The sequence below is a fragment of the Rhinopithecus roxellana genome, chromosome 8, assembly GCF_007565055.1.
Source record: "Rhinopithecus roxellana isolate Shanxi Qingling chromosome 8, ASM756505v1, whole genome shotgun sequence".
Classification (NCBI taxonomy): domain Eukaryota; kingdom Metazoa; phylum Chordata; class Mammalia; order Primates; family Cercopithecidae; genus Rhinopithecus; species Rhinopithecus roxellana.
This window is the reverse complement of record NC_044556.1, coordinates 22,356,836-22,634,379: the sequence shown is the minus strand read 5'-3', so window position 1 is coordinate 22,634,379 and position 277,544 is coordinate 22,356,836. Positions and strand designations below refer to the sequence as shown.

General features: G+C 40.0%; 2 protein-coding genes, 1 long non-coding RNA gene, 1 other non-coding gene and 1 pseudogene across 7 annotated transcripts; 1 reads left to right on the top strand and 4 right to left on the bottom strand.

Moving 5' to 3' along the window:
- Positions 1-73,697: 73,697 nt before the first annotated feature.
- On the bottom strand, positions 73,698-75,249 carry LOC104679526. The gene is made up of 2 exons (XR_750333.1): positions 75,110-75,249; positions 73,698-73,992 (listed from the first exon to the last, which is right to left on the bottom strand). It is a non-coding gene; the product is annotated as an uncharacterized LOC104679526 (long non-coding RNA).
- Positions 75,250-106,377: 31,128 nt separating this feature from the next.
- Positions 106,378-159,914, bottom strand: LOC104679548 (annotated as a pseudogene).
- Positions 159,915-162,662: 2,748 nt separating this feature from the next.
- ARHGAP29 (Rho GTPase activating protein 29) lies at positions 162,663-239,168 on the top strand. Of its 4 annotated transcripts, none has more exons than XM_030936651.1 (23): positions 162,663-162,818; positions 178,474-178,710; positions 190,268-190,402; positions 200,769-200,865; positions 201,215-201,287; positions 204,436-204,484; positions 204,891-205,028; positions 206,068-206,132; positions 206,837-206,947; positions 207,048-207,128; positions 207,338-207,526; positions 208,246-208,383; positions 220,836-220,993; positions 221,579-221,715; positions 221,990-222,094; positions 224,332-224,430; positions 225,452-225,591; positions 225,922-226,110; positions 226,679-226,816; positions 230,984-231,216; positions 232,780-233,107; positions 233,239-233,347; positions 236,179-238,602. In XM_030936651.1, exons 2-23 carry the CDS (start codon positions 178,506-178,508, stop codon positions 237,054-237,056), a joined length of 3,795 nt encoding a protein of 1,264 aa, XP_030792511.1. In that variant the 5' UTR covers positions 162,663-162,818; positions 178,474-178,505; the 3' UTR covers positions 237,057-238,602. The 4 variants fall into 4 exon arrangements, with proteins under 4 accessions (XP_030792511.1, XP_010383432.2, XP_010383433.2 ...); XM_010385130.2 differs by lacking the exon at positions 162,663-162,818 and adding an exon at positions 172,406-172,716 and having other exon boundaries at positions 236,179-239,168; XM_010385132.2 differs by lacking the exon at positions 162,663-162,818 and adding an exon at positions 180,370-180,482 and having other exon boundaries at positions 178,648-178,710; positions 236,179-239,168.
- A 16,463-nt stretch (positions 239,169-255,631) lies between these two features.
- LOC104679523 (U3 small nucleolar RNA-interacting protein 2) lies at positions 255,632-257,150 on the bottom strand. The gene has a single exon (XM_030936650.1). It carries the CDS (start codon positions 257,130-257,132, stop codon positions 255,708-255,710), a length of 1,425 nt encoding a protein of 474 aa, XP_030792510.1. The 5' UTR covers positions 257,133-257,150; the 3' UTR covers positions 255,632-255,707.
- Positions 257,151-261,063: 3,913 nt separating this feature from the next.
- Positions 261,064-261,167, bottom strand: LOC115899474. Its single transcript, XR_004059173.1, has one exon. It is a non-coding gene; the product is annotated as a small nucleolar RNA U13 (small nucleolar RNA).
- Between the last annotated feature and the right edge of the window lie 16,377 nt (positions 261,168-277,544).

The following is a 277,544-nucleotide window of genomic DNA, read 5'->3' as shown; positions in this document are numbered from 1 at the left end:
AGCAGTACTTGATAGGCTTAAAGCAAATCAGATCTGTATGTAATATCAAAACTGGACTGAGAAGCAGATTCAAGATTTTAGTTCTTAGAAACATACATTTAAGATTAATGTAGAATATCATTTCTGAAAATCTCTTATCTGAACGTCTGCACTGGAAATTGAGACTGCTTCTGTAAGTCATAGTGACTCAAAGAGTTCAAATCTGTCAAGCAAAAAAGGGATGTTCTGTTCTCACTGGTAGAATCTCAGAACAACAAACTTTCTAACGGGATTTCAAAGAACAAAATTCCTCGGCACTATGTCCTTTGATAATTAACAATGCAATTTTGCAAGTTCACACTTCATAATATTGAATAAGAAAAACAGAAAATGTGATTTTATGGGTTCTGATTTCTAAAGAATTTGAGCTATTGAGAACAGGGAGGCAGGGCATAGGAAGTTAGTGAATCTAGAAAGCCTCTGGAAGAAATGTTGCGTTAGCCAGCCTCCAAGATTGTCCCTGGTGATCATGGTGTCCTAATATTGATGCCCTCATGGAATTTCCCTCACATCAGAGCTGAGTTTTGTGATCAAAAAAGTATAATGAAGGTGATGCTATGTGACTTCAAAGGCCAGATTATAAAAGGCACTGCGGCTTCTGCCTTGGTCTCTTGGATTGCTTGCTCTTGGGGAAGCCAGCTGCCACAGAGAGCACTCAAAGTGCCCTGGAGAGGAATTGAGGCCTCCCACCAGGAGCCAGACCAGCTTGCCAGCCATGGAAGTGGGCCATCTTGGAAGCAGATCCTCCATCCTCAGTCAAGCCTTCAGATGACTGTAACCTCATGAGTAATCTCAAGCCAGACAGCTCAGCCAAGATGCTGCTAAATTCCTGACTCATAGAAACTGGAAGGTAATGTGTTTATTGTATTAAGTCACTAAATTTGGGGGTAATTTATTATGCAGCCAGTGTGATTTGAACCAAACCTTGAAAAACATATGGAAAAAAGAGGGTTCAGAAGAAGATACAACAGGAGCAAAGATGTAGAGACCAAAGCAGATTGAGGAATGTGATTAAGTCTGATGTGGATGGAGGCTGAGGGAGGCATGTGAAATGAGAGAAAAGTTTGAAACGTTTAACTGAAGTCAATTTATGAAGGGTCTGAAACACCAAGCTAACCAGGTAGGATTTTTATTCCACAGATAGAAAGGAGTATTGCAGGTTTGGGGAGAGGGTAGTGACCTCAGAATTTATTTAAGAAAGATCACGCTAGTGGCAGTGTGTAGAGTGGGTTGAAGGAGGAACCATGAAGCAGAGGGACCAGTTTGCACACATGAAATAGTCTAGGTAAAAGGTAGTGACCACCTGAGTCAGGGCAGCACAGATCACATAGGAAGAAAAGGACTTTGTGAATTCACATAAAATGGGAATAGGTCAAATAATTAATTCATGGGAAGAAAATGTTTACATTGATTCTGATATTGCCTGACTGAGTGTCTAAGAGGATGATACTATTTACCCAAGGTCAGAGACACGGAAATGGTACATGCTTATCAGGAAAGGTAATGAGATGCAAACAAATTCCCTACTAGTTTCTCATCACCAAGATAAACTGCAATAGCCTTAGCATCTCACACAAACCCAGTGATGATACAAGCTCTGCCTACCTCTCTAACTCCTATCTTGGCACTCCTCCCCTCCTACAGATATATTCTACCCCTACCCCAGGAGATAGATGCCTGCTATTCACTTCTGTAGTCTTCTCTTGAATATCCTATTCCTTCTACCTGAATCCCTTCCTACCCTAACATCCTCACGTTCAACTCAGTTTATCCTTTAAAACGAAGCGCTCATGGTCTCCTACTCTGAACAGTCATCTCTGAACAGTCCCCCCAACCCCTTCACCCCATTGCCAAGTTGATTATTATCTTCTTTGTACTACTACTGTTTCATATATAATTCTATTAATATGTAGTAGGGTGTCTTGGGAGGCAGATCTTAAATTTTTTTTAGAGAACTGCCAATCATTTCTCTGGGAAGGTAAATACCTCAAGTAACTGAGAACAAATCATCTTTGCTTAGAAAATAGTCACTTGAAAAGCCCCTTTTACTGATTAGAAATGGAAGGAGAACAGGTACCCAACTGCAGCAAGGAAAGGACATCCTGACAAGGCTGTTTCTTCAAATAGCCCTAGTTAGCCCAAGCTGGCATTGGGGAAGTTTGCACAAGAGAGCCTCCTGGGAGGAAAGAGATTGAGATCTCAACCTCTTCCTTTTTGAGGTTCACCATTGCTAGACTTTCTGATAGACTCAGATAGTCCTGTCTCACTAGCTCAGGGTCCCAAAGAGGAACTCTTCAGAAGGAATGGAAAATCTAGGCCTGATGGCCACAGGGAGAGCTGGTTCTTGCACAGTACATGGCTAAGCCTTGAAGGCCATCTCAATTCAGTTACCTAGGAACTACCCATGTTTTTTGAGAACGATGTCCAAGCATAGGGAAAGCTTGGGAGTCGAAGCTTTCCAGTCGCTCTGCAACTTATGCAGCCAGGATATTAAGGTATGGGGCCAAAAGTGACTTGACTTTAAAAGTTAATCCACCATGTAACTTCTGACTAATCCCAAGTCCAGGAATGCCTTCAAAATGTCTAGTTGACATACCACTCTTTATGTAAGAACAACTATTCATTATAAGTTTCCCCCAAAACAAATACTGATACTATTGCAAAAATCACAGACCACGACACCCATGGCCATTTACATATTCCTTCCAGAGCACATATACTTTCCCCAAGATATTAAGCCCTGGATCTGGAAAGTTGCAATGCAGAGATCTACCTGTCCTATCGACCTGTGGCCGCCAGACCACACTTTTCTTTGTAAACTCCCCCAAATAAATCACCTTATGCTGATAAACTGGATTTGTCTGCCTCCTTCTTCAGTTTCTTGGCTCCTTTGACATGTGGGGGTCACTTTGCCTATACCGCCCTTTCCCAGAACAGCAGGGGAGCAAAAAGACTTGGGACTGATTAGAGCTAACTTGCAATGCCAGGCTAATGGCTAAAGGTTTTTGGTAGCTTCAAACCTCCTCGACAGACTACTTGGAAGCTTCAGTTCACTCTTTTGTCTGGAAACAAGTCTGACTTCTTTGGGCTGGATAGCTCCAACAGTTTTTAGTAAATTAAGTGAGAGAGGCAACCTCAAAATTTCCTAATAAAGATCTCCTTATAAAGACCCAAACTGGACAACTAATTGGAAAAATAAATACCATGTGACTTTTACCCCAAACTGTTGAATTAGGTCATAACAATTAAAAACACATATGCCACACAATTGTACTTTTTGTTTCTTTGGGGTAGGTATATCCCTGGGCCCTGACACAGTGTGGGTACATAGCAAGTGTTCGGAAAATGTGTGTTGGCCTGAAGAAATTGATGTTGAGGTGCTAAGAGGAATGCCCCATGGATGCCTCAAAGGTAACCAGAAAATTAAATTCTAGTGCTGAGGAGAAAGATCACTGCTAAATATTTATTCAACAGAAAATATTAATTAACAGCTTACCATGTGCCAGGAACTAGGGCCAGTGATAAGGAAAACAGAATAGTCCTTGCCTGGAACAACCTAAAAGGGAAACAGACATTAATCAAATAAATAAATTCCAAATATGATGAGTTTCAAATAAAGATTTAAAATATATATATGTAGATATAGAGGTCTTCCATATACAAAATAGATGGAGTCTTAGAAATGAAAAAAAAATTTAAAAAGAATAATGGGCAGGTGAGAAGTGGGATATAAGCCTCCAAAATGTCTACATTGGAGGAATGCAGGAAGGAAAAGAAGCTAGAAGAAGAGTGAGAACAATGAAAGAGATAACATGGCGTCTGGGCGCAGCGGCTCAGGCCTGTAATCCTAGCACTTTGGGAGGCTGAGGCAGGTGGATCACTTGAGGCCAGGAGTTCAAGACCAGCTCGGTCACCATAGCAAAACCCTGTCTCTGGTAAAACTACAAAAATTAGCTGGACGTGGTGACCTGCACCTGTAATCCCAGCTACTTGGGAGGCAAGGCAGGAGAAGCTTGATGAGCCGAGATTGCGCCACCGCGCTCCAGCCTGGGTGACAGAGCAAGACTCCATCTCAAATAATAATAATAATAATAATAATAATAATAATAATACTGGAACCCAGAGGCATGTGGATCACAGAATCAGGATAAAAGGCATTTTCAGGAGGGTATAGGAATGTTCATTGAGACTGCCAGGATTAGAGATGAATTCCTCAGTGAAGCCCCTTCTGTGCTCCCTTTTCCTCCCAACTGTGTCTGCATTGCATCCTGCTCAGGCTTCTGCCAGAGTTCCCATAGTGTTTATTTAAATTGCAGTAACCATCATAAGGGAAAGAGGCAAATCTTATTTTTCTTTAATCCTACATAATCTGAAAAAAAAAAATTGAACACACACCTTGTACTCCAAATAAAATAAAAAGGATAAATTCAAAATCACTCAAAGAATGAATTTTTTAAAAGGAAAAAAAGATACCATAAAAATATTAGAAGAAAAGATGGAAGAATTTTTTTATTATATATTTATCTTATAATCTTGGCATGGGGAAGACCTTTCTAGGTATTAAAATCCAGAAGCCATAGAAAAAATAAATAAATAAATTTCACAACTTAAGTATATTTTTTTCATGGTTACAAACAACCTGTAAACAGGGTAGAAAGAAAACTGTAAGGGAAAACTGCACTTATTTTTATAGATAAGTGGTTAACTTTTCTAAAAGTACCTTAAAATTAGTAGGAAAAAGGCCAAAAGCTAAATTTTAAAAATGAGCAGAGAATATGATACAGCTCACACAATAAGAAAATTAAAATGGCTCTTAAGCATATGAAAAGATTATTCTCATCATAGAGATATAAAATAAAACTACATTAAAATCTATTTTTATCCGCCAGATTGGCAAAGACCCCAAAGTTTGGTAACACTGTAATTTTTGATTACTAGTTCTGAGAGGCAGGTAAATAAATATGAACTCCAGAAGAACAACTGGGCAATAGCTTTAAAATAGTTACAAATGCATGTACCTTCTGACCCAGAATTCCACTTCAGGGAATTGACTCTGCAGATGTATTCTCACATAAGTGAAATGTCGTAGTATAATGCATCTTTGTAAGAGCAAAGAATTGGGAACTTTTCTAAATGTCCATCAGTGGAGGTCTGGATAAGCAAATATAATGGAATATTATACACTCATTAAAAGAATGAAGCAATTTTATATGAACTGATAGGATTTTCAAATATAATATTAAGCAGAAAAAAGCCAGTTGCAGAAGAATATGCAACGTTTGTCACCATTTGTAAAAGGAGCTAGTGGTGGAAAGTAATATATACTTATTTGCTTATAGATGCATAAAATGTCTTTGGAAAAATACTCATAACATTGATAATGTTACTTGACTGCAAGAAGGGTAACTAAGTGAGTAGCGGTAAGGGGTGGGAAGACTTCACTGAATAAATTTGTACCTTTTAAGTTTTTAACCATGTGAATATATTACCTATTACATCAAAAAACTTTTTTTAATGAGGTGACATTCACATAACTAAATGAGCTATTTTAAAGTCAACAGTTTGGCAGTATTCAGTACATTTACAATGTGGGGCAACTCCCACTCCTACCTAGTTTTAAAACACTTTCATCATGAACAAGAAAACCCTGTACCCATTAAGCAGTCAGTCCCCTTCTTACTCTCACCGTAGTCCCTGGCAACCATCAATCAGCTTTCATCTCTATGGATTTACCTATTCTGGATATTTCACATAAGTGGAATTATACAATATGTGTCCTTTTGTGTCTGGCTTCTTTCATTTAGCATAAAGTTTTCAAGGTTAATCTATGTTATAGCGTTTATTAGTACTATACTTCATTCTTTTGTATGGATGAATAATTTCATTGTATGGAAACATCACATTTTATATCTGTTCATCAGTTGATGCACATTTGGGTTGTTTCTACCTTTTGGTTATTTGAATAATTCTACAATGAACATGAAGGTACATGTATTGGGGGGTATACAACTAGGAGCAGAATTGCTAGGTCATATGGTAATTCGGTGTTTAACTTTTTAGTTTAAACTTTAAAAATTTTATGTTTAACTTTTTGAGGAACTGCCAAACTCTTCCACAGCAGCTCAACCATTTTACCTTCCACCAGCAATGAATAAAGGTTCTAATATCTCCACATCCTTGCCAACACTTGTTATTTTTCATTTATTACTATTATTATAGGCATCCTAATTGGTGTAAAGTGAAGTGGTGTCTCATTGTGGTTTTGATTTTCATTTCCCTAATGACTAATTATTTTGAGCATTTTTCATGTGCTTGTTGGCCATTTGTATATCTTTGGAGAAATGTCTATTCAATTCTTTTGCCCTTTTATAGAGTTGATTGTCTTTTTGTTGTTGAGTTGTAAAAATTCTTTATATATTCTGGATACTAAACCCTTACCAGATATATAATTTGCAAGTATTTTCTCCCATTCCATAGTTTGTCTTTTTGCTGTCTTAATAGTGTCCTTTAATATGAAAAAGTTTTACGTTTTGATAGAGTCCAATTTATCTATTTGTTTCTTATGGTTTTGGTGTCATACCTGGGAATCTATTGCCAAATCCAGGATCATGAAGATGTATCCCCTAGGTTTTCTTCTTAGTTTTGTAGTTTTGCCTCTTTCATTTAAGTCTTTGATCCCTTTTGTATCAATATTTGCATATGGTGTGAGGTAAGTGCCCAATGTCACTCTTTGGTATGTGGATATCCAGCTGTCCCAACAACGTTTGTTGAACCAATTACATTTGAAAATGAAATTTAAATATGAAACAAAAAACCCAGTCTTCTCAGGCTTTTCCACTTTAAGAATTATGACAACGTTCTGGGGTCTCATACGTCTCTAGGGCATTATGGAGACCGTTCCATTTATTAATCATCTGTCTGCACTAGCTGTGACTGAAGTGTCATTGACCCAGCCTTCATGGTTCCTTCTATGTCATGAAAGGGGTATGAAGTTTTGGGGTGAGGCTGAGATCTTCAGACTTACGCATTCAGCTGACCTGTGCACCATTCAGCTAAAGAACCCCTCTCTCCTCCAGCCTCTGTCAGGTTCTTTTTAGTTTCCATGAACCTCAGTTTCAGTTTAAGCTTTGATGATCAAAAGTCAGGAAGCCACCTACCAACCCCAGTGAAGGCAAAAAGAAGCACAGGCCTTTCTCTGAATGGGAAAAGAGAAGGGGAGTATTTTAGAGAGAGAATATAAAACCAATATTTCAAGAAATTATCCTGCTACTTGTGGATTGAGAGCCCACCTAAAAGGAATTCAAAAGTAAATAAAACAGTCCTACCCTCTTGAAATGAATAATCTACATACCAAAATAATAATAACCAAAAGGGCCACTGTAATAAAAGTTGTGCTGGATCTGTAATCAAAGTACTATAGAAATCTGTAAGAGAGTGAAACTTCCGAGCTAGGGAGTTACAAGGAGGCAAGTTTCTGATGACATGCATTTACTTTTATATTTATATTAATTTTGGTTATCTTGCCCACTGTGTGCCACACTTGCATGCTCAGTTCATTCATTTGTAAAACTTTGCAGTTATAAAGCAAATTGTAGCCACTATACGGTGTTGTCCTATTCAGCAACTCAGTGCTCAGCCATCCATATGTATATGGAGTCCATCTGTATATCCAACCAGACACAGCTCCTAGAGCTTGATAAAGCTTAGTTTGACTGGTTATTAATTTCAGTAGCACCGTTCCTATTTTAGGACCAAAGTATTGCCTTGAACCCAGCTGTGATTGGATACTTTGCTGAGCCTTATCAAGTCTCCTTCTCAGAAATAGAACTTTGCATAATACCACGCCCAGGCTAAGATGCTGCTCCCCACTGTCCTCGTGTCTCAACTGGCCACTATCTGATTCTGGATTCTGTACCACTATGTGCTACCCACCAGAGTGGAAAATTGCTAAAATCTGATGTGTCGGAAACACCGCAATGATGCCAGAAAGTTCTAAAATAAAAAGCTATGAAAAACCAATGGAGTCTTTATTATTTCTGTTTGTATAATTTTTAAAAGTTGTAATAAGTAAAGTTTTACCGATATAACTATATGGTAATGATACATTTCAGGATCAGAAAAATGTAAATTGGGTTATAATACAATGTGGGTCTAAATTAATTCATACTATATTGTCTCAATTGCCTATGTTATAAAATGTATCAATGATCTATCAGTGATCAATCTTATTAGGGAGAAAAGACTGAAAAACAAAACAGTTAAAAAAATAAGATGACTTTTTATTTTAATTTTTAACTTTTGTGGGTATATAGTAGGTGTATATATTTATGGGTTACGTGAGATATTTTGATACAAGCATGTAATTCATAATAATCACTTCAGGGTAAATGTGGTATTCATCATCACAAGCATTTATCCTTTGTGTTACAAACAATCCAGTTGTACCCTTTTAGTTATTTTCAAATGCACAATTAAATTATTTTTGACTATAATCACCCTGTTGTGCTAGCAAACACTAGATCTTACTCATTCTTTCTATTTTTTAATACCCATTAACCTTTCCCACTTCCTCCCCTCCTGCCACCCCCCAGATGATATACAATTCAGTATAAAAAGGACCATAGGCAAAAATGCCTTAGAAGTTATAAAAAGGAACAGATTCATAAGGGTAGAATTAGTATAAGGAAAAGAAACAGCATCGGAGTGTATAACAACATGAATGTGGTAGCCGACTTTATCAGGGTCTTGTTGCAGTTTAACATAGGAGAAAGCCTTGTGTTCTCTGCCTGATTCCAGACTTAAGTTCCTCCATCCTTGTCTTTCATTGCAATCAAAGCTCCTTTTATAATACACAAGTATGATCATGTCAGTCTTTCATCTAAAATTCTTCAGCTACTCTCCATCACATTAAGAATAAAATCCAAACTTCTTAGCATGAGAGTATGCTTTTCTTGGTGTGGTCCTAGCCTAGCTCTTCTGCTCATCCAGCCATATGGATGATTTATCGTCTCCGTATGTCAGGCTCTGCCCATTCTTTGCATTCTGATTTTTTTGTTTGTTTGTTTTTTGAGATGGAGTCTTGCTCTGTCACCCAGGCTAGAGTGCAGTGGCGCAATCTTGGCTCACTGCAACCTCTGCCTCCCAAGTTCAAGCAATTCTCCTGCCTAAGCCTCCCTAGTAGCTGGGATTACAGGCACCCACCACTACGCCCAGCTAACTTTTTTTTTTTTTTTGTATTTTTTTAGTAGAGATGGGGTTTCACCATGTTGGCCAAGCTGGTCTCGAACTCCTGACCTCAAGTGATCCCCCCACCTTGGCCTCTCAAAGTGCTGGAATGACAGGCATGAGCCACCACAGCAGCCTTGCATTCTGATTCTAATAACCTAATCTCCTACTCTGATCCTGGTGTGTATTGTCTTTCAAGACTTGGCTCAGTGAATGCTTTCTGTTATGTTTTCTCTAACTTTCTCTACCCTCAAGTCAAAATAAAATGTTCTTTGCTCATCTATAACAGAAATGACAGCTCTGTATTGTACTGGTTCATTTACTTAACTTCTGCATCTCTTAGAGAGTGAGTTCCTTCAGGAAAAGTTCTGTAAGTTTTTTCTGCAAAGGGCCAAGTAATAAATATTTCAGGCTTCATGGGCCGGAGAACCTCAGCCACCACTATTTGGCTCTGCCATTGTATCATGAAAACAGCCAAAGATGACAGTATAAATGAATTGGCATTGCTGTTTTCTAATAACACTTTATTTATGGACTCTGAAATTCGAATTCCCTATAGTTTTCACATGTCATGAAATATTATTTTTTGTTTGTTGTTGTTTTATTGACCATTTAAAAATGTAAAAGCCATTCTTAGCTTACAGGCCACACAAAAACAGAAGGTAGGCCAGATTTGGTCCACAGGCTATAGTTAGCTGACCATCGCTTTAGGAGCAGGAATGAAATGATTGTAAAATGACTACCAAAAACAAACTCGGGATCCAGAGTTCCTCAGTTTTTAGTCTAGCCTGGTGTTCCTGATGAGCTGGATAATATTCACATACACAAATCACAACCAGTTATAAGATATAATGGTTGAGAAAGCCCCATTATAACAGAAACAAAAATATAAAATGTTTATAAAAATATAAAATAAACTTACAAAAAATGTTCAAAATCTATATGAAGAAAATTATAAAACATTCCTGAAACACAGAAAAGTAGACTTGAGCGAATAGAAAGACACCCCGTGTACTCGGTAATCCCAGCACTTTGGGAGGCGGAGGCGGGCGGATCACCTGAGGTCAGGAGTCCGAGACCAACATGGAGAAACTCCACCTCTATTAAAAATACAAAATTAGCCGGGTGTGGTGGTGTGATTCCAGCTACTCGGGAGGCTGAGGCAGGAGAATCCCTTGAACCTGGGAGGCGGAGGCTTCAGTGAGCTGAGATCAGGCCATTGCACTCCAACCTGGGCAACGAGAACAAAACTCCATCTCAAAAACAAAAACAAAAGGATGTTTCAATATCATCAGTATATCAGTTCTCCCTAAGCTAATTTATAAGCTTAACGCAATTTTAGGGGAAAAAAATCCTATGAGGTTTTTTTTGTTTTGTTTTTTTGTTTTATGAAGGCAGACAAGTTCATCCTAAAGTTTACAGGGGAAAATAAACATCAAAGAGCAACCGAAAAGGAAGAGTATAGCCCCACTAGATAGTGAAACATACTATAACCTTTTGTCTGGAACCACCATCTTCCAGTCATTCACCAAGATGATGAACACAAAGGGAAAGAGGAGAGGCACCCAATACATGTTCTTCAGGCTTTTTAGAAAACACGGCATTGCTCCTTTGGCCACACACATGCAAATGCAAGTCTATCAGAAAAGTGATATCATAAACATCAATGAAATGGGCACTTGCTCAAAAAGGAATGTGGCACAAGTGTTACCATGCCCTAACCGAAGTCTATGAAGTTCTCAGGAAGTTGTTGGCATTGTTGTAAACCAACAAGTTAAGGGCAAGATTCTTATCAAGAGAATCAGTGTGCGTACTGAGCACATTATATACTCTAAGAGCTGAGATAGCTTGCTGAAACCCAAGAAGGAAAATGATCAGAAAAAGAAGGAAGCCAAAGAGAAAAGTATCTGGATTCAACTGAAGCACCAGTCTGTTCCACCCGGAGAAACTTTGTGAGAAAAACTGGAAAGGAACCTGAGCTGCTGGAACCTATTCCCTATGAATTCATGGCATAGTAAGTGTAAAACAACCACCACCACCACCGCAACAAAAACCCACCAGACTGTAAAAAACAAAACAAAACAAAATACTATAAACACTTTATCATTAAAGCAGTGGGGAGCTAGTACATGAATAGACAGATCAACAGAATGGAAAATCTAGAAATGGAGTCAAGTGCATATAAAAATTTACTATATAATAAAGGTAATATCCCTTCTCACTCAGGCAAATATAATTGTTTATTTGTTTTTTTTTTTAAATAAATGGTGTTGAGATCGCTGCATAACCATTAGAAAAAAAGTTAAATTCCTTCCTCAGACCATACACAGGAATAAACTCCACATGGATCAGAGATATAAATGTGGAAAATAAAATTACACAAGTACAACAAGAAAGCATGGGTAAATACCTCTGTAACCTAGATATCAGAAAAGGTTGTCTATTACTAAAAATTCAAATGCACTAAAAGAAAAAATTGATAAACGTAATCATTAAAGATGTCTAAACTTTGGCATGCCAAAAAGCATAAGCAAAATCAAAAGGCAAATGACAAACTAGAGGACATTATTGGGTCAATAACCAACAAAATTGGAATACTATTGGTAGGTTAGAGTTTTATATCAACATTACATTTGCTGAAATTGCTAACTATACTGTGATTGTATTAGAGAACATTCATATTCTAAGGATATATACACTCAACTTCTTAGGATTAAAGAGGCTTCAAATGGCCCTGAGGAAAAACACACACATATATAAAAAGAGCACACACATAAATGATAAAGCAAAGGTTAAACATTTATAATTGGCAAATCTGAATAAAGGGCACACGAGTGTTTGTGCCATTTTAAGCTTTGTAACTTTTGATAAATTAGAAATTATTTCAAAACAAAAATATTTCTTTGAAAAATAGAAAATTTAAAGACGTATTAAAGAATACCCATAACAGCCTTATTCATAACATCCTAAAACTGGAAACACACTCAGTGTCCATCAACAAAAGAATGGGTAAACAGGTTGTGGTATATCCAGACAATGAAACCTTACTCAGCAATAAAAAGGAAGAACTGCTGAAAAGTACAGCAACATGAATGAATCTTACAAAAACTGAGTGAAAGAAGACAGATAAGCAGACACACACTACTTGATTCAATGAATACAAAGTGCAAGAATAGGCAGAATCAATGTATGATAAAAGAAAGTGGTTGCATGTGGGAGTGGGGTAAAAACCCCTAGAAGGTGGCATGAAGGAAATTCCTTCGGTGACAAAAATGTTCTATATTTTCTTTGGGGTGGTGGTTTTATGGGTATTTACAGATGTCAAAACTCATCAAACTGAATACTTAAGACCTGTGCCTTTTATAGCATGTAAATCATAACCCCAATGAAATGAATGAGTGAATGAATGAGCAAACAAGCTAATCATTTTTTAAAAAGAAAGACCTTAAAGATAAATTCACATGGATAGAATTGCATCTACTTAAACATCCTTGGAATTTGTTCCAGTGTTAAGACCATTTACTTGTAAACTTATGTCCTGAGAAGGAACTGAAGTATCTAAAAATATGAAAGAAAAAATATCTTAAGAAGACCTAAGGTATCTGAAAAATAGAAGGAAAATAATTTATCTCAAATGTCTCTCAAGCAACCTTTAGAATAGTTAAGAATGCCCTGTGGGATTTACAGTTAATTTCAAAACACAACTAACCAGTATGTAACTCAGAAAGATGCCTCTGTTGTTATACTTGGAAAGATTTCTAGATTTTGCCGATCAGAGATTTTGTTTCATGTATATAAGGAGTGGCACATTCCTGTAGGACTGGGGCATGTTTGGGCACTATTCCGTATTGGGAATGTTGTCCTGGTCTGCCCACGCTGGGCACCAGGGCTGCGACTATACATGCTAGCAGTTTCAACCAGGCTTGGGTATCTCTCTTAAACAGTATATGAAATAATTCATTTTACTCAAGCAATAAAATGATTAGTTCATGTCCTTAATCTGTTTTCTGCTGCTTATAACAGAATACCTGAAACTGGGTAATTTATAAGAAACATAATTTATTTCTTACATTCTGGAGGCTGGGAATTCTAAAGTCAAAGGAAGACATCTAGTGAGAGCTTTCTTGCTGGTGGGGACTCTGAAGAGTCCCGAGGTAGCACAGGGTATCACATAGCAAGAGGACTGAGCGTACTCATGTGCTAGCTCAGGTCTCTCTTCCTCTTCTTATAAAGCCAACAGTTCCCCTCCTCTGATAACCCATTAACACATTAATCCCTGAATCCATGAACAGATTAATCATTCAAGAGAGCAGTGCCCTCGTGATCGATCCAATCACCTTTAAAGGCTCTACTTCTCAATACTACCACACTAGGAATTAAGTTTCAACCTGAGTTTTAGAAGGGACATTCAAATCATAGCAGCTCAGAAATGTGAAACTGCACAGTGGTAATAATGTAAGTTTACATACCTGTGCCATATTTCAAGGATTCTCAGCTATCATCACACTATAGTTTGACAGTGAGCTGCAGCTCCTCTTTCTCTAGGTGCTGGTGAATCCTTCAGCGGGGAGGCACGAGGGTGGTGTCGTCCCCCAATGCTGTGGCAGCTCCACCTCTCATGTCAGGCTGACACTGTTGTTCTCCTGTTCTCTTTTGCCTCAGAGTGCCACACTGGTCTAGAGAGGAGGGTGCTTCCTGTCACCATAGCTAATATACAAATTCCAGAGGTTCTCATTCTCTTCACTTCCTCAAGGTTCAATTTCAAAGACACATATTTTATTGATGACTTTTCTTTCTTTTCTTTTTTTTTTTTTTTTTGAGACAGAGTCTCACTCTTGCTCAGGTTAGAGTGCAGTGGCGTGATCTCGGGTCACTACAACCTCCGCTTCCTGGATTCAAGCAATTCTCCTGCCTCAGCCTCCCGAGTAGCTGAGGTTGCAGGCACCCACCACCACACTGGACTCATTTTTGCATTTTTAGTAGAGACGGGGTTTCCACTATGTTGGCCAGGCTACAACCTCCGCTTCCTGGATTCAAGCAATTCTCCTGCCTCAGCCTCCCGAGTAGCTGAGGTTGCAGGCACCCACAACCACACTGGACTCATTTTTGCATTTTTAGTAGAGACGGGGTTTCCACTATGTTGGCCAGGCTGGTCTTGAACTCCTGACCTCAGGTGATCTGCCCGCCTTGTCCTCTCAAAGTTCTGTGGTTACAGGCATGAGCCACCATGCCCAGCCTCAGTGACTTTTTTATTGTTCTAGGATATTGTGCATCTATTTACAACTGATCAAATCTTTGCAAAACAAGAACTTCCATAAGAAAATCTTTGAGACAGGGTCTTGCTCTGTAGCCAAAGCTGGAGTGTAGTGGCACCTAGGAACCTCCCATTCCTGGGCTCAAGTGATCCAACCACCTCAGCCTCCAGATGCTATGACCTTCTGTCTGCGAGTTTCTCTACAAATCCCTACTAAATCGCTGCTGCAGCCAGAGTGGGAAGGTTTTATTTCACAGCTCTCCATGTCATAACATGGAAAGTAAGTATTATCTGGATGGAGTCCTCCCCCAGATATACAAATGCCTTTCCCCTCTAACTGCAGCACTGCAGCACCTGAGGTCAAAAGTGATATGTGTTTGGTTTTTGTTTTGTTTTGTTTTTACACATTATCCATGCCACACCCAGCCATATTTGGGTTGCAGATTGATCTGAGCACACGCTCTTGAACAAAAACACCAGGAAGTAGAAAGAACAATGGGCTTGGAGTCATGAGTCTGAGTTCCACCTCAATTTTTCTCATAAATGACTGTGTAATTTTAATCTTTGGCTCTCAACTTTCTCATGTGTGAAATAAAAGGGTCGATACTAGTTACCTCTGGGAATGCGGAATGGAATCATTGGCTACTGAGAGATTTCCAATTTAGAGGCTCAAGACTGGGCTGGGCAAGGACTTACAATGGAGATAGTAGACAAAGCCCTTACATACTCACACATGCAAGCACCACTGAGGGAGAGTCATTTTTCAGATTACACAGTTCTCTACTGTTAACCAAAAATGTGGATGCATTACTTTTATACATTTAAAAAATTCTAAAAAGTCATAAAATATAACACTTTTGAACAAGTTGACTGCTAATCTTCTTTCTGGTTTGAAAATGTTATTGTAAGGTGTTGGGCAGGGTGAAGGAATTCACTCCAAGGGGCTGTAGAAGGGAGTTTTAGGGTGATGGTCCTGTTCTGCATGATACCATGGTGGTGAGCACATGACTTAGTGCATTTTGTAAAACCTACCGAACTGCATGCTACTACGTATGAGTACAACTACATACTACCGACGAGTGAAATTTACTATATCCAGAAATTTTTTTTTTTTTTTTTTTTTTTTGAGACAGAGTCTCACTCTGTCACTCTGTCGCCGGGCTGGAGTACAGTGGTGCGATCTTGGCTCACTGCAACCTTGGCCTCCTGGGTTCAAGTGATTCTCCTGCCTCAGCCTCCTGAGGAGCTGGAATAACAGGTGCCCGCCACTATGCCCAGTTAATTTTTTTGCATTTTTAGTAGAGACGGGGTTTTACCATATTGGCCAGGCTGGTCTCCAACTCCTGACCTCATGATTTGTCCTCCTCGGCCTCCCAAAGGGATGGAATTACATGTGTGAGCCACTGCGCCCGGCCTATGTCTAAGTTTTAAAAAATATATCAGGCTACCAGGAATCCCAAGATGGAATGTGGACTATGACAAATAAATGTAACTGTATACCACAACCGCATGGGGTGGGGGTGGAGCTGACCTAAGTAATTTTGGAAAACAGTGTTTTTACTGAAAACTGTTAGACTACAGTCAAAAAGAACTGAATAAAATCAGTGTATTCTACTTACGTTTCAGACAAGAATACAGGTTAGCAATTCTGATTCTGGTTCATGATTCTGATATTATTTTATAGGTATACTAGGGTTGAACACGGAAGTAAATAAATTGTAGATAACAGAAGTCATATTTCCCACTGTCAGAAAAAAGGAGTTACAAATCAGCAGGAGAAGGACGGCTAGAATGAACCCTGTGGTGCTAGAATAGGGTCAAAGATAGCAGTAGGAACTCATGTTGATTGATTGATAGATGATGTAGAAATAAAAAGAACTTTCATTTGCCATACCTGGAACAATTTTGAAACAAAATTAGTAATGATAGTATTGGATTATAACACAAAGAATAAAACAAAAATTCATTAGTCTACACTGATAAAAATTATGATTGAATAAATAAATGGGGCAAAGAAAAAAACTCTTTCTCACAGAAAAATTCCAGCATTCCAAAAAATAAATGTAGATGGAATGAGTGCAATAATAAAAAAAAAATTTGAACATCTCAGTAATAATTATTGTGGTTAAGACTCAAGGATGAATGCTAAAATTACTGGGCAAAATTTTAAAGAGAAACAGAATAGTAGCATAGTCTCAAAGTATCTTCCCCAAAATATATATCAAACGCTGTGGTAATTTTAATGTCCAAAAATTCTTTGATATTCCTCCCTCCAGGCAGTGTAATTTATTTACCGAGCTCTTGAGTGTTAATTGAAGTTAGTAACTTGTTTCTAATGAATAGAATATGGAAAGAAAAAAATAGTAATTTTATAGTAGAGAAACCTGGCACACACCACCTTAGCCAAGTGATCAAGGTTAAAAACACCAGGAATAAATTGATGAGCACATGTTGATATCATGTGTCCTCGATATGATGCAATGAGGCCAGTACTTCATTCATCTCCATGGCATTCCCCACAAAAGTCCATAACTCCAGTCTAATCATGAAGAAATATCAGATACACTCAAATCAAGGGATATTCTACAAAATACCTGACCAGTACTCTTCAAAAGTGTCAAGTTCATGAACAACAAGGAAAGACTGAGAAACCATCACAGATTGGAGGAGGCTGAGGAGTCACAGTGGCTGAGTGCAATGTAGGATCCCACTGGATCCTGGAGCAGAAAAAGAGCATAAGTGGAAAAGCTGGGGAAATTGAAATGAAGTCTGTGGCTAGTTAGTAGTGCTGTACCAATGTTGATTTCTTGGGTTGATAAATGTGCCATACTTAGATACAATGGTAACATTAGGGGAAGCTGGATTAAAGGTATACAAGGATTCTCTGTACTATCTGCAACTTGTCTATATATTAATAGCTAAAATTGTTTCAAAATAGCAAGTTTATAAAAAGGTTATGATAAAATGTCTTCAGTGCCACAATAAAAAATAGTGTCTAATTAAGAGCTTTATTTTTGCATCCTGAAATCAGGTAAGAAACTAGCATAAGTAGACAAATCCTAAAAAAAAATTAAATATAAAGAAATATAGATGAATACACGCTTTTTTCTTGAAATACAACATCACAGGCCTATCAGCAAAACCTAGGAAAATAGCGTGCAAATCACATGAGACTAGAACTAATTACTTTGCCATTTAGCTTGCTTTTCATATCTTTAAATGAACCTCCAGAGATCATGTGGTTCCAGGCCAGGAAACCATTTCATTCCCATCCAGGCCCGTGGGCTCAAAGGAAAACATTAACATTAGTACAAAGTAACTCAACATGATTTCAGGTATTTTTCAGAGGTAGAAATGTTTAACGTTATATTTATGTGACTATAAAATTAAGAAGAATTTATGTAAAATTGTTCTATAAACACACACACACACACACACACACACACACACACACACTTCCATTCACATTAGGAACAGTTTGTAGAACGAGAGGCAGACGAGAGGAAAGGAGATGAAGAGGAGCTTCCTATATCACTGCGTGGGCACTGACTTGATGGTGACCCCTGCAGGGGGTCCTAGAAAATGAGGTTGGATGAAGTGTTTGCTGGAAGCTCCTGAGAGTAACAGTAGTCTGAGTCCTAGTGAATGATGAATGTTAAAGTTCAGTAAGTGAGATTTTGTTGTCAGGTCCAAGAGGCGAAGGGGGAAAAATGAATGATAATCCCAGCTTCTGTTTATAGTGGTGTATCTCACTTTGTTCCCACAATAGCCCTATGAGATAGACACTATTATTATCCCCTTTAAAACTGGGGAAACTGAAGCTAAGAGACATTAAGGAACTTGCCCAAGCTCACACAGCTAGTAATTGAGGAAACAGGATTGGAATCTAGGGTTCTATTGGAATCTATTGTTTGAGTTCTTAACCACAGTACAGAGTCTAAAGTTGAGCAGACACAACAACCAAGAAGGAAAGGATACGCAGAAATAATGTGAGAGAGTTTAGCATTTGCTTCAAAAATCTGAGATCCATTTTCAATGCTGCTAGGACTGGTTTCCAGGTTTAAAGATTGGAGGAAACAAGGAAATAGCCATGGAGACAAAAACATGAAAGTGTTTCTCTCTGTCTGTCTCCCTGTCTCTCTGTCTGTGTGTGTGTCTTTCTCTCTCTTTCTGTCTCTCTGTCTGTGTGTCTCTTTGTCTCTCTCTCTCTCACACACACATGCACACACACACACACACTCACACTGTAGTCTCATAGAGGAAATGGAAATGGAATCACTACAGGTAACCGCATACACCTGCAGAATTAATTTTAATGGCAAAAACAGCAATTACTTTTGCACCAACTATTTTTATTTGCTCTTTCAGATCCATTTGCCATCTCTTTGGCCCTCTGCACTGTGTCCCAAGATCCTGACCTTTATCAATAGCATTAACCAAGTCTGCAGTTGGGTTCGGCCAATGGGAAGCACTGGTAAGAGACTGGAAAATTGGAGGACAGAAAAAAGCTGATGGACTTATTCCCCTGATTGTCTCCTTGACTGGTGATAATTTATGCATTCCTATGCCAAAGGCCACGGTTCCTGCTGGGAAGTCCCCTTCTACTACTACAGCTCTCACTGGTTTCAGTAATCGCTCCCTCTCCTGACTTTTCCAGTTTAGAAACGGTAATGGCCTCCTGCTGTTGCTAGCCCCGTGGAATTCCACTATCTCTTCTAGTTTTCCTATATCTTGTCACATGTCTGTGAACAGCACTTTCATTAATTGCCCCCTTTCATGGTTCTCTTTCTTGCCAGGCTCCTGACTGATAAAGCAATTAAAAAGGGAGTAGGATGGCTCTAGGAAACAGAACATATGGATAACCCTCTTGCTAGGGGGAGTATTGAGACAAACATTAATCAGACTATGGAATGGAATGTGGAATAAAAGCAAGATTCAGGAGGATACCCAAGGCATTTAGTGGCTAAGGTAATAGTAAGCACAAAGATTGCATGGCCTGGGATGTCTCATCACACTGGAGAGCATATATAAAGAAAAGGACAAATGTAAGCACTGAATGCCAGACACAGGCATTGGTGGGAAATCAGAAAGTGTCTATTGCATTTTTAAAAGAATCTCTTAGGTCCTATAGATACAAGACAGACATGATTGAAAATTAAACACAGAGCCTGATTGGAAACACTGCAGAGTTGAAGGGTCCTTTTGATCTTCAGTCTAACACTCTCCGAATGGAACTATTTTGGCTGGACTGCAGTGTCAATAAAATGCACAACACTTTAGGTCTCTTGTACTAAGTTACAACATCGACAGGAAAGGAGTAGGAACCTAAGACACATGGTGGAGACATTTGAGCAAAAGAGGTGGGGCTTAGAACTTGGAATCCTCATGTCCCCTGAACATTCCTTGTCAGCACAAGCATTTTCTTTTCTGCTCTCTGAGGGAAACAGACTCCCCCTTAATAAAAATCTGTCAATGGCTACATTTTCCCATTTAACTTGTCCATTGGGCTGGTGGCAAAAGCCAAACTGGCCTTGGAATATGAATGTGGATTTTTTTCGAGCTTAAATAGGTGATGATGTCATTTGCAGTCTGGCACCTGGTACGCAGATACTGACATGGAAAATGCTTTTTCTCCATTTTTATTAGCAAAGGTAATCAGAAACAGTTTACTTTTACAAGGCACACCATCATTGTTTTATTTCAAGGCTATGTCAACTCTCCTATTCTGTCATAATAGAATCCAGAGAATGATAATATTACTGTCTCACAGATTATCATACCGGTCCATTACGTTGGTTACATTATGCTAATTGTGCCTGGTGAGCAGTAAGAAACAAGCACTCTAAGTTGCCCTTGTCAATTAGATGTATGCTAAAGAATAGACGAAAAATTCTGACAAAGTTTAAAGGTCTGAAACACCAGTGAAGTTTCTGTGGGTCCAGTGGTTGAGGCATATTAAAATAACTGCTCCAAAAGTTAAAAACAAGTTGTTACACCTGGCATCTTCATCACAAAGAAAATAACTCTTTGCATTTCAGAGGCAACCTACACCATATTTGAGCATCCTTCTCTGACCCTGTAAGCAAGTGACACACAAGGCATTCAGTTTTGAGTGGTGTCCAGAGCAAGAAAAGGCTCTGCATCAGGTTCAGGCTGCAGGGCTAATTTCCCTGCCACATTGGCCTTATAACTTTATAGGATCAATTGTATTGGAAAGATCTCTGTCAGATATAAATGCTATAATAGGTCTCCTGGTTGATTAAAATAATGCCAACCTGGATATACCCTTCTTTCTGAAACTTAAACTATTCTTACTGAATATATATATTCAACTGAATTTGACTTTGTGTGTGTGTGTCTTCAATTGCAATCTTCTTTCTTTCTTCTCTGCTCTTTCTTTTTTTGAGATGGAGTCTCACTCTGTTGCCCGGGCTGGAGTGCAGTGGCATGATCTTAGCTCACTGCAACCTCCACCTCTCAGCAGGTTCAAGTGATTCTCAGGTTCAAGTGATTCTCCTGCCTCAGTCTCCCAGGTAGCTGAGATTACAGGCATGCACCACCACACCTGGCTAATTTTTGTATTTTTAGTAGAGACAGGGTTTCACCATGTTGACCAGGCTGGTCTCGAACTTCTGACTTCAGGTGATTCACTTGCCTCAGCCTCCCAAAGTGCTGGGATTACAGGGGTGAGCTACCATGCCCAGCCCACAGTCTTCTTTCAATCTCTTTCGGATCTTCCTCCTTCTCTCTCTCTCTGTCTTTCCCCCTTTCTCCTCCTCTTTCTCTTACACTTTACTCTTTCTCTTTCTAAATAAGTATGTACTGAATATATATTATGTGTCAGAGATTGTGCTAAGCATGCTATTCTTTGAGTTCTTTAGTCAAGGACTTACAACCATCTACAATAAGACTTTTCTTTCTTTCTTCTTTTGTTTTGTTTTTTTGTTTTTGTTTTTGTTTTTGTTTTGTTTTGTTTTGTTTTGTTTTAGATGGAGTCTCGCTCTGTTGCCAGGCTGGAGTACAATGGTGCAATCTTGGCTCACTGCAATCTCTGCCTCCCGGGTTCAAATGATTCTCCTGCCTCAGCCACCCAAGTAGCTGGGATTACAGATGCGCAACCAGCTAATTTTTATATTTTGAGTAGAGACGGGGTTTTACCATGTTAACCAGGATAGTCTCCATCTCTTGACCTCATGATCTGCCCACCTCAGCCTCCCAAAGTGTTGGGATTACAGGCATGAGCCACCATGCCCAGCCTACAACAAGACTTTTCTAGACAGACTCTTTTCTTTAAAAAAAGGTCACAAATCTCTCTATAAAGACCCATATTTTCTCTGTTTTCACATTTTAGGAGAAGACACAGTTGTTTTCATCACTTTGATTTAAAAAATGGTCCTCTTCTGAGAGAACTACCCTCTTCCATTGAACCCTCATTACTGGGAAAGATGTATTTATGGAACAGGAACAGAGAGGGAAGGTACAATCACATGCCCTCTGGTGACCAATGGGATGGCAGATGTCAACATCAGATTCCCCTTATCACAAGCACTCATTTTAAGGTAAGATGGATAGAATGCTTCAAAAAGTGAAGCAAAATGTCTAACAGGATAGACTAGGGCTGTGCTGCAGTAATAAACAACTTCAAAATCTCACGGATCGAACACAACACACATAATTTCTTGCTCATGTCATATGTTTTTTGTTGACCTACTGTGGGCACCATTCTGCATGATCCTCACACAAGGACTCAGGCTGATGGAGCTTCATCTACAGCTTTTCAGGTCACTGTGGCAGAAGGGAAATCCATGGCAGACAGTGCATTGGCTTTTAAAGACTTCCATGGGAATGAAAACATGTCATTTCCACATGCATCCTATTGGTTAAAACCATGTTTGAGTTTAAGAGGGAGAAGAAGAATTCTATTATATGCTTCAGAGGAGAAACAGAAATGTTTTTAAATAGCACTAATTACCACTAAGGCAGGAGAATAGGGTCTGAAGGCAAAGAACCTAAGGCCAAGTAACACTGACTTCCTAGAACTAAATCTAAAGAAAAAACCCCAACTTCCCATGCTCAAGTAACAAAAGGACCAAGGCCACTTTGCAACCCCTCCCTCCCCCACCGTTTTCTGTGTGGCAGATGGAAAATTGAAAGTACTTCTGATTGGTCCCCTCCCACAACCAATCAGGCTGGTTGTGAGCCAAGTCTTCATTTGCATAGCACTATAACTTTGTAACTTAACTTCAACCTCTGATTGGTTTCTTTCTGCAACCAATCAGATGTTTGCACAGGATGTAACTTTGTAACTTTTTTTGAGGAAAGGGTCCAAAGATTCAAGGAGGTAAAAATACTAGAGTGAATGTATTATGTGTGATCAGAGAAGCTGGCACTTGACAATGTTTCCTAGGAGGACCTGGAGGACACCTCTTTCATGAAAGCAATGAGGAGTGCAGTGCTAAGGAACACTTATTATTTGAGAAGCTTTATGATAATTGTCTTACATAGGCTGGGGTTGACAGGAGAAGATATTGCTGTGGAATTGAGATTCCTAGTATCAAAGGGATGACAGGACCTGGAATGGAAGAGGCCAAACGACAGCCCTGTTAGAGTGATGTGGACTTAGCTGTTATACAGCTACTACAAGGCTAGGGTAGGATTCAGTATGCCTTGACCCTGAAGAATCTGCAGCAATGCTTGACAAGTCAGAGCATTCTGACGAGGGCGACAGAGTCAACCAAAATGTTACTTACTCTTACTAAGTTGGTGCAAAAGTGATTGCATTAAAAATAATGGACAAAAACAGCAATCACTTTTGCACCAACCTGCTATAATAGAAGGAATACATCAAGAGCTGGTGAACAGAAACATTTACCAGTTTTCACTTCAGTTTCCAGATAAGTTATTTCACAGACCTGGAGCCCACTCATTGAACAAGAGATGGGTCCCCTTAGGAAGGATTTTGCAATACTACTGCAAGGATATATGATAAACATTCCCCGAAAGGATCTAAGACTATTTTTCAGCGTCACTGTGAACCTGCAAAAAGAAAATTCTCAGACTTTTCAAGAACTGTTGTATATGAGGAACATGGCTGTGTGTTGATTCTGAATCAAGGGACCTGAAATACCTTTATTATCCTCCAGTTAGAATGGGGGCATAGAGAAGCCAAGTGATAAATGCAGCTTTAGCTAAAGTATTTCTCATAATGGGTTCAGTGGATCTGTTAGATCTAACCCTTGGCTATTTCTCTGGTTTCTGAATATGCTGTTGGGGTATGGATAGTTACTAACTGGCAGAACCTTCATATTTTTCTCCAACCTACAGAGTAAGAGCCATTATGGTAAGACACTTGCAACTATCTTTCTCCTGAGCCAAGTTAATATGTCTAAGTAATCATACATATGGGAGGACTTGCAGAGATTAGCAACACCATTCAACAATTTAAAAGTGCAGGAGTGGGCTGGGTGCCATGGCTTATGCCTGTAATCCCAGAACTTTGGGATGCCAGGGCGAGTGGATCACCTGAGGCCAGGAGTTCAAGACCAGCCTGTCCAACATGGTGAAACCCTGTCTCTACTAAAAATACAAAAATTAGCTGGACGTGGCAGGGTGCGCCTATAATCCCAGATACTCAAGAGGCTGAGGCAGGAGAATTGCTTGAACCCAGGTGTGGAGGTTGCAGTGAGCCCAGCTCATGCTACCGTACTCCAACCTCAGTGACAGAGCGAGAGTCTGTCTCACAAAATAAATAAATAAATAAATAAATAAATAAATAAATAAATAAATAAATTAAAAAGTGCAGGAGCATTGATATACATTATATTCTCAACCAATTACCCACGTGACCCCTACAGGAACTCCATGGACCATGGTAATGAGGGTGAATTTAACCAAGTGGTGGCTTAAATCAGGTCTGCCACATCAGATATGGTGTCTTCTAGAAGAGAACAAGACTGCTTTTGGCACTTGGTATGCGGCTATTGATCTGGTGAGTTTGTTCTTTCTTAATTTCCATCAGTAAGGACCAAAGGAGTTCATTTATACATAGAAAGAATGGCAGTACATATTCGCCATTTTACCCCAGGTTTTCATTAACACTCTTGTTCTCTGTCACAATATAGTCTGCAGAGATCTTGGCTATCTTGACATTCTACAGACTATAATTGTGATCTATCACATTAATAATATCATGCTAATTGGACCTGATGCACAGGAAGTAGCAAATATTCTAGAGGCTTTAGAAAGACATATGCATGAAATCTAAAATGGCTGGTCTAGGAGGAAGATGATATCAGTGATGGCCTCCAGTCTAGCTGCAGCCATAAGGACTGTAGCAGTGAAGGGAGTGGAATTTATTAGAACACTTTTTATGCATTGCTGAGACCAGCTCGGTCAGGGAGACCATAACCCAGCAGTGCTAGAAGAATTAAAGACACACACAGAAATATAGTGTGTGAAGTGGCAAATCAGGGGACTCACAGCCTTCAGAGTTGAGAGACCCGAACAGAGATTTACCCACATATTTATTGACAGCAAGCCAGTGATAAACATTGTTTCTATAGATTACAGATTAACTAAAAGTATTCTTTATGGGAAACAAAGGGATGGGCTGAAACAAAGGGATGGGTCTGGCTAGTTATCTGCAGCAGGCACATATCCTTAAGGCACCGATCACTCATGCTATTGTTTGTGGTTCAGGAACACCTTTAAGTGGTTTTCTGCCCTGGGTGGGCCAGGTGTTCCTTGCCCTCATTCTGGTATACCCACAACCTTCAGCGTGGGCATCATGGCCATCATGAACATGTCACAGCGCTGCAGAGATTTTGTTTATGGCTAGTTTGGGTGCCAGTTTATGGCCAGATATGGGGGCCTGTCCCAACAATTCATGACTTTATATCCTCTCCAGCCCTCTTAGGCATCACTGCAGTAACCAGTTTTGTACAGGCTTCGAATAGTTTTGCACAAAAATAATCTGATAGTATTGTACCTGAGTCTACCACATTCTATAACTGTTGCTTCCTGCCCTGGAGATTCTTTAATAATGAAGTGTGTGATACCAGTAGGAAGCCACTTGCCACCATGAGCCAAATGGAAATGTAAAGTAGTTACACTAATGGTGCAAAACCTGCCCAATACGATTGGAAGCCAGTGGAGAAATGCTTTTCTCTCTCTTCACTCAGATAGGCAATTTTAAGATGCATCTCGTAAGTTAGATCCTCAGAAGGTCTTGGCAGGATTGAGCAACAGTTGTCCATAATGGCTGCCAAATCAATAATGCATCATGAAATTGTTTTTTGTTTTTACTCCTCCAGACTCTCACTCCTCCTTCTTAGAATACTTCTTAAATAAACTACCTGAATGCAAGACTGGCTTTTGGAGGACACAGGCTAAGATGATTCTTCATTGTCATTGTCTGTGTTACTCCACTTGTTCGGGAGAATTCTATCTTCTATGGCCATGTGATCTGAATGGGAACTGCTATATTCTTAGACACCTTTATCTCCTTGGTCACAGTATTTGGTCAAGGGATGAACATGGGACACAAGATGGGGCAAGTAGGGGTCTTCTCCAGATTTTCTCTATTTGGAGCTACTGGGAAAAATAGCCTTCCTTTCTAGTTATAGAATTGTAAGCGTGTAGGTTTTTAGCCACTTGTAGCATATTGTCCACAACTTGAAGAAATTGGTCTGAGAGAATAGAGCTGACATCAGAAAAAACTGGAGGGAAGGTACAAAGTGATAATCCAGAATGGTCTGCATCAATCATTCATAATCTAGCTACGTATACCCTTGACAGTCATACAACAATATATCTGCGTGTAGGTGGCAATAAGTTTCTCTTCTTGTAGACATTAGTTTAACTGAATTTCTTTCACTTGTAATTCAAAGGTGTTCATAGGTAAGAATTTCTTCATGGGAATTATGTTTTATTTGTAAATAAATTTCATGTCTGTCCTTTGCTTCCATAAAATAATTTTACTTGTACTTAGTAACTATTAGTAAATTTTACTTGAAAAGTATAGCCATGTCTGAAAAACGTAATTAAGAAACATACAAGGCCGGGCACGGTGGCTCAAGCCTGTAATCCCAGCACTTTGGGAGGCCGAGACGGGCAGATCACGAGGTCAGGAGATGGAGACCATCCTGGCTAACACGGTGAAACCCCGTCTCTACTAAAAAAATACAAAAATCTAGCCGGGCGAGGTGGCGGGTGCCTGTAGTCCCAGCTACTCCGGAGGCTGAGGCAGGAGAATGGCGTAAACCCGGGAGGCGGAGCTTGCAGTGAGCTGAGATCCGGCCACTGCACTCCAGCCCGGGCAACAGAGCGAGACTCCGTCTCAAAAAAAAAAAAAAAAAAAAAAAGAAACATACAGAGTTGAGGAGCAGTGTGAGCTTTGATATCAAACAGACCTACCCCTTCTAAATTATGTGACCCTTGAGCAAGTGACTTAACCTACCTGAGCCTTCGCTCCCTCATTTTTATCATAAGTGCTCAGGGCAGGACAACAGAAACCATCTTGGGTATTTCAAGCAGGAAGAGATTTAGTACAAACAATCAGATTCTTTAAAAATTATTTGCCCAGGAGGAATAAAAGTCGGGGAGGCCATCATTCACTATCACATTATAACGCTGCTGCTGTTATTCAAATATCAGAAAACTTCAGAGACCCTTGTCGAACTCAGAACGCAAGATCGCGTAACATTGACAATGTTTACTTAACATCTTTCACCCGTGCAGAATAAAAGTTGCTATTTTCCTCACACAACTATGTTTTATGAAAGCCTGATCCTATATTTGAATGTTTTTCTTAAGTATCACAATGGGTTTGGTTTTACTAAGGTAAACCCAAAATTGAGTTTGTGAAAGAATTCAAGAAATGGAATTGTTCTTCATAATCGAAGAGTTTGGAGTTCTTCAGACCATCAAGAAGGGAAGGGGTAAGGATCAGGAAGAAAATGGGAGAAATATGGAGAGAGGAGAGAGCAAGGTTGTCAGTAGCCTGGTGCCGTGTGGGATGCAGCAGGGAGCTCCAAGAGCTTATAGAAATAGAAATGGTTACCTGTTAGTGTCTTTTAAAAAAATGCCACAGTTAAGGCACCATCACTGCTTCTAGTTTCCACCAAACCAACCGTAAGTAATGATGGTATGGACTATTTCAAACTACTCAAGTCCTGTTGTTAAGTACAGGCTCAGAAAAGTGAAGTGGCCCACTCAAGGTGTCAGAGTGGCAAATGGCAGAGTCAGAACACACACCCAGGCACTTGGCAATAACACTAGGGAAGGTGTCAGACTTTCCATAAATTGTGAAATAAAGGTTCAAGCATATGTAGCAGGAAAAGCTTCACATAGAAAGGATGTTCCAAAACACGGAACCAAAGCTAAATAATTTCTGTGAGCACATCTACTGAAAAGAAAATGTTAACAAATCAAGGAGCAGTTAAACTTCTTATAGCAGCTCAAAATAATCATCATAGTCTCTCATAGACACAATTCTAAAAATTAAATAGGATAAAAGAAATGCTACTCATTGAAAATCTTAATAGACCCAGTAAATTTTTATTTTATTTTATCATTATTTTCTTTTGAGATGGAGTCTTACTCTGTCACCCAGGCTGGATGGAGTGCAGTGGTGCAATCTAAGCTCACTGCAACCTCCGCCTCTTCAGTTCAAGCAATCCTCCTGCCTCAGCCTTCTGACCAGGGAGCTTTTTAGTCATCAAATACTCAATTGACTGCTTAGAAAGTTCAAATTGTTATATTTATAATTCTCATATTGACTGCAAAGGAGTCAGAAAGTATAAAAAGTTATTATACTAATCCTATAGCATTTTGACTGCCTTTTGCCAAATTTATTGTATATATTGACTTGTGATATTGTTATGTATGTACCTGTATTTTTTTTTTTTTTTTTTTTTTTTGAGACGGAGTCTCGCTCTGTTGCCCAGGCTGGCTTGTGGTGGCACGATTTCAGCTCACTGCAGGCTCCGCCTCCCGGGTTTAGGCCCTTCTCCTGCCTCAGCTTCCCGAGTAGCTGGGACTACAGGCGCCCGCCATCTCGCCCGGCTAGTTTTTTGTATTTTTTTAGTAGAGACGGGGTTTCACCTTGTTAGCCAGGATGGTCTCTATCTCTTGACCTCGTGATTCACCCATCTCGGCCTCCCAAAGTGCTGGGATTACAGGCTTGAGCCACCGCGCCCGGCCTATGTACCTGTATTTTCCCTTTCACTGGATTAAAGTTGAGCTTTGCATTTCTGCAAACTGCCTTGTAAATAAGAAGAAGTAAATATATGCCAAATTAAATTGATAGTCTAGCGGTACTAATAATGTGTAATAGAAGAGATTAAAACCCAAGTTATCTTAGTAATTTGACACTTGCTTTGAAAAGTGTAGGAATGTGTATTATTTCTATTATGAAATTAAAATATAATTTAGGGAGCCCTGAATTGATATCACACCTTTCTTCCAAGGAGCTTGTTGCTCATCATGGCCTTCAAGGCCACCATTTAAGAAATAGATGGTCATTGCCAAGCCCACCACCCTTCTACCCACCCATGGCCCAGAGAGAGGAGTTCTCAGCTGTTCATCTTGCTTTGAAGGGAAACGTGGCTTTTGCAGCTCTGGGGAATTTCTTTTTTTCTTTAAAACTTACATATAAAACATATTTAGAGAGAGAGAAGAAAGAAAGAAAGAAAGAAAGAAAGAAAGAAAGAAAGAAAGAAAGAAAGAAAGAGAGAGAAAGAAAGAAAGAAAGAGAAATAGATTCTAAAAGTAATCTGTTCACTTCCAAAAATTTGGAAACTATAGTATGTGTCAGGTATGAAGAAGGAAGTGAATATAACCTCTATAAACTAACTTTCTAGTCTTTTTTTCTTGAGTAATTTTTTCATGGTTAAGATTACACACTGCACATTCTACTTGGTAACCTGCTATATATAGACATACATCTATATGCGTTTCCCCACCATTTATGAGAATTGAAGGCAGTCCTTAGGGACACAGATAAACACCTCCTAAAGTTCGGTTAGGGTGACATTTCCCAAACTATGGGTAATGATTAAGCACAGATTCATAAGTTAGACATAGGAGCTTTTAAATGTAAAGTTCTTTGGAAGATTAGCTAAGCATATTTTCCGTGGACAGGAAAATGGAACTCATCTGTGTTTGAGGCCATGGCTGACACGTGCAGAGTACTTCCGTACCACCAGGTGCATGACAGCCAGAGAAATGGCAATAGGTGGCAGGGAGTGGGTGTCAGTGGCTCCTGGTCAGGTGGTAAGTGCTTTGTACAACAGCATGGGTACAGTCCCCTGGCCTCTTTCTTCTTAACTGCTCCATAGCAATTATGTTCTCTTGGTAAGTTTGCTCTTCCTCTTTTTTTTCTCACCTTGTTCTCTCTCTCTGTCTTTGCTTTGTATTCTGGAGTCGCCTCACATGCTGTGAAATCAAAGGTCTCCTTCCAGGCTACAAGTGTGTTTTATTTGCTCAGGACACTTTCTAGACTTCCTGGAATGCCAGTTCCAAGATAATCTCATTTGTTCCCCAACACTCACCTCTCGGGATGGCCACTTGCCCCTTCCGTCGGCTAAGTGAATGCGCCATTCTTTACTCTGGAACGAGTCTGCCTGAGATGTTTCAGAGAGAACAAGATTTAATCTGCCCAGATCTGGTTCCTGCTACAGGAAAAACTCAGTTCTCAGGGATTCATCTATGCAGCTGCCACTCTACTTTCTGTTCCTAGCTGCTATCAAAGTCATTCACAACAGACATTGTTTTTTTAAAAAAACTGGTTTAGCCTTTGAGCAATGTATCTGCTCCTCATGTGTGTACTTTAGGGTTGGGTAGGCCAGCAATTCCTCTTCTCTCCATCTCTTAGGGACTTTGGAGAAAGGCCCGGCCTTTTTGCTCTAACTATACTTAGCATTGGCCCCCCTGCAGGCTCTGAGCCGCCACTCACACCTAAGAGTAGCTGTCCGCATTGAGTGGAAACTCCCTCTGAGTTAAGAAAGCTTCTTCTCTCCCTCTGCTACGGCTTTTAGAATTTTCCTGGTACATCTGACACTGCTGGGTCTAGGAAGCACATTAAGTCCCACAATCCACCTGAGTAGTTAGGGTCTCAAGACATTATCCTTTGTTGCAGAAACATCCACAGTAGTGCAGAGATTGGCATCCACTACAAGCAAAAGGCTGGTTTCGGAAACTGTCTCTCTGAGTGATTAAGTTAAGGTAGTAGTGTTGCTTAGGATAAAAAATGTTTATATTAACTACCCTTTATTGAGCCCCTAGGATGGGCCATGTGTTATTTAATTTAATTATTTAATTATTTCCTTTTAATCATTACAGTAACTATGTGAAAGTAGGTATTATTGATCCTAGTCACAACTGAATAGAAGCTAAGACAGACTGAGTGACTTCTCCAAAGGTACACAGCTAGTAAATGACAAAACTGGAATTTAAACTCAGGTCTGCTTGACTTCAGATCCTAGCTCAGAGTCACCATGCTAACAACCTCCCACAGAGAAAACACCGAGATAAACTCCACTGGAGTAACAGCATGGGTCACACCGTTATGAAACAGGCCATTTGGAATTTGCTCTAAGCAGTCAATGATTTACAGAGTCCAACTACATGCAAAGTACACTGTCAGGTCAGTGAAGGACAAGGCAAATTATGATGAGATCCTTGCCCCGAAATTAAAGAGATGACATCAGACTGAATGCCGACTGAAAATGCAAGTGTTAGAGAGCAACATCAGTAAGCAAGAGATTCCACGGGTAACTCATACAGAGAACTTACTATGTATTAGACACTGCTTGAAGCACTTTTTTTCAAACTCTATTTTTTGATGTATAAATAATACTAGATAACTTGTCGTTTAACTGTACATTTCAGCAGAATTAAATACGTTCACATCATTTTGTAATCATGACCACTATTCATCTCCTGAACTTTTTTAATCATCCCACACTGAAACTCTGTACCCATTAAACTATGACTCCCAATGTCCCTTTTCCCTCAGCCTCTCCTGGCCACTATTCTGCTTTCTGTTGCTATGTATTTGACTATTCTAGATTCATCACGTAAGTAGAATCACACAATATTTGTCCTTTTGTGTCTGGCTTATTTCACATAGCATAGTGTCTTCAAGTTTCATACAAGTTGTAGCATGAATCCAAATTTCATTTTTTTTAGGAAGGAATTTCCTTTTAAAGAAGGAATTCATCAATGGATAAGGAGATAAATAAAATGTCAAAAATTATATAAACATATATAAACAAAATGTCATATATGCATTCAGCTTTTTAATCATTTATCCATTGATGGACCTTTGAGTTGTTCTAAACATCTTTATAAGAATTAACTTAGGCCAGGCACAGTGCCTCACACCTCCGATGCCAGCACTTTCGGAGGCCAAGGGGGGCAGATCACGAGGTCAAGAGATCAAGACCATCCTGGCCAACATGGTGAAACTCCGTCTCCCCTAAAAATACAAAAATTAGCTGGGCGTGAGTGGCACGTGCCTGTAGTCCCAGCTACTCGGGAGGCTGAGGCAGGAGAATCGCTTGAACCCGGGAGGTGGAAGTTGCAGTGAGCCGAGATCGCACCACTGCACTCCAACCTGGGCAACAGAGCGAGACTCTGTCTCAAAAAAAAGAAAAAAAAAAGGAATTAACTTAACCTGTGAGATGACTATCATCATTTTCAGATGAAGGAACTGAGGCTGAGATATACCAAAGAATTGGTCTAGTAAGAGGTGAGTTTGAATCCAGAGGCCTCCATTAAGAGCCTGAAGTCTTAACCATTATGCTCTGCTGTCCATATATATACAGAGAGAGAGAGATGGAGTCTCACTCTGTCGCTGAGGCTGGAGTGCAATGGCGCAATCTCAGCTCGCTGGAATCTCTGACTCCTGGGTTCAAGCGATTCTCCTGCCTCAGTCTCCCAAGTAGTTGGGATTACAGGCACCTACCACCACGCCCAGCTAATTTTTGTGTTTTTACTAGAGACGGAGTTTCTTCATGTTGGCCAGACTGGTCTTGAACTCCTGACCTCATGATCCACCTGCCTCGGCCTCCAAAAGTGCTGGGATTACAGGCGTGAGACACCACACCCGGCCCATCCCTATATTTTTTAAGTGACAGGTATAGGTTACTAAACTTGTATGTCGTAAGGATGAGGAAACCCCAGCAGGTTGAACTGAGATAGGAGCTCTTCATGGAGGCTGTGGCCCTGCATCTTAAGAGACATCAAAGATTTAAACAGACAATGGGCTGCAAGAGCCATGGCGTGAAGGGCGGGGCAGGACTTGTCTGAGAGGAAAGTTATGTAAGGGCCTGCAGGACCAGCCATTTCCCAAAGAGAGACCACATGCCCAGCAAAACACTTACTTAAAAAGTAAAGCAGGCAGCTGCCCAACCACCTCCCTACAGACTACTTGGCAGGAAACAACCTTGTCAAGACTCTGCTTCCTCAAAATTAGGCACCGGGTACAGTGGATTAAAAGGGTTTTGAAAACTCAATACATATTTTCCCTGAGATCTGTCTATACATTTAACTTTATAATCAAATGACATTTTAAGTGCCCTAGAAGGAATGGGAAACATGTCATTTCTTTTTAAGTAGCACAGCCTACAGACAGTCCCTGTTTCCTAACTTTATATTTCACTGAATCATGTATCAACATCATATAATCACAATCCATCTTTTCACTCTTTTACCTCCTCAGTGATTCTTTCTGCTGAAGTCGGAGTGGGTGAAGACAACAAGAGCAGTTAAGAATTTGCCTAGAACCACTAGTATTCAAATGGTAGCACTTTGAGGCTTTAGGATTGTCAACTGCTTAAAAGCAAAACCTCTGCCTCCTTTATCTCTGTCTCCCTCTGAGCCTAGCAGAAAGTAGCTGCCCAGTGCTTTGAAAAATATGGTCTCCTGAATGGCATGTGCAAGCAAAAATTATCTGAGACAGGTCTCAATCAATTTTTTTTTTTTTTTTTGAGATGGAGTCTGACTTTGTTGCCCAAGCTGGAGTGCAATGGCACGATCTTGGCTCACTGCAACCTCTGCCTCCTGTGTTCAAGCAATTCTCCCTGCCTCAGCCTCCCGAGTAGCTGGGATTACAGGCGCACACCACCATGCCTGGCTAATTTTTATATTTTTAGTAGAGACAGGGTTTCGCCATGTTGGCCAGGTTGGTCTCAAACTCCTGACCTCAGGTGATCTGCCCACCTTGGCCTCGCAAAGTGCTTGGATTACAGGCATGAGCCACTGCGCCCAGCCAGGTCTCAATCAGTTTAGAATTTATTTTGCCAAGGTTAAGGACACACACCTGGGAGAAAGGCCTGTGTCTTTCTCCAAAGATGATTTTGAGGGCTTCAATATTTAAAGGAGAAAGAGTAGATATTGCAGAAAGAGGAATACATTTTTAAAAGGTGTGAGTAGATAAGAGACAAATGGTTACATTCTTGTGAGTCTTTGATCAGGTCTTCACATATGAGGGAGTAGAGGAATAGTCACGCATTCATCAAGCTCAGTGAATCTGCATTTTTACGTAAGATAAAATAAGCATGGGCAAGAGGGAGCAATCAGACATGCATTTGTCTCAGGTGAGCAGAGGGATGATCTTGAGTTCTGTCCTTTGACCTTACTTGTGAAGATAAACTATCAATCTACATCATCAGGGTAAAATTTGACAGAACTGTTTTAGAGTAAAGATCTTAGGGTCGACAAGGAATTTCCTAGTGGAGGCAAACTGTGAGGGAGGTATGTAGCTTTTATCTTTGAATGAGAAGCAGATTTGTGTGAAGCAGTTCCCATCTTGACTTTTCCCTTTGGCTTAGTGATTTCGGGGTCCCCAGATTTATTTTCCATTCACACATTAAACCAAAAGACAAGGACTTCTTGGAATGAAGAAGAAGCAAGTCCCTAGTTTGGACTTGGCCACCTGATGGTATGGTAACAAGCAAAGGCCCTTAATTCCTACTATCCAGAACTTTCTTCTTCAATACAAATAATGTCCAGTTTAAACTCATTTCCTAAATAATATTATACAAATAAGAAAGCAAAAAGTCATGAGGAGGCCGGGCATGGTGACTCACACTTGTAATCCTAGCACTTTGGGATGGTGAGGTAGGTGGATCACTTGAGGCCAGGAGTTAGAGACCAGCCTGGCCAACATGGTGAAACCTCATGTCTACTAAAATTACAAAATTAGCTGGGCTTGGTGGCACATGCCTATAATCCCAGCTACCTGGGAGGCTGAGGCACAAGGATCACTTGAACCTGGAAGACAGAGGTTTCTATAAGCCAATATCGTGCCACTGCACTCCAGCCTGGGTGACAGAGCAAGACTCTGTCTCAAAAAACAACAAAAAAAAGTCATGAGGATAGCACATGGTATTAATACATACATGTTTGTATTAAAAACATTTATTGTGTTATTATCATAAAAAGGAAGGAAAGCTAACCCTTCAAAAAATTTAGCATCTTTAGCATTACACTTTTTTCAATGTAGGTGAAAATATTCTTATGAGGAAGTAGGGAAGTTAATATGGAAAAGGCTATCTATAACATTCAATAATGACAATACATGACAGATTTTTAAATTAGTTTTTGGTTTTTAAATTATGAGTTAAGTAAATCAATTCACATTTAATAACTCATTTTTAAAGAGCCCTTATAAAGAACATTGGAGTTGACTTCATTTCAAGGTAGTCATGACGGTAAGTGACACTGGAGAACTTGGAGACTTCTACCATAAGAGATACATTTCAGGGACTTTGGCCAGACTGAGAGGTGTCCGGTGAGTGACAATTTGCCCAGAGATGCAAGCGCTTGCCCTTTATATTTGCAGTGCCTGTCCTTCCCAGTACCTGACACAGTGTCGGCTGGTCAACCCACAGAACAAAGTTCATGCCTTTATTTTAGCTAAACCTCTCTTTACATTCAGTGCACTAAAACAGACACATGCACAAACATAAAAGCTACAAAATAAAGTAAGCAAAAACTGATAGAATCGAAAGGAGAAATAGAAAAATCTATTAGAGTGGAGACATGAACACCATTCTCTTAACAAATTGATAGAACAAATAGAAAGTCACTAAGGATATAGAATTCAACACCATCCACCAGCCAGAACTAATAGACATTTATAGAACATTCCATTTAACAGAAGAATACATATTTTTTTCCAAGTATCCATGGCACATTTACCGAGATAGTCTATATCCTGACCCATAAAACAAACCTAAACAAATTAAAAACAATTGAAAACACATAAAGTATGTTCTCCAAAAACAATGGAGTAAAGCTAGAAATGAAAAACATAAAATTAAGAAGAAAATCTCCAAACACTTAGAAAATAAACAACATACGTCTGTGTAATTCATGAGTCAAAGAAAAAATCACATGCACAAACTTAAAAGCTACAAAATATGGAAAACAAAAACTGATAGAACTGAATGGAGAAAGACACAAATGTATTACAGTGGAAACATTAACACCATAAATAAACACATTCATTGAACTGAATAAAAATGAGAATACAACATATGAACATTTGTAGTACAGAGATAAGTCAGCACTCAGAAGAAAACATTTGTTTTTCCTAACACGTGTATCAAATGCATATATTAGAAAAAGGGAAACGTCTCAAATCAATAACCTAAACTTCTACCTTAAGAACCTAGAAAGAAAATGGAAAAATAAATCCAATGCAAACAGAAGAAAAGAAATAATAAAGATAAGGGCAGAAATCAATAAAATTGAAAACAGAAAAGCAATAGAGAAAAATCAATGAAACAAAAATACTGTTTCTTTAAGAAGATCAATAAAATGGGCAATTGTCTAGCAAGACTGATGAAAAAAGGCACAAAGTACTACCCATATTAAGAATGAAACAGGAGATCCATTACATATTCTACAGACATCAAAGGTAGTGAGAGGTGAAGCCAGCTGGACTTCCCAGGTGGAGTGAGGACTTGGAGAACTTTTCTGTCTAGCTAGGGGATTGTAAACGCACCAATCAGCACTCTGTGTCTAGCTAAAGGATTGTAAATGCACCAATCAATACTCTGTAAAATGGACCAATCAGCTCTCTGTAAAATGGACCCATCAGCAGGACGTGGGTGGAGACAAATAAGGGAATAAAAACTGACCACCCCAGCCAGCAGCAGCAACCAGGTTGGGTCCCCTTCCATGCTGTGGAAGCTTTGTTCTTTCACTCTTCACAATAAATCTTGCTGCTGCCTCGCTCTTTGGGTCCATGCCACCTTTAAGAGCTGTAACACTCACTGCGAAGGTCCGCAGCTTCACTCTTGAAGTCAGCGAGACCAAGAACCCGGAAGGCACTAACTCGAGACACATCTTGGTGACCCAAATGGGACTACTGCCAAGTGGTGAGTATCATCGGACCTCTTTAGCTTGCTATTCTGTCCTATTTTTCCCTAGAATTTGGGGGCTAAACACCGGCACCTGTCAGCCAGTTAAAAGTGACTAGTGCGGCCGCTGGACTAAAGACATGGGTGTCAGGCTTTCTGGGAAAGGGCTTTCTAACAACCCCCGACTCTTCAGAGTTGGGAGTGTTGGTTTACCTGGAACCAGCTTCTGCTTTTCCTGTACTTTCGGGCTGAACCGAGGGTCGACAGAGGAAAGCCATTCAACTCCGGGGTCCCAACAAAAAGTTGGTTGACCCTGTAGGCATGAGTCAAACTCTCAAAGTCACGTCACCCGAGTGAGACTTGCCCATCTATCCTATCTATCCTGACCCTTGCCTCCTGGGTCCTAATGCCTGTCAGACAAACTTCCTCTCGCCTCTCTTCTCAGAGGCTAGTCCCTCTTGTAAAAACCACTCCCTGTCTCTGGTGCTTTTCTAGTTTCTCCCATAAGAATGATTTCTAGTATAAACTTCAGGAATGTGCTCCCTTCTTTAGGCACCCAGGCTCACCAGTTAGAAATACATAATATTTGCCCAAAGCCTCGTTGGGGGGGTTTCTATCTGGATTTTTAGGATCCCTTCTCAGACTAGCAGGCCTAACAAAAGCTATTCCTGAAGGTAGGATATGGGGAGCCTCAGAAATGATATCCTTCCTATTCATATGAGGAGAAGTGAGGACAAAAGGCATCACTCTTCTAACCCTGGAGATTCCTTCCCTCCCTCAGGGTATGGCCCTCCATTTCATTTTTGGGGCATAACATCTTTATAGAACAGGAGTAAGGTCCCAGTACTAACAGGAGAACACTTAGAACTCTAACGGGTTTTCAAGAATGTGTTGGTAAGGGTCACTAAATCCGACCTTCCTCAGTCCTCTTTGGGGTCTAAGAGGAAAACTAATGTTTCTGCTGCTGCGTCGGTGAGTGCAACTATTCTGATCAGCAGGGTCCAGGGGACTGTTGTGGGTTCTTGGGCAAGAGGAGTTTCTGCTGCTGCATCAGTGAGCACAACTATTCCAATCAGCAGGGTCCAGGGACCATAGCAGTTTCTTGGGCGGGGCAGGGGAAAACAAACAAACCAAAACCATAGGCAGTTTTTTCTTTCAGATGGGAAACACTCAGGCATCAACAGGCTCACCCTTGAAATGCATCCTAAGCCATTGGGACAAACTTGACCCCCAAACCCTGGAAAAGAAGTGACTTCTTTTTTCTGCACTGCAGCCTGCCCCGATATTCTCTCTCTTCTAGGAAAAAATGGCCACCTGAGGGAAGTATAAATTACAATACTATCCTGCAGCTTGACCTTTTCTGTAAGAGGGAAGGCAAGTGGAGTGAAATACCTTATGTCCAAGCTTTCTTTTCATTGAAGGAGAATCCATAACTATGCAAAGCTTTCAATTTACATCCCATAGGAGGACCTCTCAGCTTACCCCCATATCCTAGCCACCCTATAGCTCCCCTTGATATTAATGATAAGCCTTCTCTAATCTCCCCCACCCAGAAAGAAACAAGCAAAGAAATCACCAAAGGACCACAAAAACCCCCAGGAAATCAGTTATGTCCCCTTCAAGCTGTAGGGGGAGGGGAATTTGGTCCAACCTGGGTACATGTCCCCTTCTCCCTCTCTGATTTAAAGCAGATCAAGACAGACCTGGGGAAGTTTTCAGATGATCCTGATAGGTATACAGATGTCCTACAGGGTCTAGGGCAAACCTTCGATCTCACTTGGAGAGATGTCATGTTATTGTTAGATCAAACCCTGGCCTTTAATGAAAAGAATGTGGATTTAGCTGTAGCCAGAGAGTTTGGAGATAACTGGTATCTTAGTCAAGTAAATGATAGAATGACAGTCGAAGAAAGGGACGAATTCCCTACCGGTCAGCAAGCTGTCCCCAGTATGGATCCCCACTGGGACCTTGACTTAGATCATGGGGACTAGAGTCACAAACATCTGTTGACCTGTGTTCTAGAAGGACTAAGGAGAATTAGGAAAAAGCCCATGAATTATTCAATGATGTCCACCATAACTCAGGGAAAGGAAGAAAATTCTTCTGCCTTCCTTGAACAGCTATAGGAGGCCTTAAGAAAATATACTCCCCTGTTACCTGACTCACTCGAGGATCAATTGATCCTAAAAGATAAGTTTATTACCCAATCAGCCACAGATATCAGGGGAAAACTCCAAAAGTGAGCCCTGGGCCCTGAACAAAATCTGGAGGCATTATTAAACCTGGCAACCTCGGTGTTCTATAGTAGGGACCAAGAGGAACAGGCCAAAAAGGAAAAACGAGATCAGAGAAAGGCCACAGCCTTAGTCATGGCCCTCTGACAAACAAACCTTGGTGGTTCAGAGAGAACAGAAAATGGAGCAGGCCAATCACCTGGTAGGGCTTGTTATCACTGTGGTTTGCAAGGACACTTTAAAAAAGATTGTCCAACAAGAAACAAGCTGCCCGTTTGCCCATGTTCACTATGCTGAGGTAATCACTGTAAGGCACACTGCCCCAGTGGGCAAAGGTTCTCTGGACCAGAAGCCCCCAACCAGATGATCCAGGACTGAGGGTGCCCAGGGCAAGCGCCAGCTCATGTCATCACCCTCACTGAACTCTGGGTACATTTAACCATTGAGGGTCAGGAAATTGACTTCTCCTGAACACTGGTGCGGCTTTCTCAATGTTAATCTCCTATCCCGGACAGCTGTCCTCAAGGTCTGTTACCATCGAGGAATTCTGGGACAGCCACCTCCTCAGTTGTAATTGGGAGACCTTGCTCTTTTCACATGCCTTTCTTGTTATGCCTGAAAGTCCCACACCCTTATTAGGGCAGGATATATTAGCCAAAGCTGGAGATATTATCTACATGAATATGGGGGAACAAGTTACCCATTTGTTGTCCCCTGCTTGAGGAGGGAATCAACCCTGAAGTCTGGGCATTGGAAGGACAATTCAGAAGGGCAAAAAATGTCCACCCGGTCCAAATCAGGCTAAAAGACCCCACCACTTTTCATTATCAAAGGCAATATCCCTTAAAGCCTGAAGCTCATAAAGGATTACAGGATATTGTTAGACATTTAAAAGCTCAAGGCTTAGTAAGAAAATTCAGCAGTCACTTCAACACCCCAGTTCTAGGAGTACAAAACTGAATGGTCAGTGGAGACTAGTGCAAGATCTTAGGCTCATCAATGAGGCAGTAATTCCTCTGTATTCAGCTCTACCCAACCCCTATACCCTGCTCTCTCAAATACCAGAGGAAACAGAATGGTTCACTGTTCTGGACCTTAAGGATGCCTTCTTCTGTATTCCCCTACACTCTGACTTCCAGTTTCTCTTTGCCTTTGAGGATCTCACAGACCACACATCCCAACTTACATGGATGGTCTTGCCCCAAGGGTTTAGAGATATCCCTCATCTGTTTGGTCAGGCACTGGCCCAAGATGTAGGCTACTTCTCAAGTCCAGGCATATCAGTCCTTCAGTATGTGTATGATTTACTTTTGGCTACCAGTTTGGAAGCCTCATGCCAGCAGGCTACTCTAGATGTCTTGAACTTTCTAGCTAATCAAGGGTACAAGGCATCTAAATTGAAGGCCCAACTCTGCCTACAACAAGTCAGATATCTAGGCCTAATCTTAGCCAGAGGAACCAGGGCCCTTGGCAAGGAAGGAATACAGCCTATACTGGCTTATCCTTGTCCTAAGACATTAAAACAGTTGCAGGGGTTCCTTGGAATCATCGGCTTTTGCCGACTATGAATCCCTGGATACAGCGAGATAGCCAGGCCCCTCTATAATCAAGGAGACCCAGAGGGCAAGTACTCATCTAGTAGAATGGGAACCAGAGGCAGAAACAGCCTTCAAAACCTTAAAGCAGTCCCTAGTACAAGCTCTAGTCTTAAGCCTTCCCACAGGACAAAACTTCTCTTTATACATCCAGAGAGAGCAGGAATAGCTCTTGGAGTGCTTACTCAGACTCGTGGGATAACCCCACAACCGGTGGCATACCTAAGTAAGGAAATTGATACAATAGCAAAAGCCTGGCCTCACTGTTTATGAGTAGTTGCGGTGGTGGCTGTATTAGTATCAGAGGCTATCAAAATAATAGAAGGAAAGGATTTCACTGTCTGGACTACTCATGATGTAAATGGCATACTAAGTGCCAAAGGAAGTTTATTGTTATCAGACAACTGCCTGCTCAGATACCAAGCACTACTTCTTGATGGACCAGTGCTTCAAATACAGATGTGTGTGGCCCTCAACCCTGCCACTTTTCTCCCAGAGGATGGAGAACCAGTCAAGCATGACTGCCAACAAATTTTAGTCCAGACTCACGCCACCTGAGAGGCTCTCTTAGAAGTCCCCTTAGCTAATCCTGACCTTAACCTATATACCGATGGAAGTTCATTCGTGGAGAATGGGATATGAAAGGCAGGTTATGCCATAGTTAGTGATGTAACAGTACTTGAAAGTAAGCCTCTTCTGCCCAGGGATCAGCTCCCAGTTAGCAGAACTAGAACTAGTGGCACTTACCCGAGCCTTAGAACTGGGAAAGGGAAAAAGAATAAATGTGTATACAGATAGCAAATATACTTATCTACTCCTACATGCCCATGTTGCAATATGGAAAGAAAGGGAGTTCCTAACCTCTGGGTGAACCCCCATTAAATATCACAAGAAAACCATGGAGTTATTGCATGCAGTGCAAAAACCCAAGGAGGTGGTAGTCTTACACTGCTGAAACCATCAAAAGGGGAAGGAGAGGGGAGAACAGCAGCATAAGTGGCTGGCAGAGGCAGAGAAAGACAAATAGAAGGAAAGAGAGAGAAAGAGACAAAGAGACAAAGAAGGAGCCAGAGAGAAAGTCAGAGAGAGAGAAAGAGAGAGACAGAGAAGGAAAGACAGAAAAAGAAAGAGATAGAAGTAGTAAAGAAAAAACAGTGTACCCTATTCCTTTAAAAGCCAGGGTAAATTTCTATCTACCCAGCCAAAGCATATTCTTCTTATGTGGAACTTCAACCTATATCTGCCTCCCCACCAACTGGACAGGCACCTGCACCTTAGTCTTCCTAAGTTCCAACATTAATATTGCCCCAGGAAATCAGACCTAACAGTGCCCCTCAAAGCTCTAGTGCATCAGTGCAGGGCCATACAATGAATACTCCTACTTACAGGTTAGGAATGGCCACTGCTACAGGAACCAGAATAGCAGGTTTGTTCACTTCACTATCCTACTACCACACACTCTCAAAGGATTTCTCAGACAGTTTGCAAGAAATAACGAAATCTATTCTTACTCTACAATCCCAAATAGACTCTTTGGCAGCAGAGACTCTCCAAAACTGCCAAGGCCCAGATCTCCTCATTGCTGAAAAATGAGGACTCTGCACCTTCTTAGGGGAAGAATGTTGTTTTTACACTAACCAGGGAGGGATAGTACAAGATGCCCCCCGGCATTTACAGGAAAAGGCTTCTGAAATCAGACAACACCTTTGAAACTCTTATACCAGCCTCTGAAGTTGGGCGACATGGCTTCTCCCCTTTCTAGGTCCCATGACAGACATCTCACTATTACTCACCTTCAGGCCCTGTATTTTTAACCTCCTTGAAAAATTTGTTTCCTCTAGGATCGAGACCATCAAACTACAGATGGTCTTACAAATGGAACCCCAAATGAGTTCAACTAACAACTTATACTGAGGACCCCTGAACTGACCTGCTGTCCCTTTGACTGGCCTAAAGAGTTCCCCTCTGGAGGACACTACAACTGCAGAGCACTTTCTTGTCCCTATCCAGCAGGAAGCAGCTAGAGCAGTCATCGCCCAATTCCCAACAGCAGTTGAGGTGTTCTGTTTAGAGGGGGGATTGAGAGGTGAAGCCAGCTGAACTTCCTGGGTTGAATAGGGACTTGGACAACTTTTCTGTCTAGCTAGAGGACTGTAAATGCACCAATCAGCACTCTGAGTCTAGCTAAAGGATTGTAAATGCACCAATCAGCACTCTGTAAAAATGCACCAATCAGCACTCTGTGTCTAGCTAAAGGATTGCAAATGCACCAATCAACACTCTGTAAAAATACATCAATCAGTGCTCTGTGTCTAGCTAAAAGATTGTAAACACACCAATCAGCACTCTGTAAAATGGACCAATCAGCAGGACATGGGCAGGGACAAATAAGGGAATAAAAGCTGGCCACCTCACTCCGCAACAGCAACCTGCTCAGGTCTCCTTCCATGCTGGGAAGCTTTGTTCTTTTGTTCTTCACAGTAAATCTTGCTGCTGCTCACTCTTTGTGTCCGTGCCACCTTTAAGAGCTATAACACTCACCATGAAGGTCTGCGGCTTCATTCTTGAAGTCAGTGAGACCAAGAACGCACCAGAAGGAACCAACTCTGGACGCAGTAGTATTCCCTGATTATTTAAAAGTCTACATGCACATTAACAAGTCTACATATGTAAATCTGACAAGTTAGATGAAATGGACCAATGCCTCAGAAAATATAAACTACCACAAATTACTTATATGAAATAGATAATTCAGATTTGTAACTGTGAAGGAAATTGAATTTGTAATCTTAAAACTCCTAAAAATGAAATCTCCACATCTAGATGGATTCAATGGAGAACTTTACCAAACATTTAAAAAAAGAATTAACACCAATTCTATACAATCTTTTCCAGAAAATAGAAGAGGCATGAATATTTCCCAGTTCATTTTAGGAGGTTAGTATTGTCTTAATACCAAAACCAGGTAAAGATAGTGCAAAAAGAAAACTAAAAATCAATATCCCTCATGATATAAACACAAAAATCCTTAACAAAGTATTAGCAAATTGAATTCAGCATAGAATTATATTCTCCGACCAAGTGAGATTTATACCAGGGTTGCAAGGCTGATGCAGTTTTTGAAAATCAATCAGTGTAATTCATCCCATTAACAGGCTAAAAATGAAGAGCCACATGCATATCAATCAATGCAGAAAAAACATTTGACAAAATCAGCACCCATTCATCATAAAAACTCAGAAAAATAAGACTAGAAGATAATTTCCCTAGCATGATAAAGAGCATCTACCAAAAAAAAAAAACAACAACAACAACAAAAAAAACCCTACAGCTAACGTTACACTTGGTAAAAAATGAGGCTTTTCTCCTAAGATCAGAAATAAGGCAAATATGTCCACCCTCACCAATCTTACTCAAAATAGTGGCAAAAATTAATAAGAAATAAGGCAAGGCATTGGGAGTTATACCTGATGTAAATGATGAGTTGATGGGTGCTGACGAGTTGATGGGTGCTGACGAGTTGATGGGTGCAGCACACCAACATGGCACAAGTATACATATGTAACAAACCTGCACGTTGAGCACATGTACCCTAGAACTTAAAGTATAATAATAAAAAAATTAAAAAAAAAGAAATAAGGCAAGGAAAGAAAATTTAAAAGCATTAAAATAAGGAAGACACGGCCGGGCGCGGTGGCTCAAGCCTGTAATCCCAGCACTTTGGGAGGCCGAGACGGGCGGATCACGAGGTCAGGAGATCGAGACCAACCTGGCTAACACGGTGAAACCCTGTCTCTACTTAAAAATACAAAAAACTAGCCGGGCAACGAGGCGGGCGCCTGTAGTCCCAGCTACTCGGGAGGCTGAGGCAGGAGAATGGCGTAAACCCGGGAGGCGGAGCTTGCAGTGAGCTGAGATCCGGCCACTGCACTCCAGCCTGGGTGGCAGAGCAAGACTCCGTCTCAAACAAAAACAAAAAAAATAAAAATAAAAATAAAATAAAATAAGGAAGACATAAATAAAACTATTTCTATTTTAAAATTACATGATTGTCTACATAGAAAGTGAAAAGTAATCAACAAAAATACTCCAAGAAATAAACGAGTTCAGCAAGTTTGCAGGATACAAGATAAATATACAAAAATCAACTGTATTTTTATATACTAGCAATAAACACAGGGACACAGAAATGAAAAATACTTGTACTATTTATAAATTGCTCAATAAAAATGAACTACGTAAGGTATAATTTTAACAAAACATAAACAAGACCCTTTATGTTCCCAAAACTAAACAATGCTAATAAAAAATATCAAAGAAGACCTAAAGAAATGGCAAAACAGATCTGTTTCAGCCCCTCTGAGCCAGAGGCCTCTTGCACAGTTCCCGGACTTCACCAGGCCTGAGTGCATGCCCTTGGCTTTGTTTATAAACATTTGGGGATATTTTTGAGGTAGTTTGATGTAGTTCCATCGTTTTCAACTCATAAGTCCCTTAAGTCCCTGTTAAAAATGCACATTCTTCCAAGATTGCCGAATAGGAACAGCTCCAGTCTTCAGGTCCCAGGGTGATCAACATAGAAGACAGGTGATTTCTGCATTTCCAACTGAGGTACCAGGTTCATCTCACTGGGACTGGTTGGACAGTGGGCAAGCAAAAGCAGAGCAGGGCATCGCCTCACCTGGGAAGTGCAAGGGGTCAAGGGATTTCCTTTTCCTAGCCAAGGGAAGCCATGACAAATGGTACCTGGAAAATTGGACACTTCCGCCCAAATACTGAGCTTTTCTAAGGGTCTTAGCAAACGGCACACCAGGAGATTATATCCTGCATCTGGCTTGGTGGGTCACATGCCCACCGAGCCTTGCTCACTGCTACTGCAGCAGTCTGAGATCAACCTGCGAGGCAGCAGCCTGGCAGGAGGAAAGGCATCCATCATTGCTGAGACTTGAGTAGGTAAACAAAGCAGCCCAGGAGACTCAAACTGGGCAGAATCCACTGCAGCTCAGCCAGGCCTGCCACCTCTGTAGACTCCACCTCTGGGGCAGGGCATAGCTGAACAAAAGGCAGCAGAAACTTCTGCAGACTTAAACATCCCTGTCTGACAGCTCTGAAAAGAGCAGTGGTTCTCCCAACACAGTGCTTGAGCTCGGAGAATGGACAGATGGCCTCCTCAAGTGGGTCCCTGACCCCATGTAGCCTAACTGGGAGCCAACTCCCAGTAGGGGCCGACTGACACCTCATATAGGTGGGTGCCCCTCTGGGACGAAGCTTCCAGAGGAAGGATCAGGCAGCAATATTTGCTGTTCTGCAATATTTGCTGTTCTGCAGCCTCTCCTGGTGATACCCAGGCAAACAGGGTCTGTGGTGAACCTCCAGCAAACTCCAACAGACCTGCAGCTGAGGGACCTGACTGTTAGAAGAAAAACTAACAAACAGAAAGGAATAGCATCAACATCAACAAAAAGGACATCCATACCAAAACCCAATCTGTAGGTCACCAACATCAAACACCAAAAGTAGATAAAACCACAAAGATGGGTAGAAACCAGAGCAGGAAAGCTGAAAATTCTAAAAACCAGAGCGTCTCTTCTCCTCTGAAGGATTGCAGCTCCTCGCCAGCAACAGAACAAAGCTGGATGGAGAATGACTTTGACGAGCTGACAGAAGAAGGCTTCAGAAGGTCAGTAATAACAAACTCCTCCGAGCTAAAGGAGGATGTTTGAACCCATTGAAAGGAAGCTAAAAACCTTGAAAAAAGATTAGATGAATGGCCAACTAGAATAAGCAGTGTAGAGAAGACCTTAAATGACCTGATGGAGCTGAAAACTATGCACAAGAACTACACGACAGATGCACAAGTTTCAACAGCCAATTCAATCAAGTGGAAGAAAGGGTATCAATGATTGAAGATCAAATCAATGAAATAAAACAAGAAGAGAAGTTTAGAGAAAAAGGAGTAAAAAGAAATGAACAAAACCTCCAAGAAATATGGGACTATGTGAAAAGACCAGATCCACGTTGGATTGATGTACTTGAAAGTGATGGGGAGAATGAAACCAAGCTGGAAAACACTCTTCAGGATATTATCCAGGAGAACTTCCCCAACCTAGTAAGGCAAGCCAACATTCAAATTCAGGATATATAGAGAACATCACAAAGATACTCCTCAAGAAGAGCAACCCCAAAACACATAATTGTCAGATTCACCAAGGTTGAAATGAAGGAAAAAATGTTAAGGGCAGCCAGAGAAAAAGGTCGGGTTACCCACAAAGGGAAGCCCACCAGACTAACAGCGGATCTCTCTGCAGAAACTCTACAAGCCAGAAGAGAGTGAGGTCCAATATTCAACATTCTTAAAGAAAAGAATTTTAAACCCAGAATTTCATATCCAGCCAAACTAAGTTTCATAAGAGAAGGAGAAAAAAAAATCCTTTACAGATAAGCAAATGCTGAGAGATTTCGTCACCACCAGGCCTGCCTTACAAGAGCTCCTGAAGGAAGCGCTAAACATGGAAAGGAACAACCAGTACCAGCTACTGCAAAAACATGCCAACTTGTAAAGACCATCGATGCTAGGAGGAAACTGCACCAACTAACAGGCAAAATAACCAGCTAACATCACAATGACAGGATCAAATTCACACATAACAATATTAACCTTAAATGTAAATGCGCTAAATGCCCCTATTAAAACACACAGACTGGTAAATTGGATGAAGAGTCAAGACCCATCAGTGTGTTGTATTCAGGAAACCCATGTCAAATGCAGAGATACAAATAGGCTCAAAATAAAGGGATGGAGGAAGATCTACCAAGCAAATGGAAATCAAAAACCAGCAGGGGCTACACTCCTATTCTCTGATAAAACAGACCTTAAACCAACAAAGATCAAAAGAGACAAAGAAGGCCATTACATAATGGTAAAGGGATCAATTCAGCAAGAAGAGCTAACTATCCTAAATATACATGCACTCAATACAGGAGCACCGAGATTCATAAAGCAAGTCCTTAGAGACCTACAAAGAGACTTAGACTCTTACACAATAATAATGGGAGACTTTAACACCTCACTGTAAATATTAGACAGATCAACAAGACAGAAGGTTGACAAGGATATCTAGGACTTGAACTCAGCTCTGCACCAAGCAGACCTAATAGACATCTACAGAACTCTCCACCCCAAATCAACAGAATATACATTCTTCTCAGCACTACCTCACACTTATTCCAAAATTGACCAGATAGTTGGAAGTAAAGCACTCCTCAGCAAACGTAAAAGAAGAGAAATCATAGCAAACTGTCTCTCAGACCACACTGCAATCAAATTAGAACTCAGGATTAAGAAACTCACTCAAAACCGCACAACTACATGGAAACTGAACAGCCTGCTCCTGAATGACTACTGGGCAAATAACAGAACGAAGGCAAAAATAAAGATGTTCTTTGAAACTAATGAGAACAAAAACACAACGTACCGGAATCTCTGGGACACATTTAAAGCAGTGTGTAGAGGGAAATTTATAGCAGTAAATGCCCCAAGAGAAAGCAGGAAAGATCTAAAATTGACACCCTAACATCACAATTAAAACAACTAGAGAAGCAAGAGCAAAGAAATTCAAAAGCTAGTAGAAGGCAAGAAATAACCAAGATCAGAGCAGAACTGAAGAAGGTAGAGACACAAAAAAAACCTTCAAAAAAATCAATGAATCTAGGAGCTGGTTTTTTGAAAAGCTCAACAAAATTGATAGACCACTAGCAAGACTGAAAAAGAAGAAAAGAGAGAAAAATCAAATAGACACAATAAAAAATGATAAAGGGGATATCATCACCGATCCCACATAAATACAAACTACCATCAGATAATACTACAAACACCTCTACGCAAATAAACTAGAAAATCTAGAAGAAATGGATAAATTCCTGGACACATACACCCTCCCAAGACTAAACCAGGAAGAAGGTGAATCCCTGAATAGCTCAATAACAGGCTCTGAAATTGAGGCAATAATTAATAGCCTACCAACCAAAAAAATCCAGGACCAGATGGATTCACAGCCAAATTCTAGCAGATGTACAAAAAGGAGCTGGTACCATTCCTTCTAAAACTACTTCAATCAATAGAAAAAGAGGGAATCCTCTCTAACTCATTTTATGAGGCCAGCAACATCCTGATATCGAAGCCTGGCAGAGACACAACAAAAAAAGAGAATTTTGGACCAATATCCTTGATGAACATTGGTGCGAAAATCCTCAGTAAAATAGTGGCAAACCAAATCCAGCAGCACATCAAAAAGCTTATCCACCACTATCAAGTTGGCTTTATCCATGAGATGCAAGGCTGGTTCAACATACCACAAATCAGTAAACATAATCCATCACATAAACAGAACCAATGATGACAAAAACCATATGATTATCTCAATAGATGCAGAAAAGGCCTTCAACAAAATTCAACAGCCCTTCATGCTAAAAACTCTCAATAAACTCGGTATTGATGAAACGTATCTCAAAATATTATGAGCTACTTATGTCAAACCCACAGCCAATATCATACTGAATGGGCAAAAACTGGAAGCATTACCTTTGAAAACTGGCACAAGACAGGGATGCCCTCTCTCACCAATCCTATTCAACATAGTGTTGGAAGTTCTGGCCAGGGCAATCAGGCAGGAAAAAGAAATAAAGGGTATTCAATTAGGAAAAGAGGAAGTCAAAATATCCCTGTTTGCAGATGACATGATTGTATATTTAGAAAACCCCATCGTCTCAGCCCAAAATCTCCTTAAGCTGATAAGCAACCTCAGCAAAATCTCAGGATACAAAATCAATGTGCAAAAATCACAACCATTCTTATACACCAATAACAGACAACAGAGAGCTAAATCATGAGTGAATTCCCATTCACAGTGGCCACAAAGAAAATAAAATACCTAGGAATTCAACTTATGAGGGATGTAAAGGACCTCTTCAAGGAGAACTACAAACCACTGCTCAACGAAATAAAAGAGGACATAAACAAGTGGAAGAACATTCCATGCTCATGGATAGGTAGAATCAATATTGCGAAAATGGCCACACAGCCCAAGGTAATTTATAGATTCAATGCCATCCCCATCAAGCAATCAATGACTTTCTTCACAAAGTTGGAAATAACTACTTTAAAATTCATATGGAACCCAGAAAAGAACCTGCATTGCCAAGACAATCCTAAGCAAAAAGAACAAAACTGGAGGCATCACACTACCTGACTTCAAACTATACTACAAGGCTACAGTAACCAAAACAGCATGGTACTGGTACCAAAACAGAGATATAGACCAATGGAACAGAACAGAGGCCTCAGAAATAACACCACGCATCTACAACCATCTGATCTTCGACAAACCTGACAAAAACAAAAATTGGGAAAGCATTCCCTATTTAATAAATAGTGCTGGGAAAACTGGCTAGCCATATGTGGAAAGCTGAAACTGGATCCCTTCCTTACACTTTATACAAAAATTAATTCCAGATGGGTTAAAGACTGTTAGACCTAAAACCATAAAAACTCTAGAAGAAAACCTAGGCAATACCATTCAGGGCATAGGCATGGACAAGGACTTCATGACTAAAACACCAAAAGCAATGGCAACAAAAGCCAAAATTGACAAATGGGATCTAATTAAACTAAAGAGCTTCTGCACAGCAAAAGAAATGACCATCAGAGTGAACAGGCAACCTACAGAATGGGAGAAAATTTTTGCAATCTACCCATCTGACAAAGGGTTACTATCCAGAATCTACAAAGAACTTAAACAAATTTACAAGAAGCAAACAAACAAGCCCATCAAAAAGTGGGCAAAGGATATGAACAGACACTTCTCAAAAGAAGACATTTATGCAGACAACAGACACATGAAAAAAATGCTCATCATCACTGGTCATCAAAGAAATGCAAATCAAAACCACAATGAGATACCATCTCATACCAGTTAGAATGGCAATCATCAAAAAAGTCAGGAAACAACAGGTGCTGGAGAGGATATGGAGAAATAGGAACATTTTTACACTGTTGGTGGGAGTGTAAACTAGTTCAACCATTGTGGAAGACAGTGTGACGATTCCTCAAGGATCTGGAACTAGAAATACCATTTGACCCAGCCATTCCATTACTGGGTATATACCCAAAGGATTATAAATCATGCTACTCTAAAGACACATGCACACGTATGTTTACTGCAGCACTATTCACAATAGCAAAGCCTTGGAACCAGCCCAAATGTCTATCAGTGATAGACTGGATAAAGAAAATGTGGCACATATACACCATGGAATACTATGCAGCCATAAAAAAGGATGAATTCATGTTCTTTGCAGGGACATGGATGCAGTTGGAAACCATTATTCTGAGCAAACTATCACAAGGACAGAAAACCAAACAGCACATGTTCTCATTAATATGTGGGAATTGAACAATGAGAACACTTGGACACAGGGCAGGGAACATCACACCCCAGGGCCTGTCATGGGGTGAGAGGCTGGGGGAGGGATAGCATTAGGAGAAATACCTAATGTAAACGACAGATTAATGGGTGCAGCGAAACAACATGGTACATGTATACCCACGTAACAAACTTGCACGTTGTTCACATGTACCCTAGAACTTAAAGTATTAAAAAAAAAAAAAAAAAATAGCAATGGCAAAACATAGTGTGTTCATGGATTGGAAGACAACTTAATAAAGATATTGATTTTCCCTAAATTAATATACAAGTGTAATGTAATTCCTATCACAGTAAGATGTTTTTGTTGATAGATGTTTTGTTGATAGAGACAAGATTATCCTAAAATGTGTATGGAAAGGTAAAGAAAGTTGCATAGCTAAAAGTACTTTGCAAAAGAAAAATAAAGTGAAAGGGCTGGGCGCAGTGGCTCATGTCTGTAATCCCAACACTTTGGGAGGCCAAGGTGGGTGGATCACAAGGTCAGGCGTTCAAGACCAGCCTGGCCAACATAGTAAAACTCCATCTCTACTAAAAATACAAAAAATTAGCCACACATGATGGTGGGTGCCTGTAATCCCAGCTACTCGGGAGGCTGAGGTAGCTTGAACTCAGGAGGCGAAGGCTTGCAGTGAGCAGAGGTCGCGCCACTGCACTCTAGCCTAGGCAACACTGAGAGACTCTGTCTCAAAATCTAACTAACTAAATAAATAAATAAAGTGAAAAGATTCAGTTTACCTGATTTCAAGACTTAGTATAGAGCTACAGTAATCAAACCTGTATTTTATTGGTAGAGAGACAGACACATAGATTAAGGAAACAGGATAGAGAACTCAGAAATACACCCACAAAATAAGCCCAACTGGTTTTTGACAAATGTACAAAAGCAATTCAATGGAGGAAAGATAGACTTTCAATAAACGGGGCTGGAGCAATTGGACAGACATACATAGGCAAGAAAAGAAAAAAAAAACACCTTGTCCTACATACCACATTGTATACAAAAATTAACTCAAAATGGATCATTAATTTACCATGTATAAAATTATACAACTTAAGAAAAAAAGTAAGAGGAAAATTTTGGAGTTTAGAGCCAGGCAAAGAGTTCTTAGACTTGACACTAAAAAGACAATCATAAAGGAAAAAACTGATACATTGGACTTGATCAAAATTATAAACTTTTGATCTGCAAAAAATATCACGTTAAGAGGAAAGACAAGCTACATAGTGAGAGAAAGTATATGCAAATCAGATATCTGAAAAAGCACTAATGTATAAATCTGTAAAGAAAAAACTCAACAGTGAAAAAAAAACCAATTCAATTAGAAGATGGTAAAAATACATAAAGAGACATTTCACCAAAGAAAATACACAGATGGAAATAAACACATGAAAATATTTTCAACGTTATTAGCCATTAGGAAAATGTAAATTTAAACAACAATGAGATACTACTACATACCTATCAAAATGGCTAACATAAAAAATAGTGACAAGACCAAGTGCTAGCAAGGATGCAGAGAAACTGAATTACTCATACATTGCTGATTGTGATGTAAAATGGCACAGCCACTTCGGAAAATAGTTTGGCAATGTTTTAAAAGATGAATCATGCAATTATCATACAACCCACCAATTGCACTACTGGGCATTTATCCAAGAAAAATAAAAACTTATATTCACATAAAAGCCTATTCAAAAATATTAGTAGCAGCTATATTTGCAATAGCCTAAAACTGAAAACAATCCAGATATCTTTCGAAGGGTGAATGTTAAACAAATTGTGGTACATCAATATCATGAAATACTACTCAGCCATGAAAAAGATTAAACTATTGATACACTCAACAACCTGGATGAATCTAGAGAATTATGCTGAGTGAAAAAATATAATCCTAAAAGGTTACATTCTTTATAATTCCATTTGTATAAATTATTGAAATAGCAAAATTATAAAAATGGAGATTGGTATTTGCTAGATACTGGAAAGAAGAGGGTGTGGTGATAATAGAATATGAAGGATCCTTATGATGATGGAACTATCCTGTATTTTGACTCTAGTGATGGATACAGGAAACTACATGTGGGATAAAATTGCACAGAACAAAACTTGTATACATGCACACACACAAATGAATACAAGTCAAATTGGGGAACTCAATATTATTGGTGCACTGTATCACTGTAAATATCCAGGTTAATACTGTATTACAGTTTTGAAAGATGTCAACATTGGGGGAAACTGCATAAAGGATACATGGGATCTCTTTGTATTATTTCTTACAACTCTGTCGATCTAAAATTATCTCAAAGTAAACAATTTAATCAAGAAAGTAATAACTTATGATGGGGATGTCAACCAAAGCACTATGCTGCATGCTTACTGAAACTGCTTATTGATCAAACATGTGCCTTTAGGAAGGGAAACAGACTTAGGCAGCCCACCTAACTATTATCATAATTTATTGTATTTTTTAATTAAATTTTTATTTTAGGATAAATAACAATCTTATGGGACCACTGTTGAATATGTCGTTCATCACTGACCAAAATGTCATTATACAGCTGAGATGGTCTGTATTCCCACCCAAGTCTCACTTGCATTGTAGTTCTCATAATCCCCATATTTGTTGCCAGGGACCTAGTGGGAGGTAACTGAATCACGTGGGTGGTTACCTGCTGTTCTCCTAATAATGAGCTCTCATGAGATCTAATGGTTTGATAAGGGGCTTTTCCTCCTCTTCGTTCTGCACTTCTCCTTGCTGCCACCATGTGAGAAGGACGTGTTTGCTTCCCCTTCCACTATGATTGTAAGTTTCCTGAGGCCTCCCCAGCCCTGCAGAACTGTGAGTCTATTAAACCTTTTTCATTTAGAAACTACCCAGTTTTGGCCGGGTGCGGTGGCTCACACCTGTAATCCCAGCACTTTGGGAGGCCAAGGAGGGTGGATTACCTGAGGTCAGAAGTTTGAGACCAGCCTGGCCAACATGATGAAACCCTGTCTCTACTAAAAATACAAAAAATAGCCAGGCGTGATGGCACACTCCTGTAATCCCAGCAAGTAGGGAGGCTGAGGCAGGAGAATTGCTTGAGCCCAGGAGATGGAGCTTGCAGTGAGCCGAGATCACGCCACTGCACTCCAGCCTGGCCGACAGAGCAAGACTCTGTCTCAAAAAAACAAAAACAAAAGCAACAAAAAAACTACCCAGTTTTGGATGTGTCCTTATAGCAGAGTGAGAACGAACTCATACAGAAGTGAATGACTGTACTAAAAGTAGTATAGCACAAAACCTGCATACTTTCTAATGAAAAGTATATTTATAAATTGGGCTTTTTCATAATATATTATTTTCACCTTAAATATATGTATCATGTGCTCAATAACAATTTCTCCTACTTTTGCATTTCAGAATATAGGTGTTTCTAAGCTTTTAAACTATTGGAGATCATGAGAAGAACCTTATAAAATCCTACTTAACATTTACGAAAGAATTTGGTCATAAACCACTTTTAAAATGGCCTCCATTATTCACTGTGGCTTGTTAAGTGGCTTGGATGCAATGCCAAGAGTTTCTGAGGCTTTCCTCTTATTCATCATTGAGATGGTTTAGCTCTGTGTCCCCATCTTATCTCATCTCAAACTGTAAATCCCAACACGTCGAGGGTGGGAGGTGATTGGATTGTGGGGGCAATTTCCCCATGTTGTTCTTGTGATGGTGAGTTCTCATGAGACCTGATGGTTTTATAAGGGACTCTTCCCACTTCGTTTTGCTCTTCTCTTTCCTGCCACCTTGTGAAGAAAGTGCCTGCTTCCCCTTCCACCATGATTGTAAGTTTTCTGAAGCCTCCCCAACCATGCAGAACTGTGTCAATTACACCTTTTTCCTTTATAAATTACCCAGTCTTGGGTATTTCTTTACAGCATTGTGAAAATGGACTAATACAATCACACACATTGCCTGTAATTGTAAATTGTTCACTCACATTACTGTATTACAAATTGTTCAGTCACATTACTGTATATTATTCCATTGTGTGAATATTCCACAATGTATTTATCTGTTCAGTCCTTGATCGGCACTTAGGTTCCTGGAGTTATTTTGAAGAGTGGGTGGTACATACTGAACTTTCACCAACTGAACGCTCCGAGGAGACCAGCACCTAGGTGAAAAAACAAAAGCCTTCCTCATATGCCCGTCCAGCCAGTATACTCCAAGAGTAACTCAAATATTATTTACTTTTTAAAAGTAGTATTTGACTATTAGTTAGCGTTGTTGAGGTCAGAAGAGATCCTGACGCCATCCAAAAACGAAATGTTCTCTTCTCCAGCAAGAGTTGTGCCAGAAAATCATTTGCGATCAATGAAAGTAGATCCTCATTATTTGGAAGAGAGCGTGTTAGCGCTTTGAAATCACTTGTACAGGGGTAGGGGTGAGGCCTCGCTGATGAGTCAGTCTCTTTAAATCACTGAGAAAGGCTTCCTATGAGAATGGGTACAGGGCCCCTGGATCTCTGAAGGTAGCTTCCTTAAAAGGGTTCATCTTTGTCTCTATTGTCCAAGGAAACAGGGAGTAATCAGACCCTTTTGACTTGAAGGTTTAAATAGAAAAAGTAGCCAACATTTATATCAGTGTTTTTCAAACGATGGGCCTTGAATCACTAATGGACCACTAGTATTTAAAAAATAAATAAAATGGCAGAATAGAATAGAGGAAGATTATAGGAATGTCGATCATATGTAGTAAAGGTAAGTTTTGTGATACTTTTGTTTCAAATCTATGTGTATGAGTGCCTGTGCACATGTGTGTATACTGGATTGAGTAAATATATTTCTCACTGTGGGTTGAGAAAACTCTTCTAGGTGGATCCTTAGGAAGGCAAGAGCATCAGGGCTCAGGTCTGACTCTGCTCTTCTCGGGCTGGTGATGTCCTAGAATGTGGATTTGCCTGTAATTTGAAAATGTTGCACCCTTAATGCCACAACACTCAGAGCACTGGAGAGGTGAATACTGATTGCCCTTGGCTCTGAGGGCGTGGGATCATGCTCTCCGAAAGAACTAAGAAAACTGCGTGGTAACCTGTGTCAGCAAGGCCTCAGATCAACAGTGGATAAACATCTGCTGTGGGATCATGCAGGTCTCACTCCGTGTTGAGGGTATAGTGGGACAACTGTGTGAAGCCTCAGGTGGAAATCAGCCTGATCCACCCTTTACAACCTTGAAAGCGCCTGGATTCTCAGACTTTTCAACAAGAGAGATAATCCTTGGAGGAAAATTCTGAGCTTCCTGCTTATTTAGCAGATGAGTGCTTAGGCAATTTCTTGGAAAAAATAAAATGATATGAGTGTATTTTCATTTGAGATTATGAGGCTAGTTACACTCAGGAAATGTTCAAGATACAGTTCTATCTATCTATACCTATCTGTCTATTTACATCTATCTATCTATCTATCTATCTATCTATCTATCTATCTATCTATCTATCTATTTTCCTACCTACTGTATCTATCTATTTTCCTACCTACTGTTTGCCTACTTACTAAGAAAAATTTAACAATGAACTCTAAGTACTGGCATTACAGGCAATTTTCACATGGTTATAAGAACGGATGCTCAATAAATATCTGTTGAATGAATAAGTGAATGACACTTCTTCTGTGTGCTTTATGTTTGATTCTAAACTCCATGAAAACAGAGACTATGTCTATTTTTGTTTGATAATGCATTCCTAGAGGCTACATATAATAGGATCTCAAAAATATTTATTGTTTGAATGAAGAATATTTAAAAAAATTTTTAACAGTAAACATATTAGTTTTAAAATCAGAAAAAATACTATTATACAGCCATCCCTTGGTATCTGTGGCGGCTTGGTTCCAGGACCCCCTGCAGAAACCAAAAATCCAAGAATGTTCCTTATATAAAATGATGTTGTATTTGCATATGACCTACACAAATCCTCCCATATACTTTAAATGATTTCCGGATTATTTGTAGGACCTACTACAATGCCTACACATCACTTTACTCTCATGGTTTCAACACAATGCTCAGCATGCTGCAGATTCAAGTTTAGCCTTTTGGTACTTTCTGGACATTTTTTTCAGAATATTTTTAATCCTTGGTTGGTTGAATCCACGGATGTGGAAATCACCACTATAAAGGCTGTACTGCACTATAGTATATCAGATAGTACACCATACAACAAATAATTATAAGAATAACTAAAAATGTTTATCTATAAACTGAGGATTGGCATTTCCAAAAGATAAATACATCACCCTGACCATCTCCTTAGTATTGAACTATTCCATCAAGAAACCAGGAGGACTGTCAGGGAGCAGAGCATTCTACCAGAACACATAAGTCATTCATAATTGGAGCTCCTCCAGCATTTTTCCCATCCCTGTTATCACTTTTCTCTATCTTTTATGTTTGTCTGGAGAAAATTATATTTAAATTTTAAAAATATAAAATAAAACATTTATTCTAGAGTGCACACGAAGAAAAATCCCAATCCTCTGAGCATTCTCTTCTTTACCTGTTCACATAAAAACAAGACGTCTCAAGCCTCTGACCTCTATCTTCACAGCCCAGTGTGAGTTGAAAAAGAGACATTATACTTTTTTGCACTCTAGATTCAAATGTTTGAACTGTCTGCTTCATTTTAGTTCTGTTTAAAAGGAAGCTTCAAGTGTTTATAATACAAAAGATTTGAGGAGAAAAAACACAAGTCCTCCATGTTTAGACATAAGGAGATCCTATCACACTTTAGAGATCCTATCACACTTTAGAGATCCTATCACACTTTATATCTTTACCACTTTAGAGTTTCTCAAGTGTGAAATCTTCCTCTCTCCCCGTCATTCAAGTTAACACACCTTCTTGTTCAGATAAATCTAGAAATGAGTTATTTAACATTATAAAATGACTTCAGATTAGTGTCGAAAGAATGCTGCCTCAGGATTAAGCAAGAGTACATGCCTGACTTAATCAAATAGAGCCATCCACTGATAACCTCTGCCTCAGATTTAGAATCCCTTTCACCTGTCCCCTAGATTCTTTGATTATTTTTTAAATAATTCTGAAAATTTGCCTAATAGTTCATTGGTAATAGTGGTAGGTGTGGAAGATGGGAGGGCTGGCAGGGAAGGTGAATTGCTGAAGTGTTCCTATGCAAAGTCCAGATCCTCTTTGAATCACAGACTAGGAAGAATGTGATCAACAGCCTAAAACTCTCAATGAGGAGGGGAGAAGGGACTTCTCAGGACAAATGACAGGAGGAGCAGAGGTGAACTGATTGATCTTGTCTGGTAATTATGTTCCTTTCCACTCCCATGTTATACAACGAAGGGGGAAACAGTGCTGATTATCAAGGGAAGAATATATACAGCTGTGCTAGGTTCAGGCGTTTCCTATGATAACATAAGCTTTGATAAATATATGTGTGGGGGGGTGTGTCTATCTATTTGTCTATTATTGATCTTCCTATCTACCGTCTGCCTACTTACTTATCAAAATGTAGCAATGAACTCTAAGTTTTACGTATATATATAATATATACATATATATCACATAGTTCCCGAGACAGGCTTGAGGAGCGCTTGTCGATTTCCTCAATGGCAACAGGACTAATATAAAAGCTCCTAGTTGCTGCCAGTCGGTTCTTAGGGTCTCTCCTGAAAGGTAGGATTTGGCTCACACAATAGATGTCATTTGAATAGGGTGACCATATCAAGGTGCTTAAAGTACACAGAATATGAGATAAGAACTCACGTTTAACTTTTGACTGCCTTTCTAGGTATTCAAATGGGAAATGAAATTAGATATTAATGTCTGGACTCCTGGTCCCTGCAGGTGGGCATGGGAGAGTGAAGCTTGCCTGAAGCAATAGATTTGGAGGCTAAGGAGGTCCAAAGCCTAAGTCTTGGTTGAGGCAGCCTTGAGAAGCAATGCGTAGTTAGTACCAGCTGCAATGCTTTAGGTTGCAAGTGTCAGCCTGGTGCAAAGTGATAGAGGAGTGGTTAAGTCTATGGATTTTGAGCCAGCTCTAGATTCAATCCTAGCTTTATCACTTAAACTAGCTGTGTGACCTGGGCAAAATATTTAAGCTCCTTGTATCTTAGTTTTCTTATGTGTAAAATGAGGAAAATAGTGAACTTCATAGGTTTGTAATAAGCTGTAAATACATGGATTTATTTAAGGTCCTAGAAGAGTGCCCAAAACTTAGCTCAGTGTATGTTAACAAGTAATAGAATTCTCTACTCAAACTGACCTGAACATTTAGAAGATGTATTACATATTTCTCTTAACAGGAAGCCCAGAGGCAGAGTGGGCACCACGGTTGATTGACTGAGCAGGATGACATTGTCGCCACATCTCCATTCTGCCATCCTAATGGGGGCTTCGTTTTCAGGCTGGTAGCAAAATGGCTACAGAAGCTCCTAACATCACATCATGAGATAGGATGTGTTTCCTTCTGTGGCTTTCTTTTAAAAGAAAAAGGTAAGTCTGGGCACAGTGTCTCATGCCTGTAATCCCAGCACTTTGGGAGGCTGAGGCAAGAGGATCACTTGAGCCCAGCAGTTCGAGACCAACCTGGGCAACAGAGGGAGACTTCATCTCTACAGAAAGATTAAAAAATTAGCCAGGCATGGTAATGCATACCTGTGGCCCCAGCTACTTAGGAGGCTGATGCTGGAGGGTCACTTGAGCCTGGGAGGTAGAGGCTGCAGTGAGTCATGATGGCACCACTGTACTCCAGCCTGGGTTTCCTCCTTAGACTTCTAAATCCTTATTGGCCAGAATTGGTCTTTTGGCAAAGGGAGTGAATTAGTTTCCCTTAGACCGATCAATTTCACTTCTGAAGCCAGGGGTGGGATCAGCTTCCTCTCACTGCTTGGAAATAAGCAAATGTCTGAATGATGTTGCAGTTCCATCAGCAACCATCCTTAAAGGGGTGGGAAAATGGTAGAGAATGAATACTGAGTAGCCAACCAATAATGACCACTACAACTATCGTAGACAAAGACTAAGAACAGGCTGAGAGAGGATGGCACAAGACAGTACAAGAGGCAGAGCCTGGAGAGACCCATTGAGGTAATTTCCTGTTTAAAGAGCCTGTCCATGGCTATCATGCTTGCAATTCCAACACTTTGGGAAGCCAAGATGGGAGAATCCCTTGAGTCCAGGAGTTTGAGGCTGCACTGAACTATGATTGCACCACTGCATTCCAGCCTGGGCAACAGAGGGGGAGACCCTGTCTCAAACACAAAAATCATAATGAGTCTGGCCAAGCCCACTGATGGGGAGAGAGTTGTGGAAGACAGCAAACACCACCCTAGTCCCTCATTAATCTTTCTTTTGTGGTTGGAAAGGAAGAGGATTATGCTAAATTCACTTGGTGGAAAACTTTAACCCACTAGGAGCATTATGAATAAGATGGAATGATGTCAAGAGCTGTGAAGTGTCTGAGATTTTACCCTACTTGCAATCTAACGAGTTAGCTTGTCATAGTTTCACAGATACTGGCAGAAGACTTGAGACTCCTGGGTCAGAGTTAAAGGCCTTATTACTCACAGTAATAACAGTAGCCAAAGTATGAGGATTTGTGCTGGTTTTCCAAGCTCCAATTCCCACAGGGTAATGCAAAAAGAGCCAGGTGTTATGTGATGGATTACATCACGGAGGAGAAATCCTAAGCTCCAAGAATCCAGATATTTTTTACAATGGGGGCCAGGCTCAGTGGCTCATGCCTGTAATGCCAGCACTTTGGGAGGTCAAGGCAGGTGGATCCCTTGAGGCCAGGAGTTCAAGACCAGTCTGGGCAACATGGCAAAACCCCGTCTCTGCTAAAATACAAAAATTAGCCAGGTGTAGTGGCAGGTGTCTGTAATCCCAGCTACTCAGGAGGTTGAGGTATGAGAATCACTTGAACCCAGGAGTCAGAGGTTACAGTGAGCCAAGATCATGCCACCACACTCCAGCCTGGGCAACAGAGCGAGACCCTGTCTCAAAAACAAACAGACAAACAAAAAAACCCAAATATTTTACAGTGAAATATAAGCCTGTCTACTCTTTTTCGCAGAAGCAAACATTATCTTTTTTTTTTTTTTTTTTTTTTTTTTTTTTTTTTTTTGTGAGACGGAGTCTTGCTCTGCCGCCCAGGCTGGAGTGCAGTGGCCGGATCTCAGCTCACTGCAAGCTCCGCCTCCCGGGTTTATGCCATTCTCCTGCCTCAGCCTCCCGAGTAGCTGGGACTGCAGGTGCCCACCACCTCACCCGGCTAGTTTTTTTGTATTTTTTAGTAGAGACGGAGTTTCACCGGGTGAGCCAGAATGGTCTCGATCTCCTGACCTCATGATCCGCCCATCTCGGCCTCCCAAAGTGCTGGGATTACAGGCTTGAGCCACCGTGCCCAACATTATCTTTATTACATGGGACTAATTATTAACTTGTCTATCTATACTCCCTGGGTTCTGTCAAAATTTCCCATGAATATGCCACTCCATTGGCCACTCTGATTAATCTGAACAATAGAGGCTAAGAGCAAATCTGTCCCATTTGTCTCATATAGCATTTAATTAAGCTATTATCAAGAGGACTCAAATCAGCAGAATGAGGCCAACCTACAGGATTGACCTTCATTCACCATGCTGCCCAGGGTGCCAGACCAAGGCAGCTGGACAAATCCTATGAATCATCAGGGTCTGCTTTAGAGAGTCACGTGGTTTTCTCCGTAAGTTTTTGTACTGGTCTTTCCACTTGGCCTGAGACATTAATCTAGGAACATCAATATATATCAGTGATTGCATAGGCTCTGTCTTGGACCTCAAAATGGAAATGTAGGGCAATTATATTCCTAACAACCCTGGCTACTTGAGGTCAACCCAAATGCCTTCCAGGAAGGAGGCAGTAGTGTTGATCACTTAAACTAAATTCAGGCACTAATTTATACCATGTTTTTAAACTGACTCCTGACATATGGATAATTATATACTGGGGACACATACATAACAAGGGGTACAGTTATACCTCTGGGAATCTCTCCCACGTAGCCAAAAGTAGCCCTTTTTTGGGAGAGATATCTGTAGTTCAGAGGGCTATGTGATCTACTGGTGGTGCTTCTTTAAACATTTGAAGATTTCTTATGACCATTACTAAGTCATAAGTCAATGTGTTTTCAGAAGGCAGAGAGGTTAATGCCTGAGTTCTATACAAAAAAGTGCAGTCCCAAGGGTATACAGAACTGTGAACACGAAAATCTGAGATCTGGAAATCATCTGCAGACCATGGTTCAAGATATTAAGCTGTCATAAGAAAACACGTACGGCTGGTCTGTAGGCCCTTATTCGTAACTGTATGTAGCCAGCGTTTGTACCTCATCCTTGTGTAAGAGTAAGATCTACCTTCTTGACAACCTGGCATTTAATCCAGGCTGGTTTAAAAAAAAAAAAAAACTTAGTAACCAAACCAAATGTCCATTTTCTGGGAAATGGGTAAACAAAGTATGGTACATCCGTACAATGAAATACCACTTAGCGATTAAAAAAAACAAACTACGGATTCACACAACAGCATGGATGAATTATGTTCAGTGAAAGAGGCCAGACAGAAAGAACTACACACTTTATGATTACATTTATATGAAATTCTAGAAAAAGCAGAATTACAGCGACAAAAGGTAGATTGGTGTTTGCCAGGGATAGAGAAAGTGTTAACTGCTAAGTGGCACAGGGAAACTTTTGAGGGTAATGAATATTTTCTATGTTTTGGTTATTTGATGACTTTTTATTGTGGTAAAATATATATGTAGCAAAAAATTTGCCATTTTAACCATGAAGTGTACAGTTCAGTTACATTAATGACATTTATAATGTTGTGCAACCGCTATTTCCATAACTCTTTCATCACCCCAAACAGAAGCTCTGTGCCCATTACGTAATAACTCCCCATTCCTTCTTCCCCCCACGTGATTTTTATTGGCTGTAGATTAAACCTTAATAAAGCTGATTCTACAAAGTGTACTGTCTCTCTCCAGTCCCTGTGATAAATGTCCTCCTCCTAAGTGAGGTCATTTTTATAGCCTTTTATGGAGCAACACCCTCTGAACTTTCCTCTGTTCTCTGGACCTGAGTGTCCACGTCGCTGGCAGTCAGCCTCCCTTCCCAAAGCGTCCACAGATTCTACACACTCACGGTGTCCCCAGCTTGTTTGAGGACTTATTCTTTGGCCCTCGCTCTGACAGCAAGCATCCTTTCCCTCTTTCCAGCTAATCATCTCTCAGTCTTTTCACCCAGCCCCACCTACCAACGTCTGTCTTTGGCAACATATACACAACACACATACACACACACACACACACACACACACACACACCACACCCCATATCTCTTCAGTTAGTCCTTTTACCCAGTTAGATTTTTTACCCAGCCCCACCTACCAATGTCTGTCTTTGGCAACATATACACAACACACACACACACACACACACACACACACACACACACACACCCCATGATGACAGCTTCTCCCTTCAACAGTGTGGCATGGCCTGTTTCGTGTCTTTTCCACTTCCAGGCCCCTAATCCTCTTACCTTTAGCATTTTTCCCTCCCTCACAAGTCAGCTAAGTCCAACCTGGATTTCTTACTTGTATTCTTAAACAGTACAGCTGACTTCAAGGCCAGGTAAAGAGAAAGACATAGAGTTTTCTTTTAAAAGACAGGAATCCTTCTTATGTCATCCTTTCTATGACACTCTACTAATCATGCACTTCCAAGGACGTGGAGCTGGCATCCTCCCAGTGTCCCGTCCCGCTGATGCCCAGCAGTGGCCTCAGAGCTGACTTGTTGGTCCTGTTGCCCTTTTGGGTGAGAAAGTAAAGTGCACCTCTCCCTTTTGGCTCCCCTTCTCCTCCTTCTCCAAAAGATATGTAACCAATCCTTTCTCTCTCATTTCTCCCCACACTAAGGGCAAGGGTGGTCCTAAGTTAAAAACGGCATCCCGGCCTGGCGTGGTGGCTCACACCTGAAAAACCAGCACTTTGGGAGGCCAAGGTGGGCGGATCACCTGAGGTCAGGTATTTGAGACCAGCCTGGTCAACATGGCAAAACCTCATCTCTACTAAAAATACAAAAATTAGCCAGGCGAGGTGGCATGCACTTGTAATCCCAGCTATTGGGAGTCTGAGGCAGGAGAATTGCTTGAACCCGGGAGGCAGAGGTTGCAGTGAGCCGAGATAGAGCCATTGTGCTCCAGCCTGGGCAACAGAACAAGACCCCCAACTCAAAACCCCCCCCCCCCCAAAAACAAAAAAACGGCATCCCATCTTTTCACAGGAGGTGCTAGAAAGCTGCTGCAGGGTGGCTCAGACAGTGGTCATGTGGGTTGGGTCCATTTCTCATTTTGTGAGGCCTGAGGGGACACAGTCTGAAAGCATGAGGTTAGGGAAAGATATTAACACACTCAGTAATAGAAACATGAAGCTGAGGTCTGCAGCTTATGTGGGTCAGGATACTTCAAAGGGGGCTGGACCAAGGCTGCCCACTCTGGCCTCCTCCATAGTGTTTAAGTATTGAACCCTCTCCCCACACAGCTCCAGGGAACTTGCAAAGGCAACTGTTAACTCCATCAGCGTGTGCAGGAAGAGCTCCTCTTCCCCTTCAATATCCCAAGGAAGAGGTACTGCTGCGGTTAGGGAAGTAATCTTGGAATAAGACTGACCCTTGTGGACAAGTAGCAGAGTTTCCTTGAGAGTTGGGTTAGAAGTTTGGAAGAAAGATCTAAGGACAGGGAGTCATGTTAGCAACCATGGTGCACCCATGAAGAACTTCTTATGAAGTAATTTAACTTCCTGAGTGCCTTCTGGAAAAGTCACATTTAACCCTCAGTTTTAGTCCTCTTCCCCCACCATCCTATGTTATAATTCCCTTCAATTCAATGGCAATTCACCCTCTCCCTACTCCCTCAAAATGAGTGATGGTATTATGGAAAATGAAGGGAGCATATAATAAACAAAGTGTGGTTTCCCCCTGACTCAGCTCGACTGGTGCCTGGTTGAAGGGCCCTCTGCAGGGAGGGGTTATGCCTGGGAACTCCAGGTAGGTAGCAGCCATGAGGTAACCAGAGCTCCATAGCAGAGGGGATAGAGGGAAGACGCACATGAAATTGAACAGCAGCTCCCAGTAAGCATCTCTGCAACACAAGATGAATCTTCCCCAATGCTTAGAGAGGAATGTAAACTTTTATGGAGGGGAAGCTGATATTTGGGCCGTGAGTGGATCAGATCTCGAATTTCACTCCTCTCCAAAGAGAAGCGAGCGAGGAGTTGCCATGTATTTTTCAAACTCAAGAATGGAGTCTTGAGTGAACAGACCTCACTCAAGTAAGCCTACACAAAAGCCACATTAAAACAAAACTAGAAAGCAACAAGCTGAGGGAGATGGTCCCATGATGAACAACGGGTGGTGCCCTAATGTGGAGAGGAGAGTTTCTACAATTCAGTTAGAAAAGTCAACATAACAAAAAAGTAAAAATGATCGTATGTGCCCAAGGATAAACCAAAGAGAGTTTATTTACAAAAAAACTGTTTATCTAGTTAACGATTTTGTGAAACTACGTAAGATAGTGCGGTTACCTGATCGCTCCAGCTAGCAGCCCCAGTTATCACTTCTTGATCTGAAAAGATAAAAGGATGGAAAGGTTACGGGAGCTCAGAGGGAGAGCGGGTCTGGTCAGAAGATCATTGAGCTTTGTTCTAAAGATGCAGCCCGTCAGAGGCAGCCTCACAGGGAGGCACCTAATGAAATAAATACTTTGAACTGAATCCCTTCCTACCTCCAATCTCCTGCCAGGCTTTCCACTGGCTAAGCCCAGCTGGGAGCTCAGGGGCACAGGCGCCATGCTGATGAATCCCAGACAGGTCCCACTTGTAGGGCAAAAGCAAGATGGAAAATGGAGAGAGTGAATGTGAAGTGGCAAACAGGATATTCAGCACAGGAGGAAAGAAATTGGGTACGCAATTCACAGAGGAAGAGATACCCTTGGGCTTACTGGCCACTTGAGACTAGCTCAATCTCACCAGTCATGAAAGCTCAGATTCTGAAATCAGACTGCCTGAGTCTGTCTGTTCTACTCTTAGTTATGATGTAATCTTATCAAGTCTTGTTTTCATCCATTATAAAATGGGAGTAATGACAGTATCTACATCATAGGGTTATTGCAATGATCAAGTGGAGAAAGGCATGTAAAGCCCTGGGGCAGTGCTTGGCATGGAGCAAACAATCAATACATGATATCTATTTTTTTATTTCAAATTGGTAAATGATAAAGATCTGTAGTACTTGTTATGAGCAACGTTATAGGGCAAGAGGCAGTCTCAGAAACTTTTAATGGGAGTATAACAGGTATGTAGTCTTTTGGTGGGGGGAAATAATTTGACGGTACTTATTATAATTCAAAATAGGAGTAAACAATTCCATGTCTAATAATTTATCTTACACAGTTACCTGCAGGAATACACAAAAAATATATGCACAAAGATGTTTAATGCTAGATTACAATTTGGAAATAACCTACATTGACATAATGAAACTCTGTGTACCAATTTGTGTTGGCAGTCTATTGCTGTGTACAAATTATCCCTGAAACTTGATAGCTTAAAAATGGCAAAAATTTATTATCTCACAGTTTATGTGGGTCTGGAATCCCTGCATGGCTTTGCTAGGTACCTCTGGCTCAAGGTCTCTCATGAGGTTGCGGTTCTACTGTTGATCAGGGCTTTGATCTCCTCTGAAATCTTGATGGGGGAGTGGAAGGGGAAGATACAGACACACATATGTATATTTCATTCCTGCATTGTTCTCTCCACATGGTTTGGGTGGGCATGGGCATCCTCTCTTCCCATTGGAGTGGTAAGGTCTCTGTTAAGTGTTTGGACTTTGGAACAGAAGGGACCAGAAGAGGCCCTCTGTCTTGCCTTGATCCTAGCCCATTCAAGCCAGTCTAACTTAGGCAAGGAGCTCTTCTTTATTTTGAAAGGAAATGTAGTATTTGAAGCTGATGCTTGAGCCAATTGCATGATTTGCCTTGCCTTGCTTCGTTCTCTGTGAATATATTTCCCCCTAGTACCTTAGGAGAAGGGGTTGGCAGCCAAAACAGAGTTAAGACAATCAAGTATTCCAGCAGTTCCCAGCTAAATCTGTATCTCTACCTGTCACATCCTTCAAACACACGAAACTACATTCGTCATGAAGCCGTTATCTTGGCCCTTTTGAGTCTTCTCTCCTTGAGGTCAAACACTCCCCATTTCTTATCATTTTCCCTCAAATAAAGTAGGTTTGCTATCCCTAATAATTTCGCCCACTCTCTAAAGTATGTGTATGATGAGTGAATTCATTCATTCAATAATGAACGAATATTCTAATTTGTGAATGTCTTTCTTCAAACATTACCAGGGCCTGGTGGCACTTTAAGAGCAGTGTACCAGTTAGCATGCTTGAAGCTACACAAAAAAGAAAAACTAACCTCAAGCTGATTTAAACAATACAGGAATCCATTCGTTCGCAAAACACGGAGCCCAGAAGCTGTAGAGATCCAGCAGAATTCGGAGAGTTTGACACTGTGGTAAAGGTTCTGGATCTTTATTTCTATGATACTGTTGGCTCAGCTTTTGACCTAATTTTCAAGCTGGGGTTTTTCATCTTAGGAAAGTACCTGCAGCTATATTATTCTTACCAGGCTCACTTATGCCCACCCAGAGAACAGGGAGCTTCCCATTCCCACAACCAGCAAGCCAAAGGAGCTTTAGCTGGACTGGACTGACATAGGCCACCTTCCCAGTCCTGAACCAACCACCCCCTGTGCTGTTCAACTTGGGCTTGGGGAGGTGCATATCCTGGAGCCAGGACTGCTGCTAAGAGGATAGGACTCCCAGGCCATAACATTCCCCCTGTCCCACTCTTTCCCAGCACCCAGAAGTGGGAAAACCTCACCCAAACCTCCTAGTTGGGAATATCAATTCTGTTAGGAGGAGCAGAAAGGGGACTTGATTCTCCTGCCATTTATTCAGCCAGTGTTCAGTGAGGACTGAGTGTATGCCAGACACTCTCCAGTGCCCTGGAAAGACAGCAGAGAACAAAATGGACAAAGGCCCTGCTCTCATGGAGGAGAGACAGAAAGAAAACAGACAGAAATAAGTCAGGTAGGGTAAGAACTACCGGGAACCATGAGGGTGCTATTCTGTGAGGGTTGACAAGGAGAATTCTCAGGAAAGATGACATTCGAGAAATGCTTTGGAGAAAACAGAGAGGGAACCACGCAGCTAAGAGGACTAAGAATGGGGGCTGGGGGACTAGGTAAGCACAAAGAGCCTGAGATGGGAGTGTCCTTGCAGTATCTGAGGAACAACAAGGTGTGGGGTGAAGGGAGGGTGAGAAAGGGGTGAGGGCTTGGCGTTTGGGGCTGGGCAGGCCATGGCAAGAATGGTGAGAATGAGAGCAAGGGAGGAAATCAACCTGGTCTTCCATGGACAGGGGCCTGGCTTTTCAGCTGTGGCTACACTGGGTGGCTATGCCACTGCCACCCCCACCCCACTGCTTCCTTGCCACAGAGCTTACATCCCATGCAAGGCTGAAAATACCACATAGTTGCCCTGCAGCTGGGCATGAGGAAGTGACTTGCAATCCATGTCACATAGCTTCTCTTCAGGCAGTTTGCAAAGAGGACAGACGGTGGCCAAGAGTAGTCAGGAGGCCCTTGCCAGATTCTAGGACAGATGCTGGCTGTGCCTGACTAGTGATAATGGCCATAGGACAAGAGATGAGGGTGGGCTGAGACAGAGAGGACAACGATGAAGCAGAAAGGGAGAATGAAGCAGATGAGAGAGGGGTGAATGGAGGAAGGGCAGAGCCTGGAGCAAAAGCCATGGCGTGGTTACAAAAATGAGTTTCCTGATGTGGTGGCCCTGCCTGTCACAGTGAGAGGGAAAGAGCTCCTGTCTTTGGGGAACACCAGAAGGCAAGAATGGAAAGGAACCAGACCCAATCACAGCTCTGGTCGTGGCATATGCTATTCGTTCTGCTGAGGGTACCCTTTGCCCGGCAAATGCCTGTTTTTCCCTGTACTCCTCTTCTGTACTGGACTGCGGGTGGGCTCCTTAGGGACCAGCTTAATGCTTTTTGTATCCCTGGCTCTTAACATAAATATGTATATAAATATTAGTTTATATTAATATAAATAGGTGATTATCAAATGAGTGCTGAATGAAATACTGATAACGAAAAAAAGGAACGGGTAAAAAATGGTAACGAAAAGGGGTGAAATTGTGAAATATTTAAATAGGATATTGAGACATTCGTAAATATTGGTGGAAGAGATGAGGCTGTACTTGGAAACTCTTAGAAGATTCTGTATATGGAAGGAGGATATTTAAATCTTTGAGCTAATACCAAATATGAGGAGGAATTGTAACTATTAACCAAGAAGAGCCCATGAAGAAGGGTTCAGAGAAAACTAAGTGAGATAATAGATTAAGTTCAAAGTCTGAGCCCACAGATAACCTGAAGGTCAAGAAATGATGAGAGTAAGTCTTTCAAATGTTCTGAAAACATAGCACATTCTATGATGTGATCATACAATGCAATCATGAAAATCTTAAACACTCAAGATCTATTTTTCCAGAGGAATCAACATAAGGACTGCATGCTTAGCCTGCATGACGTATAACATGGTAGTTTCATGGTACTTTTCTGGCAAATGATCTTTCAGCTAGGCCAATGGCAATGTTTCATGATTCCAATTCTTCTTTCTCTGCCTTAGGACAACTTGGGGAAATTAACATTACACCATATAATGCTACTTTAATTTTTACCTTTTCTCAACTATCTCATAGTGTGTTTCATCTCAACCTAGGAGAATTTGGGGCCTCTCTGGAGACATTTCTGTTTGTGATGACTGGAGGGGTGCTACTGGCATTGACTGGATAGATACCAGGGGTTGCTGCTGAACACCCTGCAATGCACAGGACAGCCCGCCAACAACACAGAACTCTCAAGGCCAAAATGTCAACAGTGTCAACGTTGAGAAAGCCTGCAGTTTCTCCTAAATGCACAGCACAGATATTATGGCAACTGCCTGGCTGGCCAGCTTTAAGATTTTGTGGTTTTAACAAATGTAAAAAAATGGGAAGGATTTTCTTTTCTTTTCTTTCTTTTTTTTTTATTGAGATGGAGTCTTGCTCTGTTGCAAGGCTGGAGTGCAGTGGTATGATCTTGGCTCACTGCAACCTCCGCCTCCTCGGTTCAAGTAATTCTCCTGCCTCAGCCTCCCAGGTAGCTAGGACTACAGATGCATGCCACCACGCCTGGCTGATTTTTGTGTTTTTAGTAGAGTCGAGGTTTCACCATGTTGGCCAGGATGGTCTTGATCTCTTGACCTTGTGATCCGCCCACCTTGGCCTTCCAAAGTGCTAGGATTACAAGTGTGAGCCAACGCACCTGGCCAAAAAATGGGAAGGATTTTCTTTGTTTCCATTTTAGAGGTTAAAATGAGATGTTATCAATATCTCTTATATTGTACTTCAAATTGTATCACACCTAAAGTCCACTTCCAATGAGAGGTTTTTCAGGTGCTTTTTTCAGGACTCACACCACCATTTACCAAGTGCTTAGATGACATTGCTAAAGGGCTATGAGAACAGTGAAGGTTAAAAGCAGGTGGCAATAGACACTAAAATCCTGCCCAAAGTCACAGTTGTGGGTAGCGTGAAGTAGGAGTGTGTTGGGACTCAGAAATCAGTACCTCAAAATGAAGGCCTCGGAAGCACCGTAGAAGCAAAACCTTTTCCTGCCCTTCCGCCCTGTCAGTGCTAGCCCCTATGCGAGCCATAGAAACCAGAATCCCTCTGCCCCCAAGGCAGGCCATAGAAACCAGAACCTTTTCTCCCCAAAGCTAGTCATAAAACTGAAAAATACTACTTTAATTTTCCCTCCACTTTTCTGTATAAAAACAGGCTATAAATAAATTATCTGACCCACCTTGTTTGACTATGGGTCATATGACGCCCCCATTCCAGACAGGGTCCTGCCCCATACCCGGAAGGAAGGAATGGTACTCGGGAGGCCAAGAAGATCCAGACAGACAGGCTTTGCTGGGCGTCCCCATTCAGTCTATTAGCATTGGATCATACTCTTTTCATCTACATGCCTATCCATACTGTGCTGTACCTAAGCACAAAAACGGACAGCTTCCCCTGTGTCTCTGAGTCTTCATTCTGAAGGCGCCCGTGTATACATGTTAAATAGATGTGTACGCCTTTTCTCCAGTTAACCTGCTTTTTGCTAGTTGATTTTTTCGGAGAACCTTCAGAGAAACGAGGGGAAAGCTCTCCCTCTGCTCCTGCAGTGGCTGGCCATCAGTCCCAGCTGCACCTGCCAGCTCTGCCACTGACCAAGTCACTGGCCCTTGGCAGTTCCCTCTCTGTGCTTCAGTTTTCTCTTTGGGAAATGAGGATTGCGGTAGAGGGCTTACCTCTTTGTGGTGTGAATGCATGTGTGACAAAATTAGAGCAGCACCTAGTGTGTAGAAAGCTTAGTTACCAAGAGGGTGAGCATTTTCATTTACGAACCAAAGTGCTGCTGCTGTGAGGAAATAGCATAAATATAATTTACGTTTTCTTTGGCTGACCAGCTTTAACTTTTTGTGGGTTTTTGTTTTGTTTTGTTTTTGAGACAGAGTCTTGCCCTGTTGCCCAGGCTGGAGTGCAGTGGCACCGCAATCTCGGCTCACAGCAACCTCTGCCTCCCAGGTTCAAGCAATTCTCCTGCCTCAGCCTCCTAAGTAACAGGTGTGTGCCATTGCGCCCGGCTAATATTTTGTATCTTTAGTAGAGACAGGGTTTCACCGTGTTGGCCAGGCTGGTCTCGAACCCCTGACCTCGTGATCCACCTGCCTCAGCCTCCCACCTTGCTTTCCATTTTTGATGTTACAATGAGACTTTATTTACGAACCAAATATTCCCATATTACACTTCATATTTGTAAATTAATAAAGCAAATTACATATATTTGCTTTGTAATTTGCTTTAGTAACTTACAAGCAAAATTAATAAAAGTGATTTTTATTGATAGCTGTGATTTTTCAAGGAATCACTAATAGCTATGACAGCGGGAAGAGCAATTCCTGGGACCAGAGGCATTCTTCTGTATTTGTTGCTTCTCCCAGTTCTGTAACATACCACAAGAGGGCACCAAAAGATTCCCTTTGAACACAAGCGCCAGGCTGAAAGTTTTGTTCTGTAAGCGGCACCAAAAGAGTCACAAGATGGTGCTAATAGATTCCTTTTGAAAACCGAAGTGGGCAGTCTCGGTTTGGTTATTTAAATTATGTAAAAACTAATACTGCAGTTATCACTTTAATTAGAACAATACAATTCATGAGGTCAAGGGCAAACTTTTCGATTCAAACGTAGACCAAATAGTCTCTGCTCTAGATCTAATCATAGGAAAGGTCTTGAAGTGAAAGTGTCTGTCTCTATTAATCAAAGTTTTAACAAAAAATATATTTTTAAAAATCATACTTAACAGGTGGCGAGTTAGCAGCCCTATTTCACAGGAAGGATGGGGCTCTTGGAATCTGCTCTAAAGAACCTCTACCTTGAGGACTGTCTGAGTGGGGAGCTGCCTTGCGGAGTTCCGGTTTCTTTTCATTACAAGTTTACTCCTCAGCAAATTAGAGACTTGCTGGAAGAAAAGTAACAGGGCATCTCTGGAGTCCTGGATTTTGTTCAAAGAAGAGCACGAAACATGATTTTACACAGCAAAAATAAAAGAGCAGGACTTCGTCGTGTCTTTCCCTCTGAGCCTGAACTTACCTTCTCATGGGGCGGGATGGCTCCCAGCAAGTGGAGAAGACTGAGGTTGAGGGACACATTCAAAGCAGAATGTGTACATAGCTTTTAAGAATATGATACAACAGCCTCAAGAACAGGAACTTGGGGTCATTCAGATGTCCTAACAGGAGGAATCAAATAGTGGCAACTCCTTCAAATCTGTTGGTTCCTCTGCTATTTCACTTTCTCCTTTTTGTATTTATGTCAAGAATGAGAATGAAAGACTTGAGAATGATCATGCAATAATGAAGTAAGGAAAAGCCCTGAAGTCAGGAATGAAGGAATCCCACTTTTGTTATGTCAAAATTGCCAGCAGCCTAGACTAGAAGCATGAGGGGGAGGAGAAAAGAAGCTAAGAGGGAGAAGGAGGCGATCAGGATTGAAAAACCACTCTAACCAGCAAGGTCTTAGCGCCCTCCCACTCGGAACTCATATAATTCTCAAAATAACTGTACCAGTTTGGTGCTTTTACCTTCACTTGACAGAAAGGGAAACTGAGAACGTGAGAAGGTAAGTCATGCAACTAGTAAGGAGTGGAACCAGGAGTCAACCCAGATAGCTAAGAAATGCCAAGTATGTGGAATTTTAATAAAAGCTGACAACGAATCATCCAGAACCTTTTATATTTACTCTGTGTCAGTTGTTGTCAGAGGAACATACAGAAAACAGGTCATTTGCTCTTCATTGCTGTGACTGAGGGGCAGTGACCACGGAGGATACAGATAGGACTATAGTCTCTTCCCAGGGGAGGGAGTCTGGCTCCTCTCTGGAGGGCCCAGGATGCTGGGTGGTTTCCAGTGGAGGATGGAAGAAGCTAATTCCATGCTCCCGGCTGCGGCCTGCCCAGCAGAAACTGCCTGGCTCCCTCCAAGGTGGTAGTTTGCCTCTGTTGTTTATTGATGTGCTATAAAAAGAAAAGTGCTTGTAAACAACTCGAGTGCATGAACAACTTAATTAAAATAATTAAAGTAATAGCTTGTGAAAAAAAGTAGTAAAACTAATTATTATAAAGTAGCTGTGTGGGAGGATGAAAATTGCTGACATTCTTTAGGTCTGAACTGCTCTATCCGGCACAGAAAACACAAGACAGTTTAACCATATCCTCAGAAGGGATCTGAGGTTCCCCTCTCCCAACTTAGATTTTAATTCTCCTGTTTCTCAGTTTTTAATTTCCTCCTTGGCAACAACCACACGCGAATGACCCTTCAGTGGTTCTCATTATGACTTGTCCCTTCTAGTCAAGCATCTGACTTTTTTTTTTTTTTTTTTTTTAGAGGGAGTCTTGCTCTGTCGCCCAGGCTGGAGTGCAGTGGGATGATCTCAACTCACTGCAACCTCCGCCTCCCTGGTTCAAGCATTTCTTCTGTCACAGCCTCCCAAGTAGCTGGGATTACAGGTGCACCCCACCATGCCCAGCTAATTTTTGTATTTTTAGTAGAGACAAGGTTTCACCATATTGATCAAGCTGGTCTCGAACCCCTGACCTCAGGTGATCCGCCCGCCTTGGCCTCCCAAAGTCCTGGAATTGCAGGCGTGAGGCACCACGCCCAGCTGCATCTGACTTTTTTTTTTTTTTTTTTAACTCAAATAATTATAAAAGTTTGGAATCTGAGAAGCTCAGTGCTGAAGGAACCTGAAAACCTGCTGGTAAAATTATCTGTAGGATGCATGGCTCTCTTTGCAAACATTCCCAGAGTGTTGCCACTTGATGGTTATCCAGCCTTTGCTGGAGCCCTTTCAGTGAGAAGGAAGTGACCACTGTGGTAGCTCTGACTGCTGTCGAGTCCCTTTTTGTTTTAAGTTACACTCAGTCCTTTCAGTGTCCCAGTATTCCTCATTCTCTGCTTCAAGGCCATAGAGAATAGGAAAACTGCCCCTTCCAAATATTTGAAGGAAGAGCGATGTCAGCTTATGCCTTCCCAGTGTCTAATTCAAGCGCCAAACCAGCCAGGTGTTCCACGCACAGGAGCGCAACTCCAGCTGAAAGGCCCCACAGTTTGCCTAGGCCCAGCCATGTTTACCTGAGATGGGCAGATGCAGCCCGGCTGAGAGCAGGATCAGAGTCTGCTGAGAGGAGCCACAGTCGGAGCTGAGGGAAAATCGGTGAACATCAAGCCCAGACCTAGAATAGGGAACGGAAGGACATCAGACTTGCTAGCTCAGGGCATCAAAAGTAGAGAGAAACAGAAAGAAGCGTCCAGAAAGGCAGTTCAGAACTAAGACCGTGAACGGTCCATTTGTACAGGAGCTCGCCTCTCCAAAGTGAGTCACGCACATCTCATGGCCATGCAGGGCGATAGCGGCAGTCAGACAGACACCTGGTAGTTCTTCAAGCACTCATTGTGTGACAGGCTTTTGCTACTCCCCTTATTAGCCATTCTATAATCTTTCAGATCATCTCATAGCGTAACTGGTCATTAGTAGGTGAAACCCATCTGACACTTTTGGGTGATAGACTGAGAGGTGCTTAAAAATGTATGTCAGAACACAGAGCAGACTTTCTTTGCTCAGGAAAAATCACTTTAGTGAACCGTCTTAATTATGTAAACATAATTTGATATAGGATGGGAGTTAGATCGAATTACAACACTGCACAGTCAATAACTTAAAACCAAATACGGGACATCCCTGTGTTTAAAAGTCACCTGGTCACTCTTAACCACTTATCAGCTCTCTTTGTAGAGTTCCCTGACAACATTTCCACTTCATTTCACCGCCCTGAGCTCCTCTTTCTCACTTCCCTTCTGGCTTTCAGCCTTCAATTCTTTTTTTTTTTTTTTTAAGTTCAGGGGTACGAGTGCAGGCTTGTTATACAGGTAAACTCATGTCATGGGGGTTTGGTGTACAGATTATTTTGTCACCCAGGTACTAAGCCTAGTACCCAATAATAATTTTTTTTTTTTTTGAAACGGAGTCTCGCTCTGTCGCCAGGCTGGAATGCAGTGACATGATCTTGGCTCACTGCAACTTCTGCCTCCCAGGTTTAAGCGATTCTCCTGCCTCCGCCTCCCGAGTAGCTGAGACTACAGGTGCGTGCCACCACGCCCAGCTAATTTTTGTGTTTTTAGTAGAGACAGGGTTTCACCATGTTGGCCAGGATGGTCTCAATCTCTCGACCTCATGATCCGCCCACCTTGGCCTCCCAAAGTGCTGGGATTACAGGCATGAGCCACGGCACCCAGCCAGCTTTCAATTCTTGATACTTTTCATGTACAAATTAAGTTAGCTTTGGAGATTTCATCTTTCATATCCAAGGTCTTTTGCTAAACAAAAGGATAGTCCTCTCTATGAACAATTCTATTTCCATCTTTAAAATTAATGTTTTTAGGCCTATTACATAAATTTTCTGTACTACTTGTGTAGAATTTTAGAATCTTAATGCTAAAAGTAAAATTAGTGCAAGAGAGATATTAATTGATAACTGAGTCTATTTGTGTTTTTGCCAAAGAATGAATAATGCGTGTCCTCTAAGATCCTTCTCGTAACTGTCTATCACTTCATGTATGATTTCAGTTCAATATAATTCAACAGTATTTATGGAGTCCCGTTTAGTCCTAGACACGATACTAAGTCACTTTGGGAGATTGCAAAGAGCAATAAAATTAGCTTCTGCTGCTAAGAAAAGGATATCATTTACCCAGAGAAAAGGCAGGACAAAATGCAGATGAGAGTGGGGATGGAGAGAGATAATTAGATAGTTTTAAAACATGTTTCAGTAGCACTCAATACATATTTTTGAGTGGATGAATAAATGAATGAAAAGGCAATGGTGTGAGAATTTCAAAAGGCAGTTGGAAATTCCAACCTCAGAAGGATAGTCAAGGAATGACCTGCAGAGATGTGATAAATAATGGCCAGGTGTGCTGGCTTTTGCCTGTAATTCTAACACTTTGAAAGTCAAAGGCAGGAGGGTCAGTTGAGGCCAGGAGTTCAGGACCAGCCTGGGCAACATAGTGAGACCCTGTCTCTACAGAGAAATAAATAAACTAGCCAGTCATGGTGGTGTGTGTTTGTAGTTCCAGCTACTTCGGATGCTGAGGATAGAGAATTATTTGAATCCAGGAGGTCAAGGCTGCAGTGAACCTTGATCAGGCCACTGCACTGTAGCCTGGGCAAAAATGATAAATGATGGGCTTGAAGGTTTACATGAGGTTGTTCAGTACAGTGTGAGAAACTGAACCAGCCAAGTCTAGAATCCCTGGAGATACTTACAGCAACAGCCTGAGCAAAGAAAAAGACTACACGGGAACCATCAGGAAAGAGAAAACAATCCATCAATAGAAGTAAACACAGAATCACAAGAAACTAGAATAGAATAAGATGGAGAAAAACTTTCTTCTTTGGTGGCCATCAAACCAGCTGCTTCAGCAGAGGAAGGGGGAGTAGAAATCAGAGACAGGGTAGTTTTATTTATGCAGGGAAGGAAAGAAGTAGGTGGTGTTGGCTCTGCACATTGGAGGAAGAAATGCACAGAGTCAGAGAAGACTTGAGCGGGCTGGAGGCTGACAGGAAGGAGTTACTGCAGCTGGGAGAGAGGAATGGGCTTACTAATAGAGCACCAACCTGCTGGAGATCAACTGTCAACTGCTGAATCCGTAACAGTTGGGTTCTCTGTTGCGGGAGAGGTTTTAGCCTTGGAAAGGAATGGAGCACTGTGTTCTCAGAAACAGTAGAGGGAGCTAAGAAGAGTGTGTTTTGAGGGGAGAAACAGGGAAATCGAGAGTGAAACTGTCCTTCCCACCATCTGTTAGAGTGAGATAGAGCCAGGTAGGGCTGTTGTCCTTGGAGAGTGTAAAAGTTTTGAAAAGGCAGCAGAAAGTCAAAAGAGATGACCCCAAGGAAGTGAGGAAGGCAGGTGTTCTCACCTAGACTGACTACAATTCATTCACAGCAATAGCTAATATTGGAGTTTTTATTTTTTCTAGGTGCTTGAACACAGAACATCTCGCCTACCTCTTAGCACAATCCTTAAGTTAAGTTTATTAAAATTCCAGTTTCGAGATGAAGAGACCAAAGTATAGAGAGGTTGAGGTGGGGATGGGGTTGGAGATTATATCACTATGGAGCTGGACTTCAAAGCAGGTTGTCTCACTCCAAAGCCCATGCTCAAATCCGTCTCCTCCAATAGGCTACCTAATCTTCCCCATCACTTCTTATTATATTATGCTCTTATTATACTTACTGTATTATGCTCTCTCAGCCCTGTTCGTGATTCCTCGACCCTGTTTCCCACTCCTGGCTATGGGCCTTCTCAGAGGCTCTTCTTGTTTCAGAAACAACCTGCCTGCCCAGCAAACCATTCATTCCAAAACCTCTTCTAGCATTTCTCCATAGGTACTATTTCTCTGATGACTTATTTGTTTAAATAAATCTGAGATCGAGATTCTCTTGCTCATGCATACAATGCATTGCAATTGTACAATGCTTGTGTGACAGATGCCACTAGCTTTCTGGTCATTGGATACTTTTGCATCTACACTGATGTCAGCACCTCCAGGGGGAGAGGATTGTTTAATCCAACTCTTCCTTATCAGTCTGTATTCTATGACGTTAGTTAATGAATGCCGTTGGCAGACTATGATGTTGTTGCTAACAGATGTCCATTTATTCATCTTCTCTATAAACTCTAGTACAGTGGCCAAAATTCAAAAGCCTAAAAGCTTCTATAAGAATTTTATTCAAGAGGTCACTTTTCCTAAAATTTGACTGTTTTGTCTGCTGAACTCATATATTTCTAGGTATTTGGTAATTCCACTTTGGTTTCTTTATCTATACTTTATATACTTCAATTGCTCCTGAGTTGCAAAGCTAGCATTTCTCTGCTTCCTCCCTAGTCCATTTTTTTTTTTTTTTTTTTGAAAGCTACTAGATTTACTTGGCTCTGATTTCCCCAGGTATCTTTGTGATTCCTAGGAGCCATCCAAATGCTGCATGAAGGCAGTATTAATCACTGCAGCTTTTTCTTCCCACGCAGGAGTTGTCTTTTCTTGAGTTATCTTAATTTATTGGAAGGGAATTCCTCATTGCTCTTAATTTATCACTCTCTGACACTGTTTCCATTTCTGGTACATTTTACTGGCGTCATGAAGGCAAGACCAAAAAATTAAACTAAATTAAAATAAACCCAAGTTTAATGTTTCAAGTTCCTAGATGTTCCTCCTTACCCACAATCACTTTAAGATATTTAAAGAATCTTGTATCGTTGAGGTGTTTTCTAAGGCTGTCCTTCCATCACTCTTTACTTTACATTTTTTTTTCAGTTCACTTTTAAAGCCTCTTAGTATTGTTTCAAATGCCCCCACTCTTCTCTTCTTTTTAAGTGTGCTGGCTTTATAAACCAGGAACCTTCTGTTTTCCCATGGTGACATTTAATCATTGTCTTCTGTGTGATGCTTCTTCATTTATTAGTCTGAGCAGTTAATTCATTTCCTGGACACCAGATTTATAACAATCTTTAATTTGCCTTATTATCCACTTTGTTCGCGCAATCAACCCTTTGTAATAGTATCATGTTTTTCTTTTTTTCTTTTTGACGGAATCTCGCACTGTCACCAGGATGGAGTGCAGTGGCGCAATCTTGGCTCACTGCAACCTCCGCCTCCCAGGTTCAAGCGATTCTCCTGCCTCAGCCTCTTAAGTAGCTGAGACTACAGGTGCAGGCCACCACACTGGCTAATTTTTGTATTTTTAGTAGAGACAGGGTTTCACCATGTTGGCCAGGATGGTCTTGATCTCATGACCTTGTGATTCCCCCGCCTCAGCCTCCCAAAGTGCTGGGATTAGAGGCGTGAGCCCCCGTGCCCAGCCCCTTTCCTTATTCTTTTTTTCTTTTCTTTTTTTTTTTTTTGAGACGGAGTCTGGCTCTGTCGCCCAGGCTGGAGTGCAGTGGCCGGATCTCGGCTCACTGCAAGCTCCGCCTCCCGGGTTCACGCCATTCTCCTGCCTCAGCCTCCCGAGCAGCTGGGACTACAGGCGCCCACCACCACGCCCGGCTAGTTTTTTGTATTTTTTAGTAGAGATGGGGTTTCACCGTGTTAGCCAGGATGGTCTCGATCTCCTGACCTCGTGATCCACCCGTCTCGGCCTCCCAAAGTGCTGGGATTACAGGCTTGAGCCACCGCACCCGGCCAATAGTATCATGTTTTTCTAATCCTACTTAGCATCTTCATTCCACTTAATTCTACGTAATCAACTCTCCCTCTTCTTTTGAATGACTTAGCTGCTGTGGTCTTTTTTGCCTTTCTCTCCATGATTTTAGCATCTTGGTTGATTAAAGAAGAACCTCCTCTTAGCTTTCCGCCTATTGATTTTTAGGATTGAAGTAAAAGACAATTTAATTCTGGGCTCATAGCACATCATCTCTTGTGCCCATAATCATGCGTGACAAACTCATTGACTTAAAATAAGCAGATTCTTATTTTCATAAAACAATCATACTTTTTTTCTATCCTTTCCTACTAGTTATAGGGCATTTCATGCCTTTAGGTCATCTCGATAGTCATCAAAATTATTTTAAACATTTTTACATGTTTTTCCTTTAAAACATTTAATTTTCATAAGCACTTCTTGGTCTTAAAACATCTGCATTTGCTGATACTTGTGTTTTACGTGTTTCTTCTTATGTTTCTGATGGAAATATTTTACTAATCTATAGAAGCTTAAACTTCTTTTTTTTTTAGATGGGGGTAGCTTTTTCTAAACTAATGATGCAGTCATTCTTATCTGGAATTCATCATATTCATGGCACAATCTCAAAGACCTTCATGAATAAATAGAGCTGCCTTGGAGTTAGACGCTCCGAGGCATGAAGGGGTTAAATTATGAGCACAGCGAGGGCGACCTAACAATAAGGCGGTGATGGAACCTGGAGAAGCCAGCAGTCTTAAGTCACTTCTCCCGTCCCTCTCGCCCCGCCCCTGCCAGTTCATCTCTTTTGTTGCCGGCTAGTTTCCTCTGATTGTAATTCATTCTGTATTCCTTCCTGCCCCTCTGTCTTGGCTAATTGTTCTTTCCCACACTACGGGGTTTTAATTTCCTCAAGTTATCGCCTTATCACCGGAGTTTACACTTCCTTTGCTCTTTTGGGCCTGTCTCCCCCTCACTACTGACTTCTGGTGACCCTGGGCCGACCGCTCAATTTCCACTGTACCTTAGTTTGCCGATCGCTGAAGTGGGACCGTTATTTCTCCCACTTCTCCCAAGGCGGCGGGATCAGAGTCCAGTCATTTTAGGACAGTTTTGCCAGTTAAGAACTATGTCTGAGCTCTGTGGTGATTTTCATGGACTTTCCAATGAGTTCCACTAGCAAAGCTGGAAGTTCCAAGGATATGCCATCATTCTCTTCCCCAGATCACTACATTCCCCCAAACAGCCTTTTGGTTCTGTTTACCCTTATTTTTAACTTTGAAAGGAAATCTAGCAATAAAAATTCTGTTTTGCTCAGAGTGGTACATTCACTGACAAGCAATTTTCTCCATGCTTTAAAAGTTGGAGTGACATTTTGAGCAAACTCACTGTCTCAGAAAATGCCTTCACGACATGGTGCTGACTTAGGAATCCCATCAAATGCACAGACTCATCCATTTTCTTTACATTAGTTTCAGAGGAGAATCTTAATTTTCTAAAACTACAATCCATGTCTTCTAAAAATCTCTTGTTATTATCACATTGTGAGGTGAGGGAATTCGATATTAAATATATACCACTTTGCATTAATTCCAGGGTGTAAAGAGTTAAAGGGAACACACAAATGCAGTGCTGCTATTTTGTTTTATTTTGCTCTTACAGGATGGATCCTTCCTTTTCCTCTTAATGCCTGGGGCTGGGGAATGAAGTGTCCTCTGCCTGAGGAGGTGGAGTGGAGGCCTTCGTTTTAAGACCAGGGTTCTGATTACACCTGACAGGGCCGAAACCTGATGCCCGCAGAGCTTACTGGTATCTTATCTTCTTCCACCAGCCAGGATCACAGCAGGAATGTAACAGAAGTTGTCACTGATTCAGTTTGTATATGCTTAGTATGTAAACAAATAAGCAAAAACAAAAAACAAAATTCTTTTTTGTTCTCCTTGAAATTAGCTCCAGGGAGAGTTCTTTCCATCTTTTAAAAAATATTGGTCAACCCCAAGAGTTTTGTTCTCAAGGCTAAATCTTAATGCTCCTGTGGAGAGTCTCATAGTTTAAGAATAATCACATTTAATAAAAAGTCTGCCTCAGAGAAAGATTCACAGAACGTGAGCCATGGCAGTGATTTTGTGGTATTTGGATTCGTGTCTATAAAAATATTTGTACACCAGATGGTGGATTGTTCAACGCCTTCATCCCAAACCAGAAGATTTTTTTTTTTAAACACACACACCAAACACTGTGGGGGTTGTGGGGGATCATTAATTTTTGTCCCAGTCATGCTGCATGAGTAATGGTAAAGGCAACAGCTAAAACAATAAGATTACTGTGTTGAATTCTTAATGCATTGTCAGGTATAAAGACTTCAAGTAGTGCTAAAAATATTTTCTCCCTATGAACAACACATGCCTTACGTACAACTCACTTTGACAGTTTACTGAGTGTACATATTTTCTAAAACAAAATCATCCTGCTGATGGAGGAAGCTATATGGGGTGACCTACACAAGACTGGATTGGGAAGCATCCAAATCAAACATGAAGCCAACAGCCTAGGGCCCCAGTGATTCATCCAACATGACTTTTTCTCTGCAGGTTGATTTCATTTTTAACAGTCACTTCTCAACTAACTACTCTAATGGGTGGGGAGGTATACATGACAAAACCAAAACAGGATAACAGAAAACTAACTATGCAGTGTCTAATGTTGGTGGGAGGGTTGTTATCTATGTCCCACACCATGGCCACTCCATGGATCTTGGCTGTTCATTTATTGTCATGTTACAGCAAACGTGGACTATTTCCTGAAGGAAATCTGGTCCCTCCCTGTGGGTACACTGTAGTCTGCCTCCTTGAGGACGTAGGTCTGTACAAGTACCTGGCTGGTTAGGAACCTTCACTTTCACAAGTGGATGCCAAGTTCTTAGGTGTAGATCCGCATCTAATCAGAAGTATAGAGTTTCAGCTGTTGGGTACCTGCCAGACAATTTATCCTTGATTTCTTTACTGCTTAATTCTTATGGAAGTTTGATTGGAGAAAACAATATTTAGGGAGAGATGCAGGCCATCTTTTCTTTTCTTTTCTTTCTTTTCTTTTCTTTTCTTTCCTTCCTTCCTTCCTTCTTTCTTTTCTTTCTCTTTCTCTCTTCCCTTCCCTTCCTTCTTCTTTTCTTTCTTTTTTTATTTTTATTTTTTTGAGATGGAATCTCGCTCTGTCTCCCAGGCTAGAGTACAGTGGCGGTGATCACAGCTCACTGCAGCCTTGACCTCTTGGGCTCAAGCAATCCTCCCGCCTCAGCCTCCTGAGTAGTTGAGACCACAGGCATAAGCCACCACGCCCAGCTAATTTTTACATTTTTTATAGAGAGAGGGTCTCCCTATGTTGCCCAGGCTGGTTTTAAATTCCCGAGTTCAAGCAAGCCTCCCACTTTGGCCTCCCAAAGTGCTAGCATTACAAATGTAACCCACCACACTTGGCCTTCTTTTAGATAGTTTAGATATTTTAAACTTTATCTGTGGATCAAGTCAGATAATAAAAGAACTTCATTTCTGAACTGCATCATGTCATTACCTCAGATAACTGAATTTTAAAGGACTTCACTTTGTCATTAGGCCCTAAGTTGAAGGCTCCTTCAGTGATACCATAAGAAACGGCTATTGGAAACTCATCTGCTTTAAGTGTCATTCATGACATCAGTGTCCCTTTTGAGGCCATATGTGAGAAACATCTTTCAGGTCTTAAGGCTCCTGAGCCCCTGATATGTATGCTATAAAGCATCATGAATCCTGGAACTGGTCTGTTTTCTTCATTGCTCAGAGCCAAATTTGTGATCCCCCTCCAGAAACTACTTGAGTCTTTATGGTTGGAATTTCCGTGTCTTGAGTGGTTTTATTTCTTGTTTCACTTTACTGCCTTGCTTGTATTTTTCTCTTTGCTTTAATTAATTTCTTTTGTTTCAATCATATTGCATGATTTTTATGTTACCTAAAATGCATGTCAAATGAGGTGGCAAATTGAAATCGTTAAATCATCCTTATGGCATTTCCTGAGCAAATAGCAATAAAAATATACCTTTGGAGTGTAAGGGAGGAAAAATTTCTCACCCGTCTCTGGGTTCATGGCTGAGGCATTTGTAACAAAAGACAGATTAACAAAAGAAAAGCATATAAATTTATTTCATATGTAAGTTTTATATGGCATAGCTTCAGAAATGAAGTTCCAAAGAGACAGAGAAACCTGTGGGTTTTATGCTAAGTTTGATGAATAAGTGGAGGATTGTGGAGATGATTAGACAAAAGCTGTATGATCTAATGCTAATAAACTGGGGGGAACTTAGCAAGGCTTGTTTGTTCAGATTCTTCTCTATGTCTCTGTGTCTTCAAAGAGTGGGGTATTTCTTCCCCCTGGCTACAGGGTGGGCACCTCTGGAAAGAACGTTTTATGACCAGCTTCTAAGAGTAGGGCAAGTGGAAGGTGAGAGCCACCTTCCTGCCTCTAGGGTTTTCTGAAGTGCCAAGTGCCATATTTTGGGGTACTGTGTCCTAAGCCCTACAAGGGGATACTCCCAAAAGTATAAATAATTTGGGGAAAAATTTAGGATGTTTTAATTATCCCAGATAATTGGGAATTTGATATACAATGACACCTTAATGAACAAACCCTCAGGACAAATCTAGTTTTAATTAATTTGACTGAGTTGCAGAATAAATTGAAGGACATGCTGATCTCAGACAGGAAGGCACCGTCACTGCTGGAAAATGTTCCTTGAAAAGGGCCCGTCTGGGCCAAGGACTGAAACCAAGGCCTGCTTCATCTGAAAAAGTAAAGGAGGGAGGGAATTCATTCCCCGCAACACTATTTAATGCTTCACCCCACCTTTAAAAAATCTTGTTTATACTATTATAATGCTTAAATTTAAGTAGGCCGTAACATAATCCTTCTATCCATCCTTGATGATGGAGCTTGTTTATGAAGATAAAGTCTACCAAATACATTCAACAATGTGCCCAGCACTGGGGATAAATCAATGAGTCAGAATCCCTGTCCTCAACACCCGCTTTCAGCCCTTTTCTTTGTTCATTCATTCAAACAGTATTTGTTAAGTATCTGAAGGGAGGGCTATAACTGTGGGAGGGCATCTAAGTTACAATGGAAGAGGGGCAGCAAAAAAAAAAAGCCCACCTGAGGAGGTGGCATTTAGATTGAGGTCATAAGGATGAGGAGTTGGCCAAGAGACAGGGAAGGAAAAATACAGTCCTGAGGAAGAAACAATGTGTGTGAAGCCCGGAGGTGGGGAGGAGACCATGGGGGCGGCTGGAGATCCTTGTGGGAGGGTCATGGGGTGAGAGGGTGCTGGGTGAGGTCATGATACCGAAGGCATTTCCTCTTCTCCCACATGGTCTCATGGCCATACCTTTCACCTCCTCCAAGCCTTTGCTCCACCCACCTTCTCAGAGGCCTCCCCTGTCCCTCCCATCTCAATTGCAACACCCCCTTGCTCCAATTAGCTTCCATTGCATCTATCACCTTCTAACACAGAAATAATATGTTATTTATTCATTATGTTTCTTGTTTGTCTCCCCCACCTCACTCCTACCTCCTTCTAAGCTTTGGGGAGGCAGAAAGTTTTGTCTGCTTTGTTTACTGACCTATCCCCAACATCCAGAACAGGGCCTGGCATTCTGTAGGTCTTCAATCAATAGCTGTTGAATGGAATTGAATTGAAAGTTGATGAATGTTTTAAGCAAGGATGTCGCCTTATCTTATTTAAATTTTTTGAAGGTAACTCGAGATCCTGAGCGAAGACAATGTTTTAAATCCAAAAGCCACTTTTCTGAATTGCTCTGTATCAACTCTGGAATCTAAAACCAAGGTTTGGCTAGCCAGATGTTAAGCTTCTGCCTAACCTTTCCTTCCAAGTTAACCGAGTAGAGAGAGGGAAAGGCACAACATGGTTATTGTGGAGGCTTTAGGCACAGGGGTGAGAGCCCCAGAGAGAATGCCAACCACCCTATGCAGTCAGGTCAAGCCAGAAGCGTGGACTGTGTGCATGCCTACCAGCAAAGCCCAAAATAACTAGGATCAATTAAATGGCAGGTACAGAAGTGTGTTTGTGTCTCGATTCTCCTCCTTGTTGGGGCTTGCTACTGCCTTGAGGAAAAAACTGTTGACTTTTCATATCAGGTTTAAGCAATTTTTATTTTTAGGCTTCACTCAAAAGTAAAGCAATTTGTACTGGGTAACTCATTTTAAAGAAGTCTGTTGAGAGAAATTGCCTCAGGATGGAGCGCTCAGATCCCATTAAGAGGAGATTTATTGGTTAGCACAGGCTTAGAAAAGGTTGATTCATTCATTCGACAAATATTTATTGAACATTTTCTATGTGCAAAGCCTTGCTGGAGAGTTAAGCGTGCAGTCCTTCTATAGATTCCTTATAAAGCTTACCTTCCAGTTGGAGAAATAACATATGTGCACAAGAAGTTAAACAGAGAGGCAACAATGCAAAATGTACCCCAAGGCAGCAAGTGATTAAATGCAAAACAGGTGGTGGAGACCAGAAGCACTGTAGACTCTCTCCCAAATGCCAGTCTCAACAGTTTTCAGTACCTCCGACAGTCAAACAATGTTTTTTAAAATGATTTTTTTCCTGAAGCTAAGTGAATTACATTTAAAGAACCAACTGTTATTCTGATATTATGCCTTTCATGCTTTTTGATTAGTAAATGTCTTTTCTAAAATAAGATATTGTGATGTTGGTAGTTGTTTTTTAAGTTCTTATTTGGCAGAGTAAAAAATGACAATCAGATGTTGTACTTTATTACTATTTTTATTTTTTATTTATTTATGTTTTTGAGACAGAGTTTTGCTCTTGTTGCCCAGGTTGGAGTGCAATGGCACAATCTCAGCTCACTGTAACCTCCGCCTCCCGGGTTCAAGTGATTCTCCTGCCTCAGCCTCCTGAGTAACTGGGATTACAGGCGCCCACCACCACACCCAGCTAATTTTGTATTTTTGGTAGAGACAAGGTTTCTCCATGGTGGTCAGGCTGGTCTCGAACTCCTGACCTCAGGTGATTTGCCCGCCTCAGCCTCCCTGTACTTTATTATTGTTTTTAAAAGTTTTACTAGTCTATTTCAACCCCCCTCAAGCTACAAACTGCTGCTATTGAGGCAAACAGGATTGCAGCCAGGAGGGGCTCATGGACTGGCATGGTAAACTGGGTGGGTTTTTCATGCTCAGAATGGAGGCAGATAGACATCCTAGATCAAGTAAGTCACAGCACATTTTTGTGGAATTGAATTTAATCAGATTTTATGTGTAGCAAAGCCACAGATGTGACAGTGGGGACGGCGGGTGGGAGTCGGTGAAGAGCACCCCCTGCAAAGGGCATGCATACACAGATGACTCCTGAGAAATCAGGTTGAAATTTGGGGAAGATCGTGGAAAGCCTTGAATATCCAAGTAAGGACATAGACTTTGGAGATATGGACAGAATTTTATTTTATTTTTTCAGTTTTTTCCTTGAATTCTGAAATATTTCCTGATGGTCAGCATTTTAATGAACAGTTTTAAAGCAGACCAGTGATATGAAAAAACAGTATTTTTTTTTTTTTTGAAACAGAATCTCGCTCTGTTGCCCAGGCTGGAGCGCAATGGCATAATCTTGGCTCACTGCAACCTCTGCCTCCCAGGCTCAAGCGATACTCCTGTCTCAGCCTCCCAAATAGCAGGGATTACAGGCACCCACCACCACACCCTGCTAACTTTTATATTTTTAGTAGAGATGGGGTTTCACCATGTTGATCAGACTGGTCTCGAACTCCTGACCTCAGATAATCCACCCACCTTGGCCTCCCAAAGTACTGGGATTAGAGGCGTGAGCCACCATGCGCAGTCGAAAGAATAGTATTTTTAAAAGATTAAACTCAACGTAAACTACGGATTCTGGAGATAATGATGTGTCAATGTAGGTTCATTGACTGAAACAAATGTACTGATGTGGGATGCTGATAATCGGAGGGGCTGTGTGTGTGTCTAGGGACAGGAGACACACAGGAATTCTTTGTACTTTCTGCTCAATATTGCTGTGAACCTAAAATTCTCAAAAAATAAAACCTATTGTAAAAAGGATTAATCTGGCAGCTGAGTGCAAAATGGATAGGGGGTGGGGCAGATCGAAAATATAAACTCGCAAGATACAAAATTAGGTACAAGCATCTGTCCTGGAGCTTGAGATTTATTAGCTACATGACAAATCCACCTTTAGCAGGGAGCGACTCTAAAGGCAGGGCACCCAGCCAGGAAGCAATTGTAATGTCCCAGACCCAAAATAAGCAGGGCCTCAAACACAGTATCAGCAAAGAAAATGGAAAACAGAGAATGAGTTTGGACATGAATAGAAAGGAAAACCCATGGTACTTGGTGATTAATGAGGTCTGAGGGAAGCGAAGGGTGGGCAGAGTGACCCTGGGGTTTGACCAGCTGGGTGATAACTGTGCTGCAGTAGAAATAGGGAAATCAAGACAGAAAACTCTGGGCAGTAGGGGAGAGGGACACGAAACTGGGGAGGAGTTGTCTTTGGGTTAAAGGTAGCACCTCTCTGAGGAGGTGGGAGTCAGTGAGCAACATTTCCTAAGTGCCAGGGACAGTGCGTATCCCCAGCATCTGTATGGAAGTCAGGGGTGGGAATGACTTTTTAAAGCGGAGAACCTGAATCTAAAGAAAGCAGCATCCTCAATAAGAGGATATTTTCAGTCCTATGACGTTTACAGTTCTGTTCTCCTATTGGCCCCAAGAAATCTTAGAGGAATAGAAAACTGTATTATTTGCTCCAAGAGTCAGAATAAAGACAGGAAGCAGTGGTTGCTGGTCACCTTTTCCGGGAGTGGCCCAGAGGATGTTTACAGGAAAGATTCCTTTCTGCCCTTTGACTTTGACTTGTAGGACTGTCAGACTAGAAATAGGGACTCTAGCGTAGAAGTTGAGCAGATTCAGAGAATAGGTGAAACCGGAGTGGAACTCCCCAAGACACAAAGCATCCTTGCACATCCTTCAAAAAGAAAGAGAAAGAAACTGGCGGGGGCGAGGAGAATCTTCCTTAACACAGGAAGACATCTCTGGTCCTTTCTCCTCTTTGGCCTTGCCCTTTTCATTTTCCCCTTTCCCAGACTTCCTTCTATCTTACCAAACAAAAATATGAAGTGAGGATAGGGACAGGAAAAAACCTGTAAAATAAATGTTTTCCCCAAATCACAGGTTATTTTTAAAGACCAGCCAATCATGTAATTGTTGCTATTACAGTTACATCAGGTGAAATTATAGTATTTACCAAGACCACACCTAATTTTTTTTTTTCTAAGACAGAATCTTGCTCCGTTGCCCAGGCTGGAATACAGTGGTGCAATTATAGCTCACTGCAGCCTCAAATTCCTGCATTCAAGAGATCCTCCGACCTCAGCCTCACAACTAGCTGGGACTCCAGGGATGCACCACTACACCTGGCTAATTTTTAACTCTTTCATAGGAATGAGGTCTTGCCGTATTGCCCAGGCTGGTCTCAAACTACTGGGGTCAAGAGATCCTCCCATCTCAGCTTTCCAAAGTGTTGGGATTACAGGCACGCACCACCACTCCTGGCTACATGCCTAATTTAACATGAGCTAGAGTTAGGTTTGGCCATCCCTAGTATTCAGGGGAGTTGTAGAGTTAGCCTCAAATGCCAGAGTGCAAGTCCTTGCCCATCACTCCCTCATGGGGTAACCATGGTGGAGCTGCCCAATTTCCTCATCTCAGAAGTGAAGATAATAGCACCTACCTCACAGGGTAAGGATTGCACGAGGAAACCATGGAAAGGAATTCATAAAGTACTTAGAAAGGCAGTAAGTACAGGGACAGTTTTGGGTTTCATGGGACTTGAAGACTATACACCTTTGGAAGCCCTCTTTAATAAAAAGAAGATAAATCTTACTTTTACAAGTTTTATATGAATATGTGACTATGTGAGCACATTGCTCAGGTCCTCCCCTCACCCGCACACAAGGTCTAGAAAAGGCTTATTAAAGTGTGACGTCCTGAAGCTTAAGCGTCACCAGCTTCAAGTTCAACCCACCTCTGAATAAACGCTTTCAATAAATATTAGCCCTTGCTGTTATTTATTTATTTAAAAAATGCTTATGGAGCACTTACTATGTGTCAGGCTGTGAGCTTGCAGCTAGAAGCTGGGAGTGTTGCACATCTGGAAATTCTATGCCCTAGCTAAGGGCAGGTCACTACATATCAAAGCAAACCAAACTCCTTATCTAAAGAATGTGGTTTGATTTGACAAAACATCCCAAAGCTAATAAATGGCTGCAAAGCACTTCGCAGACCTGTTTAACAGAAGCATTGCACCAATGGAATAGATGAGCTATTTGTGGTTATTGTTTTATTTTTTCATTTAAAAAACTGTGATAAAATAGATCTAACCTAAAATGTACTATCAACCATTTTTAAGTGTACAGTTCAGTGTTATTAAGTATATTCATATTGTTCTGCAACCATCATTACATTCGTCTCCAGAACTCTTTCTTTTTTTTTTTTTTGAGACAGGGTCTTGCTCTGTCACCTGGGCTGGGAGTGCAGTGGCATGATCTTAGCTCACTGCAGCCTCAAACTCCAGGGCTCAAGCAATCCTCCCACTTTAGCCTCCCTAATAACAGGGACTACAAGCACGTATCAGCACACCTGGCTAATTTTTGCATTTTTTTTTTGTACAGATGAGGTCTTGCCATGTTGCCCAGGCTGGTCTTAAACTCCTGGACTAAAACAATCCGCCCACCTCGGTCTCCCAAAGTGCTGGGATTACAGACCTGAGTCACCGTGCCTGGCCAGAACTCTCTTTATCTGACAAAGCTGAAATTCTGTTCCTGTTAAACAATAACTTCCATTCCTCCCTCCTCCAAACTCACAGCAAACCACCATTCTACTTTCTGGCTCTGTGATTTTGACTACTTAGAGTAGACAAATACTCTAAGAATAGTATTTATATCTTAGATCTATAAGTATCCACTCATAGAGTACCTCGTATAAGTGGAATCATACAGAATTTGTCTTTTTGTGATTGGCTTATTTCACTTAGTATAATATCCCAGAATTCATTTTTGTTGAAGCAAATGTCAGAATTTCCTTCCTTTTTAAGACTGAATCATATTCATTGTATGTATGTATCACACAGGGCTTATCCATTCATCCACCCATGAACATTTGGGTTGCTTCCACATTCTAGCTATTGTGAGTAATGCTGTTATGAACATGGGTGTTCAGTAGAGGTTATTTTTATGTTGCTTTAGACCACCTATGTCTTTATGATCACTGATTAGAATGTACTTGGATTATCACTTTCCTCTGCTCGCATATAAATTAAATAAAGCAGTCAAATACCCACAAACCAATCATCAAACTTAAGTTTGGAGAAGTCCAATGGGTTCAGGGACCTTTGAATTAAGACTTAAAAGGTTTGGCTCCTGGTTCCAGCAATGCAGTCAGTGTTGGCTAACTATGCAACATGGTGGCAAATTATTTCATCTTGCTGGGCCTCAGTTTCTTCACCTGTCCTGTGAGTGATTTGGACTAGGGTTTCCTTTCTAGGATATCAGCTCAACTTGGCTTCCCAAATCAAAGAAAATCCTGTGTCCTTGGAAGCCCCTCAATCCCAAGAAAACTAGGATGATTGGTCACCCTACCTTTCAGCAAATACGCAAATCTGACACCAGATTTCAAAGACATGTACTACATTTAAATGAAATCAGGCTGTTTATCTCTTCCCCACCCCCCAGAAAACATCAAAAGGGAATTCAGCAGCCTAGTCAGACTAGGACAAAATTCCAAATGTGTAATTTTTAACAGCCTTTTTGGGAAAGTGCTGATTTTAGATCCTGTTAAGAAGTCATCCCCCACAAATATTCTGGTTAGGGAGGTTTGTATGTTAACGATTAGACAAGAGCTGTTAAAATTTCAGCTGAGCAACTTAAAATATTTCTTACTTTTAATCACTAGTTTGACTTCTCGTGGAACTAACTATAAAACAGGTAGGATTTTTTTTTTCCCCTCAAAGTGCACACTTCTATGTCACAGAGGGTAAACAACAACAATAAACCAACTAAATAAAACTAAGTTTGGCTCTGTCTAATCTACAACTGAAAGGAAAAGTCAGCCTGGAATATGCTGAAACTCCCCTAGTCTTACACAGGAATGTGCTGATATGCCTGCCTGATACCCCAAATAAGCCCCCTTTCCTGGAAAGATGATCCAGCCAGATTCCAGCAACCTTCAGCAAACAGGCAGGGCTGGTGTGAATCAAGTCAATGAAGATCCAGGCAGCTGGGTGCGGTGGCTCATGCCTGTAACCCCACAGAGTCAGTGTGGGAGGATCGATTGAGCCCAGGATTTCAAGATCAACCTGGGCAACATAGCGAGACCTTGTCTCTACAAAAAAATAAAAAATTAACTGGGTGTGGTGACGTGCGCCTGCAGTCCCAGCTACTTGGGAGGCTGAGGTGAGAAGACAGCTTGAGCCCGGGAGGTCAATGCTGCAGAGAGCCGTGATTGTACCACTAGACTCCAGTCTGGGCAACAGAGCAAGAATCTGTCTCAAAAAAAACAAAAAAAATTCAGGAACTGTTAATTTCTAGAAATGAAAAAGTGGCCTGATTTATTTGGACAAAAGCAGCACTTCAGCTTAATTCTTTTGGTCGCATATTTGTAGACTATTTGAGGCTATAAGCGTAGGTCTGTCGGCAGTTACAGTGCATTACTGATTTGACTGGATCTTGACAGAGGGCCTAAAAACAATCACAGGCCTATGAGTACGACTTTCTCCTTATAAACACAGACATGAAAAGACAATTCCCTATACCAAGTATTATTATTATTATTACTATTTGAGACAGGGCCTTACCCTGTTGCCTAGGCTGAAGTGGAGTGGTGCAATCTCAGTTCACTGCAACCTCCGCCTCCCGGGTTCAAGAGATTCTCGTGCCTCAGCCTCCCGAGTAGCTGGGATTACAGGCACCTGCCACCACACCTGGCTAATTTTTGTATTTTCAGTAGAGACAGAGTTTTGCCATGTTGGCCAGGCTGGTCTTGAACTCCTAACCTCAAGGGATCCACCCACCTTGGCCTCCCAAATCACTGGGATTACAGGTGTAAGCCACCATGCCCAGCCCTGTATCAATTATTATCTTCTATAGGCAATGGTTTAGTGACCCCTTTTTATGGTCTATCATAATAAAATCTCTATTTATAGATCAAAGTATATTTTATAAAATCTATTCACACATATATCACCCAAACCTCATACATTAAGATAATGCATGTAAGCTGAGATATTATTCTCCTTGTTTTATAAATGCAGAAATAGAAGCCTAGAGAATTTAAGAGTCTTGTCCACAGACACAAAATGGGTAAGTGGCTCAAACCTAGGTCTTCTGAATCAAAATCAGGAGTCTTCACCAAAATGCAAAGCAAAATGCACTTTGCTTTTTAAATATTACTCCTAGCATTTTTGCAATCTTTCTTATGCTATCATCTAAGATAATGATTAATAGGCATTTAGAGAGAATGTTAAAGTAAAAAACTATTTGGCAACACACAGGTTTAAAGGACTAGCAAGAGAAAGAGGAGCCAGCAAAGGGGTCTGAGTGGTGGTCAGGGAATGGGTGGAGGACTGGCCAACTCAGTGCTGCCTCTTAAGCGGAGGGAAAGGAGAGAGAAACTTCATCTGTAAGTGTCAAAAATGAGAAAGACCTGTGGGTTCTGTGTTCAGGGAGCTACTGATGACTTCAGGGAGCACGATCCCCCAGAATCATGGAGTCTTGGGTTCAGTTAACCCCAATACTTATTCATGCCCTCCCAGATGGTCACTGCTTGCCTAATGCAATGACTCTGAGAGGCAGCTTTCTGAAGCAGACTTGTGCTTTTGAACAACTTTGACTCCCTGGAAGTTCATTCTTAAACCAAGTGGCTGCTATATTTTAAGTGATACTGTTGTAAGTGTTAGGCATCAGAGTAGTAAACAAAGTGTTCAAACTTACTGCCCTCAGAAACTTACCTTCCAGTAGGGAGATACATTTTATTTTATTTTATTATACTTTAAGTTCTAGGGTACATGTGCACAATGTGCAAGTTTGTTACATATGTATACATGTGGCATGCTGGTGTGCTGCACCCATTAACTCATCATTTACATTACGTATATCTCCTAATGCTATCCCTCTCCAAGCCCCCCACCCCATGACAGGCCCCAGTGTGTGATGTTCCCTGCCCTGTTTCCAAGTGTTCCCACTGTTCAATTCCCACCTATGAGTGAGAACATGCAGTGTTTGGTTTTCTGTCTTTGTGGTAGTTTGCTGAGAATGATGGTTTCCAGCTTTGTCCATGTCCCTGTAAAGGACACAAACTCATCTTTTTTTATGGCCGCATAGTATTCCATGGTGTATATGTGCCACATTTTCTTAATCCAGTCTGTCATTGATGGACATTTGGGTTGGTTCCAAGTCTTTGCTATTGTGAATAGTGCTGCAAACAACATACATGTACATGTGTATTTATAGTAGCATGATTTATAATTCTTTGGGTATATACCCAGTATATACGGCTGGGTCTAATGGTATTTCTAGTTCTGGATCCTTGAGGAATCGCCACACTATCTTCCACAATGGTTGAACTAATTTACACTCCCACAAACAGTGTAAAAGCATTCCTATTTCTCTACATCCTTTCCAGCATCTGTTGTTTCCTGACTTTTTAATGATCGCCATTCTAACTGGTGTGAGATGGGGAGAGATACACTTTAAACAATAAGAAGGGTAATATCAAGTAGGAACAAGTATTTTGAAGAAAAACAAAGCAGGGGTGATTGTGGGGAGACAGAGGGTCTTGTTTCTTAGTCAGGGAAGTTTTCTCTGAGATGATGCCATTATGGAAGATGCCCTAATGAGAGGAAGAAGCAAGCCATGTGGATGGATAACTAGGGGGAAGAGCATCTCGGGTAGAGAGTACAAAGACCTTGGGGCAAGGAGAAGCAGGAGGAGGAGAAAAGGAAGTGAGATTTTCCAGAGCAACTAGAAAAGTGAAGTTGTCATTTACTGAGATGGGAAAGTCTATAAGTTTAGGGGCAAAGTTCAGGAGCTCAAGTTTTGACACATGGGTTTCACATGCTCATTAGATATCCAGGAGGATGTGTTGAGGAGATTGAGGTCTGTCTGGGGTTCAGGGAGGGGGCCCATACTGGAATTTTAATGTTTATGACTTAGCGCATAGCTGGTACATAAAGCCGCAGACCAAATGAGATATGGCTGAAGAAAGGATGAGGTCTGAGGCTGGAGCCCTAGGCACTCTCCCATTCAGAATTCAGGAAGCTGCAGCACCCAGCGAAGGAGATGGAGAAGGGATGGTCACTGAGGTTGAAGTATCTACAGGGAAGGATGACTCAGAAACTAATGAAGCAAACTTTAAAGAAGAAGGCAGGGCCAGGCAGGACCACGGTGTGGTGGCTCACACCTGTAATCCCAGCACTTTGGGAGGCCGAGGTGGATGGATTCCTTAAGGCCAGGAGTTCGAGAGCAGCCTGGCCAACATGGTGAAACCCTGTCTGTACTAAAAATACAAACATTAGCCGAGTGTGGTGGCGTGCACGTGTAATCCCAGCTACTTGAGAGGCTGAGGCAGGAGAATCGCTTGAACCTGGGAGGCAGAGGTTGCAGTGAGCCGAGATCACATCACTGCACTCCAGCCTGGGCAACAGAGTGAGACTCTGTCTTAAAAAAAAAAAAAAAAAAAAAAAAAAAAGAAGAAGGAGGGGGGACATCTCTGCTCTTTTGTCTTAAGTTTGTTGTGAACCTAAAACCACTCAAAAAAAAAAAAAAAAAAAAAAAAAACAAATAAAAATGAAGAAGAAAGAGGAAGGCAGGACCAGATTTGTATGATGCTACTAGGTCAAGTAAAATGAGAACCAAGAGCTGGTCACTGGATTTGGCAATATGGAGTTCATTGGTTATTCTGACGATGGAGTTAGGGGGATGTGGAAGGATGGGGAGGAAATCTTGACTGGAATATAGTCCAGAGAAAATGAAGGAAGAGGTGGTGAAGACAGCAAATATAACAACTTTTTCAAGGAATATTGTCACAACGAGAATCTGAAAAACGAAGCGGCAACGGGAAGAGGATATGTGAGAGAAAGGTATTGTTTGTTTGTTTGTTAAGGGTGGGAGATATCACAGTACATTTGCATGTTTATCTGAATATTCCAGTGGAAAGAGAGAAATGGATGCAGAAGAGGGGATGATCGTAAGAGCAAGGTCATTGCATGGGGGAAGAAGAGACACGGGCCCAGGTGAGGGCTGGCCTTGGAGAAGAGCATAGTTACAGAAGGAGCCCTGCATTGTAATAGGAGGGCAGACAGCATATGAGGATACAGATGTGGACATTTAATGGACTTTGTGGTGCATATGTGAAGCTCTCTTATTATGCTCTTTTTTTTTTTCAGGAAAATAAGAAGCAAGCCCAAGCGTTAAAAGCAAGAGGGCTTGAGAAAAGAGAGGAATCAGTGAAATAATCTCTTGAATGGAAAGAGTGAGTTGACTGAGGAAATCAGCTGGAATTGCCAGGCAGCATGAAGGGTTTGAGATCACTTAAAATTTGATGTTATTGTTGGGTCTTCAAGATTAAGCACCAAACTCCAGACCCCACTTTGCTCTTACCCCTCAAATGTGGTCTTCTTTAAGACATAATAGCATCATTATTTTATTTGATCTGACAAGCATTTGTGTTGCACCTATCCAAGCCTCTGGTGCAGAGGTGCAGTCAAGGGCACGTTCTCTCCAGGGACAGACTGGTTGGTGGGTAGAGATAAGAGAGAAAGAGAGAGAGAGGGAGAGAAGAAAAGGTTGATTCCATTGGGAGTTTTGCCTTCAACCTCCCTGAACAGAGGGAAATCAATACTCACTGAAGGCAGCAAGCTCCCTTGAGAAGGAAAGACATTAATAACTGGGAAATGTGGCTTAGATTTGACCTTTCACTTATTGAACAGCAGAATTAGACAGACTTACCCATTCAGACCCAAGCCTTAGCGAACCCTCCCAGACCTCTCCAAGGGAGGCTTCTCTGAAACTAACAGCATGGAAGACATAGGTCAGGAAATGAGTGGCTCCTTGTAGGCGCTTGCTGCCAAGAGGAGAGAGGCAAGGAAGGTGTCCCCATCTGGTGCAGGCTCAGTTCTCCTTCTAAAGCCACCAATCAGGTATGTTATTCCATCTGGCGAGAGTGCAGTAGAAAAGGGCAAGTGGTAGAGTAGAAGGAAACCAGGAATGTGACACTAGTTCATGTCCCCACATGGAAGAAAACAGCAGGCATCAGGAAGAAAGGTTCCCTCTCGTGAATTGAAAGTGAGGTCTTGGACCCTGGAAGGCTGCCCTGTCCCATGCCTGGGCCTTTGAGTCCCCCTCCCCTACCCCCCTTTATCATTGAAGCAAGCACCAAATAGGTGAGAGAGTGAGAAATTTGAGGGTATAAACATAACATTGATTACTATGTTGGCCTTTGAAATCTGAGCTAACCAACGAGGAAAGTGAGAGAGCAAAAAGGAAGTAGGATTAATCAACTGGAGGCTCAACTGAGGTCAAAGAACGGTTGACTCTGAGGTTTTAAAGGGATGGTGCTGGAAAGATCACAGCCTTTCACATATTTGAAAATTACTATGGTGGTCCTCTTGAGTCCTTTTTCTCGGATTAAATATACTCAGTTCCTTTAGTGGTCCTCATAGGGAAATGTTTCCAGTATATTTGTAAAGAGCATGTTTGCTTTCTATTGCGCATGCCCCAGCATGTGCCTTTGAAAGGGTGCACCTGGACACTACTACATGGCTGCATCCAGCTGGGGGTAGGCATGGAGTGCCCATCTTCCTGGGCCATAGACGCCCTCCTTCACCTGGGACAGGAAGCTGAGGATCTCCTTCCTCTTCACCGTTTCCCCGCCCCACGAACTCAGCTTGAGCTCTTTGTCTGCTGCAACCCCTGTGTCTCTTTTGCCTGGGTATTGCTGCCTGGTGAGGACTCCAGCACCCCATACTTGGGCAGTTGTGGCAGTTTTCTGGGGACCTCATATGCACCGATACTAAATAGCAAGAATTGGAGGAGTGATTTATCTGTGGGTCATTTGAACTCTTACTAAAATTCTTAATGACATTTTTATTCATTTCTTGATCATTTAGTGTTAGTCTCAGAAGTTAGTTTTGGTGGTAAAGGGAATGTATCTTTACTCATATCTATTTATTCAGCAACCACAAATGTTTACTGAGAGCCTTCTAAAATGTCAGTACTGGGCTACAGACATGGCCCCTGTGTTCACGAAGTGTGCAGCATAGGATCCAAAAACATCCCTTTGTTTTGTATTTTTGAATAAGGGAGATCTCCATTTACCTAGAGATCTGAACTTATCTATAGGAGTTTCTTCTTCTGCCCTCTGGTTGTAACGGAGGAATTGACGCTCATGTCTTCAAAAGCCAGGCTCTTTATTTCTACCTTGGGACCTATTGCCTCTCATTCACTCTCTCCTGCATCATCCATCCCTCCCTCTCATCTAGGTGATTCTCTTTAACATGTACCTCTGCTCATATTTCTTACCTTCAAAATGCCCTTTCCTTGTCCCCATTCTCCCCTCCAGCTACTGATCTATTCCTTTGTACTTGTTCACAAAAAAAAAAAAAAAAAAAAAAAAAAAAAAAAATCGTCTATGCATAATGTATCTGCAGCTAGAAAAAGCGGGGACATGTTTGGAACAGCTGTGAGTGTTACAGCCGAGGGCTGATAAGCGAAGAAGAGCACTTTCCAGAGTGCAAGGCACTGACATCAAAGCACTCTGCAAATATTTTGATAGGAGGCAGCTGTGTTATAGCAAAGAGGGCCCTGACCTCCCCTCTCAGAGGGCCTCTGCTGAGTCCTGGTTCCACCGTCCTCTCGCTGTTGTGATCCTGATCAAGTTACTTAACTTCTTTGAGCCTCAGTTTCCTCATCTATCAAATGGAAATAGTTGTGGCTCTCTCATAAGTTTGTTGTGACTATGAAATAGGGATGCTTGAAAGTATGAAACAAATGTTAGGAAGTATTACACAGCAATAGTCTCCTTTAAAAGCAAATGGTTAATCCCAGTCAGTCTGGATGCCCCTGCAACAAGAGCCTGAGTCAACGGCTCTCCTGTTGTACACTTGGGAATGTGATCCCAGGGAGCAGGACAGAGGAGGAGGAGGAGGGGAAGGAGGCAGTCCAGTGCAAATTCGGGTCACTAAGTTGCTCAGGGCTGCAGGCAACCTTGACCCACACAACCTCCTGAAGAAACTTATGAAATGTGTCTCAGAACTGTCCACCCTGGGGACTGAAAGGGGCAGCATTTATCGGAAGGTTCCCATTCCCATCTATCACGGGTGGTCCACGAGCACTGACCCCTCTCTCTTCAGGGTTACACACACATAAATGCCAAGTGGACACCACAGAGCCTCAGGGGAGGAAGTGAAAGGTAGAAGGTGCAGAAGGAGATAAGGCCATGTCAGGTTGTACCTTTGAAACTGGCTCAAAATGGGATCCTGCGCAGTGGCTGGACTAAGAGGTGAGACCAGGAGGATTTGAAATGGTGCATAAGATACAACCCCATCCCACAGAAACAAAAACCCAAAAAATGATGACATGACTTGGCTTGGGTATTTTTAGCAGGGATTACGTGCCATCTCTGTAGAAAAAGAGGATAGGCCTTACACATTAGTTTTTAACCTGTTTTTCTAGACACTATGTGTTCCTGCAGAATTAAGGAATGGAATCTCAAATGCCTCACCTGGCTTTTTGCATCAAATTGTAATCAGAGCCTGCATGACCTAATTGAAAGAGACCCAGACCAAGATTTTGGGGAAACTGCTCAATGTCTCTGAAGCACGAGGTGGGGAAAGGGGGTAAATTGAGAACCTTACTACTACCATCTTTCCCACCTACTTTCTGGTGTTTTGGGGCTTTTGTGGGGAAGGGGGGAGGAGGTTCATAAAATAACCTATGAAAAAAATTTTTATAAATGAGGAAGGAGTATTATCATTTGGGTATTATTAAGTATTGATGATTAAAGTCTATTTCTCCCCAGGATTGTACCACAATCAAAGTAATTTGAGTTCAGTTGAGTGAAATCAATAAGCCTAGAGCACATACTTTGTGTCAGGCTCTGTGCAATCTATTAAAGATAAAAAGATGCATAAAGAGGAGGGACAGAGAGTAATGTTAGTTCTTGGGTACTAGGCCTGACTGCTATTACAGGAAGAAAAAGAAGGAGCATCAGTGCTTTGCTAGGCAGAAGTGTACAGAAACAAAGTTTTGCTTTTTCTTGCATTAAGTCTTGTTTTATAAGGCCTTTCCCATTATGAAGATTATAACTACCCCCTTATATGTCCATTTAGTACTTCTGAAATTTTGTTTTATATTTAATGTATAGCTTTTAAAATCTAACTTTCAAAATTGATGAGTTGTGGACATATAACTTTATTTTTTTCAAATAGATAGCCAACTTTTCAACACTATTTGTTAAATATCTTATCCTTTCTCATCCTTTTGAAATGCTACCTTTATCTTATTTTACCCTTACATGTGGTCTCTGGTCTGTGCCATTGATGTGTTGTCTATTCCAGCAGGAATTTAACGTTATTTAATTACGGTAGCTCTATAATTTGTTTGATAACTGGTGGGTAAACATTACTCCCATTTTTCTTTTCTCATTTTATTGATTATTCTCATGTATTTACTTCTCTGGGCAGTGTTTATAATTGCTTTATATTCCATTGTAAAATCCCATTGGAGTTTTGGTCATGATTTGCCCATATTTTCTAGAGGAAATATTATTCAAAGTCACATATTTAGAATAAGATAAAAAGGAAGTGATCAGATGTTTGAAGAGAATGACAATATGAAACAGTTGTGGAGAGTGGAAGAGCTAGTCTACCAGATTGTCCTGTAGATGAGGAGGCAACCAAGTATTTATAGTGGCATCAATCTGCAATTTAGGTGGTTTTCATCAATGTTCAGCTACTCAGGAGCAGGCCTAAAGAATGATTTCATTGGTCTTACACTGGGATTGGGTTTGGCAAGACAAGTATAGCAGAAGGAGAAAGGAGCACACACAAAAAATGAAGGTACTTTTATTTCTTTGTCTTCCTTTCAGTAAAGACAGAATAGAAATAATTGTGTTTTTCTTTCACCAAATAATAATATATATGAATAAATAAAGAGAGGTGTAATGTTTTTGTTTTGTTGTTGTTGTTTTTTGTTTTTGTTGTTGTTGTTGTTGTTTTGTTTTGAGACGGAGTCTCGCTCTGTCACCCTGGCGGGAGTGCAGTGGTGCGATCTCGGCTCACTGCAAGCTCCGCCTCCCGGGTTCACGCCATTTTCCTGCCTCAGCCTCCTGAGAAGCTGGGACTACAGGCGCCCGCCACCTCACCTGGCTAATTTTTTTGTATTTTTAATAGAGACAGGGTTTGTTGTTGTTTTAAACATCTTTATATAATGAAAGTGTTAACTAGTGGACAAGAAAGCTAAATTACAACTGAACTTCATATTGTATAAATAATTTATCTTGTGTGTGTATATATATATATATATATATATATATATATATTTTTTTTTTTTTTTTTTTTTTTTTTTTACCATGTTACACTTGAGATATTTTCTTTTGACAGGAGAGCACTTTTGGTGTAAACCCCTATTTTTTGAGTGTGGATATTTTCCCCTAACATTTTCTTTCTTTGGAACTAAGCATTCTCAAATGTGTTCCCAGGGGCATCTGGAAATGTTGGTGCATATCCATTTGGCAGTTTGGAGGTTTGTTAGAGTGTGGGAAAATTCAGAGGTTATTTTCAGGTTATGACATCTGAATATTTCTTTGCAGGTCCAAAGTACAGTTTATTTTTAATACTGTAAAGATACCATAGTCTTGATCCTCATTTTGAAAAGAAAATGCTGCCATCTTTAAAGAAATATAGCTTGAAATAAAATCCTGAGTTGCAAAATGAAGACCTAAAATTCAGGTGAAACGTAACAGTCTATTAATGTTTAAAATTGCCTATTGGTTTATTATGTTTTCCCTTACTTAGGCAAGTAAAGTTAAGAACTATTGAAGTAGGCCGGGTGCGGTGGCTCAAGCCTGTAATCCCAGCACTTTGGGAGGCCGAGACGGGCGGATCACGAGGTCAGGAGATCGAGACCATCCTGGCGAACACGGTGAAACCCCGTCTCTACTAAAAAATACACACACACAAAAAAAAACTAGCTGGGCGAGGTGGCGGGCGCCTGTAGTCCCAGCTACTCGGGAGGCTGAGACAGGAGAATGGTGTGAACCCGGGAGGCGGAGCTTGCAGTGAGCTGAGATCCGGCCACTGCACTCCAGCCTGGGCGACAGAGCGAGACTCCGTCTCAAAAAAAAAAAAAAAAGAACTATTGAAGTTCACGGCCATGAGGGCACATCTATGGGTATCATAAAGCAGCCCTTGTACATTTTCTCTCTCTGCGAATCCAGCCTTCGGCAGGGTGATTAACAGCTTCAACCTGGGGAAAGAATGCAGTCTTTCTTCTGGGGCTTCCCAGACCCAAGACCCTCCCCATCCCCATCACAGCTCTCTAAGCCTGACTGCCTTTGAGGTGGGAAAAGACTCAAAGAAACTGTACCAATCCCAATGATACTCAGGGCCCGACTACTGCAGGGAAGCAGAAATGATGCCTTGTAAATTGGTTATAAAATGGCCTTGTCCAAAGGCATGTGACTGCTGTTTGCATAGTTCCTGTCAGCCTCAGAACGTTCTCCATATTTCTTTCAGCCATGGGAAGCCAGTCTCATGCAATTCTAAATGAGTCGTTGTTCCAGTCTAGACTCTCACTGAACCAAAATGTGGTGAGGCAGGGTGATTGCCTTTTTCAAGAGTTGCCAGCAACCTCACATTCACTGCTCTGCTCATGTATCATATGTGTGGTTAACCACAACTTATTCTTTGAACTTTGAGGTAAGACAGTGAAAATAAACTTGAACCATCAATGTATTCTTAGCACACACCACCAATTAGAATATTCACATTTCAGATTCTGATTCCTTTTGTCACCTCTACTCCCACTCTCTCCATTCAATCATAAATCCAGTCAATTTTACCTAAAAATATATCTATTATATTCATCCCCCCCACCATCTATTGGCACTGCCAAGTTCTTGATTCAAGTCTTCCTCACCTCTCATCAGGTCCATTATAAACGCCTAATAAATAGTCTTGTTCATCCTTCAAAAATATACAGTTGCTTATAATACCTCTCTGCCTAATAGCTATCTATGGCTCATCTGCCCAAATGGTCTGAATTCCTTCAAGTTCTGGTCCTTACCTGTGTTTCCTGACCCATCTTCTGTCATTCTCTCATTGGTGCTTTGCGCTCCTACCACATAGACCTGCCTTCACTTCCGGTGCTGTTCTCTCTGCCCAGAGGTGATATTCAACATATTTAAAGAATAGAAACTGACCAATCAGAACAAACCCCATGACCACTCAGGACTGGCACACTAGAGCATCCTGGTGAATATCGGCTGAGGCTGCCATTTCCAGCACCGTGGCTTTGATTCTTTCCCTGGCATGTCTGCAGATCCTTTACATGGTCCACAGAGGACCTTTGAGCAGGGGCTGGAGGTGAGGGAACAGCGTTATTTAGAAAGGTTTAGGGACTTATACATGATTAACATTTTCAGTACCTGTGTAGAGACTGAAGTATTTGCATAGTAGGCACTATTTGCAGAACCTGAAATGACCTCTTCTGTTTTTTGAGATAATCTCAAAATAACCACCGCTTCATCTCTGGTTGCTCTGTAGACACTTTTGCCTGCTTCTGTTTCTCAGAATGTAATCAGCAAGAGACATCTACCTCTCACACAGGCTCACCAGCAGATTGGCTTTTTTAACCAGGCTCCATCTTTTTATTTCCATGCTGACTAGGAATCATTATGTCCTGAACTGCCCTAAAAGTACAAGGAGAAATTCCAGTATCTTTTCTTTTTTTTTTTTTTTTTTTTTTTGAGACGGAGTCTCGCTCTGTCGCCCGAGCTGGAGTGCAGTGGCCGGATCTCAGCTCACTGCAAGCTCCGCCTCCCGGGTTTACGCCATTCTCCTGCCTCAGACTCCCGAGTAGCTGGGACTACAGGCGCCCGCCACCTCGCCCGGCTAGCTTTTTGTATTTTTTAGTAGAGACGGGGTTTCACCGTGTTAGCCAGCATGGTCTCCATCCCCTGACCTCGTGATCCGCCCGTCTCGGCCTCCCAAAGTGCTGGGATTACAGGCTTGAGCCACCGCGCCCGGCTCCAGTATCTTTTCTAACAAAAAGAAAATGATACATGCTTTTCTTCAATCCAAATCATGACTGTTTGAACTAGTCATTGTTAATCAGATTTCCTGCATCAGCAACCTTAAGAAATTGTTGTCAAGTTGCTACTCAATGCAAAACACTAACCTGGCATTGAGGGAAATTTAAAGCAGTAATAGGTACAATATCCGCTCTCCACTACTGTGGAGCTAAGACATGAACAGCTGCAGTAATAACTTTGATTTAAGCAGTACCTTATGTGTTGCTATCAAATAATAAACACTGTAGTAGTGAAGAGGAGGAATGACTTGTCTCTCTCCCAGTTAGGCAAGGCTTTCTGGAGGAGCTGGGTCTTAAGCTGAGCATCAAAAGATAGGTAGAGGCCAGGTGTGACGGCTCACGCCTGTTATCCCGGCATTTTGGGAGGCCAAGGCAGGAGGATTTCTTGAGCCCAGAAGTTCAAGACCAGCCTGGGCCACATAGTGCGATCCCATTTATACAAACCAATAAAAAATTAGCCAGACGTGGTAATGCACACCTGTAGTCCCAGACACTCAGGAGGCTGAGGCCAGAGGATAGCTTTAGCCCGCGAAGTGGAGGCTGCAGTGAGCTGTGCTGGCGCCACTGCACTCCATCCAGCCTAGGAGATAGAGTGAGACCTTGTCCCCCCATCCCCCAAAAAAGGTGGGTAGAGTTTCAACACTGTTCCAGCAGAATAACTAGCATATGCTACGAGCTTAGAAAACACAAAGCAAGGTAAAGCAGAGCCTTGACATCAAAATGAGGCTAGAAAAGTAACTGGGGTCAGACTGCAAAAAGAATTGTATCAGGAAGAGGCATTTGTGTTTTAGACCCTTAAATTTTGTTAGGCAGAAGCTTAACATAATCAAAGCAATATTTAAAAACATTAGGCAGTGGTAGCTGGCAAGCAGAGTGCTGGGAAGTAACACAGCATGATAGAAAATAGCAGGGCCTTAGTAGTCAAGCAGCGGGTTTGAGTCTGGCTTCACCACTTTCTAGCTGGGTGGGCTTGGACCACTTACTTAACCCCCAAATCTCCACTTACTCAACTATAAACATGAAGATAATAGTATCTGTAGGGCTGTTATGAGAACAATATTTCACATTTATGAGCACTTACTATGTATTCACTCACACTGCACTAAATACTCTACATCTGTGGTCTCATTTAACCCTTATGTCACTTCTTTAAAAACTGTGGTAAAATATACATAACATAAAATTTACCATTTTAACCATTTTTAAGTGTATAGTTCAGGGGTTTTAAGCACATTCGCACTGCTGTACAACCATCACCACCATCCATCTCCAGAACTCTTTCATCTTGCAAATCTGGAACTCGGTACCCATTAAACATCAACTCCCCATTCACCCCACTCCCCAGCCCCTAGCACCACCATTTCACTTTCTGTCTCTATGAAGTTCACTTCTCTGGGCATTTCATATAAGTTGCATTATACAGTATTTGTCCTTTTGTGACTAGCTTATTTCACTTAGCAAAATGTCCTCAAGGCTCATCCACGTTATAGCATATGTCAGAATTTCCTTCCCTTTTTTTGGCTGGGTACACAGGAATTTATTAATGTTGTCTGACAAGGTTGGGCTCCCTAGGTCTTTCCCTTTTCAGGGTGTCTGGTGTAGAAACAATGAGGAGGGGAGATTCTCAGTGTGGTGGAGTACTGTGTGGCAGGGACTTCCCAGCAACTAAAGGCTTCTCTCTTCCTCTCATGCTCTTGCTGGGGTTGGTGGTCTGGGGGCTCTTACTTCTTGGAAGCCATGTGGATCATGAAGGTTATCACTTTGTTGCCGTAGCCAAATTCATTGTCATACCAGGAAATAAGCCTGACAAAGAGGCCATTAAGGGCAATGCCAGCCCCAGTGTTGAAGGTGGAAGAGTGGCTGTCACTGTTAAAGCTGAAGGAGACAGCCTGGTGCTCAGTGTGGCCCACAATGCCCCTGAGGGCCCCCTCTGATGTCGCTTCACCACTTCCTTGATGTCATATTTAGCTGGTTTCTCCAGAGAGCAGGTCAGGTCCATGATTGACACATTGGCAGTGGGGACATGGAAGGCCATGCCAGTGAACTTCCTGTTCTGCTTGGGGATGACCTTGCCCACAGCCTTGGCAGCACCGGTAGACACATGCAGGGATGACATAATGGAGAGCCTCATGGCCATCACACCACAGTTTCCCAGAGAGGCCATGACAGTCTTCCGGGTGGCAGTGATGGCATGGACTGTGATCCTGAGTCGTTTCATGATGCCAGAGTTGTCATGGATGACCTTGGCCAGGGGGTTAGGCAGCTGGTGGTGCAGGAGGCATTGCTGATGATCTTGAGGTTTTTATACTTCTTATGGCTCATGCCCATCACAAACACAGGGGCATCAGCAGAGGGGACGGAGGTGATAACCCTTTTGGCTCCACCCTCTAAGTGAGCCCCAGCCTTCTCCATGATAGTGAAGATGCCAGTGGACTCCATAACATAATCAGCACCAGCATCATCCTGTTTGATTTTGGTGGGATCTCACTCCTGGAAGATGGTGATGGGATTTCTGTTTTCAGCCTTGATGGTGCTGTGGAACTTGCTGTGGGTGGAATCATACTAGAACCATGTGATTCCATAGTAGACCATGTAGTTGAGGTCATTGATGGTGATGATACCCATTTTGCCAGAGTTAAAAGCAGCTGTGGTGACCAGGCACCCAGTATGGCCAAATCCATTTACTTGTTTCAGGGACTGGCTGGTACCTCACTGAAGACTGGGGCATCCATTGATGGGAGGAGCCAAGAGGCTGAATTTCCTTCCTCTTTAGGGCTGAGTAATATTCTACTGAATACTTTACCTCACTGTTTTATCATGAGAAATCTGGATTTAGAGAGGTTAACTCATCCAAAATAACAGAATTAGTAAGAGAAAGAGCTAGGATTTGGGCCAAAGCAATCTGATTCCACAGTGCACCCTCATTTCCCTTGCATATCCCCATGCATGTAGGTTTAGGGCCTAGCACTGCACCTGGATCAGGATGGCTGTTGCAGAAAGGCATTCTATTGTTTTTGATTATCCAGCACTTCTTCCACAGCTTATCTTGATAACACAATTCCTCTTTTCCTTGAGAAACTCTGTCTTTGATTGTACCCTCATCCCCCCCATTACAAGGGGCAGAAAGCTGAACATGTTGCCCAGGCCAAGAAATCAGAGCCTTCCTTCCCTCCCCATTGCAGTGACAGAATCAGGAATAGTCACATGGGTGCAATCAGAGTCCTCCCTGGTGCTATGAGGAGAATTGCGAGTCAGGGGTTGTAGGTGTTCATTTCAAAAACTTAGCAGGGAGATGGCAAGAAAGGTGGAGCAATATCTGATCTAGACACGTCTGAGGTTAGTTGTCTCCGTCAACTTCCCTACAACGTGATTCCTGGTTTTTGCTTTTAAGCTAATTGGAATTGTGTGTCTGGAACTTGCAAAAGAAAGAAATCTGACTAATTCACTAGATCAAAAGGTCCTCATGGGAATGGAAAGGAAAAAACTAACAAGAGGTATTGTGAAGCTGTGTGACGTGAAAAAGAGGAAAACATCGAGAGTCTTTCTGAGGTTCAGATACCTGGTAACCAAGAATATTGCTATTACGGAGAAGGTGGAAGAAGTTGCTACTTTGGGTAGAGCTAAAAGAGAAAGTTTCTGATAGTCCCAAGAGTTCAGACTACTAGTTAGTTTCCAAAGGTATAATGCCCCATCTCACTTATGTCTGCTAAGCACTTCATCCTCTTCCAGAATCTCAAACTCATTAGTGTGTCCAAGGTCTGATTGGGGTAGGACTTTTGGACTCTGATCTTTATTCCCAACCTGCTCAGTAACCTGGTATGAATTCTCCTTCCAAATATAATTTATTCATTTATCTGCTCATTCATTAATTGAACACATGCTTGCTGATGTGTATAGAGGACCTATCTGCCAGGTATGAAGCCTATATGCCATGGTACCTATATGCCAGGTATTATGACAGGTACTAAGAACAGAGTGATGAGAAAATATATATGGTCCCCTATCTTCAAGAAGTTTGTAATCTAGTGGAGAAATCAGACATAGGATAGATTATCACCCACATGAATATAATTAAAAATTGTATTACATTCTATGAAAGTAATAGTGTTTAATAAGAGGTGTATGGGGGGATCTAATTCAGGTGGAGAAGAGTAGGATAATTAAGGGATAGCTTTTCTGGGAAAATAACATTCAAGCTAAGGTCAGGTCAGATGAGGTCAGCACTAAAATGAAAAAGAAAGGTAGAAACCAGAGGTGTTATTCTCACCCACCCATAAGAAACAAGTGATTCACTCACCAGGAATGTGAGACAGAGAGGCTTGAAACTGGTTTCTTTAAAGTGGAGCTGCTTAGGGCTCTTAGAGCAGGGACTGGCAAATAAATTAAGTATTGTAGGAACCTCACTGCCTGTTGCCCAGTCATCTCTCTGTGACTCTGCTCATGTATTCATCCATTCACTCATGTGTTCAAGAAATAGTTATGGAATACCCACAAGTGAAGGGCATTGTACTAAATGATGAGGCTTCAGGAGAAGCAAGACAGCCTCCAGCCCAGCTCTCAGCAAGAAGGAAGAAGTACAGGTGGGCCCACCTTCAGATAGCTCCAAGAGATGCCTAAGCCTTTCCCTTAGGGAATCTGTTGCACACTGACATATGTGCATGCTTCATAAGACTTCCATCTCTAGGCCCCAATGCCTAAAAGACTTGTACACTTTTTTCTTTTATAATTCAGAGAGTTAAATCTAGTTCTCCCAGTAGAGGCAAAGGTCCTCTCTACACATAAAGCTAAGAAAGAGATCACATGGGACAACATGGCAGGCTGACACCAAATACAGCGTGGCTGCCCAGTCTCTCCAGATAAACATAAGGAAAGGTCATCCAAACACAGGAAGACAGCCGCCCCCTTCCCTTTTCCTTTACCCCCTCCCCTTCCTCCCTCTGGCTCCCTTATCCCCAGAGGGTGGACCCAGCCTTTCCCAAAGTTTATTCTGAGAGCTCCAGGCTCCCACAGTGGAATGTGCTGTGGACATGGGAATACAACAGCCTAGCCAAAAGGGAGGACCAAAAATATAAACTGAGATATTTAATAGATTTCTGTTCCCCCCCACTACCAAAAAAAATTGTGGCAGAAATGTCTGGTACTACTGTTTTTACTGTCCTCGATATGTCAGCCCTTCCTAGGGGGTGGTCTTCTAAAGTTTATCGCATTTGTCAGCAAACACTTCACAGAGAAAAGTTAAGCGCTTTCTTAGGATTTCTGTGCCACTCACATAATCCACTAAACAAATGCAATAAATGTTAGGGAACAAAGTCCAGAAAGCCTTGCATTTGCAAATGCCAGCAACGAGTTTAGCAAGAGTACAAGTAACACTAAAACTGAAGGAAAAAAATTAGAGGCTGAATTTCCTCTAAATTCACGACTGGAATTTTGTAAATAATAAGGAATCCCAGAGTCCATAAATAGAAAGTCATTTTATCTTTTACTGACAAAATGATATGCTGATCAAAACAGTGGTGAGAACATAAGCTTTGGATTTTACTTGCCACTTAGGAGAAAAAAACATTAATACTGCAGGATTATTTACCTTGATGATTATAAACCAGCATTTGTGATGAAATGTGCAGTACTAATTTCAAAACAGACCCAGTGTTTGGAAGCAAAGCATAATGGTGACCTTTCTCATTAGCTGTTGCCCAAACAAAGATATGTTCCAGCAATATCCGATGCTTCCTTCCTGCCAGGGCCTCCACCCAATGCAATTTAAAACACTTGTGTTCCATCCAAGCTAGAGCTGAGAATGTGATGTTATAGCTGAGCTTCAGTAGCATTGTGTTTATAGTTTATTATTACTTTCTGAGTTTTTTAATGTTTTGTTTCCATAAATTTATTGCCATGAGTTGGATTTGCAAGATTAAGTGTGTGAAACCTTATAAATGAACTTGTTATATACATATTTACTCTTCTACTTTTCCATCTTTCGATTTTTGTGTCAAATAGCATTATAGGTCCTTAAGCGTAAGAACAGAAATGTATCTCATTTCTCTTTGGTAAGTGTTTTAATGAATATATTGCAGGCAAAAACAAAACCAAAAACAACTTTTAAGGATCATGCCTATCTTGTTTTGTGTAAAATGCTATAAACACAAACCTAGGGAAAGAATCTGAGAAACCAAAAGAGAGAAATTGAGAGACCACTTTAATACAGGTAATCCTCATGTCTGTCATGTCCAATGCTCCTGCAATCATTAAAAGTTGAAAATGGTCAAAGCCGAGGCAATTTCCCATGGAACAACAAGTAATGAAGAACTTAGATGCTGAGCAAAGATCCAGGGCTCAATCTCTATAGAAAGACCATTAACACTTAGCACAGCTATAAATTATGTAGACCATTTATATTTTCTGTAATGAGTATAATATTGTAATAGAAAAAAATGAAAGGCACATTATTTAAAATAATTTTGCCTCTTTATACTTGTGCAGTATAAAACTTTCTAAAGTATATGTACATAAGCCAGAAAGAGCTACATACTAATCAATCCCATGAAAGTGTATTCAGGATGGTGCACTGTCACAATCTACGAGAATGACAAGTATTTAGAGTATCAATATTTGCCACTGAGTATTATTTCATTTAACTCTAAAAATAAGCCAGCAAAATTCTTTTTATCATTACCATTTTGAAAATGGCATCTCAGAGAAAATCGATAGCTTTCTCAGAAGGAGCTTTATTGGCTCATGGAACTTGCAGTTTAGAGGTAGTGCTGCCCCAGCTGGCTGTATTTAGAGGTTCATCATGTTATTTGGGCTCCAAGTTCAGCACCTCTAATGTTCTCTCAGCTCTGCCCTTTTCTGGGTGGTCATTGCATCCTCAGGCCAGCTCCCCTCATTGCTGCAGCCGTTCCAGGCCTCCCATGCTCATACCACATGCAACTCAGAGGAAGAAGGAGTCCCAACATTCCCAACAAGAACCCCCAAGTTCCTGATGAGACATTCTATGTCACATGCCCAGCTCTAACAAATAAGTTATTGAGACCAGGGAGATGGGTGACTGACTAGCGTAACCCCCACTGGAACTATCTGCCCTTCTTTAGCAATGTTGCTAAGAATGGAAGATCCCCTTTGTCCCCAGAGAAAATCTGGGCACTACTAAGAAAAAAGAAAGGGGAATGGGTAGTAGAACAGCAATAAGTGACTGCACAGTTCAGGACTTCATAGGAGTCATGAGGATCAGATAACATTACGATAGAAGGCAGTTGGCATAGTGCCCAGCTCACATAAGTGCTCAAGAAGTGTTAGCTGTTGCCCTTGGAGGCATCACTAGAATGCTGCTTTTTAACGCTCATTAGCCATTACATAAAATCTTAAGAATTGAATAATATGTGTGACAGAAAAGTACTGAGACTTTTAATGAGCTCATTGCAACATGTACATGCCATGAGTATTGTCATATAAAGCAGTCTTTCTGAGAGAACAAATGATCTGTCACATGCTGCTGCCAGGCTCAGCATGTTGTTTCACCTCTGCGATGGGTGTCTGCAGCTGCTGTCTTCTCAACACCCCTATTTTGCTTGGGAAAACTTCCTCTCACCCACCCCTTTGACACTGGAAAGCCTGTCAGTTACAAGACTTCCCTCTCCTCCGTGTCCTCTTCCTCCAGGGATGGTCACACAAATCAGACCTGGCCAAAACTTTCACCACTCTCATTCTCCCCCCACTATGTCTCAATAGATGTCTTCACAGACAAAATGAGATCCATAAAAAGCTGTCTGCAAATATAAACCATTTTCTACTACTTCTCTCTTCTCAGAATAACAAAGTTATGATTCCTATTTAAGTTCCATTCAACTATCTGAGACTTGAATCTCAGTCTCTCCCAACTTGTCAGAAATATGCATTATCAGTTTGCCCTGCTCTAGCTTGTGTCTCTGATCTCACTAGGCTGGATATCTCTCTGTTTGCCTCTCCAGAGCAACTTTGCATCCTTCTCTACCCAGCTCTGTGTTGGGGGAGGCCAAAGTCTATATAAACTGCATCAACAGACTTCTTTGTCCTCTACTTTCTGGTGGGGTTTGTCTACGGGGAAGCCCCAGCAAGGTACTTGAGAGAAAGAAGAGTGTGAGATAAGAGTACAGTAGTTCCCCCTGATACAGGGGATATGTTCCAAGACCCCTAGTGGATGCCTGAAAGCAAAGATAGCATTAAACCCTGTATATACTATGTTTTTCCTATATGTACTTACCTATAACTTTTATCTTATAAATTAGGCACAGTAAGACTTTAACAACAATAACTAATAATAAAATAGAACAATTATAAAAATACACCAGCATCACCACTCTTGTGCTTTGGTGCCATTATTAAGTAAAATAAGAGTGACTTGAATACAAGCACTGCCATACCACCTCAACAGTCCATCTGCTAACTGAGAGAGCTACTAAGTGACTAGCGGGCAGGGAGCGTATACAGCTTGGATATGCCAGACAATGGGATGATTCACATCCCAGGCCAGATTGAACGAGATTTCATTGTGCTACTTGGCATAGTGCACAATTTAAAACTAATGAATTGTTTATTTTTGGAATTTTTCATTTAATATTCTTAGACTGTGGTTGACCATGGGTAACTGAAACCTTGGAAAGAGAAACCATGGATAAGGGGAACTACTATATTTATTCCTCTGCCTTCTTCCCAGAAAAGTCTTCTTGTTTCTTTTGACCAAAGTCATTGTCCTCTCAAGACAGCCTTCTTCCAGGTTCTGGCAATTGCTCCTTCCCCTCATCCTTTCAAATCTAAGGTAACTGTTCCACTGTTTCTTGCCTCAGAGTTCTCTATGATCCTGTTGGTTCTCTCTAGTTTTGTAACTGCACTGTTGTAAGTAGTTCCTTCCTCAAATATCCCAACATGGAATTAGAAGATTCCACAATGTGTGGAGTTAGAATTTCACATTAGAATCAGAGTAGGTATTTCATCTGTTTCCTGCTGGCTGATACATTCTCCCCCTCCAATGGATTCATCGCGTCAACATATAAGCACGCGCAAGTACCCAAGATTCACAGATCATTAATCTTTTCCTGATATCTAGTTTTTTCTAGTCTATACTCTAAATTACTTCTTAGATCTTGTCATCAATTAGAATTGCTCCATTTCTGAAATCTTAAACTACAATTTAAATTGTACAATGTCTGAGTACAATCTTCTTATCAATGTGTGTTTTTAATTGCATCAAAGTCACTAAGCCCCTTGATTCTTCTTCTACTTCACCCCAATTTCTCAGCTTCCTCTAGTTTTTATTTCCTTCTCTAGGTAGCCTAAAAACAAAGCCCCATCCTTTCAATCTTCTCTTGCTTAACACTCTCAATTCCATTCTTCCTCATTCTTCCATATACCCACTTGGCAAAATCCCAATCCTGGTGAACCCAACTATCCACCTTCTCTAACCTATACCTGATACTGATGAAGGTAGACCAGACATTTGTACAAATTGGTATCACTATTCTTTTAAGAGCTCCAACCTTACCTCCGATCCTTCTAGTTGGCCCTAGTCAACATGTTCTCCCTTTCCCCTAGCAATACAGTTTCAAACCTTCTTCTTGAACTGAAAGGAGGGGTCTACATTTGTCATTTTACCTTTCTCACCTCTTTTCTCACCTTAATTCACTCCAATATCTTTTGGTCTCACTCTGTTCACTGAAGTTGCTTTTGCCACAGTTAGCAATAAGTTCTTAATTTCTCAAAATAATTGAATTTTCAGCCTTTGCCTTATGTGGCCTCTCAAGGGCATTTGACACTGTTATCTGTTTTCTTCTCAAAACTCTTCATTTCTTGCCTTCCAGGATAATATTATTTTCTCAACTCCACTTATCTCTTTAATATTAGTATTTTCCAGGGTTCCATCATTTTCGCTCATCTTATCTTGTCATTTAATGATCTTGACATTTAGCCCTCTGCTCATCTTATCTAGGTGTTCTTATTCACTGCCAGTGGTCACTAGCATGAACAACCTATACTCCTATCATCGCTAAGTCTAGCAGCCAAATTTTGCTCCAAAGTTCTAAAGTAATATATCCAATTGCTGGCCAGGTGTGGTGGCTCACACCTGTAATTCCAGCACTTTGGGAGGCCTAGGTCAAACAATCACTTGAGCCCCTGAGTGCGAGATCAGCCTGCTCAACACAGCAAGACAGTGTCTCTACAAAAAATAAATTTAAAAAATTAGCCGGGTGCTATGGCACATGCCTGTAGTCTGAGCTACTTCACTTGAGCCTGGGAGATGGAGGCTACAGTGGGCCACAATGGCACTCCAGCCTGGGTAACAGAGCAAGGTTCTGTCTCAAAAAATATATACATATATATATATTTATATTACATATTCACACATCTGTGTGTGTGTGCACACATGTATGTATATATAATTGCTGATCCTTTTGGCTGTATGTCTGACCAATACCCACAACTCAATATGTTCCAAATTAAATGATTAATATTATCCATTCCACACTCTGCCCAAATCCTTCTCCTTTATTGAACAGCACCTGTGATATATGAAATATATATTTGGTCTTCAGCCTATTTCTTGGCATACAACCCCTAAAACCCTTAGAAACTCTACATTGACATCTTTTTACACAGTAATGATTGACCAATGGCTGGCAGTCCCTAGATAGCTTCTGGTTGGGGGCTGGTCACCAGAAAGACCAATCCACGATTAGAGGATTGGGACTTTCAGCCTAACGCTCTAACTGGGAGAGGGGAGAGGGGCTGAAGCAAAGTTGATCACCAGTGGCCAATGATTTAATAAATCATGCCTATGTAATGAAGCCTTCATAAAATCCCTGGAAGACTAAGTTTGGGAGCTTCCAGATATCTGAACACATGGAAGTTCCTGGAGGGTTGCACACCCATGGAGGGCATGGAAGTTGTGCACCCTTTCCCTCACATCTCCTGGTATGCATAACTTCATCTGTATCTGTATTCATCTATTCTCACATTGCTATAAAGAACTGCTTAAGACTGGGTAATTTATAAAGAAAAGAGGTGGGTCGCTTCCAAGATGGCCAAACAGGAACAGCTCCGGTCTACAGCTCCCAGTGAGACTGACACAGAAGATGGGTGATTTCTGCATTTCTAACTGAGGTACCTGGTTCATCTCACTGGGACTGGTTGGACAGTGGGTGCAGCCCATGGAGGGTGAGCCAAAGCAGGGCGGGGTGTTGCCTCACCCAGGAAGTGCAAGGGGTCAGAGGATTTCCCTTCCCTAGCCAAGGGAAGAAATGAGTGGACTTTACCTAAAGGAACAGTACACTTCTGCCCCAATACTGTGCTTTTCCCATGGTCTTTGAAACTGGCAGACCAGGAGATTCCCTCACATGCCTGGCTCTGTGGGTACCCATGGAGCCTTGCTTGCTGCCAGTGCAGCAGTCTGAGATCAACCTGGGACACTGGAGCTTGGCAGGGGGAGGGGCGTCTGCCATTGCTGAGGCTCGAGTAGGTGGTTCTATGCTCACAGTGTAAATAAAGCAGCAGGGAAGCTCAAACTGGGAGGAGCCCACCACAGCTCAGCAAGGCCTACTGCTTCTCTAGATTCCATGTCTGGGGGCAGGGCATATCCGAACAAAAGGCAGCAGACAGCTTCTGCAGACTTAAGCATCCCTGCCTGACAGTTCTGAAGACAGCAGTGGTTCTCCCAGCATGCCATTCGAGCTCTGATAACAGACAGACTGCCTCGTCAAGTGGGTCCCTAGAGACACCTCCCAGTAGGGACCAACAGGCACCTCATACAGGTGCCACTCTGGGATGAAGCTTCCAGAGGAAGGATCAGGCAGCAATATTTGCTGTTCTGCAGCCTCCACTGGTGATACCCAGGCAAACAGAGTCTGCAGTGGACCTCCAGCAACTCCAACAGACCTGCAGCTGAGGGGCCTGTCTGTTAGAAGGAAAACTAACAAACAGAAAGGAACAGCATCAACACCAGCAAAAAGAACATCCATACCAAAACCACATCTGTAGGTCACCAACATCAAAGACCAAAGGTAGATAAAACCACAAAGATGGGGAGAAACCAGAGCAGAAAGGCTGAAAATTCCAAAAATCAGAATGCCTCTTCTCCTTCAAAGGAACACAACTCCTTGCCAGCAAGGGAACAAAGCTGGACAGAGAATGAGTTTGATGAGTTGACAGAAGTAGGCTTCAGAAGGTCAGTAATAACAAACTTTTCCAAGCTAAAGGACCATGTTCTAACCCACTGCAAGAAAGCCAAAAACCTTGAGAAAATGTTAGATGAATGGCTAACTAGAATAACTAGTGTAGAGAAGAGCTTAAATGACCTGATGGAACTGAAAACCGCAGTATGAGAACTTTGTGAAGCATACACAATCTTCAATAGCTGATTGATCAAGCAGAAGAAAGGATATCGATGATTGAAGATCAAATTAATGCAATAGAGTGAGAAGATAAGATTAGAGAAAAAAGGGTGAAAAGAAATGAACAAAGCCTCCAAGAAATATGGGACTATGTGAAAAGACCAAATCTACGTTTGATTGATGTACTTGAAAGTGACAGGGAAAATGGAACCAAGCTGGAAAACACTCTTCAGGATATTATCCAGGAGAACTTCCCCAACCTAGCAAGGCAGGCCAACATTCAAATTCAAGAAATACAGAGAACACCACAAAGATACTCCTCAAGAAGAGCGACCCCAAGAAACATAATTGTCAGATTCACCAAGGTTGAAATGAAGGAAAAAATGTTAAGGGCAGCCAAAGAGAAAGGTTGGGTTACCCACAATGGGAAGCCCATCAGACTAACAGTGAGTCTCTCTGCAGAAACCCTACATGCCAGAAGAGAGTGGGGACCAGTATTCAACATTCTTAAAGAAAAGAATTTTAAACCCAGAATTTCATATCCAGCCAAATTAAGCTTCATAAGTGAAGGAGAAAAAAAATCCTTTACAGACAAGCAAATGCTGAGAGATTTTATGACCACCAGGCCTGCCTTACAAGAGCTCCTGAAGGAAGCACTAAACATGGAAAGGAACAACCGGTACCAGCCACTGCAAAACGTACCAAATTGTAAAGACCATTGAAGCTATGAAGAAACTGCATCAATTAACAGGCAAAATAACCAGCTAGCATCATAATGACAGGATCAAATTCACACATAACAATATTAACCTTAAATGTAAATGGGCTAAATACCCCAATTAAAACACACAGACTAGCAAGTTGGATAAAGAGTCAAGACCCATCAGTGTGCTGTACTCAGGAGACCCATCTCATGTGCAAAGACACACATAGGCTCAAAATAAAGGGATGGAGGAACCATTGACTGGAATAGTTTGGGAAGGAATGGTACCAGCTCCCCTTTGTAAAGGGCATTCAATTAGGAAAAGAGGAAGCAAATGAAAAGCAAAAAAAAAAAAAAAAAAAAAAAAAAAAAAAAAAAAGCAGGGGTTGCAATCCCAGTCTCTGATAAAAGAGACTTTAAACCAACAAAGATCAAAAGAGACAAAGAAGGCCATTACATAATGGCAAAGGGATCAAGTCAACAAGAAGAGCTAACTATCCTAAATATATTTGCACCCAATACAGGAGCATCCAGATTCATAAAGCAAGTTCTTAGAGACCTACAAAGAGACTTAGACTCCCACACAATAATAATGGGGAACTTTAACACCTCACTGTCAATATTAGACAGATCAATGAGACAGAAAATTAACAAGGATATCCAGGACTTGAACTCAGCTCTGGACCAAGTGGACCTAACAGACATCTACAGGACTCTTCATCCCAAATCAGCAGAATATACATTCTTCTCAGCAACACATCTCACTCATTCTAAAATTGACTACATAATTGGAAGTAAAGCACTCCTCAGCAAATGTGAAAGAACTGAAATCACAACAAACTATCTCTCAGACCACAGTGCAATCAAATTAGAATTCAGGATTAAGAAAGTCACTCAAAACCATACAACTACATGGAAACTCAACAACCTGCTCCTGAATGACTACTGGGTAAGTGACGAAATGAAGGCAGAAATAAAGATGTTCTTTGAAACCAATGAGAACAAAGACACAACGTACCGGAATCTCTGGGACACATTTAAAGCAGTGTGTAGAGGGAAATTTATAGCACTAAATGCCCACAAGAGAAAGGAGGAAGGATCTAAAATTGACACCATAACATCACAATTAAAAGAACTAGAAAAATAAGAGCAAACAAATTCAAAAGCTAGCAGAAGACAAGAAATAACAAAGATCAGAGCAGGACTGAAGGAGATAGAGACACAAAAAAACCCTTGAAAAAATCAACGAGTCCAGGAGCTCATTTTTTGAAAAGATCAACACAATAGGTAGACCACTAGCAAGACCAATGAAGAAGAAAAGAAGGAAGAATAAAATAGATGCAATAAAAAATGATAAAGGGGACATCACCACTGATCCCGCAGAAATACAAACTACCATCAGAGAATACTATAAACACCTGAATAGACCAAAAATTGAGGCAATAATTAATAGCCTACCAACCAAAAAAAGTCCAGGACCAGACGGATTCACAGCTGAATTCTACCAGAGGTACAAAGAGGAGCTGGTACCATTCCTTCTGAAACTATTCCAATCAGTAGAAAAAGAGGGAATCTTCCCTAAATCATTTTATGAGGCCAGCATCATCCTGATGCTAAAGCCTTGCAGAGACACAACAACAATAAAAAGAGAATTTTAGGCCAGTATTCCTGATGAACATTGACGTGAAAATCCTCAATAAAATACTGGCAAACCGAATCCAGCAGCACATCAAAAAGTTTATCCACCACAATTAAGTTGGCTTCATCCCTGGGATGCAAGGCTGGTTCAACATATGCAAATCAATAAACATAATCCATTACATAAACAGAACCAACAACAAAAACCATATGATTATCTCAATAGATGCAGAAAAGGCCTTCAACAAAATTCAACAGCCCTTCATGCTAAAAACTCTCAGTAAACTTGGTATTGATGGAACGTATCTCAAAGTAATAAGAACTACTTATGTCAAACCCACAGCCAATATCATACTGAATTGGCGAAAACTGGAAGCATTCCCTTTGAAAACTGGTACAAGACACGGATGCCCTCTCTCACCAATCCTATTCAAAATAGTGTTGGAAGTTCTGGCTAGGGCAATCAGGCAGGAAAAAGAAATAAAGGGAATTCAATTAGGAAAAGAGGAAGTCAAAATGTCCCTGTTTGCACATGACATGATTGTATATTTAGAAAACCCCATCATCTCAGCCCAAAATCTCCTTAAGCTGATAAGCAACTTCAGCAAAGTCTCGATACAAAATCAATGTGCAAAAATCACAAGCATTCTTACACACCAACAACAGACAAACAGAGAGCTAAATCATGAGTGAACTCCCATTCACAGTGGCTACAAAGAAAATAAAATACCTAGGAATCCAACTTACAAGGGATGTGAAGGACCTCTTCAAGGAGGACTACAAACCACTGCTCAATGAAATAAAAGAGGACATAAACAAGTGGAAGAACATTCCATGCTCATGGATAGGCAGAATCAATATCGTGAAAATGGCCACACAGCCCAAGGTAATTTACAGATTCAATGCCATCCCCATCAAGCAATCAATGACTTTCTTCACAAAGTTGGAAATAACTACTTTAAAGTTCGTATGGAACCAGAAAAGAACCCACATTGCCAAGACAATCCTACTATAATAACTATAATCCTATAGTTTGAAGCTTTATAGAACAAAGCTGGAGGCATCACGCTACCTGACTTCAAACTATACTACAAGGCTACTGTAACCAAAACAGCATGGTACTGGTACCAAAACAGAGTATAGACCAATGTAACAGAACAGAGGCCTCAGAAATAACACCACACATCTACAACCATCTGATCTTTGACAAACCTGACAAAAACAAGCAATGGGGAAAGGATTCTCTATTTAATAAATGGTGCTGGGAAAGCTGGCTAGCCATATGTAGAAAGCTGAAACTGGATCCCTTCCTTACATCTTATACAAAAATTAACTCAAGATGGATTAAAGACTTAAATGTAATACCTAAAACCATAAAAACCCTAGAAGAAAACCTAGGCTATACCATTCAGGACATAGGCATGGATAAGGACTTCATGACTAAAACACCAAAAGCAATGGCAATACAAGCCAAAATAGACAATGGGATCTAATTAAACTAAAGAGCATCTGCACAGCAAAAGAAACTACCATCAGAGTGAACAGGCAGCCTACAGAATGGGAGAAAATTTTTGCAATCTACTCATCTGACAGAGGGCTAATATCCAGAATCTACAAGAAACAAACAAACGACCCCATCAAAAAGTGGACAAAGGATATGAAGAGACACTTCTCAAAAAAAGACATTTATGCAGCCAACATACATATGAAAAAATGCTCATCATCTCTGGTCATCAGAGAAATGCAAATCAAAACCACAGTGAGATACCATCTCATGCCAGTTAGAAAGGGGATCATTAAAAAGTCAGGAAACAACAGATGTGGGAGAGGATGTGGAGAAATAGGAATGCTTTTACACTCTTGGTGGGAGTGTAAATTAGTTCAACCATTGTGGAAGACAGTGTGGATCAATGATCTAGAACTAGAAATACCATTTGACCCAGTGATCCCATTACTGGGTATATACCCAAAGGATTACAAATCATGCTACTATAAAGACACATGTACGCGTATGTTTATTGCAGGACTATTCACAATCGCAAAGACTTGGAACCAACCCAAATGTCCACCAATTATAGACTGGATAAAGAAAATGTGGCACATATACACCATGGAATACTATGCAGCCATAAAAAAGGATGAGTTTATGTCCTTTGCAGGGACATGGATGAAGCTGGAAACCATCATTCTGAGCAAACTATCACAAGGACAGAAAACCAAACACTGCATGCTCTCATGCATAAGTGTGAGTCGAGCAATTAGAACACATGGACACAGTCAACAGAACATCACACACCAGGGCTTGTTGTGGGGTGGGGTGCTAGGGGAGGGATAGCATTACGAGAAATACCTAATGTAAATGATGAGTTGATGGGTGCTGCAAACCAACATGGCACATATATACCTGTGTAACAAACATGCAACTTGTGCACATGTACCTTAGAACTTAAAGTATAATAATAATAATAATAGTAAAAAAGATTTAATTGACTCACATTTCCAGATGGCTGAGGAGGCCTCAGGAAACTTACAATCATGGTAGAAGCAAAAGGGGAAGCAAATAACTTCTTCATATGGTGGCAGGAATGACCCAGCTAGAAAGAGCAGGGAAAACTGCCTTATAAAACCATCAGATCTCATGAGAATTTACTCACTATCATGAGAACACAACGGGGGAAACCACCCCCATGATCCAATCATCTCCCTCCCTCAACATGTGGGGATTATAATTCCAGATGAGATTTGGGTGGGGCCACAGAGCCAAACCATAACAGTATTCTTTGTAATCTCCTTTATAATAAACCAGTAAACGAAAGTGTTTACCTGAGTTCTGGGAGCCACTCCAGCAAATTAATCAAACTCAAAGAGGGTAGTGGAAACCTCAACTTGAGCCAGTCAATCAGAAGTTCCAGAGGCCTGGACTTGTGACTGTTGTCTGATGGGTATGGCAGGATGTCCTGGGGACTGAGCCCTTAACCTGTGGGATCTAATGCTATCTCCAGGTTGATAGTGTCGGAATTGAATTGGAGGACACCCAGTGATTGTGATTGTTGTGTGTGAGCAGAGGAAAATTCAGTTTGTTTTTCCACATTTACCACATCATATTCCACTTTCTCAGTCACTGGAACCCAACTTTTGAGATCATCTTTGACTCCTAACGTACCAATTCATCTGATCACCAAAGACCTTGTTTATTCTATTTCCTTCTTAATTTTTCTGAAATCTGTTCATCCTCTCTGTTTCTTCTGACCTCACTTTTTAAATTTATTTATTTTTGAGACAGGGTCTCACTCTGTCGCCCAGGCTAGAGTGCAGTGCATGATCTCAACTCACTGCAGCTTCAACCTTCCAGTCTCAGGTGATCCTCCCACTTCAGTCTCTCAAGTAGCTGGGACTACAGGTGTGCATCACCACGCCTGGCTAATTTTTGTATTTTTTGTAGAGATAGAGTTTCACCATGTTGCCCAGGCTGGTCTTGAACTCCTGGTCTCAAGTGATCCTCCTGCCTTCGCCTCCCAAAGTGCTGGGATTATAGGCATGAGCCACCATGCTCAGACTAAATTTTTTCTTATTTTCAATCCATAGGATATGTTATGGGTTGAATATTTGTGCTTTCCCAAATTCATATGTTGAAGCCCTAAACCCCTAATGTGACTGTTTTTTTAGGCCATAATTACAGTTAAATGAGGTCATAAAAGCGGGGCTGGTAGGATTGGTGGCCTTATAAAAAGAAGAAGAAATCTTTCTCTGACATGTGAGGGCACAGCAAGAAGGCAGCCATCTGCAAGCCAGGAAGAGGACTCTCAACAGACACTGACCATGCTGGCACCCTAATGTAAGACTTCCAGCCCTCATAACTGTGAAGAAGTAAATTTCTATTCTAAGCTACTCAGTCCATAATATTTTATTAGGGTAGCCCATGCTGACTAAGACAGTGTATTACTTGCTGTCTCCTAGAACAAGTCATGTTCTTTCAAACTGTTTTGTCTCTGTGTCCTCGCCTTTCCACCAACTGCTCACTGGGGCTTGAATGTAGTTCTTTTTTTTCTTTTTTCAGAATCTTGTTCTGTCATCAGGCTGGAGTGTAGTGGCGCAATCTTAGCTCACTGCAACCTCCGTCTCCCGGGTTCAAGTGATTCTCCTGCCTCAGCCTCCGAAGTAGCTGGGATTACAGGCACATGCTACCACGCCCAGCTAATTTTTGTATTTTTAGTAGAGACTGGGTTTCTCCATGTTTTCTAGGATGGTCTCCATCTCCTGACCTCGTGATCCACTCGCCTTGGCCTCCCAAAATGCTGGGATTACATGAGAACGTACTTCTTTTTCTCTGCACCAGTACATTCCCTCTCCTTCTTCATCTGCAAACACTCACTCATCTTTTAGGAATCAACTTATGACTCACTTCCTCCAGAATGCCTTCTTTGACTCTTCCAGGGTGATATTCTTCCTCCATATATCCATAGCTTCCTGAGCTTAACTTTATTACAGCTCTTATCATGCATGCTCTAGTATAATTCCCTATTAACTAATTTGTCTCTCGCACTAGCTTGCGAGACCTTTGAGACTGGAACTGTATTTTTTTTAACCTGTATCTGCAGGAGTGAACACAGCACTCAACTCATTGTTGATGCTCAACGTGTATTTGTGGAATGAATGACTGAAACTCATGACTGCCTCATTCCATACTCAATCTACAGTCAACAAAACACACTGTCCAACTCTGTTCATTGCCTTGTGACACAGCTGGTTGTGAATGTGCGACTCTCACTCATGAAATTATGAACAGCTGGAAGACAATCATTTTTATATTTTGTTTTTGTATTGGCCATGACACCTCACCCTGTGCCTTGTACATGTTATGTAGGCAATAATTTTTTTGTTAAAGAAATAAGTACAGTTGACAAAAAAGCTAACGTGCTCTAAACCTTCATTAACAGATGTTCAGTGTAAAAAGAGTGTTTATACTCCTAATGACTCTTACGTGGATCAGATCACATCTGAAGTATTGTGTTCAATGCTGGGCAACAACCATACATTCCTTCCTTCAACAAATGTTTAGGAGTGCCTACTCTATGTCACTACCTTTCTTCTGTGCCCAAGACTTAAAAATCAAAGAAACTTGGGTTTTGCCACTTAAACTGTGTGTACCAGACAGGATTGGCTAGATTTTGTTACAGAAATGAACAATCTCGAAGTATCAGTGGCTTACCACCTCCTAGTTTTGTTTCTCATTCATGCTTTATATCCATCATGGGCTGAATGCGACATTACTCCACACAGTCTTCACTCCAGGACCCAAGCTTCCTCCATCTGGAACACTGCTGATTTCACAGCAGACAGGAGGCATAGCCAACCATGCATTGGCTCTTAAAACTTCTGTCCAGAAGTAACACACATCATTTCTGCTCACATTTCATTGGCCAAAGTCAGTGCTATGACCACGCCTGGATTCACACAAAGAGGGGCAAATAGGGTGAACGGTAATATAATCTACTACAATATGTGACCCAGCCTGTTCAAGTCCCCATTTTATCGTTTGTAAAATGATAATAATAATTTCTGCAATGAAGACTGAGGTAACTGAGGTAAGGATGCAAACTAACGTATATAAAGTGTTTGGCACGTTGTAATCTGTCAGGAAATTGTAGCTATTTCAATTTAAATTCTATTTAAAGTTTTAAAAATTCTGATATTCAGCATAAGAAATTACTGTAAGTAAAGCTCTTTAAGCACTTAACAGTCAAGTAAATTAGTTCTCCCTTCCTTTGAATTTTTTCTCTGAAAGCCCTCTTAAACTGTCTGATTTATGTTTCCAGCCCTGGCTTGAGGTTTTTTTCCCATTTCTACCTTTCAACTTTTTGCCAGAATCAACATAACCTATGAAGAAACAGATTGGGTGAAAATTCTGTGATTTGTTATTCATTTATTTCATGTTCAAGATCTGTTTTTCAAACAACTAAGCAACTGAGTACAAGACCATTTTTCACACTTTATTGCATCACTAGAAACTAGCTCTATTCACCATCCAGAAAATTTCTGGATACTGATAAGGATGTTTGGAAATGGGACTGGGACTTTATGCTATAATTTTATAGTATCCACTGATTTTCTAAGTTTATAGCTACATTTTAGCAATATTTATTTTTAAATGCACCTTATTTGTTTGTTAAACTTCATACCATTTTCTACCAAATTATGCAAGAGCAAAGAGCATGATGGTATGACTTAACATATAGAGTTACACAGATCCTGGTAATATTGCTTCCAGATTCATCCACTGAAAACTGAGTGGAATAATAATTTCCTGCTTTTTCATTACTCTCCCTAGAATGACTAAAAGAAATTCTAGATGCAGAGTTGAACATTCTTTCCATGAGATAATCGATTCTAGTTTTTTTAACTATTTGGTAACCATTCGAGGTATCAAATATGACTTTCTAAAAAATAATTTTGCAATTGGGGGCATTTTAAAATAAGTCTTTGAAATCTATTGTATACCTCATTTGAAGTGAGGGACAGGAGTGGTGCTTGGGAGTCACGTGTGTAGCACCTTCCAAGACTTCTCTAAACCACTCAGCAGCCCTGTGAGCCACGTGTGCATGGCAACCAGGTTTTCCCTCAGCAATGTCATCTCACGCAGAATATCCTTAATGATTGTGCAGTGTTTAGAAGATAGAAAGCAATGGTACCCAGGTGGCCATTCAAACTAATGACTGGCTACTTGCTACAAAAACAGAGAGCCACCTTGTTTATAATCTCATTAAAATATACTCAATAACAATAAAAAATCTTACAGAATTGGCATTGGCAGTTTAGAATAATGCTTTTATATTTTTTTTTCCTTAAGGTTAAAAAAAGGTTGCTGACTATTGGTCTGTGTCTTTACTAAACTTCATAACTTGGTATTTATCTATAAAGCTCTAAATACTAGGGCCAAGACTGTTGAGAGAGTAGGAGGGAAAGACATCCTTCGTTACTAACAGAGGGAGAAACACTAATTTGAAGTAGACTTGAGTTATTTAGATTCACTCAGATCTAAAGTCCTCATTTTTGCCTGGAGACAAACCACATAGAGAGGGGAATCATCTTAATCAGCTTAGGCATAGCCCATTCTTAGTTCTTCTTCTGCAGTATGAAGCAGTCCATAACTCTCTAAGCTGCCAGGCTTACCCTCTCATCATCCAGAAGAAAACCTCAGGGCCATGGACCTTTAGGCAGAAGAGAAGAGGATTAGAGGCCCTGACAGATGCTATGGGACTGACTTTCAAATCTCATTCCCTCCTTTTTTATTTATCTTCCATTTTTACTACTCATTGGCAAAAATACACTTCGACCATGTGCTGTGGCTCATGCCTGTAATCCCAGCACTTTCAGAGGCCTAGATAGGAGAATTGCTTGAGGCCAGAAGTTTGAGACCAGTTTGGGCAACATGGCAAAACCCTCTCTCTACAAAAAATACAAACATTAGCTGGGCTTGGTGACACGCACCTTTAGTCCTAGCTGTCTGGGAGGCTGAGGTGGGAGGATCACTTGAGCCCAGGAGGTCAAGGCTGCAGTAAGCCAGATTGCACCACTGCACTCTGGCCTGGGTGACAGAGGGAGACTTCGTCTCAAAAATAAATAAATAAATAAATAAATAAATAAATAAATAAAGCACTATCACGTAAACCAGTGGTCCCCAAACTACTGGATTACAGAACCACCACGGAACTTTTTTGAAAAAAGACGAGGTTGTGGGCTCCAGCCCAGACTTACAAGATCAGATTCTGGGTGATAGGGCCCAGGAATCTATGTTTTTAAAAAAGTTCCTTGGTGATTCTGATTGTCTGCCAACTTCAAGGAATATGTAGAGAATTTCCAGCTGTGGGCTGCCTTGATCTCTGCCCTTGATAAAAGGGCTCAACCTATACAGTTTGAGTCATTTTGGCAATTAGAGAGATCTGGTCAGAACTGTAGCTCTCCCCACCACCCCTCTGCACTGCGCCATCACACCTACAGCATGCTATGGTAGATGCTGAGGAGTGCAAACAAAGAATGTCCCATGCAGGAGTCTCAGTGATTGCATGTCCATCATAATGACAGTCCTAAACTATCACATCCCCGAGGGAAAAAAATATTCCCCAGCAATGCTGTCAAAACTGCACTTATTACTCAGAATTGAATTTCACCCACCCTGGCTGCACTCTGTCCTACTGTTTACACTTTATAGCATTTGCCCAACTTCGTGTAACTGCTCTCTAATTGATTTTATCCAGAACCCCATTTTCCTTAAGTGCTTGTAAGCAGTACCTACTGGGGGAGAAGTCTGTGTGCACATAATTCAAATTCTAGTCACCAGTGATAACGCTATTATGTGTGATTGCAATTCTCTAAATTCTTTCAGCTTATTTCCTGCCACCAGAGTGACGAATGCTTTGATATGCTCCTGAGTTTCTGTGATGCTCTGCCATGAAGTCCTGTAACTCATCTCACTGACGGTGTCGATCTCAAGGTTAACTTTACGTGCTGGGCTGTTCCCAGCAAAAGAAGCCCCTAGCGCACATCCCTGCCTTGAGCTTGCCCAGCAAGTTATGATAGCACAAGGGCCTTAATTCCTTCCCTATCATACTGTCATGTTTGGCAAACAGAGACTTAGTGCAGTCTTAGAAAATTATGAATCTTTGTTTTAGAAAGGGAGTTTACATGTCTATATACCTGTATCAATGTGAGTATTTTACAAAGCATATGTGTGAATACAGGTATATGTCTATAGGAGTGTGTGTGATACTAAGGTGCATGTGTACACCAACATACCTTAAGATGCAAATATTCCACTGCTTTTGATGTCTCAAAGAGCAACATTATGACCATTTCTATATCTAATAATCACAGTTGTCACTTGTGGAGATATAATTAGCTCTTGAAAGGGTTGAAATTGTTCTGTGTCACTGGAAGTGATTATTCATCATTGGGAAGTGACTCCTAGAAATTCAAGATTAATGGTAGCGGTGGCACAGGAGAATGGAAGGGAGGATGTCAGTCTTCTCTGCTTACCCCACCATTATTCCATTTGTGAGGTCATTTGACAACTCCATCCTATCCTCTTAGTTATGTGAACCATGTAATAGTTTGAGAATTGAGTTGTAATTTGCAGAAAAGAACCAGGGTAAGCTCTGGGCATTCCACCATAAATCCTGACCACAGCCAGCTATTACACATCAGGTATCAAATTTCCCTTGTGTACTCACCGTTCCTGGCCTTTGCTACACTTTGTCTCTCATCCATGTATTCATTTATACAGCCATGCATTTCATTTCATTCAATAAATTATTATTTCATTCAATAAATTATTGTGCACTTTCTACATGTGGTACTGTTCTTTACTGTGTTCTGCCAGGATCACTCTTCTCCTCCTTTAGGAATTCTATTCATCTGTCCATCTCTTCTAGTTAGACCTAATTTTTCCTCCTCCTTCCATCTCTTAGCACTTGTGCATTCTGGTAGATTTTTAAATTTTTAATTTATTTTTGTTGCATTTTGTTTGATAGTTAGTTTTTTGGTCTGGCTTTCTTCTCCAGCTGGAGAGGAGCTCTTGGAGGACAGGAAGATGGTCTGCAGCATTGTGTCTCCCACCCAACCTGGCACTGCCTTTTGCAGGTAACCTTCCACTGGAAAAGTCTCTTGAATTGCAAAGTGAGTGAACTGTTAAGGAACCTGGAGAGGAATATGGAAAGGTTGGAGGCTTCCAGGGACCTCACTTGTGTCCTCTTGTTAATCTCTCCCACAGGCATATAAGCTAGCCGTCATGAGTGTGGTAGACTCATGGAATTCACCATTAAGAAGTAAAGAATTTAATTCCCCTGAATTGTACACTTATAAGTGGTTAAATGTAAATATTATGTTATGTATATTTTATCACAGGAAAAAACAAGTACAGAAATATTTTGCTCTGGAGTTGGGGAAATAAAAAAATAAAAGAACAAACAACTTGCAGGCACTAGCAGGAAGGGAGGCTGTTTCAGGAAGATGCTGTAAAAAAAAAAAAAGTTGGAACCAGATTAGGGAAACCCTTGGACCAAAAGAACAACGCTCATCAAAGTCCCAACAGAATGAATAGAAAGACTTTGAGGAAAAAACTCAAGGTATAGTGAAAACCCAAGTCAGACCCCTAAAGGCGTTACTCAGGGCACTGGAGTGGGAATGGGGGTAGAGGTGGGGCCCAAGGATAAACAGAGAAATTTAGGCTACAGAAGAGAGTCTATGAATATACTTATTTAGTGAATCACAGAACAATGAAGCATCAGTATGCATTCAACCAACATGGGCCAAAGGCCTACTCAGGCCACTTTTAGCCATAGAAGAAAAGATGCAGTCACTTCTTCATGGAGCTCCGTTCTATTTGAAAAGGTAAAAAGATAAACTAGTGATTTTGACATGATCTGAAAAGCATTGTAACAGAAATTGTGTGTTAAATGCAATGGAACATACTGGAAGGAGAAATTAGTGCCATCTTTTTTTTTTTTTTTGAGATGGAGTCTCGCTCTGTCGCCCGGGCTGGAGTGCAGTGGCCGGATCTCAGCTCACTGCAAGCTCCGCCTCCCGGGTTCACGGCATTCTCCTGTCTCAGTCTCGCGAGTAGCTGGGACTACAGGCGCCCGCCACCTCGCCCGGCTAGTTTTTTGTATTTTTTTTATTAGAGACTGGGTTTCACCTTGTTAGCCAGGATTGTCTCGATCTTCTGACCTCGTGATCCGCCCGTCTCGGCCTCCCAAAGTGCTGGGATTACAGGTTTGAGCCACCGCGCCCGGCCTAGTGCCATCTTTTGGGAGTCAGGAAGAAACCTCATAGAGGAGATGACATTTAAATCTGCTCTTGGAAGTAGAAGCTTGTCAGAGAAGTCAGAGAAGAGAGGCAGGGCATTCCAGGCAGAGGGTCTAGCACAGACAAAGGGGCATGGAATCGCACAGCAAGTAAAGCATTGCTTCATACTATAAGCAGCTGTCCACTAATCTGCATAGAAATACTAATGCTGTTGGAGATTAACCATCTGGAGGACCTTCACAGCTGCTTGTTGGGAACCACTGTGTTAATGGACAAAAGGAAACCATGAGAAGTATTATAGTGAATCTAGCCAAAAGGATCAAAGAAGCTAGAAAGTAGGATACTGTGGTCTGACACCTAGATGAATGTTAGCCAGATTAATAACAAGTTGTTGGTCACTACTTTGATTCCTTACAAGTGTAAATTGATCAATACCAGGTTATTCTCCTATGCATCAGATGTAAGTATTTTTCCTAATGATCACCGAAGTCACATTTGTGCATTTCTCTAAACCAAAGGAGGAGCAGGAGTTATACTAGGGGAGAAGCCCTAATGCTTGGAGCTGTTAAGCATTTCCTTGTATTTATTGACAGTCGGGTTCAAAACCCATCTTTCCAGGCTGGCATGCATACTTAGTAATTAAAGCGGGATTTTATATGGCTTGAAATATTTTAATGTGAATGTATCCTGAGGGACCTCAGCAGAGAGTCTGGTTTAATAAATTTAATAACTAATTAAGACATCCTCAACTTCAACCTCCATTAGGTTAATTTTTTAATGAGTCTCAGAATGTCTCTCAAGACATTTCTTCCCTAGATGTGGTGAGAAACACACACACATACATATGCACTAGCTATAGATTTTAATCTTTGATATGCCAGGTGCTAACTGTGTAACCTTGGTAAAATCACTGAGTATCTCTGGGTTATTCTTTCCTTCTCCCTAAAAAACATGTTTAAATGAATCTCATTTCATGAATCTCAAACAGTCTGATGGCTTTGTGCAAGTAGTAGAATTAGAATTGGGTATGTTATCAGTATGCAGAAACATTTCTTGAAAGAGTTTTTTAAAGTTAAAATTTAATAATAATTTTTTTTTTCTAGAGAAAGGGTCTTGTTCTGTTGCCTAGGTTGGAATGCAGCACCATTATCATAGCCCACTATAATCTCCAACTCCTAGGCTGAAATTATCTCTATGCCTCAGCCTCCTGGGTGGCTAGGACTACAACTGTGTGCCACCACACTTAGCTTTTTAAAATTGTTATTTTTGTAGAGATAGGGTTTTGCTATGTTGCCCAGGCTGGTCTCAAACTCATGGCCTCAAGCACTTCTCCAACCTTGGCCTCCCAAAGCTCTGGAATTACAGCCATGAGCCACTGCACCCAATCCACTTGAAAGGTTTTATTAACTGGCCAGTATACCAACAAAATGTGTAGATAATCCAAAGCTACTGAGATGTGTCTATTTTTCAAAAACTACTTAGCCCCTTTGCTTCTGAGGGCTTGAATTGTTTTCCCTTCAGTAGCTATACCTTGGAGGACCCATCAGAAAGTGATAGAGACTATCTCTCACCAATCTGCCTCCCTCCAATAAAGATCTTAGACTTAGGGAAAAGCAAATCACTAGCCTATTCTTCTTCCTTTCTTTCCTCCCATCACTGTGTCAGACCAATCCCATCATGGAAAATTTACCTTGATGGAGAAGGAGGAGGGAATTGCAGAGAAAGGGAAAGAGGAAAATTAAAATATTAACTTCTTCGTATGCTAAAATAGAATGGTCTTCCTCATTCCCAGGCAGACTTGGGTAGTATAATCCTCTATTTTTTTTTCTCTTCCAAACTAATGGTGAGTCTGATCCACCTACAAAATAATTGGTACTTTCAAAAAATAACTTTTATAACATATTTAAAATACTCTTTACATATACTTTTTGTAATATATTTAAAATGGTAAAAATAGGCATTTGCTTTTACCTTGAGCAGTAATGTGGAAGGGAGCATGATCTGAGGGAAAATAAGGTCTGAACTGTCTCATTCAATACAGCCAAATGTTGATCATCCAAATCCATGACAAATCTGCCTTTCAGTTTCTTTGTGACATTACTCCCTCCCTCTGCATATTTAACTCATCTTTAAGAATGAGAAGTTGGCCTGCTTTCCAATTTCCTAGGAACAAGATCTTCCGAGAATGGCGACACTATTTTATTTAAAGTCCATTTGAATTCCCAGCATTTTAGAGAATCCATATTCAAATGTTAGAATAAAAATACATTCCAAAGTAAGATGAAAAAGTGCACTTTGCTCCAGAGCCAATGTACTATTTGGGAAAGTTCCTGCTGTGTCGAAACTGGTTAGAAGCAGGCCTGTTTTCCTTTGCAGTATTCATAAAGGCCTCAGTAACAATCTGGGGGTCATAGCCATGGGGAGTTACACCCATAGGCTAGAGAGTGCGAAGACACTTAAGTCATATTTGTTAGGTAAAGTAAGCCGGCCCTTTGCAACGCCCAGGAGCCGGGTGACACATTGTATAAAAAAGAAATTAAGGAACATACAGGATGAGAACTTTTTCCAATACACTAGTAATAGGAACGACAGTGAATGGAGAATTGGGACACAGGACTTTGTTTTGTTTTGTTTTGTTTTTGAGACAGGATCTGGCTCTGTCACCCAGGCTGGAGTGCAGTGGCAACATCATAGCTCACTGTAGCCTCAAACTCCTGGGCTCAGGCGATCTTCCCACCTCAGCCTCCTGAGTAGCTGGGACTACAGACACACGCCACCATGCCCAGCTAATTTTTGTATTTTTTTGTAGAGATGGGCTTTTGCCATGTTGCCCAGGCTGGTCTCAAACTCCTAGACTAAAGTGATCCGCCTGCCTCAGCCTCCCAAAGTGCTGTGATTACAGGCAGGTGATTATAGGTATGAACCACCACGCCCAGCTTGAGACTCAGGACTTTCTAATACTTCTATCTTAAAAAAAAAAAAAAAAAAAAAAATCTAAAAACCAGCTCTATGTGTGAACAATGATAGCTTAATATCCTTTGGTATCTCTATGAGAGTGCCCCATCAGACCATCTTATTCATATCTCCTCAGTCTAACAAGATGCTCCCCTATCCTATGCTCTGAAGTTAAGTGATAACTTAATATCCAGATGGCTTCCAAAACTTTTTTTTTTTTTGAGACAGAGTCTCACTCTGTCACTCAGGTTAGAGTGGAGAGGTGTGATCTCAGCTCACTGCAACCTCTGTCTCCCAGGTTTAAATGATTCTCATGTCTCATCTTCCCAAGTAGCTGAGATTACAGGCATGCACCACCATACCCAGCTAATTTTTGTATTTTTTAGTAGAGACAGGTTTTGCCATGTTGGCCAGGCTGGTCTCGAGCTCCTGGCCTCAAGTAATCTGCCCGCCTCACCCTCTCAAACTGTTAGGATTACAGGCACGAGCCACCCATCCCGGCCCCAAAACTTTTTTTTTAAGGTTGAAAACCCTCCTGCTAATCTTGTAGCTCTGTTTCTACCCAAATGCCCTGGTGTGTGATAGAAGCTGAGAATTCTAGGTCTTTGGAGTAACAAAAAACCCCAAACCCAAAAATTGACCTAATTTTTAAAGCATAATCAGGAAATAGGAAACTTTCTACCACTCCAACATACCTTTTCTTCCTCGTTGCTTTCTAACACACTCTCTCGTATGTTTCTTTTTCTTTCTTTCTTTCTTTTTTAACCCTTTTCCTTCCTTTGCTTATGACATTTGCCAACTGGAACTCAGTAACCCTACTGGACACTAGTTTAAACCAACGTTGGGGCTAAGAAGACTGCCAAGCAGCACCCGTCCTGAACCTGAAGGGATGAAGAATTCTCCTGTGTTTTGCTAGGCTCGATTTATACACAGCTACTGCTCTTTTACTGTGTAAAGCATGCCTGAATTAAGCATACAGGCATCATCCATCCAAGATTCACATTTTTGTTCTGTTACCTAACAAAGAGGAACTCCTGACCATTCTTCAACATATTAGGGCAACAAAGTTTACTCCCACACATCAGCCTATCAAACAAACCATTGTCCTTACATGGTAGTGATGGGAAGGTAGAAATCATGGTAAACATCCCTAAAACCATTTCAATTTTCTCTTCCTTCTTAGTAAGATGTTTGTAAATGTAGCCATGGCAATAAACAGTTGGCTGGAAAGGTCAAATGCATCTTTAGAAATCCTTCCGGCCAGCAGTTTCCAAACATGGTTCATGCACACCAGACATACTTGTGGAGCTTGTTTAAAAGTTGGCTTCTCATCCACTTAACAAGTACTTTCTAAATCACTAGGCTCAGAGTTCTAGAATGCTATTCAAGTAAGTAGTTCATAGACAGCCAAGTTTCAGAAGCCCTGGTAGACTAATCTAGGCTTACCCACTTGCTCTAAATGCCACTCTTTGGGTGAGTAGATGACAACTGAGTTTGAGCACTATGGCCTCTTAGTGAGGGTCAGGATTCAAGGCGAAGCTAGAGAAACCAAGATTCTTCAAAACAAACTGGTGATTTCTTTGAACAGATCTCCAGGTGACATTGGCAGACCCTGGTTCATGAGACTACAAAGGGCCTGAGCTTGAAGCCCATGGAGACTGGACAGCTAGCTGAAGCCATGCTCCAGCTGTTGTTGTTTAAATAACCTTTGCTCCTGGAGAGTGGAGCTGGGTGGCGGGAGCAGAGAGTTGGCAAAGGACCATTGGCCTGTTCTGCCAGAGGCTTCCTAATTGCCCAGGCCAGGTTTGTTACCCTTTTGCTGTGTTTTCTTGGTATCCCAATCCCTGCTCCATCAAATAGCATTTATCACAGTGTATGGAAACAATAACACTCTATTTACTTGTCTTTTTTTCCACATTAGACTCCATTAAGGTCTCTGTGACCACCATATTGCCAACATCCCAGCAATAAGCACTCAGCTGGTATTTGCTGAATGAATAAGTTTTGTAGCTTAGTTAGATTCAACTTGGTTAGAATTTTCTCTGTAGGATTTAAAATACATTTACTTTGAAAGCAACTCATGTGCTTTGCAATTTAAAACACAGTCTCACCTAAGAACAAGAAACATTCACAGTGATTAGGCCCACTAACCAAATCTAGCTGGCCTGTTTTTGTAAATTAAGCCTTACTGGAACACAGTCATGCTCATTCATTTATGTTATCATTGATAGCTTCTAACACACGACAACAAAGTTGGTAGTTGCAATGAAGACCCAGAGACTGTAAGGCCTACACAGCTGAAAATATTACATCTGGTTTTTTACAGAAGGGTTTACCAACTCCTGCCCCTAAAATCATGTGGACCTGACTGTGTGACACATTGGGCGCATTGCTTAGCCTCTCTAAATCTTGGTTTTCTTATTTGGATAGTGGGGATAATAATGGCATCCTGTCTTACAGGGTTCTTTTTTGGAATAAATAGGATAATCTCTATAAACCTGCCCATAGTGTTCAGTAACTATTAACTGTTATTTTTATAACTTTAAAAAATTTGCCTACATTCTTTCTTGTCTTTTTTTTTTTAATGCTACTGCTCATCTGCTCTTCAAATTTTTAATCAAAATAAAGCCAGAGCATTCCCTAGCCTTAATGGAGGCACTGACATTTGAAAGAACTTAGGGTTCAATCAGGTTTTGGTGACTAAACTATTCAGTTTCTTAGAAAAAAAGACTAAAAACTTCTCTAGTTCTATAAAAAAAAATCCAAGGCAAGATCTTTTAGATGTTCAATAAACATGCTGTGATATGAGATGTTTGTTTTGCACAAGCTTCAGTCATAATAGACAGAAGTAGGACTTGACTTCTTACACATTTATCCCATAATTGTGTATCTATCTTACATATTATTTCAATTGCCTCTGAAACCAAAAAGCCACAGCATTTCTATTAAATTTCTTTGAAAAATGCAGAGGGTGGAGTAGTGTGGGAGGAAACACTGAAAATATCAAATGGTTTTTTGTATCAAGAAAGTTCTGAGTGATAAATAAGAGACCAAGCCAAGAATTTCCAAGGGATCTTTCACTTAACTTGCAACTTTGATTGCTGGAAAGCTTACTGATCACTTTTGTTAAAATAAATTGCTTAAGCCCTTTAATCAGGAAAACGTCCTGCAGAGTAGCTCATGCAAAGGAGGAGAGCATTCTGACTCATTTAATATTGTATTTACTTATTTCTCATTCTGATCATGGAGCTTAAATGGAATTACAGTTTACCCTTTAGTATTCAGGATTTCCAAAGTCTTGGCATTAATCAAGACTGTCTTACAGGAATGAACAGCAGTAGGCAACTCCTACTTTCACTCCTTCAAGCACTCATATATTCATCTGAGGAGTTACCTGCTTGGTCACAGTGTCCAACTGACCATAGCAACAGGTATTTACAGTGTTCGTTAATGTATAAATCTATTCTCCAAAAGTTACACTGCAGTCTGCATTTGTATAATTGGGACATTTACATGTTGAGTTAGAATCTATCTACATTGAAGATACTTTTTTCTGGAATTTTACCTTCAACTCCAAGAAATAAGTTCACTCTGCTCTGGGTCATTTTGTGTCCTCCAAGAACCAGTCCCCAAAAAGGAATTAGTCACGCATGAGATTTACTGGGGACAAAGCCCATGAAGGATATAGGGGCAAGGGAGCAGGTGTAGGTAGGAAGAGCCTTCAGACTGTGATGCAGGTCTGACCTCCATGGAAGGAGAGAAGGGGAAGGAGAATTGTGAAGAAGGAACCTCAGACTGCAGTGCAACTCACCACAAGTCTCAGCCAGGCCAGTAAAGAGCTCCAGAGCTGAGATTATTCATCAGAGGAATGTCATGTTAGGCATAAATGACCCAGCTGTAGTACTTCCCATTTCAATCATTGGCTTGGACCAGCCTAGGTAGACTGTGACCTTGAAGTGAATGCTTGGATGTATTCAAAGATGCAGCAGCTGGAGGCTGTTGGCTGCCTACCTCCTTGCACCTGGTTCTCTAGAAGGGAGATCTGAGCAATACACTTTCATGGTCACCACAGTCTAGCCTTTACCTCACAGATTCCCTTCTCCACACAAGTTCAAGGAGCAGCTCCACCATGGTTCCCATAGTCCTCTCTTCCTGAAAAGAATCTTAGAAAAAGGAAGTTAGTGGGACGAACTATAATTCCATCTCTGCAGTTAGTCTTTTTTTGTAATTATACTTTAAGTTCAAGGGTACTTTTGCACAACGTGCAGGTTTGTTACATATGTATACATGTGCCATGGTGGTGTGCTGCACCCATCAACTCGTCAGCACCCATCAACTCGCCATTTACATCAGGTACAACTCCCAATGCCATCCCTCCCCCCTCCTCCCTCCCCACAATAGGCCCGGTGTGTGTGATGTTCCCCTTCCCATGTCCAAGTGATCTCATTGTTCATTTCCCACCTATGAGTGAGAACATGCAGTGTTTGGTTTTCTGTTCTTGAGATAGTTTACTGAGAATGATGGTTTACAGCTGCATCCATGTCCCTACAAAGGACACAAACGCATCCTTTTTATGGCTGCATAGTATTCCATGGTATATTTGTGCCACATTTTCTTAATCCAGTCTGTCACTGATGGACATTTGGGTTGATTCCAAGTCTTTGCTATTGTGAATAGTGCCGCAATAAACATACGTGTCTGCAGTTAGTCTTAGAGCCAAAGTGACACTCACCCTCTTCTTCCTCTACTATCCAGGCTAAGTCTCCCTTACCCTTAACCTTTACTTCAATAGGTGTTGGTGGCTCTCCTGGTGGTTTAACCTTAACTCTCTTCTCCGAGGGATCTGAGCCCTTGGCATTCATAGCCTTCCTACACCAAGACTGCTGTCTGTGCTCTTTCACAGTTACAATTGAGTGAGGGATTATCAAGAGATCCCCAAATAGATAACCCAGGCTCATCCCCGACCCCATTGTCTAAAAGCAGCTCCATTTCTCTTGCTGATCAGGATTAATTGCTCCTGCCAAAATGGTGGCACTTCTTTGTATTTTTTTTTTTAGTAGAGACGGGGTTTCACCGTGTTAGCCAGGATGGTTTCGATCTCCTGACCTCGTGATCCACCCGTCTCGGCCTCCCAAAGTGCTGGGATTACAGGCTTGAACCACCGCGCCCTGCCTAATGGTGGCACTTCTTGCCTACTTGCCTCTGGACACAAAGGTTCCAAAGTGTCCAGGTAGAAGCTATACCTTGTACTTCAATGGAATTCTTTGCTCTGTCCCCTTACTTCAAAGGAAGTAAGAGAGTACTTCCTTTGGGGACCAGAACTTCGAATCCTGCAGAGTCCAAAATTACCAGAGTGAGTCATCGGGAGTAATGGTGAGTGACACTACTGCTCCTTCCACTTTTTATATTCTTAATAGAGGGGATTCAGTCTCATAAAGAGGTCCTGTGTCCTGAAGGATGACACTCCATCTGTAGGATATTGCCACCAAATTGGCACTTGAGCTGCATGTACAGTAGGCCATTCCAATGTTCTAGCGAGCTGCTCTTACTGGTCATTGCCCATGAGTCTGTTTGCGGTGCACAGTTTCTAAGCTGGCTCCTAACAATCTTCTCTTACTAGTATTGGTGTCCTCATGTAATCCCCTACCCTTGAGTGTGGACTGGACTTAGTGACATACTTAAAACAAATAGAACAAAGCAACGGTAATGGGACATCACTTCTGAGATTAGTTACAAAATGGCTCTGGTTCCATCTTGCTTGCCCTCTCTTATTCTCTTGCTCACTGTCATAGAAACCAGCTGCCATATAGCAAACTGTCCTATAGAGACCCATGTGGTAAGCAATTGAGGGAGGCCTCTGGCCAAACAGACAGCAAGGAACCAAGTCTCTCAGTCTAACATCATGTGCAACACTGAATCCCGTTAACAATCATATGAGAGAGCTTGGTTGCAGATCCTCTCCCTCGGTTGAGCCTGGAGATGGCTCCAGCTTAGCCAGCATCTTGGTTGCAGCCTTGTGAAAGCCCCTGAGTTGGGGGGTCTAGCCAAGCAACACCTGGATTTCTAACCCACAGGAACTGTGAGTTTTGTGTTATTTCAACTCCCTACATTTTAAAGTAACTTGTAATGCAGCAACAGATGACTAATATGTATTCCTATTTGGGGCCATTCTCTTTTCTTCGCCAAGTGGGTATTCAAGTACACTGCATGGCAGCTCTGCCCATGGGGGAAATTTGCTTTCTTTGCTGTCTTTCTAGTTCATCTCTGAGGGTAGCAGTAAGGAAGCTGCTGTCCATTTTTTTACTTGCTCCCACATGCCAAGCTCATCTGTCCGTAGCCTAAGCTTAGGCTTTTTCCTTCTGTTTAAGTTGATCATATAGGGATCCCTGCATGGCATAGGTGCCAACTGAGGGAGAGGTGCTGGTGTAGCTGTGGCCATGAGGTCCTGGGCCACCTGCTCATGAAGTTTATTTGGCCTTCTGGTGCTGCTTCGGTTGGATACTGGATGTACCAGTTTCATGTTTTAATGGACTATCGCTGGGAATGTCTGACTTTATGATATGGCAGCACCAAAATAACCCAACTCATAATGAGTAGTTTTGGGTACCTGGTATCCCATGGTCACACATTCTATGTCTGCCAGGGCACAGTTACACGCACCAAGAGTTATTTCTTAAAAAGTGCATAATGTTTCACTGCAGATGGCATAGCAATGCTCTGCAACTTCAGGGGCCTTCACTGTGATTCTCTTCCTGGGACTTACCATCAACTCCACTTTCCCAGCACCAACATGTCCACCACTATAGCTCTGCCAGAAGTTATGGCCCAAGCAGTAGGGCTGCTTGTATTGGACCTGTTGCAGAGCATTTTTTTCTGCTCTGGACCCCAGTAAAAGCTGGCAGCCTTCTATGACACTGGTATATGGGTGGTGCAATATTCCTAGGTGTGAAATGTGTGACTTCCAGAACCCAAAAGGCTCATCAGGCTCTGTGCTTCCTCATGAGTAGAGAAGGTAAGATGCAGTGCTCTATCTCTTGCTTTGGAGGCAATCCCAGGACACCTATGATCACTGGACCCCAAAAACTTTATTGAAGTGTCAGATCCCTGAATCTTGATAGAGTTTATTTACCACATTCCAGAGTGCATGTATCTGACCAAGGTCTCCAGCATGCTGACTACCTCTTGTTTTTTCGCCTGATCAGCATGAAGTTATCAATGTCATAGTGTTTTGAGGGAAGTCTGGATTGTGCAGCTGTCTTTTTCAGAATATTTTATGACAAATATTAGGATAGTTAACATAGCCTGGAGCAAAACTGTAATATTGTTGTCCATCCCATTGATTTTCTCCAATTTTCAGGTATGTTGATCTCAATTTTATAACTGGGGACTATGAAAATGACCCCTATCTGGATTCATGGGCCCAGTGGACCCCCCAGTAAATGCAGCTTCAATCAGGACTCTAATTATAAGCTCATGCACTTACCTATTATTTATTCATTTGTTTATTTTATGTCTCCCCAACTAGAATACCAGCTCTTTGAGAATCATGATTTTGTCAGCTTTAGTCCCTACTATACCCCCAGCACCTTTAACAATGCCTGGCACACAGTAGGTGCTCAATAACTGAATGAATCTATTGCATTATTATTTTAATTTGCATTACTTCAATTATGAGTAAGATTGAATTTCTTATTCTGTAAACTGCCTTTTCCTTACAATAATATAATTGTTATTACAAATATATTAGTAGTAATAATAATAATATATTTTGCTCCTTCTGTTTCTGACCGCAAGCAATTACTATCTCAGAGCAGACAAAATGGCTGGTCCCATCTCAGAGCAGACAAAATGGCTGGTCCCATCTCAGAGCAGACAAAATGGCTGGTCCTATCCTGAAAACCTGACTGTCTCAGGGTGAACTTGGCAGTGGTCTTGATTACCTACAGACTATCAGTATCGCCTAACTGCTTGTGTTCCTTTAGCATCCTGTTGTCAGCTATAATGAGGCACTTACACTGCATTATAATTGCGGTTTAAACTTGTCTATTACTTCCCCTAGATTATATTCTTTAAAGGAAGGAACTTTGTTCTTTCATCATACGTAAACAGAACCTAGCACAATGCCTGACAAATAATGGTATGTGAATAGGTTAATTACATGAATGCTCACAAATCAATCAATCAAATGAATCCAGTCAGGGATAAGCAGCAACTAACAAGTTTAATTTAGGTAAAAACAGAGAAATCCTAGGTCACTCATTACTCTGTGGGAAATGTGATGAAATAGCTGTTTCTTTAGAAATAAACTTTCCCTCAAAATAGAAAAGAGCAAAAAAATACTATACAGTTTGAGAGATTTAAAAGTTATTGCACCATTAAAAAATATAACCTTCTTACATATGTATATGGATGTGCCTTTATATGCATATTATATATGTATATGTGTGTGCATATATATATACATGCATACACAAATAGTCATTACTAAAGTTTAGTTAGGCTTAGCAGGAAGACAAATAGAAGTTAATGGCTTAGGGATTTGTCTCTCTCTCTATATATCATATATAACGTGTGTGTGTGTGTGTGTGTATATATATATATATCTCTTCTTGAGCCCAGAGGTTCAAGGTTACAGTGCGCTATGATCAGCCTGGATGACAGAGCAAGACCCTGTTTCTAAAAAGAAGAAGAAGAAGATAGTTATTTGATAATTTAAGAAGATCTAGTTTAATAAATATGCCAGTATATTCATTCAAAAACCATTCAACCAATACTTATTATACTTACTGAACTCTTACTATGTCCCTGGCAATACTCTAGGCACTTGAAAGTATTAATGAGAGAGAAATAGAGAGAGGCAAAAACCCTTACCCATGTGGAAAAATACAATAAACAATAAAAATTATGCAGTATATTAGACAGTGATAAGTAGTGTGGAAAAAAAATTGAGCAGAATAAAGTGGGTTCAGGGATGCCAATGTGTGTGTGTGCTGGGGGGATGTGGCAGGAGTAGGGGAGGGTGAAAGTTCCTGGAATCGGGGAGCGGTAGGTGTAGGAGAAGGTAGAAGTTTGCAGAATAGGATGATCAATTAAGCTTCGTTAAGAAGGTAAGATTTGAGCAAAAACTTAAGGAAGAGAAGGGACTTAGTAAAGTGGATATTTTGAAAACCATGTATTGAATATTGTATATGGGTCTTGCCATGTAATACAAATACTTAAATTAAACTAAGAGTTTCAACAGCTATATTCAAAATGAATATCTGAATTAAGACAGACACACTTAATTTTAAAAATACATGTATTGCACAGAACTATAATGAAATTTACTAGTTCTTTTTTTTGTTTATCTGAAGAAGTTTATGTTTACCGTGTGAAAATAATGAAGAGAGCTACAGAAAGGGGAAAAAAGTAATAGAATAAATATTAGCACCAGCCATATGCCAAAAAATGTAGTTATTTCATCTAGCAGCTTGAGCATCCAAGGTCTCTTACTATGTAGTGAAGACTGAGGTAGTTCAAAGGAATGCAATAATACAACTATTATTTGGGAGGCATTGGCTATTAGATATGCTCAGTGTTAAGCCTTTTTCCTGGATTATTTCATGTAGTGATCTCAAGTAATACTCACTTTATGAATGAGAAAACTGAGTCTTGGAAAGGTTATGTAATTTACTCATGATCACACAGTTAGCAAGTGATCAGGTCAGGATATGATTCCAGATTTGTTTGGCACTGGAGTCCACTATTTCATTATTTATGTTATGCTACCTCTCCAAAATGTTTTATTGCTACATTCATGTATACAATGGAAGATTAAACATAGGTGAGTTAAATTTTCACTCACAACTGTTATTTGGAAGGCATTGGCTATTAGATATGCTCATTGTTAAGCCTTTTTCCTGGATTATTTCATACAGTGATCTCAAATAATACTCATTTGATGAATGAGAAAACTGAGTGAGAGAAAGAAAAATGAAAATAGGATTTGACAATCACATTGCACTTTTACCTGATCCCAGTACTTAACATAGGTCACTCAAGTATATTCATGGCCACAATCCATATGCAAGACTTGTGACACTGTAGCCTTTGGAAACCAAAACTGTAGACCACATCTTAATTGAGAACACACCAGCAATGACTTTCCAGAATTTGGGATTACTAACATACCTGTTGAAGATCTAAGATGGCTCCATGAGGCCCCAGTTTTCTACTTTAACAGTCCATAGTGTTTTGAGACTCCTATGTAGAAAGGCAGAAAGAAAATGCTAATGAGGCAATTGTCCTATTTCTAAGCTATGGGAGCAATTTCAATTTAAGATATAGAATTGCATAAGCCAAAGATGAGCAAAATCCTGAGGAAGGCATGACAGCATAACAGAAAGATCCCTGGATTGAGGGCAGATCTGACTTCTTGTCCTGGCTCTAACTCATGTGACCTTGGGCAAGTAAGTCACTTCACCTCATTGAGTCTTGGTTTCCTCACATGTAAGATGTCCAATGTTGTAAAGCTTTAAGAATGCCAATGGGTGTGCTTCCTCTAGGAGATAATGATTGGTTTTCACAAATAGTTGATTTGTGTATGTGTCTCTGGAACGTGAGGGCAATCAGAAAGTTTGATTCAAGGCACTTAGGATGGAAAACTTCAGTGCTAGAGAGGCTACGAATACTAAGAGGTAAGTTACTATGAATTTAATAAGGATGGATTAATAGGTACTCCACCTGAACGGTTTTCTTTAGAAACAGAGTTATGGGGATGAGTTGGTTCTCCCAGCCTCTCTCTGTGTTCTGCTCCCTGAACCCCAAAATAATGCAGGTAAAAAGAAGCAAAGGCCATAGTTTGAAGGGGCTCAGTTCATGAAGGGGCAAGGAGAGAAGGGATGGAAGGGGTAAGGAGTTAGCTCTTCAGTTAGCACAGTGAGTACACTATTCAGGAAAAGTTAGTCCCTGTCTATGAGGAAGAGAGACTCAGAACTCCATTCAAAGCTCTGATAACTCCCCAACACGATTTGGAGGTGAGAGAATATTCATTTGTTGAGAGGAGTTTCTGGACTAGCATGGGCCCCAGGAGTTCCTAGTCTTTTTGTAATCAGGAGGAAACCAAGGAATAAGCATGCCATAGAAGGAACAGAATGACAGTGACCAGTGTTCATTCAATGCCTGGCTTTTGAGCCTGGCTGACTCACTGCTCTGGACATGACAGTCCATTTGCCTGTCATTTTCTATTTTCCTGCTAGCGTTGCTAGAGAAGGGCCAGCTCTTCCTCTTATTGCAATCGCCTGAACCCTAAGTAGGTTTTGGTTTCCTTTAATCAAATGCAGCTTGACCAGAAAGAACACCACCATGTGCCTTGCCCTGCTGGCTCATACAATAGGCCAGAAACAAAAGCAATGTTTCTTCCTAGTCTCCCTGCATTCACATGCTTGTTCTATGCCAAGTCTATAGCAGCTGCTAGAGTGGAGGGGCACCAGATGCTCATAGATTTTTGGACTTTGGCTCCCATGAACCAAGAAACACTTCCTCACCCTCTTGATTTTGGTGCTCCCCCATTCCCTCTGGTGAAATAGCCCCCACAGCCACTCACCTTGCAGAACCCACTAAGATGACCAGCCACCCCCACCCTTGAAGCAGGATGATTCAGACATTCAGCAATAGGTCTAAGGAAAAAGTCACTGGAGTCTGGGGAGCAGAAGCAGTAGCAAGGTGGGAGACCCCCGCAACTGATAGATAAAAGCACCTTGGTAGCTTTTCAAAATTGGTAACATAGAACTGGGTAAGAACACACTGTAGAGGGATGATCAGGGCATTCCAGGCAATGATTGCTGGTTTATTTCTTAGAGTTTCTTCAGTTCTGAGTGGCTGCCCCTATTATCCACTTTCCTTCCAAAGGCATGTCCCTGGAAAGGATTTGCTGGAAAAAGGACGGTCTGAGACTGGACTGCCCTCACTCACGTGTTAGGCCCCATGTCCTCAGGAGAAAACTGAAATTGGAGGGGTTAAAATATCCTATCCACATAGCTTCTGGAGCAGGACCAGAGCCAAGGAGGAAGCAAGACCATCAGGAATGCGAGGTCATGCCTGCCAGGGCAGCTTATAGATTCAGCTCACAGGGAAGCCAGACCCGGTCAGCAATGCCAAGGCAGAAGGGGAGCCAAACTGCGCACTGAGATATCATATGGTGGGCCAGAGGTCAGAAGGCAAGTCAAGATTCTGAAGCCAGAGATGGAGCTTCAACGAAGTGAGTCAGGAAGGACCTAACAGAAGTAGGGGAGGGCTGGGATGTCTGGGGGGTGGCTTAGAGTTCGTTAAGATGTAACTGGCAAACTGCCATGGCCCTTCTATGCATAATTAATACACTCCTTTTGTATTCTGAAGCAAAGTCTTGAAGTATCAGTTTCTCACTGGGCTTGTAACATACAGGCCAGGGCATGCTGGGAATAGTAAAGCCTTGTGCCAAAGTGAAGGGGAGTCACCAGAGTCAGGGGCAAAGCTAGGGCAGAAGTGACAACCTAAAGGAGGGGGTGGCAATAAGAGACCAAGATTAAGCAAATGCATAGAAAATATAGCCCCATTTCACAGATGTCAAAGTCAAAGCAACAACTAATACAGGAGAGCAGCATAAGGGAATGGCCTCAGTGGCCTTGGCAAAGACCGGGGATGGGGTGAGATGGAGGATTGTGACATGCAAAGCTAAATCATCCAGGGAAGTCTATCTAGTAGGAGGTGGAGAAGAGCAAGAGATGAGCAGGTGACCCAGCCCCAGGTAATAAGGCAGGCCGAGATGATGCAGAGAAAGCAGATATCAGCTTGATGGCAGAATATAGGATGGAAGTCCCCTGAGTGAACTCAAGGGCCCAAAAGAAGCAAGTGGAAGGCTGCCATGAATGGGCATCCAGGGGCATTAGGGAGAACCACTGCCCGAACACACCAAAGCATCTGTGTCTTAGGTTTCGGCCTGTGAGCCAAAGACCATTTCCAGACCCCAACTGACTAGTAGGGGAGGGCTGTTGATGTTCTTCCCAAATAGAGTCTTCTCAGTCCTGGGATGGAAGGTGCAGGCTTTGGATGGTTGAGCACCAACCAAGAATAATGGAGATGAGATGAGAATTAACACAGAATCTAATGCAGAAAGACTCAGAGAGGAACCAAAGAACTCCTGAGCCTCAAGAGAATTGTGCTAAATCATGGAAGAAATCAAGGGCTGCTGTAGTCAGATGGCCGTTCTACTGCCATCTCACTACAGCTACTGCCAATATGCTACTGCCAAGATTGTGAATAAGTTTGTTCTTTCTGGAGATCAATTTGGCATTACGTACGAAGAGTTATAAAAATACACCCAGCCTTTGACCCAAAACTTACACTTCTAGGGATCTCAACTAGGGAAATAGGATTGATGCAAGCTCAGCTTTATTATAAGGATGCTCACCACTGTCTTATTTCTACTCAAAGAACATTGGGAACTATACAAGCACTCAATGATAGAGAACTTTTAACTGGCTAAAGTAAGGAACTTTTACAAAATGAACTATTATGTGGCCACATTAAATCATGCTCTTGAATGGCATGGGAAAATGTTTATATTATAAAATGCTAAGTGAAAAATGACAGAACAAACCAAAGTACACAGTGGCATATATGGAATAATTTCAATTTTGTGAAAGATTTACGTATATTCACACAGGAGAAACCATTGACTGAAAGGAAAAATACCAAGGTATTAATAGTCACTATCACGGATAGTGATATTATATATTATTTTAGAATTCTAACCAATTTTCTAAAATGAATCTTGTATTATTATAAGCAGAAAACATAAACATATTATGTAAAACCCAAGGGGAAATAGGGAAGGGAATGTAATTTATTACACTGAAGGGCTCTGCTGCCTCATTTGGTATTTCATAATTATGCATGAGTACATGGTCTGCATGATGTCTAACGTCGTTAGAGTACTGCATTTTCTGATTGCAGATAAAAACCAGATGCACAAGACCCCAAACCTTTTTTTTTTACTTTTAAGTTCAGGAGTACATGTGCAGGTTTGTTATATAGGTAAATCTGTGTCACAGCGGTTTGTTTACAGATTATTTCGTCACCCAGGTATTAAGCCTATTACCTATTTATTTTTCCTGATCTTCTCCCTTTTCTCAACCTCCACCCTCCAATAGGTCCCTGGGTCTGTTGCTTTCCTCTGTGTGTCCATGTATTCTCATCATTTAGCTCCCACTTATAATTGAGAACATGCAGGATTTGATTTTCTGTTCCTGTGTTACTTTGCTAAGGATAATGGCCTTCAGCTCCATCCATGTTCCTGCAAAGGACATGATCTTGTTCTTTTTTTATGGCTGCATAGTATTCTTGGTGTATATGTACCACATTTTCTTAATCCAGATTACCATTGATGGGCATTTAGATTGATTCCATGTCTTTGCTACTGTGACTAGTGCTGCACATGAGTATATGTGTGCATGTGTCTTTATGGTAAAACGATTTATATTCCTTTGGGTGTATACCCAGTAATGGAATTGCTGGGTTGAATGGTAGTTCTGTTTTTAGATCTTACAGAATTGTTTTCCAAAATGGCTGAACAATGTGTAAGTGTCCCTTTTTCTCCACAACCTTGCCAGCAACTGTCGTTTTTTTGACTTTTTTGTAATAGCCATTCTGACTGGTATGAGATGGTATCTCATTGTGGTTTTGATTTGCATTTCTCTAGTGATCAGTGATGTTAAGCTTTTTTTATATACTTATTGGCTGCATGTATGTCTTCTTCTGAAATGTCTGTTCATGTTCTTTGCCCACTTTTTAAGTGGGTTGTTGGTTTTTTTGTTGTAAATGTGCTTAAGTTCCATATAGATCCTGGATATCAGACCTTTGTCAGATGCATAGTTTGCAAACATTTTCTTCCATTCTGTAGGTTATCTGTTTACTCTATTGATAGTTTGTTTTGCTGTATAGAAGCTCTTTAGTTTAATTTCCATTTGTCAAGTTTTGCTTTTGTTGCAATAGCTTTTGTCATCTTCGTCATGAAATCTTTTCCCTTTCCTGTATCTAGAATGGTATTGCCTACATTGTCTTCCAGGGTTTTCATAGTTTTGGGTTTTACATTTAAGTCTTTAATCCATCCTTAGTTGATTTTTATATATGGTATAAAGAAGGGGTCCAGTTTCAATCTTCTGCATATGGCTAGCCAGTTATCCCAGAATCATTTATTCACTAGGCAGTCCTTTCTTCATTGCTTGTTTTCGTCAGCTTGCTTTGTCAAAGATCAGATGGTTATAGGTGTGTGGCCTTTTTTCTCAGCAATCTGTTTTATTCCGTTGGTCTATGTGTCTGTTTTTGTACCCGTTCCATGCTGTTTTGGTTACTGTAACCCTGTAGTATAGTTTGAAGTTGGCTAGTGTGATGCCTCCAGCATTCTTGTTTTGGCTTAGGATTGCCTTGCTTATTAAGGCTCTTTTTATGGTTCCATATGAAGTTTAAAATAGTTTTTTTCTAGTTCTGTGAAGAACATCATTGGTAGTTTGGTAAGAATAGAATTGAATCTATAAATTGCTTTAGGCAATATGCCCTATTAAATTATTTTGATTCTTCTTATCCATGAGCATGGGATGTTTTTCCATTTGTTTGTGTTGTCTCTGATTGCTTTGAGCAATGTTGTGTAGCTGTCCTTATAGAGATCTTTCACCGCCCTTGTTAGCTGTATTCTTAGGTATTTTATTATTTTTGTGGCAATTGTGAATGGAATTGCATTCCTGATTTGGTTCTCAGCTTGACTGTTGTTGGCAAATAGAAATGCTAGTAATTTTTGTATGTTGATTTTGTATCCTGAGACTGCTGAAATTGTTTATCAGTTTAAGGAGCTTTCAGGTCAAGACTATGGGGTTTTCTAGGCATAGGATCATGTCAAGACCCCAAATCTTAACCTTACGTCTAAACTACAAAATCTTCTTAATTTTTTGAGATGTAGCTATACTTGACCTGCACGCATAACATAGTAAAGCCAAATGAGACCCAAACTTGTTATAGTAAACACAAATAACTGCTTATTACTTCATTATGTTTAATTATGGAGACAAAATTACATTAAATGAGATCAGTGTTATAATAACCTGTGTGCCTTGATTTATAAAGCATGTCTGAGCTTCTGCAGCAGGCAAACTGGAAAAGGGGAAGCAACAGAGCTGAGGTAAGAAGGTCTGGCCAAGCAATAGTAAGGGACTTTCCAAGTTTTAATGTCTAAGAAGAGAGTGTACATTCAGAATCTCTGGATTGTTTCTAGGAAGTCCAATCGGATGGAATTTGGTAGTGGCAGATGGTGGTTTCATGGCCTGGTTTTTCAATTTTTCAAGAACAGAGATGCATTTACCTTAGTTAATGGGGGTGCAGAGCTAGGGAGCTGGCATTGCAGGAGGATGTAAGGAAGTCAGGAAGCACTCAACAGCTGCACAGCTATGCCTCACAGAGACCAGAACATCATTTACAAGATAGAAGCTGCTTTAGAACGCAATGCAGTTTGAGTTATCCTGTGGCCCTCAGACACCAGCATCAGCTGCCCTAATGCTCTGCCACTTTTATGATGATGCAGCTGTTCTTGTCTCTGTTTTACTATTCCTGCCACTACCAGCCAACTTCCTTCATTTTTGTCTCATGACCTCAGCTCACTAATGGCACGTGCTACCACATGATTTCTTTCTCTGTGTGTCTTTCCAATCTCTCTACCTACTACCAACAGCTGGGCCCCCATACCCCAACAAAGCATTCTATTTAAACTCTCCAAGACAGAAGGTCCTATTGATGCTATTGATTATTCTTTCTTTCATGAAGTAAAGCTTCCTTGCCAGATTACTCCATAGAACACTGACAGGCCTACAGATGAGCTGCTCTTGGACCAGACACCCAAATTTGGTTGAATCAGCTGAGGTTGGGATATAGGAGCTTGTGACCAGCTTTCTTCAGAGTTGCTATGGGCATTCCAAAATTGAAAGTGTAAGAAATCCCTCTCCAATGCAGAGAGTCCATCAGATTTGAGGCAGGACCCCTCCAGGGGTAAGAGTAAGGAAGGGATCTGTCTTTAGAGAAATGAAAGCTGGTTTGGTTGTCAGAACCATAGTCTCAAAAGGGAAACTGAGTCAGAAACCACTCAGATAGACAGGGCAAACATGGCAGAGAATGGGAAAAGGCTACCATATAATGCACACTTGAATGTCCACAGCTCGCCCCAGACATAACAGATTTTAGGCTTGTGATGACATGGCAAGTGGTGGTAGATATTGGTAGATGGACTTACTAAACACAAGCAAGTCTTACTCAGGATTAGACCAGAACTAAGCCATTTTGAATCAACACATGGAATGCCTCTAGTCCTCTACAGAAACTCCATAGAGACTTTTGCATTATGCAGGGAGAACACTTTTCCTCTCTGGAAAGTTTATTCTTCAGTCAACAAACAGTGAGTCAGAAAATGCTTTCTGAACTTTTGACTTGAGAGCTTTCAAATTTAGACTTCCAACACAGATTTCTATTCCATCTTGAAAGGGCATTTTAGTATTTAATTTTTTTCTTTATCATGTGTATTAGTTTCCTGTGGCTGCTTTAACAAACTACCACAAACTTGCATCACTTAAAACAACAGAAATGGATTCTCTCACAGTTCTGGAGGCAAGGCAGGCCCATGCTCCCTCTGTAGTCCCTAGAGATGAATCCTTCCTTGCCTCTTTCTAGCTTCTGATGGTTGCCGGCAATCCTTGGTATTCCTCGGCTTACAGGTACATTGCTCCCATTTCTACCTCTTTCTTTATACAGCTATCTTCCCCTTGTGTCTCTGTTTTCTCTTCTTGTACGGACAACAGTCATTGGATTAAGTCCCACCCTAATCCACTGTGACCTCATTAGAACTAATTACATCTGCAAAGACCCTATTTCCAAACGAGATCACATCCTAAAGTTCTGGGTAGACATGCATTTTAGGGGGACATTACTTGATCCACTATAACATGTACAATCTTTGGTCAAATTAATACTAGAACAAAAATTCTATGCTTTTCCTAGTCTCTGTTGGATGAGTTATATTCATTAATTGTATTTCTAAAATGGATACAGGTCACAGAGATGACTGGAACTGTGAAACCTCAAATCTTTGACAAGCTGCCCATCACTGGCAGAGTTCCAAAGAATCTAGGCAAAAGGAACAGACACCTAGTAAAAGAACACTGCTTATGACTACTTGGGAGTTTGGCCCTAAACCCCACTGCCTGCCCCACCCCGCCTTGTTCTAGAGATTTGCGCTGAACCACTTGGCCTGTGTTCTACATACCTGAATGAAAACAAGAAAATATCTTTTTGCAGACTCAGAGTCAAGACTTTATGATTTTCCTTGGTGACAAGAGCTCAAAAATGACTCACCCAAATGAAAAACACCCCAATGGAAAGAAAAACTTGATCTGTGTACAGTGGGAAGCAGTAGACACAGTATAAAGATGTGGGTTTTTTGAGTCAAATCTGACATGAGTTCAGATCCCTGGTTTTGCCACTTACTAGCTGGGTGACCTCATTCAAACTAATTAGTCTCTTTAAGTCTCAGTTTCCTCATTAGAGCAATGGAGATTGTAATATCTTCCTTATAGGCAATTGTGAAGAGTAAATAAGATAATCTATGTAAGACCTTACCACATGGGAAGTGCTAGCTATAATCATTACTAAGGCCTCGAACAACTGGCCTAAACTGCCCCATCAGGCCTGTTGTCTCCTGGACCTTGCCCTGATTACCAGTGGAACTGCCTAAAGCAGAAGGCTTTCCCCTGTGGAATTCCCCCTAAGACCCTCTCTCACTAGCCCATGAGAGAGAAGGTCTCCAAAGAGGGAAGGCAAAGCACACTGTAGTATCAGCTAAAGTTTCTAACTTACAGGTGACAGACCAGCAGCTCTCAAGCCAGATTCCACCTCTCATTTTTTTTTTTTTTTTTTTGTCTTTTGGCCTGGACAACTTTAAAAATTTGGAATTTATTGACCACATTAAAAAATTCAGAAATGTTGGCCGGGCGCGGTGGCTCAAGCCTGTAATCCCAGCACTTTGGGAGGCTGAGACGGGCGGATCACGAGGTCAGGAGATCGAGACCATCCTGGCTAACATGGTGAAACACCGTCTCTACTAAACAATACAAAAAACTAGCCGGGCGAGGTGGCGGGCGCCTGTAGTCCCAGCTACTCGGGAGGCTGAGGCAGGAGAATGGCGTAAACCCGGGAGGCGGAGCTTGCAGTGAGCTGAGATCCAGCCACTGCACTCCAGCCTGGGCGACAGAGCGAGACTCCGTCTAAAAAAAAAAAAAAAAAAAAAAAAAAAAAAAAAATTCAGAAATGTTCTATAAAAATCCAAATTTCTGGCTTAAAACATTGAGAGACCAGGCAATATTGAGCATAAGTTCTCCTATGACTAGAGTGCACTTTTACTGTATTGTGCAAATTGGCACACTTTTGAGAGTGAGAGAAGGGTCTATTAATAATTTTACCTGAACAATTAGTGTTAACTGAAACTGTCCAGGGCAAATTAGGAACAGTCACATTAACCATGATCACAGTGGTATGGAGCTAAGTAGGAATGGATGCTTCCTGCAGGAGGTCTCGTCTCTCTGTTTGTCTAAGGTTTTGAGTTTTCAGCTGCTATTTTAATACTTTGTTGTATCATACCTAACACTTGGTTGTCCGTCACCAGATTCCAACATCCTTGATCGGGGCTTATATCATCATCTTCCTTCTCTAAAAAGGAAAAGGTATGGCGTGAGTTATCAAATCAGTGTATATACTGGACTTCATTCCGGTGCTCTCAGGGGTTCTGGTAAGATTTCCAATAGGGCAAGACTACCTATGCAATGTTGGCAACACTCTGTCTTCATTCTGCGCCTATTAACTAGTCCTTGCTGCTCTTATAGGGCATATATCATTGGGATAATGTCACATGTGTCATAGATACATTGCAAACTTTTCATCTCCTTCTCCTTCTTCTTGAGACAGACTCTCCCTCTGTCACCCAGATTTGAGTGCAGTGGAACAATCACAGCTCACTGCAAGCTTGACCTCCCAAGCCCAAGCAATCCTCCTACTTCAGCTTCTCAAGTAGGTGGGACCACAGGCATGTGCCACTATGCTCAGCTAATTTTTTTTTTTACTTTTGTGGAGACAGGGTTGCTCTATGTTGCCCAGGCTGGTCTCAAAATCCTGGGTTCAAGCACTCCTCCCATCTTAGCTTCCCAAAGTGCTGAGATTACAGGCATAAGCTACTGCGCCCAGCCAAGACTCTTTTTTTTTTTTGAGACGGAGTCTCGCTCTGTTGCCAGGCTGGAGTGCAGTGGTGCGATCCCGGCTCACTGCAACTTCTGCCTCCAGGGTTCAAGTGATTCTCCTGCCTCAGCCTTCTCAGTAGTTGGTGGTGCATACCACCACACCCAGCTAATTTTTGCATTGTTAGTAGAGACGGGGTTTCACCATGTTGGCCAGGATAATCTCCATCTCCTGACCTCGTGATCTGCCTGCCTCAGCCTCCAAAGTGCTGAGATTACAGGTGTGAGCCACTGTGCCCGGCCCAGCCAAGATTCTTGAAGTGCCTTCTGAATCATAAAAGGATTGGTTTGAGAGGATCATAAATCAATTCCTTGAAAATTCTTAATTTTCAGTCTCCATCCAATGAATGAATTATGTTTCAAAAAGTTTGCTTTTAAGTCTAACATTAAAAACCTGAAAAGTATATTCCTATAGGAGCAATGTTGCTTCCCTATTCCACACACAAACATACACAAAGTAAAATAAAAAGTAAACCATAGAATATATAAAGATTAGTATTGTTAAATCTGTTTCTGGGTATTGGTTAAATTGGGACTCTGTATTTATGTAAGAGAAAGTATCTTCTAAGCGATTATTCTTAAGAAATTCTGACCCCAGTTCAGTAGAAGGGAAGTAACTTATGAAGGGGTTCTGGGGGATTCACCTTCTCTGCCCATTTGCATGTGCAAAGTGTTCATTCATGTAATATTTGTAGGGTAGGTATAATCTGTGTAATAAATATTGAAGCTCTTCATTATCAAGAATATTTGATGAATACAGAAAATGTCATTCCTTGATTAAAATGGATTATTTAAAACTTATTGGGAGGAATAGAACTAACTACCTGGAGCTGGTGGGTATATTGGAGAGAGTCCTGCTTGAGGAGACAGGTGACCCTGCTTTGAGTTCAATCTCTTCTATTAACTTGTTGTGTAATTTTGAGTAAATAGTTCACCTTCCTTGAGATACAGGTTTCTTAGTAGCTGAATAAGGATGGTAACAATAATTCATATTTCACAGACTTGTTTTGAAGACTGAGATAATGTGTGTGGCAGAGCTTTGTGTACTGTGAAATGCTATAGAACCAAAAAAATTAACGCTTATTGAGCTCATATTATAAACTAAGCATGGTGATGAAATTAGTATTATTAACTAGCCACCAATACTAATTGCAATGGCAGCAACAGTATCCCTAAAGTTGCCATACTAACTCTTCCTCTCTTAGATACAAATGAAGAGACCAGGGCATCCCTTCAACTCTGAGCAGAAATGAATCAATCTCCTCCCACTGAAAATTCTTTACTTACAGAATAGTAGGCTTGTAAACATTCTGCCTTCTCATTTTAATGACAATATTACAATGGATGTGATGCCTTATCCTGGGCCACACCCCAGAGTAGGAGTGATATTGACTCATTGTGACTTGTGAATATTAGGAAGAAATGCCCCACTTAACGAGTTGGATAATGGCAATTTTCAGCCACAGTTGGACTAACATTTCTACAGGGAAGGGAAGAGGATGGTCTTGCTTCCAACTAGAACCTATCAGTGCTGTTATTATTTAATTCCTATAATTCGAATGGTGTTGCCTTATGTGTCACTTTGATAGGACTGCCATAACACAGTACTGCAGACTGGGTGGCTTAAACAACAGAAATTCATATTCTTACAGTTCTGGAGGATAGAAGTCTGACATCAAGGTGTCACCGTGGTTGGTTTCTTCTGAGGACTCTCTCAACTTGTAGATAGATGGCCATCTCTCCCTGTGTCTTCACATGGTCTTCCCTCTGTGAGTGTTGGCATCCTAATCACCTCTTCTTATAAAGACACCAGTCATTGGCGAGGGGCTGCGTACACTAATGACCTCATTTTAATTGAAGTACCCCCATTTGAAGCCCCTATTTCCAATATAGTCACATTCTGAGGTACTGGGTGTTAGGACTTTAACATACGAGGAGGTGGCAAACACAGTTCAACCTATAACACATTGTTAGATAAATCAGTAGTCTACTTTGTTCTCAAGAAATTTTCCGTAAGCTGTGATCTTTGTGTCCTTTATCTTTTCCTCTTCCCCAAAGCCCTGTCTCCACTCCCAAAAACTACCTTCGGTTTTCATAGCACTTCAAATACTGATTCATGAATACAACATTGTTATTGGCATCTGGCAGCTCCATTTCACTGACTTGTTGGTGTTCAAGAAAAGCTGTGTACATTAAAATGCCAGCTCTCTGTGAAACATCTTCACAGGGTACTTCTGGAATCCACTGTTCCTTGATCCACATCCTATGCTTATATTTTTTGATTCACTAAGCAACTCCAAGGTCTGGATAAGACCACTTGCCTACTGGTCTACTTATTTCTTTGGATTCTGTTTTTTTAGTAGGCTTGTTTTACCTTTTAGTCATTTTTCCTGAATGGAGATCTTTTTCCCCTTCTCTTGGTTCTTAGTCATTACCCAGGAGGAAGTTACTAGAAGTCAGATTGCCAAGCAGTATTGTCTTCATCAACTCACAGAAGAGATCTAAAGCACTTCTCACCTTGCAGCCAATTCACACTAACTCCTAAGCAAGGCAACTTACTGTCTTCATGCCTTGTTTGCCTTTCTATCTGTTCTCCACCCTGAATCTACTAAGCTGATGGTTTCAATGATATTATGTAACAGGTATTTCATCAGTTTTTTGGCTAGTAGGATATATGGTTATGTCTGTGACCTCATATATTCTAGTACCACGTAGCTCCCAGACAAAATGTAATAGCATTCATGAGTATCCTAAACTGAATATGTCATCAAGAAGAATAAGGTAAAGGGTGTCAATCCATCAGTGACAATCAATATTTTTGAAAGTCTTTGAAGTAAAAGCATCTATAGACATTTCTAGACACCAATATTATAGAATTATTAACTCATAGTACTACTTTCTCTTGTGTTTTCCTTCTTCTAATTTAAACCACATGTTGTCAGCTGTTGACATAATTTCACAATAAAATCATTTAAATTCAGGTATCTAAATGGTTAGATGCTAATAGTTCTTATAATGCTATAAAATGTAATGTTATCTTGAGTGAATTTAAAAACAGGTTTCTAAACCAAATATTTTCCAACTTTTACAAGCAGTCACTTCTCAATTCTCTGGCAAGCATGCCACAGGCAGCCACCCCTGTATAAATATGTAGTTGGAAAGATAAACACTCATTGAAGTCACTAAGTCACTAGTGGTAACATTGTTTCTCCGAGAGTTCAGCAGTACTTGCTCAGTGGGTGGATAAAGAAAGATTAGTAATGTTTCCAAGGGGCTCTACTCCTTCCTAAAGCCAGCCAGCCTTCTCCCTTAGAGAAAAGCCTTAATGTGTGCATGTGCATGTGCGTGTGTGTGTGTGTGTGTGTGTTCCAGATGCCTGCAGACAACTTTCTACTTCAAGAGCAACCCAAGCTCCTCATTGGTTCTATGTTAAACCATCCATCGTTTAGGGCCATTAATTTTTAGTAACAATAAATCGGACCTCCAAAATGATAGGAGTAAATTTGTAGAACAAATTTCATAATTAAACATGTTAGTATAGCTCAAATATTTACTCATTAAACTAAGAATGATTGAGGCAGGTGCTCCCGTTTAATTTCATAGGTTTACAGAGATTTTGAAACATTGAGATTTTAAAACATTAGTGTAGAAAGGGCCCTGGTCTTGGTTCCAGTCTAGTCAGGCCAATGACTAACTGAAATCCCTGGGAAAGCTGGGCTGGGATTTCCTTATAAAATAAAAGAGAATGGGTCGGGCGCGGTGGCTCACACCTGTAATCCCAGCACTTTGGGAGGCTGAGGTGGGCGGATCACAAGCTCAGGAGATCTATACCATCCTGGCTAACATGATGAAACCCCGTCTCTACTAAAAATACAAAAAAATTAGCTGGGCGTGGTGGCATGCACCTGTAGTCCCAGCTACTCAGGAGGCTGAGGTGGGAGAATCACTTGAACCCAGGAGGCAGAGATTGATTTTATCAGAAAAACAGATCTCATTTTGTTATAGGTATTTTGTGAGGTTCATAGAATACACAGGTTAAGGGGAGCAGTATTTGCTTTCTTATCTAGTCAGCATTTGGTGAATCGATCAAAGAAAAAAACAATCACAGAAAATGTTCACCCCTCTACTTTAAAGAAGGAAGGAAATAATTTAAGAATTTTTTTTTTTCATTAGAGACATTTTATTAGAATACTTACAAGGCCATGGGGATTTGTTCCCTTTCCCTTACTCTAAAACTTTGGCTGATTGGGTTGTTCCGGTTGTTTGGCGTGATCCCAACATTTATTACTGATGTAAGTACACCCTTGGTAGCATGGGCACGGTCAGGCTGCGGTTATCTACTAACCTGCCCCTGAATGTCAGGAGGTTGGCCTGAGGACTCCCTGGACTACTTCTCCTGCCTCTATGGCACAGGGTGATCTTTGACAAACACCCCAGCCAACACTGTAACTATCCTTTATTTAGCTGTTGAAAGTAACAGAGGCAAATGACCACAGGCTTCACTTTTACTTCTATGATAAAATTGTGTTCCTTGGAAGAAGCATTCTTCCTTAAGTTATGAAGGCCTCTAAACTAGCAGAGCCCAGAAATCCAAGAAAGGGAACCACACTATGAGTAGGACTTCATAATGTAAAATTCTTGAGTTATTTATGGCTCTTTCAGGTAAATATTTGGTGAAGTCATGAAACTTGTCATATGTTAGCATATTGGTTACAAGCAGCTAAAGTAAAATCATTCTCAAACAAAGCAATGTGGTTCTCTTATCTGATTAAAACTCTTAAAATGTTAACAAATTAATCTTTTCAAAAGATAACTCTAATGTTTGGGTATATGTATTGTTATTTTCTTTAAATATTTCATTTGTTGCTGAATTCCAAGTACTTTTCCAAGGGCTGGAAACGCAGCGGTGAACAAAGCAGGCAGAGTCCCTTCTTTCATATAACTTAATATACCCATACTAGTAAGGGGACATTTAAAAAATCTGTAAATAAACTAATAAATCTATATCAAGTCAGTAGAGGGATAAGTGCCCAAATTAAAGCAGAGTAAGGAAGACAGGGAGTATCAAAAAGGGGGGTGCTGTTTTTATGGAGGAGTCAAGGAAGATGTCAATAATCTGGACTATTTGAGGAGAGACCAGAAGGGAGCAAAGAAAAGGGAGCAAGGAACAAGTCACACAGATGTATGGGAAAAGCCAATTCCAGGCAGAGGAAACAGCAAAGTCAAAAGTCCTGAGGCAAGAGGGACTTTGGGGTACCTGGGGAAAAGAAAGAAGGACAGAGAGGCAGAAGTAGAATAAGAGGAGTCATTTCCTAATATCTTTTTCTAAGAGAGGTATGGTCAAACTTAACTTCATGTTAATGTCAATTTCTATAAAGTCCAGCAGAAATTCTTTATTGAACTTCTTCTGTGTCTCAGCTTTTCATTTATAAAATGGGCATGATAGGCCAGGCACGGTGGCTCATGCCTGTAATCCGAGCACTTTGTGGGGCTGAGGTGGGTGGTTCACAAGCTCAGGAGATCGAGACCATCCTGCATAACACGGTGAAACCCCGTCTCTACTAAAAATCCATTAAATTAACTGGGCGTGGTGGCTGGCGCCTGTAGTCCTAGCTACTCAGGAGGCTGAGGCAGGAGAATGGTGTGAACCCGGGAGGTGCAGTTTGCAGTTAGCCAAGATCGTGCCACTGCACTCCAGCCTGTGCGACAGAGCCAGACTTCATCTCAATAATAATAATAACAATAATAATGGCACTTTATAGGTTGTGAGGACTGAATAATTTGTGAAATGCAACGTATAATTAAAAGTGTATCATTAGCACAATAACTAGCCATTTATAGTTTACTAGCATGGAGTAAACTATAAATGGCTAGTTATTATTACTACCACCGTAATCTTTTTATTCACAGTAGTATCAATAATTGATTTTTAAGGCTAATATTATTTTTGGCACTGACCATAAATTATTAGAGGAGTTACCTTATACATGTTACTAAGACATCAGGTAGGGTTATGGTTCGTGATGGCTCAAGCACACAGGTTTATATCATCAAAGTCTTACAAAGAAAGTTTAAAATACAGTAAAAGTTGGAATTTGAAATGTAGTAACTTAATCTGGACATAACATGAGTATGATATCCTTATCTATATACTCAAATATTTCTTTATTTTTGTCAGTCTTAGTTTCCTGTCCTCATGACAGCACAGAATTTTTGGATGTTGGTAATGTCTTTCACATTCATTTCCAGCATGAGGTCTGAATTGATGCCTTGTTTCTCAATTACACCCATCATGGAATCAAGATTAATAACCTGCTTGGTGAGTTTTGTCCACCTTGGAATCTGGAGGCTTTGTACTCACTGTGGCCTGTCAGGTGCTGAGTCGTTCTTTTTACATGCCCCAGCAGTGAGGTCAAGGACAGCCGCAGTCCAGGGAGTCCAAGGACTGCCTGCCTTGGGGCCACCATTGTTAGGTTTCCATTATTTCTTCCCCTCTCCCAGGCATTATTCATCATGGTTGAGAAGAATCTGAGAGTGGATTTAAAATTCCCTGATATATCCCCTGTGCTCAGAACAATGTCTGGCCACATTAGAGGTACTCAGTAAATATTTGTGGAATCAATAAAAATACAATAGACATGATGGACAATGTGGGTCCCTCTTATACAGACTGCTGTTCAAGCGTGGCAGAGGGAAGAGCACCTGTCCACTCTGTTCCCCTGTGGGGCTGGGCTCCTACCTCCACCAGCCACATGCAACATGCACATTTGTGATCGGCCCCTTCACCTCAGAGAACAGGATATCTGGGATAGACTTTGCTTTAGACATGAGGTTTTTGTGACCATCATATTTGGTTCTATTAGATACAACCAATTTAGCACAGTTTGTGATTAAAAAAAAATCACACTGGAAGAATTTTTACTTCTGGACCTACTGATCATTCCCTCAGCATCCCTCCAGAAAATTCTTAGTGGGGACCCATTCTGGATTAGATACAGACCTAACTAATGTAGTAGTGTGGAACTTTCAATCTAATTAGCATAAATACTGCCAAAAACCATGGCACCAAAACCACAAGTGCCACAAGAATAGTATCCTATGTACAATATGATTTCAAATTGGATGACTAATTTTCTTTCCTTCCTGGTTTTTTTTTTTTTTTTTGAGACGGAGTTTCACTCTTGTTGCCCAGGCTGGAGTGCAATGGCGTAATCTCAGCTCACCACAACCTATACCTCCGGGGTTCAAGCGATTCTCTTGCCTCCGTCTCCCAAGTGCTGGGACTACAGGCAAGCGCCACCACACCTGGCTAATTTTTTGTATTTTTACTAGAGATGGGGTTTCTCCAAGTTGTCCAGGCTGGTCTCAAACTCCCGACCTCAGGTGATCCGCCCACCTCGGCCTCCCAAAGTGCTGGGATTACAGGCATGAGCCACTGCACCCGGCGGATGACTAATTTTCACTGGAGAGAACAGAAAGGCTTCAGAGCAGGGGCAGGATTCTCTATCATGGAAGGAATGAAGAATATTTCAATAAGCAGAGTGGATATGTGTTAATATATACTGTAATCATAAAATAATACCACATCATCTGTCATATATGCTTCATTAATGCAGTATCCAGTTATGCCTTTGATTTCTTGTTTGTGTGTCTGTTAGTCCTCATCCTCCAAAACTATGATCACAAGCCACTTTAATGAAGAAACATTTAAAGGTAAAAAACCTAGTTGGCTTATAAGGATGATTCAGGGCACATGCTGAGTCAGTGTTAGAGGATGTGGTGGAGATATTGCCCTTTATTTTTTAGTTTCTTTGCCAAACACAGCCACTTGTCCCACATAGCAGATGTTTGACATTCACTCTTTCTCAGTTAATAATCATATTTACTTATAAAAATGACCCAGGTGTGGTGGCTCGCACCTCTAATCCCAGCACTTTGGGAGGATGAGGCAGGAGGATCCCTTGAGGCCAGGAATTTGAGACGCCTGGGCAACACAGTGAAGACTCCATCTCTACGAAACATAAAAATAAAAGTAGCTGGGTGTGGTGATACGAGCCTGTAGTCCCAGCTACTCAGGAGGCTGAGGTGGGAGTATTCCTTCAGTTCAGGAGTTCCAGGCTTCAGTGAGCTATGACTGTGCCACTGCACTCCAGCCTGAGCACAGAGAAAGGCCCTGTCTCTCTCTAAAAACAAAACAAAAACAAAAACTACCATCTTCCTTTGAGAATGTTTTCAAATATATTTCTCCTAACGAAGAAGGGTGAAGAATATGACAGATATGCAATCTTTTTGAAAAATATTTAAAGGGAAGATGACATTAAGTGATTTTTCCAAACTCCCTTTCCATAATTTTACCCATTAATCAGCTAATATTCAGGGAGTGCTTATGTGTCAGCACAGTTTGAAAGGTATTCTTAGTATAATTGGTGTTACTAACATATATATAAATTCAGTGTTTTGTTTTCCTCCAAACATGATATGATGTGTGAGCCAAGATCTAGATAAATGCTTTATTTTGGTTGCGCCTTCCCCCACCGTGTTGATCAGTCCCATCACTCAAAGAGCACTTAATGGTAAGAAGCAGGTGGCGTGGTTAGGGACGTGCAATCAACTAGCATCTACTGAGCACCTGTCCTGTGCCGCTGACTGTATAATAGCTGATGTTTTGAGTAATTTATTTAGTTTGCTGAAAGTGACAATCAGTTGAAGACAGAAAAGAGTGGGGGAAGTTTTAAAGTTAAGCACAAAATGTACTTCTGTTTTGAATGGGAGAAGAAGGGTGGAGGAAGACGGCCGACAAAACAAGTTGAAGACCTGAGTCTTGACTGGAAGGAGTTCAAAGTGTCCACCTGAGAAATGTCTAATTTAACAAGGACAGAGAACCCTGCTCCCTGCAGGAGGGTACAAAAGGTGACTTTTCCTCTAAGTCGTTCCGACTGCCCCGCTGCAAGTCAAAAGGGCGGCCGAATGAGTAAGTGGTACAAGAATGAAAATTCTTTAGGGTAACTTTAGGCGGCCCGGGATGCTGGGACAATTTCAGGCCGGGCACAGCTGACCGCCGCCTTCAGCGCTGGAGCTACAGCCGCCCCCACCTGCCGCGGTCGCAGACCCCGCCCCCAGGAGCGCAGACCAGGCCAATGGGCTGGGCTCCAGGGGACGGGGCGGGGCGGGCAGCCGGCGAGGCCGCGGGGGTTGCTGCAGGGGCGGCGGCCGCTGTGGTGGTGGTGTCTGTGGCTGCGGCTGCGGCTGCAGCTTGGCCGGGCTTCCGCGGGCGTGGGGGATGGGGGCGGCGAGCTCCAGCCCTCGGCGGTGGAGGCGGCCGTAGGTGTGGGGCGGGCGTCCGCGTCCGGGACGCGGGATGGAGCGCCGTGGTGAGTGTGAGGAGGTGGCGCTCGCTTCGGCCGCGACGGTCGTGGCTCCGGGCTGTAGTCCGCGCGGGCGCCGGCGAGTTGCCGTCCAGGGTCCGGTTCGGGCTAGGGGCGCGCTCTGCGAGGCAGGCGCGGATGAGCGGGAGGACGCGGGCGGGCGCTGCTGCTACGCCGCGGACCCCGGGTGCGCGTTCCGAGTTGGGCAGCCGGCGGGCAGCCGGGAAGAAGCTAGCCGAGTGGACTTTCCTCCCCTTCCAGGACCCCCCGAGCGTGTCTCAGCCCCGCTAGCCACCCGCCCTCATCGCCTCACTGCGGAATTCACGGGCTCCTTTACCCTTCCCCCATTGGTTTCCTTCACGGGGTCTTCAAGTCCGTCTTTCTCACTTGGGATCCTTTTTGGAAGTTTGGTGACGTTTTCTGAAATTTCAGTCTGACACATGCAAAGGCCGAGTAAAACAACAGACATCTCATGTTCCATATTTACTTTTTCTTACTGCACTTCACCTCACCTAGGCCCTGGCTATTAGGGGAGGGAGATCTAAGGTTGTAAAACACCGTCTTGCGCCTTCTCACTGTGTGCCCCTTCTGGAGCGTCTCTGTCGTTCCCTCCCACCCTACTCCTCCCGTTCTCGCTCCCCGCTCATTACTGCCCTTCCACCTTTTCCCAGCCATGGCTCTAGGGCAAGTCGTGTGCTCTGCAAAATCGGAAAGGACAAGCTGGGAGATTGCAGCTACCACCTGGAGAGCGGACCCCTGTGCGTTTGTTTCCCTAGGTGTCCCAGGACCGGGTCTGTACAGAAACTTGGTGTTCCCGGGGAGGGTCTTCCCTTGGTTTAAACAGAGCAGTCAAGGACGTTCCTCCCTTGTCTTTCAGCCCCTCTGATATGTCCAGAGTTTATCTCACCTTTTCACCACCACCACCCCTCTTTAAAGACCGAGGGTGGCGTTCCACATTGTGTTTTTTGGATCTTTGATATTCTCTATTTTCTAAAGATGGATCTTTTTTGGGCGGGGGGTGGAGGGGTTGGGGGGAGGGGAATGTTAGGAGGTGTTTTATGAAAGTTCCAAGTAGCTTTTTGTTCTACATTTACCTTTTTTTTAATTATTCTTTGGGAATTAGCTTCACTTCCTCCTCATTCAGTTTGGGAGAGGAGATTCCCTTTTCAAGAAAAATACTTCAAAATTAGATATGAAAGTGAATATTCAGAATGAGTGAATCACGACAAAATTATGGGAGTCTTGGAGATTAGGTCCCTTTCTGTAGTGATTTCTTTACACAGTTTGCCAGACATGCCATTTCAAAATGCCTCCTTGTTACAGGAACTGTGTAAGTGAGCAACCCTGATGCTTAAGCTTCATGAGCTTTACGGTATATACAGTTCTTGTCTCATGATTCTGAGAAGAGTTTAAGAGTTGAAGAAAATAGAATAGGCCTGAGTAGAAAATGTTTCAGTCCCCAAATTGGCAGGAAATAGAACTTTGGCTGAGATGTAGAAAAGCGCTGCCCAAGAATGCATAGTGGTTGGTCATTACTGCTCCCCTCACCTCCTTAAAATAGAATATCCACCTCAGTTGTAAGCACCTTCACTTCCTCACCTTTTAAGGCTCTTGACCTAAGAACATGGGCTTTTATATTTTATAGCCACTGCTCTTGGTCCCGGGGGTTAGCACCACATTGAACAAAGTTCATGCCCAGAAGTTACCCTAAAGAATTTTCATTCTTGTGCCACTTACTCATTCAGCATTCACTAAGAAAATTTACTCTGATCCCATTTTGTGGTAGACAGTCCTGTAGAACCTTTGCATCTTGGGTAGCAACAGACAATACTGATGGGGCCCAAGGTATAATATCATGAGTTTCCCAAGTATGTTGAATGTCCTATGGGAAAGTAGAGGGATGCTTTATGTTTAGTGGAGGAAATGAAAGGCTTCTTGCAATTTCCCCCACACTTACACCACCAAGGCATTCCTAAGCAACCGCTGAAATTCTTTTGTCATTTAAGATTAGGTTCATATTCTCTAGAATTTTATGTAAATATAATCATACCAAAGATATACAGTGTGTGTGTGTGCGCCTGGCTTCTTTCATTTAGCTTAATGCTTGTGAGATTCATCTATGATTTTTTTGCTATGTCATGGATATTTATGTTAAATAGTATTCCATCGTAAGGCTGTACCACAATTTATCTGTTGATGGAGATGGGGTTGTTTTGGTTTTGACTATCATGAAAAATTGCTATGCATTTGTGTACAAGTTTAGGGGTGAATGTATGTTTTCATTTCTTTTGGATGCATGTAAAATGAGAATTACTGAGTTGTATGTTAAATGTATGTTTACCTGTGTAAGAAAATGCTAGGCTGTTTCACAAAATGATTGTATACCTTGTATAGAAGCATGTATTACAGTTACAGATGCCCTACATCCTCACCAACAGTTAATATTTCAGTCTAGCTGAAATTAAAATTTCTTGTGACTAGTCAGTGGTATCTCATAGAAGTTGAAATTTGCATTTCCCTGATACTAATGGTATTGAGCAGTATTTCATGTGCTTATTGCCCAGTTGTGCATCTTCTTTTGTGCAGCGTATGTTCACTTCATTACTCATTATTTTATTGGATTGTTGTTTTATTTTTATGGAATTGTAAGACTTCTTGATGTATTTGGTTACAAATCCTTCGTCAGATGTTTTCTCCCAGTTTGTGACTTGCATTTTATTTCAACACTGTCTCTCAAAGAGCAGAAGTTTTGAATTTTTTTGGTTCAATTGTTTGTTGTTAGTGTATAGAAATAAAATTGATTATAGTGTGTTAACTTTGTATTCTGTGACCTTGATAATATTCATTAATTAGACATAGTAGCTAATTTATGGGCTTCTTGAGTTTTTTTTTAGGTACACAAACACATCGTCTCTGAGTATTTTACTTCTTTCTTTTTAAATATGAATGCATTTTATTTCTTTCTCTTGTCTTACTGTATGGGCTAAGACCCACAGTAACAATATTAATCCTGATCTTAAGGAGAAAACCTGTAGGTTTTTTGTAGATGCCTTTTATCAGATTGAATAAATTATCTTCTATTCCTACTTTGTTGACTGTTTTAATCATGAATGGCCATAGAATTTTGTCAGATGCTTTTTCTGCATCTTTTGAGATGATCACATGGTTTTTTTCTAGTGAATGTTAAACTAAGCTTGCATTCCTTGGACAGACCCTTCTTGGGCATTATGTATTATCCTTTTTATATATTGTTGGATTTGACTTGTTAATGCTGTGTTAAGAAATTTGTTTTGTGTATGTGTGTGTGTGTGTGTGTGTGTGTAATATCTTTATCTGGTTTTGGTATCAGGGTAATGCTGGCCTCATAGAATGAGTTGGGAAGTGTTCTTGTCTCCTGTATTTTCCAAGAGTTTGTATAGGATTATTTTATCTGGTTCAGTGAATTTTTTAAGTGAAGCCCATATAGGTGTAGTTTTCTTTGTGGGAAATTTTCAATAATGAAATCTGTTATTTAATACATGTAGGGCTATTCACATTTTCTATTTCTTGTGTCAGGGTTATAGTTTGTGTCTTTCGAAGAATTTTTCCATTTCATCTGAGTTTTTAAGTGTATTGGCAAAGTTGTTTGTAACATTCTCTTGTATTCTTTTATCCTTGTGTCTGTGGGGTCTGTACTGATGTTCTTTCTTCCATTCATATTAGTGATTTGTGTTTTCTCTATTTCTTGATCACTCTAGCTAGATATTTAAGAATTTAATTGATTTTTTCAAATAATCAACTTTTGGTTACATTGATTTTTTTCTATTTTCTGTTTTCTAAATCATTGATTTCTGTTCTTATCATTATTTACTTCCTTCAGCTTACTTTGGGTATAATTTGCTCTTTGTTTTCTAGCTTCTTAAAGTGGAAGCTTAGATCATTGACTTTAGACATTTCTCTTTTACAATAAATCATCTAAAACTGTGTATTTATCGGACCATGACTTTTACTGTGTAATCTCCACATTTTGAAATGGGTTTTCATTTTCATTCAGTTCAAAATATATTAAAATTTCCCTTGTGGAAATTTGACCCATTGGTTATTTTTTTATAAGTTATATTTCATAATTTACAAATATTTGGGGTTTTCCTGGCTATCTTTCTGTTATTAGTTTCAAATTTAGTTTTTTTTTTTGATCAGAGGACATACACTGTGTGATTTCAGTCCTCTTAAGTTCATTGGGACTTCTTTTTATCATCCCATATATGGCCTATCTTAGTGAATATTCCGTATACATTTGAAATGAATGTGTATGTATTCTGCTGTTTTTTGGTGGAATCTTCTGTAAATGTCTATCAGGTCAAGTTGATTGGTAGTGCTATTCAAGTCTTCTATGTCCTTAATGATCCTTAATGATTTTGTTATTCTATTAATTACTGAGAGAAGAATGTTGAAATCTTAACTGTCATTGGGGATTTGTCTATTTTTCCATACATTTCTCTCAGTTTTTTTCTCATACTCTGCACCTCTATTTTTAGGTACAGATACCTTCAGGATTCTTGTCATTGTGATGAGATGACTCGTTTATCATTATGAAATGTTGCTTTTTATCCTTGGTAAAATTCTTTGATACCTATATTATACAGCTACTTTGGCTTTCTTATGATTAGTGTTTGCATGGTGTGTCTTTTTCTGTTGTTTTACTTTCCATATATCTGTGTCTTTATATTTCAAGTCTGCATTTTAATAGGCAAAATATAGTTGGGTCTTACTTTTTTACTCTGAGAATCACTGCCTTTTTACTGGGCTGTGTAGATTATTTATATTTAATGTAATTATTGGTATGATTGGATTTAAGTCTGTTACTTTGCTGTTTGTTTTATTTGTTCCATTTGTTGTTTCCTTTTTCTTCTTGTCCTGCCTTTTTTTTGTTGTTGATTTTTTGAAATTCTGTTTATGCCCACTATTGGCTTAATTAACTTTATCTCTGGAGATTTTATTATACATTTTTAACTTACAGTATACCTTCAAACAGTATTACACTACTTTACCTATAATGTAAGAACCTTACTGTATACTTTCAAATTTCCTCCCCTTTTATGCTATTGTCATACATTTTGCTTCTGTATATGTTATACATGCCACAACATATTATTACTTTTATAAAAAAATTATAAAATGTGCCTGTTCTGAAGCTTTGTTGGAGTGTGGCTAGAGTACAGTTTTCACTAGAGCTAGGTTAGATGTACTATGAGGCCTGCCCTGGGATCTCCCCTGGGGTGTTCAGTAGGTCTCTCTACTCTGGCTGATGAAAATTTGGAGTTCTTCCAGCCCTGTGGGAAACCTGGGAATTGTCCATCTATAGCTTTCTGGAAATTCTTTGCCAATCCTTGTGGTGTTTTCCTGTATACATGTGCATCTTAGTGTGCAGCAAGATAATTAAGAAATTCCCTATGCAAATTTCTGGAGCTCTTTTTCTATATTCATAGTCTCTAGTACTCTGTCCTACAGATTCTGGTGACTCCAGTCTCCTGGAACTAAGATCTCTGTCTCTTCAACTTGTCAAGAGTGCCATAGTCAAGAATGTGACTTGAGGCAGAAAGTTGGGGTAATTGTGGGCTCACCTCATTTGTTTGTGATCCTGTCTCTCAGAGATGGCGGCCCTGAGCCCAGTGCTGTGTGTAGTTCAGTGTCTGAAAACAATATATATTTTCTCCATTTTTCTAGTTGTTTACTACAGTGGAAGAGTATGTCTGTTTTTATTTATTCCTCCATTTGAAATATCTTTTTATTATTATTATTATTATTATTATTATTTTGAGATGGAGTTTTGTTCCTGTTGCCCAGGCTGGAGTACAGTGGTGTGATCTTGGCTCACTGCAACCTCCATCTCCCGAGTTCAAGAGATTCTACTGCCTTAGCCTCCTGAATAGCTGGGATTACAGGTGCACACCACCACGCCTGGCTAATTTTTTGTATTTTTAGTAGAAACAGGGTTTCACCATATTAGCCAGGCTGGTCTCGAACTCCTGACCTCTGGTGATCAGCCCGCCTCAGCCTCCCAAGTGCTGGGATTACAGGTGTGAGCCACCGTGCCTGGCCGCATTTGATATATCTTTTAAGGATATTTTAATCTAGAGATTTTTCTTTCCATCTTTTTTTCCTGCAGTTTATTTGTTGAAGAAATTATGTTTATCCTATAAAATGGCCCACAGTCCAGATTTTTCTGGGTATATACTATGGCATAATTTAACATGTTCCTAGGTCTTACAGCTTGTCAGAAAGTAGTAGTTGGATATAGAACAGGGTGTTTCACCTTGGCACCATTGACGTTTTGGGCTGGATAATTATTTGTTAGGGGTGAGGGTAGTCCTATGCATGTGGGAAGTTTAGCAGCATCCCTGGCCTCTACCCACTAGATGTCAGTAGAATCCCCCTCCCCAGTTATGACAACCAAAAATGTCTCCAGATACTGTCAAATGATTTTAGACCCATGTTCTGCTATGAAAAGTAGGCTACCTAAACTACAGAATTATCTTCAGGAAGATGAAGCAAAATTAACAATACTGATAATGTCATCACTGTGGATAGAAAGAATACTAATCTGTTCAGTCTGGTACCACAGACATTTTGAAGAGAACACATGAGGAAGATGTGGGGAATATAAAAGTTAAGGCTGCACTGAATGGCTGACTTGAACAGCATCATAGAGGATGTGAATTTCTGTTTGAGAAGGAAAAATTACTAAAGGCAATAATAATATAAATAATAAAAACACAAGTATTAAAAAAAATTATATGTTGCTTCCAGAAATGTTTTTCTGCAACTTGTTGAAAAACTTAAGATATTGGACTGCTATGGTAGATACACTGATGGTTTTACTCTTTTTTTCTGACCACTACAATTTTATTATAAGCCAAAAATTTTGGACTTGCAGAAAGGTATTATTGCATCCATTAATGTGCTTTTCATATTTAAAGTGTATTCGTGTGATAGATTACTTCAAACAAATTCAAGTCATGGGAGATTAATAAAATAACCCTTTTAAATTAAAAGTGAACTACCATTTTTGCAAATATTCCCCAATGTCATCATCCTCTGGATGAAGGATGGCAGATAATGTATTTTTTTAAAGGTTTAAGAGGAGGATTGAGATTGAGAGACTTCTCAAAATTTCCCTTTGGCAACCTTACTTATAGTTTATTTAACCATCTAAGTAACATTCCTTGATTCCCGAACAGCCAGCTGTTGTGACTCTGTGTCAGGTCCTATGCATAGTAGTTGGCTGTTTTGGGATGGTTTAGAGGTAGTTCTGGTTTGGGGGGTGTTAAGAATAACCCAGAGCAGATATGAGGGGCAGACTTTACTTCCTTGAGCTCCCTGAGAGTTGTCCAACCCCACTGTCCTTGGCCTTCAGAATTCTTTCTTCATCCCCCATTGATGTCCTTCAATTTTGAATCATCAGTGGATGAGTGTCCATGGTGCATCATTCTCTGGTGGGGTTTGAAGGAGTGTTTGTTTTTTAGGTGTCTTCAGTACTGCTTGTCATATTAGTACTGTTAGGTTTGAGGCCTAATGGAAAAAATTTAAATAATTGTGGAAGCAGGTAATCAAGGAGCCTTGGATTCTTATATTTATATTTTTAAGGTAACAACCTCAGAGCCTAATTGGCTTCATTTCCACCAGAACTGTTTGCATGTGAGAAGTGACCCTCTTTCCTTTCTCTGTCAGTGGGTAGTCTCTGTCACCTCTGTTTGTCTCTTTTATCTTCCTTATCTCTCTCCATCTCATTTTCTTTTTCTGCTTCCCCTTGTCTCTGCATATTTCTTCTTTCCCTCTTGTCTTTCTTTCTCCTTTATAGTTGTCTCTCTTTCCTTCTTACACCTCCCTTTGTCTCTCTTTCCCTGATTTTCTCTCCCTCCTTGTGAGCTCCTTTCTCTTTGCCACACCCCCACCTCCATCCATACACCCTTTCTCTCCATCAGGAACTTGTTCATGATTTTGTCAGTGATGCTTCCAGTTCCATTTTAATCAGCAACACAGTCCTCTTTATTAAGGGAAATGGTGTATAAGTGCAAAATAATATATTTTAAAGTAGACTTAAGAGGGTGTTTGAGGTTGAGGGACTTCCTCAAAAATTTCCTTCCAAAAACCTTACTTATGATTGAATCGTAGTTGCACTGTTCAGCCTCCTCTTGGCCTGGGGACTCCTTTGTCTCCTCTTATTAGTTTGCGTCAGTTCAGGCATCATTGGTTTCCATGGTGAGAGTCCTTGGTGCATTTTTCTTTTTCAGCACGATTAGAAGGAATTTTGGTTTTGAAGTTTTCTGAGTATTTGTGGCAGAACCTTGGACTATTATTTTGGGAGTTTGAGGGGAAAATCTGTGTAAGTTGAGTCCAAAAAATCCAGTATGGTGCCGAAGTAACCAAGGAGCTGAGGTTTCTTATTTATCTTTTCTAAGTAGCACCCGAGGAGCCAAATTTGTTGTATTTTCTTGGCATTGTTTTTCCTGTAAGGGTTCAGAGATACATATATGTAAGGGGTCCCTCTTTGTCAATGAGTTTTTCTCTTGCCCCACTACCCTACTTTTGGTTCTGTCATGCTCACTTCCTTTTCTGTTTGTTAAGTGGGTAGTCTCTCCTTTAATTTTTCTTCCTTATTTTCTCTTTTTGCCTTCACTTGTTTCTGCCTTCCTTGGTTTTCCGCCCTTTTCCTGTGTCTGCACCTCATTTTCTTTACACTTCTCCTCAGCACATTATCCTGTCTTTTTCTGTTTCTCCCCTGTGTGGTCATTTTTCTGTGAGACCCCAGCACTACCCACATTCTCCCTCTCTGTGTAAACTCTGTTTCTCATTTCTTTCTTTCTGAATGTTCCAGCACTGAGATAAGTGCCATCGCTTGTTCCAGCGAGTGGTGTGATATGGGGGCTATGCGCTTTCTAGCCCTGCTTGCTATAATTATTCCATCTTTCTCAGACTTTTTTTCTCATTATGAAGTGAGTTTGAGAGTGCAGCTAAGAAAGAAAGGACCGGGCACAGTGGCTCACGCCTGTAATCCCAGCACTTTGGGAGTCTGAGGCGGGTGGATCACCTGAGGTCAGGAGTTTGAGACCAGCCTGGCCAACATAGCAAAACCCCGCCTCTACTAAAAATACAAAAATTAGCTGGGCGTGGTAGTGGGCGCCTGCAATCCCAGCTACTCAGGTGGCTGAGGTGAGACAATCAATTGAGCCCGGGAGGGGGAGGTTGCAGTGAGCCTAGATCACGCCATTGGACTAGTCTGGGCGACAGGGCGAGACTCCGTCTCCAAAAAAAAAAAAAAAAGAGATAGGCCTACACTCCACAGAGGGCAGAGGGGCATAGTAGATGGCTGGTTTTGAGGTAGTTCATTCTTCATTCAGACGTGTGGCGCCCTTCCCCAGGCCCTAACCCCTGGAAGAGGGAGGAAAACAGCGATCCACAGAAGTGCCTCATAAGAAATGTAGCTGCTCATCTGGCCATTAGCCGCACCTAGTCCTCAGGTGACTTTTCTCTGAGTCGCTCTCCCTGCCCCCTGCAAGCCAAAAGGGCGGCCGACGCAGCCCGTGATACTGGGACTGCGTGCGGCCGGGCGCAGCTGACTGCCGCGTTCTGCGCGCGAGCTAGTTGCAGCCCAGACCTGCAGCGGTCGCCGGCCCCGCCCCCGGGAGCGCGGGCCAATGGACTGGGCTCCAGGGGGAGGGGCGGGCGGCCGGCTGGCCTGTGGCGGTAGCTGCAGGGGCGGCGGCGGCTGTAGTGGTAGTGGTGTTTGTGGCTGCGGCTGCGGCTTGGCCCGGCGTCCGCAGGCGGTGGGGGATGGGGACGGCGAGCTCCAGCCCTCGGCGGTGGCGGCGGCCGTAGGTGTGGGGCGGGCGTCCGCGTCCGGGACGCGGGATGGAGCGCCGTGGTGAGTGTGAGGAGGTGGCGTTCGCTCCGGCCGCGGCGGTCGTGGCTCCGGGCTGGGGTCGCCCGCACGAGCGCCCGCGAATTGCCGTCCAGGGTCCGGGAGGCCCGCTGGAGGGCCCCGAGCGGAAGCGGTGGCGGGCTGCGCTGGGACGGGTGCCCTCGGGCCAGGACTGGATTCCTCGGGAAGGGTCCGGCCGGGGCTAGAGGCGCGTCCGGCGAGGCAGACGCGGACCAGCCGGGGAGGACGCCAGCGGTGGCCGGGGCAGACGATGACGATCGTAATTAAAGTTAGCACAGGCGCGTACTACGGGTCCGCCTGCTGTTCTGAAGACTGCACATTTTAACTCTTTTAATGTTCAGAACAGTCCATGATTGTTCGACTCGGTTTTCACACGGGAAACCGAGGTTAAAAACCTGCCCATGCACACAGACTAGTGGTTGGCAGCGTCAGGACCTAAACCCAGGCGCTTTTGCTCCGGAATCCGTGCTCCTGACCACTGTGGGTCTGTGTTCTTGCCTGGATTCCAGTCCCGCTCCCACCTGCCCTGACTGCAGCCCTCACTCCAGTTGGGCTCTCATTCCTGAGATATTTTAGGATTTCCGTGGTGCATTTTCTCCTGGTCTCTGTCTTTTGGGTTTCGTTGCGAGTTTTCCTCAGTCTCAGAGGTTTGTCCCGGTTCAATTGTGGACGCGTTTTGGGGTTTGACAGTTTTAATTAAAGAAAGTATTTTTTTGGACGGGTTAGCTGGAGTCGGGCGTTTCAAGGTGGAGCCCTCGTGACTGACGAGCCTCTTGTCTCTCTCTCTGTTGATCTTTTTAAAAGTGTGTTTCTCGAGGATATTGGCCCGAAATCTTTTCGGAGGGCAGGATGTTTACCTGCTAATGACAGGAGCTGAGATCTCCTTCCCTTCTCTCCATCTGTCTCTGAGATTGTGTCTCTTGTCTATCGTTTATCTTTTGTCCGTCGTTACCAACGTCGGCTGTCCATTTTGGTTGCTCCATTCTTCCCTCTTTATTTAAATTCTTGGATGAGGAACTTGTTCTTTGGCAAAGGGTAGTTTTGGCTGGTCAAAGGAGAGCCGTGCCTGCCAGGAATGCTAGACATTCTGGAGGCGTGGGGTGCTGGGCAGCTTCCTCTTTTTAAAGCGTGCTAGGTTCAAACCGTACAGAAATGAAGTGCATGTGTATTGCATGCTTTCCTTTAAAAATTGTTTACATAGTATTGATAAAGCTGTTTCTCACATGTCCCTATTCTGTTTTTGTGGAGAGTGCTTTTTGAAACCATAAAGATTTAATCATCATTTCAGAATGAGCTCGTCTCATCTTTTTAGCATCTTTAAGTAGATTGTTGCCAAATCTGAAATTGTGCTGAAATAGCAGATTTCTGAAATATCTGGCAATTTTTCCTCAAGAAGAAATGGTAAAATGGGAAATAGTAAGTATAGATATTTGGGGCAGTTTTACATTTCAATTACAGAGCCTAAAATGAAACTACTGCCATAATGTGCATTTGGCAGGGGGTATGTGGGGCAGCAGACATTTGATTGACACAGGCTTCTGAAGTCGTGGGGGATAGGAAGTTTGTGTCTACATTTCTAATGAACACATTACTTAGATTTACAACATATGATGAAAGTGGTTTTGCACAGTAATTTTCTACTTGCTACAGAATTCTTTGGGAAGTGCATAATACATGTTTTTAATATTGTTGATTTGAAGTTGAAAGAGATGCACCAGAATTAGTGTGTCACAAATATTTTGCACAACAGTCTATTTGCACAGTTCAAATTTCACTTGGAAGCTTTTTAGTAGGTTTCCACAGAGTCAGTTAAGTTTCTCCAATTGTTTCCAGTCCTGTATTTCTTGCTCACAATCCACTAATGTATTGTAGTGAAGCCACATCTTGTTCAAAAACAATTTCCCACAATGAAGCACTGCTAGTAATAATGGCTTTTCTTTATGGTTCATCTTTATGATGAACCAGGCACTCTGCTAAGTACTTTGCATGCATCATTACCTAATTAAGTTGCCAGTTGCAGTCTGTTAGTAACTACATTTTATGTTACTGCCAACAAGAGAATATTCATTTTAGCACATGAGAAAATAGTGTGTATGATCTTGGAAAGTGTATATTGTCCCAGCTTCTCATTATCATAGTTCATTTATGAAAGCTTGGGTTAAGTTTGTTATGTTAAGCATTTTTTCAATTGTAATGTTTCTTTTTTTACTCTGGAATATGAAAAGTAGTAATATGTAACAGAATCAACACATTAATCGTTATAATGCTGGCTAGAGGTAAGGTATAATTCTTTTTTATAAGAGGTGAAGAGTTCTCCTCCTTGCCATGTGTTTGATGTTGTTGTTGGTGGTGGTGGTGGTTTTTTGCAGATTTTTAAAGTCTTATCTAAAAATGTTCCAGCAGTTTTGAAACACTTTAAAAGTTTAGGTTACTCTTTTACATGTAGTTACTTAAGTAAATTATTTCTGCTAAAATAGGTAAATTGTTTTAATGTCTTTAATTTTTGTAACCATCTTTACTAGTGACAGTGACCAATTCTCTAATTTACTAAGCTTAAAAGCTGTCATAACTAAACAAAATGACTTTATTAAGTAAACTGCAAGAGTGATGTTTTGTTAGGCTAATAGGCATTTTGGTTAGTGATTTGTAAAAGAGCTGTCCAAACAAGGCACTTTGAATTTTTGTTTTGTTTTTGTTAATGGAAAGGAAGACTTAGATATAATAATAATGCTCAAAAAGTGCCCTAGATTCACTTTAGAAATGATACACACATTTAAGGATTAATGTTAGATAGTTTTGAAACTGGTTTAAATGTAGAAGTTAGATTCTCAGAAATAATTTGAGATTAACAAAAGGACAGTGAATAAACTTTAAAAATTTTAAAGTGTGGGGTCCCCAGTTTAATAATCAGGAGGAGCAATAATAGAAATCCAACTTTGATTTCAGTTTTATGTGATCTTCCCTCAGCTTCATATGCTTTTATTTTTGAAACACACCATTTTAGAGAGTTTTTTAAAAAAAATATATTTTCACTTCGAAACATTGCAACAACCCAGAGTTATTTTTGTTTCTATAAAAATTAATTGAAATTTTATTAAGTTTATAAGCCTATCTGCAGATAGTTCTAAGTAGTTCATTCCTCATATGCCAAGCGTTCTGCTATGAGCAGAGAACACATGGTTAGCAAACGGACATGGTCTTAATTTCCACGAGATTGTAGTCTAGCTAGGAAGATGTGGTCTATTTGAACTGTGGTATGAGCAGTGATGAAAAGTAGAGGGTACTATAGAACATCTCACAGGAGATTCTACTCTGGTTTGGTGGTAGTGGTTTTGTGGGGGGATGGGGATGGTCCAGGAACATTTCTTTGAAGAGGTAAGCTTTGAGCTGAGATCAGAACGAGTTAACAAAGGAGAAGGAATATTCCAGACAAATAGAGTTGCTTATAGACAGGACCCTGAGCTGAACAGTTGGTGTTTTTCAAACTGTAGGGTCATGACCTATTACGTGTATGAAACCAAGCTGGTGAGTTGCACCCAGCATTTTTAAAAATGAAATGGGATGGAATTTTAAAAACCTCACATACATCACATGAGCCTTACCCAGAAGCCATGCCACACACAAACATAATACCCTTAACATGTATACTGGCTCATTATGTGAAATTATTTCCTGGTGAGGGTCATCGTAAACAAATACTGTTGAAAGAATGAGAAGGAGGTGTGTGTGGCAGGAGTGTTGAGAGCCAGCAGGTGTGTCTCCATATAACATTGCACAGGTAGGTAGGAGCCAGATCTCATGTTGAGCCTTATAAAGCATGATAGCTTCTCACTTGTCCTTTGGAAGGGTTTTCAGCAGAGAAATGACGTTATGAGATCTATGTTTGAAGTGTTCACTCCATTTGTGATGAGACAAGAATGGTTGCAGATAGATTGTTGGGAAAGTAGTATAGTAGCTCAGAAAAGAAATGATGGTAATTCGCTAGTGTGGTAGCAGTAGAGAGAAGTGGATTGATTAGAGAACCCTGTAGATCAGAAAGAAAAACAAACTATGGAGTTGGGTGAGATATAGGAAGGAGAAATGATACAATAAAATATCTTGCATATGACTAGAAACGGATATTACATAAAACTTTCTAGTGGGCCAGGCATAGTGGCTCATGCTTGTAATCCCAGCATTTAGGTAGGCTGACGTAGGAGGATCACTTGAGCCCAGAAGTTTGAGACCAGCCTGGGAAACGTAGTGAAACTGTGTCTCTACAAAAAAAAATTTTTTTTTTTTAGCTAGCTAGATGTGGTGGTGTGTCCCTGGAGTCCCAGCTACATGGGTGGCTGGGGCAGGCAGATGGTTTGAGCCCAGGAGTTTGAGGCTGCAGTGAGCTATAATCACACCACTGCACTCCAACCTAAGTGACAGAGTGAGACCCAGACTCAACCCTTCCCCCCCCCCGCAAAAAAAACTCAAAAAACTTTCTTTTGTAAATTTTATAGAAGTCCTTAGTCATCTACCATTTTTAAAGTAGCCAAATATTCAAGACAAAATAATTGAAAAAAGTGTCAATAATAAAATGTGAGTTAATTTAATTTCTCCAATTATTTCCTTTTTGATTTCCAGAGATACAAACAAGATTAGAACTTTTAACTCTGGAAAGGTAAAATGAGGGTGAAGAAGACAATAACTATGATTTTCTTGACTTCCAGCTATGTGCCAGTATTAGGCGTTTTAACATATGAAGTCTTATTTTGTGATCCCTTTTAATCCTCACACAAGCCTGTAAATAAAATTGTCCTCGTCACCTATCTAGAAAATATTAGAGCCAGGATTCAAATCTAAATTTTTCTTATACCGAAAGATTACCTTTTTACTACCATCCTGAGATTATCAAAAATATTGCTCTGATAATCACACATTTGTTTATTTAACCAGTCAGGGTACGTCAGATTAGTGGACACCCTTGTAACTTGTTTTCAACAAAGAAATATCCTTGATGAGACTTGGTAACCCAGAATGTGTCGTGTGTGTGTGTCTGTGTATATGTATGTATATGCATTATTAGGAAAAACCAACTGTAATTGAACTTTTATGTTCTTGACACTTCTGTATCATTGTGTCACGTAATCCCTGCAATAATCTCCTGAGATAGGTGTTGTCAGGATGTTATTCCCATTTTATAAGTGAGCATACTGAAGTAAAGAGATGAATAGATCATATGATAAGTGACAGAGGAGGATTTTAACAACAGGTATTTCTTTTTTCAAACCCCATATCTCATCTTTATTTTTGAAGGTGGTGTCATGGAAGGAGAATATGACCTTCTTCTACTAAGTGATGTTTCAGAACAACTTTTACAATTAAATAAAATTCTGTACCCTAGGAATCAACAGGAGGTTATTAAGAACATGGATTTTGACTTCAAGGCAGATACGGGTTTAAGTCCTAGTTCATTATCAGTTGAGAGCTTAGACAAATTTTTAACCTCTAAACCTCAGGTTCCTCATTTGTGAAATGTAAAGAACAGTGGTTTGCATGTCAGAGTTGTCAGAATTACTGGCACTTAATAAATGCAAACTGCTATTATCAATAATACAGTGAATGATGATTGATTTTTAAAAATTTAAAAATAGGATACCAAGGTGGGCTGTTTTTGAAAATCTAGTGTAATATCTCCCTGGCTGATTTAGTATTTGTGTTTCTTTTTCTCTCCCCACTTGTTTTTGTTTTGTTTCTTGCCCCCTTAAGGATTTCTGTTTTTCTGACTGTTACATGAAAGGATGATTGCTCACAAACAGAAAAAGACAAAGAAAAAACGTGCTTGGGCATCAGGCCAACTCTCTTCTGATGTTACAGCTTCTGAAATGGGGCTCAAGTCCTTAAGTTCCAACTCCATTTTTGATCCGGATTACATCAAGGAGTTGGTGAATGATATCAGGAAGTTCTCCCACATGTTACTATATTTGAAAGAAGCCATATTTTCAGGTTTGTCACTTTTCTATTAGCATTCTTACTAGATAGTTTGTAAAATTTTAAATGCTGGCCTGCAGATAAGTTTGTACATGGTGGTAGAAATAGGGTATTCTGCTTTAGTTATTTTAGGGCTTTTTTCCCCAAATCTTTGATGGTTACAATGTAAACCATTTTATAATTAGATAATAGTATAATACATAATAGAAACTTCAGTGTGAGGGAATAAGAATACAAAAAAGAAAAATATCTGATTCCTGTGGTTGGGTCCATTTGACGTAGGAAAACTTGAGATCATTGGGATTTCAACCTTTTTGTTCATGGTAACACAGTGCATTGATTCGTCTTAAATAAGCAGACTAATGTTTATAATTTACGTTGTTGACACTATTACCTAATTCAGCTTTCCACATTTTAGATGAAGTTTTGGTATCTAAAATGACTGCATTTAAGTGATTTTTTTTTTTTTTTTTTTTACAAAAATCAGACTTAATTCTGTTTTGCTGATCTGTAACATCTTGAATTAAGGGCTAATCACAGAATTATCTGTCTAGTTAGAAATGGATAATGGAGCATTAGACTCTGTTCTCCTAAAGTAAAAGATTGTTTATCTCTGACTCATTCTTAGTACCTGTCTTTCAATGTTTAGCGCCTCTTAGGTCTAAATTTGATGACAATGATAATTAATGGTTACAAAAACAGCTCCTATTCTTTTGTAATAAATGGCAGTTTCATTTCCATATTCATAATGGTATGTCTAGGTATAAAAATGAAGATTCTCAGTGTTACTTATATGAGACCTCCTGGGGCTTTATATTAATTTGTAAGATTTCAATAAATAGTTCTATGTATGTGTGTAAGTTAAATACTTATTTTCTGATGGACATTTTGAAAAACTAAAATTGTATCTTGTGCTTGTGAAAACTAAAATTGTATCTTTGAAAATGTAAAGGCTTTTTAATTGGGCTAAATTTAAGAGTTTATTTCTAATCTGTTATTTTCAGGTTGAAATGCCCAAAATGACTGGAATTGAAGCCTCAAAGTTTTAGTATTTGAGTTTTCCTTAAAACAGCAATCACATAAGTGATTCTTTTGAGACTGTATAAATATTATTAGAAAAGTTGTTCATATTCCCATTCATTTTAATAGCTTCATTTTGAAGTCTGATTGTGGATGATTAAATGACAGTGAAGTTACCTAAAGTTATTGTGGAAAGATACCCTGAATACATTAAGTATTATAATGGTAGCAAATTTACCAAAATGATTAATTTCCCATTTATTTAAAGAAGCATAGCTTTGTAATAACAATTTGTTCTCAACTAGTTTAATTTTTTAAATTTACAAACAAAATTTATACTTCTTGATATACAGTTCATTAACTGGGTTAATTTTTAAGGTGACATTTAAAATGATGTATTAGTTGACAAGCCATTTACTTTGATTTAAGGTATAAAACCGTACTTTATTTAATACACCAATTTAAATGCATTTTTATTCATATAAATAAGATTTCTAGTTAGGATTTCTACTTGTTCTTAGTTATTTTCCTTAAGAGATTTATATCTCTTAAAAAATCTTCATTTTATGTAATTATCTTTGTGTCACAGATTTAAAATGATAGTAATTTAAAACAAGTTGGACTACTTCTTATCTCCAAAAAACATTTTTATAGGAGTTTTAAATTGTGAGCAGACACTTCAGAGAATACTGAAGGATGGGGACTGAAAGTTGATCCTAAGTGAGAAAAGAAAAAAAATAAGATACAGAAAGAGACTACCCCTTGAGGTAAAAGGATATGTATGGAAATATATTCACTGAAATTTAATTTTAAAAATTCATAAGGACATTATCAAAAAGTTTGTAATTTATGGTCAACAAATTAATTACAAAATAGATAAGCTGTTTTTTTGATAACCAATGCAGTAATATGCAATGGCCAGAGGATGTTCATTATTTACCTTTGGGTTGATTTTAATGCTTAGTCTTCAATCAGAATTAAAAGGATATATGTATGCCATGTCAGGATGAATTTTGAATATAACAAGAATTTTTTTTTTTGTCTTTGAAATACCGTTATCAAAATCTAGAAATAAATGAGTTAATTTGAGTTGATGGAACCTTTTTGTTTTATAAACATAAATGTACCTCATTATAAAAGATAAGGAAAATGCTACATAATATTGTGCGTGTTTTTAATTTTGATGATTTTCAGCTTCTTAAGAATATCAGATTATTCCTTATTTACTTAACAAAAGTATTACAAAGATCTGGTGAGATATAATCTTCAGGAAAGGTAAAATGTTTAAAATGCTCTAACTATTTAAGATGGTATTATTTCATGTATCCCTATAGTCATGAACCCTGCTTTTTATCTCTGCGTGTTGAGAAATGTCCCTGGACTTCTTTTCTGTGGTTATCACTGCAATGTTGAACTGTGGCCAGACAGCAAAGAGCCATTTCATTCACTGTTTTTCTTTTAAAGTGGAAGAGCCTTGTCAGTAATTTCTCAGTAACCCTCCCCATATTTTGTGTATTGCCTCCTTAAGAGGAAGATGCCATATTTTTGGCATTATTACCTTTGAATTCACATTTGTTAATTGTTAAGCCAAAAAGGCAGCTCTTAAGAATAAAGAATGTAGATATACAATTAAATCATCTTTTGGTTTAATCAGAATACCATTTTCTCTGTAATAACTTTTATCTGTTAATACCTTTATTACTAACTGCAGTAGTAATGTGCAGTCACTTGACTTTTACCTCAGATGTTTAATCATAGGTTGAGGCTAGTCTTAGATAAACAGCTTCATGATTGGTTTATGGCTACATTTTACCTTCTCCAAATAGTTAGAAATGATATATAACTGTATATGGTGCTTTTCATTTTACAGAGTACTTTGTCATATAGACAAGTTTAATCACCTAGTCCCCTCAAAGCCAGGTACCTTTAGCTCTGTTTCACAGATGAGATGTATGTATAACTTATGTGATTTCATCAACGTCTTATTGCTGATAAATAATGCCCAGGTTATACGATTTGGTTAAATTGGTAGTAAAAGATGGCAGCAAAAGCTCTGAAAAGAGAATCAGAATCTAGGTTCTAGGCTTAGTTCTACTGACTAGCTTTGGAATATGGCTTAATTCATTTAATTTTTTGTTAAGAATGAGGCACTTGTGCCAGATGCTATCAGTTTTACGAATCTGCAATTCAAAATTTGATTAGAGTTGGAGATTATTATCCATTGTTCTGAATGTTGGCAGTTTAGACCTAAGAAGACAGCTCAGTATTTGTTTTCAAACTGTATGAAAACAAATTAATGAAAATTTCCTAACTGAGAATATGAAGCTTATGTTGTAATCGTCATTGAGGAACTGATTAGAAAAAATATAAATGTCTGCCAAAGAGCTCTGTACTCCCAACAGGGTTAAGATATGTATATGGTTTGTCTCTAATTTTCAAATTTACAAATATAAATAGCTTAATGTGGAAGATTAGAGGACTGAAAATATTCTATTCTTGCTGGGGTAAGTTAAGTGACAGAGTTTGGTAATTCTCTTTCCACTACTTAACCGCCAGGAGGAGGTTACCTTGTAGCCTTATGCAACTAGCAGATGTGGAATTTGAAGTTTTAGATCTCTATCCAGTGTCATTAAGATACATTATGAATAATTGCAGAGTAAATGTTCTATCTTATATGAAAATGCTGAAGGCACTCAGTTATGCATATGCGTGTTGTGTTTAATTATAACACTGTAGATTAATATATGTGCAGTATAAGTACCAATTCAGGTTTATGGTTTCCTCCCTGTGGAATAATGTGTTCTAAATTCTAAATAACAGATTCATAAGTGCTTTTCAAGTTTATATAATAATTTTAAAGTCTGTCATTGTGACATACCTCCCCATTTTCATGTGGAATATCATTCAAGAAAGCTCAAAATCTGAGAATATGGAAAATGTAAAGGCTTTTTAATTGGGCTAGAAAGAATAGTATAAAATATCTAATTTTTCTGCTACTCAGTACTTGGAAATATTAACTGCCATTTTAAAATATATTTGAGAGAAAAGAAATAGTCTAATAATTTCTTACAGCTTTTTTATTATATAGTACTATTTTAAAATGGATTTTTTGGTTTGTGACTATCGTGCCTTGTTTTTGTTTCTTTTTTCTTTTTCTTTTGTTTTTGGTTTGGTTTTTAAATAGGCTGGAAAGGAAGATAAAAATGTATGACCAATTTCAGATGAACTAGTCAAGTTCCCTTATTTATTTATTTATTTTATTTATTTTTTTGAGACAGAGTCTCGCTCTGTCGTCCAGGCTGGAGTGCAGTGGCGTGATCTCCGCTCACTGCAAGCTCTGCCTCCTGGGTTCACACCATTCTCCTGCCTCAGCCTCCCGAGTAGCTGGGACTACAGGTGCCCGCCACCACACCCAGCTAATTTTTTGTATTTTCAGTAGAGACGGGGTTTCACCTTGTTAGCCAGGATGGTCTTAATCTCCTAATCTTGTGATCCGACCCCCTCGGCCTCCCAAAGTGCTGGGATTTCTCATGAGCCACCACGCCCGACCAAGTTCTCTTATTTTTAAAAGATGCTTTCTAATTTAAGAGTGTAATACCTTTATATTATTAAAAACAAAAACACTGACCTCATAAGTGATAGCTTCTGATGAATTGTTTTTACAGGACTATAGTCAGAAGTAGTATGTTAACTTTCTAAAACAAATTTTATTGAACAGTTAGGTTGAATAAAAAGTTTTTATTTAATTTTTCATTAAATGAGAAGTTTAATACCATTAAATAATATATTCTGTTATGAGAGGTTCTGCATAAATTTACAAAGTCTTCATTGAAATCCTGTCTTGTGGGTTAACTCAGTTCTTTTCCCAGGGAGAATATACAGGAGGATGTGTAAATTTTTTTTTTCAGACAAATTGCATTGTTACTTTTACCACTATGCCTCTTAGGTAACTTTACAGTGTGCCAGAAATTTTGTTAAATATTAGAAACATTAAGCTGCTAGCCTCAGATGTGTACTGCTCTATATTACCCTAGAAATAAATCTTTTTAGAAGTGATTTCTAATGGATATCACTTAGAAGTTAATGTGAATGTTAATAGATTATTGTTTAGTGACTAGAAGGTATGAAATGAATCTTTGAGAAGCGAAGTATGAAATACAAATAGCTCATTTACACCTGTGCCAGTTCTCAGTGCATTAGATTCCTCTTCTGCATTTGCCTAGAATGGTTTATATCATTTAACAATGTTTATAGTAGTAACTAGCATATTCACTGGAAGTTAAAGCCTGTTAAATTGCAGATCGCAGAGTACTTGTCATTAAGCTTAACTTCTTCAACCATGTAGCAATATATCATAGTGATTAGGAGCTCAAATTCTAGACCCAAGATACCTGAGGTGGAATCCTCATTCTGCCATTTGCTAGTTGTTTGTAGCCATGGGCAAGTTATTTATCTTCTTCCTTTATGCTTGTTTCTGTGTCTATTAAAAGGAGATAATGGGGGTTTTGTGACGATTAAATGAGTTTATGTGTGTAAAACTCTTAGAATAAGCATTTTCAAATGTCAGTTGTCACTATTTTCATAATCCCTGGTAGCTGAATAAAGTAAGTTGCTGTTTCTCGGGCTTCACTTTTATCCTGTAACTTCAAAAGTCATTACAGCAAAAGGAGTTTCCTAGTGATAAGTTCTGAAACATTTTTTCTCCTCATTTTCATTGCTTTCCCTGAAGAGGTTAAGCTGAATTAAAAATATTGATTTTCAAATTTTTGTCAGGTTTTTTTTAAAATAAAAGAAAACATCATGGTTTTTTCATTTATTTACTTAAGCATTTCCATGAAGTATTGGCAATATAAACACTGTGGTATTTTGTTAATGCATGAGAACAAAAAGTGGAGCTGGCTAATCTGTCTTCATTTGATAAGTGGAATGAAGCACAGAATAAATGACTCAGATGGGTGAAATAGTAAATTAAAATTCAGATTACTGTATTACAGAGTGAGTAGATAAGCAAACATTGGGATACAGAAGTTTTACTATTCTAGATAACTAGTATTAAGACTTTGGTTGAATTTTATTCACATCTATAATAACTTTGTAGTATAAATTAAATTTCATTACATTTACAATATGACCACTATGCCATTTGAAAATTATCTTGTATTTAGTTATATGACTCAATTAAGTACTATAACTTGAGAGGTGTAGAAATTTTTAATAAAACGTATCCTGAAATACTTTCTTTTTCAGAGAATTCACCAATTTAGATTTTAGGCAGAAAATGAAATTGAAACTTAAATGTAATGTCTTTTCTTCCTTAGTCAAAATATTGTGGGATCTAGCTATAAATGTATTTGTTATTGAACATGATTGTATGTGAGGCAAACCTGTTTTCAAAGGTAGTTTGAATGGCTTACAGAATTACTAGTAGTAATTGTCTTTTATGTGTATTAAGACTATAAAGTAGCTTTATTTCTATTTATTTGATATTCACAACAACCTTGTAGGCAAAACAGGTATTATCAATTGTGTTTTTACTGAGATGAATCTGAGATCAGAGAGGCTAAGAGTTTTGTATGTGTTCTTTTCAAGGAAGAAGCTGATCAAGGGTTGGAACCCAGGTTTCTCTATCTAAATCTATTGTTTTTTACTGCATCAAGCAGCCACTTTCTTCAGTTTTGGTAAAAATGGAATTTTCTTTAAGCCATTTATGGCACAACTAGTTGAGGGCTTGCTGATTTATGAAGTTCCAACTGAGATATTATTAGGACATGCTCATGACCTCGTAGTTTACCCTTCTGCCCAAATATATAGGAAAGTTTATGAACCTTTGTGATTAGCATTTTCTTTATTTAGTCATCATGTTCATTTGTGTTGAATTGTGGGCTTCAGAAGGGTATTTAATTTCAGTAATTGGAATTCTTTATAGTGCAACTGAAGGAGCTTCTGAAACTTCTTACTAAAATAATTCTGATGCCATTTTTTAGTGTGCTAGTTGGGGACAACTTCAAGATCTGTTTATTAGGGCTACCTTGTAGGAAAAAAAGGAATTGCAAGTTTGTAGATCATTTGTGCTGCCACCAGTTATTAGAGTGTTTTGCAGTTGCAGTGATTTTTTTTTCTTTTATTTTTCTTGAAATCTAGGGACAGATTGGATGCAGTGATTCTTAAGAAAAACTATAGCAGGGACTCCCAGGACCTTTTTACGCTGTTAAAAAAAAATTACTGAGGATCCCAAAGAGTTTTTATGTGGGTTGTTTCTATTAGAAATTAAAACTGAGAAAGTTGAAAAGCATTTAATAATTTTAGAAATACATGGATTTCTACATGTTTAATTTCCTTGATTCTGAGAAGACCACAGTATTACTTTGGTTTATGTAGGCATTTAGGCCATTAGTATTTTGTAGTTTTTGCCCAACACTAATTTTGAGTATTGATGGTTGTTGTTGGCACTCTGAAAATCAAGCTCTTTTGGCTGGAGATTTAATGTTTCCTAAGTGTATTAATGAAGATTTTATTGTAAAACATTAGAACACGGGATAGAAATAACTTTCTTTTCTAAGACTAACATTTATTAGGTTTCAAAAAGAGGGCAGTGTAACTGTCTGTGATGAGAATCACTCCACTTTGGTTTTGGTTAAGTCAGCAGAAGTACTAGCGTATACCAGCTTTATTTAGTTATATATGTGCCAAATAAGAGATTTGGCTGTACAAAACTGGGGAGAAAATAGCATGTCAGGAGGGTTCCATAGGCCAGGCGCAGTGGCTCATGCCTGTAATCCCAGCACTTTGGGAGGCCAGGGCCGGTGGATCACCTGAGGTCAGGAGTTCAAGACCAGCCTGACCAACATTTTGAAACCTTGTCTCTACTAAATACAAAAGAAATCAGGCGGGTGTGGTGGCAGGCACCAGTAATCCCAGCTACTTGGGAGGCTGAGGCAGAAGAATTACTTGAACCTGGGAGGCGGAGGTTGCATTGAGCCAAGATTGCGCTGTGGCACTCTAGCCCAGGCAACAGAGCAAGACTTCAACTCAAAAAACAAAACAAAACAAAAGACAAAAAAAAAAAAGGAAGGTTTTATGATTTTTTTACACTTATTCAAATTATATTATTTTCCCAGAAGTTTCCTTTATTTCATATCTACTGGATTTCATTTCAGAGCTAACCTATATCATTAACCTATTTCTACTGCTGCATAAAATATTACGTTGGTGCAAAAGTAATTGAGGTTTTGGCTATGTATACATATATATAATTTTTTTTAGCGGCCAAATCCACGATTACTTACTTTTCCACCAACTAAAAATAGTTGCAAACATTTATGAAGGGCCTACTGTGTTCCAGCCACTGTTCTAAGTGCTTTGTGTGTTTTAATTCATTTAACCCAATAACCCTGTGAACTAGCTACCTTATCTTCTTTTTATAGGTGAGGAAACTGAGGCACAGAGGGGCTAAGTAACTCAGCCAAGGTTTCTCAGCCATGGATTTAGAATTCAGTCAGGCAGTCTGGTTTCAGAGATTATGCTTTTCAACCACTATACTGTATTGCCTCAACTAAGTATACCTACCAAACTAACATTACCAGTTATAAAAAAGAGAAAATAGTGATACTTATTAAATTAAGACAGTTACTTAAACTGCATATTCACATTTTCCCTAAGAATTATAAAAATTGTATATCAAGTTTTAAAATTATGTTTATGGGGAAAATTTCAACAACACATAAAATTCCTAAAATATTTTACCTATTTGTATTTCATTTTAAAAATAGACTTTATTTTTTAGAACAGTTTTAGATTACAGAAAAATTGAGATAATAATACAAAGTTCCCATATAGTCCATACATTGTATTAACGTCTTACATCTCTTAGAGTTATAGAGCCAGTGTTTGATAACCAGTAATAATGATGCATTATTATTAACTAGTGTCTATATTCAGATTTCCATAGATTTCCTCTAATACTCTTTATTATCTTCCAGGATCCTATCATATTACATTTAGTTGTTTCTCCTTAGGTCTTCCTTGGCTGTAAGCTTCTCAAACTTTCCTCATTTTTATTTTAAGGAATACTGATTAGGGGTTCTGTAGGATGGCCCTTGATTAGAATTTGCCTGACGTTTTTCTCCTCATTAGACCGGGGTTATGGGATATTGGGAGGAAGGTTACAGATGTAAAGTGTTGTTTTCATCACTTTATATCAAGGATATTTACCTTGAACATGATTTGTCACTGTTGATGTTGACCTTGGTCACCTGTCTTCAGTAGTGTTTGTCAAGTTTCTCCACTGTCAAGTTACTCTTTTTGTCCTCCTTCCATACTACACTCTTCGGAAGAAGTTAGTCCACATAGGTCATATGTCAGAGAGTTATGTTTCACCTTCTTGAGAGCAAAGTATTTGCACACATTTTTTTACAGTTCTTTTACACAAGAGATTTGTTTCTTTTCCCCTGTTTACTAATATATTCAATCATTTATGTCAGTATGGACTCATGGACATTTGTTGTGTACTTTAGGTTATAATCCAGTATCACTTTATTTGTTGCTCACATGGCTCCAGCTTTGGCTATTGGAAACTTTCAGTTGGTTCCTGTGTACCTTTGACATGCCCTCCTCACTGTAGGGTGTTTTTGTTGTTTGTTTTAGTTTTTTTTTTTAAAGTTCTTCCTTCCTTTCTGGCATTACAAGATGCTTGTTACTTGTCTTGAACATTTCTACCCTGGTCCTAGAATCAGCTATTTCTCTAAGGAGACCTGGTTACTTTCATTGGAGAATAGTATTAGAAACCAAGATCTAGGTGCTAGGTGTGCTTGTTGCTACTGTCATTTCTTTTAGGCCCTCTCAACTAACAAAGAAATATATATATATACACACACACACACACACATATATATGTTTTACATATAGATATATAGACATACATATTTTATGTGTACATTTTCATGAATATATTTATACATGCATACATATGTGCTCATACATTTGTATGTATATATGTACATATGTGTATATATATATACACATAAATTTTTCTATATGTAGTCATACAGATGTGTATAAAAGAGATAAATATGTATAAAAATATATACTTATATAAATAATATAGATGACTTCATACAGAAATATGTGTATATACATACATGGGTCATACTGAATGAGTATGACCCATCACAGTATTCAGTATCACATTGAATGAAATAATATCCTTTTGTTTTTAATAGTGCCTAGCACATAGTAAGTGCTTAGTAGATACTAACTCTTATTAAACACCAATGCTGTGTAAGTTTACAGAAAGGAAAATTATATAAGAGTACCGTACTTGGCCGGGCGCGGTGGCTCAAGCCTGTAATCCCAGCACTTTGGGAGGCCGAGGCGGGCGGATCACGAGGTCAGGAGATCGAGACCATCCTGGCTAACACGGTGAAACCCCGTCTCTACTAAAAATACAAAAATCTGCCGGGCGAGGTGGCGGGCGCCTGTAGTCCCAGCTACTCGGGAGGCTGAGGCAGGAGAATGGCGTGAACCTGGGAGGCGGAGCTTGCAGTGAGCTGAGATCTGGCCACTGCACTCCAGCCCGGGCGACAGAGCAAGACTCTGTCTCAAAAAAAAGAAAAAAAAAAAGTACCGTACTTAAAGTGGTTGTCTTGTCAGACTTTTGAGGATTACTTCAGGGATTAAAGGATTAAAGGTAGGGGTGATTATACTTTCTGATTTACTTGGGATGAAGATCATAGAATGTGATTGATTGTTGTGCTAGCATGACTGTGAGTAGCATCCACCTTTCCACTAGCAAAAGTATTTTGGTTTGAATGATAAATTATATAGTCATCTTATTTAAGGGGTAATAAAACTGCATCTCTCTGATCTAGGATGATGTAAATGAGTGGAGTAGGCTGGGGGAAAATGAATGGGCACTGAGAAGAAACTCATCTAAGAGAGCAGCACTGCTCTGTTCCAGCTACTGTGGCCAAGGAGAAATGTGGCCCTGAGTATAAAAGATTTTGATTTTTCAAGAGTAGGCAAAATCTAGAATTTGTGTAATGATCCCTCAATTTTTCATCATTGGCAACTAATTCAGTTTTTCTAAAAAGCACAAAAACTCATTAAAGGTCTGTATATTTTATCATAGGTAAATTATATCATAATTTTAAAAATGTGTAGGTTAAATGATGATCTTTATATGGCTAAGACTTACTGAATATGTTAAAAAAATATATGATAGTAAAAGTATAAGACAAGGAAAACTTACCTTATAAAGTTGGCTCAAGGGAAGTCTGGAGCACGTATTAAAACTGAGAAAGCTGAAAAATGTAGTACTTAAATTGACCATAACTGTGAGAGCCTTTGAAATCCTTAATGAATTAAAATGACTAAGGATTTTCTGAAAACTTTTAAAATTGTATGTAATTGCAACAGTGAAGATAGAAATGAATGTATAGTAGGCAAAAATTGTGTAACTAGTGCTTCTACTTGAAATGTGCTTCAGATGATGCTTTGTAGTTTAGATTTGTGGAACTTTGCTCTGGAAATAAATTATTTTTTTTTCTTTTTAAAGACTGTTTTAAAGAAGTTATTCATATACGTCTAGAGGAACTGCTCCGTGTTTTAAAGTCTATAATGAATAAACATCAGAACCTCAATTCTGTTGATCTTCAAAATGCTGCAGAAATGCTCACTGCAAAAGTGAAAGGTAAGGAAGATATAGTAAGAGTGGGTTGCTGTGGGTAAAAAGGAGCCAAGTGATATATTTTAGTTTATAATGAATGTATAGCCAATTCCTCTCATTGCATTTGTGTGATGTATGTCAATAAGGAGTTATATATACTTTGATATTGAAATATTCCCACTAAGTCACACCTAAGGCTTTCTTCCTTTTAAAAACTAACTTTATTTGGCAGCAAATACTTTAAAAAGACTAACTTAAACCAAACAACTGATGTTTAAAATTTGAGTTTTTTATGAATGAGTGCATGCTCTTTCGAGGTGATTAGTGTACAAGAAGTCTTTGTTATGTGAGGACAATTGGTGTTGGAGAGTGGTGATCTCTAGTGACTACTTAAAAGAGGGAATCAAATGCAGAAAAAGAAGGCTTAATTGGGACCTTATTTTAAAATGTGAAAATGAAATTAAAATTATAAAATAAGTTTATCATATATATGTATCGGTGTGTGTGTATCTATAGCATATATATGCTAAAACTTAGCGTGAAGAATTGGACCTTTATCCTCTGATGAAATGACTTGCCACTCAAAGTTGTGAAAATTATTCTGGGTTGCGGTATATAAAAGAAAGATTGAGAGCGAAGTGAGTATTTGAGAAGAAATGAGATAGGAGGCAGGGAAATTAATTAGGAGATTGTTAGGAATAATGGGCTAGATGAGGGTTGAAGCTGAGGGCTTAAGCTGGGTGTGGTAGTGGTCGAATGCAATTTGTTATGTAAGAGGGAATGAATGTCAGTTTGACAGAACGACACAGGTTGAATGTTAGTGGTTATGGAGAAGTTCGGTATTGAAGATGAAGACTTGGGAATTGTTGATGTATAGGTAGTGGAAAAGGATGACATCAACTGAGTGTGCAGAGTAAGTAGAGGACTGATGTGAGATCCCAGGGAGAGAGAGAAGATATAGAGGAATTGGAGAAACACATAACAGGTAGGGAGTTGGACCTACAAGGAGGTGACATGGAGTTTTAAAAGTGCAGGGTTTTAAGAAGTTATTATCAGTGTTAAATGCCACCGATAAGGTAAATGGATTCAAAGTAATAAAACTACAAAAAGTGACCTTTAGGTAGCAGTGATGTAGCAGTCAGAGACAGACAAGGTAACAGCAATCCTGTGATCAATTCTGTGATAGAGGTATGCCTAGGCACCATGGGAGCACAGAGTGAGGAACTCACTCTAGGCTGAATGGGGAAAGGAAACTCTCCTTTGGGGAAGGGGATTGCCTGTCCTGAGTCAAAGGTCAAGTAGGCATTAACTAGACTGGGCTGGGTGGGGATGAGGCTGTGCTACAAGAACTCTGGGTGAGAAGAACATGATGAGATTGGTGAACAGGATCATATTCGGAGAGGCTAAAGGGCATGCGTCAACAGATGAAGCAGGAAAAGAAAATAAAAACCTTGTCTACAAAATGTAGTTCACATACTTAAGGAAACGACCCCACCCAGCACTTTTTGACACAGATTTATCATGTTTGTGTGGTTTCCTTTTTTCTGTATTTCAAACACTGAAAAAAATGTAGATGATTTTAAATGGGAAGCATGAATAGCTTCTTCTGTCCTTTCAAAAATGTGCTTAGTAACCAAATTTGTTTCTAAATAGATTGTTTACAAGTACCATTTAACTTTACTTAGATAGGGAAATTTGCGTCTATAGATAGTAAAATTTCCATGCTTGGAAATAGCGACCTAGTTCAATTGTTGTCAGTAGCTATTGTGTGCAGTCAGGATGTCCTGGGGAAGGAGTGCGCCTGTGTATAGTTGGTGTCCACATTCCAGAAACAAACTTGAAGAGAATGCTGTCTCAGACACCTTGAAGATCTTTTTGTCTTTGAGGAAAAGTAATTTTCTGAATATTATTTTCCACTATTACTATCTTTACACTTGGGATTATTGTTACTCTTTTGTGCTGGATGACATTTAAAAGGGGAAGATTATTTTGTTGTTGGGAAACTTCCTCTGTTTCAGTAGGACTCTATGAGACTAGAACACTTTAAATATTGTGTTTTCTTTGTGTTAAATTTGTATGGTTTATAATAAAACCTCTTTCCCTGCCCCAACTCTTACTTTTGAGGCCATTTAAAAATATCATTGATACTCCAATTGAAAAATGTTCAGCGACTTGAATAATTGAGGTCAAATCAACTTAATTATTTCATTTAATGGCAATTTAGTTTTCAAAACCTGGAAGGGCAGAGAATAGGTAGAAACCATTTTGAGTATCTGTTCAGTGCCAGCCAGTCTAAGTGCTTTAAAACCTATAAATGTACAGTAGTAGCTATTTCAGAAAGGAAAAGTTTCTGGGACAGAAAGCTGTCTGGAATATGGGCATCCTTTATATTATTTAAGGTTTCAGTCTTTTTGTTCGTTTAAAAGATGGCATCTCACTCTGTTGCCCAGGCTGTAGTGCAGTAGCATGTTCATAGCTCACTGTAACCTTAAACTCCTGAACGCAAGCAATGCTCTTACCTCAGCATCTCAGCTAGCTGGGACTACAGATGTGAGCTGTCACTCTCCTAGCTGATTTTTAAATTTCTAAAATTTTTCACAGGGACAGAGTCCTGCTATGTTGCCCAGGCTGATCCTGAACTCCGGCCTCAAGCAATCCTCCCACCTTGGCCTCTAAAATTCTGGGATTACAGGCATGAGCTACCACACCGGGTCCATCATTGAGTGTTTTTTTTGAGACAGTGTCTCACTCCGTTACACAGGCTGGAGTGCAGTGGCATGATCTCAGCTCACCTCAGCCTCTGCCTCCTGGGTTTAAGCAATTCTCCTGCCTCCGCCTCCCGAGTAGCTGGGATTGCAGATATATGCCATCACACCCGGCTAATTTTTGTATTTTTAGTACAGATGAGGTTTTACCATGTTGGCCAGGCAAGTCTCAAACTCTTGACCTCAGGTGATCTGCCTGCCTTGGCCATCGAAAGTGCTGGGATTAGAGGCATGAGCCACCTCGCCTGGCCCCATCATTTAATTTTAACTCTGAGTATGTTTAAAAAACAGCAGTGACCTAGGTATATGATGAAGTTTAGAGACCTTAAGTATGAAATGCATTTTTTTCAAATCTACCAAACAATAGAAAAAGATACAGAATAACTTTCGAATCAGAGATGTGTAATCTTATTTGTATTACCACAGGTTTGAATGCATGAAGTGTGTCTGCTTCCTCTGTATAAGAAGTGAGAAATAAGAATCTTTACCCATATGTTTTATTTTAAATGTGGAGTTTACCTTCTAATAACTTTAAAAGAAAAATCTTTAGTTTTTTCCCCATTCATTCTAGTAGTGATTTGCATTTCCTGTGTGTCCTCCTGTTTCCAAGCAGGAAATTAAGTCTGACAAAATATTTGCAATATGGTAAGAGAGATACAGCCTGTTTTTAAAGGAAATAAAGGTATCTTCAGAACTCAGTAATTTATTATGTACTATTTGTTTTCATTATTTTCAGTTATTTTGGTCAATCTTATTTCTAATATAAATGAAAATAACCCTTAATTTAGGTTTTTTATGTTCTGCATTTTACCCTGTATTTAAAAATTGGTAAACAAAAAAGAAAAATAAGTCTTAATTATGCCTTCAAGATTGTAGAAGCCTTATACTTCTGTTTTGAAAATTTGATTTTATTAATAGGCAGTTCACATGGAATGCAAATGGTGTAAAAAGGTATTGAAGGTGTAAAAGGGTATTGAAGGGTATTAAAATGGTGTAAAAGGGTATTTCTTTGTTGCCTTTGACTATTAGTCACTCATTCCTTTACCTAGATAAGCAACAACCTTTATTGGTCTCTTGTGTATTTTTTCAGAGATATACATATACAAGCACATACCCAGATGTGTTCTCTTTTTTAACCTTCTTTTTACACAGATGGTAGCGTTCTGCTCCTTGTTCATTGTCCTGAGTTACCTGCACGGAAAGGGTTTCCTCATTCTTTTGTTACTATTTGTTTTTTCAAAGCTGTATGGTAATCCCTTATATTGATGTACTATAATTTATTTAACCAGTTAACTACTAATAGATGTTTGGATCATTTCCAGTTTTTTTTCCATTACAAACAATACTTCAAGAAATAGTCATGCAAATTCCTAGATGAATAATTGCTGAATCAGCAAGCATGTGTGTTTATATTTTTTGATATTACCAGATGCCCTCAGTATAGGTTCTGCCCTTCTGATAGCAGTGCTGAAGAGGCTGATTTCGTGTGCCTTTGCCAACAGACCTGGTTACAAAGCTCTGTTATCCAGTGTGATAGTGAAAAGTGGTAACAGTCTAGGTTTGATTTGCATTTCCCTCATTTTGAGTGCAGTTGAATATCTTTTCATTTGTTTCAATACCATGTTTACATCCTTTTATGTTAATTGGCCTTTTTTAAATCTGTTTTTCTTTTGCTGGTAGGTCTTCTTTTAGTATTGATTTGTAGAAACTGTGTGTAAGTAAAGTAGTAAGTAAGTAGTCTTTGATTAATGTTGAAAATTTTTTTTACTTCGTTTTTCTCTTTTATTTTTGCATTAACATTTTTCAGTCTTTTTTATGGTTTCTGGGTTTTAAGTATCAGGAAAGACTTCTCTGCTCTGAGATTATAATAGAATTCTTGAATGTTTTTTCTTCTGATGTTTCATGGTTTCATTTGTTGAAGTTAAGTCTTCAGAAACATTGTAAAGTAAGCGTCTAGTAAGTTTAGCAGGTAATTCATCTTTTCGCCACTAATTTGAGGTGTCATCTTTATCATAAATACACTACATCCTCACATATATCTATTTCTGGACCTTATTCTGTTTTGTTGATTTGTTCAGTTGTATGCCCAGACCACTCTGTTTTTATTGTAGTTTTTGTGACATTTTAATATATGGTAGGGATAGCTTGTTTAGAATTTTATTTTTTCCAAGAAGATTTTTGAATTGGCTGTTTGGTTCCAAAAAAATACCTACTTTTTTTTTTTTTGATGATTTGAGTTAAATTTATAGATTAAATTAAGGAAAATATACATATTTAGTATTTCTATCCAAGAATATAATATGTACTTTATTTCTTCAAGTTGTCTTTTGTGTTCCTCGGAAGCAACTTAAAGTTTTCATTAGGTAGGTCTTGTAGCTTTTTTGGTTTTTTCCCTGTGTATTTTATTCTTTTTTTTCCCCGCTTTTCATACTTTTCTTCCATTGTCTCTTTTAATTAATGATTTTTGAACTGTGGGACCTGACTCATGACATCAAGTTAGTGGATTATGACCAGCATTTTTTAAAAATAAAAGAGAATAGAAAAGAAAAATCAGAAGCAACACTTATTATATAAAACTTAAGTGTCAGAAATGTTATAGGTGTTATATAACTGATTATTATGTGTGTATAGAATACTCAGTCATGATGCAATATGTATTTTTTCCCAAGATTGTGATCAAAAACATTTGAAAGTTGCTGCTCTGATAGGTTGTATGAATGAAAGCTATTCATGTGATTTCTTGAAGAGATACTAAATGTGTCTTAGGGCTTTGTATTGTGATTTAATAGGGAACTCAAGGGAGGCAATTATTTAAACCTTAAGCAACATTTTAATGAGCTTTTGAAGAACTATTAATAGAGGGGATGGAGTGGAGACAGAGACACCAGTTAGGTTGCTAAGTAGTTCAGACTAGAGGTAAAACATGGGCTTTTAAATTAAATCAGTGGCAAATGGGGATGGAAAGGAAGAAAAAATATTTTAGAGGCATTTTTGAAAGTGAAGCTAATGAGCTAAGGATGGTATGGAAAATAGCAGGTGGAAAGTAGGAGAAGAAATATATCAGCCTATTAGAAATGCAAATCGAGCTCGGAGGTTAAAACTAGACAGGTAGTTTAGGAATTTGTTCCCTCAAAGGTATGGAAGTGGATGAGATTCTGCAGGGATAGTGTATATAAAGAAAGCCAAGATGAGAACTGTAGAGGCTAAGTGGAGAAAGCTCTATGAAGTACAGATTGTCTACAGATGGATGTTGAGCAGAGGAAGAGAGCTTGTGTTTACTGAATCCAAGCACTGTACTCTGAGTGCTTCACACTTGTTTTCTCAGTCATTCCTCTCAATAATACGCTGTTTTGCTTGTGAGGAAATTGAAGTTAGGTAATGTATCCAGACTAACAAATAAAGTAGTAGAAACCAGATTTAAACTCAGGGCTGAAACTCCAAAGCCTTATATTACTTTTATATCACCTCTCATTTTGCAGATATGGAAACTGAGGCATAGAGAGAAGTTTGTCCAAGTTTTGCATATATATTAAGTGGTAGTGTTGTTGAAACTTGCATAAAGGTTTAGTAGCTTGAAAACTTACAAGAAAAAAAACCTCTAATTTTGACTGATCGGATGTTATTGTTGACAGCGTTTTGTGTTATTATATGATAATAATAGCTAACATTTTTGAACATCTTCTATGTAATAGGCTCTGTTCTAAGTTCATTTAATCTTCACAACAGTTCTTGAAGTACATAATTATCCCCATTTTATAAATTAGGAAACTAAGTTACAGAGGGGTGAAGTTATGTAACATTGTAAGAGAGAGAGTTAGGATTTAACTTAGGCAGACTGACTTCAGAACCCATCCTCTTTACCAGGAGCTGGCAAACAGGTTGTTGGGCCAAATCTGGCCAGCTGCCTGTTTTTGTAAATAAAGGTTTATTGGAACACAGTCAGTCTTATTCATTTATGTATCATCTATGGCCCCTTTCGACAGAATTGAGTAGTTGCAACAGACTGTATGGCCTGAAAAATGTAAAATATTTACTACCTGGTCCTTTATAGAAAAAGTTTTCCAGCCTCTGATAACCATTAAAGTGGGTGTAAAGCCAAATCTTGAATGTAATGTTAACTTGGGAAGAAAAGCAATATAGGCCATGGTATGGCCTATTTGTAGCAGTTCAGTCGTGAAGAAACGGTAAATGGATTGAATGGTAACTTTAAGGAGAAATACGGTAAAATGAACATTTTTTTCACATAGGAAAGATTTGAGTATGTTAGTAGCATAAGAAAAAACGTCAATTGAATAGGAGATAAGCTGTGAGGGAGGAGCAAAGTTGGTATAGGGTTTTGGAGAATGTAGGAAAGAGTAGGAATATTTATTATTGGAAAGGAGCCAAAGACTTTTCTTTGAAACACTGAGCAGGAGCAAAAAAGATAATTATGTTAGATATTAGAAATATAGGGTTGTTTTGAAGTCAGGCAAAGGCATTAGGAATAGGAATTTTCATTAGGTGGCTATAACTTCACTCAAGCAGGGATGAAGATAAGATTGTTCAAATGTTGAATTGATTCAATAATTATTCTTTTCACTACTCAACAGTTGTTACAATTATTATTTTTTAATCTCCCCGTCATGTTTAGTGTGATAAAAACATATAAGAAAGTAAGAATAATTATACAATTTTGGATAGTGTTATAAACTATTTTTTTAGCAGGTTAAAGTTAGGGAATACAAGTAGGATTTACATTGTTGATGGTATTATGTTATAAATTACTATTTAAAGTCTACTTTACAGTGTATTTTTATAAACAACTTTATTGAGGTATGATTGTATAATAAACAATGGTGCAATTTGAAAATTCTGACATATGCATCATACGCCTGTGAAATTGTTATCATTCTACCTGTATCTCCTGGTCCCCCCTTTCACAAATTTTGATATGTTGTTTTTTCATTTTTATTCTGCAAAATCCCTTTTTTAAATTTTTTGAGATGGAATCTTGCCCTGTCACCCAGGCTGGTGTGCAGTGGTGTGATTTCGGCCCACTGCAGTCTCCTGCCTCAGCCTCCTGAGTAGCTGGGATTGATCACAGGAGTGCATCACCACCCCCAGCTAATTTTGTACTTTTAATAGAGATGGGGTTTCACCATATTGGCCAGGCTGGTCTCGAACTCCTGACCTCAGGTGATCCTCCTGCCCTAAAGTGCTGGGTCAGAATACTTTGTAATTTCCTTTTTTCTTCTTTGACACCTGGGTTATTTAAAAGCGTGTTATTTAGTTTCTAAATATTTGGAGATTTTCCAGAGATCCTTCTGTTGTTTCTAATTTAATTTCATGTTGTCTCAAAAAATATTTTGCCTCATTTGAATCCTTTTAAACTCATCAAGACTTGTTTTATGGCCCATAATATAGTCTATCTTGGTATTTCAGTGTGCATTTGAAAAGAACATGTGTTTTGCTTTGTTAGGTAGGGTGTCATATAAATGTCTTGTCAAGGTGGTAGTGTTGTTCTGATCATCCCTATGCTTACTTGCTTTCCATCTACGTGTTCTGTCAGTTATTGCAAAGGGTTATTGAAATCACCAGTTGTAACTGTGAATTTATGTGTTTTTTGTTGTGTTTTTTAAAGTATTTTCAAACTCTGTTTATTAGGTACATAAATATATGGAGTTATGTCCTTTTTTTTTTTTTTTTTTTTTTTGGAGACAGAGCCTTGCTCTGTTGCCCAGGCTGGAGCACAGTGGTGTGATTTCAGCTCACTACAACCTCTGCCTCCTGGGTTCAAGCGATTCTAATGCCTCAGCCTCCCCAGTAGCTGGGATTACAGGCATGCGCCACCATTGCCTGGCTAATTTTTTGTATTTTTAGTAGAGATGGGGTTTCGCCATGTTGCCCAGGCTGGTCTTGAACTTTTGAGCTCAGACACTCTGCCCACCTCTGCCTCCCAAAGTGCTGGGATTACAGGCATGAGCCACCGTGCCTGGCTGTTATGTCCTTTTGATGAATCGACTCTTTCATAATTGTAAGTGACTCTTTTTATCCCTGCTAATGTCCTTTGTATAGAAATTTTTTTTTTTTTTAAATAAGAAACAGTTTTGCTCTGTCAGCTAGGCTGGAGTGCAGTGGTGCAATTATAACTAACGGCAGTCTTGAACTCTTGGCTGCAAGTGATCCTCCTGCCGTGGCCTCCCAAAGCCCTGGGATTATAGGCATGAGCCACTGTACCTAGCCTATTTCTTATGTTTTATTTGAGTGTCTTTTAGTTGTTTCAGGTAGAAGTATAATCTGTTTCTCTATCTTGGTCAGAGTAGAAGTCAGAATATTTTTTAAATGCCCATTATTTAAGAACCATATTCGCAATGGTAACTTTTTCTTTTTGTTTGTATCAGTGATATTTTGAAGAATCTGATGAAGGTTATGGATCTTAGCCTCCCGCCTGCTAATTTACAGAGGCTTATTATGCTTATAAAATTTTAGTTGCAATTTCATGGGATTTATAGGCTTGAAGTTTAATTCACTCCTACCTAGGAATTCTTGCTTTCCCACTCTCGTTGCATATTAGAATTACACGAGAGAGCTTGCGACAAAATATATTCTTCACCACATACCTATGAAATCTGAATCTTTCATTAGTGGGACCCAGACTTTGTTTTTATTAACAAAACTCCCCAGGGAATTCTAATGTGCAGCCAAGATTAAAAACGACTCTGTTTTAAAGCAGAGGATGGCTACTTCTTCAAAAGGTTTCTCTTCCTTCCTTTTGTTGGCAAGAATACTAGGGAGGAGCTATATAGGGAACCAGTTACTCTTTATACCCAGTCAAAGTAGCACCAGTTACTTTAAAAAAATTGCCAATTCCACCTTCAGACTTTGTCTTGGTAAACTGTGTTTGCGCTTTTAACAAGAGTGCATACAGAAGTTAAAATAAGAAATCTTTTCCAGTTGTGTTTCATAATTTGCTTTAACAAAATGCAAAATATTAGGATATCGCTATTGTAAACAAAAGGCAGCTGTATGTCAATTAACGTGGACCTCAGAGCCCAAGAGCTTGTTATAAGAAATAAGGCTGTAAGTAAATAGAAATTTTAATTTTCCAAATCACTGGGTTTTTTTTTCAATGTGATATGCTTTGTTACAAGTTTTATGTTGTATCAAATATATGTATGTGTATATATATATATATGACTGTATTGGTAATTCATTCTAAAAAATGTACCTCATATTGCCTTCAGTGAGCTACAATGTGTTTGGCTGATTTTAAAATGCCAGAAAGCAGTAAGGAAGAGAAAATAGCACAGAACACTCTTAATAATTGAGAGGTGTGATATAACATGGACTCAGTGACTCCAGCACTGATTGATTTCACATGGAGTCAGTTTTTAGATGTGTCAAATAATGTAATCCATGGAGTAGTCAGTTTGGAATGCTAACTGCTTTTATGCAAGCTGATTCTTTTATATGAATTTCATAATGAAGAATTTGCACATCATGTCCATTTTATATGTTAGGCTTTTCAATTTCTGAATCTTCTAATGCTTCTTGAACTAATGATGAAGTTTTAAAGGATTAAATGATTCTGTATAAATCTAGTTTAAAGCATGTTTTTCCTTATTGTAACCAACTTTTCCTTACAGCTGTGAACTTCACAGAAGTTAATGAAGAAAACAAAAACGATCTCTTCCAGGAAGTGTTTTCTTCTATTGAAACTTTGGCATTTACCTTTGGAAATATGTAAGTAGAGGACTGTCATTTAAAGCAGCTGGGCCTAGGTGTCTTAGTGAGAGTGTGTTGCATTATCCAGTAAGATACATGGGAAATGAAATATTAAATGGTATTAAATATCACAACTTTGGAAAAACTACCTTCTGTATGGCCTTATTACTATATTTGAAGGTATTTTTATAGCTATTTAGAAGCAACATCCATTTGCAAGTGACTGTGGTTTATGTGAACAGATTCCTAGGGGTTTATTTCTAAGGTTCTTATTTTTAAAAAATTATTTTAGATAACATGTTGAATGTAAACCATGTCACAAAGAAGTGTAATGACTTGTCTTTCTTTTTTTAACCTCTGTGGATAGCCTTACAAACTTCCTTATGGGAGATGTAGGCAATGATTCATTATTGCGACTGCCTGTTTCTCGAGAAACTAAGGTAAGCTAAGTTTGTGTGAAAGCAAAGTCTTTAATGTTTTTAACCTCATATTTCAACTATTGCCTAATCTTAGGCCGGGGGTGGTGGCTTATACCTGTAATCCCAGCACTTTGGGAGGCCGAGGTGGGCGGATCACCTGAGGTCAGGAGTTTGAGACCAGCCTGGCCAACATGGTGAAACCCCGTCTTTACTAATAATACAAAAAATAGCCAGCTGTAGTGGAGGGCACCTGTAATCCCAGTTACTCGGGAGGCTGAGGCAGGAGAATTGCTTGAACCCAGGAGGCAGAGGTTGCAGTGAGCTGAGATCACACCACTGCAGTCCAGCCTAGGTGACAGAGTGAGACTCTGTCTCCAAAAAAAAAAAAAGAAAAATTGCTATGAAGTAACAGAATATGAGGAATGAGGAATGTATGGATAATATTTCTTTGAAGGTTTATGGTAGTAATATTTTTAATTGACTAAACTTTTTTGCTGAATGCAAGCAAAATGCATAAAAAAAACTGTATCAGGGACCTGTGTTGATCATTTTCTGTTAAGGAAGATCAAATCCAAAAAGAATTTCAACAGATATTTGGGACCAGGTATAGTGACTCATGCCTATAGTCCCAGCACATTAAGAGGCCAAGGTGGGAGGATCATTTGAAGCTAGGAGTTCAAGACCATCCTGGTTAACATGATTGAGACCCTGTTCCTACAAAAAATTAGCCAGGTGTGGTGGCACACACTTATAGTCTCAGCACTTTAAGAGGTCATGGTGGGAGGATCACTTGAGGCCAGGCGTTCAGGACCGGCCTGGTTAACATGATTGAGGCCCTGTCCCTACAAAAAATTAGCCAGATGTGGTGGCACAAGTCTGTAGTTCCAGCTACTTGAAAGGGAAGCTGTGGGGGGGTTCACTTGAACCCAGGAGTTCAAGGCTGCAGTGAGCTGTGATTGTGTCATTGCTCTTTAGCCAGTGAGACTCTGTCTCGAAGAAAACACAAAGAAACAAAAACAAAAAGAAATCCCAAATATATGGAAATTTGCTAAGGACTTATATTATTATAAAAACTTCACGTCCTTCCTAAAATTATATAAAATAAAAATAACTATTTAAGGCATTTGTTATATGTATTACAATATTGCCAAATATTGTGACTGATTCTGAAGCCATCCATTGACAAATGAAGGCGAATGATGAAAAGTTTTAAGATGTTGAAATATTTTGCTGTTATTCATGATTATTCCTAAAGTTTGTCTTTTCAAACTATTGCTACTGCCTCAGAAGATAACACATTTTATCTGTGTGGCAAGACACTGAACAATTTAAATTTTAGGTGTGAATCATATTTCCTGTTTCTGTACCTTTATTGTGCATACATATGATACTAATTCTCAACAGGAAAAAATACTTTTTTCTTTTTTCTTTTGTACTTTTTTTTGAAGGTTTTAATTTGTTTTAGAGATTGGAATAAAAAAGCTATGATGATATATAATCCTAATAATAAAATTACTTTGATCAACAGTTTTGAAAAATATCCTTTAAAAATAATAGCTGCAGCCTGGGCATGGTAGCTCATACCTGTAATCTCAGTACTTTGGGAGGGTGAAGTGGGTGGATCACCTGAGGCCAGGAGTTTGAGACCAGCCTGGCCAACATGGCGAAACCCAGTCTCTACTAAAAATCCGAATATTAGCCAGGAAGGGTGACATGGCACCTGTAGTCCCAGCTACTTGGGAGGCTGAGGCACGAGAATCTCTTGAACACGGAAGGCAGAGGTTGCAGTGAGCCAAGATCGCGGGCACTGCACTCCAGCCTGGGTGACAGAGTGAGACTCTGTCTCAAAAATAAATAAATAAATAAATAATAGTTGCAGGCTCTCTCTCTATATGTATTTGCCTCATTTGAATATATATATATTGCAACTATATATTATATATATAATATTAAATATATATATATTTTTTGAGAATGAGTGAGAACTCTTTCACCTGGGCTGGAGTGCAGTGGTGCGATCTCGGCTCACTGCAAACTCCACCTTCTGGATTCAAGCAATTCTTGTGCCACAGCCTCCCAAGTAGCTAGGACCATAGACGTGCGCTACCACACCTGTCTGATTTTTGTATTTTAGTAGAGGTGGGTTTCTCCATGTTGGCCAGGCTGCCCTTGAGCTCCTGACCTCAGGTGACCCATCCGCCTCAGTCTCCCAAAGTGCTGGGATTACAGGTATGAGCCACCACACCTGGCCTGTTGCAATATATTTAATAGTGGTTCCTATGTACCATGCCCTGCGCTAGGCCTACATCATCTTAATTCTTAAAACAGTCTTTTGAAAGTAGTGTTCTTATCCCTCTTTTATAGAAGACCAAACAAAGTTAGGTGAATTTAAAATATGTAGCCCAGTGTCATACAGGTAATAATGGAGCTCGACTCAGATCCAGGTCTCCTTGATCATTTTTGCATTGAATCCCTGTATACCCTGTACTGCCCAACTTAAATCGATTAAATTTGTTTAAGATCTCAAAGTTTTGGTAAATGATGTTTTCCAGCACAATGCAATAAAGTAGCACCAGCCACATGTAGTTCTTTAAATTTAATTATAATAGTTAAATAAAATTAAAAATTCACTTCCTAGTCATGCTAGCCACTTATTAAATGTTCAAGTAGCTACCTGGAGCTATTAGTTACTTTATTGGACAGTACAGATATAAAACATTTCCATCATCATAGAAAGTTTTGTGCTAAACTATCTAATAGACTTTCAGAGACATACTTATAGTAAAATGATAAAAGATGACTGGAAGAGACAGATCTGTGTCTTCTGTTTAGATAGCAATCTGTTTCCATTGCTTCTCTAACTTCTTGATTAATATTTTTATTATCTGCAAAATTTAAAGTTTTGAATGGATTAGTTAATGTTAACTAATGCTGTTAGTAACAGTAAGGTTGTTCATTCTTGGATCTTGGGAACTGCTGTTGTAAAAAGCTGTGAAATTCTTATGAAGTGTTCTGGCGCTTGAACAGACTTCTCAGGCCCTTTAAGTTTTAAATACTTGAAATTCTTTAGCAGGAATTATGTCAGAGTAACAAATTGGGGCAAAAAATTTCTGAAGCAAAGATTTGTGTTCCTCTCTAATTTTAAATGTATCTTTTTCCATGTTGTAAGTCGTTTGAAAATGTGTCTGTGGAATCAGTGGACTCATCCAGTGAAAAAGGTAATGCTTCTTGTAGTTACTTTCTATAAATGTCCTGGATTAATCTCTTCTTGCTTAGTAACCTAGTGTATTCATTTTTAATGCAAAATGATATATGAAGTTTTACATATAAAGCTTAAGGGAAATAGCCTGCTAAGATAGATAATATGAGATATAGACTGATCAAGAATTGTGTGAAGCTTTTAACTTGATGAATAATAGAAATATATTTTAAGATAAAAATACATTACAGTTTGAAACCATTTTAAGTTTAAACTCTGGTCTTTTAAATTGTAAATTTGTCACTTGTATTGTTTTTAAAAAACAGTTTTTATTGACTAACATCTTAGGATCTGAGTGCTTCTTTGTTTAGAGTTATGATGTGATCACATTTAACATATACTTACCTTGATATTTTTGTTTTCAGGAAATTTTTCCCCTTTAGAACTAGACAACGTGCTGTTAAAGAACACTGACTCTATAGAGTTGGCTTTGTCATATGCTAAAACTTGGTCAAAATATACTAAGAACATAGTTTCATGGGTTGAAAAAAAACTTAACTTGGGTGAGTTGCCTTTTAAAGCATCTGATTTAGAGTATAATAATTAAATTGTTTCTAACTCAGTTTTTACAGATTGTGAGTAATAGAATTCCAAATTAGTACCTGTTTCATTGTAGTGAATAAAACCATTATCCAGAAAAGACTCTTCTTACACTAGATGTAATTATTGAATATTTACTGTGGACCAACTACTAGACCTAGGGACACAAAGACAAATAGAATACTGTCTCTGCCTTCAAATAAGTCATACTCTAGTTGGTAAAAAGAAATGCAGTCAGATAATATGGTCAGGAGATAATAGCAACAATAGATGTATGAGTAGAAGGCAATGGAAGCAGAGAAGAAACATTTTAATAGCTAATATTTCCCCAGTGTTTTACAGTTGTCAAAATGTTTTCATAGTCATTATATTATTTACTTCATACAAAACCCTGAGAAGTAGGCAAGACACGAATTGTTTTTCCTATTTTACAGCTGAGAGAGACAAGACAGGAGATTTCCTGAGGTCATATAGCAGATTTGCTTGAAGTCATAGAGCATAACTGGAAGAATATAGAATCTATCCAAAGCCTATGCTCTTTCTACTATATTATTTGCTTATAATAGAGAATGCTAATCAGAATCACCTGAATAGTCTTGTAGAGAGTCAGTACACAAGCCTGGGTCCTATCCTTCGAAGAGGTGAAATGCAGGCAAATATATTATGAAAAAGTTTGCCAGTTGATTCTGATGAGCACTCACAATTACGAAATGCTGCGCTAAGAATTGTACATGGTAACTTACGCCTGTAATCCCGGCTATTCCTGAGGCTGAGGCTGGAAGATCACTAGAGCCTGGGAGTTCGAGACCAGCCTGGGCAACATAGTGAAACCATGTCTCTTTAAAAAAAAAAAAAAGAAGAAGAAGAAGAAAGTATTGCTGTGTTATATCTTGATACTAGTGTTTGTGATAACTTCTTAATTGTGGAATTACAAGTAATTTTAGAATATGGAGGGAAAAATAAATTGATTTTACCTTCTGATACCCTCTTTGAACTTTTCAGAATTGGAGTCCACTAGAAATATGGTCAAGTTGGCAGAAGCAACTAGAACCAACATTGGAATTCAGGTAAGTGTTCTGTGAACTTCTAGGGTTCTATAATAAGAAACTACTCATGAACTCCCAATAATTTGCAAAATCAGAATATTTCAGTTAATATAGGAAAGCACTTAAATGCTGATCATTTTATTGACAAAATTATTTTAAGTTTAGATGGATGTCCGTTATGAAAAAAATCTAGGAAATATACTTTTTTTTTCATCTTAATACACAGGGTCTCACTCTGTAACCCAGGCTGGAGTGCAGTGGCATGATCTCAGCTCACTGCAACCTCTGTCCCCCTAGGCTCAAGCGATCCTCCCACCTCCTGATTATGTGGAACTATAGGTGCCCACCATGCCTGGCTAAGTTTTTCATGTTTTTATAGAGATGGGGTTTCACCATGTTGCCTAGGCTGATCTCAAACTCCTGAGCTCAAGTAGTCTGTCCCCTTGGCCTCCCAGAGTGTTGGGATTACAGCGTGAGTCACTATTCCTGGCCAGAAATTCACAGTTTTATACAAATACTGATTGTCTTGATAGCTACTACTTTTGCTAACCAGTTTTATAATTAATTAATTTTCTTCTATATTTTTCTCATAGTCATGTTTATGACTAGTTATTTTTCTGGGGGCAAAAGTCTAAACTTAGTTTCCCTTTTTGAAGAGTAGTGATGTGTTTGGAATTCTAGTGCCATTTCTATTGTAAAATTTACTTTTCAATTTTAAATTTTAGGAGTTCATGCCACTGCAGTCTCTGTTTACTAATGCACTTCTTAATGATATAGAGAGCAGTCATCTTTTACAACAAACAATTGCAGCTCTCCAGGCTAACAAATTTGTACAGGTAAAGATTAATTTATATGTATAATACACTTTTTCTTTAAACAATGGCGTGCCTTTAGAAAATTGCTTTTTTCTTTTTCCATTTTAAATACCCTTCACAGCCTCTACTTGGGAGGAAAAATGAAATGGAAAAACAAAGGAAAGAAATAAAAGAACTTTGGAAACAGGAGCAAAATAAAACGGTTAGTATTAAAATGGAGTTTCATATACCTATTTGTGAACATTTAAAATAATCTGCAGTATATACTGACCTTCCTTGCTCTCATTTTTCTAAAATACTGTCTTAACTATCTTGCTGAATATGCTAAAGACATTTAGCTGAATATGCGAAAGACATTTCGTTCTGTAGGATTTCTTTCATATTCTGTGTTTAATACTCTTTGCGATGTAGCTTGAAGCAGAGAATGCTCTCAAAAAGGCAAAATTATTATGCATGCAACGTCAAGATGAATATGAGAAAGCAAAGTCTTCCATGTTTCGTGCAGAAGAGGAGCATCTGTCTTCAAGTGGCGCATTAGCAAAAAATCTCAACAAGCAACTAGACAAAAAGCGAAGGTTGGAAGAGGAGGCTCTCCAAAAAGTAATGATCTTTTTCTTTTTTTTTTTTGCAAGTTGAATTAGCAGTAATCTGCCAGGAGTTTTGTGTCAAAGTTCTGTGTCTGCCAGGACTGCCTGGAAAGGCGTGTTAAAAGATGGCTAAGCCCATCCTCCAGAGTTTCTCATTCAATAAGTCAACAGAGGGGCCAAGGCAGGTTACATTTTTTAACAGACTCTCAGGTGGTGCTGATGCTGTTGGTGAGGATCCGCATTTTGAGAACCACTATGCTGAGACCTGAATTTAGGAGTTTGTGAAAGAATATCTTACAGAAGGCAGTAGTTTTAATATATCTTTTACTTGACAAGAAAGTTCACCTTTTAAGCAAGTGTGTGTGTATATGTGTACTAATTCAGCCACCTGATAGCAGGAATAGGTAGAAGCTTTGTATTATTGATGAAGTGTAATTTTACGAACAAAATTCTATAAGATTATATGGAATATAGTAAATGTAAATATAAAATGCTATTTCAAATAGAAGCAAATATTTTATAGACAAACAATATAGTAATTATAAATTGTACGTGGCTGTCCATTAAAATCAAGTGCCTTTGAATCACTGACCAGAACAGATTAACTTTAGAAGTATTATTTTGAAAACAGAATATTTCAGAATTTTCAGTTATTTCAACTTAGGTTTACTATAGTAAATATTTGTTTAAAATATAAATTCTAGTGGTTTTTTTTCTGTGATATTTGTGAAGGTAGAAGAAGCAAGTGAACTTTACAAAGTTTGTGTGACAAATGTTGAAGAAAGAAGAAATGATCTAGAAAATACCAAAAGAGAAATTTTAACACAACTCCGGACACTTGTTTTCCAGTGTGATCTTACCCTTAAAGCTGTAAGTAATTTCTTCAGTATTTTGAAGGCAAGAAGAAAAGACCGTCAGGCCAGGCATGGTGGCTCACACCTGTAATCCCAGCACTTTGGGAGGCTGAGGTGTGAGGATCACTTGAGCCCAAAAGTTTGAGGTTACAGTGAGCTATGATTATGATTACCCACTGTAGAATGGGTGATCAAGAAAGAGAGAGAGAGAGAAGGAAGGAAAGAAGGGAGGGAGGAAGGGAGGGAGGGAGGGAAAAGAAGGAAAGAGAAGTCTCTGTATCTGCAGAAGGGGAAGGTATGCCTTATAAGTTACAATTCTTGCGGGATTTAGATTCTGAGATTAACGAAATGTGTTGAGTTTGCAGATTGATTTTCAGTTTTTCCTAGTGATGCGCAGTTTGAATTTCTTTTGATCTGCCTTTCCCCATGTTCTCTGGATTAATGATTTGTTTGGTAAAAATTGAAGTCTGAGTGTTTAAAATTGCCTCTAAGCCACCGTGTTTCTTGGCTTTGCTGACATAATTGTTTTGACCCTTGAAACTTCTGTCAGTGCTCTGAGATATATTCTTCAGAATTGGAGTAAATTAAATATTAAAATTGAACCAAATTATTTGTTTGGAGACAAAGCATTCTGCCCTGAAGTATTTTTATTTACTCTTTAAAATTTTTTTTAAAATTAATTACATGCAAAACCTTTTTTTCATGTATAATCCACAAGTTTTAACAGTTATAAATTTGTGTAAGTACCACCACAATCAGGATTCAGAACAATACTGTCACTTAAAAATGATTCCTTCATGCTACTTATTTTGTAGTCCAACTCTCTGCCCACTCATAACCCCTGGCAAGTACTGATCTGTTCTTTGGTCTTTTCCAGATTGTCATATAAATGAAATCGTATAGTATATAACCTTTTGACTGGTTTATTTTACTCAGCATAATGCCTTTAAGATTCTTCAGTGTTATGTATGTATCAATAGTTTGTTTCTTTTTATTGCAGAACTCCATTGTGTGACTGTACTACAGTGTTTATCCATTCACTAGTTGGACATTTGTGGTGTTTCCAGTTTGGGGTGATTATGAGTAGAGCTACAGAATATTTTCTTTTTTTTTTTTTTTTTTTGAGACGGAGTCTCGCTCTGTCGCCCGGCTAGACTGCAGTGGCCGGATCTCAGCTCACTGCAAGCTCCGCCTCCCGGGTTTACGCCATTCTCCTGCCTCAGCCTCCCGAGTAGCTGGGACTACAGGCGCCAGCCACCTCGCCTGGCTAGCTTTCTGTATTTTTTAGTAGAGACGGGGTTTCACCGTGTTAGCCAGGATGGTCTCGAACTCCTGACCTCGTGATCCGCCCGTCTCGGCCTCCCAAAGTGCTGGGATTACAGGCTTGAGCCACCGCGCCCGGCCAGAATATTTTCTTATACATTCTTGTTGAACATAAGTTTTCTTGTCTCTCAAGTTGATACCAGGAGTGGGATTATTGGTTGGTGTGCTAAATGTATAGTTACCTTTATAAGAAACTGCCAAACTGTTTTCCAGAGTGGCTATAATATTTTTCATTCTAACCAGCAGTGTCTGAGAGTTCTAGTTGTTCTGTGTCCTTGACATGTATCAGTCATTGTTTTTAAACGTTAGCTGTTCCGATAGGTATGTTATCTAATTGTGGTTTTAATTTGTGTTTCTAAAAATGATTAACAATATTGAGCATCTTTTCAAAGGCTTATTGACAATCTATATTTTAGCTATTTTAAAAATTGAGTTGTTTATTTTCTTGTTGAGCTTGCATATATTTTCTCTCATTCTGGAGCTTCTCTTTTTATTATTTTAGCAGTGTCTTTTGGGGAGCAAAAGGTTTTAATTTTGTTGGAATCCAACTTACCAGTTTTTTCTTTTATGGGTCATGCTTTTGGTTATATCTAAGAGTGCTTCACCTAACCCAAGAACATAAAGGTTTATCCTATGATTTCTACTAAAACTTCTGTAGCTTTACATAAAGATATATGATCTGTTTTGGGTTAATTTTTGTGTAAGATTTAAGGTACAGGTTGAGGTTCATTTTTAGCATATGGATGTTATAATAAAATTATACCCATAGGATTTTACTTTATCAGAGTGACATAGAGAGGTCAGTGCCATTGAAAGAGAAACTTAGGACTTTCCCAAGAGAAGGGGACACATCAATCCACGCAGGGACACAAGGGAAATACTGGGTTTGGCAAGCATAAGCAGGAATGAAAGAAAGCTGAGTAGAGTTTTTGTTCCTCAGGAAAGGCAAGGTAAACTGTTCCTCAACAGTTTGGCGAGTATGAATTTCCATGGACTTTGGAGCATAGGGATGGTCTCTAGTTGTTTTGTACCTGACCCCGGGGTGATTTAGGACAGATAAAATAATTGGCTTTGTGTGTAAGAGTTAGAGAAGGAGGTGGCTGGATATATAGACTTGAGACTTGTTGCTTTGCACATGAAAGCTGTGATCCTACCTGAGCCCTTGGCTATCTCTAGGAATTAGCTAGCCCAGGGAAAGTCAATCTCTCACTGGCCAGCATGCTTTTTAAGATGTCAAAACTGCATAAAATAGAGAAAATAAAAAACATGGTAAATGCAGATGTCCACTTGTTTTGATACCATTTGATGAAAACACTATGTCATTTTCATTAAATTGCCTCTGCATCTTGGTAAAAATCAGTTGGCCATATTTGTAGGTGTTTACTTCTATATTTTCTGTTTTGTTGCACTGAAGTACTTGCTGTCTTTTTTTTTTTTTTTTAATACTTTAAGTTCTGGGGTACATGTGCACAATGCGCAGGTTTGATACATAGGTATACATGTGCCATGTTGGTTTGCTGCACCCATCAACTCATCATTTACATTAGGTATTTCTCCTAATGCTATCCCTGCTCCAGCGCCCAATCCCCTGACAGGCCCCGGTGTGTGATGTTCCCCACCCTGTGTCCAAGTGATCTCATTGTTCAATTCCCACCTGTAATTGAGAACATGTGTTGTTTGGTTCTTGCTGTCCATTTTGTAAAGCCCCAGTGTCTTGATTATTTTTGCTTTACAGCAAGTCTTAAAATCAGGTGCATAGTGTGGGTCTTCCAGCTTTATTCTTTTATAGAATTGTTTGAGTATTTTAGGTCCTTTGACCTGCCTTAAAAATGTTAGAATCAGCTTGTCCATATCTCCAAAAAACTCTTGCCAACATTTTGGTTGGATTTGGTATTAAGTTTTAAATCAGACTGGGGAGCATTGACTGTATATGTAGCATCTTAGCAATATAAAGTTGCCAACACATGAACATACTATGCCTCTCCAACTACTTAGGTCTTTGATTAAAAAAAAAAAATCAGCATTTTGTAGTTTTCAGCATACCTTTAATAAGTTGTGTTAGATTTAATCCTGTGTATGTATGTGTTCATTTGGGGGGGCTATTGTGAATGGTCTATATGTACACGTAAGTGCGTGTGTATAGATTTCCTTTATTTAAAATTTCCATTGTTAATTGGTTTGGGGGCTTTTTTGTTTGTTTTTGTGTTTTGAGACAGGGTTTTACTCTGTCATTCAGGCTAGAGTGCAGTGGCGTGATCATAGCTCACTGCATCCCCTCACCCTCCTGGGCTCAAGTAATCCTCAGCCTCCCAGGTAGCTAAGACTACACGTGCATGCCACCATGCCCAGCTAATTTTTGTGTTTTTTGTGGAGACTGGGTTTTGCCATGTTTGGCCAACCTGGTGTCGAATTCCTGGGCTCAAGGAATCCACCCACCTTGGCCCCCCAGAGTGCTGGGATGACAGATGTGAGCCACCGTGCCTGGTTGTTTGAATTGTTAATATTTAGAAATATACTTGATATTTTGTGTGTTGGTCTTGTATTTTGCAGCCTTGCTAAACTCACTTATTTGTTTTAGGAGCTTTTTGTAGATTCTTTGGGATTTTCTACATAGAAAATTATGTTACCTGCAAATAGGGACAGTTTTATATCTTCCTTTCCAATCTGTATTCCTTTTATTTCTTTTTCTTATGGTCCTAACTAAGGCTTCTAGTACACTGTTAAATAGTGGTAGTGAGAGAAGACATCCTGGCCTAATTGTCCATCTTAGGGGAAAAGCACTGTCTTTCACCATAAAATATGGTGATAGCTGTAGGTTCTTTGAAGATGCCTTTAATCTGGTTAAGAAATTTCTTTTTTCTAGTTTGCTGAGAGTTTTATCATGAATAAAGGTTAGATTTTATCGAATGTTTTTCTGCATTATTTGATACATGTAGTTTTGTCTTTAGCCTGTAAATATGGTGGATTATGTTAATATTTGAGTGTGGACCTAGCTTTGCATCCCTGGAATAAGCGCCTCTTGGTCATGAGGAATTGTTTTCTTTTATATATTGCTGGATTCAATTTGCTACTTTGTTGAATAATTTTTTCTTTTTCTCTCTGTTAGAGAAAGATTGATATGTCTGAAAAAACTGGTTTTGTCTGGTTTTGAAAGTGTAAGGGTGATTCTGGCTTCATAAAATGAATTGGAAAGTGCTCCCTACTATTTTGTTTTCTGGAAAAGATTGTGTCAAATTTGTGTTATTTCTTCTTTAAAAGTTTAATAACATTCCTCTGGTGAAAGTGTCTGGGCTTGGGATTTTCTCTTTTGGAAGATTTTTTTTTACTACGTATTCAGTGTATTTTGATATAGGCCTATTCAGGTCAATTATTTCTTCTTAGGTGATTTTTGGTAGCTTGTGGCTTTCATGGAATTGGTCCTTTTTATCTAGGTTGTTGAATTTATGTGCTAAATGTGTCTTGTAGTATTCTCTTACCTTTTAATGTCTCAGTGGGCTGTAGTAATAAATTCTCTTTCATTCCCAATACTGGTAATTTGCATCTTTTTTCTCTTTCTCTCTCTTTGGTCAATCTGGCAAGAGGTTTATAAGTCTTATTATCCTTTTTAAAAAAAAAATAGCATTTAGTTTCATCAATTTTTCTTTTTCTCAATTTTACTGATTCTGCATTTTATTCTTTATTTCTACTTTCTTTGGGTTTATTTTGCCTTTTTAAAAAAAGTTTCTTAAAGCAGAAGCTTATGTTGTTTATTGAGACCTTCCTGTGCTTTTCTGATACATTTAGTTCTTTAAATTTTCCTCTCCAAGCATTGCTTATGTATATCTCACAGATTCTGAAATTTGTATTTTCATTTATATTCAGTTCAGAATATTTTCTAATTTCCCTTGAGACTTCATCTTTGATCTGTGGATAATGTAGAAGTCTGTTGTTTAATTTCCAAGTGTTTGAGGATTTTCTGGATATCCTCCTGATACTGATTTTTAGTTTAATTCTATTATGGTAGGAGAAATACTTGTTATTATTACATTTCTCTTAAATCAATAAAATAAAAAAAGTAGGGAAAAATCGAAACTAAAAGCTGTTTCTTTGAAAAGATCAGTGATGAGTTTTCCATGTGCACATTTGAAAAGCATGTGTGTTCTGTTGTTGACTGGAGTGCTTTATAAGTATCAATTGGTTCCTGTTGTTTTAAGATGTAATTTATTTCTTCTGTATTCTTGATGATTTACCTTTTGCTACTTTTATCAATTACTGAGAAAGGAGTTTTGAAGTTTCCAACATATGGTGTATTTTTAGTTCTATCAGTTTTTGTTTTATGTATTTCGAAGCTCCATTGCTTACACAGTTACAATTATTATATGATCTTGGTATATTGATCCTTTTATCCTTAGAAATGTGTCTTTTTATACTGATAAATTCCCTTACTTTTTATTCTACTTTATTTAATATTGATATGTTATTCCAGTTTTCTTTTGATTATTTTGAGTGTAGCGTATCTTTTATCATTCTTTTAATTTTATCATATTTAAAGTGAGTTTCTTATATAGCATATAGAGAACATATACTTCTGTCTTGATTTTTTTTTTTTTAATCTATTTTGGTACTATCTTATAAGTGAAATGTTTAGACCATTTATATTTAAGGTAAATATATGTTCAGATTTAATTTTATCATTTTATTTCTTTTTTGTCTATGCCTTATGATATTTTCCTTAATCTATTTTCCTTTTGCTGCCTTCTTTTGGATGAATTGATATTTTTCTAGACGTATATTTTAATTTGTGTACTGGGTTTTTTATTATGTATCTTCATATACGTTTTTTAAAAAATTGGTTGCACACATCTGTGTTATTAAGAAGTTATAGTAGCTCAGGTTATATTCCTAACTTCTAAGTGTTTTCTGAAGAAAACATTGTGAAGGAAAAATAGTGTGGATGCTCATAACACCTCCCCTGGCACCAGTATCATAAATTGAATATTGCTTGCAATGGTCTTGGATTCACTGTCAATTGAATATTGGGTTGCCTGGCCCATGGGTCCAATTACCAGAATGATTTTTTTCCCCTTTGTCCTTATAAAATGAGAAAAAAGTTTAACAAATGAACCAAAACTGAGATTTTGTTTGGTAGAACTCTCTCCCTTCACTTCTCTTGTTCTAATGACTACAGTGTCTTTTTCAAGAGAATATGGCTGTTACAAACCATTCCTGGCCAGCTTCCAGTTAGGAAATTCAATTTTTATCTATTTATATAACCCGAAAAAATCTCCCTCTAATTATTTAGAAACTTGCATTGCCTTAATAACCACAATGGTTGCATGTAGACTTCCATTATTACTTTTTACTTTTGTCTACAGTTACTCTCAGTGGAGCTAAATGTAAAACTACATCGGTTGACCAATGAAAAACTGTGTTTGATTGTTTATGTCATATGGAGTCAACCAGTTAAGCAGCATGTATCAAAACATAATAGTTTTTGAGATCATTTAACATTGTAAATTCTAATTAGAACCCCCACAATCAGTGCAACTTGCTTGAACTGAGTTGCTATGGACTGTTTATCACCCCCTACAAAATTAGCATGTTGAGATCCTAATCCCCAGTGTGATAATGTGATGAAATTTGGAGGGTGGGGCCTTTGGGAGGTGACTAGGTGGAGCCCTCATGACCCTTTCCCCTTCTATCATGTGAGGACACAGAGAGAAAAGAGCAATCTATGCACCAGGAATTGAGGCCCACACCAGACGCTGAATCTGATAGTGCTTTGGTCTTGATCTCTCAATCTCCACAACTGTGAGAAATAAATCTTGGTTGTTTAAGTCACTCGGTCTATGGTACTTTTGTTGTAGCAGCCTGACGTGACTAAGAATGTACAGATGTAGTAGTCAGATGTAGTAGTACATATATGAACTCTGTCATATATGAAAATGGATATTGTGTCATTAAGATACAAAAGAAGCATTCTGGTAAAAAACAAAAATTATCTCTTTCATGGAACAGAAATAGAAGTTCTAAGATTACTAGTTACCTGAAAAAGTAGTAATGAACTGTGAAACACTGTTGAAGAAGCTGAATATTTAATGTGGTTTCCAGAGTTATATGAAAATGCTAGATCCATTTAAAACATGTGCTAGGACAGTTCAGCCTAAAATAGATTATTCTATAAATAGCCAATTAAAAAAAAAATGGTTGCACACTTATCTATGTTTATACATACACTTAATTTTTTTTTTTTTTTTTTTTTTTGAGACGGAGTCACGCTCTGTCGCCCAGGCTGAAGTGTGGTGGCCGGATCTCAGCTCACTGCAAGCTCCGCCTCCCGGGTTCCCGCCATTCTCCTGCCTCAGCCTCCCGAGTAGCTGGGACTACAGGCGCCCACCACCTCGCCCGGCTAGTTTTTTGTATTTTTTTTTTTTTTTTTTTTTGAGGCGGAGTCTCGCTCTGTCGCCCGGACTGGAGTGCAGTGGCCGGATCTCAGCTCACTGCAAGCTCCGCCTCCCGGGTTTACGCCATTCTCCTGCCTCAGCCTCCCGAGTAGCTGGGACTACAGGCGCCCGCCACCTCGCCCGGCTAGTTTTTGTATTTTTAGTAGAGACGGGGTTTCACCGTGTTAGCCAGGATGGTCTCGATCTCCTGACCTCGTGATCCGCCCGTCTCGGCCTCCCAAAGTGCTGGGATTACAGGCTTGAGCCACCGCGCCCGGCCTAGTTTTTTGTATTTTTTAGTAGAGACGGGGTTTCACCGGGTTAGCCAGGATGGTCTCGATCACCTGACCTCGTGATCCGCCAGTCTCAGCCTCCCAAAGTGCTGGGATTACAGGCTTGAGCCACCGCGCCCGGCTCACTTAATTTTTTTAAGTCTACTTAGAATTAGTTTTTTACCACTTCAAGTGGAATGCAGAAGCATCACCACCATAGAAGTTCCTTTACCTAATCTGGGTTGTATTTGATATATGTAAATTACATCCATATACATTGAAAACCTCACCAGACTCACAATTTTTGCTTTTAAAAGTCATACATATTGGCCGGGCACGGTGGCTCAAGCCTGTAATCCCAGCACTTTGGGAGGCCGAGACGGGCGGATCACGAGGTCAGTAGATCGAGACCATCCTGGCTAACACGGTGAAACCCCGTCTCTACTAAAAAATACAAAAAACTAGCCGGGTGAGGTGGCGGGCGCCTGTAGTCCCAGCTACTCGGGAGGCTGAGGCAGGAGAATGGCGTAAACCCAGGAGGCGGAGCTTGCAGTGAGCTGAGATCCGGCCACTGCACTCCAGCCCGGGGGACAGAGCGAGACTCTGTCTCAAAAAAAAAGTCATACATATTATAAAGAGGTTAAGAGGGAAAAAGTAGTCTATTATTTACTATTTCTATTCATTCTTCTTGCATTCTAGTGGTTCCATCTTTCCTCTGGTAACATTTTGTCTACAGAACTTCCTTTACCACTTATTTTATAGCAGGTCTGCTGTTAATGGATTCACTTGGTTGTGTTTCATATGAGAATGTCTTTATTTCATCTTCATTTCTGAAGGACACTTTCACTGGATATAGAATTCTACATACAGAAACCAGTTCTTTCACTGCTTTAAAAATATTGTTCCACTGCCTTATGGCATCCATAGTTTCTCATGAGATACCAGTAATCATTTTAATTATCATTCCCCAATTGTGGCATGTGTTTTTCTTTGGCTGCTTTTGTGGGATTTTTTTTTTTTTTTTTTTTTTTTTTTTTGTCTTTGGTTTTTATCTGTTTAAGACGTATCTAGACCTGGTTTTTGCTGTTTTTCCTTTTTTGGTTTGGTTGAACTTCTTGAATCTACAAGTTTGACTCTTGCAAAATTTGAGAAGTTTTCAACTATTGTTTCTTCAATCTTTTTTTTTTTTTTTTTGTTAGTATTCTTTTTCCTCTTTCTCTGACACCCAGTGACTCAAACATTAGAGCTTTTGTTAATCTTCCTCAGTTCTGGAGGTCCTTTATTTTTTCCCCAAAGCTTTTTCCTCGTGGTTGTTTATACTGTTCTGTTGATCTGTCTTCAAGTTCACAGGCTCTTTTCCTTTGTTATCCCCATTCTCCCATACGGTGCGTCCAGTAAATTTTTTGTCCTGGATACTTTATTTTTCAGCAATAAATTTTCCTTTTGTTTCTTTACATCTTAGATTTCTTTGCTGAGGCTTCTGTTTTTCCATGTTTCAAGATTATTTGCTCTACTTTTTTAAAACCTTTGTAATAGTTGTTCTAGAGTTTTCATCTGATCATCCCAAATCTGAGCCATATCAGTGTTGGTGTCCTTTTATTGTCTTTCGTCTTGGGAGTTGTTTAGATTTTCCTGGTTCTTTGTATGACAAGCAATTCTGAGTCATATCCTAGATATTTTCACTACTACTTTATTGACTCTGGGTCCTGTTTATAACCTATATTGAACATTAATTTTTTTTTTCAATTTTAGCAACCATTTGATACAGTTAGGTTCATTTTCCAGCTTCTGTGTGACTCCCTTCCCAATCTTCTGGCTGGGAAGCTTAGGTCTGCCTATTCTGCTGTTCTCCCGGGCCAAGTATGGGGAGGATAAAGAGAAAAAAGTTACAGAAATTTCAGACCCCTCTCACTCTAGACACAGTTCATCTGGTCATAAAGGAGGATTTCCATCAGAGTTGGCATCTCTTCAGCTGCTACTGCCATCATTGCTGCTCCCACAGGATTATGTCTTAGGGATTTTGACTTGCTTAGGGTCTAAGGCAGAAGAGAAAACAAATATACAAAAGAAACCAAGGAGTTTTCTTCTACTGTTTAGTTACATCTCCCGTCACCGCTCCCCACTTTTGTTCCTTGGACCAGAAAGAACCTCTCTTGGTGCTCCTTTTGTCTACACTCAGTTTGTACTTTGGGAATTGGAGAATTGGGTAGGAGCTGAGCATGGGCTGGAAAACAGGGCAGGAGTAGATCGATTGCTGGACTGGTCATACCTCGAATTGTAGTTTTTTTCCGTTTAGTTTTCAGAGTCTTGATTTGTGCATTCTGTTCAGATTTTTAGGTGAATTCAGTGGGAGACTGGGGGGAGTTAGCTTACTGCATCTGAACCAGAAAACTTCGTTAAAATGTTCTTGAGTTTTAAAAATTGTATCTCATTTATTTTCCAAATTTTGATTAATTAATATATTTTTTACTTAAAGAATCATGAAAGGATTTAACAGAATTATAAAATCCAGGATTTGAAATTACCTTAGAAGTCATTTAGGCCAATCATTTACCTTTGACACATTCCCTCCACCTCAAACAATAGCTAATGATAGCTAAGATTGACTCTGTACCTGCCAGTGTATTATGCTCTTGGTCTGCATTAATTCATTTAATTCTCACAAAAATCCTATCAAGTTTTTATCTCCATTTTACTGATGAGAAAACTAAAGTTTAGAAAGCCTTCTCAAGATGCGGTCCTTGGTCATATTGCCATTACTTTGAGAGCCTATGAGGAATGCAGAATCTTGGGTTTCAACACAGATCCTTAGAATCATAATCTACATTTGGACAAGATCCCCAAGGTGATTCATTTGCACATTAACTTTTTCAATGCAGTTAATGAAGGTCACCTAGCGTGCAGGTTACCTTTAGGATCAAGAGAGTAAGCAGTTTACCTTTAGCTGGAGAATGCTCTAATATAGCCAGTTGCTAGAATTAAACTGCACCTTATGCAGTTCGAATTTTCTTTGTTTCTTGAAGGAGTTAGGGCACAAATAAGCTACTTTTTCTGTTATCTATACTTTTCAAATACTATTATGCAGAGTTGAATATCCTTAGGGAAATGCCTGTCTACATTGAAAAGGACTTAGAGACTAATTATCCTATCATCTGGTATATCAAGAGAGATGAAGAAGAAACATGGCAGTCTTTGAAATAACATTAAGCTAATTGAAATTTAGCATTTATTCAGATTGTTTCCCTTAAATACCTTCCCCACAAAGAAGCCAGAGTGTCATTTTAAAGAATAAATCAGATCATGTTATATAGCTTTGTGTAAAATGCTCCACCAGCTTCCTGTTGCACTTAAATTCAGACACCTTGCCATAGTTTAGATGACTACTTTTTTTAGCTTTATCTTCAACCAGAGCTCTTTGCATATACTTCAACCATATTGACCTTTCATCTGTTTCTTGAGCATGACAAGCTCTTTCCCATTCACATTTGCACTACCTCCTCCTTTTGTTTGGATAGATCTCCATGAAGCTTTTCTTACATCGACCTGCAATTCAAATGTTACCTCCTCAGAGAGGCCTTCCTTAATTTACCATGTTGGAAATACCCTTCCACATACCTGGTCATACTGCATAATTTGACATTCTTATATAGTATTCATAGCATTTTTCAGTACCAGAAAGTATTTTATTTACATAATTTGTTACTTGTCTTGCATACCACCCTCAGGAGAGTGTAAAGGTCCATGCGAGTCAGTATGTCATCGGTTTGCTGTAATATACCCAAAGCCTAGGTTTTTGTGAACATCAAATTAGTTTATTCATGTAAGACTCTGAGAATGGGTCAGGCATATTGTATATACTTGTCAGCTGCTGCTATTGTTATTGTTGTTAGTAGAAGTGATGATAGTGATAATGTATTTAGGCATTTGTGAAACTCAGTGGAATAATGTATTTTGAATAGATTCAAGGTAATATCTAATTATAAGAACTGAGTACTGTAGTTCAGCACTTCTGTTTTTATAGGATTGAAAAAGTGAAAACAGTCTAAATAATAGTTCTTTGATTGGAAGTGTTTTCCCCATGTTTTTCTCTGAAGAGTTTAGGCAGTTGTGATCAGACCATCAGGATACAGAGATGAGGATCCTCAGAAACACATCCATCTCCTAAAATTGTGAACCAGTTGGGGCATGGGGTTTTTGAAGTTACTTTTGAACTTTTCAGCTAAAAGCCAGTTTTGCTGGAAATGATTACTCATAGATACTAGATTCAAACTACTTTTCTCCCTAATCTAGACATTATGCAAAATCAGGCATCATAGTATGCTCAGAGTGATATTCAGTGTTGTATGCTTCACTGTATGGCATTTTTATTGGTGCAGTCATTGAAATAAATGTATGTTTTATAGCATTCTATATATCATGAGTTACTCTGCCTTTTGTCTCTGTGTCCATAGGTAACAGTTAACCTCTTCAACATGCAGCATCTGCAGGCTGCTTCCCTTGCAGACAGTTTACAGTCTCTCTGTGATAGTGCCAAACTCTATGACCCAGGCCAAGAGTACAGTGAATTTGTCAAGGCCACAAATTCAACTGAAGAAGACAGAGTTGATGGGTGAGAATTAATGTACAGACAAAATTATTTCAAAATATAAAACACTTAATTGTTAAAGTTTCTATCTAGTACAAGGAGGTGTCTTTTCTAACTGACAAAATTAACTTAAAAATTTTCTGAGTTCTTTAAATATTGTTTTATGTTACCGAAGTAGATATATTTAAGGAACAGATGTAATTCACTAACAGTAAGCCTTTCCATTTTGACACAGACTTCTTTTATTTAAGAATTAAAAATCATTTGGGAATGTCATATGATGGCCGTACATGTTTTGAATGTCCACAGAATTTAACCTATGTTTTCCACAGAGGTCATGCTAGAAAAGTTAAACCATGCCATGAATTATTAACTATACTTCTGCTGTTCCTTCCTATGTTTCCACTGTAATAAGCACAAGTGATTAAAAAGTATTTGCGTCTCCTATAAGAAGCTGAACCATGTAGTGTGATTTGTTTTTAATATTTAGTTAAATTCATCTGTGATTATTAAATTAATAGATTTTTCTAAACACAGAATGAAATAGGCTGATTATTAGTTATTCTTTGGAGTGTTGAGTTTTGTTTTTTGTCATTGTTGTTGTTTCAGAAATGTAAATAAACATTTAAATAGTTCCCAAACTTCTGAATTTGGACCTGCCAACTCTTTAGAGGATGTTGTACGCCTTCCTGACAGTTCTAATAAAATTGAAGAGGACAGATGCTCTAACAGTGCAGATATAACAGGTAGTTTTCCACACTAAAGAGAGTGCTAATTTATAAAAGATCAGATTGTTCAAATGTGATTGTTAAATTAATTTTTGCTCTGGAATTTAAAAATCAGGCCTTAGATTATAAATTTATGAGATCTTATTCACAGTTGTTACCATGGTTCCTTTCTTGAAGTTGATAATTGGTTATTGTTAAAGAAATTTGGATTGTCTCACTTGATAGAATGTCAGTATTTTACCTTATGAAATCCACCTGTAGCCAAGTTTTGACTTTGTTCTTTTTATTAAAGGTCCTTCCTTTATAAGATCATGGACATTTGGGATGTTTAGTGACTCTGAGAGTACTGGAGGGAGCAGCGAATCTAGATCTCTGGATTCAGAATCTATAAGTCCAGGTACATCAATATTTAAGTCTAGCAATGAAACTCATTGAAAGATCAGTCCTTTTTTGGGTATTTTTAACTACCTTGCTTTTATAGTGAACTTTCACACATAATAGAGAGGAAAGTGTACAATTTAAAAAATAGTTTTTAAAAACACCTTATATATTCGCTACTCAGCCTAAGAAATAGCTGGTTATCGGTATATTAGAAGCCCCTGTACACACCTCCTTGGTAACATTGCCCTATCTCCCACCAGAATAAACCATTATCCTGAAATGTTTTAAAAATATTCCCTAGCTATTATAAATGTTTCTAGTACTTATATCTGGTGAAGTTTTGCTCTCTTCTGAATGTTATACAAATTAAATTACACTATTGTGACTTCATGTATTTTTTTTAAGATCTATGTGAATGTAGGTAGCCATCTTTATTTTCACTGCTGTATATTCTGTGACTGTAACTGTCATCTTTTGGATTGTTTGGTACTTAATTGCTATAATAAACAGTGTCATTTTGCTATTTCTGTGCCTACAACTACTTATTCTTGTTAATTTTTTACAAATGTGCTTTAAGATACTTTGATACAGATTATCTCAGGGTGCCCAGAGAGAAATAGAGTAAGCGTTTTGAATTCTCCATTAGTGGCTTCTAAGAGGGCGATTTGCCTAGGTTATACAGCTAGCAGGAGAAGAAGGTAGCAATTGAACTCATGAGATTCTTGCATCCAACATTCTTTCTTTACACCTCTACCAAAGACTGCTCCAGGCCCATTCTTTCTGGCAACGTTTCTTTCTTCTAGGATCTTAACAGATAGATTATAGGATTTAAGCCATTTCAGATTCCAAGGCCTTTTTCTTCTTTTACATATTGCAGAAGTTTTACTCATTTAGATAAATCTCTTATATTTAAAGTTAGAAAAATATTTTCACGCAGCGCTGGGTTTGTAGGATGATTATCACCTGCCACTTTGCTGCCTTCTTTTAAACTAGCACTGTTCAAGGAACATTCTGGAAATGTGAGCCTAATATTGAACTGAATATTTGTAATTAGCTTTGTAACAACAAACTGGTTCTAGGTAGCTCCAGAAATTATGACCCAATCTAGAGCAAGCCCCATATTATTTAGGATCCCATAAAACTTCATGTGGTAAAGACAAAATTTTAGAAACCACATCGCTTGATAAATGGGTGAAAACCTGGGAATGCCTTGCCTGGGAAAAAGGAAAATTGGAGACCTGTCAGCTGTCCTCAAATACTGGAAGTGAAAAGGGATTAAAGTTAGAGTACTTGTTTTCTCCATTTGGGAAAAATATGACCAAGCCTGGGATTTATAGGGAGGCAGATTTCTGTTCAGTAATGTAAGAAATGCATTTTACACTTAGAATAGTTATAAAATGGAGCAATACAACCTTGTGATTTATCAGTCATTGGGGGCACATTCAAAGTGAAAACTAGGTAGCTAACTTTAAGCATATTGTGAAGAAGAATCCTTTGGTGAAGAGGATGTTCTTTAAAATCATTTGTAAAGGCTTTTCTAACTCTGAATTTGAAACTGTTAAGGCCTTGCATTAAGGTGAATTCTTCCACTTAGATGTAGGCCTGTGGAGAGGGAGTAAATAAAACTCATTCCCAGTTGAGCTGCTTCCAAACATGCTTTGATACATATGCAGTGTCCTTTGCTGACGTAGCTTGTATCCTGTGGTCTCAGCTCCCTGCCAGTATCACTGGGCTATTGTTCCTGGTTCCCAGTCTGCCGTCTTGCCAGTAACATAAATGTGATGTTACTGTTGGGTTGTTGTATTCAAAGATTTTTGTATCTTTTAGAAAGCTTTTGGTTTAATCGTATACATTTATAACTTATTTCAGCAAACATTTAACGACAGCTTTACTGTTGTGCCAGCTACTCTGTCACATATTAGGTGTTAGACATGAATGGAAAATATCAGCTATACTTGCGAAGTTTACAATATCTAATACTTTACCATCGGAAGTTGGCAGTAAAGTGTTATTGGACTACATGAGCCTCAGTTTTAAATTTGTCCAGGAAAGTCAGATTTGGTTAAATATCTTTTCATTTCCAGGAATGAGTATCAGAATTCCCTGTTACCCAGAGTATGAGAATGGAAGCAAATTTTTACATTGAAGCTAATAAAATAGTATGACTTTTGTCATTTCAAAAGTGTTTTCATTTCCTATTTCAAAGATTCTACAATGAATGGTCAGGTAATTGTATCCACAATTTTCTTTTAGGAGACTTTCATCGAAAGCTTCCACGAACACCATCCAGTGGAACTATGTCCTCTGCAGATGATCTAGATGAAAGAGAGCCATCTTCCCCTTCAGAAACTGGTATTGTATTTACCTGAATTAAGTCCCACTAAACCAGCTGAATCAGTAGCACTGCATGATATTAGAAAAATAGTATAATTTTAAAGAATCAATACTTTCTTGTGTATTAAAAAAAATTCACCATGACTTAAATATATCCCAACAATTATGTAGAAGTATGGGTTGATAATGTATTAATTAAATGTTACAAATACAAATATAAGAATAGGCAGCAAAACTACTGGATGTAAAATGTATTGGCATGGTGCTAAAATAACAGGCTAGATATCATGTGTTTTCATAAACCTAATACTATGACTTAGTGTTAAAAGGGTTGGGGTGCATAAAAATTCTAAAAAGCTCCTTCAAAAGAAACAATGCAAGAAACCAAGCAAGAAAACTAAGTAAGTGTACTTCTTGAGGACAAGGAAGTTGTGGATGTTGAAGGATAAAGTTAAATCAGTTACCTTAACAACTTGAATTAGAGGCGTATAAATTCGTTTTCTATGTTTAATGCCTACAGAATACCTGGTATTAATTTCCTAAATTAATGGAATATGTGACCTCCAGTATAATATTAATATGTAACTAGCTGATATTAACTATAATTTTATAGTAAATTAAGAAAGCTTTATCTGTAATGCAGATAATGCTCACACTCTTACCTCACACAGCTATTTTTCTTTGTTTATAGGGACTTTTTCTAATGCCTCCTATGACACCCTTCCCAGCTCTATGAAAGACCATGTTAATAACAGTATAAATATGCTGATTCTGAAAACATTATGCCATGTTATTATTCATAGCAATGACTTGGTGATGACTTTTACTCATAGCTAAAATGCTTGATAAATGTGCCTTTTAAGAGATCTATAAATTGGACCTATAAATTGGATGCTAAGCAGCTATTTTGATAATACAGATTCAAAGCTTTTTATAATATATGAACGTTTACAGGGTTTAAAGATTATTCAAAATATGGTATCACATGGTATAATTTTTCTATCATTTTACAATTTTTATAAATGATTTCTCTCGCAAGGACCCAATTGCCTTGGAACATTTAAGAAAACATTGATGTCAAAGGCAGCTCTCACACACAAGTTTCGCAAATTGAGATCCCCCACGAAATGTAGGGATTGTGAAGGCATTGTAGTGTTCCAAGGTGTTGAATGTGAAGAGGTAAGATCTTTGTGGAATTGTGTTGGCCCTTTTATGCTTTTTGTTTTCTACTTTTTTGTTATTAATTTTACTTTTTAGGATCTTTTACAAATATATGTTTAATAAATTGTTCTGCAGTATGCCTTCTATACTTTTATGTTTTGTTTTGTTGTTAAATCTGTTTCAAATAGCACAAGTAATACCCCTTAAACTCACTTTTGTTGTGTTACCCTCAAATAGCACAAGTAATACCCCTTAAACTCACTTTTGTTGTGTTACCCTCCACCTGCAGTTTGCCCAGTTGTGAATAGTTTTAAGGTTAACCAGTTTCAAACTATCATTTTCTTGTAGTGTCTCCTTGTTTGTCATCGAAAGTGTTTGGAAAATTTAGTCATTATTTGTGGTCATCAGAAACTTCCAGGAAAAATACAATTATTTGGAGCAGAATTCACACAAGTTGCAAAAAAGGAACCAGATGGTATCCCTTTTATACTCAAAATATGTGCCTCAGAGATTGAAAATAGAGCTTTGTGTCTACAGGTACATTATAACTCTTAAAATTTTAAAAAGCATAAATGCCTGTGTAACCTATTCTAATGAAAAGGAGACTTTAAAGGAAAATAATGTTCAGGGGTTTTTTTTGTTTTGTTTTGTTTCTGAGACAGGGTCTCACTCTTTTGCCCAGGCTGGAGTACAGTGGCATGATCACTGCTCACTGTAGCCTTGACCTCACAGGCTCAAGCAACCCTCCCACTTCAGCCTCCTGAGTAACTGGGACCACAGGCATGTGCCACCACGCCTGGCTAATTTTTTAAAAAAATGTCTGTAGAGATGGGGTCTCCTTATGTTGCCCAGACTGGTGGTCTTGAACTCTAGGCTCAAGTGATATTCTCGCCTCCGCCTCCCAGGCACCTGGCCAATGCACACTCTTTAATAACTAAATTTTTTCAGATTTCTACAGAAAATGTTACCTCATTTGGCCTTGAATAGTTTTTTCTAAAATACTAATAACATTTGAAATAGAATGAAAAGATTGAAACTCAAATATATGTAGATTTAGCCATTTGTACTAAAGAATTTTGCAAAATTTTTTTCTTTTCTATTGAAGGGAATTTATCGTGTGTGTGGAAACAAAATAAAGACTGAAAAACTGTGTCAAGCTTTGGAAAATGGAATGCACTTGGTAGACATTTCAGAATTTAGTTCACATGATATCTGTGACGTCTTGAAGTTATATCTTCGGCAGGTAAAATTTTTACCCTTGAAACCCACCATTAAATTAAAGACAGCAAAACTCTGGTTAGTATTTTGCTGATAACATTTGCTACACATGTTTTTTCATTGGCATAGACGGTATGGGTGTCTTGCTGATTATTAGTGCATGGGTCAAAGAGTATATGAAATACATGTACAGTTTAAAGAAAAATAAAAACAAACTCATCTCCCATCATCCACCTTAAGAAAATAGAGTATTACCGTACCTTATAAAAAACCCCCATGTTCCTCTTCCAAGTTACATCCGCCTAACTCCACCAAAGAGGTCTTTAATAATCATAACTCTCTCTCTTTTCTTAATAGTTTTAATACTTGTTATTTATTCCTAAGCAATATATTGTTAACCTTTGGAAAATTGACTTGAAAGCATAAATCTAGCTGTGTAAGGCAATCCCAGTATCCACACAGTTATATGAAGTAAATAAAACAGTGTCTGGATCGTAGGCTGGCTTTGCCTTCATTGATATTTTAAAATAGCCATTGTGATAGGGTAGTGGTCAAGATCATGAATGTGTCCTGGGAACACGTAATTTACTACATTTCGAACATCTGAAAGGACTGTCCTGTAAGCTGGGTACTGCACGTTCTAGCAGGAATATGGTCAGGGAGTAGGCTCTCTCTTTTTTTTTTCTCACTGTTAAACCTGTAGTTTGCAGGAGTAGGTCCAAAGACCTACTCGGTGGGACGAAATAAATGGCTTTAGTAGCATCAAGCAGCAGCTCATGGAGGGATTGCAAAAAGTTAATCAGCACATTGTCATGAGACAAGTACAAAAAAAGATCTGAGCCAAGCTTAGCTGATACTCTGTCCTCGGGTGAAAACGAAGAGATAATGTCAGAGAATAGTGATGATAGTCCTCAACATATCAATCTCTGCAGTTCTGTTGCTCCCAGCTGGATCCTTTAAAAAAAATTTTTTTTAATTGACATGTAATAATTGTACACATTTATAGAGTACACAGTGATGTTTTGGTATATGTAATGCATAGTGATCAGCTCAGGGTAATTAGCCCAGCCATCATCTCAAACATTTATCATTTCTCCATTTCGGGAACGTTCAACACCCTCCTTTTAGTTATTTGAAAGTATGTAATATATTATTGTTAACTACAGTTATCTTACAGTGGTATAAAACACCAGAACTTACTCCTCCCTATCTAGCTACAATTTTGTACTGGATTTTTAAAAGTATGGTAACTAGCTGCCATCCTGGGATATCTCTTCCACCTTCTCCTCATTTTTGAGGAAATGCCTGTCATGTCTTCCCTTTTTTTGTTGTTTTTGTTTTTGTTTTTGTTTTATTCTCCTGTTTTGGTCATGCCCATACTTGAGCAAGGTGGAATAGAAGTAAATATTTAAAACCTTATTTATCCATGAATGTCTTTATATTCTAGTCTCTTGAATGGAAATATCATAGTGTTGATAGTGTGGAAGGTTCTAATATTCTAGGCTGAAAATTATTTTTCTTCAGAAATTCAAAGGTGTTTTTTTGTTGTCTTTGAAGCCTGAAATCCTTCTCATTTCTAACTCCTTGTATGTGGCCTATGATTTTGTCTCTGAAAGCTTGTAGAATCTTCTTTTTTTCCCTTTATCCTAAAATTGTATAAGTATGTGTTTTGATGTGGGTATATTTTATCCACTATTCAGGGCACTCCATGAGCACTGCCAATCCTGGTTAGTCCTTTAGTTTTTGGAACTTCTCATTTTGCTGCTCATTTCCTCCCCTCTATTTTCTCTTTGCTTTCCATCTGGAACTCTTATTTGGATATTTGACAACCTGGACAGGTTCTCAAGTTCCCTTATCTTTTCTCTATCATTCATTTCTTTTTTTGTTTTCTTACAACACTTTCTAAGAGATTTCCTCAGCTTTATCTTTCTTCCTTGCTGTGAGCTATTTCATTCCTGGTATCATGTTTCAGTTTTCCAAAACTGTGGTTTTTGTTCCTTTTGCAACTTTCTTCCTTTTTTAATGACTGCAATATCTGAGGATATTTATAATTTTTTTTTTTTTAAGTATTCTTTTCTTGGCTTATTCTCTAGCCTTGCCCAATAGAAATATAATGTGAGCCACATATTACAATATTAAATTTTCTAGTAGCCACATAAACAAACAGGTGAAATTAGTTTAATATTTTACTTAAACTGAAAATACCATTTGAACATTTAATCAGTATTTTTAAATTATTAATGAAATAATTTTACCTTTTTTTGTTATTGAGTCTTTAAAATCTGCTGTGTTTTGTTCATTTAAAGTACATTTCAGTTTAGACCAGCCACATTTCCAGTGCTCAGTAGCCGTATGTGCCTTGTGGCCACCATATTAACAGTACAGTCCTAGACCTTTATGGGTTTTTTTTTTCTACTCATTTTGATTTCTGTCTCCATGGTTGTCTGCTTAAAATGAAAGAGTTGAAAATTGAATCTCTTTCGAAGCTTCTGAACACATGAAATCTTTGAAGACTTTGAGCTTTATTGTAGGGTGATGTAGGTGGACTGTTTGGGAAACACTTGATGCCTCTATCGCTATAGGTTTCTGTTCGTGGGGGAGTCTGATACCCCAGAGAAGGGTCTTTCCTTGCCTAGAGTGTGGTACCAGTCCTGTAAGAGCCAAGCAGGCTAAGATCTCAGGATCTCTACGTTTAGAACGGCATGTGTAGCCACTAAATCCCCATTTTCAGATAGTTGCCCATCTGTCCTTTGTGTTTGACGTTGCCCATCCAGAGACTCTTTTGTTTTATACTGCCTGGAGAAGAAACCTTGAGACTTCTCGGGAAGGGGCTGCTCAGAAGGGTCAAGTGGCAACAGGGATCTACAGATCTAAGCCGTCTCAGATAGCCCACGCTCCAGCAGATTCAGAAGACCTAGTGCTGACAGTCCCTGAGTCTCCTTAGGATTCTGTCAGTCATGTTGGTTCACAGTTTGAGATTTCAGCTTACTCAGAGCTGCTAAGTCAGTATTTGTTCATTTGCTCTTCAACTCTTCAGCTTATGAAGTCATGCTTTCGTCTCCTCTCCTATTCTCTCAATCCTGTGGGCTTACTGTATTTTAGTGGGATTGCAGGGAAAGAAATTGGGTATAATTGTTGAATCTACCATGTTAGCCCAGGAAACTACTGGTGTATCTTTAATCACATTTTATAGGACTCTTAGCTGAAAAATGGAGGCCAAGTAGCTTTGAATGACTATAAATCTCGTAATGAATCATCCTTTATCTCTTCTAGCCAGGCAAAGAGAGGAAATGAATAGGGTCCAATACTATCATCTCTCATTCTGTCTGAGGAATATTATGTGATGGAGACTTTCTTGTGAGAAAGCATGTTCCATTCTTAAAACAATGTTAGAGAGTAGCCTTAATGCTACTCATTTACTGTGTAGGAAATCTGCAGCTCCAAGAGGTGTTAAGTGACTTCCTTCAGATCCCAGAGTGGTGTAGGTAGAAATTGATCTCAAGGCTGCCCCTCTCTAGGACCAGCAGAGGAAACCAGAGAAAGGGGCACCTACCTCACCAGCAATAAAATAGGACATCAGGTAGTAGTTAGAGGTACCCTGTGTTTCATCACAGAGCAAGTGGAAACATTGAAATTCGTTATGACACCGGGCAGATCAAAATGGCATGCCCTTTGTTAGTTTGAGAAGGTACTTTTTCTTTTGACCTATTTATGACAATTCAAGGTGTGTTAAAAAATTAGATAAATAAAATGTTGACAGTGTTTTCTTGCTGTTTCTCTCATATCAAGAAAATTCAGTTTATTTGCCTTTTTAATTAATTTGACTTATTTTATGCATTATCCTGGGTTTTATTTCAATAAAACAGTTGAAGATCATACTAACTTTGGGGGAGTCCTGAATGTAATTGGTATAGGATATATATCAGACTTGTAAAATTCCATCATGCAGCTTTAGGTTTAGTTTTACTGATTATCAGTTAAGTCGTTTTTAATACAGATACAATTTATGATGATGATTCTAGGTTTACTTTATAGACTACATCTGTAGCAAACATTTACGTTACTAAATGTGGATTGACTTTAAATCTTCTTAATGTAAAGGGACATCCTAAATCATTCTGTAACTGTTAGTAATAGTTGATTATTAACAGAAAAAAAGAGTACTCACCCCAATGTAATTTTATTTCTTTAGCTCCCGGAACCATTTATTTTATTTCGATTGTACAAGGAATTTATAGACCTTGCAAAAGAGATCCAACATGTAAATGAAGAGCAAGATACAAAAAAGGATAGTCTTGAAGACAAAAAATGGCCAAATATGTGTATAGAAATAAACCGAATTCTTCTAAAAATCAAAGACCTTCTAAGACAATTGCCAGCATCAAATTTTAACAGTCTTCATTTCCTTATAGTACATCTAAAGCGGTAAGAATTTTATATAACTAAGACATTCATTAATGGGCAATTGATTTTGTTTTGTTTTGTTTTTAATTGTGGTAAAATCTAAATCCACATAACAAAATTTACCTTCTTAGCCATTCTTTTCTTTTTTTTTTTTTTTTTGGGAGACGGAGTCTTGCTGTGTCGCCCAGGCTGGAGTACAGTGGCAAGATCTTGGCTCACTGCAACCTCCGCCTCCTGGGTTCAAGTGATTCTTCTGCCTCAGCCTCCCGAGTAGCTGGGAATACAGGTGCACGCCACCATGCCCAGCTAATTTTTGTATTTTTAGTAGAGGCAGGGTTTCAACATACTGGCCAGGCTGGTCTCGAACTCCTGACCTCATGATCTTCCCACCTCAGTCTCCCAAAGTGCTGGGATTACAGGTGTGAACCATCACGCCTGGTACTCCTTAGCCGTTCTTAAGTGTTAAGTGTGTTCATATTGTTGCAGTGTTACTTTTAAAATGAACATTTCATCTCCAATCTGTGTAAGGGAAGGGGAGACATTGAAGATATATGTACTTGCAGCCAACATGGTTCCCTCAGATGCCTCCTGTGTGCCAGGCTCTGGCTGGCTAAACAAGGATGAAAACATAGGGCTTCAGCCATCTGTTGGTCTCATCAGCTGCAGGGACAGATCTGCAGACCAGCAGAGTACAGCATCATTGTTCTAACAGCTATGTACAGCATGCAGAGGAAGATTGTGTGGTCAGGGCATAAATCAGAGGAGATAGCCCTTGAATCAGACTTACAGAACCAAGTAGTATCTTGGTGGGCAAAATTACACAGAAGAGCATTCCAGGCACAAAGTCACAGACATGGAGATACAAGAGCACGTTGTACATCTGAGAAATACAAGTGAATTGGTTAGGCTGCAATACAGCAAGCAGTAGCAGAAACTGAGCCAGGTAGAGGCCTGATAAAGTCTTGCATGCCTGGTAGGTGCACTGACCATCTTGCTTCGGTACGCACTGAAGAATTTTGAGCTAGGGATTTGACAGGCTCAGATTTGCCTTTTAGATATTTTGGCAGCGATATGGAAACTAGGTTGGAGAGGAGGCCTTTATTACAATTCAGATCTCCTTGAATAATCATAGAAATAAAAGGTGGTAAGAGCTTCAAGTGAGGCCAGAGGAGTGGGGATGGTGTTGGAACTGAGATCTTCAGAAGGGAGAATCATCTAGACTTGAAGACTGGAGATGGGTAGTGAGAGAACTGACAGTGATGTTTAGGTTCCCAGTATAAGGACTTGGGAGGATATACCATATACTGAGATGGGAGCAGTTTTTAGGGGTATTTTTTCTTTCTGCTAGTAAAACTGTAGTACTTCCTTCTACTTGAAATTTATTTCAATACTGTGAAACTGTGAAACTCTATTTGGCATGTGGTCAATATTTTAATCAAATAAATATAACCTTTTTCTAGACTTTTTTCCCCTAGTATTCTTATGCAGCTCATTTTTCCTCCACCCTCTCTATTCCATAGTAAACTACAGTTAAGGAACTCTTATAGGCAAATCTCATGCAACTATATGTGTTCTACTTTGCAGGGTAGTAGATCATGCAGAAGAAAACAAGATGAACTCCAAAAACTTGGGGGTGATATTTGGACCAAGTCTCATCAGGCCAAGGCCCACAACTGCTCCTATCACCATCTCCTCCCTTGCCGAGTATTCAAACCAAGCACGCTTGGTGGAGTTCCTCATTACTCACTCACAGAAGATCTTCGATGGGGCCCTACAGCCGCAACATGTCATGTGTAGCACAGGTGTTTTTTCACCTCAGGTTGATCAAGGCTGTTTTCCAAAGCCTCTGTTATCACCAGAAGAAAGAGACCCTGAACGTTCCATGAAGTCACTATTTTTTCCTTCAAAGGAAGTGAGTTTGACCTTTATGGAATTATATTAGAACTTTGTAATGTTTATGTTAATAAGTTAAAAATCTTTGAACTCTTTATTTTGAGGTTGTGTTTTACTTCTTCCATTTTAAAAATTATCTTCCATCAACAGGATATCCATACTTCAGAGAGTGAAAGCAAAATTTTTGAACGAGCTACATCATTTGAGGAGTCAGAACGCAAGCAAAATGCGTTAGAAAAATGTGATGCATGTCTCAGTGGTGAGTAGCCATGTTAAAAGAAAATGTTTGCTGACTTAAAACTTTGCCAGTAGAACCATGATTAAAGTCAAGGTGAGGGGTGATGAGGGAAGCCAGAGAATAAAGCTTCGTTAGTTAACAAATCTTGACTAGCCATTGAGAAAGTTGCCTTTTAGTGTACCTTGCATTTAAATGAATGTCATTCTTCATAAAAGTCTTTCTTGTAATAAGGACATCTTGGAGCTCATAATGTTTTTTGTGTTCCTTCTGAATTTTGTTTTCGTTTCTGCATTTTGCCATCAGCTAAAATTAAGGTAGAAATGTGTTGAGCAATGTGATATTCATTAGTATCTTCTGGTTCCATCATTCAGTGCATTGAACTAACTGTTCATACAGAGTCAAACTAGACTCTTCAAAAAATTTAGAGTCCTCCTTTTTTTTTTTGACATGCTTTTTACCTGTGGCCTACATTTAACCCATTAAACACAGAGATGTGTATGTATTTTTTATTTCTTTGACTACAGTCATTTTATTCACTTATTTTCTCTTTATAATATTAGTTGCTGTCATTGCTAGTTGTTAAGCTGGTGGCAAAGCTTCCATTTGTATTGTCATTTCTACATTGTTATAGCTAAATTCCAGGTTTTTACATTGCAGCCATATATGTTAAATTTAATGTGTAGTCAAGTATCAGTGAACATAAGGTCTAAAAAGGAAAGGAGTGACGGACATGGTGGCTCACACCTGTAATCCCAGCACTTTGGGAGGCCAAAGCGGGCAGATCACCTGAGGTCAGGAGTTTGAGACCAGCTTGGCCAACATGGTGAAACCCCATCTCTACTAAAAATACAAAAAATAGCCAGGCATGGTGATGGGTACCTGTAATCCCAGCTACTCAGGAGGCTGAAGCAGGAGAATCACTTGAACCCTAGAGGCAGAGGTTGCAGTGAGCTGAGAATGTGACAAGTGAAACTCCGTCTCAAAAAAAAAAAGGGAAAGGAACTAACACTTACCAGGTACCTGCCTGTTCTGTGCTAAGCACTGTGCTTATTTGTTTGACTCTATTTGATCACCATAATAGTTCTGTGCTATAAAGAGCATTATCCTCATTCAGCCCATAACTAACCATCTGAAAGAGACTTAAGTAATGCCAAAGATTGTGCTCCTAATACATTTGAACCCAGTTCTGATTGCTAAACCTAACTTTTTTCACTATCCCATGAAGCTCTTAGGAACAGTAATAATAATAAATGTCACTTTCCAGTGTTTATTACATACAACATAATTTTAAGCACTTTTCCTAGTAGATCATTTAGATCACACAGCAACATAGATACACATAGGAGTCTTTTTTCACAGATGAAGACACATGGGACAGTGGGATTGCCTAGCCCAGTGCAGAAGTGGCAGGCAGGGCTGAGCCAGGACCCAGGCAACTGTGCTTCAGAGTCTGTCCTCTTCTCCATTATCCTCTAAGTTTTTCCCTTAGAAATTTAAGAATATACGTTGGTGCTTACAGTTCAATTGCAAGGAACCAGGTCCCTTAGAATCCTCTATAAATGTGTGGAGGACCCGGGAAAGCAAATCAAAAGAGCTTTGGGCCGGGTGTGGTGGCTCACACCTATAATCCCAACACTTTGGGAGGCCGGAGTGTGCGGATCTTCAAGTCAGGAGTTCAGGACCTGGCCAACATGGTGAAACCCTGTCTCTATTAAAAATACAAAAATTATCTGGGCATGGTGGCAGGCACCTGTAGTCTCAGCTATTCAGGAGAGTGAGGCAAGAGAATCACCTGAACCCAGGAGGCGGAGGTTGCAGTGAACCAAGATAATGCCACTGTACTCCAGCCTGGGTGACAGAGTGAGACTCTGTCTCAAAAAACAAAAATGAAACAAAACAAAAAAAAAGAGCCTTGGAACCCAGGGAAGAGAGGCCAGCAGTCCCAGGTGTAGAAGAAGGTCAGATGAGACGACTACCGAAAAGTTACTCTGGTGGGTACCTGTCTGTAAACCACTGCCTAAGAGATGTGGGTGAAGGACTGGGTGGCAGGGAAAGGATTGCATGCTGTGCTTGGGGCCGGCTGCAGCTCAAAGTCAGGATGGCATCAAGGCACAGAGTTGGTGGATGTGTTCTGGCAGTGAACAGAAAAGCAGGAGAATGGAGGGCTGGAACATTCCTGGAATTGGAATTTTTTAGGATAGATGCAGGAACTGAGGCTTTTAAGTGAGAAAACATGGACTGTGGGTTCAGACTGTAGAAGAAAGAAAATCTGGGAGCAGATGGGGAAAATGGCATTTTTTAACTTAAAAGCATTCAGCCTTCATTTGACAGAATGGATGTTATGCTTTATTAGTTGATCAGATAAGGAGAGCATCTAAGTAATCTAATGTGATATGCTGTCACTGGGTTGAGTGTAATTGAAAAGCAGATTGAAGGAGTTGGCAAAATCCTTGGGATTCAGGGCACAGTTACATCTGGTTGGTGTGTAAATCAGTGCCACTTTTCTGAGGTTAATTTTCCCATGTCTACCTGTTGACATTGTGATAGTCTTTTGACCCAGAAAGTACTTGCTCATGCACAGCACTTAAAAGGAAGTTACTCAGCAAGTGTTTTTTTGTATTTTGTAGCTGTTCATATTGATTTAAATGAGTAAAAAATTTGAACTTTTAAATTCAATATACACCTTTAATACTGTGCAAGTGTTTAACTCCTCTGCATAGATAACTGAGAATATTACTTTAGAAAAAATATATAAGACTCGTATTGTCTTGATACAGTGTTCATCTCTAACTCATTCAGACTCTCTTATTAACCATGTGCCATGAACTTAAATAGATTACTTTCATTTTCAGACAAAGCACAGTTGCTTCTAGACCAGGAGGTTGAATCAGCATCCCAAAAGATAGAAGATGGTAAAACCCCTAAGCCACTTTCTCTGAAATCTGATAGGTCATCAACAAACTGTGTGGAGAGGCATACTCCAAGGACCAAGATTAGACCTGTAAGTTTGCCTGTAGATAGACTACTTCTTGCAAGCCCTCCTAAGGAGAGAAATGGCAGAAATATGGGAAATGTAAATTTAGACAAGTTTTGCAAGAATCCTGCCTTCGAAGGAGTTAATAAAACTGCTACTACTGTTTGTTCCAAATTTAATGGCTTTGACCAACAAACTCTACAAAAAATTCAGGACAAACAGTATGAACAAAACAGCCTAACTGCCAAGACTACAATGATCATGCCCAGTGCACTCCAGGAAAAAGGAGTGACAACAAGCCTCCAGATTAGTGGAGACCATTCTGTCAATGCCACTCAGCCCAGTAAGCCATACACAGAGCCAGTCAGGTCAGTGAGAGAGGCATCTGAGAGACGGTCTTCGGATTCCTACCCTCTCGCTCCTGTCAGAGCACCCAGAACACTGCAGCCTCAACATTGGACAACATTTTATAAACCACATGCTCCCGCCATCAGTATCAGGGGGAATGAGGAGAAGCCAGCTTCACCCTCAGCAGCAGTGCCTCCTGGCACAGCTCACGATCCCCAGGGTCTCATGGTGAAGTCAAGGCCAGACCCAGACAAAGCATCAGCTTGTCCTGGGCAGGCAACTGGTCAACCTAAAGAAGACTCTGAGGAGCTTGGCTTGCCTGATGTGAATCCAACATGTCAGAGACCAAGGCTAAAACGAATGCAACAGTTTGAAGACCTCGAAGATGAAATTCCACAATTTGTGTAGGGTTGTCAAATTTCAGGGGTTTTGTTGTTGTTGTTGTTGTTGTGTTATTTTGTGGTATTGTGCTTATTTTGTGAAAGAGTGTTTTGACAGGGCCCCTTTTGTATAGGACTGCCAAATCATGGGTTTTGCCTTTTGTTGTATTGTGTTATCCTCTGTTGGTAATACTGAATGGTAGAATGTTTTGATAGGGTCACGTTTGTGCCTCACTGGAATTATCTTTAAATTCTGTATTTTTGAAGTTGTGAATAAGATAGGTGGATTCATAGTTTTTAAAGTTCAGTTGACTTTCCCCACCAAATGGTCCATTTGAATGCATCCCTAATATATGATAATAGTTCTCAACTAATAGGTGCAATTTGGGAAAATCAGGTTTATTTTTTGGAGTGAAACTATTATAAGTGCTTATTTATAAAAGGAATGTTTCTGAATGCAAGTGCCTAAAAAGATTTTGTTGGTATGAATATGTTTTTTCACACAACTTTATACTGCATCTTTTACATTTGTGCTTTTTTAAGATACGTATGTAAGCTCTTATTTTTCAATTGGCAATTCACTTAATTTGTAAATGTTTACATAATGGCCAGAAGGCTTGCAAATCTGTATTTAATTGCATTTTAATTAATTGCCAGTTTTTACATGTGATAGTCAATTAAATTGTATAAAGAAAATGCACTTAAACCTGTTTCTGAATTATATAGTTCAGTTATATTGTATTTGGCATTAGATGGTTTTAATACATTTGATAGTTTTTTCACCCCTTGGCTTTATTTTATATAAACTTTTATTATTCAGCAGTTCTGAACTTTTTGGTATTTTATAAATGGTCCAAAAAATGCTTGTTTCAGAAGTTTTTAAATTCAGTGCATTTCCTCTTGATTTGTCTGGGTTAAAACTATTCCTTTTGTATGAAATGTTTTGACTTATGAATCATCTTATGTACTTGTTCTACCTGGATTGTCAACCATCGAAAGTGTATATTCCATCCAAATCAAGCTAAAATTTATTTAAGTTGATTCTGAGAGTACAGGTCAGTAAGCCTCATTATTTGGAATTTGAGAGAAGGTATAGGTGATTGGATCTGTTTCATTTATAAAATGTCCAGTTTTTAGGACTAGTACATTCCTGTTATTTTCTGGGTTTTATCATTTTGTCTAAAATAGGATATAAAAGGGACAAAAAATAAGTAGACTGTTTTTGTATGTGTGAATTATATTTCTACTAAATGTTTTTGTATGACTGTTACACTTGATAATATATATATATATATATCAACTTGTTAAATTATTTCAAGTTCTCGTGGCTTCTTTTCAATTGTTGGCTATTACAGTACGAGAATTTAAGGTTAACCATTGGCTTAGAAGTCAACACCTGGGATCATACATCCCTTGACTACAATGTGGAATGAATTTTACGGAAACTTGTTTTATAGTTCTATGTGATGTGAAGGTCTAGGGAGCAATAACCAGCCCTTTTTTTTCCTGAAGCCTTGTTTTTAGTCCTCATTGTACAAAATATAAAAGAATCATATTGCTGTGAATACCTAAAAGGAAAATTAGAGCCAATGTGTATTGAGCCTTCTCTGTGTGCCAAGAACTTTGCCAAGTTGCTACATGGATTATTTTATTTCAAGTCCAGAGCAACCTGTAATGGGTGGGTAATCATGTTATTATTTCTGTGTTACAGGTAAGGAAACTAAAGCTTAGTTAAATGACTTGCTTCTGTGTTCCACAGGTAGAGACAAATCTCAAATATAGGGCTGTCAGATTTTGATGGTTAGTGCTCTTAATGACTGATTACTAAATGATATCTGGTAGTTTTTAACAATAGAAAATGCAACTTCAAAAATTTTTTATTGTGGTAAAATACACGTAACATTTACCATTTTTAAGTATATTGTTTGAACCATTTTTCAGCATATAGTTCAGTGGCATTAAGTATATTCACATTGTTTTGCAACCATGAGCACCTATTCATCTGCAGAACATTATCATCATCCTATACTAAAACTTAGAAAATATACTTTTAAACTTCTTCAGTTTTCTTTTAATATATGGAGACAACCCAAAGCTTATATCATGTAATAAACTTACTTCTCTGTTTTCCCTCACAGCTCAAAAATGAGAATTTCACTTTTGGGTCCTTTCTGCCTTTAGGGTTCCCTGGCACTTTGTCCAGCTTAGAGCCTTAAGCCTCTAGATGCTTTCTAGTTTCTTGGGGCTCTGAGGCAAGTATCTCTTGAGAAGAGGTTGCTATTTCTAGAGTGTCCACAGTGTGCAGTGTGTTGTGCTAGCTAATAATGTGATAGAAATCATTTATCCCGAAGTTGTTTTATGCCACATGGAAAGATATGTGAGCAAAGGGAAGGGGCAACAGCGGGAGCCCTGTTAGTGCTGCCAGAACACCAGAAAGCCTTGTGGGAGGTGTATTGTCCAAGGTTCTGAGAAGTCATTTCTGAAGGGTTGATCATAACTTCCCTAGCCATGTTTTACCTACAGAGAACTTAATTAGAATTTATGAGTACAGTATGTTAAATTACTTTTAGTGTACCTTAGGCAGTGTATTTGTTTTGATACAGAGACAAAGACTATATGATCCCTGAGACTTGTTGCCTAGTGAACTCATAAGCGGATAGAACTGTACCTCAGTTATTTGGGTGATTTAAAGATGGTACTATGGCTACACTATTCCTAGCTATCGTTATGTTACTTACAGTATTTATACAACTGGAAACACCTCTTTAAATGCCAAACATTGTATATTGTTAAATAACTTATAGTCTATGGAATTCTGTGGGTTTTTCTTTCCTACAGGTAGGAAATTATGGTGATGTATTGATATGATTATATAAATGTAGACTATTCAGTTAACATCTAGGAGTTAGCAAAGTTGCTACATTCACAATCAGTATGTAAGTCAGTTGTATTCCTGGATATCAGCAACTAACAGAAATGAAAGTTTTTAGAAAGATCTCTTCAATATCATTAAAAAATACAAAATACCTAAGAATAAGTCTCACAAAAGATGTACAAGATCTTCATGGAGAAAATGTTAGACCACGTCAGGAAGCATTTAAGGAGATCTTAAATAAATGTAACACTCCATAATGTACACAAATTAGAAGCTTCAGTCATGTAGAGATGTTAATTTACATTTGTAGATTTAATGTAATCCCAGCCAAAATATTTTTTTGCATTATTACCTCTATCTACTGTGTATTTCCCTAAGACAAGGGCATTCCTACATAACCATAGTACCACCATCAAACTTAGGATATTGACATTGACATCATAATGATATCTAATCCATAGGCCACATTCAATCTGCTGATTCTGATTGCCTCAGTAATGTTCCTATGTTCCAGCATCGCAATCCAGGACCACATGGTGCTTTTAGTTGTCCTATCTCTTGTTTCATTCAGTCCAGAACAGCTTTTCAGACTTGTCTTTGACCTTGACACTTGAGGAGTATTGACCAGTTTGTAGTAAGTTCCTCAGTTTTGGTTTATCATTAAAGACTCATAAGATTTAGGATAGACATTTTTGTCCAATACTACAGAAATGATGCTGTATACTCCAATGTGTCATGCCAGGATGCACACAATGTCAATTTGTCTTATACCTGATGCTATTAATTTTAGTCACTTGGTTCAGATAGTATATACCAGGTTTCTCCGTTGTAAAATTAGAATTAGGAAGTACTTTGTGAGGAGATTCTTTTTTTTTTGAGACGGAGTCTTGCTCTGTCGCCCAGGCTGCAGTGCAGTGGCCAGATCTCAGCTCACTGCAAGCTCTGCCTCCCGGGTTCACGCTATTCTCCTGCCTCAGCCTCCGGAGTAGCTGGGACTACAGGCGCCCGCCACCTCGCCCGGCTAGTTTTTTTGTATTTTTTAGTAGAGACGGGGGTTTCACCGTCTCAGCCAGGATGGTCTCGATCTCCTGACCTCGTGATCCGCCCGTCTCGGCCTCCCAAAGTGCTGGGATTACAGGCTTGAGCCACCGCGCCCGGCTGTGAGGAGATTCTTAAAGATTGTGAATGTCCTGTTTCTCATCGAATTGTCACAGGCTAGTTTGAGTCTATTGACAATTCTTGACTGAAACAGTTACTATGTTGGCTATCAAATGGTGAGTACGTGGCTTCTGCTTTGGTTGGCATCCTACTACTGTGTTAAGTGTCCTCACACTCAGCCAATCTACTCTGCATACATAAAATAAGCATGCAGTTCAGAAAACAGATTAAACAACTAATAGATTAAACTTCTGAGTTACAAGCTTTATTTGAGTTAATCTTTAGCTTTAAACAATTAACAAAAAACTGTATATGACATGAAAACATGTCTCAGGTTTCTGGATGCAGTTCATGCCCATTCGTTACAGGATGTTGTAAGTCATCCTTTTGTAGTGTTGACAGGATTGGAAACGAGATGAACAGTGACCATTACCAATGAGGCATTGCTCATTGATAAGTGAATACAGCACTGAAATTTAAAAATCAGGCCAGGCGTAGTGGTTCACGCCTGTAATCCCAGCACTTTGGGAGGCCAATGTGGGTGGATCACGAGGTCAGGAGTTCGAGACCAGCCTGACCCACATGGTGAAAAGCCATCTCTACTAAAAGAACAAAAATTAGCCGGGCCTAGTGGCGGCGTCTGTGGTCCCAGCTACTCCGGAGGCTGAGGCAGGAGAATTGCTTGAACTTGGGAGGCGGAGGTTGCAGTGAGCTGAGATTACGCCACTGCACTCCAGCCTGGTGACAGAGTGAGACCCATCTCAAAAAAAAAAAAAAAAAAAATTAAAAATCAGGATGACTATAACACAGCCTGACTATAAGAATGGCAAAATCTTATTTACAGTTGTAGACACAGACCTGACACAATAGTTGCCATCTGCCAAATTCTCTGTAGATCATTTTATACCAAAAATTTGCTTTTAGAGATCTACTGCTAGCAAAATCAGAAATTTTCTGTATCAATTATTTTAATCAAAGTTGTAAGAGTTCACCTAGTAATTGCCAAAAAAATCAGAAGAATGTGTTGTGATTCAATACAGGAGACTAGGACGGTGAACCAAGGTCTACGTATTCTCCATCTCCAAGTATAGATACATAAGTCTCATGATTAAGATTCAATGAGAGTTTTAAATTTTTTTTGTTTTAAAACTGGATCATAAATGCAGCAGTGTGTATATATACATGTATCATTTAAAGAATGATTATAAAATGAATTCCCATTTGCCCCGAACACCCTTATCAGGATGTTAAGGAACCACCAGAATGCTCTTTCCTGATCACATGCCTGTCTCTTCTCACAGCAGGTGTAACCACTATCTTGAGTTTTATGTTAATCCTTCCTTGGCTTTAAAACAGACAAAGCTACCTGTACAATTGTAACTATAGTTTATTTTTCCTTTTTTAAAACACTAAAGTATTTTACTGGGTATTTATCCTGCAATGTATTATTATTCCCACTGTTGATGGGCATTTAGGTTGCTTTCAGGTTTTCTTCCTGCTATGAACAATGTTACATTGAAAACTTAATCTACTTTTCCCTTCATTCACTTTTTTTGTTTGTTTTTTGTTCTTGACACATAGTCTTGCTGTGTCACCCAGGCTGGAGTGCAGTAGCACGATCTCGGCTCACTGCAACCTCTGCCTTCCTGGTCCAAGCGATTCTCTTGCCTCAGCCTCCCGAGTACCTGGGATTACAGGTGCACGCCACCACACCCATTAATTTTTGTATTTTTAGCAGAGACAAGGTTTCACCATGTTGGCCAGGTTGGTCTCGAACTACTCACTTTGAATGGTCCACCTGCCTCAGCCTCCCAAAGTGTTGGGATTACAGGTGTGAGTCACCGCACCCGGCCCTCCACTTTTTTAAAAAACAACAACAAATTGCAGTGTGGTGATCATCCCATTTAATCTTTACTTAGGCAGGTGTGATGGTTAATACCGTCAACTTGATTAGATTGAAGGTTACAAAGTATTGTTCCTGGGAGTGTCTGTGAGGGTGTTGCCAAAAGAGATTAACATTTGAATCAGTGGGCTGGGGAAAGCAGATCCACCCTTAATCTGGTGGGCACACTCTAATAAGCTGCCAGTGGATATAAAGCAGGCAGAAAAATGAACAAGAGACTGGCCTAGCCTCCCAGCCTACATCTTTGTCCCATGCTGGATGCTTCCTGCCCTTGAACATTGGACTTCAGGTTCTTCAGTTTTGGGACTTGGACTGGCTCTCCTTCCTCCTCAGCTTGTGGACATCCTATTGTGGGACCTTGTGATTGTGTAAGTTAATAATAAGCTCTCCATATATATGTGTGTGTGTGTATGTGTGTGTGTGTGTGTGTGTGTGTGTGTGTCCTATTCTGTCTCTCTAGAGAACCCTAATACAGATTTTGGTATTGGGAGTGGTTCTAGAGGAACAGAATAGTAAGGATGGAGTTCTTTCATTGGTTTGGGGTTTCTGGAGTTGGCTACTTAATATTTAGACCCCAAAATGCTAAGGACTCTCCTTCTAATAGTATGGAGAACACTGATAGTCCTTGGTGTGAACTGTTTCGAGAGTTATGCAAAATAAATGCATTTGACACTCCTGATTCATTACTCATGAGAGTCAAGGAGTTTAGTGACTCTATGCATAATACCTTTCACCATATGTGGAGAACCAAGAAACACAATGAAGCTGGTTGGTTGCTCCTCTGTTCAGTGTACAAAGTGATGAAAGAAAATTATGAACTCAGAGATTTTGTCTCCCAGCTTTAGAAACAGATACTGAGCCTCAAATCTGCTAAGATTGCCCTGAGTGAGAATCTTACCTCCTGAAGAGCAAGAGCTGAAATTGTGGAAAAGCAGACACAAGCTCTTATCATGTGAGTGGCTGACTTGTAACAAAAGATGCATGCACCAGGTGTCTACTGTTAAAGTGAGGGCATTTACTGGAAAAGAATAGGACCCTGAAACTTGGAATGGGGTTGTGTGGGAGGACCCTGATGATACTAGGGACACTGAGTTGTGGAATAGATTTGCAAGATCAGAACCTGCGTCTTTGAGGAGCCCTGTAATTGCTGTAATTGCTCTTCTCTGTATGTCAGATCTAATGATGGGAACTGCAGTCACTCAACTACAAAATTTAAATACAGTGGGAGTAATTGGATCCTGGGGTGGCGGGGGCCAAGTGGTGACACTCAACCATCAAAGGCAGGGTGGGCATAGTTACCGTAATGGATAGCAGAGGCAAAGCGGCAATCAGAATAGTCTGACCCGTCTAGAGCTCTGGCCTTAGCTAATTAATCATGGTGTTCCTAGAAATGAAATGGATAGGAAGGCTACTGCATTCCTACTTAATTTATACAAGCAGAAAATTTCTAGGTTGAATGGACAAAAGATTAATTTGAATTATAAAAACAGAGAATCACAGCCCCTCAATCAATTTCCAGACTTCAGTCAGCTTACAGACCCAGAACCCCTTGAATGAAGGGGAGGCCATGTCCCCTTGAGGAAGGACACCACTACATTACTGACAATTGATGTAGTGAATCTTTCTCCCATCCTTCCCCAAAGAGATCTCCGGCCTTTTACCAGGGTAACTGCACTGGGGAAAAGGAAATGATCAGACATTTGCTGACACTGATTCCAGGAGACCCAAAATGTCATTGTGGTCCACCAGTTAAAGTAGGGGCTTATGAGATCAGGTGGAGTTTTAGCTCAGGTCTGACTTACAGTGGGTCCAGTGGGTCCCCAGACTCATCCTGTGGTCATTTCCCTAGTGCTCGAATGCACAATTGGCATAGATATTCTTAGCAACTGCCAGAACCCCCACGTTGGCTCCCTCACTGGTAGGGTGAGGGATATTATAGTGGGAAAGGCCAAATGGAAGCCATTACAGCTGCCTCTACCTAGAAAAATCAAAAACAATACTGCATCCCTGGAGGGATTGCAGAGATTAGTGCCGCCATCAAGAACTTGAAAGATGTAGGGGTGGTGATTCCCACCAAATCCCCATTCAACTTTCTCATTTGGCCTGTACAGAAGACAGGTGGATCTTGGAGAATGAGAGTGGATTATTGTAAGCTTAACCAAGTGATGACTCCAGTTGCAGTTGCTGTACCAGATGTGGTTTGATTGCTTGAGGAAATTAACACATCTCCTGGTACCTGGTATGCAGCCATTGACGTGACAAATGCCTTTTTCTCCATTCCTGTCCATAAGGCCCATCAGAAGCAATTTGCCTTCAGCTGGCAAGGCTAGCAATATACCTTTACTGTCCTACCTCAGGGGTATATCAACTCTCCAGCTTTGTGTCAGAATCTTATTCAGAGAGAGCTTGATTGCTTTTCGCTTCTGCAAGATACCACACTGGCCCATTACATTGATGACATTATGCTGATTGTATCCAGTGAGCAAGAAGTAGCAAACACACTGGATTTATTGGTAGGACATTTGTGTGCCAGAGAATGGGAAATAAATCTGACTAAAATTAAGGGAACTTCTATCTCAGTAAAATTTCTAGGGGTCCAGTGGTATGGGGCCTGTTGAGATATTACTTCTAAGATGAAGGATAAGTTGCTGCATTTGGCCCCTCCTACAGCCAAGAAAAAGGCGCAATGACTAGTGGGCCTATTTGGATTTTAGAGGCAACACATTCCTCATTTGAGTGTATTACTCTGGCCCATTTATTGAGTGACCCGAAATGCTGCCAGTTTTTAGTGGGATCCAGAACAGAAGAAGGCTCTGCAACAGGTCCAGGCTGCTGTGGAAGCTGCTCTCCCACTTGGGCCATATAACCCAGCAGATCCAGTGGTGCTTGAGGTGTCAGTGGCAGATAGGGATGCGTCTTGGAGCCTTTGGCAGGCCCCCATAGGTGAATCACAGCAGAGGCCTCTAGGATTTTGGAGCAAGGCCCTGCCGTCTTCTGAAGATAACTACACTCCATTTGAGAGACAACTCTTGGCCTGTTATTGGGCTTTGGTGGAAACCGAATGTTTGACTATGGGTCATCAAGTCACCATGCAACCTGAACTGCCTATCATGAACTGGGAGCTTTCTGACCCCTCAACCCCTAAAGTGGGTCGTGCACAGCAGCATTCCATCATCTAATGGAGGTGGTATATCCGTGATCAGGCTCAAGCAGGTCCTGAAGGCACAAGTAAGATACATGAGGAAGTGGCTCAAATGCCCATGGTCTCTACTGCTGCCACCCTGCCTGCTCTACTCCAGCCTGCACTGATGGCCTCATGGGGAGTTCCTTATGGTGAGTTGACAGAGGAAGAGAAGACTAGGGTCTGGTTCACAGATGGTTCTGCACAATATGCAGGCACCTCCCAAAAGTGGACAGCTGCAGCACTACAGCCCCTTTCTAGGACATCCCTGAAGGACAGCAGTGAAGGGAAATCTTCCCAGTGGGCAGAACTTCCAGCAGTACACCTGGTTGTGCACTTTGCATGGAAGGAAAAATGGCCAAATGTGTGATTATATACTGATTAATAGGCTGTAACCAATGGTTTGGCTGGATGATCAGGGACTTGGAAGAAGTTAATCTCAAAAGAGATTAACATTTGAGTCGGTGGAAAAAGCATGATTGGAAAGAAGTAGAAGAAGCATGATTGGAAAATTGGTGACAAATTTGAGGAAGAGGAATGTGGATGGACCTCTCTGAGTGGCCAAAAACCATGAAGATATTTGTATCCCATGTGAGTGCTCACCAGCGGGTGACCTCAGCAAAGGTGGATTTTAATAATCAAGTGGATAGAATGACCCATTCTGTGGATACCACTCAGTGTCTTTCCCCGGCCAACCCTCTCATCGCCCAATGGACCCATGAACAAAGTGGCCATGGGGACAGGGATGGAGATTACGCCTGGGCTCAGCAACATGGACTTCCACTCACCAAGGCTGACCTGGCTGTGGCCACTACTGAGTGCCCAATTTACCAGCAGCAGAGACCAACACTGAGCCTTCGATGATCAGTCCCATTCCTTGGGGTGATCAGCAAGCTAGCCGGTGGCAGGTTGATTTATTGGATCTCTTCCATCATGGAAAGGGAAGAGGTTTGTCCTCACAGGAATAGACACCTACTCCAGATATGGATTTGCCTATTCTACATGCAGTACTCTGCCAAGACAACTATCTATGAACTCATAGAATGCCTTACCCACCACCACGGTATTCCACACAGCATTGCCTCTGACCAAGACACTCACTTCACAGCTAAAGAAGTGTGGCAGTGGGCTCAGCCTCATGGAATTCGCTGGTCTTACCATGTTCCCCATTATCCTGAAGCAGCTGGGTTGATAGAGGGGTGGAATGGCCTTTTGAAGTCACAATTACAATGCCAACTAGGTGACAATACTTTGCAGGGCTCGGGCAAAGGTCTCCAGAAGGCGGTGTATGCTCTGAATCAGCATCCAATATATGGTACTGTTTCTCCCATAGCCAGGATTCACAGGTCCAGGAATCAAGGGGCAGAAGTGGAAGTGGCACCACTCACCATCACCCCTAGTGATCCACTAGCAAAATTCTTGCTTCCTCTTCCTGTGACATTACATTCTGCTGGCCTAGAGGCCTTAGTTCCAGAGTGAGGAATGCTGCCACCAGGAGACACAACAACAATTCCATTAAACTGGAAGTTAAGATTGCCACCTGGACACTTTGGGCTCCTCCTACCTTTAAGTCAACAGGCTAAGAAAGGAGTTACAGTGTTGGCTGGGGTGATTACCCAGACTATCAAGATGAAATCAGTCTACTACTCCACAACGGAGGTAAGAGTATGCGTGGAACACAGATCATTAGGGCATCCATTAGTATTACCATGCTCTGTGATTAAGGTCAGTAGGAAACTACAACAGCCCAATCCAGGCAGGACTACAAATGGCTCAGACCCCTCAGGAATGAAGGTTTGGGTCACTCCACCAGGAAAAAAACCACGACCTGCTGAGGTGCTTGCTGAAGGCAAAGGGAATACAGAATGGGCAGTAGAAAAAGATAGTCATCGGCTATGACCACGTGACCAGCTAAAGAACGGGGGCTGTAATTGTCATGAGTATTTCCTCCTTCTTTTGCTAAAAACATGTTTGTGAATGTATACACTTGCACTAAGAAAATATCTTTATTTTGGCCAGGCGCGGTGGCTTACGCCTGTGATCCCAGCACTTTGGGAGGCTGAGGCGGGCAGATCACTAGGTCAGGAGATGGAGACCATCCTGGCTAACACGGCAAAACCCTGTCTTTCCTAAAAATACAAAAAAATTAGCCAGGCGTGGTGGCCGGCTCCTGTAGTCCCAGCCACTTGGGAGGCTGAGGCAGGGGAATGGCGTGAACCCGGGAGGCGGTGCTTGCAGTGAGCCGAGATCGCACCACTGCACTCCAGCTGGGCGACAGAGTGAGATTCCGTCTCAAAAAAAAAAAAAAGAATAAAAGAAGAAAAACACCTTTTCCTTTATCATGTGACATAAGATTTATTGACTTCATGTCAGCATTTAAGCATTGTTAACTTTATGTAATAGTATTTGGGTTGGGGACTGGTGCATTTCCGGTTGAAGGAAGGACAGTTGTATTATGTTAGGTGTAATTATGACCTTGTTATTGTCTTTATTTGAAGATTATGTATGATCTCAGGAGTTGTGTATGGGTTCAAGTTGACAAGCAGCAGACTTGTGATGGTTAATACTGAGTGTCAACTTGATGGGATTGAAGGACACCAAGTATTGATCCTGGGTGTGTCTGTGAGGGTGTTGCCAAAGGAGATTAACATTTGAGTCAGTGGGCTGGGGAAGGCAGACCCACCCTTAGTCTGAGTGGACACCATCTAATCAGCTGCCAGCAAATATATAGCTGGCAGAAAAATGTGAAAAGGAGAGACTGGCCTAGCCTCCCAGCCTACATCTTTGTCCTGTGCTGGACGCTTCCTGCCCTCGAACATCAGACTCCAAGTTCTTCAGTTTTGGGACTCAGACTGGCTCTCCTTGCTCCTCAGCTTGCAGACATCCTATTGTGGGACCTTGTGATTGTGCAAGTTAATATTTAATGAACTCCCCTAATATCCTATTAGTTCTGTCCCTCTAGAGAACCCTGACTAATACAGCAGGTATTCTTAACTGCCTTTTTCAGACAAGCAAATAGACTTCAAAGAGGTTAAATAACTTACTACAGGTTATATACCTAACAAGGAAGAGTGATAAGACTTCAACTCAGGTGTCTATTATAAATTCCGTATCATTTCTAAATTCCTTCATCTTCATTTTTAGGCCAGAGCTGCTATAAATCATATACTTTCAGATTGTATTTTTTCATTCTAGTTGCAAGGAAATTGAAGTTTAGGGTTATCACATCCCAACTCCAATGTCATTTTTAGTGTGTATGTATAAAAGTTTATTCATTTAATTAAAACCTTTGTGTCTAAAATTGCTGAAGTTGTTCTGGGTTGCAGTGAGTTTTGTAGGTTCAGTTTTGTTAATGAGAGAACAACACACCAGATGACAGAATTAACAAGTCCATCCCTCCACCCTCTGTCCCAGAAGAACAGTTTAGAAAACAGTGCTGTGATGGAGAGCTGTTGAAGACATAGGCATGTGGAATAGAGCTTGAAGGAGATCACTTAGCTTCTACTCATAATCAGGAAAAGGGTCAGCAATCCAGGTGAGAAATAGGCCCTCCATTAAGCCACCCTCTGTGGGGATGATGACCTAAATTCCAGTTTATTTTTAGAAACACAATTGACAGGGATTAGTGACTCACTGTGAATGTGGAGTTGGGAAGGATAGAGAAAGGGATGCTTCCTGTGGAAACCTGAGGACAAACGGCTTAAGTGAAAACAAGGATTCCTGGCTTCCTTGCTCCTTTGGACAGAAGGAGGTTAAGGTTGGCAGTTTTCATCTTAGTGTTCTAGAAGGAAGCCATTTATGATTAGGACTGTTTTTAAATACACTATCTTCTGATGTGGTGAATTCCCTCAAAACTGGGAAGCGTTAAGTCAAAATCTAAGTAACTATCTACCATGATTATTATTAGGTAGGAAACTGAGATAGATGGTCTGTACAGTCCTTTCAAGTTCTGAGCCTGAGTCTATGCCTTTGAATTTAAAATGAAAGAGATGTTTCTAGATGCTGAAAATCTAAAATCACTGCATTAAGCAATTGCAGTATTTTTGTTATGTCACTGTTATGAATGTCAGCAAGGAAGCATTTAAACCCCATTACCTAGGAGACCTCTCTAGAGTGCTGGGGGGGCAGGAAATAATTCTATCTAAAGTAAAAATATCCTTCAGAAATTAAGGTGAAATATAGATGTTTTCAGACAGAAAGGAGAATTAGTTACCAGCAGCCTTACACTAATTGAAATTCTGATGGGAGGTCATTAGATAGAAGGAAAATAATCCCAGATAGAAATACAGAAATGAAGAAAAGGATGAATGCAAAATTAGCCAGGCATTGTGGTGCATGCCTGTAATCTCAGCTACTTGGGAGGCTGAGGCAGGAGAATCACTTGAACCTGGGAGGCAGAGGTTGTGGTGAACCAAGATCATGCCAGTGCACTTCAGCCTGGGCAAAAAACAGAAAGAAAGAAAAGGATGAAGAGCTCTAGAAAAGGTAAATATAATGAACATCAACTGTTACAAAACAATACTAATACTGAGAAGTGTAAAATTTATGCAAAACTAAAATACATGACAGCCATAATGGAAAAGGCAAAAAGCTGGAGTTAAAGTGTTATGAAGTTCTAGCACTGTCAAGAAAGTGGTAAAAGCAATAATTTGTATTAAAAATACCAAGATGTGTTTTGTAACATCAAAAATAAGTTAAAAGAGGGGAAAATAGAATACTGGGGTAATTCAAAGAAAGGCAAGATTGAAGAAAAAAGGTAAATGAAACAGTGGGTTAAATAGAAAGTAAATAGTAGGATGTTAGATATAAACCTGCTTAAATTAGTAATCACATTAAATGAAAATTGACCAAACATTCTGAGTATTAACCCACTGTTGTTGCACTAGGAAAAAAGCAAACTCTATCTACATCCTGTCCCGGAGAGACACGCCTTAAATAAAGGTGCACAGGAAGTGCAAGGATGGAAAAGGACACAACTTGCAACCAGTGAAAAAACTGGTATAGCCATACTAATGTCAGATAACACAGATTTTAAGTCAAGGAGGATTACTGGAGATAAAGAGAGATATTCCATAATGATAAAGAAGTCAATCAACAAAGAAGATTTCAAAATTCAAAATAAGATCATTTCAAAATATGTAAGGCAAAAATAGACAGCTAAAAGGAGAAATGGACAAATCCACAATCATAAGGGTTACTTTAACACACCTCTGAACAGAAAAAAATAAAAATTAAACAAAAAACAAAAGATAAAAATCAAGACCACAGTTAACAAACTTAACCTAACTAACACACAGAGAACACTGTCAACCGTGACAAAATTCGTATTTCATTTAAGCTCATATTTAAATTTTACCGAAGTTGACAATAAGCAGGCCATACAGAAGGCCTCAAAACATTTCAGAGGGTTGAAATTATTCAAAATATGCTCTCTGACCTTAGGGAAATTATACTAGAAATCAGTAACAAAAGATAACTAGAAAATCCTCAACTGCCTGGAGATTAAACACAACACACTTCTAAATGATCTGTGGATCAAAGAAGAAATAACAAACACTAGAAAATATTTCAAACTGACCAGTAGCGAAGATGTGCCATATTAAAAATTGGCTGCAGCTAAAGCAATGCCTGGAGAGAGATTCTTAGCCTTCACTACATGTCTTGGAAGGTTGAAAGGTTAAAATCAATTAAACTTTATCTTAAGAAGCAAGAAGAGAGGCTGGGCACGGTGGCTCATGCCTGTATTCCCAACACTTTGGGAGGCCGAGATGGGTGGATCACCTGAGGCATAAAGATTGGAAAAGAAGAAATAAGAGACCAGCCTGGCCAACATGGTGAAACCCGGAAACCAGTAAAACCAAACAAAATTAAAGAAAAATAATAAAGCTAAGGACTGATTCTTTGAAAAGGTTAAGAAAATTGATAAACCGCCAGTAAAACTAATCAATAAAAGAAGAGGAAAAATAACATCAGGAATGAAAAAAATATTACTAGAGACTACAAGCATTGAAAGATATGATGATATAATGAACAACTGAACACAATTTGAAAATCTGAGTAAGAACAAAATTAAGGACAAAATAAACTGACAAAAAATCTGGAGAGTCCCCATCTACTAGTGGAAATCGAATTAGTTGTTTAAGACATTTCCACAAGCAAAATGTAAAGCCTTACCAGTGAATCCTTTCAAACATTTAAGGAAGACATTACCCCAATCTTATGCAAGTTCTTCTAGAAAATAAAAAAAAGAGAATACTTCCAAACTCTGTAAGTTCATCCTCACCTTGATGCCAAAACCTGACGAAGACATCACAATATACAGAAAAGCAACTCTCAGTATATTAAAAGAATTAATTGTATGTATATTACTACCAAGTGAGGTTACTTCTTTGTGTGTGCAAAAGTAGTTTAACATTTGAAAAATCAATCAACATAATTTACCACATTAATTTTCTTAAAGGGAGAAAAGCATAGCTAGCTCAATAAATAAATGCAAATTTTAAAAAAGATTTTATAAAAATTCAACAGGTACATATGATTTTAAAAAATACTCTTAGCAAACTGTAAGCTATGACTTCCCTAAACTGATAGAGATACACTCTTCTGCAGACTATTTAGTGGTAAAACATTTAAAGGTTTGGCCTTGAGATTGGGAATCACACAAGAATATCTGCAGTTACAAACTCTATTCAACATTGTACTAGAGATTCTAGCCATAAAATAAGGCAAGAAAAAGAAATGAAAGGCATAAAGATTGGAAAAGAAGATATAAAATAGTCATTGTTTGCAAATGATATAATTATTACAGGGAAAATTAAAAAGCATTTATAACCTATTAGAATTCGAATTAGAGATGAATTTAGAAAAAAAAACTGCTTAAAATTCAGTATTCACAAGTCACTTATATATTAACACCAAACAGGAAATGGAATTTATGAAATGATATTTAAAATAACATCAAAACATCAAATACTTAGGAAATCTAAGGACAGATGTATAGAGATGTACATCTGAAATACACAAAATATTTTTGGCATAAATTAAATAACCAAACAGAAGAATATATCATTTTTGTGGATTGAAAGATTCAGTATTATAAAGATGGCAGTTCTCTCCCAAGTTGATATATACATTCAACCAAGTCTTACTTATTCTTGTTAAGTACTTTACAAATGTGCTTTGAGGCACTTTGATGTAGTCTGTCTCATGATCCTCAAAAAGGCAGAGTAGGTGTTTTGAACTCTCTTTTAGTGGGTTCAAAGACTTGCCATACAGCTAGTAAGAGAAGGTAGCACCCGAACTATATCTCTTTGTTGTAAGTTACTTTTTACTTTGACATTCTTTATTTTTCACTTTATTATTATTATTATTATTTTGAGACAGTCTCACTCTGTCGCTCAGGCTGGAGTGCAGTGGTGTGATCTCAGCTCAATGCAACCTCTGCCTCCCCGGTTCAAACGATTCTCATGCCTCAGCCTCCCGAGTAGGGTTACAGGCATGCACCACCATATTCGGCTAATTTTTGTATTTTTAGTAGAAACAGGGTTTCACCATGTTGGCCAGGCTGGTCTGAAACTCCTGACCTCAGGTCATCCACCTGAGGTCTCCCAAAGTGTTGGCGTGAACCATCGCGCCCAGCCTCTTTTTCACTTTATGCCACAGACTATTCCAGTCCTATTCTACCTGGCTACATCCCTTCCTCATAGGATCCTTCCTCAAAGGATCCCAGAGATCCCTTGGGGAACACACTGTTGGATTTAACTCACCTCAAAATCCAAGTCTTTAAAAAAAAAAAACTACGCATGCTACATATTATGGAAATTTATTCATTTAAATAAATGCCTTGAATTTAAAGTTAGAAAAAATTTTCCACCCAGCACTGGAGTTTGCAGACTGATTGTCAGACTTTGCTGCCTCCTTCAAAACTAGCACCATTCAATGGACACTCTGGAGATGTGAGACTAAATATTTAACTGAATATTGTAATTAGCTTTGTAACAACAAAGTGGTTCTAGCTGGCTCCAGAAATTAATGCCTAATCTGGAGAAAGCCCTACATTATTTTGGGATCTTGTAAGACTTCATGTGATAAAGACAAAAATTTTCTAGCATGAGGGAGTTGAGTGGGTTGTGTAAATTACACATTCTTTTGGTTACCCATTGAATAGGTCTTTTCTTTCCTCACCACTTTCCTCTCTTTTAAGTTACGTATGATGCTGAAGAGGGATTTTTTTTTTTTTTTTAAAGCTCATCAGCTTATTTGGGCTAAGCTTTTATCAGATAAGGCTCCTCATAAAATAATGTGTCCAGCACTGTTCAGAGCTTCCCCAGTGTTACCAGCCTCCCTTGGAATTACACTGAAGTTGTCATTGGTCAGATTACATTTGAAGTATAATCTGTAATAATTAAATGTGTAATTTAAGAAGAATGAAGACATATACCAGTTGGCAGTGATGATGGAGCACTGAGAACTTATTCAAGAAATGTTGAGGAATTATAATTAACAACATTTTAGTGATCTATTGTGAATGTAGAATTGGGAAGGTGAGGCTGGAGTTGGACAAGGTAGGGAAGGGCCAGAACCTGTAAACCAAGTCACATGATGAATCGGTGAAGACTGGAGGTTCCTCTCCTGGAAAAGAGGAAACTGGGGACATGATGGCTGTCCTCAAATACTGCAAGCAAATAGGGATTAAAATTACACTATTTATTTGCTCCTTTGGGAAAAAGATATGATCAAAAGCTAAGATTAATGGAGGGGCACATTTCTGCTTTATATAAAGAACTCATTTTACAATTAGAATAGTTCAAAATGGAACACATGACCTTGTGATCTATCAGTCATTAGGGACACACTCAAAGCAAAAACTATGTGACCACTGTCTTAGTCTGTTCTTGCTGCTATAACAAAATACCATGGCCTGGATAACTTATAGACAACAGAAATTTATGTATGACAGTTCTGGAGGCTGAGAAATCCAAGATCAAGGCACCAGCAGATTGGGTGTTCCGGAAGGGCTTGTTCTCTGCTTCCAAGATGGCACCTTGCTGTTGTGTCCTCACATGGCAGAAGGGTGAATGCTATGTCCTCACATGGTAGAAGGCAGAAGGACAAAAGGGGCTGATTGCTGTGTGAAGCCTCTTCTTTTTTTTTTTTTTTTTTTTGAGACGGAGTCTCGCTCTGTCGCCCAGGCTGGAGTGCAGTGGCCGGATCTCAGCTCACTGCAAGCTCCGCCTCCCGGGTTCACACCATTCTCTTGCCTCAGCCTCCCCAGTAGCTGGGACTATAGGCGCCCACCAGCCTCGCCCGGCCAGTTTTTTGTATTTTTTAGTAGAGACGGGATTTCACCGTGTTAGCCAGGATGGTCTCGATCTCCTGACCTCGTGATCCGCCCGTCTCGGCCTCCCAAAGTGCTGGGATTACAGGCTTGAGCCACCGCGCCCGGCCGTGAAGCCTCTTCTTTTTTTTTTTTTTTTTTTTTTTTTTCCCAAAAGAGGAGGCTTTTAATACAAAGAGGGTGGGGCATGGCCTGGGAAGGACTTAACTAAGGAGGGTAAGAGTGTCAGGAACCAGCAGCTGGGGGTACAGGGACCCTGCGGAGTGGTATGATGCAGACAGAATTCCGAGCCTCTTTGATTCTCCACCATCGGCCAAGCCTGTGCTCTTGCCCCACCCCAGCCACTAGGAAGTCCCCAGAGCTGGAGAACTTGAGGCTGTTGATAAAACCCACCAGGGGAATGTCGCAGAGAAGGTCAAGCTGCCGGAAGCCTTCCCCACACTGCCAAAGCCGCACGCAGGAGCTGTGGGAGCCTGTAGCCACGAGATCTGTGTTGAGGACGGCTGCCACCGACGATATCCAGAAGGGTTGCTCCAGGCCTGGCTCTCCCCGCAGCCCGTGAGCTTCACGCTGCAGGGCAAGTGGTCGCTTCTTGGAGAGGCCCCACAAGGCCACAGAGCCATCGTCCGCGCCAGGCACCATGTGCTCCTCATTGATTAGGTGGATGCAGTCGATGGAGCCCTGGTGGCCATAGAAGACAAGCTGGGACTCCTCGGGGATCTTCCACACACGTACAGTCCCATCCCGGCCCCCAGCCATCACACAGCACTCCCGGCTCAAGGCATCCAGAGCAGCCACTGTGTCCTGGTGTCCAAAGAGTGTCTCCACGTAGGAGTTCTCCGCCACATTCCACACCTTCACGGAGCGATCGTGCGATGTGCTGTAGAGCTGGTGGGTGCCTCTGCGGAACGCCAGCCCCGACACTGCATCCCGGTGTCCTGTGAAGGTGTACAGGTGCTGGCAGCTCTGGGCCTCCCAAATGAGAATGAGCTTGCTGCGGTCACCCGAGGCAAGGTACTTGCCGTCGGAGGAGATGGCCATGCAGAGGACATGGCTGCTGTGGCCAGAGGGTTTTCCCTCGGCACCCTTCTTGGCTCGAGGAATCACATGAAGCTTCCGTCCACTCTCCACGCTCCACTTAATGATGGTGCAGTCTTTGGCGGCAGAGAAGATGGCCGAGTCATCGGGGGTAATGACCAAACATGTGACAGAGAGCTGGTGCCCCCGTAAAACACGAATGTCAGCTGAGGCTGGGGCCTGGATCTCCTTTGCCACCGACTTCTGCAGCCTGCCCCTCTGCTCGAGCACATCCTCCTTCAGGCGCCCTGCCACCTGATCCTCCTCAAATGCACGGGCCTCAGCCTTCTCCTCCTCTTGCTGACGGAGCTGCTCTAGGTAGAGCTTGGCCAAGCGCAGCTTCTTTTCCTGTGCAGTTTCCTCCAGCTCTTCCTCCTCCTCTTCAGGCTTCCTTGGAGCTAGGCTCTCGCTCTCAGAGTCGCTGGAGATCTCCTCATTCATTTTGCCGCCACCCTTGGATTTGCCCCTGTTCCCCGCAGAGTCGGCCTTTCGCCGCCGCTTGCCGGCCCCCGCGCCAGCCCCGGCCCCAGAGGCCGGCTTTCCCCGCTTACGAGCTCCAGCCGTTGCCGACATGCTGCCCACCAGGTGTGTCGAAGCCTCTTCTATAAGGGCATTAATCTCATTTGTGGGGATGATGATGCCCTCATGACCTAATCACCTTCTAAAGGCCCCACCTCTTAATACTGTCATATTGGTGATTAACTTTCAACATATGAATTTTGGAGAGACACATTCAGACCATAGAAACCACCTTTAAGCATACTGTGAAAAAAAAAGTGTTTTTGGGGAAAGGAAGTAAAAAAAAACCTCGTTCCCAGCTGGGCTGCATTCAAACATGCTTTGACACACAAGTGTCCTTTGCTGAAATAGCTTACATCCTGTGACCTCAACTCCCTGCCAGGATCACTGGGCTGTTGTTCTTGGCTTCCAGTCTCCTGTTTTATTAGAAACATAAATGTGATATTACTATTGGGTTGTTATATTCAAAGATTTTTGTGTCTTACATAAAGTTATGGGTTGTACTGAATACATTTATTTATAACTTAATTCAACAAACATTTAATGACAACTTACTATGTCCCATCACTATACCAGATAATAGACACAAAATAGCAATTAAAAAACACTCCCTGTCCTTGTAGAGCATAGAACATAATACTATCAGAAGCTGGCAGTTAGTGAGTGAGTGCTCTCAGAGAGTTCTATTATCAGATTTATTTGGAAAAGTCAGATTTGGTTAAATACCATTTTTTCCCAAGACTGACAGCAGAATTTCCCGGTATAAAAAGGCCAGGATTAGAAGCCAATTTTAAATTAAAGCTAAAATAGTATGACTTATATTATTCTGAAAATGTTGTCATTCCCCATTTGCAAAATAATACAATGAATAATCAGAAGAGCTGTATCCACAATTTTCTTTTAGGAGACTTTAATACAAAACTACTGTGAACTTCACCTAAAATATGTCTTCTGCTGCTGGTCTAGATCTGAGTGTCCAGTACAGCTGCCAGAAGCCACAGGTGACTATTTACATTAAATGAGTTAACATTATATACAATTTAAAGTTTAGTTCCTCCGTTGCACTAGCGATATTCCAAGTGCTCCATAGCCACAAGTGGCTGGTGGCTTCCATATCTGACAGTGCAGCTATAGAACATTTCCATCATGGCAGGAAGTTCTGTTGAGCAGTACTGATTGAAAGAGGGCCCATCACATCCAGAAGCTGGTCCTATAGCTGGGGAGCAACAACAAAAAGTATTTGATAAAGTTTAATGCCCATTCATGATTTAAAAACAATAAAACAAACAAACAAACAAACAAAACTCTTAGCAGTTTGTGAACAGAAGGGGATGTCCTTAAACCAGAAGATGACTTTCTCACTGAACCACTTGAGTCAGAGCATCTCATGATATCTTAGGAAGATAGTGTAACTTAGAAAATGGTCACTTTGCTGTGTATATACCAAAGGCATCATAATGACTTAAAAATATCCCAACAGTTGTGTACAAATATGGGTTGACAATGTGTTAATCAAATGTTACGAATACAAGTATAAGAATAACCGGCTAGGATGGTGGCTCGTGCCTGTAATCCCAGCACTTTGGGAGGCTGAGGTGGGTGGATCACCTGAGGTCGGGAGTTCGAGACCAGCCTGATCAACATGGTGAAACCCCATTTCTACTAAAATACAGAAAATCAGCCGGACATGGTGGTGTGTGCCTGTAGTCCCAGCAACTTGGGAGACTGAGGCAGGAGAATCACTTGAACCTGGGAGGTGGAGGTTGCAGTGAGCCGACATCACACCACTGCACTCCAGCCTGGTGATAAAGCAAGACTCTGTCTCTAAAAAAAACCAGCAAAACAAATTTATCTGATGTATATTGGCATAGTCCTAAAAGAACAGACTATAAATTCTGCCATGAAGCAAAGTCAAGTAAAGGATGTGTTGTAGAAAGTTAAAATTCTTTTGAACTTCTGACTCAACAGTTAAGTATATTGGTCTGAGTGCTCACAAGGGGCTGAACTAGACTTCTGAAATTCAGGAGCCTTATTTGACAGTGGCCTGCCTTCAGCTCATCATGTGCACATATGTGTATGTGTGTTTTTTACTTTATTAACTGTAGCCATTTTATTCAGTTTTTTTTCTGTATGGTAATTTTTCTAGTTGTAGGAATTCTTAGGTGCTGGTGAAAAAGGCTACACTGCCACTGCAGTTCTATATACTAGTAGAGCTAAATTCCAATTTACATTTCAAAACAGAGCCCTGTATGTTATCTTTGATCTACAATCTAGTATCAGTAATCACAAGGTCTAAAAATAATGGCAACTAAAAATCAGTCACTTCCTACTTGCTCTATGCTGGACATTGTGCAATGTGTTTCATTCCATTTTTCTTATTTCCTTTGTATAATAACTCTGGTATCTAAAATAGTATTAGCCCCATTCAACACATAGTCCAACAAGCTGAGCTAAGTTGCCCAAATAATATGCCCAAATCATGCCCAATTGTTCAATCAGGTTTGAACCCAGTCTGATTTCTATATCTGTACTTCTTTCGCTGTCCCATGATCTAGGGCTCCTGATTAGGAATCACAATAATAAATGCCATTTTCTAGTGTTTATTACATACAAGCTAATTCTAAGCATTTTTCTCAGTAGGTCATTTAAACCACACAGATACACATAGGATTCTTTTTTCACAGACGAAGACACATGGGGCAGTGGGATTGCCTAGCCCAGTGCAGAAGTGGCAGGCAGGGCTGAGCCAGGACCCAGGCAACTGTGCTTCCGTCTGTACTCTTCTCCATTATGCTCTAAGTTTTTCCCTCAGAAATTTAAGCATATACGTTGGTGTTTATAGTCCAACTGCAAGGAACTGGGTCACTTAGAATGCTCTACAAATGTATGGAGGACTTGGGAAAGCAAATCAAAATAGCCTTGGAACCCAGGGAAGAGAGGCCAGCAGTCCCAGGCATGGAAGAAGGTTAGGTGAGACAACGACCAAAATGTGACTCTGGTGGGCCCTGGTGCTCAGGGCCAGCTGCAGCTCAAAGTCAGGATGGTGGCAAGGCACGGAATTGTTGGATGTTTTTCAGCAGTGAACAGGAAGGCAGGAGAGTGGAGGGCTGGAACATTCCTGGAACTGGAATTTTTTAGCATAGAGACAGCAAAATTCATAGAGTTTGAGGAACCAAGGGTTCTGGGTGACAAAACGTGGACCATGGGTTCAGACTAGAGAAGAAAGAAAATCTGGGAGCAGGCCGGGTGCGGGTGGCTCACGCCTGTAATCCCAATACTTTGGGAGGCCAAGGCAGGCGGATCATCTGAGGTCGGGAGTTTGAGACCAGCCTGACCAACATGGGGAAACCCTGTCTCTACTAAAAATACAAAATTAGCCAGGCGTGGTGGCACATGCCTGTAATGCCAGCTACCGAGGAGGCTGAGGCAGGAGAATCATTTGAACTTGCAAGGTGGAGGTTGCGGTGAGCTGAGATTGAGCCATTGAACTCCAGCCTAGGCAACAAGAGTGAAACTCTGTCTCAAAAAAAAAAAAAAGAAAATCTGGGAGCAGATGGGAAAAAATGGCACTTTTAAACTTATTCAGCCTTCATTTGACAGAATGGATATTATGCTTTATTAGTTGATCAGATAAGGAGAGCATCTAAGTCATCTAATAGTCATCTCACTGGGTTGAGTATAACTGAAAAGCAGATTAAGTGAGTTGGCAAAATCCTTGGGATTCAGGGCACAGTTACATCTGGTTGGTGTGTAAATTAGTGTCACTTTTCTGAGGTTAATTTTCCAATGTCTACCTACTGAAATCCTGATAGTCCTTTGACTCAGCTACTTCACCTCTTTGAATTTATCTTATGGAAATGCTCAAGTTTTCATGAACATATCTTCAAAGAAGCAAGTTTTAAAAGACTAACCATGTTTGAAGTTATTATGCTAATCTAAATACACGCAACTATATATATATACAAAGTGTATTCTTTTTTCCTCATGTCACATGGGCAATGTGCTGATGTTGTAACAAGGTTCGAGGGAGGCACATTTTACACATGAGCCTGAAACCCCAATCATCATGCTTATGAACTATAAAAGGTCTTCAAAGAGTACCTTTAATATAACTTTAGAGATCTGTACCTCTGTCAAAAAGTCAACAAGTTTTTTTTCTGCTAAGCAGAAAGAAGTATTCACTAATGCGTATGTATCTTTTAGACTGAGAATAATTTGCTTAAAAAATTATATAACCTGACTGGGCGTGGTGGCTCACGCCTGTAATCCCAGCACTTTGGGAGGCCGAGGTGGGTGGATCACGAGGTCAGGAGATCAAGACCATCGTGGCTAACATGGTGAAACCCTGTCTCTACTAAAAATGCAAAAAAAATTAGCCAGACGTGGTGGCAGGCGCCTGTAGTCCCAGCTACTCGGGAGGCTGAGGCAGAATAGCGTGAATCTGGGAGGCGGAGCTTGCAGTGAGAGGAGATCGCACCACTGCACTCTAGTCTGGCCGACAAAGTGAGACTCCATCTCAAAAAATAAAAATAAAAAAATGATGTAACGTATCATTTGAAAGTGATTTCATCTGTTCAACCAGTCAGGCTTTCTTATTAAGCATCACACAAATTTGGTTATGGTATGTAAAGTGACAGCCCTTTCTTTCTTTCTTTTTCTTTCTTTCTTTCTTTCTTTCTTTCTTTCTTTCTTTCTTTCTTTCTTTCTTTCTTTCTTTCTTTCTTTCTTTCTTTCTTTCTTTCTTTCTTTCTTTCTTTTTTTTTCCAGATGACATTATATACTTATTCAAAGACAAAGAGCTCAAAACATCATTCCTCCCCCAAATGAAAAATGTCTGGGAAATTTCCTAATCCACTTTCTCTGAAACCCAATTGGGAAGCTAGCCACCTTGAGTTCTATACTTGAAAGGCAAAGACTAGATCTGTAAGTCTGCCTGTATGTAAACAACTTCTTACAAGACTTCCTAATGAGAGTAATGGCAGAAATAGGGGAAATGAAAATTAAGACAAGTTTTGCAAGTGTTATTCCAAAAAATCCAGAATATTTCCATTTTGCCCATGGTAAAACTATCCAAGGAAGATTAAGTAATTTGGATTGGTCAGGATGTGAACCTAGGCTGGCCTGGCTTCTAAGCCTTTGATTTTTCTGTTATCCCATGACATGGTGTACACTACAAGAAATGCTGACCTTAATAACATAGCTACCTGTATTGAGAATTCACTGGGTCAGGTACTCTTCTAAGCACTTTGTTTCTATCTCTCACTCAGCAAATTTTAGTGAGCTCTTTATTGATTTACAAGATTATGCATCTATGAACTCAGTCACACTGACTATTAATTAAATTCCCCTCAAGTTTGGTTTGTAAAAAATTAATTGACATTCATTCTTTTTTCAGAAGACACCAGGTTTTTAGCCTTGGATCAAGATATCTAAAAAAAAAAAAAAAAAAAAAAATTCAGTAAAAATCTAGATCTTGCTCAGCTCCAAATTCTTGAACTGCTTTCAGAGTACTGAGAACATTGTAGCCCAAACATGCAATGGCATTTTATAAACCTCATGAGCTCTGAGGACTAAGTTCTGATTTTCTTTTTTTTTTTTTAATCTTGTCCAGATCCCTATCTAAGGGGTCTAGGGAGTCATGCCCTACAAACCATACATTTTCATCAGATGGATTTTATTTAACCCTATATATTGTGACTTACTTTCCAACTTGACTCTGGCATAACATTATGAGACAAGGAAGAAAATAAAAATATTTTACTCCAAAACATGTTTATTTGCCATATCTTGAAATGGCCCTGCAAAGCTGTCTTTCGTGTCGAAAAATTTGCATCTGTAAAGAATCTCTATAAACATAGCTAGATCTTTTACTTCCAGGCCCTCCCAATCCTAAAGAGATTAACTGAAAGTCTAGCACTTCTTAAAGATCTGAATAGGAAACATTTCATCTGTTGTCTCTAAGGGCAGCCACTGTAAGACTTCAAAAGACCCTTGGTCTTCACAATCTTTTATCTTAACCTGAACATTTTCCTTCTATTAACCGTCTTTAGACAAACTCAACCAATTGTGAATCAGAAAATGTTTACATTCACCTGTAGCCTGGAAGCCCCCTGATTTGAGTTGTCCCAAATTTCTAGACGAAACCAATGTATTTCTTAAATGTATTTGATTGATGTCTCATACTTCCCTAAAATGAATAAAACCAAGCCGCGTCCCCAACTACCTACCTTGGGCACACGTTCTACGGACCTCCTGAGGACTGTGTCATAGGCCGTGGTCACTCATATTTGGCTCAGAATAAATCTTTTCAAATATTTTGCAGAGTTTGACTCTTTTTGTTGACAGCTCCTTCTTAGCCATGTGCACATCACTACATATTGTGTTTTGGAATTTATAAATACTAAATGCTAATTTAAAATGTTAAAGGTTCTATTGATTTTCTGCTGCCATAAAATGATCTATTTGAATCTATCTTCGATAACGTACAGTTGTCAGGCTGCTTGATGGAATCAGCAAGAAACAGCTTCACTTCCTACAGTGGAATCAAGTGCTTAAGCAGAGAAACAGTGTTTCTGACTATCATGGTTAAAAAAAAAATCTCTCCAATATAAATTACAGGGTGGTAAAAACAGCTGAAAGGTTTTGTTTTGTTTTGTTTTGTTTTTTAACAGTTTTTATTTTCCAAATGACAACAGCTTCATTTTCCAATATTTTCTGTAGTACACAAAACCTGCCATCTGTATTTATATATTTTTACACCAGAATTTTCATTTTTACCAGTTTTTACTAGCGATCATCAACTGGATTGCACAAAGAAGATATATTTAAGGCTCTTTCTGAATCGTGTGGTTTAGTTAAAAATCTCACAATATGTTGATAGTTTGTCTTTCAGGACTTGGGCTTTAACATACGTAAATTAAAAATTTCCAGTCAAATTCAGTGCTGACAACTTGAGTATTTTATGTAACAGTGAAAGAAATTCAGAAGTGAATTGAAGATTAAAAAATTAAAGTGTGCATACAACAAAACAGAAACATTGGAAGAGAGATGAACTATTGTTTTAAAACTATTGAACCATATTCCAAATAATATGACTTCTTAGGATCTCATAATTTAAAGACCAGCTTAATTGTATTTAGTTTTTTATAAAAAGAACACCATTTAAAACTGTCAACAACTGAAAATATGGACATAAAAATAAATACAGTAGTTTTAAGCTTTTTCACAGTTATATAAAACATTTAAAAATTATCAAATATTTATAACATATCAATTACATATGATGCACATAAGTGTATACATATATAAGTAACTTCATTTGTGGACAATGCACAAATTGTTAAATAGTACAGAAACCAGATTTATTTTAGCTTGTTTCTGAATAGGTCAGTAAGTCATGTTATTTCGAGTATGATAGGGGTCAGCAAACTATAGCCCATAGGCCAAATCAGGCCTGCCACCTGTTTTTGTAAAGTTGTAAATAAAACTAAAACCTCAAAAAGAATCACCAATAGGATGATTTTTACCTAGGATGATTTTTGACTAAGAACACAGCCATGCCCATTTATCTACACATTGTCTATGACTGATTGCTTTCCTGCTACATTAGAGTTGAGGAGCTGGGACATCTTTACTCTCTGTCTCTTTAAAGAAAAAAGTTTGCTGACCCTTGGATTTGATGAATGAGTCATACTGTGAGATAAATATTTCACTAGCTATTTCAGTAAGTGTCTATTTTATATACAGGAATTCCCACTGCTGGGTTTTCACTAATACGTCTAAAATAGAATATAAGATGAACCAAAATAGCCTAACTGTCCACATTAGTATATGCATATGCATTTTATATTCATTTGTACTAAATTTGCTTTGTATGACCATGTCACAGCTATTATTCTATACATATAGATGAGGTCTGCAACCTACTTCAGGGACTCATGGCTCCTCTGAAATCGTGGACTCTTAGACTTTATTCGAGTCTGTGAGCCATATGCTTGGTTCTCAACACTCTGAGCCATATTTCCCTCGGCTGTGAGATGAAATACATGTTATGGGAAGTTGTATAAGAGTTCTAAATGGCATTAAGAACTAGAGGGATATGAATAGCTGCTCTCTTTGCCCTGAAGTCTTGTTTTTAGTCCTCACAATGTGAAATATAAAAAGAATCCTATTAGCTTATAGAACCCTAAAGAGAAAATCATGGTGACTAACATTTACTGAGCTTCTGTGGTGCTGTGCACTCTACCTACATTCTCTCATGTTGTCTGCACAACAAACTTAAGAAACAGGTTGATGCATTATCCCTGCTTTATAAAAGACAAAACTAAGGCTTAATTAAGACCCTTGTCCAAGATCACACAACCAGAGTTCTGACAGAGCCAGAACTCACACATAGAATTGTCCAATTACAAAGTCAGGGCTCTTAATCACTATCTTACTATTAAATAATAGGTGCTAGTATTTATGTACTTTAAAATACCTTCACATGAGGTGATGGATATGTTAATTCGTTTTCTTTAATTATTCCACATTGTATTCATAAATTACAGCATCACTTTGCACTCATAAACATATACAATTATACATTATAATTTATAGATATGGTTGATTTACAATTAAAAAAAAACCTTCATATGTCTTTTAACATAAGACTGTCGAGCTAGAGAATATTATGGAATTACCTGGTAAACTGATGTCTCTGCTTCCCCTTACTGGCAGAGCTCAGTGGGAGCCTCACTCCTTGCTGCCATTCCTTCCTTCTTGCTGAGTCACCCTTTCCTATTCCCCAGTATCCCCAACCTGCATACCCAGATGAGTCACAAATCCTGCCTTTGAGGTTTCTCTGGCATCTCGTCCTCTGTGTAAACCTCAGCCTGTAGACACTTCCAGTTTCTGAAGCCCAATAAACAAGAATAGATGCCGCTGTCCTACTGTGGAAATCACTAATCGGGAAGGTGACTTACTGCAAACGGGCAGAGAGAGACGGGACTGATGGAAAAGGGCAATCACATAGAGCTCTAGGGGTCCGCCGACTGCCAGAAGTCTTCCTGGTGGGGGTGCTTGGGACGTCTGTGAGAGACAGTGTCTGAGGGCTTGGAGATCTCTTCCAGGTAATCTGGCTTTATGACTTGAAGACCCAATTAAAAAGACCTAAGGGCACTGGAAAATGTTTCAAATGGGGCACATTTGGGCAATGAATATTTATGGATACAGGGATGCAGACGGTATGTTTGCTGTGGTGAATTTTCAGTGTAGAAATCCCAAAAGCAAATGAAATAAGATCCTCTTTTTTAGTTTATTTACTTAAGAAATTGGCACTTTGGCTTTCTCAGGCCCAGCTGGCCTCATGCCACTTACGTTTGTAAGCTCTGCAGTGTTTTTCAGAAATGCATGGATGGTCCCGTAACATAAAATCTAAAATGTAATTTTATCTGAGGGTGGAATGCATCACAGCCTAAAAAGTTTGCAGCATCCTTAATGGGCAAACAACACTGGCTGCATCCTGATAGAGAGAAAGGTGACAAGAATGCCCGCTGCTCCTACAATTCACTATTTAACACTGTATTCGAAATATCAGCCAGTACAATTAAACACGTGAAAGAATGTAGAGGCAAAAAACTTGGAAAGGAGTAAACATAAAAACCCAAAGAGAATCACTGACAAACTACAAACAATTCGAGAACTCAGGAAAATGCTGGTATACACCTAGGTCCCAAGTTGACTAGTAGCACCCAACGGCCATCCTGAAACTGCCTCCCTGGCCCTCCTCTTGATAACTGTCTCTGGTGAGGAGTAACCACACAATTAACTGGTTTAGACTTTCTGATTTTCAAATGATATATTTATCCTCCCAACTCTGAATATTCTCTTCAAGACCATGTCCTCGGATTATCCAACCGAATCTTCCTGAACCAATATAAAGAATATAGTAAGGTGCTTAAGCATTCTTCCTAAGCAGGCTATTAAAAAAAAAAAAAAAAAAAAAAACTCAATGGAATTTTTGGCATGTTTATCATCTGAAAGCCACCAGCTGTACTCAGTTTGTCCCCTCTTCTGTGACAGTGCTGGTCCTACCTGAGACTCTTCAACTTGTGTGAATTGGGTCTTCCAAGCATTATCAAAGGAAAAGCAACTTTCCCAGGAAGGGTGGTTGCAGTAATCATTGTGCATATGTCTCTTGCAATAATACTTAAAATCAGATGGTGCTGACCCACTTAGAAACAAGGATTAAAGAAATCTGCTTAGAATTGAATTGAGTCCACCCCAGCAACTTGCCAAGAGAAATGCATTCCACAGAATGCCCTTCAGAGAACCTCTCATTAGCCAGACTGCAAACCTTTGATTTCTTTTCATTTAATATATGACTGCTTGGAATTCATTTAAACGTGGATGTGATACATGCTCATATGTATGTTCATAGCATATTAGTTTAGTCTATTATTTTTCCTGGACAACATATGCAGTCTTATGTAGGACTTAGTCATCTGTAGCTCTAACCTAAATTTTAAAAGTTGTATATTTTTAATAAAAAGTATATATGTTCTAGATAATTTCTTTGTAAATTTGTATATGGTTTCAAATACATCAGAATTTTGAAAAAGTAAAGCATTGACTTTTAAACTGGAAACTTTTGCTGAGCCTTTAATTTAGTCTTACAAAAAAAATGAATAGCAGAATCTGTTACTTCTCCTACCAACCAGATACAATAAAATCTGCCCAGAAATGTCTCCTTGCTTTCCCTAACCTCCATCAAGTTTGTGTTTATTCTTCTGTCTATACATTTGTTTCTATGTCATATTTGATGTTATCTATCACTAATGTGCTTTCTTTAAAATGTGTTCTTACTACATGTCCTGTTGCAGATGGATTTACATCGGTGTATCTCTCATAGACTGAAAATTCTCAGAAGGGGAAGGCTCTTTGTAGGATTTAACACAGCACCTTTTAATCTTGGTTCTGCATTCAGGTCATCTGGAGAGATTTTTATAAATTCAGTTGCCTGGATGCTGCTCCTGAAGGTTCCAGTTCAGTTCAGTGGGTGTGTGGTAAGGCCCATACTTTAGTATTCTCAAAAAGCTTCACAGGTAGTTCTGACACATGGCTAAAAGTTGAGAGCCATTCTTTTAATACCATGCTCAATTCTATCCATAAGTAGCCAGCATAATTGTCTGGCACATAGAAAACCCTCAAAAACTGTTTACATAATTGGTAAACTGGTTTGAGATGAAGCTTTATGAGATGTCTTCCTTCACTGGAGCAGCCTTGGCAGAGTCATTGCATCAGATAAGTCCAAAGAGACTGAGTAAATAAAATGCTGGCAAAGCCACAGCTACACTTGTTTGAGTTGTGTCATTTGAGCCCACCAAATTATTGACTTAACCCGGACAGGCCCAACCTATTTTGTAATTTAAGAATATATATGTATATATTTTGTAAGGAGATTCTGGTTACTAACAATCTAAGATTGCAGAAAGAATATGCCTTTGTTGTCATAAAACATGCCTTTTTTTTTTTTTTTTTTTTTTTTTTGAGACGGAGTCTTGCTCTGCCGCCCAGGCTGGAGTACAGTGGCCCGATCTCAGCTCACTGCAAGCTCCGCCTCCCGGGTTGACGCCATTCTCCTGTCTCAGCCTCCGGAGTAGCTGGGACTACAGGCGCCCGCCTCGTCGCCCGGCTGGTTTTTTGTATTTTTTAGTAGAGACGGGGTTTCACCGTGTTAGCCAGGATGGTCTCGATCTCCTGACCTCGTGATCCGCCCGTCTCGGCCTCCCAAAGTGCTGGGATTACAGGCTTGAGCCACCGCGCCCGGCAAAACATGCTTTATATTTATGAAGTCTTTTCCCTTGAGTTAAAAGTGGATAAATAGCTGTGCAGTCAAATGAGAGCATCACATAAAAGATCTCAGAGTCACATAAAAAGATTTCAAAAGAATCATTACATGATTCAATAAGTGAAAATTCCCCCACATTTGCATGTTTGGTTTTGGTGTGTTGTGCTTGGTGATGTAATAGAAGCCAGTGTTATATTTTCTTCGTGTAAACCAATTCCACTTTCCCTCCAGCAGTGATTGGTTTGTAGTGATCCTAAAGCTGTGAGAATTAACTGGACTTGGATGAGAGAGCCTGAAGGCAAACCCTGACACTTACTCCAGTGGAAAACTGGCCTGTCTCTCTGATCTCCTCTGGAGTGCTTCTCAAATGCTAGGTGCATGCATCAGAGCCACCTGAAAACCTTGTTAAACATTCAGATTCCTGGGCCTCACTCCCAGAGGTTCCCATTGAGTAGTTCAGCCATTGGAGCCTGGGAATCTGTATGTTTAATGGCCACGCCAGGTTGATGCAGGACATGTGACACCAGCAGAAAGATTGCTCTGGGGTGCATTTTGTTTTTTCTTACTTCCAGTAGCTGAAGGAAACTGATGCAAGCGCTTAAAAACCTAGGCGGGAGTTTGCTTGCATTAGGCATGTCTTAGACTATTTTATTTAAAAGAGTTTTTTTAACAAATGTACTTGAAACCTAAAGAACCTTATATGCCCCTTGGAGACATTTATTGCTGGCTGAGATTCAGTCTTGGAGCCAATGTTTTCAAATCCAATTAATTAAACTGTTTTACTAAAGCTGTTGGGAATGTTTTCACAAATCTTACCCTTTAATCTGAATGAAAATAGGATACAGACTTCACTAAAACAACTTCACATATAATTTGCAATCTAATCAAGAGAGATTAATATTAAGTAATCTGACAACATCCTCTACAGTGGGGAGCAGCTGGTAAGCAATGTTGTGAACGTGCTCAACTAAAGGCAATCCAGGCTGTGGGCCTCTGTGGGACAAGAGGAGGGAGGCGGAAGGCAGATAGATGGCCACTTCCGGCGTCCGGGCACCTGTGAGTTTCCCTGCTCCAAGGAAAGGAACCAGTGAGGAGGACCCGAGGCTAGCGGCTTCCCCTTCTGTCTGCCTTTAACTTTTCTAGTCTTTCCCTTCTTCACTCCTTCCTCTCCATTTTTTCTCTTCGTTACTTTTTCTCAGAAGTGTGAGTGAAGTCTGAGCCCCAGGTCCCGGTGAAGCTGGTTCTTTCACTTTTTACAAAGATGGCTGGCTGGTGATGCATTTCACCTGCAGACTCCAGTCCAAAACGCCCATCTTCAGGGTTGAAAGAACCCAGCAGTCTGCAAAACCAACCTGATCTTATCCTTTCTTTGGATGCTCACAGTGGTAATTAAAGTCTATTGTGATAATTTCTGAAACAAGGAGAAAATAGGAAATCAGTGCTCCTGGAACTGAACTGGAACCCCAGACTAGCTGCCAATATGTGGATGAATCACCAAAAGGTCTGGGAGCTATTTGTCTTCTATCAGCACAGAGGGAGGTTAGAATGTAAATTAGTGAAAAACAAATGACTCAGTTTTCCTTTTTAACAAATGCTGAATTACAGCTGCCTGTTTTCCCTGTTTTAAATAAAAGGGATAAAACCACAACTGCCCAATGGCAGTCTAGAATGAAGGGCTAACAACTGCTTCCTGCATTGGTATCCGTGGAAAACGGGATGCTTCCCTACTTATACATGCACTGGGCAACTTTTTGCAGAAGCTGATGACATTACGTACCAGGAAGGGGAGATAAAAGTCAAAGGAAGATTCAACCATGTATTTCCTGCTTTGTTAAAGACTCGTGTGATGGGAAAGAATGAAAAAGCCTGTGTTTCCGCCCCAACTTTTCTATTGGCATGCTACGTGACTTTGGCAGGTCATCCAGCTTTTTGAGGGTGTTTCCTAATCTGTGAAATGAGAATAATACCTGCATCACAGGGCAGTTGTGAAGGACAAGCGAGCTAGTGTACCTGAGTTAATGCCTTCACATTTTAAGCCTATAAAAATGTAAAGTTATCTTTGCTGCTATGAAGGTATTTGGAGGGGTGACAACAGTTACTCAATCACAGAAATGAGGCAAGTGAGAGGAGAGGAAACTTTTCTTGCATTTAGAGAAGAGATAGTAAGTGTTTGAGTGGACATAACAGTTATCACAGATTTTTTTTTTTTTTTTTTTTTTTTTTTTTTTTTTTTGAGATGGAGTCTTGCTCTGTCGCCCAAGCTGGAGTGCAGTGGTGCAATCTCGGCTCACTGCAACCTCTGCCTCCCGGGTTCAAGTGATTCTCCTGCCTCAGCCTCCCGACTAGCTGGGATTACAGGTGCCTGCCACCACGCCTGGCTAATTTTTGTATTTTTTAGTAGAGATGGGGTTTCACCATGTTAGCCAGGATGGTCTCGATCTCCTGACCTCGTGATCCGCCCGCCTTGGCCTCCCAAATTGCTGGGATTACAGGCGTGAGCCACCGTGCCCAGCATCACAGATATATTTTTATATGTAAGAAGATGGGCCTCCATTTTAAAAGTTCAATCATGTCTCACTTGAAGACAATCATGTCCTCAAGTGAGTCAATGATTTCAAGACATTAAGTAGTAAATGCATCAACAGTCAACATTCCTTATCTAAGTAATAATGCCATCGTTTAACACTTCCTTTAGACTGAGCACCATGATAAGTGCTTCCTTTCATATCATCTCATTTAATCTCAGTCATCTGAGGTAGGAGTTCTCAACAACCACTATTAACAACTCTATGCAACAGATATTATTATTTTCACTTTACATATAATAAAACTGATAAAAATGGAAATTTTAAAAGCTTTCCCCATTTGGTATACCTCATAAGCAGTAGAATAGGGTTTAAAGCATAGTTGTAGTGCCCAGTGGTGTGGTTCACATCTGTAATCCAAGCACTTTGGGAGGCCAAGGCAGGAGGATCGCTTAAGTTCAGAGACCAGCCTGGGCAACATAGTGAGACTTAGGCACAATGGCATGTGCCTGTAGTCTTGGCTGAGAGGAGAGGATCTCATGAGTCCAGGAGGTCAGGGGTACTGTGAGCCATGATTGTACCACTGCACACCAGCCTGGGTGACAGAGTAAGATCTTGTCTCAAAAATAAATAAATAAATACCAGGTGTGTCTGACTCTAAAGCTTATGTTCTTAACCACTGTATTAGTCTGTTCTTATGCTGCTAATAAAGACATACCCAAGATTGGGTAATTTATAAAGGAAAAAGGTTTGATGGACTCACGGTTCCATGTGGTTGGGGAGGCCTCACAATCATGGTGGAAGGCAAAGGAGAAGAAAACGCACGTCTTACATGGTGGCAGGCAAGAGAAATATCAAGCAAAAGAGGGAAAAGCCCCTTATAAAACCATCAGATCTCATTAAAACTCACTATCATGAGAATAGCATGAGGGTAACTGCCCTATGATTAAATTACCTCTCACTGGGTCCCTCCCACATCACCTGGGGATTATGGGAACTACAATTCAAGATGAGATTTGGGCGGGGACACAGCCAAACCATATTGACCACCAAAAAAGAGAATGGAAGCCATACTATCTATAATTGGAACAGAAGTCTAGTCTCTGTGACAAGCTGACTTACCCTATTACTGACTAGCTACATGTCTTTGGGTAAGTAAATTCTGAGCCTTAATCTCCCCTGAATTGGGGGGACATAATGTTTTCTGGCCCACCGTATAGGTAATTGTGAGAATCAAGTGAGATGGTACATGTGAAAGTATTTTTGGATATCATAGAGAGGAAGGGCTTAATTAACAGTTTCTTCAACCAGAAAGGGATTGGGGGAAATTTTGGTAAGTAGTATAGAAAAAGAAAAATAACCATTAATGCCCTATCTGTAATAGTCTTTTCATTATATAGTCAATCATCTAAAGAAGTGTCTTCTAAAGTATGGCCTGCCTATTGGTGCTGCACAAGATGATTTTAAAAGGTACATGAAAAATGTATTTTAATAGCTCTGTGCTCTTTCTAGAAGTATATAATAAACCTGTGATTTCCCAGATTATTGTTTAGGGTTCAGCTAAGTATAAAAAGTGAGTCAATGCCAGGCACAGTGGCTCACGCCTGTAATCCCAGCACTTTGGGAGACCACGGTGGGCAGATCACCTGAGGTCAGGAGTTTGAGACCAGCCTGCCCAACATGGAGAAACCCCGTCTCTACTAAAAATGCAAAATTAGCAGGGCATGGTGGTGCATGCCTGTAATCCCAGCTATACAGGAGGCTGAGGCAGGATCATTGTTTGAACCCAGGAGGCAGAGGTTGCAGTGAGCCGAGATTGTGCCATTGCACTCCAGCCTGGGCAATAAGAGCGAAATTCTGTCTCAAAAAAAAAAAAAAAAAAACATGAGTTAAGCCAGGTGCAGTGGCTCACATCTGTAATCCCAGCACTTTGGAAGGCCAAGGTGGAAGGATTGCCTGAGTCCAGGAGTTCCAGACCAGCCTGGGCAACATGGTAAGACTCTATTATTTTAAGTGAGTCCATTGAAAATCAATTAAATATAATAAAGTACTGGTGTTCCATGGATATGGGAAACATAGTAAAAGTGGAAGACAAATGATTCTAGGAAGCACTGAAAAAAGCCTGCTGTGTTTGAAAACAAAGGCTTATCTCGGAGGTGTTTGTCAAGGCTATCTCCGACTGATCTCTACTGATCTCATTTTGTCTTCAACAACAGTAATAATGGTCATAAATAAAGAGGTCTGTTGACATTCTCCCCAAAGCTCACCCTGTGCCCCCACCCTCTACTCTGGTTGAATGCACCAACCCCATAAGGAAGGCAATGGGAGCCAAAGAGTTGTTTTATTTTATTTATTTATTTATTTATTTATTTATTTATTTATTTATTTATGTGAGACAGAGTCTCACTCTGTCAGCCAGGTTGGAGTGCAGTGGCATGATCTTGGCTCACTGCAATCTCCATCTCCCGGGCTCAAGCAACTCTGCTGCCGCAGCCTCCCAAGTAGCTGGGATTACGGGCATATGCCACCATGCCTGGCTAATTTTTGTATTTTTAGTAGAGATGGGGATTCACCACTTTGGCCAGGCTGGTCTCGAACTCCTGACCTCAGGTGGTCCGCCCCCCTCAGCCTCCCAAAGTGCTGGTATTACAGGTGTGAGCCACCGCGCCTGGCCCTGAAGGGTTGTTTTATTCCTACCCTAAGAAACACAGTTTTTCATCCCATATGACTTACAGGATACAAACCATGGCTGTACCTTCTATACGGGGCATGAGTCTCTACTCTGAAAAGTGAGAATTTCGGAAAAGTCTTGATCCAACATCTTTCAGAGGGAAAGCCTAAATGCTCTGGAAAAGATTTGTAACAGCCTTGCTGGGATTAGCTCCTCAGCTCAGGCCCAATTCCCTAGCTGCAACTTGGCTGCCAAAGGTTGAAAGCCAGTGATAATCATTTTACAGAAAGGTTTATTTTGCCTTTGATGACAGGGCTTTCGCTTAAGACAGCCTCTCCAGGCATTGCTGAGAAACCAGTGTTGACCTGATGTGACGCTAGAAAAGCAATGTAGTCTTCTATGTTATGGAACTTCCATGGCCATGTCTAAACTTTCCCTCAATCTAATCTAGCAGCTTAAGCGGCAGCCGAGAGAAAGATGAAGACGTATCACTGATTAAGAAAAAAGGCCCTTCATGTATTTACTTGAGGTGCTCCTGGTTTAATGCAGACATTTTCTGTCATCATTTTAATAGCAGCATCCAGACTTTTCTTTTTTCTTTCTTTTTTTTTTTTTTGAGACGGAATCTTGCTCTGTCACCCAGGCTGGAGTGCAGTGGCCGGATCTCAGCTCACTGCAAGCTCCGCCTCCCGGGTTCCCGCCATTTTCCTGCCTCAGCCTCCCGAGTAGCTGGGACTACAGGCGCCCGCCACCTCTCCCGGCTAGTTTTTTGTATTTTTTAGTAGAGACGGGGTTTCACCGTCTTAGCCAAGCATCCAGACTTTTAAACCTCTGTAAGGTCACATAGCTAAGCGACAAATATGAGATCACAACCCAGTTTTGTCTGGTTCCAAAGACCATGGTATTCCACAATACCACAATACTCACACGCGAATCTTTATCAATGAAGTGGTATCAAGGATCAGCACTTTAAAAATAATCTACTTTCATAACAGAATAAAGAGGATCAAAGTTTTTGCTTCACCTTCACGGACAGAAGCCACTTGGAGACCGTTCATGGGGGCTCCTGGGATGATTGCTGGGGGTCCACTTGGGCCCTGTTACTTCCATGGCTATCCTTGTGATTGCTAAAATGACCCTGCAGCATCCTACTGGGGTGGAGCCGGAAACTAGTCCATGGCAGGGATGAAGGCTGACACATGAGGCAGAGCTAAGGATATGGACTTCTTCTCCATTCCCCTTCCCAGCTCCGACATGTGTGAAGAGAGGAGGAGACAGAGGGCTAGGGATGGTGTGAGCTGGGGAGGCGGGAGGCGATGTGCAGCTGTTTGAAGAGAGAAGTCTCTCACTCAAGAGAGGTTTCTCTCCCTTTGACACATTTAGTTGAAGGAATCTGACAACAAACCACAGCTTTTTTTGTCAGGCTGAGTAGGCAAGAGCCATGTGAAATATTTTCCCACGCTGCTTCCACCTCCTCACAAAATGCTGCCTAAGTAGTTTCCATTTTCCTTGTTTTCCCCACGCTCCAGGTCAAATGGTAACTGAAAACCAACGTCATTTTCAGTCATTGTTTGGTTTTGTCGTTTAGTGGATAAATTGGAAAAGTGCTTCTCTTGATCATTTGTTGGTCACAAGATTGTACCAGGAGGCAAGCTCTGTACCTGTTGTTGAAAGTTATTCAGGCACATGCAAGTTCCAGGTCTGTGGAGATTTCACTTCTAAACCTCCTGATCACAAATTCCTGCAGGCAGGGGCCAAGGCTTCCTTCAAAGGAAGGCAGTGTGAGGAAGCACACACTTCCATGCAGACACTCAAGTTACTATCATTTAACTTATTCATAGTAAATGCATCACTACAAAGGCGTGTGCTAGCCGGGCGCGGTGGCTCAAGCCTGTAATCCCAGCACTTTGGGAGGCTGAGACGGGCGGATCACGAGGTCAGGAGATCGAGACCATCCTGGCTAACACGGTGAAACCCCGTCTCTACTAAAAATACAAAAAACTAGCTGGGCGAGGTGGCGGGCGCCTGTAGTCCCAGCTACTCGGGAGGCTGAGGCAGGAGAATGGCGTAAACCCGGGAGGTGGAGCTTGCAGTGAGCTGAGATCCGGCCACCGCACTCCAGCCCGGGTGACAGAGCAAGACTCCGTCTCAAAAAAAAAAAAAAAAAAAAAAAGGCGTGTGCTGAGTTAATCTGGGTCCCTAATTCCAAAAAATTATTATTGGCACTAGAACATCTCTTTCCCTCTGTTTTTTAAGTTTGTCACTGGATTGGGTTGCTTGCTTCTGACCATAGCCTTTTGGAATGTCCAACTCTTGATACACAACCACAGCTGAGCTCGGGATGCCTTGAGATTCAGAGTGACAGATCTGGCCCTGAGAATGAAGCTTCTCAGGTGTTATCACACTCTATACTCGGCCGGCAATTCACTGCAGCTCGTGTGATAACAGCCCAGACTCATGGTCTGTTTTGCAACACTCCTTGGCATTCCCCTAAAACTCTGTTATCTGGCAAGTACTTTGCACTTAATGCCCAGAAAATGTAAAATCTCTGGACTCCTGTGGGTTTTCTGGGTGTCAAATCAGCAAAACTCTAAACAGCTTTGAAAGTGAGTGTGTAAGATGTGCCTGGAATAACAATGTGCCTCTCACTTTTGATAACAACTTGATTTAGCTTTATTCTGCTAAAGCAGAGCCCATCGTGCAGGGGTATACTCCACCCCACCCCCGTGCCTCCCTGGACTCCATGAAGACTTCCTAAAGGTGCCTGGCCAGGCAGTTTATATGAATACATTTCCCGATCTTTAGTTTCCATATGTGCAGTCACCCCAAATTCATCTGCCTTTGACAGAGCTGGGGGTGTCAGAAGAAGTCCCAAAGCAGCTGAAGATTGAGAAGAAAGTTGGTCCACTGCAGGAAGCAAACTCGACCTTGCTTTTCCTGGGGCCAGGAGACCTCTGAATGGATTCAGCTGTCCTGGGCCAGAAGAAACGGTACCTGGGAAAACAATTTCCAGAAAGCATTGTTCTTGGTGCTAATTATCGGGTTAAACCCTCAAGCTGAACTGAATAACAATACTCTTTACCTGTCATTTGCCAATGAATTAAATGAATATAATGGTGAGTGTATGTGTCTGAGTGAGAAGGAAGGGGCAGTTGTCTATGAATAATTTGTCCCCCTAAGATCTCTACACACTGTCTATAAGTTATTCTTCTATTGTAGATGACTGACTAAACTGCATTTTGCTTTAAAAATGATCAAAGGAGAGCAAAGGTAAGATGAGGCAATGAATCTGCACATAAGATTTCTCATTATCTCACTTAATCCCCTTACTGACCTCCTATGCACATTTAAGTTAGAAGTCATGAGGATGAGCGCCATCAACTCTCAGCCTCCACTCCCTCATTGAATCGTACTTACTTCCTGGCCTCCTTTCCTGCAGT

What these genes read in the sequence shown, in the direction of transcription:
- ARHGAP29 (XM_010385130.2), top strand. Translation starts at nt 178,506, where the DNA reads ATGATTGCTCACAAACAGAAAAAGACAAAGAAAAAACGTGCTTGGGCA. An exon ending in AAGAGGAGGCTCTCCAAAAA is followed by an intron (nt 207,527 to 208,245) that starts GTAATGATCTTT and finishes ATATTTGTGAAG; the next exon opens with GTAGAAGAAGCAAGTGAACT. An exon ending in TGAAGTTATATCTTCGGCAG is followed by an intron (nt 226,817 to 230,983) that starts GTAAAATTTTTA and finishes TTATTTCTTTAG; the next exon opens with CTCCCGGAACCATTTATTTT.
- LOC104679523 (XM_030936650.1), bottom strand. Translation starts at nt 257,132, where the DNA reads ATGTCGGCAACGGCTGGAGCTCGTAAGCGGGGAAAGCCGGCCTCTGGG.